The 264,690-nt window shown below is 40.4% G+C and overlaps 3 protein-coding genes across 5 annotated transcripts; 1 reads left to right on the top strand and 2 right to left on the bottom strand.

The window, feature by feature from the left end:
- Positions 1-31,385: 31,385 nt before the first annotated feature.
- LOC122559612 (peptidyl-prolyl cis-trans isomerase FKBP4-like) lies at positions 31,386-85,498 on the bottom strand. Of its 3 annotated transcripts, none has more exons than XM_043709396.2 (11): positions 85,448-85,498; positions 68,374-68,474; positions 64,944-65,088; positions 63,470-63,612; positions 62,857-62,977; positions 54,775-54,931; positions 51,842-51,932; positions 51,274-51,357; positions 41,977-42,162; positions 39,089-39,325; positions 31,386-34,261 (listed from the first exon to the last, which is right to left on the bottom strand). In XM_043709396.2, the coding sequence occupies exons 2-11, from the start codon at positions 68,458-68,460 to the stop codon at positions 34,106-34,108; spliced, it is 1,407 nt and encodes a 468-aa protein (XP_043565331.1). In that variant the 5' UTR covers positions 68,461-68,474; positions 85,448-85,498; the 3' UTR covers positions 31,386-34,105. The 3 variants fall into 3 exon arrangements, with proteins under 3 accessions (XP_043565331.1, XP_043565333.1, XP_043565336.1); XM_043709398.2 differs by lacking the exon at positions 85,448-85,498 and adding an exon at positions 79,432-79,487; XM_043709401.2 differs by lacking the exon at positions 85,448-85,498 and having other exon boundaries at positions 31,386-34,258; positions 68,374-68,600.
- An 86-nt stretch (positions 85,499-85,584) lies between these two features.
- Positions 85,585-168,962, top strand: itfg2 (integrin alpha FG-GAP repeat containing 2). The gene is made up of 12 exons (XM_087997281.1): positions 85,585-85,740; positions 86,991-87,086; positions 88,774-88,815; positions 92,660-92,834; positions 95,030-95,157; positions 96,856-97,004; positions 107,908-108,002; positions 113,403-113,456; positions 135,298-135,389; positions 141,113-141,230; positions 148,865-149,035; positions 168,638-168,962. Exons 1-12 carry the CDS (start codon positions 85,645-85,647, stop codon positions 168,745-168,747), a joined length of 1,326 nt encoding a protein of 441 aa, XP_087853407.1. The 5' UTR covers positions 85,585-85,644; the 3' UTR covers positions 168,748-168,962.
- Positions 168,963-186,592: 17,630 nt separating this feature from the next.
- nrip2 (nuclear receptor interacting protein 2) lies at positions 186,593-262,882 on the bottom strand. Its single transcript, XM_043709403.2, has 6 exons — positions 262,651-262,882; positions 246,282-246,458; positions 230,051-230,133; positions 205,854-205,993; positions 192,779-192,831; positions 186,593-190,222 (listed from the first exon to the last, which is right to left on the bottom strand). The coding sequence occupies exons 1-6, from the start codon at positions 262,804-262,806 to the stop codon at positions 190,109-190,111; spliced, it is 723 nt and encodes a 240-aa protein (XP_043565338.2). The 5' UTR covers positions 262,807-262,882; the 3' UTR covers positions 186,593-190,108.
- Between the last annotated feature and the right edge of the window lie 1,808 nt (positions 262,883-264,690).

Below are 264,690 nucleotides of genomic sequence, written 5' to 3'. Positions count from 1 at the left end.
CTAAATGGATTGTAATTAGAAATAAGCTACATCTTGAAAACTGAACCTCAACTTGGGCTGGGCCTTTGAATAACATTCACAACTGTTCTGCCAGGAAAGTAACTTTGCACAAAACTTTCACTTTGAGGAAGAAAATGCAGGAAGGTTCCTTCAAATTGCACTCCTGATGAACACTACCAAATGCAATCACCTCCACTTGTTCTTCTCTTGCCCTATTCTTAGGAGGCATGGTTAATAAGTTTGCAGATGACACCAACATTGTGGTATAGTCAATAGTGAAGGTTATCTAAGATATCAAAGGGATCTTAATCAATTGGGCCAGTGGGCTGAGGAGTGGAAGATGGAGTTTAATTTGGATAGAGTCATAGAGTCATAGAGATGTATAGTATGGAAACAGACCCTTCGGTCCAACCCGTCCATGCTGACTAGATATCCCAACCCAACCTAGTCCCACTTGCCAGTACCTGGCCCATATCCCTCCAAACCCTTCCTATTCATATACTCATCCAGATGCCTCTTAAATGTTGCAATTGTACCAGCCTCCACCACTTCCTCTGGCAGCTCATTCCATACCCATACCACCCTCTGTGTGAAAAAGTTGCCCCTTAAGTCTATTGCATTTTGGTAAAACAAATAAGGACAGGACTTGTACAATTAATGATAATGCCCTGGGTCGTGTTGTTGAACAGAGAAACCTAGAGATTCAGGTACATAGGAGCAAGTTACTGCAGACACTGGAATCTGTACTGAAAACAACAAATGTTGGAGATCACAGCGGGTCAAACAGCATCCATGGAGAGAGCAACCTAATTTTTTGAGTCTAAATCACTATTCATCAGAGCTGAAGTGAAGTCATAAAGCTTTGAAAGTTGCATCACAGGTAGACAGGGTGGTTAAGAAGGTGTTTAGCCTCTTGGAGGCTTGGGACTGGAATAATGTGGGGAGAGGGGAAATAAGGAAACTATTGAAATCCACATTGATCCCGTGTGGTTGCAGGGTCCCAAGGTGGAATATGAGGCTTTCTTCCTCCAGGCGTCAGATGGTAAGGGTTCAGGTACAGTTACGACACTTCAAAGACATTTGGATAGGTACATGAATAGGAAAGATTTAGAGGGATATGGGCAAAATGCAGCCAAGTGGGACTAGTTTATGGAACATAGAACAATACAGCAGAATACAGGCCCTTTGACCCTTGATGTTGTGCTGACCTTGGGAAACTTGTTCAAATGGATGAGTTGGACCAAAGGGTCTGTTTCTGTGCTGTGAGACTCTATTGTGGTAAGCTTATGCCATAGGGGAGACAGACCAGTTTGGATCTGTGAATAGAGAAGCTGCAGTCCAAAGAAATAGAGATGTTGGGGGAGTCACACAGGGGATATAAAGTTGAGGTAAGGTGATTGTGTGTCATAATGTGGTTGGACACAAGGACTGAGCAGACTGACAGGGACCAGCAACACCTGTCCAGGTAGCTAGGACTACACCATGTTATAGGATAATGGGTGACTGGATAAGTCATTAAAGTGTTATACTATCTTGAAATGTAATGTTCTATTTTCACTTTTAGCTGACATACAGAACAACTGAAAAAGGAGCAGAAAGCATGGAGCCATTGTTTGAAAAGGATCAATGTTGACTGCTTTTATACTGAGGAGAAAGTGAGGACTGCAGATGCTGGAGTACCAGAGTTGAAAAATGTGGTGCTGGAAAAACACAGCAGGCCAGGCAGCATCAGAGGAGCAGGAAAATCAACGTTTCGGGTGTAAGCCCTTCTTCAGGAATAATGCTGCCTGGCCTGCTGTGTTTTTCCAGCACCACATTTTTCAACTCTGCTTTTATACTGAGCCATTTTAGAAAGTGCCCCACTACTCCCAGGATGATCACAAAAATTAATGATTTGATCAAGTAAATCAAAGTTGTCCATTTACTTGCTTGATGAACTCAGGTTAACAGAACACTCTGAGAAGGATTCTATACTCAATAAGAATGACTATTTATTATAAATAAATCAGTTCCAATCAAAGGAAAACAAAATATGAATTATCAATATGTAAATCTATCAGCGGAAACACTAACCCCCTCTTAAATACACACACAAACAAAAAAACATGGTTGTTATGGTTGGAGGAAATAGTACTAGGGCACCACAGTTCAAAAACTCCAGTGCACAGAAGTTTTTGCTTTCCAAGACATCTGTTCTCCATTCTTCATTTCCATATTCTTTCAATACTTGGCAGAAGATATAGGGTGGTTTGTACATTAATTGTAAAGTTTTTCAGTTACTGATTAGGACAACAGCTTACAGCAACTGGTGGAAGAGAGTATCTCACCATCTTCTAAGATTCGGTTGCTTTACTACAGAAAGAGAGAGAGTGACCTTGTCTTTTCTGCAGTGTGGAGACCTCTCTCCCTCTACAGTAAGCACACAAACTGTTTACTCATCCAGAAGCCTATCAGAGAGTTGTTGTCATGATGACTTCTGACATCCATAATTGATCCCAGCTGCACAAACCAATTAGCAATCTGTCACTGGATGAAGCTCACTCTACACACACACACACACACACACACACACACGTAGCCCTGGTGCTGTGGCACTTTAGATATACTCCCCCAACTATTTAAACAAATCAACCATGCAAACACAACTCACAATGAGTTTCAGTAAATTGTTTTCTTAAATGCAGCAGCTTCACCTTCAGTTTTTGGTTTACAACAGTGACCTTTTCCTTTTGGTCCATAATCCAAAATAAAGAAAAATAAAGAAGATGTGGTATTTTCAATGAGGATCTTTGACAAGTGTCTCCACAGTGTGGAGGTTTGCTGGGCACTATGAATGCTTACATAAGAGAAGATAAGCAATTAATTAGGTAAGAAGAATAATAGCTTGTGTTTGTCAAAAATGAATTAGCACTGGTGGTGATGGAAGACCAGTACAACACAACACAGTGAAGCTTACTGGTGAGAAACGTTGGTGAAACATTTGTGAGAACAAGGTGTGGTGGCAGAGTTACAATGGGTGGTAGCTTTGTAAATGTGGTGTAGCAGAGAGAAGATAGTTGCACTTATCCTTGTGGCGCGTGGAAGATCTACTTCCTCTATTACTGTGCATTGCATTTCACCAAGGACACTGCACTGACATGGGCTGCTATCAGGATCCAGGCCAGCTAAGTCTGGTGATGTGGCTTCTTTTGCCAGTCAGCAGGATATTGCATCGTCTTCCTCCACATCACTCCATCTGCCAGCACATACAGGTCTCTCTTCGCAACTGAAGAGTTAACCTCCCTCTCCAGGCTATTTCCTTGGGTCTAATGGTGCAGGACCACACTGTGAAGGGCAGTTCCTCGCTTGCAGAGTCTGAAGTTCTTTGGAATTGGGGATTAAATATGGTGCCAGTGGATTGAGTCCCTGAAGGCCCTGGTAAAGGTGAGCATGTTCACTTCCCCTGCTGCTTGATTGCATGTAAGAGGCTCCATGCAGGCTGAATACTTAATTAATGAGGTGAAGAGTGGAAGATTACATAAATTGTCCTGAGTCACTGTGCTGTGGACAAACACTTTGCTTAAAAATGGGAACATTTTGTCCATTACTATATTAACCTGAAAATCATACTGTATAAGGTTACTGTATAAATTCTATGTCTGATGTCAATACCTGATGAGCTAATGCAAGCACAACTAGATGCCCTGATCATCTGGTCTCCAAACCATCAATCTTTTCTTCAAGCTGAGTCAGGATGTGAGCAACTTTGGTACCCTGCCTGACAATCAGCTCAGCTCATTCGAGTACCATAACCACACGGATTGTAGCTGTTTTAGGACAAAGCCCACTAGTCTTTAGAGATTGATAAAAACTACAGCCTTACCAGCATCATTGCCGTCCTGAAGATAAATATATTTTCTCCAATACCAAACAGCTTAACTCTACCTCTGCACTATTGCCTGCCTCCATACTTTCTCTCCCATTCTGACACTGAAACCATCATCTACACTTTCAGAATCTCACAGCTTGATTTATTCAATGTGAGGCACTCCTGGTCAGTCTCCCATGCTGCACCCTTCAAAAGTATACAACACATTCAAATTGTAGCTGCCTGTATCCTATTTTGCACAGCCTATCTCCCATCTCTAGCTAGCTGTCATTTTATATTTTCATAACTACCACCAAATCTCCTCAAAGTATCAGGCACGGTATTTTAGGATCAGCTTTTAATAAGTGCAGAGGTCCTTTCAGCAACTGTCCCAGACCCCTCAGATTCCCAGATTTGATTTCACTATTAAGGTAGATATCTACCTACTTCAGCCTGGATAGTTTGGCTTTCCACTTGAGATTAACCCACTGATATTTCCCAGCTTAATTTCACTAAGGAGCAGGTTTGGTTCCACTTGTCAGTCTTTCAGAGCTGTAAACAACTAGAATTTAGTCACCTTATAAAATGTAATAGATTCAAATCTTCCACATGAGCCGCAGTTAGAGTTTTCAGCAGCATCCCTAAAGTGTAACCAGTCCACCATTTCTTGGTGTTTCCTCAATATCCTTGGCTGAGAGTTTTCACAATTTATGTGATTATTTGTTGAGCCACAACCTGTGCTTCATGCTTTTTAATCAATCTTGATACCAAGATTACAAGAGCCACACATCTTTGAATATTAGTGAGAGAGTTGGAAGCATTAAGCAGCTTACATCAAAGTACTTTCTTTAAACCTGTAAGAGGCTTTGATTATAACTCCAGACTTTATTTTGAAAAGTTACTAAAAGCTTCAAAAGAAGCCAAAACACAGGGCAGAGACTGAACTCCAGTAGGGGGTGGGGCTGTAGTTACACAATTCTTTTTGGGAAACCTTTGGGAAAGATTATTTGCATCAAAGCTGCAGACAAATGTAGCAGTCAGAATAAATATGAATGGATAATTCATTAGATTCAAAAGTTGCCTGTAATTAATATGAAACAAAGCATAATGGCGGCCATGCAAAACAAAAAATATACCATTGAGATTATTGTATTCGTTGCAACATGGGAGACAAAATAATAGTTAAAGCAGTGTGTTGCTGTATACCCTCAAGAAATAATATCTATTACAGATAGGCAAGATATTTGCTATTACTGCAGTACTATGGGACATAACCATGTAGCTCTGATGTGCAGTTGCTATTAGTGTTAGCAGCCTCATTACATACATATTGTAGCTACATTGTATTATGAGTCCTCATGTCATACATCACTTACAGCTATTGCTTTATGGCTCCTTTTTCATTTCTGTTAAGTCTGTCACACATGGTGCCACTTTAATTTGTGTCCTAATCCTTAAAACTCGGATTGTGAGATTTAGAAGAGGGAAGAATTAGAAAGAAGACCTAAAACATTCAGTTGATCAGTTTATCTTGGGGAGGAACCCCTATTAAAAAATTAACATCAGGAAACGCAATAAAATTAATCTATTTTTATCCCACAACCAAAATCATTTAAAGCAGATTATGCGATCATTATCACATTGCTGGATGTGGGATCTCTTTATGTGCCAATTGTCTGTCTTCTTTCCTGCTATTTTTCAAAAGGATTTAATTTGTTGAAATACAGTTTGAAATGTTCTAAGGTTGTGCTATAAGAAGTGTTATTTCATTTTAAATCCATTTCCTGTCATGTTCATTCATAACATTTCTCCACAATTGCTTAATCTATCGAGAGATTCAGCTGTTCTGGATCTTACATTTTCTTGCCCAGATGATGTGGCTTCCTAAACACACTAAAGCTACCTCAGATTTCCAATGTTTTCAATTGCAATATTTCTTGGTCTCCTTGCTGTGTTCGGCAATTTTTCATTGCTTTGTTTTGTTTTTGTTCTATTTTCTGAAAGTGAACATGTTCTCCCCATTTGACCAAGGGGACTAGTTTCTGTCTCCGCTTTTCTGTCCTGTTCCTACATGCATACAGATCTATGCTGGTGGTAGTGCATTGATGTACTTGCTAGATAAGCTATCTGCATGGTTAATACCCAGCCAGCTTGAGCAGCGACCATCCCTAGGCATTGTTCACGCTGAGTATAAACACACTTAGCTATTCCCTTGAAGCACAACTTCAGAGCAATCAGACAAAATATCACTTGTAGCATGTAGGTGCATGCCAGTCTTTTCAGGAGGAAGAATTCAATTAATCAGAATGGCTTTGGATGTTTCCTTATGGTTTTCAGGAGCATGTTTTTGGACCACCTATATACAAGGTACGTCAAAGCTATCAACAGAAAAATCTACACGCTTTTCCAATCAACTTTTCTTATTCAATGCCACCTGACTTCTTTTATCAACAGTAAAATACCAGCACGGATGAATTTTATTCAATGGGTCAGCCCTCTGGATCCCTCCAGTGAAGAATAATTGATGCAATTTCTTTTTCATCACTATACAGAAAGATGAACAAGAGACTCATTTGCTAATTCACATCCTCGTTTACAATTGTCTTCATGGCCTCATTCCTCCTTATCTCTAATTTCTTCCAGCCCTAAAATCTACAGTCCTGTGGTTCTGATTTCTTGTACTCTTGATTTTCTTTGGGCCACCATTGGTGGTTGTGCCTTCAGCATCTTAGGCCCAGGACTCTCAAAATCCCTCCCTAAACTATTCACTTCTTTTAAATATGATTTTGATCATCTTTCCTAATGTCACTTAATATGGCTACAGACCAAAAATTGTTTGATAATCTATCCTGTGAAGCAATTTTGCATATTTTCCTGTATTAAGGAAACAAGGCTAAATGTGAGATTTCATTTGAGGAGCTCGGAAAAAAATGTTTCATTACTGAGTATATCACAGGCAGCAATTAAAGTTTATTTGCTCAATATATATGCACTAGACATAGTGGGGGAGAGGTCTGGGCTTTCCAGTGCTGAGATAATTGTTTCTGAAGCGTAGATAGGAATTGTGCAGGGCACCTTGCTGAATCTCCATTGTAGCTGCCTCTGAAGGAATTGCCCAGAAACGGAAGATTCTGCTGGACAATTCTTCTATACCTTGAACCCTCCAAAATATCCATTTAAATTGGACAATTCTGAAGGTTCCCATGAAATTATGTAAGTAGCTACCCAGGAAACGTTGAATTATTAAATACATATTTTAACTCCTGAGTAACTATTCAAATGATCCCATACTTACCTCATGGAACTGCACCCCCCAATAAACAAGTTATACATCTCAGACCCTGACCTGACATCCCTTTCTCACTATCCACTTTTGTCTCTCCCCATCCACTCCAGATCTGAATCCCTTCTCCTGCTGCCAGACCCAACTGCCATCCAAAACCCAACAGCCACCCGCTGGATCTGATTCCTCCAACCCATCCTAACCAAACCTATATGGTGCATTATGGTGGCTCAGTGGTTAGCACTGCTGCCTCACTGCACCAGGGACTCAGGTTTGATTTCAGTCTTGGCTGACTGTCTATGTGGTGTTTGTGTGTTGGCCCCGTGTCTGCATAGGTTTCCTCCGGGTGCTCCAGTTTCCTCCCACAGTCCAAAGATTGCAGGTTAGGTGGAGTGGCCATGCTAAATTGCCTATAATGTTCAGGGTGGTGCAGGCTAGGTGGATTAGCAATTGGAAATGTAGGATTACAGGGATAGGACAGGGGGATGGCATGGCGTGGGATACTCTTCAGAAGGCTGGTGTGGACTCGATGGGCCAAATGACCTGTATCCCCACTGTAGTGATTCTATGATAAACATTTATCTGACTCCTTTGTCATCTTGAATCCTGGCACCCCACTTATAGGCACTCTAACCAGCTGGTTATATTACCTACTTAGAATACTATCCAGTTGGCACCTACCCGCCCTCCCGAACATGAACTCTACTTGCCTGGCACACTATAACCATATCCATCTAACTTCCCATTTTCTGTGTATCCCCACCCTACACTTGTCAATTAACAGCTGCTATGAAAGTGACTGGGTGTGATTCTGAACCTTTAAATGTCAGAATGTAGCAGCTGACTGTGCGAAGAGGGCTTGAGGGGGGCAGGCTTTGCTGACTCCTGACAGCTCTGCACCATGAGAGAGCTGTCAAAATGCAAGTATGGCTCTATATTTCTGAGGGTGCCATCATTCAAATCTATGTCAGAAATGTTGAGCTCTCTTGTTTCCTAAAAGAGGAGCAGAGTGGCAATCTGAATGAGATCGCCTCTGTTCAGCCTCTGCCAAAGCTCCCAACATAAACTGGGCTAGTTTACTTATTCCACTGGTTCACAATTAAAGACATTCTTCTTCTTTCATGAATTAGCCTAGAGTGAAATGTGCTAAAATATCATTGGAATGCTGTTTCTGATTCATACCATTACTGTTTTTTTTCAAAGGCTCTCAAATTGATTGGGTAAGACAGTTAAGTTGATTCACCATGCCCCAAGAAGCACTGTACATCATTTATGCACGTTAGTGCTGGAAATTCACTGATGGCTCTAGTCTTCCTTAGAACCACTGCAATGCTTTGTTCTACACAATATATTCTAGAAATGTAATCGTTGCTCTAGTGTGCTGGTTTTGTTTCATTTAGTATAAGGCCTGCATTCTGTGGTGCCTGTAACACATGCTTTTGGAAAATCTCTGATGCATAAGTGATCCCAAATGGTAGACAGTTGAAACAATATCTGAATGAGATCCATAATGCAGTCAGCAGCCTTCACTGTTGTCTAATTGCCAGAGGCCCCTGTTTGCATCCAGTTTTGCTAAACTATCATCGACAGATAAAATAGGATGGGTTTTGGCCTAACTCTTTTGTTTAACTGAGTGAGATCACATGTAATTTTGGTTCTCTATTTCTTTGGATACAGTTACTAATGCTGACTGCCATTGTGTGAGAATTCTGTCGCTGGCAATACAACCTGCTTTCAATCATAGCATCTAACTGAGATTATTTTCCATCAACGGCTGAAGATTTTTTTCTGGGAATTTGGAAGCAGATGGGATTACCATCTTCTCACAGAGCAATGTGATTCTCATACTTCAGTTTGCCTAAACCTCTGAATAGCTCCTGTCATGTTTGCCAAAATTCTCTCTTATCTCCATTCTGAAGTACAGTATTATATCCATTTGGATACCTGGATGAATACATGGATTTCCTTTCAACAATAAGGAATTTGGTTGCTCGGCAGACAGAATGTTTCACCAACATTTGACCCTTCATGTCTAACTTTGTGATGATTTGCCCCTACGCCTAAAGGTTTGAGCTTCCTGGACCTTGGGCTTTTATGTTAACATTTTTGAATTTCACAGACTTTAACCATGGCAAGCTGTCTACCAGTATTGGAACTGCTTCTATTGTGCTGAGTTTAAATTTTATTTCAAACTCTTGTACCTTCAAGTTGATGATCCATAATCTGTTTTGATTCTTTGAACTCCCCTAGGAATGTTGTATTTATCTTTTGTTCTGTATCTTTAACTTATTGAGGTTTTTTTGGTTACATGATTTCCATGCGCCTGGAAACTTTTCTTTCATAGGATCTTTTCATTGGTTTTGAGTTGCTGCAAGACCTGTTAACCTACTGTGTTTTCTAAAGTGTCCCAACTAGCCACAAATAGAGCTCACCTACCCTGCAGGATATTCATTGCACTTGTGATTTTTGGAACTACATCTTGTACAACTCAATATGCTTGATGACATTGATTCCCTTGCTGTTGGGATTTTGAGGGATCTTTTATCCGACTGTTTCCTTATTGTTTCCTCACAATCCTGTCTGATTTTAAGCCCTAATATTTGCCTGTGTTGCAAAATGGACTGTGTTTCTGTGTTAAATCCTCCATAGATTCAAGAAAATCTGATAATTTCTCAACTCTTACACCAACTCTGTATGGTTTCTAATGAACTTATATTTCAAAGTTCCAAACCTGTAACATCCTGTTAGAGGATATAAATTAATTAAAAATCTTCTTTTGATTCACCCAAACATTGAGATCACTGATTTAATCTTGCCCATTCTACAATTACATTTAGTTTTGAGTGTAAAGTACCTATTCAATGCTTTAATCAATGCATCATATTCCATAAGACTTTGTGTCCTGCTTTGTCTTAACAGAACAGCAGATTGGCCGACAGTATAAGAAAGCATGTTGACTTAATGGCACTGCTCCTTCACATGTTAGCTTCAAGCCATTCTGTAGCACTGAACTCCCATTTCTGGTCTCATTGTAGGCCTTCCCACTTTATCAAATTGTTGAGGTGATGGCAAAGTCTCCACTGCAGATGCCACTCCTATTAACTATTGTGCCTGACTGATCTGGGTGAGCATTTAAGTTTCTCTTCTGACTGCAGAGCTGTTCTGATTCTGTGATTTTTCCTCTTCAGAGCATTGCCAATTCATGGCTAGGCTTCAAAGTCTTCCAAGTTTCATTTTCCCACCCATTGGAGTCTTCCCACTTTGTAGTGCTGAAATTAAAGTCCTCTGAAGTCTATTCCCTTCCTTCAGAGTCTCCTCCTTTTGCAGCTTTTCTCTGAAAGTCTTCCAAAGTTTTGGCTTCCCTTCAAAGAGGCTGCCTGGATTTTACTCAACTATACCTTCAAAGTCTTCCGATGTCTCAAAGTTTTCCTTTTCAGCTGGATTTTGTTTTAACTTCGGGTCCTGATTCTAAGGGTTTTTCCCTAGTTGTTGCCTTTTTTTATGCTGTATTTAAAACTAATACTGCTACCTGCATTTTGAGAAACTGGTCTGGAGTATCTTGGGCAATGGGTGTCTTACATAAACTATCCCTGAGGATGTTTGTTTATTTAGCTCTAAGTAAGGTTCTTCAGCTCCTTATATACTGTAATGCTGCTTTATTTACATCTGTCCACAATGGGTTATGAAATAAGGCTCTCTAGTGAAATATCTATCATACTGATGTCAGTCATGTGATCAGTTCCATCAAAATTATTTACATGAATGTTATTAATACATAAAAATCATGAGAACCTCTTTGCTGCTGGAATAGATAGTTAATCAACATGCTCTCATTTAGTTACTCCAGAATCAAAGTTAAACTTTACCTCAACTGTACAACGTCTTTGATAGAAACAACATACTCGATTGTATGTAGTTTTAGCCTATAGCCACCACAGTGTCCTAGTGGCATAACCAACCTTCATCTAAACATTTTTGATGCCCATTTCTTTTCAGTCACTAAAATTCCTTAAATACAGTACAAATGTTTAAACAGAAAACATTTTTTAAAATCACTATGATAACATAGTTAGATGTGCTTTTTGAATAGAACTTTTAAAACTTTCAATCAGGTCAACATTTTATTATGAGACAGGTATGTGTACTTGAGTGAGCACAAGAAAATTCTATGTGCTCTAATTACTCAATTTCTGTCATTTTTGTTTAGTACTTTATTCTTACTTTAATATTCTCTGGTTAATGTCTTAAGAGAGAGTGACAGAGAGAGTGGGTTCAGAGAATCAGAAAGCAACAGGAAAGAAAGGAGTGAGGGACAGTGGCCTCAAGCTTGAATGTGGAGCCAGGAACCCGATGCTTTGACCAGTTCTGGCTTTCCACATTGCATTGTGTCAGTATCAGTGAGGCAATGCCATTTTCCCATGCAAAGAGGCTAATTGGCCGGGGGCTGCTTCAGCACCCAATTAGAAGTGCTGGGAGTAGCCTGAAGGCAGGACCAAAGTAACCAAAGTGTTTTGAAAAGGTAACCAACAGCCATGATGGAACTTGTCATTCACTGATGTGATGGATCAGTAGTGGGTTAACACTGGCACGACAACTGTCTGTGGGTAGTACCAAGCTTTTCCAATGCTTCTTTCACACTGAGGAGCACAATATTTCATGTCACTGTTCTTGCTGGAATACATGAAGAATGCCAAGCATCACACGAATACCAGTAGGAAAAGAGAGTGCATTGAAGCAAGGAAACATTTCAGTGTGTGATGGTGTGGCTAACTTTGACATTTGGATCCCAGTGGAGGGACAGTGCTGGACATTGCTCAGATGCCATCAAGAGAGCTGATCAATGATAGTGAGATGGAAATCATAGAGTCATAGAGATATGCAGCACAGAAACAGACCCTTCAATCCAACTTGTCCATGTTGACCAGATATCCTAACCTAATCTAGTCCTATTTGACAGCATTTGGCCCATATCCCTCTAAGCCCTTTCTATTCATATACCCATCCAGATACCTTTTGATTGTTGTAATTGTACCAGCCTCCACCACTTCTTCTGGCAGCTTATTCCATACTCTGTGTGAAAAAGTTATCCCTTAGGTCCCTTTTTAATCTTTCCTCTCTCACCCTGAACCTATGACCTCTAGTTCTGGACTTCCCCACCCCAGGGAAAACACCTTGTCTATTTATCCTATCATACAGAGTTATTTGATAACTGTACCTTCAGGTGAAGGGCATGGAGCTAGCTCCTGGCTAATGGGTTCGATGGCTTTATTGTACTAATGCACCTAGTGTGTTGCCCAGGCTTTGCATCAATACTAATATCTTTTTATGGTTTACTATGTTCACTACCTGCACTACATATACCAAAGGGGTCTTATTGAATCAGATGTCTGATATTTATTTACAACACTTAACTATTTACAACACCTAGGATATCATAGATTTATACACTGTGGTCAGAATTTGACACGGGTTTAAACAATGTGGGCTATGGTCAATGTACAGTAGAATCAGGTGAGAAGTCACAAGAAGTAAATCTCAATGGTAAGATTGTCTTGTTCCGATTTTAATACTTTTCTCCAGTGTCATGGTGAGATTCATGCTGAGTAGCGAAGGGTTGCCAATTGACAGCAATTAAAATATGTTAAGCACCTTGTTGATGGCCCAACTCGATTTGTTAATATCTTAGTTTTGATCTGATCAAATTTGCCCAGGAAAGTAGATATCAGGAGATGGAAACCAACGCAGGTGCTTGGCAGATTGAGTTCACTGCTTGCTCTGAATGACCTCCACATTGGACATGGGCATCAACAATTCAGTGCACACTCCATTAGCTCTGGCCACATGCACCCCACATCCACAGACATCAATGTCTGAAATGTGTCATCTCATGGCAGATCTCTGATCCATTTACAGAATGCTTCTGTACTTTAATGTTTCACCTTGGGCTGTATCGGCACTTATCATTGGATTGCTACAGCAGGGATACTGTGCACGCAGGGACCCAATCCCAGCCCATGGACTAGATGAGGCTGCATCTCCAGGCTCTTTGCTCACAGTCATAGCATTTACTCACTCTCAGCCTGATCATTGCTCATGTTCTCCTTATTATGTTATTAATGCTTAATGTCAAAAGGAAAAAGAATACTGGATGGGCCAGAGGGCTGGTGGTTATAGTGAAATTCAACAAACTATTCTGTACAACAGTGGAGACTCCATTCTCAATAAATTTTGGGAGAACGTGATAATTTGGTTGTCTATATTGTGGTTCTGTTCGTCGAGCTGGGAACTTGTGTTGCACGTTTCGTCCCCTGTCGAGGTGACATCCTCAGTGCTTGGGAGCCTCCTGTGAAGCGCTTCTGTGATGTTTCCTCTGGCATTTATAGTGATTTGTATCTGCCGCTTCCGGTTGTCAGTTCCAACTGTCCGCTGCAGTGGCTGGTATATTGGGTCCAGGTCGATGTGCTTGTTGATTGAATCTGTGGATGAGTGCCATGCCTCTAGGAATTCCCTGGCTGTTCTCTGTTTGGCTTGTCCTATAATAGTAGTGTTGTCCCAGTCGAACACATGTTGCTTGTCATCTGAGTGTGTGGCTACTAAGGATAGCTGGTCATATCGTTTCGTGGCTAGTTGGTGTTCATGGATGCGGATCGTTAGCTGTCTTCCTGTTTGTCCTATGTAGTGTTTTGTGCAGTCCTTGCATGGGAATTTGTACACTACATTGGTTTTGCTCATGCTGGGTATCAGGTCCTTCGTCCTGGTGAGTTGTTGTCTGAGAGTGGCAGCACAAATTCCCAGCTCGGCGAATAGAACCACAACAACGAGCGCCCGAGCTACAAATCTTCTCCCAAACTTTGGTTGTCTATGCTTGTTGGACCATTTCTCTTTCTCATGAGAGTTTAGAAGTGTTAATGACCCAGCCTCTACAGCTTTCTGCAATAAAGAATTCCACAGATCCACCATCTTCTCAGAGAAACAAGTCCTTCTTATCATTGCCTTAAGTCGGTAACTCCTTATTCTGAAATTATGCCCTCTGGTCCTAGACCCTTCCACATGGGAAAATAACCTTTCCACATCTAACCATCAAACCCCCTAAGAATCTTATATGTTCCAATAAGGTCTCCTCTCATTCCTCTAAACTTTAATGAGTATAAACCAAACATCTCTTCATAAGAAAATCCCTTCATACCAAGGACCAATCTAATGAACCTTCTCCAGACTGCCTCCATTACCAATATATCTTTCCTTAGATAAAGGTCCATCACTGTTCACAATTTTCCAGTTGTGGTCTAACTAGTGCCTTGCCAAGACTTACCCATTTTTACACTCCATTCCCATTGAAATAAAGGCCAACATTCCATTTGGCTTCCCTATTATTCACTGAACTTGGATGTTAGCTTTGTGTGATTCATGCATTAGAACCCCCAATCACTTAGTGCTTCAGTTTTTTTTTAAATCTTTCTGCATTGAAATAATATCCAGCTCTTCTATTCTTCCTGCCAAAGTTCATAACTTCACATTTTCCCATATTATATTCTATATGCCAGGTTTTTTGTCTCTATCCCTCTGGGGACTCCTTGTGTCATCTTCTCTACTTGCCTTCCCACCGATTTTTGTGCCATTCACAAACTTGGCAATAGTACAGTCACTTCCCTCATCCAAGATGTTAATATATATTGTCAATAATTGTGGCCCGAATACTGGTCTCTGTGGCACTCCATCAGTGACAGTTAGCCATCCTGGAAATGCCCCTTTATCCCAGCTCTCTGTCTTCTCTTACTTAGCCAATCCTCTATTCATTCTAATATGTTACCATTGACACCATGAGCTCTTATCCTATTAAATAGTCTAATATGCAGTATCTTAACAAATGCCTTTTGGAAATCCAAATATATAACATATACTGCTTCCCTTTTATCTAGCCTGCTTGTTACCTCCTCAAAAATCTAGTAAATTTAGCAGGCATGATTACCACTTCATGAAGCTACACTGATTCTGCTGGATTATATTAAGGGTTTCTAAATGCTCTATTTTTGCATCCTTTATAATAGACTCGGACATTTTCCTAACATCAAACATTAAGCTAACTGGCCTACAGTCACTCCTTTTTTGTCTCCCTTCCTTTATGAATACGGATGTAACATTGGTAGTTTTTTCAATCATCTGGGACTAATCCAGAATTTAAGGATTCTGAGAAGATTACTACTAATGCATCAACTTTGTCTGTAGTCACTTCCTTAAATTAAGTGCAAGGAGCTTCTGTCTTAAAGGTACATGCTCATCAGCCTAGAACATATGCAGGAACAAAACAGCCCTCCCTATGCTGCTTGAAGCTCCATTTTGTTGCTGCTCTCTGTTACCTTCACTGAAGCCCCAAAGTTGTACAAATAGTAAGCCATGGTCCCTCAAGGCTGCTTCACCATTCAATAAGATCAAGGTTGAACTAATTACTCTCCATTCCTGCTGACCTACACAAATGTTTGATCCCTCGCTTATCAAGAATCGAGCTAGTCCCCGAGCACCACCACCATATCTAAAGATTGGAAAATGATGTCCAGTACCTCAGCAATTTGTACATTCAGTTCAATCATCATTCTTGGATATATATAAATTGGTCATTGTTTAAGGACAACCAATCTTTCTAATGCCTCCTTATCAACTGTTAGATTTCCTTCAATCATGTCCTGCTTCACTAATGACTTGGGCATACCCTCTTCCTTGGTCAAGACAGATACGGTACAGGTTTATCTGGGATAACACCTGATTTTGCAGCACGATTTGGCGATAACATCACTGAACAATTAGGGAACAGTATTTTTGAGAATGCTTGGGGAAGGTGAGGACTGCAGATGTTGGAGATCAGAGCTGAAAAATGTGTTTCTGAAAAAGCGCAGCAGGTCAGGCAGCATCCAAGGAGCAGGAGAATCGACGTTTCGGGCATAAGCCCTTCTTCAGGAAGGAATTTTAGAGAATGCTTACCTCTCTTTGCAATAGCACATGATTCCAGCAGGGATCAGTTTGCACGGTTTGTTGTGTGTGTGTGTTGAAATCTCCGTGCCGTACTGTGTATGCGCTGATGTCAGCTGCTGATGGAGCAGCTTTCTGTGACAGAAACTGTACAGAAAGCAGCTTCCTTACATTTTATAAACGTACTATGTTAAGTTTACTTTTGTTTCATTAATAAATATGATTTTAATCTTCATTCGGACTTTGTGTTTGACTTTTGGGTGATTATTGAGTGATTGAGAGTGATACTTTTTGCTGGTCTACCCCTAACCCCACTCTTCCCATTGGCTCCATTATTTATATTAAGTGATTTCTTGTTAAGCGTGGTTTCGCTGGAATGCAACTACAGCGTTAGGAGATCTACCTGTACTCAGTTAGCACCTCTGTATTTCCCTCCATGCATGGATTGATTTTTTAAAACCTTAATTGGATCTATATCTCTCATTACTACACTTTCACAATTTATATGCCCACAAAAGATTTTGGACTCTTCTGTATGTTAGTTGCCAGTCTCTCATGTTCTTTCTTTCCATGTATTTACTTCCTCAATACTCTTCTGGACTTCCTATATACTGCCTGAGGAAGTGTCACCTCTTGTTTGAAGGGCCTAATGATCTATATTTAAAGAATGATACTACAAGAACATCATAGGTTGCAGATTACAGGTGGGAGTAGTCTGTGCTATAGTCTGCAAGAATAGAAAGGTCAATTGTTATTTCCACATACCACTATCCCTTTGTAACAATTTAATCTCTGACTCACAGGACCAATAACAGGGGAAACCTATCACCACTGTTCTAATAGTTTATTTAAGACATATCAATAGATTTGTTAGGTATAATTATCAAGGAATTAGAGAGATGGTGGCGACAACGATTTCAGAAACAATCAATTGTCACCTCTATTCCTGATGAAGGGTTTTTGCCCGAAACGTTGATTTTACTGCTCCTTGGATGCTGCCTGACCTGCTGTGCTTTTCCAGCACCACTCTAATCTAGACATAGTCTCACCAGTGCAGCCTTGAGGGCTGAATAGCCAACTTCTGATCCTATATTCGTCTTTAAATTAACTTTTCCTTTTTGCAGTGGATGGGAGCCAAATTATACATTCTTCTGCAGATAATGTTTGCAGGTGATTTAAACATTGCATAAAATGTCAATGAATGATGAGTGAGTGATAGTCATAGTGCGATAGAGATCTCCAGCACAGTCCATTGTGTCCACACTGGTCAAAGTAAAACATAACTATTCTAATCCCATTTTCCAACACGTGGCACACCGCTTTGTATGCTGTGGCATCACAAATGCACACCTAAATACTTCTTAAATATTATGAGGGTTTCTGCAGCATATTATTGCCTGATGTTTATGGACCTGTCCTCTAGGCAGGTATTTTCTCTATCTGATGACAATTACAATAGAAAATGTAACATAACCCTGTTTTCTCTGCAGATGCCATCTTTATAGAAATAAGAAAAGATCAAAAGAACATAACTTTAAACTCAGGAAAGAAAGTAAGACTACATCTGCTTCAATCATATAAACCATCAGATCTCTTGCAATAAAATCTCTTGACAACCTGATCCAATTTTTGCTCTCAAGTGAAAGACCAGCAGGAGATGATAAGAATTAGGGAGAAATGACCTTCCCAAAGCCTTTCTCATGTTATTGACTAACTTTCTAAGTATTATCTGTCATCAGTCAGATTGAGATACAGGCAGAAAGGAACCTTTGTAAAATTTTATTATATCCACAATGTTGTTAAGATGCTGCAAAAAGATTGCATTTTTAGAGTTCTTGATTCAATATGAAGAGCTATGAAAAGAGAACACAAGCTATCAGGAAGCCTTGTTATTAAAGAGGTCTGTGAACAGACTGCGAGTCAGGAATTTTATATTGATAAGGATCTTAAGTTGAATTAAACTTGTTGAAAATCACTGCAATGAAAATAAATGAAGTTCTCTTTAAGCATTTGCCATCAACCATCATAACCACTGAAACTAGTCATCTGCTCCGATTCAGAACAAATTGTAGAATCTAAATAGCTATACATTTTTCTCAACCCTTTCAGATTTATATTCTGTTGGCTACTGGAATGCCAGATCAAACAATGTTAAAATTTAAATGACCTTTTGCGAATCTGTTATAAGCCCAAACAGGCTTAGCATTTAATGTCCTAGTATTTATAAATAAACTCAATAATAAATATCCATTTTTCTTTCAATAAGATTGTCTTTAGAAAGTCATTAAAGACCCAAAGTTAGACCTTTGCCTGAAAGTAAACATAAAATTGTGAATAGGCAAAGTAACAATTTTAGTATTCACTGAATTAGGCACAGCTAATTTATTATCTTCTAGATTGTGAAAAGAAAAAATAACTTGAACAGAACTAAATTAAAAAGTTACATAAAGACTAGAAATCTTCAAAGGGCAGATTTGGCACAAATGCCAGCACAACAAGTGCCAATGGTGATTCTACACAGAGAAACTTCAGGAGCTGAAAGAAATTAATATTTCATTGAAGCTTTGTAATAATTATAATCAGTGATTCATTATCAACAATACATGAAGATGCCAGATCTATGACTACATGGTTGTACTATTGAGGGGTGCTGACCTGCTGGAGATGTTTCCTCCTGCGATATTAAAATAGGCTCTACCTACTGGTTCGAATAGCAAATGCTTGGCTCAATGGTTACCATTGTGGCCTCACAGTGCCAGGAACCCGGGTTCGATTCCAGCCTCGGGTGATTGTCTGTGTGGAGTTTGCACATTCTCCCTGTGTCTGTGTGGATTTCCTCTGGGTGCTCTGGTTTCCTCCCAAGGTCCAAAGATGTGCAGGCTAGATGAATTGGCCATACTAAATTGCCCATAGTGTTAGGTACATTAGTCAGGGGTTAATGCAGGGTAGGGGAATGGGTCTGGGTGGGTTACTCTTCGGAGGGTTGCTGCGGACTTGTTGGGCCGAAGGGCCTATTTCCATCCTGTTCGGAATCTAATCTAAATGACCCATTGCACAATGAAGAAAAATGCAGATATCCCCAGTGTTTATGCTAATTAAAACAATATTGCCAGGCTACAGAGATTGTATAAATTGCTTGCTATTCAATATTTGTGTGAAAAATAATTGATTTTAATGTGTCCTTGGATATGTTGAAGTGAGGTCGTTAATCCAAGAATGTGTATTTTTAAAGAAAGTTTCTCACTACATTTTTTAATCCCTTATTTCTATTATCCAGCTACCTCTTCTGTCTATTTATATTTCTGCTTTAAAGACTTTTACACAATGCTATCATGCTTCAAATTTTTAAAAAAGCCAGACATTTCACTTCAAAATTTGTCATTTTCAAGATACGGAGGCATGGGATTGAAGGTGATTTAGCGGTTTGGATTAGAAATTGGCCAGCTGAAAGACAACAGAGGGTGGTGGTTGATGGGAAATATTCATCCTGGAGTTCAGTTACTAGTGGTGTACTGCAAGAATCTGTTTTGGGTCCACTGCTGTTTGTCATTTTTATAAACGATCCGGATAAGGGCATAGAAGGATGGATTAGTAAATTTGCGGACGATGCTAAGGTTGGTACAGTTATGGATAGTGCCGAAGGATATTGTAGGTTACAGACGGACATAGATAAGCTGCAGAGCTGGGCTGAGAGTTGGCAAATGGAGTTTAATGCAGAAAAATGTGAGGTGATTCACTTTGGAAGGAGTAACAGGAATACAGAGTACTGGGCAAATGGTAAGATTCTTTGTAGTGTAGATGAGCAGAGAGATCTCGGTGTCCATGTACATAGATCCCTCAAAGTTGTCACCCAGGTTGATAGGGCTGTTAAGAAGGCATATAGTGTGTTAGCTTTTACTAGTAGAGGGATCAAGTAGTTGCAGCTGTATAAAATTCTGGTGCGACTGCACTTGGGAGTATTGCGTGCAGTTCTGGTTACCGCATTATCGGAAGGATGTGGAAGCTTTGGAAAGGGTTCAGAGGAGATTTATTAGGATGTTGCCTGATATGGAGGGAAGGCCTTACAAGGAAAGGTTGAGGGACTTGAAGCTGTTTTCGTTAGAGAGAGGGAGGTTGAGAAGTGACTTAATTGAGACATATAAGATAATCAGAAGGTTAGATTGGGTAGACAGTGAGAGCCTTTTTCCTATGATAGTAATGGCTAGCACAAAGGGGCATAGCTTCAAATTGAGGGGGTGATAGATAAAGGACAGATGTCAGAGGTAGTTTCTTTACTCGGAGAGTAGTAGGGGTATGGAACGCACTGCCTGCAACAGTTGTGGACTCACCAACTTTACAGGCATTTAAATTGTCATTGGATAAGCATATGGACAAGAATGGAATAGTTTAGGTTAGATGGGCTTCAGATTGGTTTCACAGGGTGGTGCAACATCGGGGCTGAAGGGCCTGTACTGCGCTGTAATGGTCTACATGTGAGATTGCTGCAAGGTGAGGAGTCGACATTTTCCTACTGCAAGAACATAAAGTTTACTAAACACGATAAAGGTAAGTTTCGGTTCAGTGAATCTTAGCATTCACCATAGAACAGTTTAGTCTATATTATACCATTAGATCAAATTCATAATGGCAGCTATGAATTCTCATGGAGAATTAAGACTTAATAGTAAAATTTAATCTGCTTTAAGTGGACTTTAAACAGACATTATCACATTTCAATTCTTCACTTCAAGCATTTAAATGTCTGTACAGAACAAAATGTTTTGCCAATCCATAGGACATGGTAGGTATTAGAATCTGGACAAGATTGCCACCTAGGAATAGAGGATACACATAGCAAGTGACAAGTAGATAGCATGGATGGAAAGAATGCTGGAGCTTTTACCATCACAATGTGCTCCAGATTATAACATACATTTTGCTGCAGCTACTCATACTTCCCAAGAAGTAGTTGTAGCAGGAAGGAGGAGCTTGCTTCTTATGGCATTTTCTATTTCTGAATTCTTATAGAACAGTTTAATACTCCTGTAATGAAATAATACTGGTTATACTATAGAAAAGGCAGAGGGCAAAGGAAATGACCAGACTGAAGAACTCACAAATTCTTCCTGTACTGTCACAAAAGATGATGTTAAATGCAGGAGGGACACACAGTCTGGCCACAGTCTGTCATTGCCTAAGGCAGACAGATGGAATCATCATTCACAATATGGGTCGTTCTGCTATAATGCACGTTTTGTTAATGCGAATTCGCGATAATGTGATTGAAAATTGGGGACACTGTTTCTAAAACACAAACTTTTAAAACGTGTTGCTTCTGGAGATCCAAGATGGCGGCGACCCAATAGGTCTGAGTCTGCAGAGCTCTGCCCAAGACTCGGGCAAAGTGGGCTACCCATCCTCACCTCACCTGCTAAATTGTTTGAAATAGTTTTTGCCCAGCAGCCTTGGCCATTCTGCAACAAATTTTAGCAGTTGATGCTTTTTAAAATAACCAAAGGCAAAGGCTCTCGCAGTTCGCAGCAAACAGGGACCCCTACCCGCCCTGCAGCAACAGAGACGTCCGTGGCCGCCCCGGGGGACTTACCTGCAGAGGTGAGCCTGATCTTGGAGTTCATTAAGCTCCAAGAGAAGATCGATGCGTCCACCGGTGTGGTGGGAGTCGATCTTGGCCATGTTGCAGAAGCATGACCAAGAGATTGGAAACTCCGCCAGCATATCGGGGTTGGGGTGGGGTGGGGGGTGGGAGCAATGGGCCACAGCCTCCGAGACTGCTGCTGAGTCATCTGTGGGTCAGGTCTGGGCTCTGGAACGTCAAGTCTGGACCTTAGAGGAACATATCGACGACCTTGAAAATCAAGGGCCGGGTGTGGGTTGAGCGTGCCCACCGGGTTGCTGTGCGCAGGCCCGGGTCAGACCAGCACCTCCGCCCGGTCCTAGTTCGACTTCAACATTACAGGGAAAAACAAATGCTGCTGGAGGCCTCCAGAGTCTTGGGGAAGGATCACCATACCATGATGTACAAGGGCTCCAAGATAAAGTTGTCCCAGGACTTTTCTCTGGCTGTGGTTCGCAAGAGGAAGGCATTTGATGAGGCGAAGAAGGGTCTGAGGGATTTAAGTATTCAATATTTTATGCGATATCTGGCAACGCTGCGCTTCAGTCATGGAGGATCTGTATATAGCTTCAGGTCACTGAAAAAAGTAAAAGAATTCCTGGATGTTCGCAAATAGACTGCGGGACTTGAATTGTATGGATAATGACTTTATTCTGCCCCCCTTTTGTTTTTTCCTCCTCCTCTCTCCCTCTTTCTCTTTTCCATCTTTCTTTGCGTGGGGTGGGGGGGAGCAGGGACTTATTCCCTATCCTTTCTTTGGACTCATCTATAGCTCGCGCGGTTTATTGGGGGATGTTTCTGAGTGTTTTTTTTAAAAATTTGGTTGCTTAATACTTGCTGGGATTGTAATTTTGTAATTTTATATATTTTTATCCTGTGTTGTTTTGCTAAGTGTATCTAGGTGATAGCGTGGGGGGATGGGTGGGTCGCCCACTTTTAACTCCAGTTTTATAAGATATTGGAATTTATTTACTCTACTTCGTAATGCCTGGGGCGAGGGTAGGGCTCTAGCTGGGAGATGTTATGGTGGGACTACTGGAAGGTAGTAGTGCCTCCTGTGAACAAGGGGGAAAGTCTCCTTTTAAATATGTTTTATCTTATTTGTTTTTAGGAGTAGTTCTTAGCTGTTTTGATTTAGTTGTTTTAAGCTGTATTAAAGAGTGTTTTTATATGTGAGTCGTTTTTGGTTTTTATTCAATGTGTTTTGGGTGGGGTTCTTCCTCCTAGAAAGTCTCGGGCCTGCCTGGACGATCACGGCTAGCCATTCATTGAGGTGATGCACCTGGAATGTCAAAGGGAGCCACTCACCAATCAAAAGGAAAAATATATTATCAAGTCTTAAAAAAGAAAGGGTTAATGCAGCCCTTCTACAGGAGACACATCTACTTGATAAGGTGCACTCGAAGCTGCAACAGGGTGGATTTGGCCAGGTGTTCTTTTCATCTTTCAGCTCAAAAAGTAGGGAAGTAGCCATTCTTATTCGGAAGAATCTTCCCTTCCAAATGCTAAGCCAGATAAAAGATGAGTCTGAACGGTATATATTAATTAAAGCCCTAATATATGGAGAGGAATACGAGATTTTGAAACTTTATTGCCCTCCAGGCACACCGCTTCCACAAGGGGAGGGTTGGACTTTCCGGATTTCAGGAGGTGCCAATTGAGCTCCCTATTATCTTATATAGCTGATTGGGTCTGTTGTGACCCACAATCAATCTAGTTAGATACTGAGGCCTCCCAAGCGAAATATCTTCTTATCAATCTACTATTTATGGACAAGATGAGAGTTATTACGGATCATTGTAAAATTCCTATTGTACTAAATACAACCAAAGCTTGGAGGATATTGCAACAGGATGAGGGTAACCTGCAAAAAACCTCCCCTTATATCCCTATAGTGGGAACATTGGGATTCCAGCCAGGGCTGACTGATGCTGTATTCAAAATTTGGGAGTCCAGAGCTATCTTCTGTTTGGGAGATCTGTTCGATGGGGAGGTCTTGATGTCCTTCGAACAGCTGCATCAGAAGTTTGGGCTGCCCAGCAAGGATCTCTTTTGATATTTTCAAATACGAGACTTTATACATAAGAAGACCACACTGATAATTAATCCTTATAAATCGGATAGGAAAAGGAGAGTGCTTCGGCCGATGGGTATGCCCTCAGTCAGTACTCTCTACCACCTACTATGTAATAAGGTACGGAAGGACATGGAACGGTTATATAAAACCTGGAGTCAAGAATTGGGGATGGAAATCTCCTTAGAGGTGTGGGAGGATATCTGGGAAAATGCCAGGAAGATCTCTATCTGTAACAGAACTCAGGCGATTCAACTGAAGATACTTCACAGGGCTCACATGGCACCTGAGCAACAAAGTTCAAGGCAGTAGCATTCCCAATGTGTCCTAAATGCAAAATCGAAGTTGGTACTCTCACTCATTGTCTGTGGACATGCTATAAGATCCGCAGATACTGGGACAGAGTAGTGAATGCCTTGACAAAGATTTTGGGAACGGAGATTGGATTGGAGCCAGTGTCTCTACTTTTGGGCTCCCCAAATTTCCCCTCTTTGGATGTATACGGGAGGAAATTATTCACTATCCTTTCCTTCTGTGTGAGGAAAAACATCTGAGTAAATTGGGTATCCGAAGGTCCCCCAGAACTTTCAAACTGGTACAGGATAGTCATGGAATATATCCCCCTTGACTTCCTTACAAATATGGTGCACCAAAAAACGGAATTATTTTATAAGACATGGCAGCCCTTTTTGAACTACATTGACACAGATATTTTGGTCATATAGTCCAGGGCCTTTGCTTCGCCGTGGGGATGGTGTTGGTTGGTTCGGGGGCTCCTGGGAGGAGGAATCCCGTATCAATACGGTTTTTGTTATGACTTGATATAAATTTATTTTGAATATGTATCTTATTTAATTATTTACTTATTTTTTTGTTCTCCTTTTGTTTATTGTTAGTAATGTATAATATCCTATTTTATGTTTTGGTTGTTTGTACAATAGACTAGGAGTTAGTTTTTAAAAAATTCTATATGAATGTTATTATATTGTAAAGTGGAATACACTGGAATCATAGAGATGTACAGCATGGAAATAGACCCTTCAGTCCAACCTGTCCAAGCCGACCAGCTATCCCAACCCAATCTAGTCCCACCTGCCCATATCCCTCCAAACCCTTCCTATTCATATACCCATCCAAATGCCTCTTAAATATTGCAATTGTACCAGCCTCCACCACATCCTCTGGCAGCTCATTCCATACACATACCACCCTCTGCGTGAAAAAGTTGCCCCTTAGGTCTCTTATAGCTTTCCCCTCTCACCCTAAACCTATGCCCTTTAGTTCTGGACTCTCTGACCCCAGGGAAAAGACTTTGTCTATTTATCCTGTTTGTACTATTTTCGTAACTTTGTAAAAAATCTCAAAAATCTTTTTAAAAATATATCTGTAAAAATACGTGTTGGCTGTAATGCTATTTTAACAGCAACACTTTTAGCGGTGTTTCTAAAGCTCAATTTTTCTATAATGGAGGGCTGGACAAGAATGCAACCATTGTGTTCAAGAACTACCTGTACTTACAATTTAAATAATATAATTACTTTGAACGGTCTGTTCTTGCTAGCTTTCAAAGTTGACACTTTCAACCAATAAACATGCAACTAGAGGGTTGCAAGTGATGATGTACTAATGGCAGCATCAGGTTTTCCCAAGCAGTAGTGGCAAAGATCTGCATATACCCTGACACAGGAAAATGAATCAAGGTCACTACCATAGTTTGCAACAGTGAGTAGAGATTCTGTTCCACCCCTCTGGTGATATGGGCTGTCTGTCACGGAAAATCCCAGCCCCAAGGATCAATGTTACCTGATCAAAACTCCAAACGCTGAAAACCCATTAAAAAAAAACATGGTCAGGGAGCCCCGTTTGTTCTTGAGCAGAAGCATTTGCAAAGTGGCAGAAAACAAAAGTTTCATATCTAACTATTCAGTTAACATACAGTAAAAATCCTTCCAATGTGCTGTTGACCATCCTGAGAAAGAATAACTTTTGCAAAGATCAACACTTTGAGATGACCTACTGCCAAATAAAATACTGTTTCCCTGTGCTTACTAAGCTGCAATCGCATTTTGTGCAATTGCTTTAATATTTCATTTCTGCTTTATTTTTGATTTTTAAGAGCATCTATTAAACCTATGAAGTTTTAGTTTTAAAACAATGTTACAAGAGTAACATTACTGATGCTTAAGTAATCAGTTATCTTCTCGTTCTATTAAATGTGTACTTGCAGGTTTCCCCTTCAAAGGACTTTCCTTCCAACGATCATGGCATTTTTTTGTTGACTGAGCTGTTGTCTCTCTCTCTACTCTCCCCAAGATTCACTGCACAATGAAGTTACTGTCTACTATTCAAAAAAGCGAACTTCTTCACACTAATGATCCTTGAACTACTAGGATAATGACCAAAATGAAGGTACTGTAAATGCTGCTGAAACAAACGTTGCACGAGAAACTTAGCAGGTCTGACAACATCTGTGGAAAGAAGACCAAGTTAACGATTTGGATTCAGTGACTCTACTTCAGAACTGATTGTAATTAGGAAAAGGTGTTATGTATGCTGAAATTGGGGTTTGGTGAAGAAAGGAGTAAATGATAGGCAGGGATGGAGTCCAGACAGACTGACCAGCAGTTGGATAAACAAAAGAATGAATAATGGTGAGTTGGGGAGAAAGAAAAGCTAATGGGTACCATTAGTGGGTGAAAATGGACTGGCTGTGAGGAAAGCAACCCATTTGATGACAAGGCCCGGGGTGTGGGGATGAGTAAAACACATTAAGTAAGTGCTCAGGCCCTAAAATTATTGAACCCAATACTGAGTTCTGAAGGCGGCAGGGTCCCTATGTAGAAAATGAGATGCTGTCCTTCCAGTTTGTACAGACCTCCGTCGGAACATTGCAGCAAGTCCAAGGTAGAAATGTTGACCAGGCAATCAGGCAGAACATTGTGTTCCACAAAGCAGTTGCCCAGTCTGTGTTGTAGAGGAGACCATATCGTAAGCAGTGAACACAGCATATTGGACTGAGAGAAGTGCAGGTAAATTGCATGGAAAGGATATCTAAGGTCTTGGATGGTGAGAAGGAAATAAATGGCATATGTTACACATTCTGCAATTCATGGGCAGGTGCTGAGGGGAAAGCTTGGCAGCAGAACAGACCAAGGTGCACCAGTGGATTTGATTCCTATGGATGGCTGACAAAGAAGGGCAATATTTGTCTGGTGGGCATCCCCCTGGAGGTGATGGAAGTGGAAGCTTGCAATCCTTTGGATGTGAATGCTGGTAGATGGAAAATGGCGACTGGGGGAGCACTATCGATATTGTGGGTGGGAAGAGACGGGGGGGGGGGGGGGATATAAGTGGAGAAATAGGTTAAACGGCTAGAATCCAAACACGGTGGTGTAGAGTCCTCAGTTGAGGTAAAAAAATGGACATTTCTGAGGGCACCCTGTAGTAGATGGCATCAACAGAACAGAGTTGAAACTTTATTGCTGGAACAGCACAGCAGGTCAGGCAGCATCCAGGGAACAGGAGATTTGACGTTTCGGGCACAGGCCCTTCTTCAGGAAATTCCTGAAGAAGGGCCTGTGCCCGAAACGTCGAATCTCCTGTTCCCTGGATGCTGCCTGACCTGCTGTGCTGTTCCAGCAATAAAGTTTCAACTTTGATCTCCAGCATCTGCAGTCCTCACTTTCTCCATCAACAGAACAGATGCAACGTAGAGGGAAAAACTAGGAGAATGAACTCTTTCCAGGAAGTAGGGTGTGCAAATGCAATCTAGATACCTGTAGGAGTCAGTGGGTTTGTAGTGGATATTGGTGGCTAGACTATCCCCAAAAACAGAAACATAAATGACAAAAAAAGGTAAGGCAAGAGTCAGAGACAGACCATGAATGTGAGCAGGGTGGATAATTTATTTCCAATTTTAGATGAGGGGGAAGCAGCACTAAAGATGTCATTGCTGTACCAGAGAGAATTATGGGGAGTGACCCAAGTAGGTTCGAAACACAAGATTCCACGAACTCCACAAAGAGAAAGGCATAATTGGCACATGCAGGTATCCACAGCCACACTTCTGGGCTGAGGAAAGAGAGAAGCTTTAAAGAAGTTGTTCAGTGAGAACAAGCTTGGCTGGGAAAGAGGGATTCCATTTCATGGGGCAATGGCATCGGTTTTGGAACTGGGGGGGATTGGTACCATTGGGACAGTCTCCACCTGAACCGATCTGGAAGCAGTGTTCTAGCAAAAAGGATAAATCGGGTGATAAGTAGGACCTTAAACTTCTGAGTCGATGGAGGTGGGAGCGAAAGTGACAGAGAGTTATGGAGTTAAATGGAAAGATAAGCAGCAGGATAGCACATGTGCAGGTGGGTTTAAGCTCGAGGCAGACTGGAATGCAGCAAAAAGGAAGGGTAACTTAGGATCTTATAATTTCCAATATCTCCAATAATGATAAGAAACTTAGCATTAAGGCACTTTACCTGAATGCTCGTAGTATTCGTAACAAAGCAGATGAATTAACGGCACAAATCAGTGTGAATGATGATGATGATATGGTAGGCATCACACAGACGTGGTTGCAGGGGGTTCAAGACTGGGAGTTAAACATCTAAGAATTTATAACTTATCGAAATGACAGGTAGGTGGGCAGAAGGGGCGGGGTTGCCTTGTTAGTTAAGAATGAAATTAAATCTATGGCACGAAATGACATAGGGTCAGATAATGTGGATTCTGTGTGGGTGGAATTGAAGAACCACAAAGGCAAGAAAACCATAATGGGAGTTATGTACAGACCTCCCAACAGTGGTCAGGACCAGGGGCACAAGATGTACCAGGAAATAGATAAGGCGTGTCAGAAAGGCAAGGTTACAGTGATCATGGGGGACTTCAATATGCAGGTGGACTGGGTGAATAATGTTGCCAGTGGATCCAAAGAAAGGGAATTCATGGAATGCTTACAGGATGGCTTTTTGGAACAGCTTGTGATGGAGCCCACAAGGGAACAGGCTATTCTGGATTTAGTGCAATGTAATGAGCCAGACTTTATAAAAGATCTTACAGTAAGGGAACACTTAAAAGGCAGCAATAATTATATTGTAGAGTTCAGTCTGTAGTTTGAAAGAGAGAAGGCAAAATCGGATATAATGGTGTTACAGTTAAATAAAGGTAATTACAGGAACATGAGAGAGGAACTGACGAAAATTGACTGGAAGCAGAGCCGAGCGGGGAAGACAGTAGATTAGATTAGATTAGATTAGATTACAGTGTGGAAACAGGCCCTTCGGCCCAACAAGTCCACACCAACCCGCCGAAGCGCAACCCACCCATACCCCTACATTTACCCCTTACCTAACACTACGGGCAATTTAGCATGGCCAATTCACCTGACCTGCACATCTTTGGACTGTGGGAGGAAACCGGAGCACCCGGAGGAAACCCACGCAGACACGGGGAGAACGTGCAAACTCCACACAGTCAGTCGCCTGAGGCAGGAATTGAACCTGGGTCTCAGGCACTGTGAGGCAGCAGTGCTAACCACTGTGCCACCGTGCCGCTCACAGTAGAGCAACAATTGCAGGAGTTTCTGGGTGTCATTGAGGGCACAGTACAGAGGTTCATCCCAAAGAAAAGAAAGATTATCTGGAGAGGGGTTAGACAGCCATGGCTGACTAAGGAAGTCAGGAAATGTACCAAAGAAAAAGAGAAAGCCTATAAAGTGGCCAAGAGCACTGGGAAATCAGAAGATTGTAAAGGCTACAAAAACATAGGAAAACAAAGACAGAAATAAGGAAGGAGAGGATCAAATATGAAGGTAGGCTAGCCAGTAATATTAGAAACTATAGTAAAAGTTTCTTTCAATACATAATAAACAAATGAGAAGCAAAAGTAGAAATTGGGCCACTCCAAATTGGGGGATGCTGGAAGGAAATAGCTGAAGAACTTAATAAGTACTTTGTGCCAGTCTTCACAGTGAAAGACATGAGAAATATCCCAACAATTAAGGAGAGTCGGGGGCAGAGTTGAGTATGGTAGTCATTGCAAAAGAGGAAGTGCTAGAAAAGTTAAAAGGTCTAAAAATCAATAAATCTCCTGGCCCCGATGGGCTACATCCAGAATTCTGAGAGAGGTGGCTGAGGAAATAGTGGAGGTGCTGACTGTGATCTTTCAAAAATCACTGGAGTCAGGGAAAGTCCCAGATGATTGGAAAATCGCTGTTGTAACCCCCTTCTTCAAGACAGGATCAAGACAAAAGATGGAAAATTATAGGCCGATTAGTCGAACCTCGGTTGTTGGTAAAATTCTAGAATCCATCATTAGGGATGAGATTTCTAAATTCTTGGAAGTGCAGGGTCAGATTAGAACAAGTCAGCATGGATTTAGTAAGGAGAGGTCATGTCTGACAAACCTGTTAGAATTCTTTGAAGAGCTAACAAGTAGGTTAGACCAGGGAAACCCATGGATGTCCTCTATCTAGACTTCCAAAAGGCCTTTGATAAGGTGTCTTACGGGAGGCTGCTAAGGTGAGGGTCCATGGTGTTCGAGGTGAGCTACTGGCATGGATTGAAGATTGGCTGTCTGACAGAAGGCAGAGTTGGGATAAAAAGTTCTGTTTCAGAATGGCAACCAGTGACAAGTGATGTCTCGCAGGGTTCAGTGTTGGAGCTGCAGCTGTTCACTTTATATATTAATGATCTGGATGAAGGTACTGGGGGCATTCTGGCGAAGTTTGCCGATGATACGAAGTAATGTGGACAGATAGGTAGTACTGAGGAGGTGGAGAGGCTGTAGGCTGTTTAGGAGTGGTCCAGGAAATGACTGATGAAATTCAACGTGAGCAAATGCAAACTCTTGCACTTCAGAAAAAAGAATACAAGCATGGACTCTTTTCTAAACGGTGAGAAAATTCATAAAGCTGAATTGCAAAGGGATCTGGGAGTGCTACTCCAGGATTCTCTAGAGGTTAACTTGCAGGTTGAGTCAGTGATTAAGAAAGCAAATGTAATGTTGTCATTTATCGCAAGAGGGTTGAAATATAAAAGCAGTGATGTGCCTCTGAGGCTTTTTGAAGATCTAGTTAGACCCCATTTGAAATACTATGTCCAATTTTGGGCTCCACACCTCAGGAAGGACTTACTGGCACTGAAGTGTATCCAGCGGAGATTGACACAGATGATCCCTGGAATGGTAGGCCTAACATACAATGAACGGTTGAGGATCCTGTGATTGTATTCATTAGAGTTTAGAAGGTTGAGGGTAGATCTAATAGAAATTTACAAGATAATGCATGGCTTAGAAAGGGTGGACGCTGGGATGTTGTTTCCATCAGGTGGGGAGACTAGGACCTGTGGGCACAGCCTTAGAATTAGAGGGGGCCAACTTAGAACAGAAATGAGGAGACATTTCTTCAGCCAGAGTGGTGGGCCTGTGGAGCGCAGTGGAGGCTGGGTTGTTAAATGTCTTCAAGGCAGTACATTTTGTTTGGTACGTGGGAACAATTATCACCTTTGAAGGAAACTCATCCAAGTCTGCAAATCACATTTCAGTTATCCCATTTCTACAAACAGTTACCATGTGCGCACACACAGACAAAATATTCTGCAGCAAATGTACGTAAATTCCTGAATTTTTTTTTATTATTTTGACTCCTATGCTGCCCTCAAACAAAACGAGAAATATTTACATACATAGTCACCTTTTGGTTGGTAAAATGAACTGGAAAACAAGTAGTACTGGATGCAAATCTTGCAAAATATTTGTCCACCGGAAGGCCAAGCACTTAAGACACGTTACTGTATTGCATAGAATTGGAACCGCAGCCCCTTTCTCGCAGATTTGAAAAAAAAGGCCCATTAAAGAGAGTACCTCAATACAAAGCAGATAAGCCTTTTGAGCATTTTAGCAGCAAGATCTGCAGTAGTTAACAACGCCAACGTGGGAATGTCAAGAAATTCTAGAAGTTACATTCATAGCTTGCGTATTTTGAAAGATTATTCAAGTTTTATTTTGAACTGTAAAGGCCAAGGAATTAAAATTAGTAAAATATCAATGCTACCAAAAAGACTCACCAAGAACATTTTTAACTCTTACTGAGATAATTTTAACTAGTACAAACCAGACACTTTTACTCACCATATAAATTTGATCTTTAAATTTTATGATATTTAGCTACATTAAAGTTTTATTTAATAATATACAACTGAAGGAATATACAGTCCTTGATTTCTGTTGATTGCTCATCCAAAAAATTCAATCTAGGTGGTTTTGTGAACATGAGTTTTAAATCAGATTGGATATGTTTAAACTAGCCAGTTATAAATAAGGAAAGAATGAGATCCATGGAAGGTTCAAAGTAAATCAGAAGGCATCAGTACACAATTTCCAAGGGGTGTTAGTAATTAATTAATAATACATCTTACACTTTTTAAACTGCTATAGTGTCAAATCTTGGGAAAGAAATCAAAAGAATTGTACAGATCCGTTTGATAAGCAAGAGTCTAATGAAGTGAAAGAATGTGCATCAGGTGGAAATTTGATCACAAAGCACAACATTAAGAAAATCACTCAGGTGACATCAGTTCCCCATTGCAAGGTGCTATCAATGTGGTTCAACAGCATCAGAGGGGTAGAAAAATCAACGTTTCAGGTTGAAACCCTTCTGTCAGTATGAAGGGGCTGTCTGACCAGCTGTACTCTTCCAGCTTCACATTATCCACTGTGACTTTCAGCATTTAGTCCTTACTATCTCCTATCCATGTAGTACACTGGGAAAATATTTAAAAGACCCCATGTTGAACAGTGATAGAAGTTAGGTGACCATCACTGGATTAGACAAAGAAAAAATTAATCAGATTAAAGTCAAGTGCCAAAGAGCAGAAATGAATGGAGGGGGAAAACAAAAGATCAAAAGTAAATCAATCAAAAATCATTAAAGTCACACTGTGTGCTGAACTCAGGATAGATTAGCCAAATCCACAAGCCCTCTGTTAGTTTAAGCCATTTAATTCATAATGAAGGATGCAGTGATGATAAAGGCCCACAATAAAATGAATAGAATTTCTTGAAGTACATACTACGAAAGCAACTTCTTTTTGGGTATTTTGAAGTATATGATAGATCTCTTTTCTCATCACAATATGGTGAATGTTTAGTGGAGCAAGGACTTGCTGAACATAATATAAAAACAGAAAGAGGCACTAGAAGAGATGTAGTAATGATTTCCAGGAATAATGCAAGTGAGAAATTTTAAACCACAGTAACAAAGTAAATGGTGCTTTTCCTCTCTACAAATGGTAGCCAAGGTGACGGTCTCATAGAACAGTGAAATTTTAAGAGTACCAAAGGGTAGAGAGATGATGTTAGTGGTTGTGGTTATCCAAGACAATGTGTTAGTAGTAATTAATGCATCCAATACAAGGAAATTAAGTGAAGCTTCTTTCCCCAAAGTGTGAAACAGCACACAGAATTGCTGCAATTAGGAGAAATCTGAGAAGTAACATGAAGGATGGGTAAATAGGAAGCCAAGAGTCTTTGATGAAGCACAAACAGTGGCATTGACCAGGTTACTAAAATGTGTTACATAAAATTGCCAGCATAGAAACACAAGGGCCTTTTCTCTTCATATTTGACATTTTGATGAAGAACAAGGAATAATCATCAGTATGCAAAAACAAATTGGAGCCATTCCATGGAATACAGTAATTCTATAATAAAGCTGCATTACCTGATGATACTTATACACAAGTTACAAACAGCAAAACAAATTTCTTCACTCAAAATAAGAACTGTATCTCAGTAGCACAGTAGTATCAACACCAACTACACATCTTGATCCAAGTTCCAAGGACATGTCACACTGATCTACCAATTCCCAGGCACAGCCTATAAGCTGAATATATTTATGACCATATGTCCACATACTTGGCAGTGGCAGGAAATGATACCACCACTGGTAGGATGCAAGAGGAATGCATTCTGGATGTATAGAATTAAAAATAAGAAATAAAACTTTTTCAAGTAAAAATAATTCACAGAGCTACCAACTGCTTATTCCAATTTCTATTTCCTACATGCTGTCAAGAGTGGGCTCATCTCATTTGTCATTCAACAATACCATGGCAGTGCCACAGGCTGATCATAAAAACCAAGTGTGACTCAGACACTCAGCAATTATAGTATGTGTTATCATTTCTTTTTAATGAGTTTGTGACACTCAGATGATTAAGTAGGTAGAACTCTTTTACTGTGCATTAAATGATACACACAGGATACTGTACAATAACAAAGCTTTAAAAAAATCAAACAAGTAATGCAGCTTCAATCTCTACATCTTCTTCATGCAGTAGCATCCAATTCCTGGGATTTGTGAATGGTTTCTGTTTCCATAGGTTCTCCTTTGCCTCCTTCATCTAAGTTCTCTTTATTCGCTTCTTCCTCTGTTATCACCACAGCAGCTTCCTTTTCAGATTGCGTTTTGAGAACCACCTCCTGCTAAAATATAGTTGTCGTTATAAAATACTTTGAAAAAACTATAATTAGTTTAATTTTAGTTCCAGGTACTGCCAGTGCGCTCAGCCTGCAATGCAGTGCCTGGTGCATGTGGGATTTCTCCCACCAAAATGGTGGATGCACATCTTGATCTCTGCCAGCTTAACACTGCAACTTCAACTGCACAAATAGAATGTCAACTGTCAAGCTGTAAAGATGGCTTTTCTTCTAATTTATTGAATATTCTGTTTGAAAATGATTTCTTCCCACTTTAACAGCACAACTGCACCATGTTAGCTTTGAGATTTACTGAGCAATTAAAAGCTTACTGCTTTGAACAAACAAAATGGTACACGTGAATAGTACATTTGAAGTATGTGCAAAGTTTTATAAAATTAGAAAGGTGATGTATAGTGATTGTCAATGCAGCTCAGCTAGCCGAGTTGGTGGATAATTAGATTCATAACTTCAAGTTAATACATTCAAGATGTATTTTTACTTATCCTTTATATTTACTTTTTATTTTAATTTTACATGAAGCCAAGCAGAATGACACTGACCACTGGTCTGTACACGCACACATACAGAAAGTGCTCCATTTGGTGCTTTATCAACAGATAAATCCAAAAACTTTAAGATGATAAACATTGATAGGAAGTAAAAATATTACTTGGTGTTTGCAAGAAAAGGTTGCTTTATAGCTGCATTTTACAGCTCCACTTCTGCGATTTTCCCCTGCTTTATATATTCTTTGCAACGGACTCACACTGGATTGAAAATTGATTGACATTTCTTGATATCCAAATGATCAATTTCATATGAATGAGTTCAGTGTTAAGTATCTGGTGTGAATATTGTAGTAAAGCCCAGTTTTGACCACTTTGTACACCAAACATCCATTTACAAGTGGGATGGATTGCGGAGGGGGGGGGGGGGGAAAGAGGAGGAGGAATCACTGAACTGCATTCAGAAGTGGGAACTCAGGCTCAATTTGCTTCAATGAATATGGAAACTAACTGATGCAATTAAGCCAAGGCATTTAATAATGTATTATCCACTAAGAATTAAACATGGGACTTCTTGGTTGAGATGATTAATTACAAATAGAGCAAGGTGTGGGGCAAGACCACACGTTTCAAATGAGCAAGGAGTGAAGATAGATTGATCAACTATTCAGGGTTCAGAGAGAAAAAAAATATCAAACTATGGCATCACAGAGAAACAGGCAAGTGAACTCATGCAATTTATTAAATAATTATTAAGCTATACTGGTAAGGTTTACTTTAAATAAAGCTTATTGGGAGTAACAATCCCTATATAAGCATCTAATGGATAAATAACAATAAAGTTTTAACAATAGTTAGGTAGCTGGTATTAAGGTTGGGCTCAATTATTGGCAAATTGTGAACTATCAGTAAGGTTTATTAATAACAGCAATGATACCATTAACGTGAAGTTATTTCCTTTTATCTGCTGGTTTGACTAATGAAGAAATGGTAGGGTAATCCAACCTCATGGATGCTAATCAACATTGCATGCATTGACAGAATCCCAGGACACCTGTGTGGAAATGTGTTCTGCTGCATCAGCTTGAGCAGCAGCTGGCATCACATGGAGTATCGGGAGGTTAACAGCTACATGGAAGGACATTTTATGACCAACAGGCAGGTAATGCAATAGTCCTCTAAACACATCCCATTTTCCAAGAAATATTTAACTTCAAACACTGCCAAAAGTGATGGTTCACATCCAAGTAACTTGCTGAAACTTTATGAAGTGGTAACTGAGAGGGCGATGAAGGGAAGGCTGGTGACATTGTGTACATGGACTTTCAAACGACATTTGATGCAGTGTTGCTCAACAGACTTGGGGAAAAAGGTTCTAGCTCTTAGAATAAGGAGGACATTAGTAACATGTTTGCAATACTGCTGAGGGATGGGAAATATAAATGTTAAATGTGTATTATTCGGACTCCAGGAAGATTGGTATTGGAGCTCTCAGAGGACAGTACTGAGACCATGTTGGGCAGAGTTCAATTTCAAAGTTTTCAGACAACACAACTTGACAGAACTGTAAACTGGGGAAACAGCGCAGAATGTCATAAGGATACGTGCACATTGCACTTTATCTACTGCCTATCTACTCATTCCAGCAATGTGGAGAAAAGTGTAATGCAAAATGCATGGATGGAGAACATAAACTAAAGGCAATTATTCTAGGCAAATGTGCAGGAGCAGACAGATGTGAATATATAAATACACAGGTCATTAACAGGTACAGAGCACTGTTAAATACCTGGATAGGAAAGATTTAGAAGGTTATGAGCGAAATGCAGGGAAATGAGGTTAATGTGGACCGACATTTTGGGTGGCATGGACCAGTTTGGGCCAATGGGCCTGTCTCCGTCCTGTAGGACTTTCTGTAACTAATAAAGCAACAGTATTCTATGCAACATAAATAGGGCATAAAGTACGAGGAGGAGGAAGTTACACTGAACTTAAATATAGAATACTGTCCTGACCATTACTTTACACTACCGCTTTTCTCCAGTGCTAGTTGTATTTATTTCTCTCCTCCTTTTCCCCCTTGAATATTTAATAAATTTGGAATGCTATTAAGGTGGACCTCAGCTGAGTAGTGTACAGTTCTGGATGCCACAGTACTGGAAGGTTTTGATTGCACTGAATAGCATGCAAAAGTAGTTTGAGAGAATAATTATACAGCTGAGGTACTTCCAATTTTCAGCGAGAGGAGGGAGACACAGACGCAAGTGAGCCTTTAGATTCTTGTGATATTGCGATTAGGTATGTGCTGAACCTGTAAAAGGCTGGAAAACTTGCATCTTCCTGGGTCTCCGTTCTTGGCAGGACCTTTGTGCCTGCGTCAATGAGAAGAATTTAAACTATGTGACAAGAGTGTGCCAGCCAAATGACAACATCAGAACACAACTGTGTGTATGTCAATAACTTTTCAAAAAAAATTTGTTTATACTTCATTAAACAGATGGACCTCAAAATAATACAACTGGACAAAATGCTGCTCAACTTCTGAGAGCAAATGAGTTTAGGACATCTGGTCCACAAACAAGGCAAAGTATAACAATGAAAGTCTATAAACACTGACTAAAGGAGATGAATAAATATTTTGCATTAGTCTTCACAGAAGAACACATTAATAGCATTCCAAATTTATTAAATATTCAAGGGGAAAAAGGAGGAGGAGAGAAATAAATGCAACTAGCACTGGAGAAAAGCGGTAGTGTAAAGTAATGGTCGGGACAGGGGAGTTCCCTGGACCTAATGGGTAGCCTCCTCGAATGTTAAAAGAGGTAATTACTAGAGACAATGGATGCACTGGTAGTAATCTTCCATTAATCGTTAGATTGTGGAAAAGTGCTAAAGGATTGGGAAACTGGCAATGAAAAGGAGACAAAAACCCCCCATCTCTATAGGTAAGGTAGCTTAATGTCTTGCTGAAGCTGTAGATTCATTTGCTAAACCGGTTTTTCTCTGCAAATGTTTCATTGCCTCGCTAGGTGACATCAGTACATCTTGTTGGTACTTCTGGTTCTGTATATGAGGTCCAGTACAATGTGTCTACTGATTGAACTCCGGTTGAAGTGCCAGGCTCAGACACAGAACCGGAAGTACTGACAAACAGAGACATATACATACCAGTGTTAGGTGCATTAGTCAGGGGTAAATATAAGGTAGGGTATCTAGTCTTATCACTCAATGTGGAGTAGTTGATACATTCTTGTGCAAATCTTTGTGTAGAAACACAGAAGTGTATGGAACATAATTAAAATCTTAAAATGACCAACATAAAAACAAAATAGAAGTTAACATTCCAACCCATGAGTCTGCTCCAAGGCTCACATGTATTCATAATTCCCAACCTGTACAAAACGACAGTTATATTTTCTCACTTTTATGTTTAGAAAAATATACAAAAACAAAGCAGGGTGCAAATTAAAAGCTGCTTAAGGTAGCCAAAATCAAAATAATTAGGTACTTAAACTGATAATGCCAAATATTTAACTGGAAAATTAGCCTGAAAAAAAAATATTCCATTCGTGATAATCTTTTAAGTTGGGAAAAAGTGGTAATTAAAAAGAGCAGCCCAGCAATAAATCTGTGAATCCAAACTCCAATCAAAATATGTATATTAAATACTTGGAGTGAGAAAGTCAGTTTTTAGAGTTGTATAAAGTATTTACCAAAGTAGGAGGAAGAACGAAGAAGAAACAACTAGAATCCAAAAAGATTTCTAACTCAACCAGCAGGTGGCAGATTCAGAACAATGTGGACAAGCACCAAGTAATTATTTATTCCAACACAGGTTAAGAAATAGAAATACATTTAAGAAACAGGAATACATTTGCTGACTGGGAAATAAAACAAATAAATCAAGGTAGCAAGAAGTTCTTTACCTGTATCAGAAAAGGCATATCAGATACAGATTGGAAATCCAAAGAGTTAGAGCATCAAAAAGAAATGTGTTGTTGTGTAAGATAGTAGTCAGATCCTGTTATTAAAGATTGCAAATGCAACACTGTAATTTGGGCTAACTGTTCACTATAGCGAAAATAAACAGGTTAAAAATTTAGAAGTTTTAGAGTTAGATAGATCTTTGTTCCAGCAAAATGGTGATATATTTATGTGATATTATTGATAGCCACTGAAACATGCTGCATTAATTAGTTGGAGCACATAAGGGATTAAGAACAGACTGATTCTTGACTTATTTACACTTCCTGTTCTTAAAAAGTTTCCGATGCTTACCAGGTTATTATACGACTTTTAAGGATCAATATTTGTTAACACTTACCTTACTATCGGTGTTTGCAAATTTTGGGAACATTTTAGCATAGATCTTTTTCTCCAAATCTAATTGTTCTCTTATTTTTTTCTGACAGATTCCAATCTGGACTTTGGCTGCTTTATTTGGATAAAGTTGCACAAGCTTTTGGAAGTTTTCTTTTGCCAGTTCATAATCATTCATAGCAAGTCTCGCCTCACCCATTCTGAAAAGGGCCTTTTCATTGTTTGGATCCAACCCTAATGCCTGAAACAAAAAGTAGAAGCTTCAGTTATAGAGTCACAGAGACGTACAGCACGAACAGACCCTTCGGTCCAACTCGTCCATGCCAACCAGATATCCCAACCCAATCTAGTCCCACCTGCCCCATATCCCTCCAAACTCTTTCTATTCATATACCCATCCAGATGTCTATTAAATGTTGTAATTCTACCAGCCTCCACCACTTCCTCTGGCAGCTCATTCCATACACACACACCATTCTGTGTGAAAAGTTGCCCTTTTGGTCTCTTTTAGACCTTTCCTCTCTCACCCTAAACCTATACCCTCTAGTTCTGGACTCCCCGACCCGAGGGAAAAGACTTTGTCTATTTATCTTATCCATGCCCTCAATTTTATAAACCTCTATAAGGTCACCCCTCAGCCTCCAACACTCCAGGGAAAATAGCCTATTCAATCTCTCCCTATAGCTATCTCATGTGTTTTTTGGCCTCCTGATTTCTCTCAAGTATACTCCTACTGCTTTATACTCTAAGGATTCTCTCGATCTATCCTGTCTATACCTGACATATGCCTCCTACTTTTTCTTAACCAAAACCTCAATTTCTTTAGTCATCCAGCATTCCCTGTACCTACCAGCCTTTCCTTTCACCCTAACAGGAATATATTTTCTGTGGATTCTCGTTATCCTATTTCTGAAGGCTTTCCATTTTCCAGCTGTCCCTTTACCTGCCAACACCTGCCCCCAATCAGCTTTTGAAAGTTGTTGCTTAATACCATCAAAATTGGCCTTTCTCCAATTTAGAACTTCAACATTTAGGTCTGGTCTATCCTTTTCCATCACTATTTTAAAACTAATAGAATTATGGTCGTTGGCCCCAAAGTGCTCCTCAACTGACACCTCAGTCACCTGCCCTGCCTTATTTCCCAAGAATAGGTCATGTTTTGCATCTTGTCTAGTAGGTGCATCCACATACTGAATCAGAAAATTTTCTTGTACACACTTAAATTCCTCCCCTTAACACTGATGAGAATTTCAAGCTCCTTTTATTCTTAATATGCAGAAGTGTTTCTGAAGTTTTCTTAAAAGGTATGATTTGAAACTCTGGGACACGGCCTGAGGTTACTGAATCACCAGCCACCACAAAGTTTCTTTGTATTTATCCTATCAATTTCCCACAATGTCTTAAAATCATTCAACTCATCCCTTTAACTTTCTAAAATTCCATGCAATACAAACTAGTTTGTGTAATCTCTTCTTCAGAACTCTTCCAGTTATTATTTGGATAAATCTACACTGTACCTGCACATCTTCCTCAGATAATATTGTCCAGAACTACAGAGGCTCCAGGTGTAGTCTAACCAGAACTTTGTACAGTTACAACAGGACATATAAATCTAGTTTGCCTTTAGGCATGAATTGCAACATTTATTTTTCCATTTTGATCAATTTTTCCACTTGTTCATTCCACTTTAATGATTTATGTACTGGAATTCTCAAGATAATGTCGAAATGTTCAATACTCATAGCTTTCCATATTTAGAGAGTACTCTAACTTTCATTTTTGGGCTAAAGACAATGATAGCACACTTGCCTACACCAAATCATTTGCTACTGCTCTCCCATATAATCAAGCCTTTTCTTTTTATATGCTTGCACCTACAATATACGTAATGCCTCACATCAATATCTCATTGCAAATTTGAATATGTTTGTTTAATCCCATCAACTCAAATTGTTAAAAAATATAGTAAACAGTTGAGAATCAAGAGATTGATTTAGAATGTTCTTAGTCACATATGTCAGGTGTTACAAGCTCTCATGACTCTCTAATTGCAATTTATATTTCCTAAAGTAAACAGACATTGTTAAGTTATGGACAGCTTTGTTGGAATCCCTGGATATATATATGCCTTACAAAGCCCCCTCCTCACTTCAAATAAGACAATAACAAATAGGATCTCCATGGGTACCCTCCAGTACCAAGATGTCAACATATAAAAGGAACAGAAGTAGACCATTCAGCCGAGCCTGCCATTTTCCCATATTCCTTCCATAGACCTGAACACCTATTGATTTCTGTCTTGATCCTGTTCAAAGATTTAAGTTTCCAGGGCTTCTGGGATACAGAACTCCAAAGATTCCACACCTTTGAAGTGATAAAATTCCTCACCTTAAATAGCCTCCCCCTTATTCTGAGATGAAGTTCCTAATTCTCATGTCATCAGGCAGGGGAAACACCCCACATCTACCCTGTCATGTATTTAAGAATTTTAAAAATTTCAAGATCACCCCATATTCTTCAAAACTCTTAAAAATAAAACCTAGTTTCCTGATTCTACTCAAAAAAATTCTGTGATTCCAGGGATTGACCATAAACGAAACATCAAATTGAAATCACATTCCACTTATCATTATATAGAACAAGCTCGATTATCTGAACGAGACAGGAGGGAAGAATTTTGTTTGGGGCTCCTGTTGCAGCGAGAACAGGAACAGGGTTCCCATGGAGACCCTGTTCCTGCTCCCGCTGCCAGCCCAGGCTGCTTGCTGTCGCTGCACTTTTGCTTAAATTTAACAACATTTTTATGAGATTTTGGATAATCCAAAATTCGGATAACCAAGGTTGTTCTGTAGTTGGTTTTCATTATTAGGTGATATAAAGAAGTGTCCTCACCTTTTCACAATTCTCTACAGCTTGCAAATTCTCATCCATTTTTATGTAGCACATAGCAAGGTTAAGATGAGCTGCTAGTCTCAGAGCATTGGATTGTTTTAGATTTTCTTCAGACAATCCATTCTCATGTTCCAGCCAAGATACAATTTTCTTGTAATGGATGGTTGCCTGCTTGTACTTTCCCACCTGACAAAAAAGTTATATAAATTATGCAGTTACAAGGAAAGAACGAACAAGGTTATTTTCAATTCTGTTCACCATTGCTAGTTCTTAAACTTCTACATTCTGTAATCACTCATAACTCAGTAACAGATAACAGCTATTAATGTTCCAACAGTTTATATTGCATACGGAAATGGAAATGGACGTTTACGCCAAACATTAATACTATTTTCTTTTGTGCTCATGCCCTTACAAGTTCTGAATATGAACCTAACAAGTCTTTTCACTGAAATTGCTAATAGACATTTATTTAATCAGGCACCTATTTCAGTGTCATCAACAAATTATACCAGACTTGAGATCACATACAATTTTTGTGCACAAAATCTTTTTTTACATGGCCATGATTTTCAGTCAATACTTTTAAGTGAATAATATAATAAATATTTGCATTGGTTTTCAATTAAATGGGTGTTACAAATATGAAGTTTAAGCTTGTGTTTTGGAACTCTGATTTATGGCAAAACAGAGGAATGAATGGGACCTTCTGACATGGCATGAATCCTTCCTTACAAGCTTTGGCAGTGTGGTTGCTGAAAGCAAGCCCAGTTTCTCTTACTGCGAAGATGATGCAAGATGTCATACCTATACAGAATAGCAAGAAAACTTGTGATAGTTAATAAATAGTCTCCAAATTTCACAGCAAGGTGCTATGAATGTCAAGTTTCTAGGTTATTATGGTTAAATTGTCTATTTAATTCCAAGATAGAGTGAAGTAAGAGGTTCTACAGGACAGTTAGTTGCCATTACTAGCTAAAATCAAGACCAATATAATTCGTATGGCCATGGTGATGGACTTTGAGAGACCGTTAAGTCCGCTGCAAGCCAGCATAATATTATTTACAGGATTTTCTGAGAAAACAGAAGGACAAAATAGTCTCCATCGCTCACTATGCAGATGGGAACTCATCTGGCACTAAAAAGACAAAGTTTGAGAGGATTTAAAGTAAGGCTGCAAGATTCACCTGGCTTTAGCTAGAAAGAGGATTCTCCTGGCTCATCGTTCCTGAAAAACTGAATTTTGGAATTAGAAGTTAACAGGCTGAAAAAGAAAGAATGCCACCATTAGCTGAGGAAGTTTGAACTGGTTCTTGGAGTACTAAGTGGCTACTCAGACAGATTAAGTAAAACTGTGAAGGAGGATTTCAAATTGCTTTAAAGTTAAAAGAGGATTTGTTTTCTGTAGATTAGAATATACAGTATATCTTCTGAAATAGTGTTTAGTTAATGTTGATTTTAGGTAAAATAGAGTCATAGAGATGTACAGAATGGAAACAAGACCCTTCGGTCCAACCTGTCCATGCCAATCAGATATCCCAACCCAATCTAGTCCCACCTGCCAGCATCCAGCCCATATCCCTCCAAACCCTTCCTATTCATATACCCATCCAAATGCCTCTTAAAATGTTGCAATTGTACCAGCCTCCAGCACATCCTCTGGCAGCTCATTCCATACATGAAACACTCTCTGCGTGAAAATGTTGCCCCTTCGGTCTCTTTTATTTCTTTCCCCTCTCACCCTAAACCTATGCCCTCTAGTTCTGGACTCCCCGACCCCAGGGAAAAGACCCTGCCCATTTACCCTATCCATGCCCCTCATAATTTTGTAAACCTCTAAGGTCACCCCTCAGCCTCCGACGCTCCAGGTAAACAGCCCCAGCCTGTTCAGCCTCTCCCTATAGCTCAAATCCACCAAGCCTGGCAACATCCTTGTAAATCTTTTCTGAACCCTTTCAATCTTGAAATCTGAAATCTTGTACGCTACCAGTCACTAAAAATTCAACATCTTTCGCTTTGAAGAGGTACAGAGGAACCTCGATTATCCAAAGAACACAGGCAGAGTATTTTGTTCGGTTAATCGAAATTCCGGACAATGAATGCCAGATAACATTGTTTAGCCAAGCATTAGGACCTTGCCGGATAATCCGATATTCAGATAATCGAGGCCCCTCTGTAATGGTCTCTTCACAAATCATAACAAGGTGCTAAATAATATGAACATTATCCTGAACATAATTACCATCTCATTAGGGACAAGCAGCATGTTTGAATTTGAGACCCTAGATGTTTACGAGAAGAATAAGACTACCAGATTTATGGTCTTACGGGGTTGGTATTGGGTCCTTTGGCTCCTCTTGATGCACATTAGTGACTGGATCTTGGTGTACAGGGCACTATTTCAAAATGTGCAGCTGAGATAAAATATGGAAGCATTTGAGGGCGGCACGGTGGCACAGTGGTTAGCACTGCTGCCTCACAGCGCCAGGGACCCGGGTTCAATTCCCGACTCAGGCGACTGTCTGTGTGGAGTTTGCACGTTCTCCCCGTGTCTGCGTGGGTTTCCTCCGGGTGCTCCGGTTTCCTCCCACAGTCCAAAGATGTGCAGGTCAGGTGAATTGGCCATGGTAAATGTAGGGGAATGGGTCTGGGTGGGTTGCGCTTCGGCGGGTCGGTGTGGACTTGTTGGGCCGAAGGGCCTGTTTCCACACTGTAAGGAATCTAATCTAATCTAATCATTGTGAAGTGAGAAGGAAAAAGAAAAAGAGTAAAATCTCAAAAGAGCGTAGCTAAGTTGATGGAATTGGGGGATAGGTCCAGGGAACAAGTGGCAGATGAAATTTAATCCTGACATGTCTGAAGTGATTCAGTTTGGTCGAAAGAATGCAGACAGACAAGAGATGACAAAACATACAATTGTAAAGGGGATGGAAGAGCAGAGGGACTTTAGTCTGTGTAATGCATAAATCAAAGGCAGGAAAGGTCAAGAACAAGGTCAGAAAGCACACAACACCAGGTTATAGTTCCAACAGGTTTGTTTGAAATTGTTAGCTTTCGAAGCACTGTTCCTTCATCAGGTGAAATGCATCCGAGTCCAATAACAGCACCTCCACATCATGGCTAGGTCAAGAACAGTTATGGTTAATGCATACGGAATTCTATGCCTTAGCATAAGGGCCACAGATTACATAAAGGGGGATGGAATATTAAATTTCCATAGAATGCTGGTTGGGTCTCAATTGTTATAGTGTCTAGTTCTGGGTACAACACTTTAGAAGAGAGGTAGCACAAACAAGATTTTCTAGAATGACCCCATAGATGGACTCCAGTTCCACAGATAGATCGGAGAAATTGGGAATACTTTCCTTGGAGAAAGTTGAGTGTTCAGTACAGGCAGTCTAAATCATAAGGGGCTTGGACAGAATAGATAGGGAAAACTGAAAAATTCCACAACAAGATGCTTTAAAGTAATTGGCAAAACAAGCAAATGCAATAAAGAGAAAAACATTTCATGCAGTGAGTGGTTGAGATTTCTCCATTGATCTTAAATGCAGGGATTGACTAAAACTTGCCCTGGGACAGGTTGGTAAATGATTCCTCCAGAAAGTAATAAGTAAAAAAGATAAACAGGGCATTTTCAAGTTGACAGACTATACCAAGTGGGGTACCATTAAGATCAATGCTGGGGCCTAAACCATTTATAATCTGTATTAATGACTCGGATGAAGAGAACAAAAGTAAAAAAAAATCCATGTTTGTTGATTCATAAGTCAAAAGGACAGAAAAAAGCTGTAAAGAGACAGAGACAGGTTAAGTGAGTGGGCAACAAGTTGACAGATGGAGTGTGGTGTAGGGAAGTGTGAACTTATTCACTTTGATAATAGGAATAGAAAAGCAGAGTATTTTAAAAGGTATGAAAATGTTAATGTTCAGAGGGAGTTGGTACACTGGTACAAGGAACAAAAATGTTAGTTACAGTGAACAATTAAAAAGGCAAACAGCTTTTATTACAAAGGGACTGGAGTTTAAGAATAAGGAAGTCCTTATTACACTTGCATAGGGCTTTGGTCAGAGGATAGTGGGAATACTGCACAGTTTGTTCAAATGTTTTGATTAAAGGAAGCCTGTGCATGCACAGCAAAGGTTCACTCCATCTGCTCCATGCTAGTTTCTCATTATACAAAAACCCAGAGTAAGCTGAACCTACACTCTCTAGAGGTTAGAATAGAATTCACCAACCCAGAGAATTGCAGATGTTCCATTGTTAAATATATTTAGGGCAGAGAAAGACAGACTGTTGATTCATCAGAGAATCAAGAGATAGTGTGTGTAGAAATGGAGTTGAAAATGAATATCTATGATCATACTCAATTCAGAGTACTGACTACTCCAGCTCCTATTTCTTAGATTCTTGCATTTGGTCAAAATCATTCCACAGACTAGATTTTCTTGCACAAATCTTCACCTTGATGTCACAAATAGGCTGTGGGAAGAGGCTGTACTTTCAATTATAAAAAGGTTATTAGTTGAAGCATGACCACTGCAATTGCACCAAAGATATGAACAGGAGGCTGCATCTACAGGGAATCCTATTAAAAGGCCTGCGAGGAACTAGTGCTCTATTAATAGCTCAGATCAAGAACTCAACAGATATGGGTAATGATAGCGAGAAAACCTGGAAAGGGCCACTTTATTTTTTTTCTAAATTTCAGGTGAAGCCTGCACACGATAATCCAACAAATAAAAACAAAAGTGATACTTCCTTTGAAGAGGAGGAGGATACAGGAAAACATGTTTAAGAGGTTTAATTGGAAGCACACTAACTTTCGGAGAGCTGCTCCTTCATCAGGTGATTATGGAGGACACAATTAGAGTCATAGAGATGTACAGCATGGAAACAAACTCTTCGAACCAAACCATCCATGCCAACCAGACATCCCAACCCAATCTAGTTCCACTGCCAGCACCCGGCCCACCGGCCCATATCCCTCCAAACCCTTCCTATTCATTAACCCATCCAAATGTGTCTTAAATGTTGCAATTGTACCGGCCTCCACCACGTGGAGCTCATTCCATACACGTACCACCCTCTGCATGAAAAGGTTGTCCCTTAGATCTCTTTTATATTTTTCCCCTCTCACCCTAAACCTATGCCCTCTAGTTCTGGACTCCCCGACCCCAGGGAAAAGACCTTGCCTATTTATCCTATCCATGCCCCACATAATCTTGTAAACCTCTATACGGTCAACCCTCAGCCTCCGACACCCCAGGGAAAACAGCCCCAGCTTGTTCAGCCTCTCCCAGTAGCTCAGATCCTCCAACCCTGTCAACATCCTTGTAAATCTTTTCTGAACCCTTTCAAGTTTCACATCTTTCCAATAGAACGGAGACCAGAACTGCACGCAATATTCCAACAGTGGCCTAACCAATGTCTTGTACAGCCGCAACATGACCTCCCAACCCGTGTACTCAATACTCTGACCAATAAAGGAAAGCATACCAAACACCTTCTTCACTATCCTATATCTGTGACACCACTTTCAAGGAGCTATGAACCTGCACTCCAAGGTCTCTTTGTTCAGCAACACTCCCTAGGACCTTACCATGAAGTGGATAAGTCCTGCTAAGATTTGCTTTCCCAAAATGCAGCACCTCACATTTATCTGAATTAAACTCCATCTGCCACTTCTCAGCCCATTGGCACAACCGGACCAGATCCTGTTGTAATCGGAGGTAACCCTCTTCGCTGTCCACTACACCTCCAATTTTGGTGTCATTTGCAAACTTACTGACTGTATTTCTTATGCTCGCATCTACATCATTTATGTAAAATGACAAAAAGTAGAGGACCCAGCACCGATCCTTGTGGCACTCCACTGGTCACAGGCCTCCAGTCTGAAAAACAAACCCTCCACCACCACCCTTTGTCTTCTACCTTTGAGCCAGTTCTGTATCCAAATGGCTAGCTCTCCCTGTATTCCATGAGATCTAACCTTGCTAATCAGTCTCCCATGGGGAACCTTGTCGAACCCCTTACTGAAGTCCATATAGATCACATCTACTGCTCGGTCCTCATCAATCTTCTTTGTTACTTCTTCAAAAAACTCAATCAAGTTTGTGAGACATGATTTCCCACGCACAAAGCCATGTTGACTATCCCGAACCAGTCCTTGCCTTTCCAAATACATGTACATCCTGTCCCTCAGGATTCCCTCCAACAACTTGCCCACCAACGAGGTCAGGCTCACCAGTCAATAGTTCCCTGGCTTGTCTTTACTGCCTTTCTTAAACAAGGGCATCACGTTTACCAACCTCCAGTCTTCCGGCTCCTCACCTGTGACTATCGATGATACAAAATATCTCAACAAGAGGCCCAGCAATCACTTCTCAGCTTCCCACAGAGTTCTCAGGTACACCTAATCAGGTCCTGGGGATTTATCCACTTTTAACGGTTTCAAGACATCCAGCACTTCCTCCTCTGTAATCTGGACATTTTGCAAGATGTCACCATCTATTTACCTACAGTCTATCTCTTCCATATTCTTTTCCACAGTAAATACTGATGCAAAATATTCATTTAGTATCTCCCACATTTTCTGTGGCTCCACACAAAGGCTGATCTTTGAGGGGCCCTATTCTCTCCCTAGTTACCCTTTTGTCCTTAACATATTTGTAAAACCCTTTGGATTCTCCTTAATTCTATTTGCCAAAGCTATCCCATGTCCCCGTTTTTCCCTCCTGCTTTCCCTGATTGCCATGCATTCATCTGCTCAATCCTCCTATTTCTGCTCTCACTAGCTTGCAGCACCGGGAGTAATCCAGATATTACTACCCTTGAGGACCTCCTTTTTAAATTTCTGCCTAACTCTCTGTAATCTCCCTTCAGAGTCTCAACCTTTTCCCTTCCAATGTCGTTGGCTCCAATGTGGACAATGACCTCCTGCTGGCCCCTCTCCCCCGTGAGAACATTCTGCACCCTCTCTGAGACATCCTTGATCCTGACACCAGGGAAACACCACACCATTCTGCTTTATCTCTGCTGGCCAGAGAAACGTCTGTCTGTACCTCTGACTACAGAATCCCCTCACACAATTGATCTCTTGGAAGCCGACGTACCCCTCATTGCATTAGAGCCATTCTCAATACCAGAAACTTGGCTGTTCGTGCTACATTCCCCTGAAAATCCATCACCCCCTACATTTTCCAAAACCACACACCTGTTTGAAATGGGTATATCCACAAAAGACTCCTGCCCTAGGTGCTGACCTCTCTCACCCTTCCTGGAGTTAACCCATCTATGTGACTGTATCTGAGACTTTCCCCTGTCCCTATAACTGCCATCCATCACATACTGTTGCTGTTGCAAATTCCTCATTGCTTCTATCTGTCTCTCCAACCGATCCACTCGATCTGATCGGATTCGCATCCAACAGCATTTATAGCAGATATAATCCGCAGTAACCCTTAAACTCTCTTTAAACTCCCACATCTGACAAGAAGTACATATCACTGCAAAAGCCATTTTTGCTCTTTCACAATCTACAGACCCAGAAAATAACACCGTCTTATTCATCTACAAACACTGCCCTAGGTTCAATTAATAGCTATGGCTTGTATTTTAAGTTTAATCAAGAGACTTATCTCCAAAAACATATAATCAAGAAAGAATCCACTATACTCATTACTGCAGCCTTTCTCTTGGGCAGTCTTAAAACAAGAATTAACTTATCCGATTCTGTGCTGTGAACTTCGACCGACAGTTCCTCCAAGATTAGTTGTGAATTTCACTGTTTGTTAATTTTCCCAGATGCACTCCGATGTCCAGTGATACACGAATTCAAACAGCAAAGGCAGTAACTGTGCAGGTTTTCTCTCTCTCTCTCTCCTGCACTGTCCTCACCATGTGCTTCTTTTGTCTGCTCTTCTCCCTTTTAAACTCCTATTGTTTTGATTTTTTCCCCCCCCAAAGTTCCAAAACAATGCAACAGCATTGTAAGGCACAGAATTTAACAAAAATTTACAGTGTGATGTAACTGAAATTATACATTGAAAAATACCTTGATTATCTGTTGAGTCTTACATCTGTTTGAATACGATCGTTTCACTTCTTTAATGTGTAAATCACAAAAACTTTTTTTTAAAAATGGCTGCATTCTCAGGTTAACTGTAACAATTGGTGTTAGCTGGACAATATGTTGAAGGTGTTAGCCCCGTGTTCTCTGTCTATGCCATGATGTTTAGATTGATTCTAATCTACAATATGAGATAACAGAGTTTTACATGAATTTGTGTAGTCTTTGAGCAAAGTACAATGTAACTGTGCAAGTACAAATTCACCCCACAAAATATGTGTGCATGTGGGTCTTTGGATCTATCTGTGTGTGTCTGTCTGTCTGGGTTGGGGGTTGTGAGGAGGCTACGGCAACGGATGAATGGGCACCTCAAAACCATCAGAAGTGTTCCTTCCCAGTTGGGGAACACTTCGGCAGTCCAGGACATTCGGCTGAGCATCCTCCAAGGTGGACGTCGGGACAGGCAGCAGCAAAACGTGGCCGAGGAGAGGCTGATAGGTAAGCTGCATACACATAGGGAGGGCCTCAGCCTGGACCTTGGGTTCATGTGACACTACAGGTGACCACCTTTGCAACACATACACACACACCCTCTCAGAGACTTCGACCACTCTACACTCATGCACACACATATAGACACTCTCTCTCTCTCTCACACAACCCCCAACCCAGACAGACACACACACACACAGACTTACATGCACACATATTTTGTGGGGTGAATTTGTACTTGCAGAGTTACATTGTACTTTGCTCAAAAACTGCATGAATTCATGTAAAACTCTGTTATTTCACTTTTTAAATTAGAATCAATCTAAACATCATGGCATAGACAGAACACAGGGGTTAACACCTTCAACATATTGTCTAGCTAACACCAATTGTTACAGTTAACCAGAGAATGCAACTTTAAAAAAAAAGTTTTGTGATTTACACATGAAAGAAGTGAAACTATCACAGTATTCTAACAGGTGAAAGACTCAACAGACAATCAAGATACTTTTCAATGCATAATTTCAGTTACATCGTACTGTAAATTTTTGCAATAAATTCTGTGCCTTACAATTGTGTCCTCCACAATCACCTGATGAAGGAGCAGCGCTCCAAAAGCTAGTGTTTCCAATTAAACCTGTTGGACTATAATCTGGTGTTGTGTGATTTTTAACTTTGTACACCCCAGTCCAACACCGGCATCTCCAAATCATGTTTATTTGTAATTTGTTACCTTGAAATACACCGTCCCCTTCTCTTTAACAATGGCAGACTGTTCCAATTTCTCATCAATGTTCATCTCCCAAGACTCTTTAGCCTGATAAAATGTTTAAAAAAAATTGGAAGATAACTACAGGGTAACCAGTCATAGACTTGCTCCAAATAGAATGAGTTATGGAAAAGAAAACAAAATACTACTTCAAGAATTCAGTTTATTGGTAATTATCCAGTAACGTATGCTGGAAGTGCACAAATATCAACTTTAGGCAAGAACAAAAACAACATTGATACCCTAACACAGTTTAACACAAGAAGTGAACGTTGACCATCCAGCATCATCAAACCCTACCACCAGCTTCCTCACTTTAGATGAACACTTTCATGGATGGTTGTCCCCAACTTGCCATAAAATAGAGCTTCAGGTGAAGCATTTCTTTAGCCTTGACTCCCCAAAAGAACAATGCTGTTACAGTGCAGAATTAATCTGGTCACCACATATCAGTTACAGTGCTGAAGATGCTTTGAAACAGCAGCAGAATGACTGCTGGCACCAGTCAATCATTAATATGGTCCTTTCTTACCTTTTCAAAGTTTTTCAATACAATTTCATATACCAGGTTTGCACTTGGAGGAACATTCAATTTTGGATTTCCTGCTTCGCCAAATCCGTACCTATATGAACAACACTAGGTGAAAGAAATATTCGAAATAATCACCTATAAATCTATTATTTTATTTATAATTACCGTTTACCTTTATTTCACCCAGCTCATCCTCATCTTTCATAAAATGAAATCCAAATAGTCAAAATTATATCATAGTTCTCAGGTCTCTATATTCTTCTATCCAGCTTGGCTAATAATTCCAGTTTCAACAGATCAATACCCTTTTAAGCTTCATCAAGGCACAAAGCCTCCAGCATTAATGCAGCACTATGGTTGTATTTATTCATCTTATTTCATCAATGGAACTACTTCGCAAATGTGTTCTTTCAATTCTTTAAAGTCAGTCTTTTTCAGATGTCTTACAGGTCCAATAAATACTATTTATTAATCTTCAATGAGATTCTGGGCAAGATGACAGCTCAATAACTACACCTTCAGGACACAGTCAATGCTCACTTTCCATTTTGCTATCTGTAGATTGTAGCTGGCAGGTTTCCTGCAGCCACTCAAAAGGTTTTACCTGGATGTCCACCAACTTTAATTTTGTTAATTATCATCAATGCCAGGCTCAGTCAAATGTTGCCTTGATGTTGAAGGCAGTTATTTGTGCCACCAACTATAGTTAAGGTAGCATTCCATGTATAACTGAACTAGCAATCCAGAGACAAGCAAAATTCCAGAGGAATTTAAATTCAGTTCACTAAATAAACTGACTAAGGCCTATAAAAGCGTGCAAAAATGTGATTGATATCTGTCCACTAACAAATGACCTAACAAGTCAGTTAGTTTCATAAAAATCACTACAAAAAGAAACTAATGAATAAAGCTGAAGGACTACGCTGTATCAACAGAAACACTAGACATGGTTTAGTTTGGTTGACCCTGCAAAGTATTTATTTACAACTGAGCACTTGTGCCATAATTAGAACTGTCCTATAATAGGTAAACAGTTCTGCTCACCAAATGATATCTTATAGCCAATGTTCTGACTCCATTATTATCCCTGTATACAACCGGTCTCACTGACAGATTCATTAAAAATGATGGCACGATAAGAGGCTCAAAGTTCTGAGCATTAAAATACATGAAGCATTAAACTACAGACAAAGAATCTTGGAGTTGATTACCATTTATCACCCTCCCAAGGTTTCTTGTAGCCCTCCATTTAAAACATCACTTGAGAAAACCACTGAAGGTAGCAAGGAAACAATGTAATCTGGCTAAGATACACCAGTCAGCAAAAGGTGATACTGACAGGTTCACTATTGACTAACTGGCTAAATCCAAAGGTTAATTCTCAGGTAGAAAAAAAAAGAGACAGGACACAAACATGAGAAAAAAAAAACTATACTTTGTCCTTAAAAAACGTTATGTACAGGTCATAACAGTATTGGCAGTGTGTCCATTGTACAGTCCGTATGGAAGCAAAGCCCTGATTTTACAATGAGATTTGAACCACCAACATGGTGCTAAACAGGATTAATTTAGAACAGATCTTGCAGTTCAAAAGTGAGATGCTGCTAGTCAGTTGTATTAGACAATAACCTGCAACCGCCTGGCACATTTCTTCACATTAAGCAGGAGGATTAAAACTGTTTCAACAATCAATGCTAGAAACAACATGAAGCATGCCGAAAAATGAGATGACAACCTGGCAAACTACAAAAGAGCATGCTCACTAAACAGGGAGAGCAGCATGTTACAGTTACGAAAGCCCAAAATCAAAAGATCTGATCAAAGTTCTCCATTTGCCATAATGATAGTAAACAACTAAGCATCTAATGAAAGGACAAAGCTCCATGAGCAGCAATGATGACACATTGCAACCAATTGTGTGCGGAAGGCTCCAAGTATTTCACAGCCTCCTTGTGCCAATTACCACCAATATAAATGTTAGTCTTCACGCAATTTCATCTCTTCACAGTCACCAAAACATTGATGGCCATGAATCAACATTGATAATGAGTCAGTGCAGTGAGGTTAAAATCAACTAGATGAAAGTGAGAACCGCAGATGCTGGAGACTAAAGTCGTGAGTGTGGTGCTGGAAAAGCTCAGCAGGTCAGGCAGTATCCCAGGAGCAGGAGAATAAACATTTCGGACAAAAGCTCTTCATTAGGAATCAGGATTCCTGATGAAGGGCTTTTGCCCGAAGTCTATTCTCCTGCCCCTGGGATGCTGCCTGACCTGCTGGGCTTTTCCAGCACCACACTGGCTATTGATAAAGAGTCAGACAGTAGTCCAGCTGTAATGTAGCAGGCTCATACCCCAGAATCAATCAATCAATCAATCTCTAAATGAGTACAGTCGCGTTTACTTCTACTAAATAAAATGGAAAAGTGTAGACACAGTAGGCCAAACAATCTGTCCAAATACCACTCCAGTGCACTCTCAAAGTAATGTATTATTCAACAGTACTGTACTCACCAATCAATTTTTTCCCCCCCTATCTGAGGTGACCCTGTTCCAGACTTCACATCTCTAATTATTTAGTGATACTAATTGTATACTGAATCATCAATATTTCGCCCTCATTCGTCATAAGTAGCAAATGCATTGCTCTGTATGTTGTTCCACCATCTGGCATCAGCAAATTAAACTCACTCTCTTTCCTACTGATAGTTTTCTCAGCAGATTATTTTCTTCAGTCTTTCTTCAACCTAAAAACTTAACAGTTTATTAAAACCACACCTGAGATGACCACATTTATTTACTGGATTTTTTTGTTTGTTCTCTTATCTCTTTCCATCTTGGGTTTTTACCTGGGTTTTCCAATAAACATACTCAGTTATTGTTTTGAGCAGGACAGCAAATAAGTGGTCTCTAAAAAGGTGCTATATTTAAACTTACTTTGGTTTTAACGATATAACAGCCTCTTCTCCCTTTTCCATTTCTTGCAATGCCTTCTCAATTCCTGGTGGAACATTGTGTTCTTCACCATCTCCAATAATAAATGATAGATCTCGATTATCGAAGACAGCACCCTGGTATTTACCTTCCAAATGGACTGAAATAAAAGAATTAAAATATCGAATGAGCATTGGTCCAAAACAGAGACACCTCAGCAGCTCCACTGCTTTACAAGATATTTCACATTCTGCTTCATTCTTGTGGCCTGCACTCGAATGTAATTCATTCAAGTTGGAGTTCAGTTCTAGCAACTGATTAAAACATTCCTAATTTTTAATCTTTTCCACGTCTGCAAAGCGTTGGTTTTCTCAATAAATCATCTGTCTACCAAAACATTGCATGAATGTAATCATCTGACAGCATTTTATACATAGGCACAGTCAACAAGATGCTAAGTAATTAGATTAGATTACTTACAGTGTGGAAACAGGCCCGAAGAGCAACCCACCCAGACCCATTCCCCTACACCTAACACTAAGGGCAATTTAGCACAGCCACTTCACCTAACCTGCACACTTTTGGATTGTGGGAGGAAACCGGAGCACCTGGAGGAAACCCACACAAACACGGGGAGAATGTGCAAACTCCACACAGACAGTTGCCAGAGGTGGGAATTGAACCCGGGTCCCTGGCGCTGTGAGGCAGCAGTGCTAACACCGTGCCACCGACCAATCAAAATATCAAAAATATTAGATTGACTAATGCAAAAAAGGCAACCATTTGTATACAGAAAATCTATAAATAGTAGAATTCACTGAGCAGTGACTTTACGTACAGTGAAAAGGTATCGTTATACTTAAAGCAAGCCATTTGGGTGTACTTGTGTACAAATAATGCAAGTTGCAAAAAAAAAATGGAAGGGACATTTTAACAAAAGCTTTATATAAAAAAGTGCTTAAGGAAAATGTGAACAGATTAGAGTCAACTGTAGGGCCACCAAGGATGGGAACTCCACGTCTAGGGAGTATTTAATATTTAGAAAGGACAGATAAAAAGTGAAAAGAGGCAGGTTGGCATTGTTAGGAAAAATAATTATTGCAATAATGAGCAAAATAGAGGAAAGGTGCCTTAACTGTGGCTTACAAAAGAAATTAGGTATTGTATTAGATCTAAAGAGGAGAAGAAAATTGCCAGAAAAAAAAAAAGCAAGACTGAAGATTGGGTAGTTTAGAATTGAGCAAAAGAGGGGAAAAATGCTTGGGAATAAAATTGCAGGGGACATAGAAACTGAACATAAAAGCTTTACTAAACTTACTTCATGTGTTTAAAAAGACAAATGCAGGCGATTTCCAGCAAGCAGCTGGTGAAATTGTAATATGGAACAAAGTTGTTGTTCACAAAAGGAAGAACAAAACTTGTCAGAAATGTTGTCTAGTGAGCGGAATTGAAAGAAATCAGTATTACTAAGAAAATATGCAGGGTAAATTAATAGAATAAAACTGAGAGTTTGATAATCTAAAAATTGCAGAGTACTGATGGAAATGGACCTGGAAATACTGGGAAACATAAGTGTCATCTTCCAAAATTCAATAGACTCTGGGAAAGTTCCTATGGATTGGAGAGTGGCATGTGTAATTCTACTATTTAAAAAAAGGATAGAAAAGAAAGGATAAGGCCAATTAGCCTAACATCAGTAATAGAATGTAGTATTTTCTCTATTATAAAATACATAACAGAACATTTGGAAAATGTTAATAGGATTGGACAAAACAGCATGGGTTTATGGAAGAAAATCATGCTTAATAAATCACAGAATCCCTACAGCATGGAAGTAGGCTATTTAGCTATAGAGTCCACAATGACCCTTCAAAATCCATCTAATGGAATGTTTTGAGGACGTAACTAGTAGAATAGATTCACAATGGATCAGAGAGCGCAGGATATTGCGAGTAGATGCTTTTCAAAGAATATTATATCATCATTTGACAATGACACTTGATTAATCAGGATATTATGGCTTTTTAATCAGCATCAGCAAGAGCGGGCCTTGTACAAAATGGCAGAAGATGGCATTTGGGCATGGCGAGGCTGAGTAAATGACAAAGAAGACACCAGTGGCAACTCCAAGACGAGGCAAATGTGACTCCACCCAGCCCAAGGTCTCCCAGCAAGCAACAAGCAGTTCCCAAGCTTAATCCCCTTGACCAGACTTGCAAGCTGAGCCGAAGCTCGAGGTCCGTGGCTAGGCCTGGGTGCCTGATGACAGAGGCAGGCTTGGCCCCAGCGAGGACCCGTGGCACTGCTGGTGGCTGCGTCAACTAGATTGGCCTAGCATAAATTCATGATGGCAGCCTTGGAGGCAAGATGGCAGTGGAGAGTGACACTCTTTGTTCGAGCGATGGAGTGATGAAGTGCAGTTGCGGTAGTGTAGTTGGTTTAGCATTGAGGTAAAGCAGTTCAGATCCAGGCCCATGACTGAGCTGGAAGCAGGAGCTAACTTTATTGAGATAAGACTATAAGATAAACTTTATTACTTTATTTCTTTGGCTTTTGTATTCTGTGTTTAAGATGGTGCCAGAGAAAGACAACACTAAGCAACACTTTTTACTGTATTTGTAATAAGTACACATGACAATCAAAAAAAAAATAGGGGGAAAACCAGCGGATGTGGGGTTTTTGGAATTTCAGTGAATTGGATTTTCTGAAGGTTTTTTTTCATTACTTGTGGGACATAGGAGTTGCTGTTTGGCCAGCCTTTATTGCCTGTCCCTAGCTTTGAACTGAGTGGCTTGCTGTTCAAAGTCAACAACATCGCTGTGGGTCTGGAGTCACATGGAGGCCAGACCAGGGGATCACTAAAAAAGTCCTGAAGAAAGGTTACACCCGAAATGTTGACTTCTCCACCTCCTGATACTGCCTGGCTTGCTGGGTTCTTCCAGCCTCCTTCTAGACAAGGGCATCACAGTGGATTTTCTTCCCCGAGGAACATTGCTGAGCCCATGGATTTTTCTGACAATCACAAATGGTTTCATCATCATTAGTAAATTTCATGGTCATTAGAAAATTCTTAAGTCCAGATTTTTTTTGTCTTAATGAGCTCAAAATCAATAATCCAATATGGTTGGATTTGAACCCAGGTCACTAGAACATTACCTGTGCTTCTGGAATAACATTCTGGATTAGTGGTGCTGGAAGAGCATAGCAGTTCAGGCAGCATCCGAGGAACAGTAAAATCGACGTTTCAGGCAAAAGCCCTTCATCAAGAATAAAGGCAGAGAGCTTGAAGGGTGGAGAGATAAGCTAGAGGAGGGTGGGGGGTGGGGAGAAAGTAGCATAGAGTACAACAGGTGAGTGGGGGAGGGGATGAAGGAGATAGGTCAGGGAGGAGAGTGGAGTGGATAGGTGGAAAAGAAGAAATGCAGGTAGGACAAGTCATGGGGACAGTGCTGAGCTGGAAGTTTGAAACTAGGGTGAGGTGGGGGAAGGGGAAATGAGGAAGCTGTTGAAGTCCACATTGATGCCCTGGGGTTGAAGTGTTCCGGGGCAGAAGATGAGGCGTTCTTCCTCCAGGCGTCTGATGGTTGAGGGAGCGGCGGTGAAGGAGGCCCAGGACCTCCATGTCCTTGGCAGGGTGGGAAGGGGAGTTGAAATGTTGGGCCACAGGGTGGTGTAGTTGATTGGTGCGGGTGTCCTGGAGATGTTCCCTAAAGTGCTCTGCTAGGAGGCGTCCGGTCTCCCCAATGTAGAGGAGACCGCATCGGGAGCAACGGATACAATAAATGATATTGGTGGATGTGCAGGTAAAACTTTGATCGATGTGGAAGGCTCCTTTAGGGCCTTGGATGGAGGTGAGGGAGGAGGTGTGGGTGCAGGGGAGACTGTTCCTCGGATGCTGCCTGAACTGCCGTGCTCTTCCAGCACCACTAATCCAGAATCTGGTTTCCAGCATCTGCAGTCATTGTTTTTAACTTTCTGGAATAATAGTCTAGCAATAAAACTATTAACTATTCATCTCCCCCACTCACCTGTTGTACTCTATGCTACTTTCTTAGAAGTTCAGAGGGCAAAGTTAAAGCACGTAATATTGAGGCTAATTTTTTCACATGGATCGAAAATTGGTTGCGTGTGGGAATAAATTAATCTTTTCCAAGTCACTCGTGGGGCATCACGAAGGTCAGTGCTTGGGCACTAGTTATTCACAATACATAAAAGTAGCATTTACAAGTTTGCTGATAATGCAAAAACTGGACAGGATTCTGAATTCTGAGGAAGATGCAAGGAAGTTTCGAGAAGATTGAGACAAGATGAGCAAGTTGGCAAATACACAACTGATGCAATATAACATGCTAAATATGCAGTTAGACACTTTGGGTATGAAAAACAGATGAGTGTTATTTAAATGGTGATATACTTGAAATGGTGGATGTACGCAGGGATCTGGGTATCCTTGTTGCCCGTCAAGAAGGGTACACACCAGGTACAAGCAATTAGGAGGGCAAATAGTATATTAACTTTCAACGGCGAGAGTATTTGAGTAAAGAATTAGGGATGTCTTACTACAGAGAAAAGGGCTTTGGTAAGAGTACACCTGGATATTGCATGATGTTTCAGCCTCCCTATTGAAAGATAGGGAGTGCTGAGGTTCACTAGGTTGATACCAGGGATCGCAGGACTGGTTTATGAGGAGAGATTGGTTTGACTGAGCTTCTACTCATTGAGTTTAGGTGGATGAGCGGGGGGGGGAGAAGGGGGGGCTGTTAACACAAAATTCTAAGAGGGTTGGACAAACTAGATGCAGGGAGCAAGTTTGCCTGAGGAGTCTAGAACCAGGGCACACCGTCTCAGGATATGGGTTGACCATTTAGAACAAAGAAAATTTACAGCCCAAGAGGCGGCCCTTCGGCCCTCCAAGCCTGAGCCAATCCAAATCCACTGTCTATCACCTATCACCCAATTCCTAAGCATCTGTATCCCTCTGCTCCCCACCTACTCATGCATGTGTCCAGACGTATCTTAAATGAATCTACCGTGCCTGCCTCTACTACCTCTCCATTTAGATGGAGATGACAAAAACAATTTTTCACTTAAAAAGCTGGTGAACTTGTGGAATACTCTACCACAAAACTGAAAAGTCCAAGTCCCTGAATATAGTCAAGGAGGAGAGAAACACATTTTTAGATGTTATGAGGTTTATGGGGAGAAAGCATCAATGTAGCACAGAAGCAGAAAATTTGCCATGATTGTATCTAGTAATGGAACAGATTCGAAGAGCTGAGAAATGCACTCCCGCTTTTAGTTTTTTTTTAACTTTTTTTTTTAAAAGAAAAAAAGTTGGGTAGAGAGGCATAAATATTTAGGAAAGGAATTCCTGAGTTCATGGCCAATGCAGTTGAAAGCATGGCCATCAACAGTAGAATGATTTTTTAAAAATCTCAAAATTTGAGCATGAATTTCCAAACATTGAAGAAGATTACAGATGAGGAGACAGCATGGAGGGATCCAAAACCAGATGAAAATTTTAAAATGAAGGCATTGCATAATGAGGAGTCAACACAGGTTAGTATGCATAAAGCAATAGGTGAACAGGGTCTGATGCAATTTAGGATACAAGTAGAGTTTTGAATTGCCTCAAGTTTCCTAGGGATAGTACATGATAGGCAGCCTACGCATGTTAGAATGTTAAATCCAAAGGTAGCAAACTCATAATGAGGACTCAACTACAGATGAGCAGAGTCGTTACTGAGCTAAGCATCATTTCAGAGATAGAAACAGGAGATTTAATCAATGACAGAGATATCTGACACCTAGAAGATCCAGCCCCTGATGTGACACCAAGGCTGAGTTCTAAACAGTCTGGTTCAACTTCAGACAATTGCTGAGGAGAGGGACAGAGTCAATGGCTTCAGACCAGAGCTTGCAGACTATATTAAATAAGTAAAAAAAAAAAAATAGAGAAAGTAATGGAACTAAGATAAATTTCTAGAACCTCATGGCCCCACCCTAAAAACATTACAGGTACAGAAATTACATTAGTCAATAATTTCTGAAGTTTTTACCTTTGTACTTTTGTATTGGAAAGTTACAAATTTCACACCATTATTTGGAAAGGAAGAGAGAGAGAGGATCAATTCAGGTAACTACAGATTGTTGTCATTAACTTCAGCACAACTGATGTTAAATGTCTTACAATCATAGAATCCCTACAAATGTAGATAGAGGCCATCTGGCTCATCAAGACCATAGCAACCCTCTGAAGATCATGCCTCCCAATGCTATCCCTATAACTCCACATTGAGCTAACTCAGTCTGCACAATTCTCGAATACCAGGCAATTTAGCATAGCCAACCTGCTTAGCTTTGAATTGCGGAAGGAAACCAGAGCACCTGGAGGAAACCCACGGAGACATGGGGAGAACTTGCAAATTCCACACAGTCATCCAAGGCCAGAATCAAAGCCTCGTCCTTGGTGCTGTGAAACAGCAGTGGTACCTAATCAGAAATCTTCTGAAAATTCAAGTTTCATCCACTGCTTTATTACCAATTTATCTGTCCTGCTTGTTACCTCATTAAAAGAATTCTAATAAATTTGTTAAGCATGATTTTCCTTTTGTGAAGGCAGACTTACTCTGCTTGATCATATGTATTTTGAAATGCTCTGGTATTACATCCTTTCTAGACTCCAACAATTTCCCAATAACGAATGTTAAGCTAACTGGCCTATAATTACCTATTTTTGTGTCCTTTTTATTTGAAAAAGGAAAGCATCACATTGGCAGTTTTCCAAATCTCTGGGACTTTTCCAGAACCTAAGGATTCTTGGAGGATTACTATGAGTGCATCAGCTTTCTCTATAACTACTTCATTATCCTGGAACACATCTCAGCAGATCCAAAGACTTATTGGTCTTTATGTCCATTAGTTTCCAATTATTCTAGTCATAGTTTTTGTATTTATTTCCTCTCATCCAACTGCCTCCTGATTAATAGTTTTTTAAAAAAAAATGCTAAGTCTTTCACTATGAAACCGATGGAAAGTATTTGTTTTACTCTTCTGCAATTTCCTGGTTCCCCATTATTTTCCCAGCCTTATTCTTTAAAAGGCTTATGTTTACTTTAGTCTTTCTCTTCCTATATAGAATACAGTTGTTTTCAGTTTTGGTAGTACTTGTAAATTTACCTTCAACGTTTAACTTCTCCCTGATTTTTTGGTTGTCCTTTAGTTTTAAAAACTTTCCCAATCACCTGCCTTACAACGTAGTACCTTTTTCTTTCATTCTGACACTATTCTGAACTTCCTTGGTTAGTCACGGTTGTCTTATTCCCTTCTTATAATGTCTCTCTCTTACCAGGATATATCCATCTTTGTTGAGAGCTGTTATTCCTCAAAACATCTTTGCTGCTAAACTCCTGTCCTAGTCCACTCAAGCTACCTCTGCCTTCATTCCTTTTTAAGCAGCCTTTAGTTTAACACAATTATTTCCAACCCGAATTTCTCCCTCAAAGTAAGTGCTAAATTTTAATACATGGTCGCTGTTTCCTAGGGAATCTTTAACTCTATGATAGCTTATTGAACCTAGCCCATTACTCATCACCAGATCAAAAACAGCCTGATACCTGGTGGGATCCACAAAACATTGTTCTTGGAAACCGTCCCAAACAGATATTTTCCTCTGCTAATCTGAGCATTTCGGTCTATGTTTTTCATGTTGACATGTAGCTCTCCCTGTCCTGGATTCTTTTTAAAATTGTACCATTAAGTTTATATTGTCTCTCCTCATTCTCCCTACTTCCCTAACAAGCCCCAAGCTCGTTACCATCAAGCCCCTTCTGAAGTCATGACGTTCAGTGCTTGACCCCAGGAGTTCCAGGCCTTCTGCCAACTCTGCCCTCCTAAGGCTGAATTCTCTTCCACATTTCTACTGCACCATGTTTTAACCTACCATGTGCATACAGCCCACAGTTCTAAGATCCCTCTTGGTGAAAGATGGCTGACCCAGGGTTCTGTGGCTTCTGGAAAGGTCCATGTGTAATATCAGTAGAATAAACTGTAGCAAAAGAAAAAGGGTGTAAAGCAATGTCTTACTTTCAACTGACGCTCCCTCATTGGGTTTAGAATAACTTTCTCCCTTCTTTCTGATTCTGCGAATAATTCCACCATCTTCATCCTCTGAGAGATCCTCCCCTTTGATTTCAAAAAGCTCAATCTTAAAAAGTGAAAACAACAGAAGCAGTGTAAAATATCATATGCTATCTCACCTTCATGAGGATTTTGTAACAATTCAGAATGCATTACGTACTTTAAGCACACTTAATCCTCACTACCATGGATGTGTTCCTTGATGAGCATATGGGACATTTAACTATGCATACAATAAAATTCTCATCACTGAATATATTATGGTACTAATAAACCTTGCACAATAGCAGAAATAAATTGCCACCATGTCAATCATGTAAGCAATGAGTTGAACGTTTATTTGCGAATAAACATGGCATACATTTGGTCTGCTGGTTGGATTTCACTCACTTAATTATATTGTTATTTAATTCAAGATAGTTAACGTTTACAAATAAAATTACAAATTCAGACAAGAAAATAATCAAAGTTCAATCATTTGAAATCAATAGATAGGGGACAAAGTTTTAAATATGATCTCTAATGAAAATGGAGAAAAGTTTTTTGTAAAACTGGGTACCTCAAACACAAGTGTGGCACTGGGTGGAATTTTCGGTGGACTGCCTGCAGAGCCATAAGCATATTCTGGTTTACAGATGATCTGACAGACTTCATTAATCTTCATGGTGGCCACCGCGATATCCCATGCTTTAATAACTTGCCCTGTTCAAAGTAAGTAAGAGTTGATACTTCAGTCATGTCATTTTAATGTGCAACTCCCTCAACCAAAAAAAAGGAAGCACCTCCATTCTGAGCAGTCTCTTGATAAAGTTAAGCCATTTTATGCTGCATGAAAAACAATATCAATGCAAGCTTGCTCCTACCTCACTTGATCCAAAGACTATCGTATATATCCAAACATCCATAATGTTCATGGTGAACCAGATCAGCCAGTGGGCTCTTAACACAATCTGCACTTCTAGACTTCAGCAAAAACACTGCCAGATTAATATGACAATACAGTACTGCAAAGGTCTCATCAGTATGAGTGAGGATGGCAGAGGGACCCTGTCTCAATCTAACTCCTAGTGTTTTGAATCCAGTTATTATTATTGGCAATTCTAGGCTAATACAATATCATGCCAACAATATTTCTTTTTTTGTAAGTATTTGAAGAAAGATTAATATATATTATCAGATTTTCCACATGTATAATTTGTGCAAAGTCTTGCTTGGGAATACTTAACAGGTTAATTTGCAGGAAGGTTTATTTTACATTGAATGCACTAGTACCTGAGAATATTCAATGGAAAGCCTGAAAGGTTGATATTATACATGGTTTGAACTGATGCTACAAAATTCTGTAAAGTTCTTACTCAAAATCTCTTCCAGTAAAAAGTTTACCTGTTCCACCAAATGCTGCATTACTGAGATGTTATTATCCCATCAAGAACTTTTGGATTAACGGTACCAATACAGGCTCAATAAAGAATATTCTAACCATATTACACGCCGCTTATACCTAGTCTGCAACATATATTGTTTGAAATTGCTGGCAAAAAAAAAGTCCATGAATATTATGCAGACAACTGTCCCAAGGATTCTCCTTGATCCACGCGAGGATGGCATAGCCTCTGCATGGCATTTTCCTGTTTGTTGCAGTTTGGATTAAGAATTGGACAAGATTCAAGATATTACCAAAATCAATCATAACTTAATATTCATATATAAAATCCCAGCATATATAGTATAATATCTCTGAAAAGCCATTGCATAAAACCTTCTTCCCATAAACTGAAAAGATGCTTATCAAATTTCTAATAAAAACTAAGGGCTTGAGAAACTCAGCAGGTCTAATAACACCGGTGGAGAGATCAATCGTGGCTGTTCTTTGGAAAATATTTTTATATGCTTCTTGTGGTCATTTTAAACACATGTAAATGGGCTTTTCAACTGTTAAATTACAGCAGTGGAGCAGAAGTGGAGAAAATTTGAACTCTTGTTGGTGTAGAGACTGGAAAATTCAAAAAACACAAAGAATCAAAGAATATTACCTTTGCCAAGGTCAAATGTGAAATAGTCATCTCGGTCTCTGCTAGAGTCAAATTTAGTTCCATCTAACAGCACTCCAGTATAGTGGACAGAGACCTTATCGCCTGTCATTGGAGTCTCCTCACCAGTGCCATCTTTTTTTATCAGCTGTCAAAGGGAGAGATTAACAATTCAATATAATAGGAGTGAAGTCATCTCAGTTATACATTATTGTAAGTTAAAAGACCACCATGGAATTTTAAAATTATTTTCATGGGATATTTGGGATATCTGGTTATGGTTTCTCTCTTTTCCCAACATCTTTGTATATCACATAGGAAGCAGCTTTTAAGACAACAGTTTAGAATAATTGGAGGTCAAAATAAGGTGTTTATCCTCAGGAACAAAACACTGTAGACTATTATGTACCCAAAAATAATGTCTGATCATAACCACAGACCTTATCATAACTACACTATAATTTCCATTGCTCTCACAAGCCATAGTTAATTGTGTATTAATTACATTTGTAGACATTAACTGGTATTCATTTTGCCACTAAAACTAGATACCCATGCCCAACTGTGCTTGGAGGACTGGAATGCAAATTAAAAGGTTTATAAAAGTTAGCTCAAGTGCTACCATTCACTAACTGGCTTTTTGAAGTTATCGTTACAAAGTTACCTTCCAAACCCACAAGCACTTCTATCTCGAAGGACAGGACAGCAGACACATGGGAACACCACCTTCAAATTCCCCTCCAAGCCACTCACCATCCTAACTTGGAAGTATATCACCATTCCTTCACTTGCTGGGTCAGAATCCTGGAATTCCCTACCTAATAGTATTGTGGGTCAACCCACCACAGGTGGTCTGCAGCAGTTCAACACTGCAGCTCACCATCACTTTCTCAAGTTGAGAGTGTGGTATTGGAAAAGCACAACTGGTCAGGCAACGTCCAAGGAGCAGGAGAATCGACGTTTCAGGCATAAGGTGAATGGACAATAAGTGTTGGCCAGCCAGCGATGCTTACATCCCACCAATGCTGATGAGTTGGACTGTAAGGTCTGTTTCCATGCTGTCTAACTCTGTGACTCTGACAATACCACATGGTCTCAACCTTCACCTATTAATGATTCGGAGATGCCGGTGTTGGACTGGGGTGTACAAAGTTAAAAATCACACATCACCAGGTTATAGTCCAACAGGTTTAATTGGAAGCACACTAGCTTTCGGAGCGACGCTCCTTCATCAGGTGATTGTGGAGGGCTCGATCGTAACACAGAATTTATAGCAAAAATTTGCAGTGTGATGTAACTGAAATTATACATTGATTGTCTGTTAAGCCTTTCATCTGTTAGAATACAGTGATAGTTTCACTTCTTTCATGTGTAAATCACAAAACCCTTTTTTTTAAAGTTGCATTCTCGGGTTAGCTGTTAACACAGCTAAAACAATCACCTGATGAAGGAGCGTCGCTCCGAAAGCTACTGTGCTTCCAATTAAACCTGTTGGACTATAACCTGGTGTTGTGAGATTTTTAACTTTGTTCACCTATTAACAATGATTAAAAAGAATGCTCGCACACTGAGCTTTGGATGCTTTTCTCTTTCCTGTTTATTGTATTAGAAGTTAAAAATCTTCTAAATTTTAGTCCAACAGCTAACTAGTCGGTCAGAAGTCAATTTATAGCAAAAGATTGTCGTGTCATGCATGCAACTGGTACGATATACTGGACAAACATAGAATGCTGTTAATTCTTTCATCTTTTAGAACAGGTTTCAGGTTTCGGTTCATTGATATATAAATTCCAGAACTTCTTTCAAGTCACATTGTCAAGATAACTTAAGGTTTTATGTAAAAAAAGTGACATCTCAGCTCAGACAATGCAATAAATGTGCGAGGTTCGACTGTATGTATCCCAATCTTGAGTCAGACTTGTTCTATTTTAAAAATTTGAATTTATAAAATGTTACATAGATTGACTGCCTTCAGCGTGTCTTTTGAATTATAAATCTGCAAAAATTCACCCCATAGATGTAGAAGTGTGGGGGTGTGGAGAGAGAGAGATATTTCTGACACAAACACCGTTCCCCCCCCCCAGGAGCACACACAAGCACACACTCTCTCTCACGATTTGGAGATGCCGGTGTTGGACTGGAGTGTACAAAAAGTTAAAAATCACACAACACCGGGTTATAGACCAAAAGGTTTAATTGGAAGCACACACTCTCACACGCACGTACACACATATCCACACAAGTCTACTTTGGAAATACAACAAGTCTGACCCAAGAATGCGATACAGACAGAGTCGAACCTCACACCTTTAATGAAATGTCTGAGCTGAGATGTCACTTCTTTAAAAAATAAAACCTTAGGTTCTCTCAAGAATGCGACTTGAAAATAGTTCTGGGATTTACATATTAATGACTCAAAATCATTAATTAACAAATCATTTAAGACATATCTAGACAGATACAAGAGTGGGCATGGAGCAAAGGGATACAGATCTTTAGAAAGTAGGTGGCAGGTTTAGTTAGAGGATCAGGATCGGCACAGGCTTGGAGGGCCAAAAAGCCTGTTCCTGCGCTGTCATTTTCTTCTTTCTTTTTGTTCTTTGAAACCTGCAACCCATTTTAAAAGATGAAAGACTGAATCTAGATTTGTTAAATATATTGTATCAATGACATGCATAACACTGTGACCTTTTGCTATAAATTCTGTCTTATGACTCTGCTCCACAGCGACCTGAAGGAGCATCACTCCAAAAGCTAGTACCTCCAAATAAGTTGTTCCAGATGAACTGGTTTTAACTATGTTTCATAAGCCACTACTATGCTAAAACGTATTGTTTCATTATGATTGAGTAAAACCTTTTCATTGCCTGAAATATAGTTGTCGGAAACCTACAATCCATGGATTCAAATGGGGAGAAAAAAAGCGAAAAGACAGATTCCGCATTCGATGATGGTTGCTGTATAGGCATTGTGGATAAGTGTTGGTGTCTGCAGTGTGTTGCAGGAAGGGGCCTGGGTGGAGTGGGCCAGTCGCACTGTACAGACTGTAACCTGTTTGGAGGTTCTGCAGTGGCGCCTTGTTGCCATTTAACTAACTCAACACCAGGTAAAATGCGTCCACCCAGGAACCGGAGGTAAATAGAATGCAAGGGGTATAATTAATCACAAACCACTGTCTGCATATAAAACACCTAATTCCACACTATTGTTTCAAAAACACCAGCCAATTCACCTAACGCAGACAAAAATACGAAAGGCACCTCGTGTATTTGATGGCCTAGGGACTGCCTCCTGTTTTGGATGCTTTCTAAGACTAGTAGCTATATCTAGATATTTCTTTTGTCCTATACTGATAAAGAGTTTATGCACTAACGCTGATTTCATCTGATTTTTGAAATAGGAGGTTTTGCTGGCTGCTTAATCCGGCTCTTACCTTCAGAACTCCTCCATCTTTCTTCGGGCTGATGTCTTCCCCTTCAATTGGGATCTGCTGATCGGTTTTCTCTTCTCCTGCGGTCATTGTTCTGCTCAAAACTGTTTGTTTCGCGAAAAAAAATAATAACCTATTTAGATACAAGTGCGAGTATAGCTCTCCCGACTTCTACAGACAGCATAAACGTGCCGAAACTCAACCGTCTCTGAGTGTAATAAAGGGAGGCGGGTCACGGAACTTTCGAGAGAAGGGGGAAAAAAAAGCTGCAAAAGATCCGCCTACCTTCCCGCCTCTAGCACATGGCTCCATCCTGGCTCTCTAGAAAATTCTCCACTGCAGATTGAACAGTGCACACCTCACCGCTGGAGGATGACAATTTGACGCGCAGTTGGTTCAAAATATAAAGCTAACCCAAATCTTACCCCCAGACAAATCAAAAGCAAAAATGCCGGAAATATTCATCGGGTTTTAGTCGTGCTGCATTCTCCAACATGAGCCCTGATCCTAGCTCTAACCAAAAGAGAAAATGCTGGAAAATCTCAGCAGGTCTGGCAGCATCTGTAAGAAGACAAAAGAGCTGACGTTTCGAGTCTAACTGACCCTTTGTCAAAGCTAAAAAAAAAAAGAGAGAGAAATAGGGAGGTATTTTTACTGATCCTAGTTTGCAGCTTCCATTAACCATCAGTACCACTGCACCGGCTTTGCCCCTGAAGCAGAGTTTTCTCTGTGCTTTAGTTGTTTGAGAGAAGCCTGGGACTTGTTCATTGAGGAAAACAGATGATAGAGAGGAGATTTGATAGAATCAGATCAAATAGGGAGGCACTGGAAGGATTAAAAGCCAGAAGGCACAGATTTTTAGGTAATTAGTGAAAGAAGCAGTGCTGCTTTTTGAGTCAAGGATTGAGGAACATGCTCAGGATTGCAGGGATCTTGTGGCACAGTGGTGCTGTCCCTCTCTCTGAGCTTGACATCCCAGGTGGGTTCAAGTTGTTACATCTCCAAAACAGGTTGATTAGAAATCATAGGCGAAAGTGAGGACTGCAGCAGCTGGAGAGCAGAGTCAAGATTAGAGTGGTGCTGGAAAAGCACAGCAGGTCAAGCAGCATCCGAGGAGCAGGAAAATCGACGTTTTGGGCAAATTCGGTTTCCTAATGAAGGGGTTTTGCCCAAAGCATTGTTTTCCTGCTCCTCGGATGCTGCCTGACCTGCTGTGCTTTTCCAGCACCATTCTGATTAGAAATCAAACTCAAGGTTGCACATTTCTGTCACGGTTCATCATATGATCGATTCTAAGCGCATTTGATTCTTAGGGCAGGATGGAATTGGAGTGGAGGATTTCACTTTGTTTTGTTCTCTGCCACCACTCTTGTGACTCAAAGCATGATGTAGCTCAATTAAAGTTGCCATTTTGAAAATGTGGTAGCAAATTCTCCTAGTCATTAAGTTGCTGCTGCATTTCAAGCAAAGTGCTGGACATGTTCTTTGTCCTCCCCTGTTATACTGGCAATATGACAGTTGAGAAAACAGGCATTGGTGAGGCTAATACTTTGCACCCATCCAGACACAATATCATTAGGGGCGGCACAGTGGCAAGCACTGCTGCTTCACAGCGCCAGAGACCTGGGTTCAATTCCCGCCTCAGGCTATTGACTGTGTGGAGTTTGCACATTCTCCCGTGTCTGCGTGGGTTTCCTCCCACAGTCACAAAGATGTGCAGGTTTGGTGAATTGGCCATGCTAAATTGCCCGTGGTGTTAGGTGAAGGGGTAAATGTAGGGGTATCGGTGGGTTGTGCTTTGGCGGGTCGGTGTGGACTTGTTGGGCCGAAGGGCCTGTTTCCACACTAAGTAAATCTAAAAATGTCCAAAATAGATGATTTTACAGGAATTTTGCAAGACTGCTTGTGGAGTAGGCTCCAAGAAGGACATAAGAAATTATTAGGCAGCCTCCCTGTTGAATCCAGAGGATGTATTGATCTTGCAATTTCTCTGGTGCTCTATGTTTTGCTGACAACACCCTGTCTGTCTCTCTGCCGGAGTATGGTAGCAACAACTGCTATGTACATTAGGGCATTTGTTCACTTGTGCAAAAGTTTTTATTTTACTTCCAAAGAGAAGAAAGCATGCCTTGCTTGTGACATTCTATAGCACCGACATGGAAAGACTGAAGTTAAAACAGAACATGTTGGAAATACTCAGCAGGTCAAGCACATCTACAGGAAAACAACTAGCATTGACCTAGAGTCACAATAAGCAAAAGAGGTGCACCGTGTTTTAAGAAAGTATTGAAGCAATGAAAACAATTAATGAAATGGGAGATCTGTAACAGGGTGAAAACTACAAGTTGCTAAATGTCAAAAATGAACGATGGTGCAAGTAAAAGGGAGTGGTAATGGGATAAGTAGAGAAACAAAATATGGGTCTTGAGAACATGTATAAAGCAACAGTCCAAACATTACCACCACCAACCATGTGAAAAAGTAAGTGTATTGATTACTTCATTGAAAAATGAGGCAAGATTCACAAGCATAGATTAAGAAGCTGAGGACTGAAACAAAAGAGCTCACAGTGACATTTGTGGACCAAATTTTAAGCAATCAAGCTAGCTCCCATTTTTTGAGGATGGTCCCCAATACAGAGGAGACCATATTGTGAGCAGTTAAGTACAGTATAGTAAATTGAAAGAAACATGAATAAACAACTGTCTTACCAGGGTGAAGTGTTTACACTCTTTGACAGTGGGAAATGAGGTGAAAGGACGGATGTTGTAACTTCTTTATATCAATCGCATGGAGGGAAAAATATCTTCAAAGTACTGAAAGTGGAAGAGTTTGGTAGCACCCTCGTGCTGGAGTAGGCAAGAAGAAAGTGAGGACTGCAGATCCTGGAGATCAGAGTCAAAACGTGTGTTGCTAGAAAAGCACAGCAGGTCAGGGAGCATTCAAGGAGCAGGAGAAGTGACGTTTTGGGCATAAGCCCTTAATCAGGAATGCTGGAGTAGGCCGACGATTATAGTTGGAAGTCTACCTTTCTCATTCATTCATTAATAGCTTGTTGGCATCACTGGATGGGTCAGCATTTATTGCCCATCCCTAATTGTTCAGAGGACAGTTGACAGTCAACAATAGGAAATTAGGGAGGAAATTGCGGGGACCCTTGTAGAAATATTTCTATCATCTATAACTAGAGGTGAGGTGCCGGATGACTGAAGAGGGGCTGATGTTGTGCCTTTGTTTAAGAAGGGATATAAAGGAGAAACCTGGGAACTATAGACAATTGTGTCTGATGGCGGTAATAGATAAGCTGTTGGAGGTGATTCTGAAAGGTAGGATTTATATGCATTTGGAGAAGCAAGGAATGATTAGGGATAGGCATGGTTTTGTGTGAGGGAAATCGTGTCTCACAAGCTTGATTTAGTTTTTTTGAGGAAGTAACCAAGAAGATTGATGATGGCAAAGTGGCAGACGTTGTTTAATTGGACTTTAGTAAAGCCTTTAACAAGGTTTTGCATGGTACACTAATTGATAAAGTTAGATTGCATGGGATTCAGGGTGAGCTATAACTGGATACAAAATTGGCTTAATGGCAAGAGAAAGTGAGTGGTGGTGGAGGGTTGTTTTTCAGACTGGAGACCTGTTACGAGTGGTGTTCCACAGGGATTCAGGCTGGGTCCACTTTTTTTTGTCATTTATATAAATGATTAAGATGAGAATATAGAAGACATGGTTAGTAAGTTTGTAGATTACACCAAAATTGGTGATATATTGGACAATGAAGGTCATTTAAGATCTTGATTAATTGGGTCAGTAGGCTAAGAAGTGACATTAATTTAGATAAGTGTGAGGTATTGCATTTTGGTGATACAAACAAGAGTAGGACTTGTATAATTAAAAGGAGGACTTTAGGTAGTGTTATAGAAGACAGATCTAGGGGTTCAGGTACATCATTCTTTGAAGTTTGAATCATAGGAGCAGGCAGGTGGGACTACTTTAGTTTGGGATTATATTTGGCATAGGCTTGTTGGACTGAAGGATCTATTGCTGTCGTGTCTGACTCTTTTTGTAGACAATGTGGTTAAAGTGGCGTTTAGCATATTTGCCTCTACTGTTCAGACCTTTTGAGTATGGGAGTTAGGATATAATGTTGAGGTTGTTGGTGAGGCCTCTTCTGAAGTACTGCATCTAGTTCTAGTCACACAGAAGGATATTATTGAGAGGGTCCAGAAAGGATTTGTCAGAATGTTGCCAGGAATGCAGGGTTTGAGTTATAAGGAGAGGCTGGAATTTTTTTCCTCTGGAGCATAGAAGGTTGAGGAGTGACTTCGAGAAGTTTATAAAATCATGAGAGGTATAGACAAGGTGAATGGCAGGTATCTTTTCACCAGGGTGGAGGATTTCAAGACTAGGGAGCATATCTTTAAAGTGAGAGGAGAAAGATTTAAAAAATACAATGAGAGGCAACTTTTTTTTTAAAAGAAGTGGTTTGAATGAACTACCAGAGGATGTAGTAGACACAGATACAGTTAACATTTAAAAAACATTTGGATAAGTACATAAGAAATGTTTGGAGGGAAATGGGCGAAGCACATGCAGGCGGAACTAGGTTAGTTTGGGATTATGGTCAGCATGGACCAAAGTGTCTGTTTCCATGCTCTACGGCTTGACATTGCTGTGGGTCTGAAGTCACACATCGGCCAGACATGTAAGGATGGCAGACTTCCTTCCCGAAAGGACATTATGAACCAGATAGGTTTTTCTGACAATCAGCAACAGTTTCACAGTTATCATTAGACTTTTATTTCCAGATTTTTATTGAATTCAAATTCAACTATCTGCCATAGCAGGATTCAAACCCAGGGCCCCCCAAAACATCACTTGGATCTCTGGATTTCCTGCAGCAAATTCACTCCTCTTCGTTGCAAAGTAAATGTTTCAATTCAGATGTTCTGTTACATCTTTTGGTGATTTTGAATACAAAGAACTGAAGCATGAAGACAAAAGAACCCCTGTGGTAGTGAGATTTTAAAGGGTTAATTTGTTCTGCTGACATGCAAGAAATTGGATGTCCTGGATGTTTTCTGTCTTGCAGGCAGGATGTGACAATTTAATCAGACTCTGTAAATGCTGCTGTTTAAGGAATAACCTAATCACGCACTGTTTCTGGAAATAATCAAATCACTTCACATTGTTTTTGGGTGACTATGACGGAATGGCAGGGGTTATGTCTTGCGTGAATGACTTACTGCGATGTTAAACCCTGTATAAAGGGAGAACGGTTCCCTTGTTCAGACAGCCTCGCTTGACATTCTCCACAAGCATTGCGAAGTGATCCTCCAAAAGCTTGTACTTGCTTAAATAAATCATGTTTGTTCACAGAAGTTGGCGTATTGCAGTTGCATCAATCATAAAAGTCTCAGATACAGTCACATAGATGGGTTAACTCCAGGAAGGGTAAGAGAGGTAGACAGATAGTGCAGGAGTCTTTTGTGGATATACACATTTCAAACAGGTATGCTGTTTTGGAAAATGTAGGGGTTACATAGAGTCATGGAGATGTACAGCATGGAAACAGACCCTTCGGTCCAACCCGTCCATGCCGACCAGATATCCCAACCCAATCTAGTCCTACCTGCCAGCACCCAGCCCATATCCCTCCAAACCCTTCCTATTCATATACCCATCCAAATGCCTCTTCAATGTTGCAATTGTACCAGCCTCCAACACAACCTCTGGCAGCTCATTCCATACATGTACCACCCTCTGCATGAAAAACTTGCCCCTTAGGTCTCTTTTATATCTTTCCCCTCTCGCCCTAAACCTATGCCCTCTAGTTCTGGACTCCCCGACCCCAGGGAAAAGACCTAGTTTATTTATCCTGTCCATGCCCCTCATAATTTTGTAAACCTCTAAAAAGGTCACCCCTCAGCCTCCGACGCTCCAGGGAAAACAGCCCCAGCCTGTTCAGCCTCTCCTTGTAGCTCAGATCCTCCAACTCTGACAACATCCTTGTAAATCTTTTCTGAACCCTTTCAAGTTTCACAACATCTCCCCAATAGGAAGGAGACCAGAATTGCACATAATATGCCAACAGTGGCCGAACCAAAGTCATGTACAGCTACGACATGACCTCCCAACTCGTGTACTCAATACTCTGACCAATAAAGGGCCGCAATTTCCCGCCAGACGTAGTCGACGATGCCCTCCACCGCACCTCTTCCACTTCCCGCTCCTCCGCCCTTGAGCCCCGCCCCTCCAACCGCCACCAGGACAGAACCCCACTGGTCCTCACCTACCACCGCACCAACCTCCATGTACAACATATCATCCGCCATCATTTCCGCCACCTCCAAACAGACCCCACCCAACCACCAGGGATATATTTCCCTCCCCTCCCCTATCAGCGTTCCGAAAAGACCATTCCCTCCGTGACTCCCTCGTCAGGTCCACACCCCCCACCAACCCAATTCCACTCCCGGCACTTTCCCCTGCAACCGCAAGAAATGCAAAACTTGCGCCCACACCTCCCCCCTTACGTCCCTCCAAGGCCCCAAGGGACACTTCCATATCCGCCACAAATTCACCTGCACCTCCATACACATCATCTATTGCATCCGCTGCACCCGATGTGGCCTCCTCTATATTGGGGAGACAGGCCGCCGACTTGCGGAACGTTTCAGAGAACACCTCTGGGACACCCGGACCAACCAACCCAACCACCCCGTAGCCCAACACTTTAACTCCCCCCTCCCACTCCACCAAGGACATGCAGGTCCTTGGACTCCTCCATCGCCAGACCATGGCAACACGATGGTTGAGGAAGAGCGCCTCATCTTCTGCCTGGGAACCCTCCAACCAGGATGAACTCAGGGATGAACTCAGATTTCTCCAGTTTCCTCATTTCCCCTCCCCCCACCTTGTCTCAGTCAAATCCCTCAAACTCAGCACCGCCTTCCTAACCTGCAATCTTCCTTACCTCTCCGCCCCCACCCCACTCCGGCCTATCACCCTCACCTTGACCTCCCTCCACCGCCCCTCCACCGCATTTCCAACGCCCCTCCCCCAAGTCCCTCCTCCCTACCTTTTATTTTAGCCTGCTGGACACACTTTCCTCATTCCCGAAGAAGGGCTTTTGCTTGAAACGTCGATTCTCCTGTTCCTTGGATGCTGCCTGACCTGCTGCGCTTTTCCAGCAACACATTTTCAGCTCTGATCTGCAGCCCTCACTTTCTCCTTAGGTAAATGAATGCATGGCTCAAAGATTGGTATGGGAGAAATTCTGGTTTGTGAGGTCCTGGCATCAGTATTGGAGAAAGTGGGATCTGTACCAGATATAGATCTGAACAGGATGGTCTCAACCTGAAACAGGCTAGGGCTGATGCTCTTGCCAATTGCATAACTACCAAGTAAAAAAAGTGTAGAAATTGGAACCAGGTGATCTCATTGACTGAGGCTGTTATTGGTTTATTAACGGACCAAATCAGGAAAGTCCTGGCTGACCAATATAACTAGGAGATAAACCAGGCTTCTATATATAAAAATAAACAGGAGATTTAGAATCTCCTCAGTTTAGGAGACTGACTCTAAAAAAAACAAAATGTGAGGAGATTAGAATCTCCTGAGTTGAGGTGACTGACTCCGAGCTGGCTGGCAATGGCCAGTCTATTGTGCACAAATAAATAAAGGGTGATTTGGTGGTGGGATACCAGCCTGTGTGCAGTTATTTCAAGAGGACTTTAGAATAAACAGTGGAGGAAGGCATCAAATTTAGGATTATGTGGCAACAAGTAGAGTCAAGGCCAAAGAGAAATCTATTAATTTGGGAAATGATAAATAATCCTTGACAGATTTCTACTCTCCGTCCCATTCTTAGAGTGAACCAACAGATTAAACTAGAAGTTATAAAGAAATTATAAAGCTAAAAGTACTATAACTGAATGCACAGAGCATCCATAACAAATCAGATGAACTGACAGAATAAATAAATAGGTATGATCTGGCAGCCATTACAGAGAAACGGCTGAAGGATTACATGAACTGGAACTGAATCTTGTCTGGTAAAGGATATTTAAGGAGGTCAGAAATCTAGAAGAAGTTGGAGGGATGGCTCTGTCAGCTAATTATTGTATTAGTGCAATAGCAAGGGATAACCTAAGTTGACCTTGAAACGATTTGGATGGAGGAATAATAAAAGCAACAAGTCACTTATGAGAGTACTGTATCAACCTCCTAAGAGCAACTACATAGTAGGGTGAAACATACAGGAAGAAATTATTAGAGAATGTCAGAAAGGTACAGTATTAGTCATTGGATATTTTAATCTACCTATTTAGCAATGGGCAAAAATTAATCTGAATGGAGTGGGAAGTAAAAACTCAAAATGCAGAAAAGAAGCTTTAGCAACTGAATGAGTTTATGCTATTCAGATATTTTAACACATGAAGGTCAGATCTGCAAAATGAGATGAGATGGGCAGTTCATATAATATTTCTGGGATAGTTTCTTTCGAATAGAATGTCCTGGAGCTGACCGGAGGACAGGCTGTACTAGACCTGGTATGGTGCAACAATAAGGAGCTGAGACTATTTTAAAATAAAATTAATTAAGGGAAAAAAAGCAGAGCTGGTTGCAGAGAACTGGCAGATTAAGTTAAAACACAAGTCAATAGAGATATAGTAGCAGGCATTTAAGGGGCTATTTAAAAACATACAGAATATATTCCAAAGTGTCAGGGCTCTTGTGGTGTAGTTTTGGCATCCCTAATTCTAGGCCAGGGGTGTGTCATAGCATGTCTGAAGATTTGTAGCTCAGGTTGAGGTTCTGAATGTAGGTTTGCTCACTGACTGGAAGGCTCATTTTCAGATTTTTTGTCACCATACTAGGTAACATCTTCAGTGAGCCTCCGGACAAAGCATTGCTGATGATTCCTGCTTTCTATGTTTAGGTTGGTGATATCATTTCCTGTTATTTTTTTCAGAGGGTGGTAAATAGGGTCCAGTCAATGTGTTTATTGATGGAGTTCTGTTGGAATAGAGTCATAGAGATGAGCCATGCTTCTAGGAATTCTCCTGCATGTCTCTGTTTGGCTTGTCCTAGGATGGATGTATTGTCCCAATCAAAGTGGTGTCCTTCTTTATCTGTATGTAAGGATACTAGTGAGAGAGGGTCATGTCCTTTTGTGGCTAGTTGATGTTCATGATTCCTGGTGGCTAGTTTTCTGCCTGTTTGTCCAATGTAGTGTTTGTTACAGTTCTTGCAAGGTATTTTGTAAGTGACAATAGTTTTGCTTGTTGTCTGTATAGGGTCTTTCAGGTTCATTAGCTGCTGTTTTAGTGAATTGGGGATTTGTGAGCTACCATGATGCCAAGGGGTCTGAGTAGTCTGGCAGTCATTTCTTTGATGTAGGGGAGAGTGGCTAGGGTTTCTGGACGTATTTTGTCTGCTTGTTTGGGTTTGTTGCTGAGAGATCAGCGGACTGTGTTCACTGGGTACTCATTCTTTTTGAATAAACTGTATAGGTGATTTTGCTCTGCTCTGCATAGTTCCTCTGTGCTGCAGTGTGTGTTGGCTCGTTGAAATAATGTTCTGATGTAGCTTCGTTTGTGGGTGTTGGGCTGATTGCTTCTGTAGTTCAACATTTGGTCCGTATGTGTTGTTTTCCTGTAGAAGCTGGTTTGAAGTTCCCCATTGGCTGTTCGCTCTACTGTGACATTTAGAAATGGGTGTTTCTTGTTTTCCTCCTCTTTAGTGTATTTTATGTAATAAACCCAAACAAGCAAACAAAACGCATCCAAAAACCCAAGCCACTCTCTCCTACATCAAAGACTTCTTGGAAATGACTGCTAGACTACTCAGAACCCTTGGCATCATGACAGCCCACAAACTTACCAACACACTAAAACAGCAGCTAATGAACTTGAAAGATCCATCCAGACAACAAGCAAAACTAACGTCATTTACAAAATACCGTGCAAGAACTGTAACAAACACTACATTGGACAAACAAGCAGAAAACTAGCCACCAGGATACATGAACATCAACTAGCCACAAAACAACATGACTCTCTCACTAGCATTCTTACATACAGATAAGGAAGGACACCACTTCGACTGGGACAAGCCAAACAGAGGCATGCATACGAATTCGTAGAAGCATGGCATTCTAACTGGAATTCTATCAACAAACACCTTGACTTGGACCCCATTTACCACCCCCTGAGAAAAAGAACGGGAACTGACATCACCACAGCAAATGACATCACCAACCCAAACCTATAAATAGAGAGCAGGAATCATCAACAGTGCTTCGTCTGGAGGCTCACTGAAGATGGTTATCTAGTATGGTGACGAAACGTCTGAAAATGAACCTTCCAGCTCAGTGAGCGAACCTATATCTATGACTGAAGAGGTGTATTTCCAGAAGGCACTTGATAACTTGCAAAAAAGATTAATGTGGAAAATAAAAGTTCATGCTGTACTGCCATAGATGATTGGCTGGCTAATAGAAAGCGGAGAGTAAGCATAAATGGATCATTTTCAGGTTGATAAGATGTAATGAGTGGTGTGCCACAGGAATCAGTGCTGGAATCTCAACTGTTTTCACGTTATGTAAGTAACTTGAATGAAGGCACAGCAGCATAGTTGAAAAGTTTGCTGATGACAGAAATACGAAAGTTTTTGAAAAGGATGTACAAGTGCTATAAAAGATAGATTGTGAGTGGGCAAAGATATGGCAAATGAAGCACAATGTGGTAAAATGCAAAATTGTCAATTTCTGCAGTAAGGATAAAAAAACTTATCAAAATAGTGAAGAATTTCAGAGCTCTGAGATGCAAAGGGATCTGGTTGTCCGAGAGCATGTATCACAAAATGTTAATATATAGATACAGCAAACTTTTAGTAAAATTAAGTGTGTTTTCATTTATCATGAGGGAAACTGAATACAAAAGTAGGAAGGTTACATTTCAGTTATGCAGAGGCTTGGTGAGGCTACAAATGGAGCACTATGCATTCTTATTTAAGGAAGGATATAAATACGTTGGAAACAATTTAAAGAAGGTTTACCTGGAGTGGGAGTGTTGTCTTGCGAGGAAATGTTGGATAAGCGAGGTGCATATCTGCTGGAGATTAGAAGAATAAGAGACAGCTTGATTGAAACAATTAAGCCCTGAGGGGTCATGACAGTGTAGATGTGGATAAAATGCTTATTAAGAATCAGATAAGTTAATCGCTGTTTTAAGTGTGTCCAATAGAAAGGCTGTAGTAGTGAGTAGAGTGGGTTCTTTCTTGATTATATATTTTTGGAGATATGTCTTTTGATTAAACTTAAAATATAAGCCATATCTATTAATTTAACCTGGGGCAGTGTTTTGGAGAGGAATAAGACGGTGTTATTTTCTGGGCCTGTAGATTGTGAAGGAGCAAAAATGGCCTTTGCAGTGATGTGTACTTCTCGTCTGATGTGGGAGTTTAAAGAGAGTTTAAGGGATATATCTGCCATAAATGCTGCTGGCTGCAAATCTTATCAGATTGAATTGATTGGTTGGTCAGACAGTTAGAAGCAATGAGGAATTTGCAACAGCAACAGTATGTGAAGGATAGCAATTATAGGAAGGGGGGAAAGTCTCAGATACAGTCACATGGATGGGTTAACTCCAGGAAAGGGAAGAAAGGTAGGCACCTAGGGTAGGGGTATTTTGTGGATATGCCCATTTAAAACAGGTATGCTGTTTTGGAAAATGTAGAGGGTGATGGATTCTCAGGGGAATGTATCACAAACTGCCAAGTTCCTGGTATTGAGACTAGTTCTAATGCAACAAGGGGTATGTCGGCTTCCAAGAGATCAATCGTGTTAGGGGATTCTATAGTCAGAGGTACAGACAGACGTTTGTGTGGCCAGCAGCGAAAAAGCAGAATGGTGTGTTGCTTCCCTGGTGCCAGGATCAAGGAGAGGGTGCAGAATGTTCTCACGGGGGAGAGGGGCCAGCAGGAGGTCATTGTCTACATTGGAACCAACAACATAGGAAGGGAAAAGGTTGAGATTCTGAAGGGAGATTACAGGGAGTTAGGCAGACATTTACAAAGGAGGTCCGCGAGAGTAGTAATATCTGGATTACTCTCGGTGCTACGAGCTAGTGAGGGCAGGAACAGGAGGATAGAGCAGATGAATGCATGGCTGAGGAGCTGGTGTATGAGAGAAGGATTCACATTTTTGAATCATTGGAATCTCTTTTGGGGTAGAAGTGACCTGTACAAGAAGGACGGATTGCACCTAAATTGGAAGGGGACTAATATACTGGCAGGGAAATTTGCTAGAACTGCTTGGGATGATTTAAACTAGTAAGGTTGGGGGGTGGGTGGGACCAGGGAGATAGTGAGGAAAGAGATCAATCTGAGACTGGTACAGCTGAGAATAGAAGCGACTCAAACATTCAGGGCAGGCAGGGACAAGGTAGGACTAATAAATTAATCTGCATTTATATCAATGCAAGGGGCCTAACAGGGAAGGCAGATGAACTCAGCATGGTTAGGAACATGGGACTGGGATATCATAGTAATTACAGAAACTTGGCTCGGGGATGGGCAGGACTGGCAGCTTAATGTTCCAAGATACAAATGCTAAAGGAAGGATAGAAAGGGAGGCAAGTGAGGAGGGGGAGTGGCATTTTTGATAAGGGATAGTATTACAGCTGTGCTGAGGGAGGATATTCCCGGAAATACATCCAGGGAAGTTATTTGAGTGGAACTGAAAAATAAGATCGGGATGATCACCTTATTGGGATTGTATTACAGACCCCCTCATAGTCCGAGGGAAATTGAGAAACAAACTTGTAAGGAGATCTCAGCTATCTGTAAGAATTGATGAAGGAGCGTCGCTCCGAAAGCTAGTGTGCTTCCAATTAAATCTGTTGGACTATAACCTGGTGTTGTGTGATTTATAAAATAATAGGGTAGTTATGGTAGAGGATTTTAACTTTCCAAACATCGACTGGCACTGCTATAGTGTTAAAGGTTTGGATGGAGAGGAATTTATTAAGTGTGTACAAGATAATTTTCTGATTCAGTATGTGGATGTACCTACTAGAGAAGTTGCAAAACTTGACCTACTCTTGGGAAATAAGGCAGGGCAGGTGACTGAGTTGTCAGTGGGGGAGCACTTTGGGGCCAGCGATCATAATTCTATTAGATTTAAAATAGTGATGGAAAAGGATAGACCAGATCTAAAAGTTTGAGTTCTAAATTGGAGAAAGGCCAATTTTGATGATATTAGGCAAGAACTTTCGAAAGCTGATTGGAGGCAGATGTTCGCACGTAAAGGGATGGCTGGAAAATGGGAAGCCTTCAGAAAAGAGATAACAAGAATCCAGAGAAAGTATATTCCTGTCAGGGTGAAAGGTGAGGCTGGTAGGTGGACGGAATGCTGGATGACTAAAGAAATTGAGGGTTTGGTTAAGAAAAAGAAGGAAGCATGTGTCAGGTATAGACAGGATAGATTGAATGAATCCTTAAGAGTATAAAAGAAGTAGGAGTATACTTAAGAAGGAAATCAGGAGGGCAAAAAGGGGACATGAGATAGCTTTGGCAAATAGAATTAAGAAGAATCCAAAGGGTTTTTACAAATACATTAAGGACAAATGGGTAACTAGGGAGAGAATAGGGCCCCTCAAAAACCAGCAAGGCAGCCTTTGTGTGGAGCAGCAGAAAATGGGGGAGATACTAAATGAGTATTTTGCATCAGTATTTACTGTGGAAAAGGATATGGAAGATATAGACTGTAGGGAAATAGCTGGTGACATCTTGCAAAATGTCCAGATTACAGAGGAGGAAGTGCTGGATGTCTTGAAACGGGTAAAGGTGGATAAATCTCTAGGACCTGATCATATGTACCCAAGAACTCTGTGGGAAGCTGGAGAAGTGATTGCTGGGGCTCTTGCTAAGATATTTATATCATCAATAGTCACAGGTGAGGTGCTGGAAGACTGGAGGTTGGCAAACGTGGTGCCACTATTTAAGAAGGGCGGTAAGTAAAGCCAGGGAATGATAGACCAGTGAGCCTGACCTCGGTGGAGGGCAATTTGTTGGAGGGAATCCTGAGGGACAGGATGTACATGTATTTGGAAAGGCAAGGACTGATTAGGGATAGTCAACATGGCTTTGTGCGTGGGAAATCATGTCTCACAAACTTGATTGAATTTTTTGAAGAAATAACAAAGAGGATTGATGAGGGCAGAGCGGTAGATGTGATCTATATGGACTTCAGTAAGGCGCTCGACAAGGTTCCCCATGGGAGACTGTTTAGCAAGGTTAAATCTCATGGAATACAGGGAGAGCTAGCCATTCAGATGCAGAACTGGCTCAAAGGTCGAAGACAGAGGGTGATGGTGGAAGGATGTTTTTCAGACTGGAGGCCTGTGAGCAGTGGAGTGCCACAAGGTTCGGTGCTGGGCCCTCTACTTTTTGTCATTTACAGAAATGATTTGGATGCGAGCATAAGAGGTACAGTTAGTAAGTTTGCAGATGACACCAAAATTGGAGGTGTAGTGGACAACGAAGAGGGTTAACTCAGATTACAACAGGATCTTGACCAGATGTGCCAACGGGCTGAGACGTGGCAGATGGAGTTTAATTCAGATAAATGTGAGGTGCTGCATTTTGGGAAAGCAAATCTTAGCAGGACTTATACACTTAATGGCAAGGTCCTAGGGAGTGTTGCTGAACAAAGAGACCTCGGATTGCAGGTTCATAGCTCCTTGAAAGTGGAGTCGCAGGTAGATAGGATAGTGAAGAAGGCGTTTGGTATGCTTTCATTTATTGGTCAGAGTATTGAGCACAGGAGCTGGGAGGTCATGTTGCGGCTGTACAAGACATTGGTTAGGCTGCTGTTGGAATATTGCGTGCAATTCTGGTCTCCGTCCTATTGGGGAGATGTTGTGAAACTTGAAAGGGTTCAGAAAAGATTTACAAGTATGTTGCCAGGGTTCGAGGATTTGAGCTATTAGGAGAGGCTGAACAGGCTGGGGCAGTTTTCTCTGGACCATTGGAGGCTGAGGGGTGATCTTATAGAGGTTTACAGAATTATGAGGGGCATGGATAGGGTAAATAGGCAAAGTCTTTTCCCTGGGGTCGGGGAGTCCAGAACTAAAGGGAATAGGTTTAGGGTGAGAGGGGAAAGATATAAAAGAAACCTAAGGGGCAACGTTTTCACACAGAGGGTGGTACAGGTATGGAATGAGCTGCCATATGAAGTGGTGGAGGCTGGTACAATTGCAATATTTGAGAGGCATTTGGATGGGTATATGAATAGGAAGGGTTTGGAGGGTTATGGGCTGGGTGCTGGCAGGTGGGACTAGATTGGGTGGGGATATCTGGTCGGCATGGACGGGTTGGACCGAAGGGTCTGTTTCCACGCTGTACATCTCTTTGACTCTATGAATCTAAAACTGTGAGTCATGATTTAAAAATCAGGCATTGCTCATTTAAAACAGATTAAATTAATTTGTTTCTGAGGGTCGTAAGTCTTTGGAACTTTCTCATCATAAAAAGGAGATTAAAATCGGGTCCTTGATTATTTTTAAGGTAGAGATAGATACATAGATTCTTAATAATCAAGGTTTTTAGGGCAGGTGGGAATGTAGATTTGACATCAAGATCATGGCTGATCTGATCATGTTGAATGGTGGAGCAGGCTTGAAGGGCTGAATATTTCCTTCTGCTTCATGTTTTCATTCCCTTATAAGAAATTGGTTGACTGTCCAGGAATGGAGATGAAGAACTTGACAAGAGAAGGGAAGAATCCAAGATGAACCAGAGAAAGATGAGGAAAGGGTGGAAATCAGAAGTAAAGTTAATGAGATTTTTTAGTTCTGAGTGGTATTGATACAGTCATCAATGTGTGGGGCGAAAAGGTTGGGGAGAGGACTTTTTTTTAAAAAAGGACTTTTATCACAAAGTAGGTATCACAAAACCTTGATTATGGTATATACATGAGTCCTGCACGATCCAACAGTGAGCCTTTCATTGGATGAAAGTGAGTGGAGTCAAAACAGTCATTTCAATGAGAAAGGAAGATTTACATTCATACAAGCCTCTCCTGACCTCAGCATGCCCCAAAACCCTTTACACGTCACAAGACATTAATTGGTTGTATCAATCTTATAATATAGAAAATATGATGTGGAGGTGCCAGTGTTGGATTGGGGTGGACAAAGTTAAAAATCACACAACACCAGGTTATAGTCCAACAAGTTTATTTGGAAGCACGAGCTTTTGGACCACTGCTCCTTCATGCAGCGTTCCGAAAGCTAGTACTTCCAAATAAACCTGTTGGAGTATAACCCGGTGTTGTGTGATTTTTAACAATGCTGAATGTAGCAGTCAATTTACGTGCAACAAGCTTTCACAAGCAACAATTTAACAAACTGATACAGTGTAAATGGTTTGCTTTTTAAACTAATGTTGATTAAGGGATAAATATTGACCAGAACACCAGGTTTAATGCCCCTGCTCCTCTTCCATATAGTACAATGGGATCTTTTATACCCATCTAAGAACAACAGCAGAAATAGTCTGGATTTAAATATTTCATCCAAAAGATATCACCTCTAGCAGTGGAGCATTCCCTTAAAAATCTAGTGGAGGACTCATCCAATGAAGCAGAGGGCTCGCAGATCCTGGTTTTGGGTTGAGACTGGAGGTGTAAAGTAACTAAACATTCAAGGCGACAAAAAGAGACAGCTGGAAACCGTCGTGTAGGATTGTCTGAATAGTCGCAGACGTGGGTAGGAAGAGATTAGACAAAGGAAGAATTAAATCCAAGGAAAAACCAACCTTAAATTTTAAGAATAAAACAGAAAATCTCAATGATTGAAGAAATATTAAAAGAATGTAGAATCCTTTAATGCGGCAATGCATATCATTTACTTTTCTCCTGAGCTTCAAGTAAGCCTCGTCCCCCAAAAACAGCCACAATGGTAGCAGCAATATTTATTCTACTTCTACATTGTCCGATCAGTCAAGTTAATCAACGCTGTATCATCTACAATTATTATACGTACAAATGTAACCATGTTCACTCTCGTACCTGTCACTTCGATTCTTCACGTTTAGAATCTCAGCTCCACCGCCACTTTGTTGTCACCCCTGCCGTAAACCGCACCGCCGGATGGAGTGCTGTAAAAACAAAGCCTGGCCATTGTCGTGCAATCTCGCTGTAACCATGGAGATGGCCAGAATCCATCGCGCTCGAGCCTGGGCCTGGGCCTGAGCCTGAGCCGTGGGATGCGGTCGGTCAGTTATGTGGAGAGAGTGGCACTGGACTTCAGTGGAAACCTGTTCACACAGGCCATCTGCTTGGGAGACACCGACAACGACGGGGTAGGTGTTTTGGTACATCCCTGCCTCTACGTTTTCCAGACAGACAATGGTCATGGCGATTGTTGCATTGGCGAACCGTTAACACTACAAAACACTATTGCTAATCTCTTCGGTGATATTGTTACTGACACCTGGAACAGGTGACACTTAAAGCACAACAACACCCGACTCCTACTTAACAGGAAATATACCAGCGACAGGCTGAAACTCCCTCTATTATATCAATGACCAGCTGGGAGCTTCTCTATTAATAGGAATTGCAGCAGTGGTTTTATGAGAATTGTGCCCGTGATAGGACAGATCCAGATATTTACAGAAGCTGTTGCAGTTCTGGCTAGCGCCTTCTATTATTGGAGCGCCGCTATGATCGACGTGGGCTTTGTTGATCAGATTGTACTCGTCATAGAATGGGATTCTGCTTTAAAGGAAATATGATAGTGACAAGCCTGAATCCCTATTCACCGGGATTATTTTAGTGACTGGCTGACACCTTTTCTAGTGACTGCTTCTCCAGGAGTGATGGGTATAACAGAGAAAATTCAGTGAGTGCACATTTCACAGGAATTGTATTTGTGACCTGCAGCAATCCCATCAATTTTCAAAATACCAGGACAACTTGTGTTTGGTAAAATATAAAAATGCCTCCCCAGTATTCTCTGTTTTGACATGAACTGTACCACTGATCAGTTAGAGCTTTCTAAACAGTATTGATAGGAACAATGCCATTGATGGACCAGACCCATGGCTGTGAAATTGAGAGGCTCAGATCACTTTATTAAGCAGGGGTAGGTCAGGCAAACCTCTACCTGCAGGAAATATACCAGTTAATAGGCTGGATGGATCTATGGGACCTATTGGATGGTCTGTGCCACTGGTGAACCCAATTAAAGGAACTGTCACAGGGTGGGACCTCTTCTCTTTACAAGAATTGCATTATTTATGAACTGAGGTTCTTTCTGTTAACAGGAACTGTAGCTGTGACAAATGGGATGTATGGAAATGTATTTTATGGAGACTTTTCAAATTGAGAGCCACAATTGATCAAGAAGCATAACTTTAAAATTTTTAAAAACACGCTATCAAAAAAGCAATATAAATTCAGTTCTAATTGAGACTGTCAGCGTTTTGGTCTTTGCCGTAAAGTGCTTTGAAAACAAAGTTTAACCTAAAGCAAAAATGTTGTTAGAAGGAAGCTAATGGCAATGAATCATTCAATGATTACTTTAATTTTCCTTCTGATTTTGTTGCAGTTAAATGAGCTTGTGGTTGGGGATACCAATGGGAAACTGTATGTGTATAAGGGTGATGACTGCAAGCCATGGCTTACCCGATCTTGTATAGGAATGGTATGTATTAAGCCCTTGCTATTGGATTTTCTTTTTTGCTATTAAAACAGTCTGATTCATTTTAATCTTTTCTACCCTTTCTACTCATTTAAGTATTAAAAAGAATAGAAATTTAGAAGTCTAAAATAAGAAATATATCTGTACCAATTATTTTCATTACTTTTTTCTTTATACAGTGATTGATTATTATCTATAAATTGCAAATTGTCAGGATCAAATCTCAGTTCTGCTCTTTTGGGGAGAATAAAGCACAGGGCAGTCATTTTCCAGAGTACCTTCACTGACCTTTTCCATGATAGATTCCACATAAATTGAAATATTTGCAGAGAGAAACCAAAGGTTAGGAAGATCAGAAACAGCCATTTGCTGGATCAGAATGAGTGAACTTCATTTCTTCTTTATTTTGAAAACATGGAGCTATTAACCTTGAGTCTTATGATTTTTATTCCTTTTCTGGTTTTGATGTTTATATTCTTAATTCTAACTCTCCATTTTCCAACACAAAAATGCCAGTCTGTTTTCCTTGTTGTAGGCCCATTCCTTCAGCTAAAGCTCTGTTTGCTTATGGATGTAAAACATCCGAGGATTAAATTTGAAATTTTGATGACAGGGAATGTTCCTTGTGCCCTGATCAACATTCCTGCCATTAAAAGGAGGTAATTCATTTTAATTTGCAGTTTGTGAGATCTTTGTGTTCAAATATATGCAGAACACTTACATAACACTTGCAGAACCATAAGACAATACTATGATGTAACTCATTAGATGTGAGGCACGCTGGTATATCCTAAAGAAATTATAAGTCTAGATAAATGCAAGTTTTTTTCATGTCTTTTTCCTCGCTCCTCAATTGAAACATAAGAATCTAGAATGGACTGACCTTTGGAGGTGTTTCAATCCCTAATAGACGTTGTATGTTGCAGAAGGCAGCCAGTTGGCCCATGGTGCCTACACCAGCTTGTTAAATGAGCATTGCTACCTACTGTCAATCTCCTGGGTTTTTTTTTTCTCATATGTTATTTTTACCCAAATAATCCAATTTTGATGGATGATGACTGCCCTATTGAATTCCTGAATTGTAATGTGATTAGGTAAGAGTTTAATTCCGGACCTTTACTGAATTCAACTTCCACCACCTGCCATGTGGAATTTGAACCCACATCCCCAGAGGCTAGAATTTTGGATTACTAGCCCAATGGCAATATTATTGGGGAAGCAGTAGTGTCAAGATACAAACTGATTAGTGTCTGTAATGATGTTCTGAGACTGAGATGCTTGATTTGAGATTATTACTTTTAGATATGACTCTAACCTGCAGTAGGTTTTTCCTTGATTCCCATTAATTCCAGTTTTGCTAGGGCTCCTTGCTGCCATATTTGTCAAATGCTAAATAATTTCAAGTTACTATCATCTCTGTTTTAGCTCATTTTTTAATGTTTGCAACAGGGCTATAATAAGGTCAAAAGCTGAGTGGCCCTGGTGGAACCCAAACTGAATGTCAGTGAACAGGTTGTTGCTGGTCAAGTGCTGCTTGATAATATTGTGAATGACTTCATCACTTCGCTGGATTTACTATTGCTTATAATGGAGAAATAATTTGAGCATGCTAATTTAATGTGTAGTGCCAAATTAATATTGCTGGATAAAAGTGTGACTTGATCTGCTTAGCTTTTTTTTCTGTTTAAAGGTAACATGTGTTGGTGTAGGAGACATCTGCAATAAAGGGAAGGTATGATTTCATTGCATTGTTGTTCTAAATTGATTGTCAATAGTATTTCTGTGAAAGATACAATTTTCAGACCTACAGTTTGATTTTAGAGATGAAGATAGCTGGAGAATGCTTTCTCTAGACAACAAGGAGTAAATTGTGAACTTCTGAAATAAAAGCAGGAACTAATGGAAACATGCAACAAATCAGACATCTGTTGAGAGGGAAAAGGAGTTAACATTTCAAGTTGACTTTTCAATTGAATGTTTGTTCCGAGCCAAGGTGACTTTTGCAGGAAAAATAATCGACGAGTCTATAGATACAAGTCTTGCATATACTGCATTCTGAGGTGTATCACACTTGAATCATAGTCATCACTTCAAGGTGCCACACCTGTGATCATAGGAAATAAAAATCAAGATTAGTATAAATATCAAAATGTAAAGAAGCTAAGTGTATTCAAAAGCTACAACTTATAATGTATATGTAACTGTTTGGTATTTTATTATCTAAGTTTGGTTTTTGGTCATTATTGCAACAAACCCAAAATAAATCCTTTGCTCAATATCTAACCACTCAATTAATTTTGTTATTTAACAGCCATGTAACTTTGAGATTTGCTTATAATATATCCACTACTTGATAATTAATGTGTATGATATTCCTTTGGTTAAGAATATTAAGTTTATGTTTCTATCACAAAAATGACTGCTGTGATCCATCTGCACAATTGCAGTTGCACCTAAGACGTTACGGCAACACAACATTAAGTTATTCAGCTAGTTTTAAGATTTTAGGAAACACAATTATAATTAGTTTGTAAATTTCTTTGCTAGAAAAGTCGCTGTTTTCAATGAAAGGTATTTTATCACGTGGTCTAATACCACTGAGTTTAGTTTCAAGATCCACTGGTTTACGAGAAGGCAAGTCAAGAACTGTCTTCACGTTTAGACTCCAAGCTAGCACGATTTATGATGCATCACCAAGTGTAACAATATTTAGTACTAATCAAAGATATAATAGCTTTAGATATTATCTTACTTTAGGTTAAGGACTCCTCTATCTTCTTTGTGTGTTTATGTCTCAAGTACTGTCAAGACACTGTCGTTCTGGAATGTAGTGTAATTAAGTTTGGTATAATTTAAATACTGATTTGGAACAAAATTTACAGACAGTTGCAGTGTTTTCTCAGATCGAGCAATGATTTTAAATTATAGTGTAAGAAATGCTTGAGGTATGGTTACTTTTTCCTGCTTGGAATGGATTTTGATGCAGCAGATGGTCAGATTTGTAATTCGATGAACACTTTACCCTTTTGTGCTCGTAGACAACAACGCTTCACTTAATGGTGGTTTTGCTATATAAGTACCTGAATAACACATTCATTAAATTGGAACTCCCTGCATCAGCTATTCCCTGCACAGGAGAAACCTGATGTTGAGTTTTATTTGATGTCCAAACTGACTATTCACCTCTGCTTTAACTTGCCCTTGTTATCCTTGTGTACTGGCATGGTGTCCAACAATGTAGGTAATTTGACGAGTTTATGTATTGTTTGTTAGTAGCTCTCATTGGTTTATTGCAGTTGAGAGTCCAGCCCTGAGCTGTCTTTTTTCACATACTGAGTCTGACTGCTGATGCGACCTCTGCCATCATCAGGGGGAGGAAGTGGCACTGTGGTAATGTCATTGGACTAATAATCCAGAGGCTAATGCTCTGACAACATGGGATTGTATCTTGCCATGGCAGATGATAAAGTTAGTAAAAATCAGGAATTGAAAACAAGTCCTATGGTGATGATGAAATTATCATAAAAATATGCCTGGTTCACTAATCACTTTAGAAAAAAAAAATCTGCTATTCTTACTTGCCCTGGCTTGCATGTGGCTCCATTGCTGTTCTTTACTTGGCCTAGTAAGCCACTCAGAGCTATCCAACTTTAAAAGAAAAAGACTTGAACCAGATGGATCATCTAGCAACAGCACAGATACTGGAAACTCCAGCTCTGCCAATTTTGTGTAAAGTCCTGCTTACCAATGTTTAAGGGCTTGTCTCAAAATTAAGTGAGCTATGTCACAATGAGGCAAGCAGCATAGTCATGCTCAGAATCATATATTACTGACACTTAAATTTACCTTGCCACCAACTCTACCTGTTGTTAAATCTACCCGCTGACGAGGCCGACAATTTTCAATGGTGAACATTAGCCAAAACTTCAGTTAAATATTATGTTGCAATTAAATGAAGCTCTGTACAATTTTTCTGTCTTCCTTTAGAAGATATTATTTTGTGTATATTCTTAATCTGTTTGGGTTAAGCTTAGTTTTATAGATGATTAGCTGGAAAATCAGTCAAGATAGCATAAATGGCTGCTGTTTGTGTTTAAGGGCAGGACATTTCTTGTTCTGCCAAAGTTGTTTGCTGAAAAACATTGACCAGCTGATTGAGCTGCACACCTGAAAAATATTTCAAAGTGAGAATATAAACAAAACTTTCCCTTATGTATCAAGTCGTCTTCTGAGGTGTATTAAGATGTATCTACCATGTAGCTGAATCCTAATCATCCTGAGAAAATAACGAGAAGAGATAAAGGTACTTAGGGGATACTAAAGTAAATATAACTGTTTTTGCATAATTAATTTTATTGTTAAGGCACAGTTTTCATGAAATAAACCTGTGAACACAAGGACAGTAAATTTTAGGTGCTTAAAATTTATGAAAGTACAGAACTGGGTAGGTTGTTTCCAGGAGCAGACTGGCCAAGTATGAAGGGCCATAGATATAGCAAAAAAATGTGAACCTTATTGCCAGAGGTGGAGGTTGAAACAAATAGTGTAGAGGTAGCTGAGATGAAATCAGGCAAGCGTATGAAGAAGGGAATATAGAATGTTTTAAAGATAGATTTAGTTGTGGAAAGACAGGGGGAGACTCAATTGGAGCAAAAATACCAAACCCCACCCCCCTACCATTTATCTTTCCCGCCCCTGGCCCACAAGCCTCATTCCTGATGAACAGCTTAAGCCCAAAACATTGATTCTCCTGCTCTTTGGATGCTGCCTGACCTGCTGTGCTTTTCCAGCACCACACTCTTGACTTTGATCTCCAGCATCTGAGAGTCTTCACTTTCTCCTAGTTGATTTCAATCCTACTGCAAAGTCTCTTCCAAGGATGTCTACCTTGAAGAAGTTCTCCTCCTCCTCTCTCTACAAGGATCTCAGTGAGTCTCTCACATTCTACCCCATTCCCCCTCCCATTTATCTTTGTCCCCTGGCCCACAAGCCTCATTCCTGATGAAGCGCTTATGCCCAAAACATTGATTCTCCTACTCCACGAATGCTGCCTGACTTGCTGTGCCTTTCCAGCACCATTGTCTCAACTCTAATCTCCAGCATCTGCAGTACTCACTTTCTCCTGGTTGATTTATTTGGCCAGTTTCTCTTCTGTATATCTTTTCTGTAAATGTCTAGTTCACAATGACGGTCTGGATGAAATATGAGGTGAGAGTGGTAATGGGAGTTGTGCAATAAAACTCACTTGCCATTACTTGCATTGCTGCCTAATCTCAATATGTTGGAGAAAATATGTATCAGTGGTTTCCGTGCAGTAATTTGACTTGAAACCTCATGGACTTAGTTTGTAGTAGCTACCCCAAGTAAGCTTGAAAATTATTGTTAAATGCAAGAAATTGTAGATCTGTTTTTGGGAACTAGTATATGGTGATTCTGTTCTTGCAGTTTATTCACTCATTGACAAATCTTTAAAATAGTAGCATTAATGATTTTGGAACTTTTTAATAGTGTATTATTATGAAAATTAACCACTATATTTGTAAAAAGGAATATCTTTTTCTTTATCACTTGTGTAGAATTTTGTTGTAGCTGTTGGTGCTGAGGGCTGGTTCCATATCTTTGATCTCAGTGGGATAGCAACTAAATCAGAGACTTCCAGTCACCATGACTTCCTATTTGGCGATGAACAGAAAGCATTTTTTACACAGCACATCCCTGCTAACACCAAAGTAATGCTCATCAGTGATATAGGTGAGTTGAAGGAATATGCAGTATGATGGGAGACCTGAGACAAGGGTGTGAGGATGGAGAGTAACAATGTGTTGATTTGGTCAAGGTTGCCACTTCAGCTTTGAATGAAAAGGAACAATATCAAACTGGAAATGTATTTTAATTGTATTCTTAAATAGTATTAAAATAATTGTGTCAGACTTCAAAATGTGTTTTCAAAAGAATCTTGCATTCCATAGAGCAAAAGGGATTGAGGTTTCTGATTAATTTTGTAGTTGCACTGGTTTTTATTTATCAAACATTCTTTAGATGACTTTGCCAACCTACACTCCCCTATCCAGCTATCTCTGTCGCTATATTTACATTTTGCCTCTTCTACCCTTGAACAGTTCTTCTCTAGCCCCCACCATCTTTCAGTTGGCCTCACTTGTCCTCACCAGCCCTCCCCACTAACTTCCTTCCACAGCACTGATCTTCTATCCTAAATTCCAGCCCATGCACCCTACTCAACAATAGCCTTCTCCTTTTCTCATCAAAGTTATGTGACTTCTATCAAAAGTGTTGGCATAGAATCAATCCCATGTAGTCCTCATGTGATCGACAAGAAATTATCCATTCAACTCCATTGTTGTTGGGCACTGTGGTGTCATTTATACAGTCGTGTTATTCCAGGGCTGAGATGCACTGAATGCTTATAGTCCTGACTTTAAAATTATTGATTGGACAAAATATTCAGTTAAAAATATTACATGTAGTAAACAATGCCAGTAAATGAAATATTGTTTAATGTTTAAAAAATGACAGTAATTTGTCTGTTTGCTTAGATGTTTATTCACAATCTTCCCTCATGCCTCACAAGCATTATTGAATTTTTTGAGGATGTGACAAAACACATTGTTGAAGATAGAGCAGTGGATATGGTGTACCTGGATTTTAGTAAGGCGTTTGATAAGGTTCCCCATGGTAGGCTCATTCAGAAAGTTAGGAGGCATGGGTTATAGGGAATTTGGCGGTCTCAATACAGAATTGGCTGACCAATAGAAGACAGAGGATGGTAGTTGATGTAAAGTATTCAGCCTGAAGCTTGGTGACCAGTGATGTTCTGCAGGGACTCTATTGTTTGTGATTTTTATAAATGACTAGGATGAGCAAGTGGAAGGGTGGGTTACTAAGTTTGTTGATGACATGAAGATTGGTGTTGTGCATAGTATGGAGGGCTGTTGCAGATTGCAACGGGACGTTGACAGTATGGAGTTCAACCTGGAAAAGTGTGACGAGATTCATTTTGGAAGGTCGAATTTGAATGCAGATTACGGGCTTAAAGGCAGGATTCTTAGCAGTGTGGAACGATAGAGGGATCTTGGGGTCCACGTCCCTCAAAGTTGCTACCCAACTTGATAGGGTTGTTAAGAAGGCATGTGGTGTGTTGGCTTTCATTAGCAGGGGGATTGAGTATAAGAGCTGCGAGTTTATGCTGTAGCTCTACAGAGCCCTGGTTAGAACACATTTGGAATATTGTGTTCAGTTTCGGTCACCTCATTATAGGAAGAATGTAGAAGCTTTTGAGAGGATGCTGCCTAGACTGGAGGGCATTTCTTACGAAGAAAGGTTGAGGGAGCTAGGGCTTTTCCCATTGGAGAGAAGGATGAAAGGTGACTTGATAGAAGTGTACAAGATGATGACAGACACAGATAGAGGCCAGAGACATTTTCCCCAGGGCAGAAATGGCTATCACAAGGGAGCATAATTTTAAGGTGATTAGAGAAAGGTTTAAGGGAGAAGTCAGAGGGAAGCTCTTGACAAAGAGTAGTGGGTGTGTGGAATGCACTGCCAGCAGTGATAGTAGAGTCAGATACACTAGGGACATTTAAGCGACTCTTGGATAAGCACATGGATGACAGTAAAATCTAGGGTCTGTAAGTTAGTTTGATCTTAGAGTAGAAAAATGGTTGGAACAATATTGAGGGATGAAGGGCCTGTACTGTGCTATACTGTTCTATGTTCTATATATTTAGTTGCTGATCTCAATGGTTATAGTTAGGGAGGAGCCATGGGATGGAGCAACCATGCTTAAGTCCTAGGAGAGGTGTCACCTAATCAAATTAATCGAAGCAGTACACAGTGAGACCACTGCTTCCTTGGTCTCGACTAGAGAAATAAAAGTATATATTTTTTAATCATTTTAGAATATTATTTTCCGTGATTTCTTCCTGCAGATGGAGATGGAAAGTGTGAAATGGTAGTAGGTTACACTGACCGTGTAGTGAGGGCATTCCGTTGGGAAGATTCTTCTGATGGTTCTGGGCAGCTGGTCCTACTAAAAAAGTGGCTTCTGGAAGGACAGGTATGCATGTGTAAAACTGAAAGGTGGTTGATCTCATTTTATAGAAACCTGTCAAATGCTTCATGGAGGAAAAAAAACTTGCTCAGCCAAGAAAGGTAAGAGATGGAAGCAAAAGCTTGGCCAAAGAGGTAGCTTTTAAGGAAGGTTATAAAAATAAAGATTTGCATAGCCCAAAATGTTTACAGTCATTGGAACACTTTTTTAAAAATTGCAGTCAGTATTATAATGTAGGAAACATGGCAGATAATTTGCAAAGAACTATGTCTGGCAATTAGCAAAAGGAAATAGCTGAATGAAGAAAAAGGGGGATTTGCTTCCAGTTTATCAACAAAATGCATTTGGTCTTTTGTCCTTCATTCACATGCCGGCTGAGCAGAAAGAACTCTCAAACTTCCTCGTGAAGCAACAAAGTAAGTCTCATTGAATAAAGAAGAAGGGTTACCAAGGAATGTATGTTGGACTTTCCAAAATCTGTGGTTGCTGAGGGAGAGGTAGGGCTAGTCAGTTGAAATTTTCAAGACCTACTTTGGTTAAGAATATTCCAGAGTTTACAGAGATCAGATGAGTGAGCGGATACAGGATATATATCAGCCATTAATCAAATGGCAATGCAGGTTTGAACAACTGAGTATTACTTTCCCATTTCTGGGATCCTCCAAGGCCAGCATATCCTTCCTTATATTTGGAGTCCAAATCAAATGCGGTTTGCTCAGAGTCTTGTACAGCCTTAGCAGTACATCCTTTACTGTACACTTGGAGGTGCTTACAGCACAGAGGAGACTATTCCTGTTGTGCCTGTGCCAATCAACAAAGATCTGACTACACAAACCCCATTTTCTAGATTTTGGCTGTAGTCCTGGAGTTTATGGCAACACCAATGAATATCTCAATACTGCTTAAATGTTGAGAGTTTCTGTTTCAGGCAGTAAGTTCCTGATCCCCACCACTTCTAGGTGAAACAACTTTTCTTAAACTCCGCTCTTAAATTTCTACCTCTTACCTTCAATCCATTCCCCTAATTAGCGACCCCTGTATTCATGAAAAAGTGTTTTTCTTTCCATTCTATCTATGCCCCACATCGTCTCTGTCAGGTCTCCCATCAAACTTCAGTGCTCCATTGGGCAGCATGGTGGCTCAATGGTTAGCACTGCTGCCTCTCGGTGCCGGGGACCTGGGTTCGATTCCAGCCTTGGGCGACTGTCTGCGTGGGGTTTGCGCATTCCCCCTGTGTCTGCATGGGTTTCCTCCAGATGCTGTGGTTTCCTCCCACAATCCAAAGATGTGCAGCTTAGTTGAATTGGCCATGTTAAATTGCCCATAATATTCAGGGATGTATAGGTTAGGGGTATTAGTCAGGGGTAAATGTAGGGGAATGGGTCTGAGTAGGTTACTCTTCAGTTGAAAACATGATCACCAATAGTGAAATGCAAGTAAGGAAGGCATGAATGAAAGATGAGTGAGTTCTGAGCATGGTGAACTGAAGGTTGCAAAAGTTATAAAAGTTCAAGACTATGAAAAGATTAAAATACCATTGTGAACTAATGTAATTCACTGATTAGGCAGTCCTAGATGAGATTACTTTGTGATTTGCTCTTCAAGCTGAGAGAGCAGGTGGGGAGCTATGGCGATATTGGAAAGTTATGTTTGCACATCAAATAGTTTTACTTGAACCTTATTGATTCACATTCTGTTGCATAGGTAGATAGTCTTACTGTGAATCCAGGGCCTGATGGGACCCCAGAGCTGATGGTCTCACAGCCAGGCTGTGGGTATGCAGTTCTGCTGTGTACCTGGCGATTGGATCAAGAGAGGGTACCAGAAAGAGATCCATCTGATGTCTCTAGCAGGTAAAATTTCAAAGTCTATTTATATCACTATAAGAACAATTTCAACAGAAAGTTCAATGATGTCTTTTATTCTCATTACATGTCCATTTTATTTACAATGTATCAAGTATTCGTGGAGAATACTTTGAAACATCAAATAGGACATCCATCAGAAGTCGAATGCTATACCAATTTGTCATTTTTCCTTATTTGTTTTGGACCCCACCAGGATAATTTTCTATGCTATTTTAATCCTAGCCTTGAAAATATTTAAAACTTATTTTCAAACTTGATAAGGGCTGTAATATTATGACTACCCAGATTCCTTTAATTTCAAAGTGAACCTTCGGTTAGCATTACCATTTCAGAGTCACAAGGATTGGGTTTGAGCTCCACTCCAACGACCCAGTATCTAGATATCATATTTTGTCCTTTGGTTATTGTCTTAAGTAATTGTAACATCTCTCATCACCTGACTTCGGAACTCAAGAAGCATGTTTGAGACTTGAGTTAGATGATGCTGTAGGGTAGAACACAGTAGACAAAGCTTTAAGTGCCTATACACCATTAAACTGGACTTGCTGATTAAGCCACCTGCTTCTCTTATCACCTTGCTCTCTGTACAAGGCCAAAGCCATAAATATCTATTCAAGTGTATAATGGGGTATATTGGTAAAGTAATTTGATCATATATCATATTATATTATGTTGTGTTTCTCAAGAACCTTGTCCAGTGCTAGTAATTCAGAGAGCTAGCCTAATGATTTGGAAACGTGGGTTCAAATTCTACCCTTTATTTCTGATGGAATTTAAAGTTAGTCGCAGTAATGATAAGCATGAAATTGATTATTGTAAAAGCCAACCTGGTTCACCAAAGTCCTTTTAGGAAGGAAATCTACCATCCTTACCTCATCTGGCCTATATGTGACTTCATACCCACGGCAGTGCAGTTGACTCAACTGCCCACTGAAATGGCCAAGCAAGCCACTTAGTTCAAAGCCAATTAGGGGTAGACAACAAATGCTGACTTTGCCTGTGATGGCCACACCCTATGAATAAAAAAGAAAAAAAAATCCCTGAGGTTGATTATATTGCTGCCTGTTTTTGCCAATCATTGCAGAATACAAGTTTTAGTAGCAGTGGTACATGGAAGTTTCCCCAGCAGTGAGAAGAATAATTTGACTTCTTTAAATATAATTTTATTAGCTGTATGAAAACCCTTGAGCTATATCACCATTAGGGTTATGGCCGTCAGGAACCAAGCCAATAGAGATTACCCCAACATAAGTGCATTGGAATTGATGGTAGCTGTAGATTCATACTGCACTTAGAATCAAACTGGAGGTGGCTAATTCAAACTACTGGTTGGAGCAACAGTGCACCCTGTTGATGACTTTGGTCTTTTTTCTGGGATGATGTGTCATTAAACCTCGTCCATAACCATAACTATAACCTTTTTATGTTTACAATGCAGCATGATCCTTCACTGGTACAATGAAGTCATACAGCATGGAAACAGACCCTTTGGTCCAACCAGTCTACACAGAACATAATCCCAAACTAAACTAGTCCCACCTGCCTGCTCCTTGTCCATATCCCTTCAAACCTTTCCTATTCATCTAAGTAGCTAAGTGTCTTTTAAACATTGTAACTGTGCCTGGATCTACTACTTCCTCAGGAATTTCATTCCACATAGGAACCACCCTGTGTGTAAAACATTTGCCCTGAGTCTTTTTTTTAAATCTCTCTCATCTCACCGTAAAAATATGCCCCCTAGTCTTGAAATGCCCCATCCTGGGGAAAAGACACCTCCCTTTAACCCTATGTATACCCTACCTTTAGAAGTTTTTTAAACTTCTATAAGGTAACCTCTCAACTCCTTTGCTCCAGTGAAAAAAGCCCCAAGTTAATCAACCTTTCTTTATAACTCAAACCTTCCATACTTGGCAACATCCTGATAAATCTTTTCGAAAGTCTCACCGGGTTAATAATATCCTTGCTATAACAGGATAACCCAGCACTGGACACAGTACTCCAGAAGAGATCTTACCAGTGTCATGGACAACCTCAATATGCCAAAAGACAGTCTATCAGGAAAATAACTCAAATTGAGCAACCTTGTGCTACTAAAACTTAGTCAGTTTGAAAAAGCCATATAGTTTTTATGGTTATATGAAAACATTTCCTGTGTGCATTATGTGCAAAATTATTAATGCGTTTAAAGTCTACCTTCTGTCTCCCACAGCTTCCTTCTCTATTAAATGGGTCAATCAAACACATTTTAAGTTTTGTTTTTGCTCTCAAGTAAACGCAAAAGGCTTAGTTTTCTTCGCTTGTAAATTCTAAATTGAGTAAAATCTGGCACAAGTTCTCTCTGGGATGTGGGTGTCACTGGCTGGCCATATTTATTGCCTGTCTCTAGTTGTGTTTGAGAATGTGGTGGTGACCCATCTTCTTTCAAAGCTGCAGTCCATAATTTGCGTAATTATTCAGTATGCTAGATAGAGAATCAGACAGACATATTTAATGCGATTTTTGTGAAGATTTATAGCTCAGGTGTGGTTCAGATTGTAAGTTTGTTCACTGAGTTGGAAGGTTTGTTCTCAGATGGTTCATCACCATGCGAGGTGACACCATCAGTGAGCCTCCATTGAAGGGCTGGTGTACTGTCCTACTTTCTATTTATGTGTCTTGGTCTGTTGTGTGTGATATCACTTCCGGTTCTTTCTCTGAAAGGTTGGTAAATGGTACCCATATCGATGTGATTGTGTTTGTTGATGGCATCTCAGAATTCCTGTGCGTGTCTTTGTTTAGCTTGTCCCAAAAGGTCCCAGTCGAAGTGGTGTCCCTTGTATTCGGTGTGTAGAGATACTAGTGATAGTTGGTCATATCTTTTGGTGGCTATTTGGTGCTCGTGTATCCTGGTGGTTAGTTTCCTGCAGTCTGTCCTGTTTCATGATGACAAAGGTGTCATCCACATAGCGGATTCAAAGCTTACACTGAATCATGGGGAGGGCTACTCGTTCCAGCCCAACCTTTGGATCCTCTATGTGGATGACATCTTTGTCATCACGGAACTGAACAAATTGGAAGAAACCCACAAACACATAAACAACATCCTTACTGGTATAAATTTCACTAAAGCGGGAGAGAACAACAATAGACTTCCCTTCCTAGATGTCACAGGAGAACAAAATGCCAATGGAGAGCTGCAGACCAGCATCTGGAGGAAAGCCACACACACTGACAAAATACTCAATTACAGGAGCAATCGTCCCAACACCCACAAGCGGAGCTGCATCAGGACATTAGTTAAGTGAACCACAACACACTGCAGCACCCAAGAATTAAAAGATGCTGAAGAGAAACATGCAATGTATTCAAGAACAACAAGTATCTGATAAACATAGTCCACTGATTCTTGCACAACATGCCCAGAGACTCTAGCCACACTACCATACATTAAAGATATCTCTGAGATGACGACCAGACCACTCCGGCCCCTTGGCATCAAGGTAGCCCAGAAACCAACCAACACATTGAAACAACTCTTGATGAATCTAAAGGACCCTGTACTAATGGGCAGAACAAACATCATGTTCAAAAAAAACCTTGCAAGGACTGCAACAAACATTACGTTGGACAGACTGGCAGGAAACTAGCCTCCAGGACACATGACCAACTATCACTAGTATCCCTACGCACAGACAATGACGGACACAAGTGCTACTGGGACAATACACACATTCTGGGACAGGTTAAGAAAGACACGCACGGGAATTCCGAGAGGCCTGGCTTTCAAATCGGAAGATTTGGATTCCATTTACCAACCTCTCAGAAAAAGAACCAGAAGTGATGCTACCACCACTACAGACCAAGACTCTCAAATAGAAAGTGGGATAGTACACCAGTGCTTCAATGGAAGCTCACTGATGATGGTAACTAGCATGGTGATGAAATGTCTGAGAACAAACCTTCCAGCTCAGTGAGCAAACTTACAGCCTAAGACCTATTGAATACATTAGTAGGAAAATTACTTACTTACATATAAAGGGTTAGGGAAGTTAGAACTGTAATATTGCAATAGGGGACAAAAATTCAGCTCCAAAGTATGTTAACATTTTTAGTAGCTTTTGCTAAAGCAGGAGATTAAAAAGTATGGACAAAAGTGAAAGGAAATTGGCAGTGGAAATCTGGTTGAGAATCATGAAAATTGATCTTTTATACATCACAATTTCCTCCATCCTGTGCACACAATTTAAATATAATTAGCAACTGCTAAATTGCAGTAACATTTGGAGGCCACAGCATGTCGTCAAAGTGCTATTACTATCATGAGGTCTTTTGGGTTGGAGTGTGGCTGTCCATGAGAAAGACAAAAAGGTTGGTTTTACAATGTACTTTGGCTAGTGCTGCTCCTGCCTTACTGGCATCTACAGCATAAATTTGGGATTAAGAACAAAGGCCTATCATTGGGGAATAGATCTGCAGTGTCTTTAAAGATGTAAATGACAAAACCAGACGTTTAAACTTACACACAATATATTTATTAAAGGAGTAACTTTCTGAATACTTTGAGTATATTGCATTGGTGTGCAGAAGTAGGGGATGGTTTGGTCAGTTGAATCTGTGAAATTTGCCCTTTAATCTATTTCCAGTTACTTAGAATGACGTTCCCCACAGTTGTGAAATGCTCTAGTAGTTTTAGTATTAGTTTTTGTTGCAAAATAAATTAATGATTTGGGGAAAATAACTACTGAAGAATGTAGGATCAAGAAGCAGATTTGTATTTGTGATCCTCTTCATGTGTACATTTTGTAGATGAATCTATACTGAGGAAGCTGGACTGGTCATACAGAGCTTCTTGTAGTCAATCATGAAAAAAAACTTGTGTTTATATAGCATATTTCATAATTTTAGGTATCCTAAAATGCATTACAATCAATGAAGTACTTTTGAAGTTTAGTCACTGTTGTAATGTTGAAAGAGAAACTGAATGTTTGGAATTCTCAGCCAGACTCAAGAATTTGTAGCTGAGGGTACAAGAGGAAAGAAAATGTATAAAAGAAAAACAACTCAGTTCTCAGTAAGTATTATGAATTGTTAATGCCTGTGTATTCAGTGAACATATTCATTCAGCTATATACATTTTTAAAAAACCATTTGTGTCCTGTTTCAGCTGAAATATTTTAGAACTGAGTTGGAGGTCGAGGATATAGGTAATGGGGAAGTTGGAGCATAGTAAGAGGTTAGAGTGAAGATAATTAAATGCAGATGGATTGAACCTGCAGATATTCAGCAAACCAGGGATGAGAGAATCATAGCACCAATGTCTAAGTTAAATATTCAGTGCAAAAATAAAGAATGCCAGAAATTTGTATCATCAAAAGTGAAGTTAGAGTCATAAAATCTTAAAGCACCACAGCTCAGAAAAGGGCTTTCAGCCCATCATGTCCACGCCTATCAAAAACCCAATGAGTCTAATCCAATTTTCCAGCCTTTGTAATGCCTTGACATCACAAGTGCAACTTTATTGTTATGAGGGCTTCTGTCTCTACCACACTTATAGGCAGTGAATTCCAGATTACCACTACACTCTAGGTGAAAAACGTGCTCCTACATCTCCTCTAATCTTTCTGCCGTTACATTAATCTGTGTCTCTAGTCTTTGATCCCTCCATCAAGGGAAAAGTTTCTTTGTGTCTGCCCTATCAATGCCCCTCATGATTTTAAATATCTCAATCGTGTCTCTGTTCTGAGGAAACCAATCCCATTTTGTCCAACCTTTCTACATAACCAAAATTCTCCAGCCCAGGATACAAATCAAATCACAGTAAGTCTCCCTGTAGTCATTGTCACAAGGTCATCCAGCTGGAAAGTGTTCCCTGATTGAACCAGGTAAACAGCCCCAATCAGGAGACTTGGTTGACATAAAAGGTTGAATGTCAGGGTATTGGGACTGAATGCCTGCCTTAGTAAAGGGTAGTGCTTTGTCAAAGACTATGTATTTGTGAATAAAGGATGATTGGAGATGGGATGCCAGCCTCTGAAGAGTTATTTCAGTAAATGAGAATAAAGCATGATCCTGAAGAAACGTGCCTGCAACAATTGTTTTGGGAGTAGGCATTTTCTTGCCCCATACCTTTGTTTGGAAAGCTTGACTCATTTGACCCTGCTGTCGAAGACAAGGCCCAGTATTTGGGGAAAAAAGCATTATTTTTCCAGACAAACAACTTTGTGACAGACAAAAAAAAATCTCCTGACAGCCTGTGGAGCTGTAGCTTTTTCCATCATTAGGACCCTTACTTTTCCTGAGGTACCAGATACTAAAGCCTTTCAGGACTTGATTGACATAGTTAAGGAATATTATGATCCTAAGACCCACTTAAATCTGAGATACTAACACTTTTACTTGGCAATTTGAGAACTAGGGGGTTTTGGTTAGGTTAAAGTGACTGGCAGAAGCTTGTGAATTTGGTTTAACCTTTCATGAGATGATGAGAGACCATCTAGTATGCAGGATTAATGATGTAACTGTGCAAAAATGCCTACTGGCTGAAGCTCAACTGGACTTAAAACAGGTGCTACAATTGGCTTTATCATTGGAAAATGCTGCAAGTGGAGCACTTGAATTGCAAGGTATTCCAATGGAAGTGGATCTGTTCAACAGTCTGCCTGAGCTTGGGGGACACCAGCAACTACATAATCTCTCTCAGAAATATCCTGCTAAGAATAACTCCAGGCCGACCCACAGCAAAACCCAAAACCAAGCCACGTCTTGGCCAAATAGTTACAATTTTCTTTAACGCCCAGTAAGATGTTGTAATTGTTGTTGATATGCGAATTTGGGACAGCAATAAAGTCCTACTACTCTTAAATTGCCTTACTCCATTTGTAGACCAGTATCTAGGATGGTGACTAGGAGAGTTTGTACCCTGGAAACTCCACCTGTAACTAGCAATATTCAAATCAGAATCAATGAAGATGAACATCTGCTTAAATGGCCAACCACTTCAAATGGAGTTTGATACCAGTGTGATTGTATCAGTGATCGCAGAATAAGATTTTTAAAATAAAATTCGTTCTGGACTCCAGCCCTTAAATTTGTATAAGACTTCAACCAGCCTGAGAACCTATACCAGGGAAATTTTGCAGATTAAGAATACAACCTCTGTTTTGGTCTCTTATGAAAAGCAGTTGGTTTGGTTACAGTGCTAATAGTAGAAGGCTCGCGCTAAAGCTTGTTAGGGTGAAATTGGTTGTGAGGGATTCACCTAACTTGATTCAACATTGTTCAGTTAGAAAACAACTGCCTGAGTGAAGTCCTAATTAAATACCTGGAAACTTTGCAGGAAGGTCTATGGATAATCAGAGGAGCCAAAACAACTTTGCATATTTACCAGGAAGCAACTCTTTGATTCTGCAAAGCTTGTCCAGTGCCATTTGCCTTATGGGCAAAAGTAGAAGCAGAAGTTAGACTGGAAAGTGAAGGAATCATCAAACCAGTCCATAACATAGAATGGGCAACACCAAATGTACTAATTTTGAAGCCTGCAGGCTCAGTTCGCCTTTGTGGGGAATTTGAGCAAACAGTAAATTGTTTCTTGCAGTTGGATGAATACCAAATCCTTCGGAGAATTTGTATGCAAAGCTAGCAAGAGGTTTGTCCGATATGATGCTTGACATGAGCCACACTTACTTGCAATTGCATTTAGACCAGGATTCTCAGAAGTATACTACAATTAATACCCATAAGAGCCTGTACTAATATATGACGCTGCCATTCAGCGTATCGTTGGCCTGTTCAATTTTGCAGCAGATGATGGAGAACATTTTGCAAGGCTTGCCTCAGGCCACCATTTACTTAGATGTAAATGTAAATTTGTCTAGATGCAGATCCCCTCCTATAATGTAGATTCAAGGACTGCACACCATACAGAATCTGAGGCTTAAGCAATGTTTTATCCAGCATAACCTCCCTGCTTTTAAGCTATATAACTCTGCTAATGAAGGCAAATATCCCATATGCCGCCTTAATCACCAGCCATCTGTCCCAGTAATGGTCTGGTGGACATGCACACCAAGGTCCCTTTGATCCTCTGTGTTTCCCAGGGTCCCGTTATTCATCATGTATTCCCTTGCCTTGTTTGTCCTGCCCACGTGCATTACCTCACATTTACCTAGAGTGAATTCCATTTGCCACTGATCATCCCATCTATATCCTCTTGTGGCTAAGGTAATCCTCCTTATTATTTACGGGTAGCAATTTTTGTGTCATCTGTGAACTGTTAACTCTCCTACATTCAAGTCTAAATCATATACTATATATGATCGGTTATACCAACCTATAACCATAATGGTCAAGGGCCCCATCACTGACTTCTGTGTGACCCCACAGGACAAATTCTTTGAGTTGGAAAAATAATCCTTCAAACATCATTGTCTAGTTCCTGCTTCTCAGCCAATGTGGATCCAATTTGCCAAATTTCCTTCGATCCCGTGGCCTGTTACCTTTGCAGGACCTTAGCAAAAGCCTTGCTAAAGTTCATGTGGACTAAATCATGAGGATTGCCCTCATGCCTGATCCCGTCTTCAAATAATTCAGTCTAGGTGGTCAAATATGACCTCCCCTTAACAAGTCCATGTTGATTGTTCTTGATTAATCTCTGCTTGGATGTAAGTTTGCTCACTGAGCTGGAAGGTTTGTTTTCAGATGTTTCGTCACCATATTGGGTAACATCATCAGCGAGCCTCCAGTGAAACACTGATGGTATGTCCCACTTTTTATTTATGTGTTTAGGTTTCCTTGGGTTGGTAATGTCATTTCCTATGGTGATGCCATTTCCTGTTCTTTTTCTCAGGGGGTGGTAAATGGGATCCAAATCAATGTGTTTGTTGATAGAGTTCCAATTGGAATGCCATTCTTCTAGGAATTCTCGTGGATGTCTCTGTTTGGATTGTCCTAGGATGGATGTGTTGACCCAGTCCAAGTGGTGTCCTTCCTCATCTGTATGTAAAGATATTAGTGAGAGTGGGTCAAGTCTTTTTGTGGCTAGTTGATGTTCATGTATCCCGGTGGCTAGTTTTCTGCCTTTTTGTCCAATGTAGTATTTGTTATAGTTCTTGCAAAATATTTTGTAAATGACATTAGTTTTGCTTATTGTCTGTATAGGGTCTTTCAAGTTCATTAGTTACTGTTTTAAAACAGCATTAAAACAGCAGCTAATGAACTTGAAAGACCCTATACAGACAACAAGCAAAACTGATGTCATTTATAAAATACCTGGCAAGAACTGTGACAAACATGTAGAAAACTAGCCACCAGGATACATGAACATAAACTAGCCACAAAAAAAACATGGCCCACTCTCACTAATATCTTCTCATACAGATGAGAAAGGACACCACTTCAACTGGGACAACATATCCATCCTAGGGCAAGCCAAACAGAGACACACGCAAGAATTCCTAGAAGCATGGTATTCCAACTGGAACACTCTCAACAAACACAGACTTGGATCCCATGTACAGTGAGTTTGGTATGTGTGTATTTACAGAAGGCCTTTGATAACCAGAAAGGGTTTCATGGTAAATTTCTGGACCTGGAGTGGGGCAGATGCTGAATGGACTGAAAGATAGCTATAAAATAAGAGGAGTAATGTAGGGGTTAAGAGAAGTTTTCCACAGGGATAATAGTTAATAATCAGTGGAACGTTCCCAAAATACAGAAAGACATAACTGGCTTACCTGAGGAGGAAGCAACTGCAACTGAAATTCAATAAAGCACAGTGTGAGAGGGCTTATTTTGCTTGGAGGAATAACGAGATCAGTTGTTCTTTGGAAGGTGGGAGACATCAGGTGTCACAATGTTTGCAGGTACAGCTAGTGATTAGGAAGGCTGTTAGAGTGCTGCTCTTTATTATAGGAGGAACTGAACATAAATGCAAGGAAGTTATGCTTCTTTATATGAGGCTACGTCTTAAATACTGTGTAGTTTTGATGTCCATATTTAAGGAAGGATGTAAATGCAATGCAGGTCATTCAGAGGAAGTTCACTAGATTAATACTTGGAGTGAATGTGTAGTCTTATGAGATATGGTTGGACAGGCTTGGGCTGGTTTTCACTGAAGTTTAGAAGTGTGAGGGCTGAATGATTTTCACAAGGTAAACATGGGATGTTTCCTTTTGTAGGTAAGTACAGAACTAGAGGATGCTTTTGAAATTAGAGGCCATTCTTTTCGGACAGAGATGAGGAGTTTCTTTTTTTCCCCCTCAAAGGTTGTCTGAAGTTTGTTTCAGAAGGTAGTGAAAGGTGGATCATTGATTATTTCTAAGACATAGGTAGATATTTTGTTTCAACAAAAATATCAAAGGCTTTTGGGGCCTGGTGATTGTCTTAATATAAGTATGGAGTCATGAGTTTTCGGAATTTACCGGACAATCGGACATACTGCAACTACGTCTATAAACTTTTTCCACCTAATGTGTGTGCTTTGTAAAACAAGGTTCAATAGTAAACAGAAATAGGAACTTAGTTGATTTCTCTTCCTTGACCAAGTAGTACAGAGGCTAGTGTTCGTGTTTCATCTCTCTTGGCTTCCATTATTCAGAGCAGTTTGGGGATTGAATTTTAACTTTCTTTTGACTGTGTGGCTTAGCTACTTAATTAATTGGCTGTAAGGCATATCTTTAACTTTGCGACCGTTCAAATTTTGTTATCTTAAACAAGACTGGTGCCTGATTTGAAGTATGAGTAGATGCTATTGAGTATTGGAAAATTAAAATATTAAATTTGGCAAATATTGTTTTAATAAGTACACAGCTGATTTCCTCCTTATGGTAAAATATTGCTTTTTTTCAAAATCTTGTTTATATTATTAATTCTCTTTTCAGATCCTACATTTTCTTTCTTTCCTTCTCTATAGTGAGGGTCTTATCCGGGATGTTGTCCTTCGCCAAACTTCGGGCAGAATTCACAACAAAAATGTTTCCACTCACTTAATTGGTAGCATCAGTAGAGGTATGTGCATCTATCCTTGAATACCTTCATCAATAATTGAACTAAAATTGAAATGAAGAGATTCCAAGTTGCCTTAAATTCTAATTTGAACAGTTATCGTACAGCTATTAGCACAGATGCCCTCTTAATTGCCTAGTTCATATGTTCCAAAGTTATGTAGTGTGACAACCACAGTAAACCTTAATGGCAGAGTAGGTGGGAAGGTTAAATGTCTGACTAAGGTTCCTATTTCTTCATAAATCATAAGTAGTAATGAATGATCATTAGGAGCAGGAACCCGGTAGTTTTCAACAGACTTCTGGGAAGGTAAGAAGTTTGAGTGGAACCCGAGACACTACACGTGTAGTCTCTCTCACCCTCCCTCCTCCTCTAACCTTAAAAAAAAGGACTCAGTCGGCTGAACAGGTAAGCTTGTTTTGGAGACTAAGTGTAGAGTTATGGCAGCGCAGGCAGTGGAATGTTCCTCCTGCAGGATGTTTGAGGTAGGGGTGACCACCGATGCTCCTGCCGACTTCACCTGCAGGAAGTGCAGCCAGCTCCAGCTCCTCACAGACCGTGTTAGGGAACTGGAGCTGGAGTTGGATGAACTGAGGATTATTCAAGAGGCTGAGAGGGTGATAGATAGAAGCTACAGGGACATAGTTACGCCAGAGAACAGAGGTAGCTGGGTAACAGTTAGAGGTGGGAAGGGAAGGAAGCAGGCAGTGCAGGGATCTTCTGTGGTCGTTCCCCTCAGCAATAAGTATACCGCTTTGGATACTGTTGGGGTAAGCTGCAGTGACCGGGTCTCTGGCACGAGGTCCGGCTCTGAGGCCCAGAAGGGAAAGGGGGAGAGGAGGAGAGCGCTAGTTATAGGAGACTCTTTAGTTAGAGGGACAGACAAGCGGTTCTGTGGACATGGGCGAGACTCTCAGTTGGTTTGTTGCCTCCCGGGTGCCAGGGCACCAATATCCTGGGAGGTAGGTTTGCAAGCACTCTTCGGGGATGGGGCAGTGTTTGTACAGTGTGTCCAGGAAGCTTTTCTAACTCAGTATGTAGATTGTCCGACCAGAGGGGAGGCCATATTGGATTTGGTACTTGGTAACGAACCGGGACAAGTGATGGGCTTGTTAGTGGGTGAGCATTTTGATGATGGTGACCACAATTCTGTGACTTTCACCTTGCTTATGGAGAGAGATAGGTGCGTGCAACAGGGCAGGTTTTACAATTGGGGGAAGGGTAAGACAGGATCTGACAATGCTGCAAGACAGGATCTGAGGAGCATAATTTGGGAGCATAGGCTGTCAGGGAAGGATGTCGTTGAAATGTGGAACTTTTTCAAGGAACAGATACGACGTGTCCTTGATATGTATGTACCTGTCAGGCAGGAAAGAGATGGTCGTGTCAGGGAACCTTGGTTGATGAGGGAGGTTGAATGTCTTGTAAGGAGGAAGAAGGAGGCTTACATAAGATTGAGGAAACAAGGTTCAGACAGAGCGTTGGAGGGATATAGGATAGCCAGGAGGGAGCTGAAGGAAGGGATTAGGAGAGCTAAGAGAGGGCATTAAAAATCTTTGGCGGGTAGGATCAAGGATAACCCCAAGGCCTTTTATGCGTATGTGAGAAACATGAGAACGACGAGAACGAGGGTAGGTCCAATCAAGGACAGTAGTGGGAGACTGTGTATTGAGTCGGAAGAGATAGGAGAGGTCTTGAATGAGTACTATTCTTCAGTATTTACAAATGAGAGGGACCGTATTGTTGAAGAGGAGAATATGAAACGGACTGGTAAGCTAGAGGAGATATTTGTTAGGAAGGAAGATGTGTTGGGCATTTTGAAAAACTTGAGGATAGATGAGTCTCCTGGGCCTGACTGGATATATCCTAGGATTATGTGGGAAGCAAGAGAGGAAATTGCAGAGCCGTTGGCAATGATCCTTTCGTCTTCACTGTCAACGGGGGTGGTGCCAGGGGACTGGAGAGTGGCGAATGTTGTGCCCCTGTTCAAAAAAGGGAATAGGGATAACCCCAGGAATTACAGGCCAGTTAGTCTTACTTCGGTGGTAGGCAAAGTAATGGAAAGGGTACTGAGGGATAGGATTTATGAGTATCTGGAAAGACACTGCTTGATTAGGGACAGCCAGCACGGATTTGTGAGGGGTAGGTCTTGCCTTACAAGTCTTATTGAATTCTTTGAGGAGGTGACCAAGCATGTGGATGAGGGTAGAGCAGTGGATGTAGTGTACATGGATTTTAGTAAGGCATTTGATAAGGTTCCCCATGGTAGGCTTATGCGGAAGGTCAGGAGGCATGGGATAGTGGGAAGTTTGGCCAGTTAGACAGAGTACTGGCTAACCGGTCGAAGTCAGAGAATGGTGGTAAATGGTAAATATTCAGCCTGGAGCCCAGTTACAAGTGGAGTTCCGCAGGGATCAGTTCTGGGTCCTCTGCTGTTTGTAATTTTTATTAATGATTTGGAAGAGGGAGTCGAAGGGTGGGTCAGTAAATTTGCAGACGATACGAAGATTGGTGGAGTTGTGGATAGTGAGGAGGGCTGTTGTCGGTTGCAAAGGGACTTAGATATGATGCAGAGTTGGGCTGAGGAGTGGCAGATGGAGTTCAACCCTGTCAAGTGTGAGGTGGTCCATTTTGGAAGGACAAATAAGAATGCGGAATACAGGGTTAACGGTAGGGTTCTTAGTAAGGTGGAGGAGCAGAGGGATCTTGGGGTCAATGTTCATAGATCTTTGAAAGTTGCCACTCAGGTGGATAGAGCTTGTAAGAAGGCCTATGGTGTATTAGCGTTCATTAGCAGAGGGATTGAATTCAAGAGTCGTGAGGTGATGTTGCAGCTATATAGGACCTTGGTAAGGCCACATTTGGAGTACTGTGTGCAGTTCTGGTCGCCTCATTTTAGGAAAGATGTGGAAGCTTTGGAGAGGGTGCAGAGGAGATTTACCAGGATGTTGCCTGGAATGGAGAATAGGTCGTACGAGGATAGGTTGAGAGTGCTAGGCCTTTTCTCATTGGAACGGTGAAGGATGAGGGGTGACTTGATAGAGGTTTATAAGATGATCAGGGGAATAGATAGAGTAGACAGTCAGAAACTTTTTCCCCGGGTACGACAGAGTGTTACAAGGGGACGTAAATTTAAGGTGAAGGATGGAAGGTATAGGGGGGATGTCAGGTGTAGTTTCTTTACCCAGAGAGTAGTGGGGGCATGGAATGCGCTGCCTGTGGGAGTGGCAGAGTCAGAATCATTGCTGACCTTTAAGCGGCAATTGGATAGGTACATGGATAGGTGCTTAAGCTAGGAAAAATGTTTGGCACAACATCGTGGGCTGAAGAGCCTGTTCTGTGCTGTATTGTTCTATGTTTCTATGATCATTTGGACAGGCAAATGTCCATCTAGTGTCTGGATAGCATCTGTAATATATAGTATACTTTAATTTGAAATTAGCACATTTTATATTAATTGACTTCATAATTACAGTGAGTTCAGGCATGTGATTATAAAAGGATACTAAAACCTTGTGACAAGATAAAGTGACAAGACTTTTTTGACAAAGATGTCTTTGGTGTGCTCTAACTGGTGTACTCCAGCGGTTATGTGATGATGAATATTATAGCAGCTATTTGACCTTACGATTTCTAAAAAAGTGCCATGACTTGAAGCATGATCTCTGCAATTTATGCAAAGTTCCTGAAACAATCACATCTATGCAACCTTATTGAATGTGTCTGGAGAGTGACTTATTGGAATCCAATAGGTTAGAGCAGCATTCTAAATTACTGAAGAGGTTTTATGCATTTTGTGATAGTTATTTTGAACCACTTTTACATGAAGGCTGCTTTGTCTTGATTGTTACCAAAATCATCAGACTGTCCCATCACTATATAGTAATGTGATTAGTAAATTATTTTGCAAATGTAATCATCGTTGTAGGTAAAGAACCCGACCAGTTTTGCATTTAACAATGTCCACTGTCAGCGAGTGAAGAAGGGCTAAGTTAATCTATTTTATTTGTGCAGGGTGAAAATTCGTACTTGGGAAGAAATCTCTGCTCTTTTTTTGTGCTGTTGAACCACTTACCTTAATTTGGACATAAACCTGAACACTGCAATATAAAGTCTATTTTGAAAAATGACACTTTAAACAACACTGCTCCTTAAGTTTATTTTGTCATATTGAGCATGGTGTTCAGAAAAGTAGATAAAGTGCAAAATATATTAAGAAGATTGTGGAATTGAAACATTTAAACGGGGAACTGCTGACTTGTTATATGTATAATAGTTTTACAGAAATATAAAGCCAACAAAGTAAGAAGATGGGTTAAGATTATTGATATCTGTGAATGGATGATGTAAATTGGCAAAAATCCAGGAGGGTTATGTTACATATCTCGAACAGTGCCTGCTAGGTTTATCGTTCATTAACTTGAACAGAAGGGGAAAATTTCTTCAGGGGTCAGGAGGGGGATGGGGCTGGGGAGGGGAAGGTAGCTGGGAATGAGATAGGTAGATGAATGTGGGGGGTGATGGTGGTAGGTTGGAACAGATAGATGCAAAGGAAGATATACAGGTTATGACAGTTCAAGAGAGTGGTGCCAAGTTGGAGGGTTGGATCAGGGATAACGTGGGGGGAGGGGAGATGAGGAGGAAACTGGCGAAATTGACATTGATTCCGTGTGGTTGAACTCTACCTCCCACTCTGCCAAGGACATGCTAGTCCTGGGCTGCCTCCACGACCAAATCCTAGCCACCCGATGACTGGAGGAAGAACACCTCATCTTCCGCCTTGAGACCCTCCAACTACATGGAATCAATGTCGATTTCACCAGTTTCCTCATTCTTCTCCCCCCGCCCGCCCCCCCCCCCCATTATCCTAGATCCAACCCTCCAACTTGGCACCGCGATCTTGAACTGTCATACCTGTTCATCTTTCTCCCCACTAATCTGCTTCACCCTCCGCTCTGACCTATCACCAATACCCTCCCCAACCTTCATCTACCTATCGCATTCAAAGCTACCTTTCTCCCCCCCCACCCCTCCTCCCTCAAACGTCCCAGCCTCCGCTCAATTTGCCTCTCAGCTCTCCACTCACCCCATTTTCCTGATGAAGAGCTTATGTTGTTGACTCTCCTGCTCCTCGGCTGCTGCCTGATTGGTTGCGCTTTTCTCGTGCCATACTTTTTGACTTGTGGGAGAACTTTCCCAATTTTGACATGTGTTCTCAGATATTAGCAAGAAGAACTTTAAAAGGTCAATAGAAATGTATGTGCCTTTGCTGTTTCTGGTGACTTGGTCAATGCCATTTGAGCCATTCAGTTTCATTCCTTTTACCAGAGTTTGTACTAGTTAGAAACCACCTGAGTGATTTGCTATTGTCAGTAAATATTCAATTTTTTTTTTCCCCTACAGGCTCCAGTGATGATTCATCCAAGGCTGGCTTATTTGCTCTTTGCACATTGGATGGTAAGGACTTGTAATTATTTCTAGTTTGGCATAACAATAAAGTCTAGAGATTTTATTTTCTCTCCAACATGTTTTTCAAACCAGCAAGGTCAATCATTACCTTTTCTCACTGTCATCTAAGATAGTGCATTATTCCACAATGAATGGTTATCCACATTATATTCACGGTTTAAGAATGGTGGTAAGGACAAGCCAGGGAGCTATAGACCAATGAGCCTGATGGTGGTGGGCAGGTTGTTGGAGGGAATGCTGTACATGTATTTGGAAAGGCAAGGGCTGTTAGGGATAGTCAACATGGCTTTGTGTGTAGAAAGTGATGTCTCACAAACTTAATTGAGTTTTTTGACAATGTAACAAAGGATTGATGAGGGCACAGCTGTAGATGTGATCTATGCGGGCTTCAGTAACGCGTTCAACAAGGTTCCCTATGGGAGACTGGTGAACAAGGTTAGATCTCAAGGAATACAGGGAGAACTAGCCATTTGGATACAAAGGTAGAAGACAGAGGGTGGTGGTGGAGGGTTTTTTTTCAGACTGGAGACCTGTGACCAGCGGAGTGCCATAAGCATCAGTGCTAGGTCCACTACTTTTTGTCATTTATATAAATGATTTAGATGTGAGCATAAACAGCATAGTTCGTAAGTTTGCAGATGACATCAAAATTGGAGGTGCAGTGGATAGTGAAGATTATAATGGGATCTTGATCGGATGGGCCAAAGGGCTGAGAAGAGGCGGGTGGAGGTTAATTCAGATAAATATGAGGTACTGCATTTTGGGAAAGCAAATCTTAACAGGACTTGCACACTTAATGGTAAGCTCCTAGGGGGTGTTGCTGGACAAAGAGACCTTGGAGTGCAGGTTCATAGCTCCTTGAAAGTGGAGTTGCAGGTAGATAGAATAGTGAAGGTGTTTGGTATGCTTTCGCTTATTGGTCAGAGTATAGAGTACAAGAGTTGGGAGGCCATGTTGCGGCTGTACAGGATATTGGTTAGGCCATTATTGGAATATTGTATGCAATTCTGATCTCCTTCCTATCAGAAAGATGATGTGAAACTTGAAAATGTTCAGAAAAAATTTATAAGGACGTTGCCAGGGTTGGAGGACTTGAGCTATGGGGTGACGTTGAACAGGCTAGGGCTATTTTCCTTAGAGCATCGGAGGCTGAGGGGTGACCTTTGTAGAGGTTTGTGAAATCATGTTGGGTATGGATAGGATAAATAGACAAAGTCTTTTCCCTGGGTTGGGGAAGCCAGAACTAGAGGGCATAGGTTTAGGTTGAAAGGGGAAAAATATAAGAGACCTAAATGACAACTTTTTCACGCAGAGGGTGGTACGTGTATGGAATGAGCTGCCAGAGGAAGTGGTGGAGGCTGGTACAATTGCAACATTTAAGAGGCATCTGGATGGGTATCTGAATAGGAAGAGTTTGGAGGGATATGGGCTGGGTGCTGGCAGGGGGGACTAGATTGGGTTGGGATATCTGGTCAGCATGGGTCTGTTTCCATGCTGTACATCTATGACTCAGTGTATATACTATCTTCAGAATGCCTTTGTACATTATTTCACTTAAAATATTTAACAGATGGTCCCATAAGAGTTGGTATTTCAGCAGCTAAAGTACTTTTTAATGCATTCTTCATATTTTCTTTGCTTGTCAAGCTATACGTCAGCTTTTCTCATTTTCACCCATGAGAAATAGTATGAACACAGCTGTCCTAGAGAACTCCTCAACAAAATTAGTATCAATAAAAATGTCTAATTTCAATTTCTTTGGACCACCCAAAGATGGGAACATGAGTACACGTTTTCTCCGGGTTTAATTTTTAAACTGTTTTATTTTTCCTTTTATTTTTCTTTTTATTTTCTACTTTAGCGTAACGTCAATACATCAAAACTAGTAGTTGATCTGAGTGTTAAGTAATTCACAGGACCAATTAAATTTCACACATATTCTATTACCTTTAGATGTGACATCATCTTTGTAATATGCCAGTATGATTAACCAGGATGAGAATATCACTTTCTAAATAGGATTGTTGATGCATATTGTTCTGGATACACTCTGCTTAACATCTAAACCAATATATGTAAAAGCTCAACAAACCTGATGCCTGATTTTTAAATTCTACCCTGCTCTTAGTAATAACATACTTCTCAAATTTGGCAGTACTACTCTCATAGGAATTTGTGAAGATGCCTGTTGGTTTTCCTTTGACACTTTTTATGACGTTTATCAACCTTCATAAAACTACATTATCTGGCCATTCTTGCATAGCTGTTTGTGGAAGTTTTGTGTGCATTGATTTGCTGCCACATTTCTGACATTGCAACAGTGACTGCACTTCAGAATACTTAATTGGCTGTCAAATGTGTTGGACATGTAGTTCTCTTAAAAAGTGCTACATAAAAACAAGTTTGTGGTTCTATGGTAAGTAAAACCTTGGATAACTTTTTTTGTTTTTGGCAAGGAATCGAGGATTTTTTGGGAGCTGACAGGAAGTTGAAGTTGAGACAATAATGAGAACCATTTTGTTGATTTTGAGTGTCCGAGCAGGCTTGACAAGCTAAATGCCCTTGTGAACACCAGCTTTTTGTGTTCTAGACTTTTGGTTGAATGTAACATAGTCTTAGCAAAACTGATCTCACTGATACGACATCCTGGAAATGTAATTGTTCAACATTTAAAGTTCTTCCACTGCCTCTTTAGGCCAAAAACACTTCTCTCTGAAAAGCAATATGCACAGAAAAGTATCTCCTATGGTGATTGATCCACATTTTAATGACCATGTTGTCAAAAGAGCAAATATGATTTTTAAGAGTACTTTTCCAATGGTGCAGAATTGAGTTAACATCTGTATCACTTAGTTGCTCTTCAAAATCACTAACATCTAGCCTCATTTTAGTCTTAATTCTAACTACATGCACACCTGTACAAATCAAGTGATGAGCCAAAACTGATTGCCCCTTCTCTGGCTTTTCAGAATTAACCTCAAACTTGCCGATTATCAAATTCTTTGTTTTGTCTCTCTTAATAGTTTGTACTTACATTTATTAGTAGTCACCAAATATCACAAGCAGGAGGATTTGCACATCTCAAAAGAATTAAAAAGGCTTCTACACAAACCCATGGCCACATTAGTAGGCATTCTCCTTAGAGTACTGCATGAATTGAAGAATTATTGAAGGCCACACAGCAGGACGAATTGTTGAAAGAGGGTGGAAGTTAGATGGATATTCAACAGGTGGCCATATGAAGGCTTTTCAGGGAACATTTCTTCCAGCCAGCCTTCAACAGGCCTTCAAATATGTGAAATGTCTGCTCTTTGGTCAGTGTGATTTCACTGAAATCTACGAACCAACTCAGAGCTAGAGAACCACTGCTTTGCCAGTGGAGGTGAAGGTGATTTTGATGATGAACCTTTTATATGTCTGCCTCTTTGCAGTCTGGAATTGAAGATATTTATAGCATCCACTGCTAAAGGGAGAGCAGTGTGGCTGTCTATTCAGTGGGACCAAACAATATTTAATTCTCTCTTGACAGCAAAGCAAATGGAACGTGCATGTGGACTTACTTGGGTGTCAGGCATCCCCACAGTTCAGGATGCCATCGAATGTGAGCACACCATTTTCTGGTGATTGCAAGTAAAGCCCACTTCTCATCAGAGCTGGAAGGGATTTCACTCTCCCAACAATAGCCTGTTGCCTGATAATAGGCAGTAAATCATCCAGGTCAGCATCGATTCTGGCAACAGATATGCCTTCCTTCTGTGGAAGTTCACTATCAGTTGCAATTAAGCTGCCAGGGCAAACCAAATGATGGCTATCTGCTGACAGCATAGTTGACTACTCCGAGAATGAACACTGTTGCCACACAAAGTATGATACTGTAGATCATGGGTGCTAAAATGATTCTGTGGGGATTCTATGAAACTTCTGCCTGGACTGCTTGGGAGGTGTTTTGATTGGAATGTCAGATTAGGAGCAGGCCATTCAGCCCGTCAAGCCTACCACACCATTCAATATGATCATGGCTGATTGAACTCATCAATACCTTTTACCCACCTCAATCCCCATATCATTGTATATCACTGGTAATCAGAAATCTATCAAACTCTACCTTTAAAATTGCTCAAAAGGCTGTACCTCCAAAGCCCTCTGATTAAAACTTCCAAGGATTCACAATCCTCTAAGTTTTTAAAAGAATCGCCTCATCCCTGACCAAAATGGCGTACCTCTTATTTTTAAAATATGCTACCTGGTCCTAGACTCTCCAACCAGGGGAAACATCTTACTTTCAATTATACTTTAAGGTTTATCTCTAAGTATTTTGTAAGTTTTAGTGAGATCACTTCTCATTCATTGAGGTAAGGAGGGCATTTCAGGATGGCAATCTGTAACGTGTGGAGCACCACAGGGTTCAGTACTGGAACCACAAGTAGGTACGATATGTAATATGACTTGAAATAAATTGCAAACTTGGCGATAGTAGTCAATGACACACAAAAGTAAGTGGGAAGGCAAGTGGTCAGAGTGGGCAGGAGTATATAAACAGGCAAGGTGAATGGCAAAATCCTGGTAGATAGGATATAGAGTCATACAGCACAGAAATAGGTCCTTAAGCTCAACTCATCCATGCCGACTAGGTTTCATAAACTGAACTGGTTTCATAAATTGAACTTGTTCCATTTTCCTGTATTTTGCCCATATCCTTCTAAACCTTTCCTATCCATGTGCCTGTCCAAATAACTTTTAAATGTTGTGATTGTACCAGCCTTTACCACTTACTCTGACAGCCCATTTCATATAGACATCACAGTCTGTGTAAAGAAAATTGCCCTCAGGTCCCTTTTAACTCTTGCCCCTCTCAACTTAAACCTATGCCCTCAAGTTTTGGTCTCCCTCACCCTGGGAAAATACCTTGACTGTTCATCTTATCTGTGCTGCTCATGATTTTCTAAACTTCTACAAGGTCTCCACCCTTGGTCTCCACCCTTGGTCTCCACCCTTGGCCTCCTACACTCCAGGGAAAAAAATCCCAGCCTATCCTTAACTCAAATCTTCCAGTCTCAGTAACATTCTTGTAAATTGTTTTTGCACCCTTTTCCAGTTTAATAACATCCTATAGCAGGGTGACCAGAATCATATGCAGTACTCCAAATGTGGCCGTACCAATATCTTGTACATCTGTATTATGATGTCCCAACTCCTGTAACTCAGTGCTCTGACAAATGAAGGCAAGCGTACCAAATGCTGCCTTCACTACCGTGTCTTACTGTGATACCACTTTGAAGGAAATGTGCACCTTAACCCCTAGGGCCCTATAGAGTGTGACAGCACTCTATAGGGCCCTAGTATTAACTGTGTAAATTTTGCCCTGGTTTGTCTTAGCTAAATTTAAGCCTTGCAAAGTTGTGCACTTTGGCAGGATAAATAGAGGACTTGGCTATTACGTGAGTGAAGAAAGACTGTAGAAAGCTGCAGCATCAAGGGATTCGAAAATCCTCTTGTATAAATCTTGAAAAGCTAAGCTACAAGTTCAGCAGGTTAGAGGGAAGGCAAGTGGAATATTGTCCTTTATTTTATATAAGCATAAAAATAGGGAAGACTTGCTAAAACTGTAAGGCAATAGTCAAACTACACCCAGAATACTGTCAACAGTTTTGACCCTCTTAAGGGAAACATAATGGTATTGACAACAATCCAGAGTAGGTTCTTGATTGCTTGGAAGAGTTTTCTTATGAGGAGAGGTTGAATGCATTAGGCGTGTACTTGTTGGAATTTAGAAGAATGAGATGCAACCTTATTGAAATATGTAAGATTCTCAAGGGACTTGACCCAGTTGATGTGGAGAAGTTTATCCCCATGTGGTAGAGTCTAGGACCACCGGGCATAATTTCAGTTTAAGTGGTTGTTTATTTAAAGCTGATGAGGAATTTTGTTTGTGAGGATAGTGAATTTGTGGAATTTCTTTACTACTGAAGCTGTATTGTTCAGTATATTCAAGTGTGAGGCAGACAGATTTTTAATTAGAGAGAGAGAGATTCAAGGGTTATGGGGAAAAAGGCAGAAAAGTGGAACTGTCAGATCAGCCTTGATCTCATTGGTTGATGGAGTAGACTTACTGGGCCAAATGGCTGCTTCTATTCCTTTGTCTTATTTGTTGGTCTACTGGCCTGAGAAGGGTGCAGTGTACACCATCCCTACTTTCCCAGTACTATTGCCATTGTCCCACAAACCAAAACTCATTTATATTGCATCAGTCTTTTAATGACATATTCATTTTATTTAAACTTACTTGGCCTATGCTAATTTGCGTGTGATTCAGGGAATAGTCCAGAATTTTGAATATCTGCTACATTTGGTTCTTAATGTCTCAAACTAGCTATGCAGAGTGTCTTCCTTCTCCAGCCTATGTTTGGAACTCATATGTACCACAGTGACTGGATCCTCCACTTCCCACTGCCCTGAACGGATGTCCCAAATCCTGCAACTGAGCAAGCAGCTTTTCTGGGCTGTTGCCTTTTGCTGCAGAGAGCACCACACTGTTTAATATACATGACAATAGCAGTATAATTTGGTTATGCATGGTAAATGTATTATAATGTGAATAAATAGGTAAGTTTCTCCACTTTGGGAGCCAAAATGGGAAGGTGCATTATTGTCTGGCTATAAATTGAGCGAGGGGAATATGCAATGAGTCTTGGGTGTCCTCACATACTAGTTGCTTGAAGGTAAACATGCAGGTGGAGCAGGCAGTCAAGAGGAAAATGGTATATTGACCTTCATGATTTGAGTACAGAAGCAAAGTTGTCTAGTTGCATTTATATAGGGTCTTGGTGAGACTACAGCTGGAATATTATAGAGTGAGTGTAGCGCAGCTTTACCATATTGACTCCTGGGATGGCATGACTGATGTAAGTGGTGGTGTTGGTGTTGGACTGGGGTGGAAAGGCAAAAAGTCATGCAACATCAGGTTATAGTCCAACAGGTTTATTTGGAAGTACTAGCTTTCGGAGCGCTGCTCCTTCATCCAGTAGCTGTGGAGCAGGATCATAAGACCTTTTGGTCTTACTCCACAACTACCTCATGAAGGAGCAGTGCTCCAGAAGCTAGTGCTTCCAAATAAACCTGTTGGACTATAACCTGGTGTTGCGTGATTTTTTAAAAAAAATTATGACTGATGTAAAAGAGGTTGAATCAGTTAGGATTATATTTGCTAGAGTTCAGAAGAATGAAGGATGACTTCAATGAAACCTATAAAAGTCTAACAAGACTAGGCAGGCAAGTGCAGGAAGGATGTTCCCTATGACAGGAATCTAGAACCCAGAGGCACAGGCTAAGGGTATGGATAGACCATTTTTGACTGAGAGGAGGAGAAATTTCTTCACCCAGACAGTGGTGAGCCTGTGGAAGTCACTATCACAGAAACCAGTCAAGGTCAAAACATCATTTAATTTCAGGATCAAGTTGGATATAGCACTTGAGGCTAAAAGGATCTTGAATATGGGGAAAAGGAGGAATAGATTATTGACTTGGATGATCAGCCATGATCATAATGAATGTGGAGCAGGCTGAATATGCTATGTTCTGTGTTTCTATTACAACTGTATTTTTTTTCCCCAGCTCTTGAATGGTTTCCTGTACCAGGGTAGTGATTGCCAGTGATTTCATCCATCCCGCAGCCTTCATTTGCAACCAAATAAGTTGAAAGAAACCTAAATGAGTTGAGCAGTTGCAAAGGTCATGCTTCCTGCAATTCTGTTCTCTGTTACCCTCTCACTTGCCTCACTTCCTGTCACACCTTCCTTTATCTGACCAATGACCAAATCAGAAAACCCTATTTAAGGGTTGTGACTACCTGCTGGGATAAAGTGTCTCGGTAATGTTTGCCCTCCCTGATGCATTGCAGTGTCTGTAATTCAACCTGTAGTTCTCAACCTCTAAGCTGAGGCTGCACAAGCTGCAATGGATTTTGTTGGTGTCCCAGAGCTCCAACATGCAGCAGCCAATGACCCATCTATGCTGTTTGACTGTGAATGTGCAGAGTCATTCCAAGGTTCTGTGTACATTGGCAGGTTGATTGTAGCACTGACATCTGGTTCCAGAAGTTGTGGCCACACATGAACCTTCGAGGACTGCGCAGCCAGAAAGAAAATTAGGGGAAATGCTGTCACAACCCATATGTCTTGTAATTCTTAATGTGATTTATTATCTACTTAATTATTCAATTGATTTATTTTTAATTTTTAAATGTATTTAATTAACTTTACTACCAGTTCCTAAACCTTAGGAATAGAATCAACCTTAGTTACTTATCAGACACTCCACTCAATGCTGGCTTCTTCTCCTCGGTTAAGAGCCAACTCCTGGAAAGTGCAAAAGTTGGAAAATGCAAAGCAAGGAACACTTCCATCCCATCTTTCCCTTCCTCACCTAACTGCCAACACACTGTGCTAAAGTGCACAGAAATGTCTCTATTTATAATTTCTGAGTTAGCTCGGCCTCAGGTACAGAAACACCAGTTTTGGCTGATTTCCTTGATTAACTAACTTTGGCTTCACTCCAGTAGCGAGCTTGTAAAAACATGGAGGGTGGTAAATAAGGTTGATGAGCTACAGGCACAAGCACAGACATGCACTGATGATTTGGTTGCAGTAACATAGGTTTAGCTCAAACAGAGGAAAAATGAGCTATTCGTAAACTTATTGGCAATGTATTTAGGAAAGGTAAATGAGGAAAAATAGAGAAAGGGTTGCATTATCGATCTCTGGATGGTCAAAGATCATCCAGATCTTTGGAAATGATTTCTTGGACACCTCAGAAGTCCCAACGCACTGACTCTGTGGGAGTTTCAGTAGGTAATTCACCTGCTCCTCTAGACTGTCTTACAAAAATAAAAGGTTCTGGCTCTGAGAGTTGGAGACTTCAAACAGTTCTGACTTATTTGATGATGGATGGAAAAATCCTTATCTACTTCCTGTGTAACTGACTCCACTCCCCACCACCACCACCTCTGGTTACCACATCACTCCTATTGACCTCCCAAACTCAGCCTGCCTAAGATTTGCAGAACTGAGTTGGTTCTAAACGATCTTCCATTGGAAGGTCGCTCAGAAAAGTTAGAAGGCACGTCTTTAATTTCTTCTGTCCGATCAGGACATCAAACAGGATTTTAATCCTGCTGTTTGGGTACTTGGAAGATATGATGTACTTCAAAGACTGAATTCATTTTTAAAAATTAAGTGCAAGAGAAATTGGGGCAACTTGGTCGCACCATGGTTAGCACTGCAGCCTCACAGCACCAGGGCCTCGGTTTGATTTCACCCCTGGGTGACTATCTGTATGGAGTTTGCGTGTTCTCCCTGTGTCTGTGTGGGTTTCCTTTGGGTGATCCATTTTCCTGCCATAATCCCAAGGTGTGCAGGTTAGGTATATTCACAATGCTGAAAATAAATTGTTCTGTAGTATCCAGGGATGTGAAGAGGAGATGAAGGAAATTTACAATTGCAGAAAGAAATGGAGTTCTTCAAAAAACCCACTAATGACTGAGACAATAAGTGTAAAGAGCAAAGGGGGGATGAATTCCTAAACAATAAAAAAAGTGTTCCCTTGATCAGTGTATTTTCAGTGTATTTTGATAAAAGGCTGTGTTGGATCTAGTTCAGGGAATGAATTGGGGAAAGTGAATATGTTTCAGTTGGAAATCATTTATTAGGCTTGGCATAGCTATGGAATGGCACAAAGAAGAAATAAATATGTAAATACTTAAATGGAAGAGAGCTAATTTAAATATTTTGAAAATGAATCTATATTAGGTGGTTTGTAATCAAAGATTGGCAGGCAAATATATATATCATGGGATTCAAAGAAGGAAATTATGAATATACAGGCAGATTGAATTTCCATGTAGAGAAGAGTATTCAAAGCTAGTGCTTCCTGACTGACTAAACATTTTAGAGGTTAAACTGAAAACAAGAGAGAACATTGAAAATAAATGTCAGGTTCAGTAAAGAACCAAGCTGAATATAAGGAGAACTGAAAAAGATTGAGGAACAAACTTTGTTTTGTACGAGAACAGATTAAGTGGGTAACAGTGGAGAACCAAATATTCCGTTTTCTGGATCAGAAGTTCCAGGTTCAAGTTCCACCCCAAGACTAGATGACCATGGAAGGTTTGTCATAACACAGCTCAACAAGTTACTTATTAATCTGAAAATCCTTCTGATACACCTATGACAGGTTTTAAGAGCAGAAGAAATCCTGGTCACCCAGTATTATGTGATATCTGCAACACAGTGGCCTCCCCACATGAAGTCTCCAAACACAGGATCTTACTATCAGCAAGCATTATTCTTGATGCGGAGGTCTACTATTTGCTTACACACTGAAAGCGATGTTGGAAGAGGGTATGACTGAGTGGCGGTGGAAATATCAACTTATAGAGGCAAAAGGCGCTTTGACAGCATCCTTGACCTTGGTTAAAAAAAAACAGATGCAGTGTCACAGTAGAAACAGGAGTTTTTAATGGGTCAGACACTTTAGCTCAGTTTGATGTTGCATGCATAAATACAGACTGCAGAGGATTTTCCATAAATCAATTCCTCCTAGCAGTCAATCCTGCTTCCTATACCCATGATATGCCTCAGGTGTACATAGCTATATTTGTCATTATGAGCCTAATGGAAGTACATCATAACTGTTGGTGATGGATGAGATAGATGTTCATGGTAAAGTTTCCAACTAATGTTAAATAAGCCTCTGAACATATTTATGGAGAAAATTTAAAAATATAATGTTACCTTTAATTATTCAGACATCATCTTCTGACAAGTGGCAGATTTCAAAATGTCCCTTTCAGTTTATTAACTGGAGTTTCATAAGGCTGTTTTAAATTTTACAGTTGCCAGTATGTGACGTGTTGTAGCATTTCCTTATTATCCAGCATGTTTGTGAAAAATGAAGAATTTTTCACAAATTTTCTTTTCCACTCCTTACGCATTCGGCCTTATACTGTGACATACTTGCAGAAGTTATTTCAGTTTAAACTGGGAGCCATCATATGATAAAGGGTACAAATAGCCCAATTGGCCCTTTGAGCCTGTATCATCATTCAATAAGATCACGGCTGATGTGATTTTAACCTCTAATCCGTGTTCCTGCATATCCCTGATAATCAAGAATATATCTACCTCTGCCTTAACTATATTTAAATATTCAGCATCCACTGTCTTTTGAGGAAGACACTTGGAGGTCGCCACTGATGAGGTTACCTAGCCAGGTAATGAAACGTCTGGATATCAAACCTACAGCTCAGCGAGCAAACCTAAACCCTAAACCTCAACCTGAGCTACAAACCTTGCAAAAACACTCAACCCTCTGAGAGAGAAACGTTTTGGTTCTGTGTTAAAAGACAACCCCTCAAGAGGAACCATCCACCTTGTTAAGTTCCCTGTGAATCTTGTGTTTCAAAACCTTGTCTTATAAGGCATTCTGCTCACTCCAGATATTAATCTAGTAAACCTTTACAGTACTGTTTCCAACACATAACATCCTTCTGGTGACCAATACTGTTCGCAGCGCTCCAAATGCAGTCTCACCAATGCCATGTATAACTGAATACCTTTGCATTCAATTCCCCTTGCAATAAACCATAGCATTTTATTAGCTTTCCTGATTACTTGCTATACTCGCATACTAACCTTCTGCAATTCATGTATTAGGACACCCACATCTGAGAGTCCGAGCTCTGCAGCCCCTCACTATTTAGATTATTTCACATTTTCTTGCATTATACTCTATTTTCCAGATCTTTGCCCATGCACTTTTAACTTATTTATATCCCTATGTATGCTGCTTATGTCTTCTGATAACTCACTTTCCAGCCATCTTTTTTGTCATCAAATTTAGCTTTCACACTTTCGTTCTCTGCATCTGAATCATTAACAGTGGAAACTCTATTATCCGAATACCAATTATTCGAACTGAATCTGATGGTCCTGTGAAACCATTACAACAAATAATGGTGTTGCCATCACGTCTTTTGTTAGCAGCACAGGGTAAGTGAAATTTGCCTGCACTGAAGAAGATCTGCAAACATTGCATAAAAGAGGTGTTAATAATCTCAGTCAGTCAATTGTATCAGTGTTAACATAATTTTAACCAATAATGGTGCAGAGATTGGGTCTTTAGTTTAACTGAGGAAATCAGGGAGTGGGGGGGTACTCGCACAAAAAATTGTGTGCAAACATTGCAACAAATAAGGTGTTAATGACACTGGTCCAACAATCTTAGTCAGTCAATTGCCGCAGTATTGAAAGAATTTTAACACATGAAAATGACTGACACGCTGAAGGATTTTAAAATGCATGACAAAGTCAGTGGTGTCTTCAATCATTCGACAACTTTTTCTGAGTTCGTATCTGGTGTAACTGATCGAGTTTGTTGTATGTAATTACCATGTTTGTGAAGAGAAAACGCATCACAGTGACAATTGAACAGAAGAGTGAGATTTTACAGCCCCTGGATCGTGGTGAAAAGGCATCGAGGATTACACAGGAGTAGCAACATTGGAATAGCGACAGTGCCTGACATCAAGAAAGCAAGACCAGCAATTGAGAAATTCATCAGCCTAAGTGACACTGCAAATGCTGTAAAAAGAAAATTATGAAGCCAGCAAAGGATGAGCAACTGTGTTTTTGTGGTTTTCACAGCAGTGTGAAAAGGGAATTCCTGTATCTGGCCTGGTGATACTGGGAAAAAGCTGCCACTTTCCATGAGCGCCTTCACACTGGTGAGTCTGATCACAGTGTATCATTGGGCTGGTTACAGCACTTCAAACATCGTCATGGCATTCGGCAGCTCACCGTTCTTGGGAGCAGAAGTCTGTTGATGACAGCACCGTGGAAGACTACAGGTTGAAACTGCGATCCATCATTCGTGAAGGAAAGTATGGACCTGAGCAATTGTACAATGCAGATGAAAGTGGATTGTTCTGACTTGCACTGCCAGATAAAACACTTGCATCCACCGCGGAAAAGCAGGTGTCGGGACATAAAGCGCAGAAGGATCAAATCACGATTTTCCTTGTGAAAAATGCCACCGGCACTCATAAATTACCGCTTGTCTGCATTGGGTGATATGCTAATCCTTGTTGCTTTAAGAGCTGTGACAAGAACTCGTTTCCTATGAGGTTCATGGGATTCGTGGTTCCATGAAAACTTTGTACCTGCTGTCAGGTCACATTTGGGCAAAAGTGAGAACTGCAGATGCTGGAAACCAGAGTTTAGATTGGAGTGGTGCTGGAAAAACACAGCAGGTCAGGCAGCATCCGAGGAGCAGGAAAATTGACGTTTTGGGCAAAAGCCCTTCATCATTAATGGAGACAGGGAGCCTCCAGCGTGGAGAGATGAGGGGATGGGGGTGGGGGTGCAGGGAGTGGAGCTGGGGAGAAGGTAGCAAAGAGTACAGTAGGTGAATGGGGGTGGGGATGGAGGTGATAGGTCAGAGGGGAGGGTGGAGCGGATTGGTGGGAAGGGAGATGGACAAGTCATGAGGACAGTGCTGAGCTGGAAGGATGGAACTGGAATAAGGTGGGGGGGGAGGGGAAATGAGGAAACTGGTAAAGGTTACATTTGGCATACTGAACCTACTAGACCTCTGCTTGACAACACACTTCACATTCAACAGCCAAATATATAAACAGATTAATGGGCTCACCTATCTCTGGGCTCATAGCAGAAGCACTGATGCAAAGGTTGGAACAAACAGTCCTGCCACAAATCCAACCCCAAACTTTGAATCAGATATATAAACAACATTTTTGTTATCATTAAGAAAACAGAAATTGAGAACACACACTGGATTATCAACACCATGCTCACGGGGTTCAGATTTACAAGAGAGGAGGAAACCAATACTCAACTCCCATTCCTAGATGTGATGGTTCAAAGAACACAGAACAGTGAATGCATCATAAAAGTGTACAGCAAAGCCCCACACACCAACCAGGTCCTGAATTACAACAGCAGCCACCCAAACACACACAAGAGAAGCTGCATTAGGACCATGTTCAAAAGGGCTACAATACACTGCAGCAGTCCCAACGTACAAAGGGAAGAAGAACACCTCTACAGGCAATTTCATGTGCGGATGCCTAACAGACAAACACCGTGACGAGGACATCCCATGACCTAACTCGCTAGCCAGGCTACCTTACATAAAAAACGTCTCTGAACTGCCAGTCCGACTTCTCCGACCACTCAGGTTTATGACAGCCCATGAGCCAACAGGCATGCTCAGACAACAACTCACCAGGACAAAAGACCCTGTACCCATCATGTGCAACACTAATATAATTTACAGGATTCCATGCAAAGCCTGCATGAAAAACTATATAGGGTAAACAGTTGGACAACTAGCAATCCCCCATCCACGACCAGCTGTCCCTAGTAGCCATACACACGTGATAAGGACCACAAATTTGACTTGGACAACACAATAATTGTAGGATAAGCTAAACATAGGACAGCCAGAGAATTTCTGGATACGTGACACTCTGCAATGGAGTCCATCAACAAGCACATTGACCTAGACCCAATATACTGGCCAATACAACGAACAACTGGAAGCAGCAGAAACGGAACCGAATAAATTCCAGAAGAGACAGTACAGCAGAGCTTCACAGGAGGGTCCAAAGCACAGAAGATGTCACCTAGACAGAGGACAAAATGCCTGCAAATCGACTTCCCAGCTTGGCGAATATGCCCACAGACATGACATCCTGCTAGCCTGAAAAAGACTAATCTGTCCCTACTTTCTGCTTCCTGTTAGCCAGTCAATCTTTTATATAAAATGTTATCCCCAACACCATGAGCTTTTAATTTTCGCAATAACGTTTGATGTCGCAACTTATTAAATGCCTTCTTGAAATCTAAGTACAATACAGCCTTTATCCACATCACGTTCAACAAACTCCATTGGAATTGTTAATTTTAGATTAGTTTTATATATTGCTATTATTTATTTGCTTTAAAACCTAACTACATTTGATTTAATATTAATTTGTTTTTAAAATTATCAGAATTGATGGATGTCAAGTGTATTTTGCCTGCATTGACCTGACTGACAATCAACAAAGCCATACGAGGTGGGAGCTGTCATTTTATTTTTTTTGACATAGAAATTCAAACACTGGAGACGTACAACAATCGCTTAGATTTATGATTATTTAAACATCATTTCCCTTTGACAGATCCATTTTGGCTTATCCAAATGCACTGTTAAAACATGTTTAATAATAGCTTCTAAAATGTTCCCTCTGACTGATGTTAAGCTAACTGGCCTGTAGATTCCTGCTTTCTGCCTCTCTCCCTTTTTGAATAAAGGAGTTACATTAGCTGTTTTCCAATCTAAAGTCACTGTCCACAAAGTTAATGGGTTTTGGACTCTGCAATTTTTATATATTTCCTGCCCCCTAGAAGCACCTGCTGGCAGAGTCTAACCAATGAATAATGGAGATGAAGACTGAGATCTTACAAATCAAGTTTTAGCACTTAAACTTCAGACAGCAAAGGTGTATAGTATTCAAAAGTGTTCTGGGAACAGAGAAGAATTGCTAAAATCCAAATCAGTACTTGAAGGAATGCAAATAGTAACTTGAATCCTTAAGAGGAGATTGAATTGGGAATTCAGATGTCATTGGGTATCTATAATTATGCATATTTTGGACTTGTGCAAATTTCAGGACTTTAAGAATTGCATATCTTTGTTTTGCAATAAAAACTGGAAGTTTGAGTTTTTTTTAGATAAGAGTATTGCCTATAGAAAGTAAATTTTAATAATTCAGTTTTACTTTACCCAGTTATTCCGACTTACATATTTCAGTTCAAGTAACACATTGAAGCCCTGAAGTCTGTCTTTGTGTGTACAGTTGTGGCTAATTGCTGATATATTTTTAACTTTTTTAAAAAGCTTTTTTTTCACCATGTGAACCAAAGTCTGCTTGTATAGCTTTTGGATAATTAGAGGTGTTACAACAGCAGGAGTAAGCTCCTTTCTCAGATGACACAGCAGGCTGCAAGCTTATTTTGACATTGTCCTCCTACATCAATGAGCTGTTTGGTTGATCACTTCCTGGCTTTGCACAGTTCTCTTCTTTCATATGAACACTAATATTATGGGCTGTAATTTATTGCTCAATTTATGCATCTCAATTAGTTCAATTACCTCTTTTGTAGTCGGGAGCCAACAGAACAATAATTACATAGGTGATGATGTGCCATATCTTTTAAATAGAAGAAAGATTGTTGTGTTTATAGATGTTTCTAATCAACCTGTACAGACATGATGTGTTATGGTGACGAGAAAAGCTATAAGCAGAATATATCCCACTTTATGTTCAGTAATTGCTACTTTGCATTAGGCATGATTCAAGTGATCAAAATGAAAATAAAAGGACAGAGATACCATGAATGTGCTATCGTCACAGTAACTAGAAACAAATCTAAGTGATTACTTACATTCTTGTTGTATGTCTCCAGTATTTGAGTTCAGTGTTAAAGAATTAAAATGACAGCTGCCACAGAAGTTCATGAGATTAAAAGCACGGTGGTAACTTTGGCCTGACAGTGCTCTGGTTATTTTACTGAATACATGTTCTAAGTCTAACTGTGCCACAATCAAACTGTTCCAATAACATTACAATACTGTCATTGATCTGAAATATGGAAAATTACCAAGACACTTAAAGGTAAGACAAATATGATCTAGCTAGTTACTGCTCCATCAATCAATATACTCTATTAGCAAAGTATCGCAAGTTGGCATTGTCGATGATGTTGGGTAAACTTAAGCAGCATTAACATGCTCACCAAAGCTCATTTTATTCCATCAGGATCAGTCTGCTCCCAATTTCATTACAGACTTTGTTCACGTATGTACATAAGAGCTGATTTTCAGAAATGACACTGCCCTTCAGATCAAGGCAGCATTTAACTGATGGTATCAAGGTCTTATGATTCACTGGGATGGTGTGCTGTAAATCAAACCCTGCTATTCCTGAAGTCAGAACAAAGGTTAATTTTCTTTTTAAGCATACACACTACCCCAATTTTACCTTACTTTACCGCACACTCACATGCATGCACTCACACGTGCACGCACACACTCTCAGACACACCCACCCAAACAAATGGGAAACATAGACTACTGCTAGAGGTAAGAAAACTGGAAAGTCAACACTGGAACCAGGAAGCAAAGATCACAACTGAGTCTTCTTGTATTGGCTGGCCAGACCCCCAGTTAATCGGATGTCTATCTCTGGATGTTTCTATTAGTTTAAGAAGTAGATTTACTGATTCACTTTGAAAATGTCTCTGATTTTTAATTAAAAAACCAGAGCAACTGCTGCAGCAAAGGAATCTGGTTTTCTCAAGCGTTAAACTGAGTTTTTGATTGCAGAGAACACAAAACTTCTGGGCTGGGAGAATATCTGTCCACTTCATTTTCTCTATTTCTTTGTGTTTCTGGAGCTTTGCTGCTCAGTCACCTGGCAACCACACTCCGTTGTTGTCAAGCAAAAGGCCTCTGTCATCAATAATTGTCACTAGTCCATAGACTGATCAACTTCTTGTTGCCAACAAGAACTGCATCAGTACTCGCCCTGGGCTCCAGAACATCTGCAATCTGAACATCAATTAATGCTTGTTCCTGGAAGCTGCCATTGCCTAACTCCAGAATAAGACCATAAGAGACAGGAGCAGAAATAGGCCATTCAGCCCATCGAGTCTGCTCTGCCATTCAATCATGGCTGATAAGTTTCTCAACCCCATTCTCCTGCTTTCTCCCTGTAACCCTTGATCCCTTGATATTCAAGAACCAATCTATCTCAGTCTTAAATATACTCAATGACCTGTCCTCTATGGCCTTCTGTGGCAGTGAATTCCAGAGATTCACCACTCTCTGGCTGAAGAAGCTTCTCCTTATCTCTGTTCTAAGAGATCTTCCCTTTACTCTAAGGCTGTGCTCTCAGATCCTAGTCTCTCCCACCAATGGAAACATCTTCCCAACATCCATTCTGTCCAGGCCATTCAGCATTCTGTAAGTTTCCATTAAATCTCCTCTCATCCTTCTAAACTCCAAGTATAGATTCAGAGTCCTCAGACATTCCTCATATGTCAAGCTTTTCATTCCTTGGACCATTCTTGTGAACCTTCTCTGAATCCGCTCCACGGCCAGTCCATCCTTCCTGAGATACGGGGTTTAAAACTGCACTCCAAATGTGGCCTGACCAGAGTCTTATAGAGCCTCAGAAGTACATCCCTGCTTTCATATTCAGGTCCTTTCAAAATAAATGCAGTCCTTGCATTTGTCTTCCTAACTACTGACTCAACCTGCAAATTTACCTTGAGAGAATCCTGGACTAAACTCCCAAGTCTCTGTGCACTTCAGACTTATGAATTTTCTCCCCATTTAGAAAATAGTCCATGTCTCTATTCTTTCTGCCAAATAACACTCACTCTTCATTTTAAGGATGAATTGTACAATGATAAATTGTAAAAGCAGACTTTTGAGTTCATTGCAGTAGGCTGAAATCAGAGACAAATTTCTGAAGCACTTCATCTAGCACTCACTGGGATAAAAGGAAAAAAAAACTGACAAATTTCAAATAATCACATTAATCTACACAACATGAAAAATAAAGTATGGATTGCTTGAAAATTTGTCTTTGATTCATCAAAGTATTGGTGTAGGCAATGTACCAAGGATTTAAAGATTCTCCAAGCTCCTGTGAATTAAAAAAAAAAGGCACAAAGCTTGAACATATTTGTTTTGTTTGCAGCGATCATATTCCTACATATGAATATATGCTTACTTTTACTGAGTGTAAATGATACACATTACAAGCAACGTTCTCTCTAAGCTGCACTTGTAACAACTCTGTGGGTCTGCACGTGGCAGTTGACATGCTGACACCATTCACAGCATTGACTTATGAATTTAGAAGTCATTGCCATAGATAGAAGAAAACAGGGACACTGGTTCCAAGCTTGACTGATTATCTTAAGTAGATTATTGTCAGGAGTTGTATGAACCAACATTTGAAAATAGCATTGGGGTTGAAAATCTGCAGCCCCTATAATATGTAGAAATTAGATTTCTTTCCAGGAACAAGATCTTTTTCATGTCACATAACTCACCTGTGGCAGTTTTAAATTGAAGAATATGTTGTTCAGTAATTTGATGCAATAGTATGCATTTGGTTTTGATCTCTTTAGATTATTGGGTGTGTCATAACTTCAGGGATGATTTCATGCTGTAATTTATTGGAGAGTTGCACTTTGAGTAGGCCACAGCTAGGGCTATGATGTTTCAAAAGTATGCAGCCAATGGTAATTGACAAATATTTATCATCAATTCCAATTTCAGTCACTTGAACAGCATCACATTGTTCATTTTCTTTTCTCTTTCTGGTTTATAAATGTGTATACTTGAGCTGAGTTTTGTTTCAAGAATTTGTCACAAATCTATCAGGTTGTTTATTCTGTTTTTTCAAGGTATTTTCAGGTGTAGTGTAACCAGTATGCGTCACTGCAGATACTTGAACCAATTTATGGTTTGCAAATTGCTGTTTCAAATGTTGATCATTTTTCATTTTAAAACACATATTCTGTGTTTTGAAGAGGAAATGCAGAAGTGGGTGTAGTGTGCTCACTAACAGTCATCTTAATTTTTTAAATAGACGAATTTTATATTTCCTCAACAAAATTGTTGATAATGTATTATACAGTTGATGTAGAATGTATCAAGGAGAATTCCAAAAAAAAAAAAATTTATCTTGATACTTTGTGAAAATTTGTGATTGATACTTTCAGGTTAAAGGTTATTAAGTTTATCCAAACATTAAATAATTTTCAAAAATTCATTTCCATTTAAATAAAATCATGCTGGCCAGCAAGTATGTTTAAATGAAAATTATTTTTCCATCAAGTAAATAAATCAACAAACCTCAAAGAGCTATACTTTTGTGAAGGAAAATCATTCTTAAAGCATTAAATCACTTTTCTGCAAGATCACCATTGCCATTTTGGTTTTTTCTATGTTGCTGCATTGATCATTGCTAATCAGTTTTTGCCATTGATTTGACAAGGCTTAATTGCAAAGCTTTTCAGAAATTCACAGCAAATTTTGGAATGGCACCAGTAAAGACCTGACTCACTCATGGCATAATCTTTTGCAAATGGTAATGGTGTGTGCAATAAATATACTTTTTACTTCAGGACAAGTTCCAAATCAATTGTGACTGATTGATCGTTTTAGAACGGGCAGCACGGTGGCTTAGTGGTTAGCACTGCTGTTTCTCAGCGCCAGGGACCCGGGTTCAATTGCCACCTTGGGCGACTGTCTCCGTGGAGGTTGCACATTTACCCTGTGTCTGTGTGGCTTTCTTCTGGGTGGTCTAGTTTCCTCCTACATGCCAAAAGATGTGCAGGTCAGGTGAATTGGCCATTATTATGAAGATGTGGGTGAACTATACCTTTTTAAGAGTTGAAAAGCTAGCAAGGACTTAGAGAAGCACAGAGAGTCCAGAACAAGATAACAATGTAACATTGGTCGAAACAGCTAAGAGCTATGTTGCCAGGATACAAAAGCAAATTCAAATCCGGCCAATCAGTTTAAATTCTGCCCCAAGTTACCAAACTCCAATCAAGTTTGAGTTTAGTATTTTGACAATGTTAAAGCCAATGAAATGATCCAATGTTTTGGATATAAATTTCAGACATTTTGAACAGTTACCCAAAGTGGCAAAGAGCATCAACAAAAACAGAACGATACAGACTGCCCACAGAACTGCTCTCTTTAAGGGACCTTTATCTATCAAAGACCTGTGAAGCAGAATCCCTAAGAAGAAGAAAAGAACACTGAGGAAATTCTACAGAGGACCCTCGACTAAGCTGACTAGTTTTGAAACATGATTTTTTTCTTTATGAATCACAATCAGGATTTTTTTTATCAGACCATTATTGTAGAGGGGAAGGTAAAAGTTAGGTTGAGAGAATGGAGTTGTAAATAGTTGTTTGTTAATTATTGTCTGTTAGACTTTTTTTAAAAAAGTTGGTAATTTTTACTTTGCGTAGTGACTTTGGAGATAGTTCTTTGCCTTTCAACTTTTAATAGATTACAGCATGGGGTGATTCTTTTCTGTGTTGCTGGTTTAAATGAGCAAAGGTGTTTACCCTGTGTTGTAAGAGCCATGCTAAATTGCCCATTGTGTTAGGTGCCTTAGTCAGGGGTAAATGTAGGGAAATGAATCTGGGTGGGTTACTCTTCGGAGGGTTGGTGTGGACTTGTTGGGCTGAAGAGCCTGTTTCCACACTGTAGGGAATCTAATCTAATCTAATCTGAACAATTTAGTTATTTAAACAATAATGCATGGATAAGCTAGAAGGTATTCCTAGAGCCCTTAAGTTTACAAAACAAGAGATTCCATGAATTAGACTTCACTGATGCTAATGGTTAAATAAATATTGTTAGAACCCATGAATTAAATTTTAAAAAAATAAGTCTGGAATCCTGCAATAAAATAATTGTACTAAAATAATGAAAATGCCATAACTCAGTTATCCTATCGAAAAATGTTATTGGGAAGGTTAAATTGAAATCTATATATGCCACCTGACACTAACAGAGGAACATTGGTTTTATTTTTAAGGTTGTGAAAATATTTCCTTTCTATTGATTTCTTGAAGCTTCCTTTTTTCACCAAAGCTTCAATACATAGCTAATTGGAGTCTTATTGATCAAGACGATTGAGTAAAGTTCTGTTTACTATCTGTTTGCACAGGTACCCTGAAGCTGATGGATGGGTCCGACAAACTTCTGTGGTCTGTTCAAGTGGATCATCAGCTGTTTGCCTTGGAAAAGTTGGATGTAACAGTGAGTATTACCATGGCACAATGAAAACTCTGCATAACACTGCTTCTATATTCCTTTCTTTTAACATCTATCATAAAGTGCCAAGCTATCTCCTGTTTAGTTCTTAAAAACCCTATTCATATAAATTGAGTTTGAATATTAGATGATCCTAGTTCTACAAACCTGAAAGATTGAGGCCTAAAAATGCAATAGTGCTAAACAGGTATGTGAACCCCTTAAACCCCACTCCTGAGCCTTGCCACATATTCACTATCCCCCCTGACCTCGAACACTCTGAGGCCGAATGGTCTGTCCTCAGGAAAGGGTTCACATTCGTACCCCTCTGCTCCCACCTCAACGAATTCAATATCGGCCAAATTATGGAGGTCTTATTCCACCGCCTCTGCCACCTTGCCGCCTTCTTTGACAAAAATTCCCAACCTCCCTCGGAAGACCCCTTCTCCTGCCTCCAACCTTCCTCCTCCACTTGGTCACTACCTGAACGCCTTGTACCTGCCATAGAACCCTTCATTGCGGATTGCCAAGGTGACATTCTCTGCCTCAATTTCTCCAATCACCTCACCCACTACAACGTCATCCCCACCAAACGTGCAGCATTCCATTCTCTCTACACCAACCCCTGGTTCGCCATCAAACCCGCTGACAAAGGTGAGTGGTGGTAGTCTGGAGGACTGACCTCTGTATCGCAGAGAGCCTGAAGCGTGGAGAGATAAGCTAGGGGAGGGTGGGGGTGGGGAGAGAGTAGCATAGAGTACAATGGGTGAGTGGGGGAGGAGATGAAGGTGATAGGTCAGGGAGGAGAGGGTGGAGTGGATAGGTGGAAAAGGAGCTAGGCAGGTCGGACAAGTCCGGACAAGTCAAGGGGACAATGCGGAGCTGGAAGTTGGAAACTAGGATGAGGTGGGGGAAGGGGAAATGAGGAAGCTGTTGAAGTCCACATTGATGCCCTGGGGTTGAAGTGTTCCGAGGCGGAAGATGAGGCGTTCTTCCTCCAGGCTTCTGGTGGTGAGGGAGCGGCAGAGTTGGAGGGGGAGTTGAAATGTTGGGCCACGGGGCGGTTTGGTTGATTGGTGCAGGTGTCTCGGAGATGTTCCCTAAAGCGCTCTGCTAGGAGGCGCCCAGTCTCCCCAATGTAGAGGAGACCGCATCGGGAGCAACGGATACAATAAATGATATTGGTGGATGTGCAGGTAAAAGTTTGATGGATGTGGAAGGCTCCTTTAGAGGTGAGGGAGGAGGTGTGGGCACAGGTTTTACAGTTCCTGCGGTGGCAGGGGAAAGTGCCAGGATGGGAGGGTGGGTCGTAGGGGGGCGTGGACCTGACCTCCGCATAAACCAAATCATCCGCCGACATTTCCGCCACCTCCAAAAAGACCCCACCACCAGGGATATATTTCCCTCCCCACCCCTTTCCGCCTTCCGCAAAGACCGTTCCCTCCGTGACTACCTGGTCAGGTCCAGGTAGTCACAGCTTCCTCATTTCCCCTTCCCCCAACTCATCCTAGTTTCCAATTTCCAGCTCCGCACTGTCCCCTTGACTTGTCTGGACTTGTCCGACTTGCCAAGCTCCTTTTCCACCTAACCACTCCACCCTCTCCTCCCTGACCTATCACCTTCATCTCCTCCCCCACTCACCCATTGTACTCTATGCTACTCTCTCCCCACCCCCACCCTCCCCTAGCTTATCTCTCCTCGCTTCAGGCTCTCTGCCTTTATTCCTGATGAAGGGCTTTTGCCCGAAACGTCGATTTCACTGCTCGTTGGATGCTGCCTGAATTGCTGTGCTCTTCCAGCGCCACTGATCCAGAATCTGGTTTCCAGTATCTGCAGTTATTGTTTTTACCTCTGTATCGCAGAGGCTGAACACCAACTCTGATACCATGTCCTACCTCCCCTTTGCCTACAAACCCACTACAACCTATCAGCCCCAAATCCAAGACACCATTAATGCCCTCATTGCCTCTGGTGGTCTCCCTTCCACTGCCTCCAAACTCATAGTCCCCCAGCCTCGCACTGCCCTGTACGACCTGCTCCCCAAGATCCACAAGCCTTGCAACCTGTTATCACATTGGCTCTCTGTTCCAAGAATCACCATAGAAGATAAATACTCAGGAAAAAAAATCCTGCTTGAGATCAGAGGGAGAGAGGGTCGTGTCTTTTTGTGGCTAGCTGGTGTTCATGTATCCTGGTGGCTAACTTTCTTCCTATTTGTCCTACGTAGTGTTTGTGGCAGTCCTTGCATGGAATTTTGTAGATGATGTTGGTTTTGTCCATGGGTTGTACTGGGTCTTTTAAGTTTGTTAGTTTTTGTTTGAGAGTGTTGGTGGGTTTGTGTGCTACTAGGATTCCGAGGGGTCTTAGTAGTCTGGCTGTCGTTTCTGAAACTTCTTTGATGTATGGTAAGGTGGTTAGGGTTTCTGGCTGTGTTTGGTCTGCTTGTCGTGGTTTGTTCTTGAGGAATCTGCGCACTGTATTTTTTTGAGTATCCGTTCTTCTTGAATACGTTGTATAGGTGGTTCTCCTCTGTTTTCCGAAGTTCGCCTGTGCTGCAGTGTGTGGTGGCTCGTTGGAATAGTGTTCTGATACAGCTTCATTTGTGTATGTTGGGATGGTTGCTGGTGTAGTTAACTATTTGGTCAGTGTTTGTCGGTTTTCTGTATACGCAGGTTTGTAGTTCTCCGTTGTCCTTCCTTTCGACTGTGACGTCCAGGAATTTGCTGTTTCTTTTAAGCAGGTGTAAAGTGGATATTCCAAGAGAGATGCCGCTAGTCAAATCACTTTGTTTAAACAAAACAGAATTTATTTACAAGATTATACTGGATTTCCAAGGCCATACTGGATTTGGTTCTGGGTAACAACCAGGCCAGGTGTGAGAATTAGAGGTAGGTGAGCACTTTGGGGACAGTGACCACAATTTGGTGACTTTTACTCTAGTGATGGAGAGGGATAAGTGTGCACTGCAGGGCAAGAGTTATAGCTGGGGGCAGGGAAATTATGATGCGGTGAGGCACGACTTAGGATGCGTGGCTTGGAAAAGTAGGCTTCAAGGCAAGGGCGTAATTGATATGTGGAGCTTGTTCAAGGAGCATCTATTGAGTGTCCTTGATAAGTATGTACCTGTCAGGCAGGGAGGAAAGGGTCGTGTGAGGGAGCCGTGGTTTAATAAGGAATTGGAATCCCTTGTTAAATGGAAGAGGGCGGCCTATGTAAAGATGAGGCGTGAAGGTTCAATTGGGGCGATTGAGAATCATAAGGTAGCCAGGAAGGATCTGAAGAGAGAGCTAAGAGCAGCAAGGAGGGGACATGAAAGGTCCTTAGTTGGTAGGATTAGGGAAAACTCTAAGGCTTTCTATAGGTATGTCAGGAATAAAAGAATGACTAGGGTAGGAATAGGTCCAGTCAAGGATAGTAGTGGGAAGTTGCGTGTGGAGGCTGAAGAGATTGGGGAGACACTGAATGAATACTTTTCGTCAGTATTCACTCAGGAATAGGACATTGTTGCCAATGTGAGTACTGAGTCACAATTAATTAGAATGGATGGCTTTGAGGTATGTCGGGAAGAGGTATTGGAAATTCTGGAAAGGGTGAAAATAGATAAGTCCCCTGGGCCTGATGGCATTTATCCTATGATTCTCTGGGAAGCAAGGGAGGAGATTGCAGAGCCATTGGCCTTGATTTTTATGTCCTCGTTGTCTACAGGAGTAGTGCCAGAAGACTGGAGGCTAGCAAATGTGGTTCCCTTGTTCAAGAAGGGGAGTAGGGATAACCCTAGTAACTATAGGCCGGTGAGTCTCACTTCTGTTGTGGGCAAAATCTTAGAGAGAATTGTAAGGGATAGGATTTATGAACATCTGGATAGGAATAATGTGATTAAGGATAGTCAGCATGGTTTTGTGAAGGGCAGGTCGTGCCTCACAAACCTTATTGAATTCTTTGAGAAGGTGACTAAGGAGGTGGACGAGGGGAAAGCGGTAGATGTGGTGTATATGGATTTTAGTAAGGCGTTTGATAAGGTTCCCCATGGTAGGCTACTTCAAAAAATATGGAGGTATGGCATTGAGGGTGAGTTGGAGGTTTGGATTAGGAATTGGCTGGCTGTAAGAAGACAGAGGGTAGTAGTGATGGTAAAGGTTCATCTTGGAGTGCAGTTACTAGCGGTGTTCCGCAAGGATCTGTTTTGGGACCATTGCTGTTTGTCATTTTTATAAATGACCTGGAAGAGGGGCTGGAAGGTTGGGTGAGCAAGTTTGCGGATGATACGAAAGTCGGAGGAGTTGTTGACAGTGAGGAAGGATGTGGCAGGTTACAGCGGGATATAGATAAGCTGCAGAACTGGGCAGAAAGGTGGCAAATGGAGTTCAATGTAGCTAAGTGTGAGGTGATTCACTTTGGTAAGAGTAACAAAAAGATGGGGTACTGGACTAATGGTCAGTTTCTTGGTAGTGTGGATGAGCAGAGGGATCTTGGTGTCCATGTACACAGATCCTTGAAAGTTGCCACCCAGGTAAATAGTGTGGTGAAGAAGACATATGGCGTACTGGCTTTTATTGGTAGAGGAATTGAGTTCCGGAGTCCTGAGATCATGTTGCAGTTGTATAAGACTCTGGTGCGGCCGCATCTGGAGTATTGTGTGCAGTTTTGGTCACCATACTATAGGAAGGATGTGGAGGCACTGGAACGGGTGCAGAGGAGGTTTACCAGGATGTTGCCTGGTATAGTAGGAAGATCGTATGAGGAAAGGCTGAGGCACTTGGGGTTGTTTTCATTGGAGAAAAGAAGGTTTAGGGGTGACTTGATAGAGGTGTACAAGATGATTAGGGGTTTAGATAGGGTTGACCGTGAGAACCTTTTTCCACGTATGGAGTCAGCTATTATGAGGGGGCATAGCTTTAAATTAAGGGGTGGTGGTATAGGACAGATGTTAGGGGTAGGTTCTTTACTCAGCGAGTCGTGAGTTCATGGAATGCCCTGCCAGTAGCAGTGGTGGACTCTCCCTCTTTTTGGGCATTTAAGCGGGCATTGGATAGGCATATGGAGGATAGTGGGCTAGTGTAGGTTAGGTGGGCTTGGATCGGCGCAACATCGAGGGCCAAAGGGCCTGTACTGCGCTGTATTCTTCTATGTTCTATGTTCTATTACTGTATGGGTACAAACAAAAAAGAACAGAATACAGAATGACTTAACCTATCTGAAAACTCAACAGATTATCCCAACTTAATAATGCTTTTCCAAATACTTGCAACAATCTCCATAAACACCCCTTGGCACAAAAGGTAAAATCAAACACAGGGTCTTACAGGAGAGAGAGGGGATCAGCATGGACTTGCTTCTTTGGCTCCAGCAACTTCTAAACTGCCTGACTGCTTTCAATGAATAGCCAGACTAAGACTAAAACCAAATCAAATCAGAGAAAAGCTGAGCTGGGAGAACTGGCCGCTCTCCTTTCATTGTACAAGTGGGTTTTTCTAAAACTTGAAAGCCTTTTTCCAGAGGCAATATCTGTTAGCTATAATCAATCTGGCCATAAAACTTTCAACTTAGACTTTTCGGAGTCTGTGTCTTTTACGACCTCTGTGAAGAAAGTCCAAGGACACACAACCTTGTTAAAGGAGCAGCATCATCACAACGTGAACAGACAGATGTCATGGAAAGTAGCGATGAATGACTGTTTTGTGATATATGTGTATTGAGATGAGTATAATTGGATTCTGCATTTTCTTCAGGGTGATGGACGAGAGGAAGTAGTGGCCTGTGCTTGGGATGGTCAAACCTATATCATTGATCAAAACAGGTCTGTTGTCCGGTTTCAGTTTGATGAGAATGTCAGTGCATTTTGTGCTGGTAAGTGTCAAACTAACTAATTGTTAAATTGTTCATAGACATCTGTCAAAGGGAAAGCCCAGTCATGATCAGTTTTAGAAACAAACCATTCTTAACTTTAATAATTAAAAATGTTGGAACTCCTCAGTACGTTAGCCAGTATCGATGGAGAGGGCAGATAAGTTAACGTTTCAGGTGTGAACTGCTGGATTGTTATCTGAGCAATCTCCATCACAGACTGCCTTGTATTATCTGCACTATTGCTCACTGTGGATCACGTTGGCTATCACTATCCCTTTTAGGGTAGGGATCTAGAGGGCTAACATGGTCTTGTGTGATAGAGGAAAACCACTTTTTAATCTAATGAGAAGAGGTGTATTCCACACTGAGACAGATTGTTCATCAATAACGGAATCGAGGGTTATGTGGAAAAGACAGAAAAGCTGTGTTCAGGATTATCAGACCACCATGATCTAATTGTATGGTGGAGTAGACTCCATGGGCTAATGGCCTATTTTTGCTGCTACGTCTTATGCACTTGTAGGCTCTGTGCAGGAGCAGAAAGATCTGGATGTGTGAATGCAAAAATCAAATGGGACAAGACAGTTGAAGAGCATGACACACTTTATTAATAGTGGTATAGAATGTAAAGCAGGACGATTATTTCAACCTGTAGAAGACACTAGTTAGATGCCAGCTGATGTATTGTGCATAGTTCGAGGTACTAGTCTTCAGGAAGGAAGCAAATACATTGGAAAGACTGCAGAAGAGGATTACAAGGATGGTTCCAGGGATGAGAAAATTCACTTATGAAGATAGATTGGAGAAGTTGGGACTGTTTACCTTAGAGAGGAAAAGGCTAAGAAGAGATTTGATTGACATTTTGAAAATCAAGTGGTCTGGACAGAGTAGACAGGAAAAAACTATCCTGCTCATAAATGAATGAAAGGACACAGATTTAAAGTGATTTGCAAAAGAAGTAAATGTGATGTGAGAAGAAACCATTTTCACAAAGTGAATGTTTTGGGCTTTGAATGCACTGGTTGATAGTATGGTTGGAGGTAAGTTCAATGAAGATATTTAAGAGGGCATTAGATGATTATTTAAGAAGGAATAATATACAGGGTTATGGAGAAAGGATCAGAGGATGGCTTTAAGTCATTGTGGTCATTTGGAGGGCTAGTGTAAGCATTGTGGGCTGAATTGCCTCTTTCTACACTAACAGTTCTGATTTTCTGCTGCTGGTCTGCAGCTCCTTGAATGATGGTACCTTTCCAGCTAAGGTCCTGTAGCTACATCTGTTGCCTGTCGCGCAAATGTCAACCATCTCTCTGAATAATGCTGAATGTAGTGTGTCATTTACAGTAAGTGTATTCTTTCCTATATACGTCTTGATAGTCTGATATTTATGCATAAATGTGGATTCTACTTCTAGAAAAGATAGGAAGCTAAGTCTTCAGCTTTCTGGCCGTCAGTAATTTCAGTTGATTTTAATTTTATTGGATTTGAGTTACTCCTAATGAGCCAAGTCAGCTACCTGCTCTCCCACCTCTTCAAAAATTACCTTGAGGCTGGATGGAACCAGGGCAATGACAAGCACTGGCTGGGCTACTTTTAGTTTCTCCTTCTCCTTGGATGCTGCCTGACCTGCTGCGCTTTTCCAGCAACACATTTTTAAGCTCTGATCTCCAGCATCTGCAGTTCTCACTTTCTCCTTTTTTAGTTTCTGAATGTCTCCACTTCCGGGTCAGAAAATCCAGCCCTTAACCTGATGTAGTGATTGGCTGATATAAAATCTTTGGTATTATCTGAGTCCAATTATTTGTGGGATTAAATTGCTACCAGTAGTGAAAAGGTTGGGAGCAGATTGTTATATTGCTGGAATTTATTAGACTGTGATGTTTTTAAACTGTCTCCTTTCATTCAAAGTAAATTGAAGTAGTTTGGCAAAGGGATGTGATCTCCTGTGAACACTGCCTCGAGACATGCCCATGTGACCAACTTGTATCAAGATATTTAAAGTTAACATGCAGACTTTAACACTTGAACATAGACTATTGAAGTCAGTCAGACATCTTTTTAGAGAAGAAGGCCTATAACAAGTGTTGTGTTGGCAAGCAGAAGTTTTGATGAGAACTGCTGCCAAAATTACAAAACTAGCGAAGAGTTATGGATTGAGGGGATGTCTTATTACTTATGCTCAGAAGATTGAATAAAATAAACCTTGCTTGATAGGTTCAGTCTTAAGAAGACAACCTGCTAAAGCTGAGAGGAGATTGGAACTTTAAACACATAATCATATTTCTGCTGAGAAAGTGAAGTAGTGTATCACTGTGATGTGAGGTTTTTGTTTGTCTTAAGAAGTTAATGGTGTGCATCTTTTCTGTACCTTAGCATGTTAGTTGTTTATTAGGGTCATGTTAAGACATGGTTGATTTTAGTTTGATTGTTGTAATAAGAACCTTAAAACATGAAATCAGTCATTGGGAAATTCATTTCTCTTTTTAAAACTTTTAACTTTTGTAACAAGATATAAAACATAACATTTTGATGTGGCTGGAACAATGAGTAAAATCATTAAATTAACATTTTTCAATAAATTTGTTGATTCTAAACTTTGTGTAACAATGCTAAACAGATGATAGTGAACTGACAGCTGATTTTATATCTCTTGGTGTTTATTCCCATTGACAGTTCTGCTTTTAAGTTACTTCTGTATTTCATCGCTTGTTACACATTTTAAAAGGCTGCAGACATTGAAATGAAAATCATCGAGTAATGTTTCAATTTTTTTCAGTCTTTCATTGCTACTTGAAAATGCTGATTCTTAACACATTGACTACCTAGAATAAACTGTTGCCTATGTAATGTCTGTGTTCCTGAGATATGGGGGTTTCATTAGAGAATAATGTGTTTATTCTCTGACCATATTACCCCCCCATATGAAGAACTTAATCCAATTTACTTTACCAGGTTACTTACAAATATAAAGGATAATATGTAGCAGTGTGCGACACTGCTACAGGCAGGTAATGAAACTCACTTATTCTCTTTAAGAGACATAATTGACTGATAAAGTATATATTCTCACTATAGTACAGTAACAATTATATTAATGGTATCTATGGTGTTATGTCACATTGTAGCATCAAAGATACAGCAAACCTGAAATGGCAGAGAAAGTGTCATTCAATTATATTGTTTGTACATGAGGCTGATCCTATATCTACAAGTAATGATACTACCATGCCATAAAATCTACTAATTTAGTGACCATGGTGAAGGTCCCATTTTTTGGCTGGAACAAGGGTTTCCGAATTATGGGTTGCAGTGGTCCCATTTAGGGTCCTGAACTACCCCTCCTCTGAGCAGTAATGATGACAGTGGCTCAGATGGGACAGCCCTGAACACTCTGGATCATTGCACAAATAACAAGAGATGGACAGTAAACCCAAAGTGCTCTTTAATTTCAGAAAGCACTTGTGAGCCAACATTGTGCAGACAGAGGCCAGCAGAGATTGAATCCTATTCAAACTAGCACTTCAAATGAAATTTTAATGTACTGTCATGACATATTATGCACATTGGATGGGTCACTAGATTTACTTTCTTCAACCAAACAATACTTGAATTAGAGAATGTGTCAGCCTTCTAACCCAATGCACAAGCTCAGTAATACTTTGCATATATCCACCCTGCTTATGACTGAGCTTGTGCATTGGATTAGAAGGCTAACCCATTCTCTAATTCAACTATTGTTTTGTTGAAGAAAGTAAATCTAGTGACCCATCCAGTGTGATCAATATGCCGCGACAGTACATTAAAATTTCATTTGAAATGCTAGTTTGACTGAATAGGATTACGTTAACAGCTGTTGTAAGTGAATTTGATACGAGGAGACTTGCTGACAGTTACAGGAGGGTTTTAATGTTGCACATCATCATGTCCCAAGGCTCTTGGTTCAAATACATCAGGTATTAAATTCTAAAATTAGGAACCTTTTTACATTGTGCTCCAAAGTTCATTTCTGCACCAACGTAAAACCGCTCACAGTGGCTTAGTGATTAGTACTGCTGCCTCAAAGTACCAAGGACCCGAGTTCGATTCCACCCTTGGGTGACTGTATGTGGAGTTCGCTCATTCTCCCCGTGTCTGCCTGGGTTTCTTCCCACTGTCCAAAGATGTGCAGACTAGGTGGATTGCCCATGGGAAAAGCAGGGTTAAAGGGATACAGTAGGCAGGTGGGTCTGGGGTGGATGCTGTTCAGAGGGGTGGTGTGGACCCGGAGGGCTGAATAGCTTGGAAGCAGGCCATACAGATTCTGTGAATGTGTCCAGGGTGCAAGAAAAGTAGGAGATAATGTGGCTGAGCTGGGAAGCCAAAGTGATGGCTTCGGTTGTTACTGTATATCTGCTCCACTATGCCTGTTGGAAACATGGAGCAGAAACAGTCCATTCAGCCTCCACCATTCTAGCTCGTGGCTGATCATCTACCTGAACACCATTTTTCCATGCTATCACCATACCCTTTGTTGTCATTAATATCTAGAAACTGATTTTTCTCAACCTTGAACATGCGCTATGGCTAAACTTCCACACAACTCTTGAGACAGAATAGATTCGGGGAAGAGGGGGTAATGTGTGAATGAATGGGCCAGTTTAAAGGGAAAAAGATTGCTGAATTTACGTTTGTGAGGTGGGGGAGCGTTTAGGAAGAGGCGCTGCTGAATGAATGGTGGACAGAGTTTGAGGAGAGAGATTGCTGATTGAATAGGTTAACAAAGTTGGGAAGAACAATGGCATTGGAAAGATTTGTGTAATCTAGTAAACAGAAAAGTGTGTATGTAAATTTCTATGAAATGGAAAGGGAGAGGTGTTGATTACAGTGTACGTTTGGGAATGGGGTAAGAGGGTTTCCTGTCACCAGACATTATGGAGAGATTTGCTGCAATCCACGAGTGCATAAAATAATAACCTTATAATATTTTTCCAAAGTGCTTTTTAAAAACTCAAATTGTTTTAAACCTTTTTATATTTGTGATTTATTCAAGCGGGAATGCGCCATTGAGACAAACTTGAATTAGCTTTCATATCACATGTACTCACTTGCATTAGTACAGTTAAAGGTTTACAAGCTGCCGCATACATGCCATCTGAGGTACAAATATACCTACGTGGAAAATCTCTGATCAAAGCAGGAAAATAAGGACAGCAGGCCAAGAAGTTAAATAAGTAAGGGCAGTCCCTCCTACTAAAATGTAGAAAAACAAGGAAACACATATAACTGGTCAACATGACAGTCCGCAAGTGATTGGCCAGCTGGGCTCGTACGTCTCACAAAAGCTCAAACTCACCCCCACCGGCTCTCTCTCTCTCTCTCTCCCCCTGGGACTGCCTGCTCCCGCTCTCTCACTACACTCTCTCTCTCACACACACACACACGCACACTCTCCCACTGCCCTGGGGCTGCCTGCTCCCCCTCTCCCACTGCCAGAAAATTGAAAGAAATAAAAGTAAAAGCAGACAGAGCCAATGAGCCATCCGCGAGCAGGAGCTCGCTATGCTGCTCCTCTGCCACTATCTTCTGGACAGCCATGAGATTGAGGATTGGCCAAGATCATAGTGAATGGCGAGCCCACTTGAAAAGCCGAATTGTGTACTTTTGCTCCTAGTTTCTATGTTTCAATGCAAATTATATGTTGGCCTGTAATAAGTAAACTTGAATAATTATATTTTGAATGTCTCTGTGCAGCTTTATCGCTTTTTTGTAGGTGTCTGGGGTCACATTAGTGTTTACGTTCAAATGGGGTTGTGTGGAGAAAAGAGTGTAGGAACCTTTGGCATGGGAAGCTGATGATTCCCAGGCAGTCTTTTACAACAATCCTGATGAGATTTATACACAATCAGATACTCAACTGCCAGTTGTCAAGGTTCCTAAGGCTTTCGTGATAGAGTCAAAGGCTTTCAGCTGTGCTACTGGGATAAGTATCTGCAGCTGGAAGAAATGTCTTGTGCTGGTACTGCAGGAAGCCCTGTGTCCGGCTAAGTGGAGTTTTGCCTTATCCTGGCTGTTTAGGTGGGAAGAGTGTCAACTTGGAGGGCATGGGGGTTTTTATCACCCTATGAGATGGGCCATGCTACAGTCAGGACTCTTCATTGGGCACAGTAGGAAGGTTTCACTCTTGGTAAGATACAACCAGTGATGGTGTTGGCTCTTTCAGTGGTTGTTAATTGTTTGAGTGTCTGAAGTGTCCTGACTTTAACCTTTCATGTTCCAAACTTAATTGTAGGCGACACAGGAAAGCAACATGCTCTCCATCTCGTGCCTTCTCACTTCCTTCTCTATTTCCCAAATAATTCCAGAGGTAATTCAGATGGGTAATATCTTGCTAATATTGATGTCGATGGTGTGGATTCTCATGCTGTGATTCAGATTTCGTATGATGCTAATCTGTGTAACCTTACCTTGGGGATAGCATCCCAAATGGGTGGGAGTACTGGATTAGTGTTTATAAGGAATTTACAGCCAATTTTACCTGGGTATCTTAGATGCTTGGACTAATGTCACTTAGCATGACAGTGTGAGGAATGGAGGAGAAAGTGAGGTCTGCAGATGCTGGAGATCAAAGTTGAAACTTTATTGCTGGAACAGCACAGCAGGTCAGGCAGCATCCAGGGAACAGGAGATTCGACGTTTCGGGCACAGGCCCTTCTTCAGGGGCCTGTGCCCGAAACGTCGAATCTCCTGTTCCCTGGATGCTGCCTGACCTGCTGTGCTGTTCCAGCAATAAAGTTTCAACAGTGTGAGGAATGTAATGACTAACTTGGTGAAACCCCATTTCTGGTTAAGGGTTATAACGGTTGATATTAATCTCCAATGTATATTCTCTCCAGATGAAATGTTATTCAGAAGTTGATGAAAATATGCAATAATATTTTATTATACATGACTCTTGATTTTTACATTAATTTTTTGAGCTATGCAGCTTTAATATATATGTATTTGATTCAGACCAATCCTTCTGAAATGATTGGCACTTTTACTGAAGTAGATCCATTATATAAACTATGTAAAAATTCTATTGGTTACAATCTGGTCTAAACATACACTATATCAGACTTTTATTTGGGGACCAGTGGGTCAATGATGATCCCTGACACAGTGCATTATGGCAACATGGCCAGATACATGGGAGAATTTGGCCAGGATAGCAACCTTTGCAAAGCCATCTAGATGTGCTGTTCTAAAGTTCAAGTTTCTGGAAGTTCTGTTTGCGAGCCTTAACTTCTACCTCGCACTCCTTTAGATCTTTATTGTCTGTTAACCTCCAAAGAAGGTTAAGCTTCAAAGCGTAACTACCAAAACCTTCTCAACATGTCTGTCCAGTCATTTAGTAAGTTTTGTTCAATGACAGCAGTCATACAGGTAAAAATTGTTGTTGTTAATAAAATCCAAAATAACCTTGATGCAAGTTTGACAGAGTCTACTATTACTGTATCATTTGGAACTATTAAGCCATATTAATAGTATCTCAAGATTCTATTAAGCCTGGATGGTTTGAATGGAAAGAAAGAAATTGTGCATGCACCATGTCGTGGGGTTTTTAAACTTAACAGGTCTCCATTGCTTACTGTCATCTCTCTTTCCCCCTCCAGGTATTTATGCATGCAAAAATGGTCGGAATAGTCCCTGTCTGGTGTATGTCAGCTTCAACCACAAAATCTATATCTATTGGAGGGTGGAGTTAGAGAGAATGGAATCTACCAATATGTTGAAGGTATTGGAAACAGATGAGTTCCACAGCCTGCTACAAGGAACATCAGTGGGTGAGTATTTTCATGTTCATCCTTGGCTTTGGTGGGAAGGATTACATTGCTTTGTTGATGCGCATAAACAAACTTGAACAGCGATGTTCAATGTTTTGAAATTAGCCGATGTCTGAAATATTTTTGTTCTCTTCCATTTATGCTACTATATAAAGGATTTTAATTTCTGTCTCGTAGTGAGGCTGTATGGCATGTATCATTTCTAGCCAACAACAAATGAACTCTGAATATAGGTTTACTCTTCATATGCTAAAAGAAAAGCCTGGCACACAACCCAAGACAAATTTTAATGAGAATACTTAGTCGATTATTTTTATTTTGTCAATGATGTTCTTCCCCAACATATTTCTTTTCTCTAGCTCTGAACCTTTTTTAACCTTTGGTTGCCCCTACTTCTCTGCTCTATTTTCTCCCTCTGCCTTTGACTTCTCTGCTTCCTTCATTGATTCAATTCTTCATGGTTTGTCTTCATTTTTTCTCTTGTTTATAAGTCACATCTTACTAAGATTGCATGTGATGTCAATGTTTAATTACTGCTGTTAATTATGCATTAGGAGGAGGCAATGGCCTAGTGGTGTTATAACTGGGCTGTTAACCCCTTCCCTGGCGACTTTTTTTGGAGAAAACGTTTCATTTTTAGACGAGTTTTTTTATTGCTTTTTTTATTGTATTTTTAATGCTGATTATGGAAATAACTTATCAGACAAGCTTGCACTCTCATCTGATGTATCCAAGCTTCTAATAGAAGGTACATACTCATTGTCATCTTCTGATCTTGACATCTGGGCATAATTTGTAAAAAAAAAACCCAGAAAAAACCGAATGACAGTGTGTGCCCAAAAGCGGTGCGTCGACACTTCTTGCAATGCCTGAGGCAGAAGAGACACAGCTACCAGACGTATGAGTCACCGAGTATACTCGTTTCTAAATGAGAAGGGCCCAGAAATGCCGAGAATTGACATATAACTCGTCTGTGGCTGTTTTTGAAATTATATGTTTTGGACGAGTTTACTCGTCGCACTCTGAAAAAGACAAATTGGGTGAAGATGAGTTGACTCGTCTTTGCCTGGTAAGGGGTTAATCCAGAGGGCCAGTTAATGTCCTCGAGATCCAGATTTGAATTCTGGCATGGCAGATGGTGGAATTTGAAGTTGACAAACATTTGGAATTAGGAGTCTAATGATGACCATGAAAGCATTATCAGGAAAAATCGATCTGGTTCATGAATGTTCTTTAGGGAAGGAAACTTGTCATCTTTACCTGATCTGGCCTGAATGTGACTCCAGGCCCACAGCAATGTGGTTGATTCTTAACTACCCTTTTGGATGGGCAATAAATGCTGGCCTAGCCAGTAATGCCCTCATCCTATGAATGAATTTTTCTGAGCATTGTGTATCTTTAGAATTTTCTCAATGAAGAGATGGTGGAAGTAGGGTCCTTGAATACTTTTAAGGCAGAGTTGGGTATATTTTTGTTAAGCGAGGGATTGAAATGTTGTTGGGGTAGACAGGTTTGTGGATTTGATGTTATAATCAGGTCAGCCATGACCTTCTTGAATGTCGGAGCAAGTTCAAGGGGCTAAATGGCCTACTGCTCCTGTTCTTACGTAAAGCATTTGTATACAGTCCTTCAAAGCTGTTTCCTCTGTCTTTCAGAAATAACTGAATAATTCTAATATCAAATGAAAGCCAAAAGAACTACAGATGCTGAAAATCAAAAACAAAAACAGAAGTTGCTGGAAAAGCTCAGCAGGTCTGGTAGCATCTGTGCAGAGAAACCAGAATTAATGTTTTGGGTCCAGTTACTCTTCCTCAGAACTGGTCTGAGGAAGGCTCACTGGACCCGAATTGTTAATTCTAACATCAAACTTTTTTTCTTATGATAATGCCCAAAATGGGTAAAACAATAGAAGACTATAGTAACAAGATCAAATATTTGTATGATTACCATAGTCATTAAGCCTTACAGGTTTGTTATATAAGAGAAAATGGCATGATTCACATCTGCACCTAACTAATGAGCTAATTTTTAAATCCTTGCCTCAAAAGCTGCAGACATTGTCTGCTTGATACTTTTTCATAGGGCTTCTGTAAATGACCTTCATTCAAACAATCTAAACCAAACACATTTAATTAAATAAAACAAAGAACTATGGATGCTGGAAATCTGAAACAGGAGCAGAGATAGCTGGAGAATCTCAGCAAATCTGACAGTATCAAAGGAGAGAAAGCAGAGTTAACATCGGTCTGGACTTGAAACATTAACTCTGCTTTCTCTCCACAGATACAGCCAGACCTATTGCATTTCTACATTTACTTAATATCTGTTTTAATAAAAAAAACTATCAGAGAAAATCATATAAGAGCTGTAAAAAGCACGTAAACAAAGAACACCATTGTTATGAAAATGAGTCAGCAATTTATGATGAGGAAGTGATAGCCCATGGATTGCAGTTGTAAGCAAGTTCTGTTTACTCCACGTTATCAAGAAATGGCTCAAGACATTGTCACTGCAAACGTTATGGGCACTGAAAACCTTCCTGCAATAGTATAGAAGACTTGTGCTTCGGAATTACCTCTAGAAAAGCTGTTTTCAGTACAGCTACAACACTGAAATCTCTGCAACATGGAGAATTACCCAGGTATGTCTTGTGCACAAAAGGCAGGTCAGCTCCATTACCGCCCCATTGCTCTATGTTCGATCATCAACAAAGTAATCAAAGGGGTTACCGATGATGCTATCAAACAGTATTTGCTTTGTAATAATCAGCCTGCTAAGGCTTGGTTTCGGTTTTGCCTTGTTATGCCTTTGGTCCAAATATAGATAAAAGAACTGAATTCCAGAGGTGAGATGAGAGTGAATGTCCTTGATTTCAAAGCTGCATTTAACTGAGTGTGGCATCAACGAGCTCTTGCAAAGAGGTGTAAATGGTAATCATTTGGAATAGTCTCCACTGATTGGAGTCACATCTGGCACAAAGGAAGATGGTTGTGTTTGTTTGAGGTCATTCATCTCATTCCAAGGGAATCTTTGCCAGAGCTCCTCAAGGTAATGTCCTAGGCCCAACCATCTTCAGCTGTTTCATCAGTGACTTTCACTCCACCATAAGGTCAGAAGTGAAAGTGGTCACTGACAAACACACACTGTGCAGCACCATTCGCAACTCCTTGGGTTCTGAAGCAGACCGTGACCATGTATAGCAAGACCTGAATAATATCCAATAGTAAGTTGCATTCATTCCACCCAAGAACCAGCAATGACCACTTTGAATTAAAGCAAATTTAACTATCTCCACTTGACATTTAATGGCATCAACATTTGTTGAATCCCCCACTATCAGCATCCTGGAGTTTATCATTGGCTGAAAACTGATCTGGACCAGTGAATGGCAGTTACCAGAGTAGAGGTAATGAATTCTGAGGCAACAAAGTCATATCCTAACTCCCAATGCCTGTCTGTCATCTAGAAAGCACAGATCTGGATAGCAATTGAATACTGACAAATGCAGTTCCAACAGTGTCCAGGAAAACATGGTCCACCAGGCTGGCACCCTACTTTAAACCTTTATCACTTCACCATTGACACACACTGGCAGTAATGTGCGCCAGCTGTTAGGTCTACTGCAGCAACTCCCCAAGGATACTCAATAAAACCTTACAAATCCTTGACCTCTAACTCCTAGAAGAAGGCTGATGGATACATGGGCACACTATTACCTGAAATGCCTTCCAAGCCATACCACATGGTAATTTGGAACTACATTGCCACTGTTTCACTGTTGCTGGGTCAGAATCCTAGAACACCCATCATAGCAACACTGTGACCATAAGATGGAGGAGTAAAAGTAGCTCTTTTTGGCTCATCAAGTTTGCTCCACCATTTAATAAGATCATGGCTGATATGATAATCATTAACTCCACTTTCCTTTTATTTTCCCATACCCTTACTGATTAAAAATCTGGAATTCTGAGCTGTAATATACTTCATAATCTGCCTTCGCAGCTGTCCGCAGTAAAGCATTCCACAGATTCATTACTTTTTGAGAGAAAAAATTCCTTCTCGTCTCTATTTTAAGTGGGTGACTTTGGGACGTAGACTCTTCCACAAGAAAAAAACAATCCCTCCTCATCTTGTCAAGCCCTCAAAGAATCAAATATGTTTCTATCAGGTTGTCTCTCGATCTTCTAAATTTCAATAAGTACACACCCAATCTAATTAATCTCTTTTCATAAGAAAATTTCTCCATATCCGGGATCAACTGAGGGAACCTTCTTTGAATTATTGCAATGCTGTTATATGTTCCCTTAGAATAAGGAGACCAAAAATGCTCACAGTATTCTGGGTTTGATCTAATTAGAACCTTATAGTTTTACAAGACTTCTCTATTTTTAAACTTCATTTCCTTTGAAGTAAAAGCCCACTAGCCTTCCCTAATACCTACTGAATCCCCTCTACAGAATCCCTATGAATGCACTGTATTAGTTCAAGAAGGTGGTTCACTGCCATTTTCTGCTGAGCAATTAGGAATGGGCAATAAATGCTAACCAAATCAGCAGTAGCCACTTTCCATGAACGAATTACAAAAAAACCTCCCAGTTCAACTCATGAAACCAGCAGCTTAAGCCTTCCCGTCTGAGGTAGAACACTTTTGGCACTCATAGACTTTAACTCAGGTCTCTTGTAGATAAAACTCTCTCACTGTCTTCTTCTGTCTCATGCTCTATCACATCTGTCATACTAACTCACACCCTTGCTCACTCTTACTCGCTGTGTGTATTGCTCCCTCTTTTTCTCTCAATCTCACTCTTACTGTCATGCTGTCTTGAGTGTATGCTATGTTTCCCTCTCTCATTCTCTCATGTTCTGTCTTTCTTTCTTTTCTTTCCGTCCTTCCCTTCCTCGCTTCCTTCCTTCCTTCCTTCCCTTGCTCTTGTCCTCACTCTCGGCTGTCCCGACCCTCACTCTCTCGCATCCTCGCTTTCACCTGCCCTTGCCCTCCCTCACCCTTGCCCTTGCTCTCTCTTTCCCACGAGCGCACATGCATGCCACCTCCCCTCTCCCCACATGGATAAGTGTGAGGTTCTCCACTTTGGTCAGAGGATTAGGAAGTAGTTAATTATCTAGATGGAAAGAAACTTCAGAATACTTTGGTGCAGAGGGATCCTGGTGTCCTTATTCACGAATCACAGAAAACCAGTATGCAGGTACAGCAGATCCTATGGAAACAAATCAAACGTTGGCATTATTGCTAAACAAATAGAGTATTAAAGTAGAGAAATGTTGTTGCAACTGAACAAAACATTAGTGAGACCTCCGCTAGGGTATTGCAAGCAGTTTTGATCCGCTCACTTGAGGAGGGATGTACTTGCATTGGAGGCAGTTCGGTGGATGTTCAGTAGATTGATTTCAGAGAAAAGGAGTTTGCTTTATGAGGTGAGATTAAGCAGTTTAGGTCTATGCTCCCTAGAATTTAGAAGAATGAGTGGAAATCTAATTGAGGTATACACAATGCTAAAGGGGATGACGAAGTAGACGTATTGAAGATGTTTCTTCAGGTGGAGCAATCTAGGACATGAAGTCATAGTTTTAGAATAAGAGGTAGCAGACTTAAAATAGCAATGAGGAGGAATTACTTCTCTGAAATGGTGGTGTATCTATGGAATGCATTACTCCAAAGTGCAGTGAATGTTGGAACATTAATCAAATTTAAGGAAGAGTTAGACAGATTTTTAATTAGTAGCAGTTGAAAGGTTATGGAGAGCAGAGAGGCAGGTGGAGTTGAGGTGGAAGACATCAGCCATGATCATATTAAATGGTAGAGCAGGCTCAAGGGGCTGAATTGCCTACTCCTGCTCTTAGTTATATGTTCTCCTTGCTCACGCTTTATTCTGCTCAAGGTCTGTTTCATTGGCACAATGTGCTCTCGCATTTTCTCTTGTGTGCTTACACTCTCTCGCGCCCCCATTTGTTTCTTGTGCCTGATATTGCTTGCATTATCTTTTGCTCACTCCCTGAGTCTGTTTCACTTGCGCTTTCTTTCGCTTGTTCTTTTTTACTCTTTTGGTTGTGCTCTCTTTTGCTCAGTCTTTTTTTTTAAACACTTTTGATTGTGCTGTCTCACACTCGCCCTCTCTCTTTCTCTCACAGATTATAATCCAATCTGTACTCTTCTTTCATTGTGAATAAATTGACCTTTTTTCCCAGAGTTTTTTTTTGTCCTAGTTCTAACAACTACACAATGAAGGGCTTCAATTACTAGTCTATTTTTAGCAATGTTTAAGTTCTGCACTACCAAACATTTATTTATATAGCAAACTATGCACAAGCTGTCTGTGTGAATAGAGTCGATTTGATCCACCTTATTGAATAATTTTTGGGAACCTATGTTTTTAAGCAGGGATGCATATGCATATTCTTCAGGGCAAAGGGAACAATTTAGGAGGGTATTGTTGTCCTCTCTGAGCCTGCCATTTGTATTTGGTCATTCCAGTGAGGCACATGGGAAAGGCTAGGGGAGAGTTTGGTATAATGTTTCATGCACCAATAAACGAAGCAAAATTTCTGCAGGGCCATTTCACAGCAAATCCCAGCTTTTGTAGGTGCCTATCAGAAACTCCTGACGATGTAGTCTTGAAGTCTAACTTAGCCCTCACCAAGAATGTTGTCACCATTTTGCTGCTGCGTAATTATCAGCATCCAAGTACCTTTATATAAAGAATAAAACTGGTCAGAGTGATGGAGTTAAAGATGCACAGCAAAGATAAACTTGAAATAATTATTTTGTGGGGTCCGGAAAGTAGAAAAGACTGTATAAGATGAACCTTTTAAAATTTATTCATGGGATATGGGTGGCACTGGCTGGGTTAGCATTTATTGCCTGTGAGTAATTGTCCCTGAGAAAGAGCTGTTGCAGTCCATTTGACGTAAGTAGACTCACAGTTCCATTAGGGGTCACTTCCAGGATTTTGACCCAGGAATAGTGAAGGAACGACATAATTATTTCCAAGTGAGGATGGTGAGTGACTTGGAAGGTGCTGTCAAAGGAGCTTTGGTGAATTTCTGTAGTGTATCTTGTAGATAATACACACTGCTGTGACTGAGTGTTGGTGGTGGAGGAAGTGGATGTTCATGGATGTGGTGCCAATCAAGCAGGCTGCTTTGTTCTGAATGATGTCAAGCTTCTTGAGTATTGTTGGAGCTGCACTCGACTACGCACCTGGGAAGTATTCCATTATACTCCTGACTTTAGATTACTTCCAGTGTGGAAACAGGCCCTTCGGCCCAACAAGTCCACACCGCCCCGCCGAAGCGCAACCCACCCATACCCCTACATTTACCCCTTACCTAACACTTATAACACTTACCTCCACACAGTCAGTCGCCTGAGGCGGGAATTGAACCCGGGTCTCTGGCGCTGTGAGGCAGCAGTGCTAACCACTGTGCCACCGTGCCGCCCACTTGTGCTGCCTACAAGACTTGTGGCTTGTAGGTTGGTGGACAGGCTTTGGGGAGTCAGGAGGTCAGTTACTCACAGCGGGATTCCCTTGTCTGTGACTTGCTTTTGTAACCATGGTATTATATGGCTAGCCCAGTTCAGTTTCTGGTCAGTGGTAACTTGCAGGATGTAGATAGAGTCATAGAGATGTACAGCATGGAAACAGACCCTTCGATCCAACCCATCCATGCCGACCAGATATCCCAACCCAAACTAGTCCCACCTGTCAGTACCCGGCCCATATCCCTCCAAAACCTTCCTATTTATATACCCATCCAAATGCCTTTTAAATGTTGCAATTGTACCAGCCTCCACCACTTCCTTTCGCACCTCATTCCATACCACCCTCTGTTTGAAAAGATTGCCCCTTAGGTCTCTTTTATATCTTTCCCCTCTCACCCTAAACCTATGCCCTCTAGTTCTGGACTCTCCAACCCCAGAGAAAAGACTTTGTCTATTTATCCTATCCATGCCCCTCATAATTTTGTGAACCTCTATAAGGTCACCCCTCAGTCTCCGATGCTCCAGGTAAAACAGCCCCACACTGTTCAGCCTCTCCCTATAGCTCAAATCCTCCAACCCTGGCAACATCCTTGTGAAACTTTTCCAAACGCTTTCAAGTTTCCCAACATCTTTCTGATAGGAAGGAGATCAGAATTGCATGCAATATTCCAACAGTGGCCTAACCAATGTCCTGTACGGCCGCAACATGACCTCCCAACTCGTGTACTCAATACTCTGACCAATAAAGGAAAGCATACCAAATGCCTTCTTCACTATCCTATCTACCTGTGACTCCACTTTCAAGGAGCTATGAACCTGCACTCCAAGGTCTCTTTGTTCAGCAACACTCCCTAGGACCTTACCATTAAGTGTATAAATCCTGCTAAGATTTGCTTTCCCAAAATGCAGCACCTCGCATTTATTTGAATCAAACTCCATCTGCCATTTCTCAGCCCATTGGCCAAGATCCTGTTGTAATCTGAGGTAAACCTCTTCACTGTCCACTACACCTCCAATTTTGGTGTCATCAGCAAACTTACTAACTTGTACTTCTTATGCTTGCATCTAAATCATTTATGTAAATGACAAAAAGTAGAGGAACCAGCACGGATCCTTGTGATACTCCATTGGTCACAGGCCTCCATTCTGAAAAACAAACATCCACTACCACCCAATAGCTAGTTCTCCCTGTACTCCATGAAATCTAAACTTGCTAACCAGTCTCCCATGGGGAACCTTGTCGAACGCCTTACTGAAGTCCATATAGATTACATCTACCGCTCTGCCCTCATCAATCCTCTTTGTTACTTCTTCAAACAACTCAATCAAGTTTGTGAGACATGATTTCCCACGCACAAAGCCATTTTCACTATCCCTAATCAGTCCTTGCCTTTCCAAATACATGAACATTCTGTCCCTCACGATTCCCCCCAACAACCTGCCCACCACCGATGTCAGGCTCACCGGTCTATAGTTCCCTGGCTTGTCCTTACCTCCTTTCTTAAAAAGTGGCACCACATTAGCCAACCTCCAGTCTTCCGGCACCTCACCTGTGACTATTGATGATACAAATATCTCGGTAAGAGGCCCAGCAATCACTTCCCAAGCTTCCTACAGAATTCTTGGGTACAGCTGATCAGGTACTGGGATTTATCAACCTTTATGCATTTCAAGACATCCAGCACTTCCTCCTCTGTAATATGGACATTTTGCAAGGTGTCACCATCTATTTCCCTATAGTCTACATCTTACATATCTTTTTCCATTGTAAATACTGATGCAAAATACTCATTTAGTATCTCCCTCATCTCCTGCGGCTCCACAGAAAGGCCACCTTGCTGATCTTTGAGGAGCCCTATTCTCTCCCTAGTTACCCTTTTGTCCTTAATATATTTGTAAAAACCCTTTGGATTCTCCTTAATTCTATATGCCAAAGCTATCTCATGTCCCCTTCTTGTCCTCCTGATTTCCTTCTTAAGTATACTCCTACTGCCTTTATGCTCTTCTAAGGATTCACTCGATCTATGCTGTCTATACCTGATATATGTTTCCTTCTTTTTCTTAACCAAATCCTCAATTTCTTAAGTCATCCAGAACTCCCTATACCTACCAGCCTTTCCTTTCACCCTAACAGGAATATACTTTCTCTGGATTCTCGTTATCTCTTTTCTGAAGGCTTCCCATTTTCCAGCCGTCCCTTTACCTGCGAACATCTATCCCCAATCAGCTTTTGAAAGTTCTTGCCTAATACTGTGAAAATTGGCCTTTCTCCATTTTCAAAAGGGATTAATTGATGGTAATGCCATTGAATATCAAGGGGTGATGGTTAGATTGTATCTTGTTGGAGAGGGCCATTGCCTTGCATTTATGTAGTGCAAATGTTACTTGCTAATTTTCAGCCCAAACCTACATTTGAATATGGACTGCTTCAGCATCTGAGAAGTCACGAATGGTATTGAACATTGTGCAACCTTCAGCGAACATCTCTACCTCTGACCTTCTGACAAAGCAGCTGAAGATGATTTGGCCCAGCACCAGGACACTACCCTGTAGAGCTGTACTGGAACTGATCTGACTGATTTACAACAACCATCACTATCTACCTTTGTGCCAGATATGACTGACTGCAACTTGCGGAGAATTATCCCCTGATTCCCATTGTATCGGGTTTTGCTAGGATTCCTTGATGTCACACTTAGTCAAATGCTTGATCTTGCCCTTGATGTCAAAGGGAACCAATCCCATTTCACCTTTGGATTCCAGCTTCTTTTTCCGTGTTTGAAACAAGGCCCTAATGACATCAGGAGTGCATGGCTCTGGAAAAACCCAAACATGGTCTGAGTGAAACTGCTTTTGCTAAGCAGATGCTGCTTGATACCACTGTTGATGGCACCTCTCATCAATTTACTGATGACTGCGAATAGACTGATGGGCAGAAACTGGCTGGATTGGACTTTTCCTATTTTTTGTGTGTGGGACATACCTGGGCAATTTTCCACATTGTCAGGTAGATATCAATTGAACTAGAATAGGAGAATGGCAAATTCTCAAATACACATCTTCACTTCTATTGCTGGAATGTTGTCAGGGCCTCTATCCAGTGCCTTCAACAATTTATTGATATCACATGGAGCGAATCGAATTGGCTAAAGGCTGACATCAATGATGCTGGGGATCTCTGGAAAAGGCCAAGATAGATCATCCACTTAGCAATTCTGGTTGAAGATTCTTACAAATGCTTGATGCTAATCTAACCTGAACCAGAATTATTCTGAAATCCCTTCCCCCCCCCCCCCCCCCAAAAAAAAACAGGATTTACCTTGCTAGGGAATCTCGATCTAGGACAGTAATAGTCAGACAGCTTGCAACTAGAATGTTTGACAGACACCTTAGCTTTCCAGCTCAGTGGTAATGAGGCTGAGACTTCAAAATTACCCCTGCAGTCCCAGCTCTGCAACTGGAAGATCAGTTATGTTGGAAAAGCACTTAAAATGTCAAATTGACTCTTTCAGCTGTAAATAGCATTTTATCAGTAACCAAAATGTTCGTAAGTATTTTCTAAATGTAACTATTATTTTAGAACGTATTTGAATTCAGAACAGAAATGGTTGGCACAGGGTTATATTAAGGGCATGCAGTTCTTCCAGGCAGTCTCTACATATTTTACTAATTTGGTAGAATTGCAATAACGTGAGAAATTCCTATTTCATCTAAAAATACTGACTGTGGGAACAGGTTTGTTGGCTGACATTTACCTCTTTAAATTCAGAACCCAGCTGTGCCCATGGTGTTTCCCTTGAGAGCCTTTCAAATTATATTTTTAATGTAAACAGTGTTTGAGAGAGAAAGAGAAAATAATGTTTTAAAATAGCATTGACGTAGATGATTACCCATGATCTAATTGAATGGCAGTGTAAGCTTGGTGGACTAAAGAGCTTCTGCTGTTCCTAGGATCCTTTCATGCATAAACTTGTCAAAAAGGCCACATTTTGAAATTTTCATTTTAGTCAATATTGGTTCTGTGAACTGATGTTCGACTTACATAAATCTAATTGACTAGGTCCGTTCTAATTGAGCTTACCTGCCTTTGATGATTCTTTTCACCTTTTGTTTATTTTAGAAATATTTCATTTGTTGCCATAATTACGACTAAGTATTTAAAACTCTGCATCAGCCCTTCTAATCATTATTGTTTTGATACCCAAACTCCATTTTAAGTGGTCTGAATTAAATAGTTTTATCATGAAGTAGTCAATAAATGACTATCTGTTTATTCTTTGGATATCCTATGTCCCTAGTTTGGAAAAGGATATACAACTGTTTATTTTTATCTGTCTGCATTGTTACTTTTGTATCCTCATTCTCTGGAACTTTAAATTTAGGTTTTAGTCTCATTCCACCCCACACCTGAAGCATTCTATTAGCTGTAATTGTCCTTGTATGTAAAAACTTGTTTTTCCCGGCTTCCCTGGGACCACTCCTCACCCTGAGCCGGGTTTAGATCTTCAGGCTGGGGACATTTCAGCCAAGAATACATTCTAACATATCTATTATGGAGGCTGTCCATATTCCACAACGTTGATGGTACTGACAGAGGAGCATTGTATGACCAGTCTGTTAGCTAGATGACTTGCACATCTCCAACTTGAGAACAGAGCTAAGAGGTTGAACAGGGCTCACCAACCCCACTCACTACCACTTGTCTGGATTTCTTAGGGATTGCTGAGGAGCTCTGTGGCCTCCAGCATGATGTTGAAGCAAGGTACCATGAGAAAGATGGTGCTGTCTAGCACTGTAATCAGCTGAACAGTGACCATTGGCTGTATAGGAAGAAGGGGGCTAAGAAGCTGCCCACTAATGGAGGAGGTCATCAATCACCTAGTCAGCAGTACATAGAAACAAAGAAGATAGGAGCAGGAGGAGGCCATTTGGCCATTCGATCCTGCTCCGCCATTCATCACGATCATGGCTGATTGTCCAACTCAACAGCCTAACTGTGCTTTCTCCCCATAACCTTTGATCCCATTCACCCTAAGTGCTATATCTAGCTGCCTCTGGAGTCAGCAGGTTAACTCTTTCTCTCTACAGATCCTGCCAGACCTCCACATTTTCTTCTGAAATTTCTGGTTTTTATTTCCGATTTTGAGCATCCATAGGATTTTGCTTTTAAATTAGAATTGATCAGTATTCAAACACCCACTGAATTTATCATAACTCAGTGCTGTCATTTCCTACAATATTTCTTTAAACATTTGATAAAGTATTAGCAAATAGTTATGGATTTGGCAAGGAGAAAAATCCTTATTGTAAGTGGTTATAACATCAAACTCTAATGGAACACTGTATGGTTTTATATTCTGATCTTTTCTAAGAACACAAGTGGGCTGTGGTCTTTGTAGAGTAGTTATTCCCCCTGCCTATTGGTTGCATATGCTTCAGCATGTTGAAAAGCCAGGAGCAAGCTTAAACGCCTCCCTTTCAATGGTCAAGCAATTTCTTCAAAATGTAAATTAAGTTTCTTAGAGAAATAGCTAACTAGCTGTTCCACATCTGCATGTTCGTCTTGGAGTGGCGTTGTTCCTATCCCTATGGCATTGGTGCAATTAGTAGCATTGAATGGTTTACTAAAACTGGTTTATTTATCAAAATGGCTTTCAACTTTTTGAATGCCATTTCGTATGACTGACTGTTTGGAAGTTGTGTTTTTCTTCAACAAATTTGTCACTGAGATAACTACTATTGCTAATATTGGGAACTGATTACCTATAGAAACTGTACCTCCAAATTGCAGTGTTATTCCTTTGTCTTGGTTTACAAAAAATATTGTTGCCTGAACCCTGGCATCTCATGACATTCAGTGAATGCTGTAAGGAAGTGACCTTGTCCTTGACAAACTTGTTCTTGGCTACACTTATGATGAGGTTAGCTTTGGCTAGCTTTTCAAACAGAGTTCTTAAAAGCCTGACATGATCTTTCCAAATGTACATCACTGTATACAAAGCAATTACTAAACTAGGCAATCTTTGCTTGGTCAATCTTTGAAATACAGACAGTGTATTTTTCATATCAAATGTTTCCATGATCTTACCTCTTTCTTCTAAAATCTAATGCGTACACTCCCAATCTGTTTAATGTTTCCTCAAAGATAATTTCTTCAATTTATCAAGAGGACGATGTAATACCTTATCCAAACCCACCAATACCTCTGCATTTGTCAGCTTCACAACAGCAGTCCCAATCTGAGAAGGGATACAACCTTATCAGTATTAACAGCAAGACCAGTTCTGTATGTCCATTATTTTCTGAGAAAGTGTACAGACATATATCTTTACTACCCAGGAATGCTAATGATTCTTTTTAATACTAGGTATTAATCTTGTGTCCTTCTTCTGCATCCTTTTTACTGCCCTAACATCCCACATCATGTATGGACATAGTAATTGGAAATAAGTACAGGTGAATTTCATAACTGAGGGACAAAAATTCAGAAAGCCGTTGGAGAGCATTTATGAACGTATGAACACTCAGCTCATCAAGTCTTCACTGTCATTCTATAAGATCATGGTTGATCTAATTTTAATCTCAAATACCCATTCTGGCATACCCCCAATAATTTTTTTTGCCCTTGGTAATCTAGAATCTAACTAACTCTCTCTCAAAAAATATTTAAAGATTCTGCATCCATTCCCTTTTGAGAAAGTGCATTCCAAACTGCGATTTTTTTTCCCTCATCTCTGTCTGCTAAATTGGTCTTGCCAATGTGCTGTATAACTGAAATATACCCTTCCTACTCTTGCATTCAATTCTCCTCCCAAAACCTGTTTTAATTTGCATATAGAATGTGAGTACCACTGGCTGGTCATTTATTGCCTGTTCCTAATAACCGTTGAGGTGGTGATGGTGTGCTGCTTCTTGAACCAGTGTAGTCCATGTGCTGTGTAGGTAGAATGAGTACAAACACCTGGACAATAAAACATACCATTCCATTAACTTCTCTTGATCACTTGTTGTACCCACATATGGACCTTTGACTCCTGCACAGGTTCTCCCAGATTTCTCTGCACCTCCAAGCTCTTCAACCTTTTATCATTTAGATAATGTGCATTTTTAAAATTCTTTCTGCCGAAACGGACAATTTCACATTTTCCCATGTTATACTCCATTGCTAGATCTTTGCCCACTCACTTCACTGATGTACATCTCTCTGTAAGCTGCTTATATCCTCTTCACAACTCAGGTTCCTTACCTATCTTTGTGTTATCAGCAAATTTAGCTACCACACCTTTTGTCCCTTCATCCAAATTATTTATATATAACTGTAAACTGTTGAGGCCCGCGCACCAACCTCTGTGACACACCACTTATTACAACCAGCTAGTCTGAAAAAGACTCATTTACATCAATTCTCTGCTTCCTAATGGCCAGCCGATCTTCTATCCATGTTGTATATGTGTTAGCACCATGAATTTTTATTTCCTTCAATAATCCAAGATGGAGGATGGGAAAAATTTCTGGCTGTAACAGCTACTCTTTTTTTTTTGAGGTATTTTAGGTGCTGAAGGTGACTTCCTCAAATTCCAGGAGCAGCAATTACTGTTTCTTATGCTGTTGCATTGTTTTGGAACTTTGGAGAAATAAAGTCAAAACAACAGCCGGAGGTCATTGTACACATTGGAACCAACGACATAGGAGGGAAAAGGTTGAGATTCTGAAGGGAGATTGCAGAGAGTTAGGCATGAATTTAAAAAGGAGGCCTTTGAGAGTAGTAATATCTGGATTACTCCCGGTGCTATGAGCTAGTGGGGGCTGGAATAGGAGGATAGAGCAGATGAATGCATGGATGAGGAGTTGGTGTATGGGAGAATGATTCTCATTTTTGGATGATTGGAATCTCTTTTGGGGTAGAAGTGACCTGTACAAGGAGGATGGGTTGCACCTAAATTGGGATGGGACTAATAAACTGGCAGGGAGATTTGCTAGAACTGCTTGGGAGGATTTAACCTACTAAGTTGGTGGTGGAGGGTGTGGTGGGGGTGGTTGGTATTGGGACCCGGAGAGATAATGAGGAACGAGATCCATCTGAGACTGGTACAGTTGAGAACAAAGGCAAGTCAAACAGTCAGGGCAGGCAAGGACAAAGCCATGAACAAAGTAGGGCTGATAAATTAAATTGCATTTATTTCAATGCAAGACAGATGAACTCATGGCATGGTTAGGAACATGGGACTGGGATATCATAGCAATTACAGAAACATGACTCAAGGATAGACAGGACTGGCAACTTAATGTTCCAGGATACAAATCCTACAGGAAGGACAGACAGGGAGGCAAGAGAGGAGGGGGAGTGGTGTTTTTGATAAGGGATAGCATTATATTTGTGCTGAGGGAGGATATTCCCAGAAATACAGCCAAGGAAGTTATTTGGGTGGAACTGAGAAATTAGAAAGGGATGATCACCTTATTCGGATTGTACTTTAGATCTCCCAATAGTCAGAGGGAAATTGAGAAACAGATTTGTAAGGAGATCTCAGTTATCTGTAAGAATAATAGGATGGTTATGGTAAGGGACTTTAACTTTCCAAACATGACAGATGACATGACATGACAGCATATGACAGATGCTAAACCAACTGGCCTGTAGTTCACTGCTTTCTGCCTTCCTGAATAAAGCAGTTACGTTAGTTATTTTCCAATGTAAAGAAATCTTCTGTCTGAATGTAATAAGTTTTGGAAAATTTAAACTAACACATCACTATCTTGTTACTTTTGAAATCCATCAGGACCTGGGGACTTGAGAATTCACAGTTTCAACAACTTACTCATTACTTTAATCTACTTTACCAGTTCCTTGGCAATTGTAATTTTCTTGAGTTTTCTCCTTTTCAGTTCTTGATTTACAGCTATTTCCAGGATATTACTTGTATGCTGTCGAGTGAAGATCAATGCACAATATCTATTCAGTTCATCTGCCATTTCCTCCTCACCCATTACTCATTCTCCAGCATCATTTCCTATCGAACTAACACTTACTTTGTTAACTCGTTTTTTTAAAAATCTGAAGAAACTTCTGCTTGTTTTTATATTTTTGGCTAATTTTCTCGTACTCTATTTTTTCACTCCATATTAATTATTTAGTCAATCTTTGCTCTCGTTTCATATTCTGTCCAGTCTTCTAAAGATATTACCTATCTTTGAACAATTATATAGCTTTTCTTTGAGTTTGATACTATCTTTTACTTTTGTAGCTAACCACAGATGATGGAGTCTAACCCTCAGAATTTTTCTCATTTTTTAATGTATTTGTTCTGCACCTTCTGAAATTTCCCTTTAAATGTTTGCCATTGCATTTCTATTGACTATCCCTTAACCTAAATTGGTGGTTTGCTTTCGCTAGCTCTACTTTCATTTGTCCATATTTGTCCTTGTTTAAATTCAAAATAGTCATCTCGGGCCCACACTTCTCTCTCTCAAACAGTATGTCAAATTCAAACATATTATGGTTGCTTCTAACCAGCGGTACTTTCACTCTGAATTCAGTAATGAATCATATCTTGTTGATTGAAACCTGGTCTCGATAGTTTGCTGTCTGGTTGATGCTATAACCTGCTGATCTAAGAAAATGTCCTGAAAACATGTAATTAATTCTTCATCTAGATTACTTTTTAGTCATCTTATTTTACCAGTTTATATTTACATTAAAATCCCCATGATAATCACTTCTGACAAGCTTCTATTATTTCTTCCTTGACACCCTGTCCTTCCATATCTTTACTGTTAGTTTATTTAAAGGCATCTCAATCCACGAGCCGCCATATTGATGGTTGATGAGACCAAAAGTGTTAAGCAGAAAATAGAAATGAATATAAAGGTCTAGATAAATAATTATTTTCAACAAAGCTGTGGAAAAGACAAATATTTGACTCCTGCTTTGAAATGAAGAGGTTTGAATGAAATGATGGCAAGTTATTGTCTTTTAAAAGAACTTAAACTTAATGCCAGTTCTAGAGTTAGGATTTCTCGCTAGCAGGAAAAGTCATCATTTTCACACCCCAGAGAAATGATGATAATTTAAGGTGTCAGTTGTGGGAATGCCCAAATAAGGTCAATATTAAGCTAATGACTATTGTTTATTGGGAGTCAGAGAAAAAACAAACCCCATTAGGCATTGGGAAAGGACCATGGTATTGCGTATCTTTGAGATGAGAACTGGGAGAATTCAAGCAAAGATTGGTAAATATGGTAACAACTTCTGAGACTCTACACTACTTGCAAAACATGCTGTGGGACAATTTACTGGAAAACTTCAGGCATGTTGCCATCAACTTACATCAGGACGTGGGAGATTTTCCAAAAAGCTGACTGATGTACCAGAAAGCTCAAAAGATCATTCTCTTGTTTTGACCCTGCAGAAAGTAATTAGATTTAATTTGGGTGGCCAAATAGAGAGTAAAAATGTAGATGATTTTTAAAGTTCAAAATTTAGGTGTGTATTTCCTGCTTTTTGAGTCCAAAACAGTGCCCATTGTACGGGCACAATTTTTGCAGTGAGTTATGCTGGACATCATATTGATGAGGATGTTGATGCAAGACCAGCAGAGGTATGCAACGTAGGTAGATCATGACAATCAGCATGTAATGCTGATTACATGCCAATGCTACCATTCTGAAATCCATTATTCAAACTTATTTTCAAAATCTTTAATGGAATGTGGGTGTCACTAACGAGACCAGCATTTGTTGTCCATCCCAGCTGACCTTATGCTGAGAACCTTGCTAGGCCTTTTCATATATTAGTTAAGAGTCAACTATATTACTGTGAATGTGGAGTCATCATTGGATCGGAATGGGTAACTTCCCTAAAGGACATTAGTGAGCCAAATGTGTTTTTATAACAACGAATGATTGCTTAATGGTCAGCATTATTAGGACCAGTTTATATTAGAGATATATTAATTGAATTTAAGTTCCACAAGCTGTCATGATCAGCCAATAGTCTGGGCCTCGGGATTACTGCCAGGTTCAGTGAGACAACTATTTGACAACTGTCTTCATGATTCTTAATCCCATAGGCCTGATCACTTGTTCAGCAGCAGGGAGGACCTCAACAGCATCATTCAAAGGAATTATCAACCACTTTCATATTAGCTGCTGCTGGGTTTATACCGGCTAATGCTACAATTATACAAGCATTTTGTGGTTTCTAAAGTTGATAAAGTATATAGGGACTGGGGTAGTAGCTGCTGAAGGATTTGTTTCAGTTTCAGTGCTCCTGCACAAACTACTTTGGTCCAGCCATTCCTGATGTTGTAGAATTCTCCTTAGAATAAAACATGACCAGAGGAATTAGCACAGCCAACATGGAGCAGAACAAGTTTTGAGAAGATGGAGGGGAGAAGGAGCCTCAGCAGGAGACCATAGTGATTCATGGTTGCTCCGTAGGCAGTTCTTCAACCTACCTGAACGTTGGCACGGAATACTGTGTGCAGTTACTTTGCTACAATAAGGACATTGTCACATTTCCAAGTGATGTTCTTACTGGAAAGGTTAGATCTTAGACTGAAACCAGGCTGGTAGATTATATTTTTTATTTGGTTTGAAGGAGGTGGTCTTTAATTGAAACACAAGCAGGTAATACTGCAGATTTAGTTTTAATAATAAAACAGTATTTTATTCCACATTAAAAGAAGAAAAAAAAAATCAAACTAATTAAATATTATACAAAAGGCCAGAGAGGATTCTATTCTCTAACAAACAACAACAAAAAAAATTCAATGAAATTTATAAAGCAATGCTGATATGATTTACAAAAGTCAACTAATCGCATTGCTCATTGTGCTTTGCTCATTCTGTGCACCTTTAGTAAATTCCGCTTCTGGGACTGTCAGTTCCAGAAACCTATTTGTGGCTTTACTGTTTTGGGGTGGAAGTTGGATGGTATCAGATTTTAATCTTTACTGTCTGTATTATGTTTAAAAGATGCTTTATTCTGATAATGAAACTGTTGTCGTCTTAAACGGGCTGCCTTCCTGAAAGCATGATAAGCAAATTAAAGGAATTATTTAAGAAATCACTCCTCCTCCTATTTTTGTCTCCATGTATTTCAGATGTAAATAACAGCAGTGCTGTCCAAGCCATGCTACACCAGACACTCTACTTTCCTGACAAACTTTCAGGATATATCAACAAGGAGGACAAGTTGCACAAACTATGTTAGTCTGGACTGTCTGTTCAACCTTAAACTATGTGGGGAAAAATGGCAATGACTGCAAGTTTTTATGATCTATGTTGGTAAACCAACAAAACTGGCTTCTCATTTCTCCACGTCGCAATCCGGAGACCTATGGATAAACAGTTGAGAACAATTTTAACCAAAGGAGAAGCATGTTAATGACTTTGCAACAAGTAAATAAAATTAAATCTTACATGGAACTTCAGAGTAATCCATATCGATACTTGCAGAGGGATATAAGCCCAAATTAATGTTTCTCATGTTATAAATAGATTCATAAGTGAATAATATATTTAATAGTTTTCTTTCCCAATTTAAAACATCTGAGTGTCATGAATTGTGTATGTCTTAGCAGTGGTTACGTAACAGGAGAAAGAAATAAGACTGGCAAAGCAGTTTTAATGAGCCACAAAGCCTTAGATGCTTTGCGAAATATACTGCTGTATTTCCAGGTCTTGACCTTTTGCAGAATATTGCCAACTGTTGGAATCTTCTAGGAAAAGGTGAGGACTGCAGATGCTGGAGATTACAGTTGAAAGCGTGTCGCACTGGAAAAGCACAGCCAGTCAGGCAGCATCTGAGGAGCAGGAGAGTCAACATTTCGGGCATAACCCCTCCATCAGGAATGTTGGGATCTTCCAAAAGACAACTTCTGTGTTCATCATCCAAAATAAAAATGGTGGGTGAGTTCCTTAGCTGGAATGTCCAGAGCACTGGTCAAAGGATAGGCCCACTGGCAGAGGTATTAACTGCCAAGATTGACAGTGGAACCCAATGGTCTCTAAAATGTGTCCGAGAGATGTTCCCTGAAACGTTCTGCGAGTTGGCATCCTGTGTCCCCCGATGTAGAGGAGACCACATCGAGAGCAGCAGACATAGTAGATAAGGTGTTTGGATGTGCTGGAAAATCTCTGCCGAATGTGAAAAGATCCTTTGGGGCCTTGGATGGCGATGAGGCGAGAGGTGTGGTGCAGGTTTTGCAACTCCTGTGGCAAGGGAAGGTGCCAGGTGTGGATTGGTGGGAGTTGTGGACCTAATAAGGGAATCACAGAGGGAATGGCTTCCTCAGAACGCATATGGGGTAGGGAGGGAAATATATCTTTGGTGGTGGGGTCTGATCGTAGGTGGCTTAAATGGTGGAGGATAATGCACTGTATCTGGAGATTGGGGTGGAAGGTTCTATCCTTTTTTGCGATTGGAAGGGGTGGGTTTCAAGGGTGGAGGAGATGTGCTGGAAGATGTGGTTGATCATGTGGGAGGGGAAATTGCGATCCTTGAAATTGGAACCTGTCTGGGATGTCCAGGAGTGGAATTGCTCCCCCTGGGAGCAGATATGATGGAGGAATTGAGAGTGAGGGATCGTGTTTTTATTGGTGGGGTGAAGGGGAGAGCAGAGTGTAATCAAGGTAGCTGTGGGAGTGGGTGGGTTTCAGTCCCGTCTACTGCAGTCGCTGCTCATAATGTGGATCTCCTTTACGTTAGCTTTGTGGAATAGCTCTGTTCTGTCTGTAGGAATCCCCAATCTCCAAGTTGCTTGTCACTTCAAAAAACCACTTTGCTCTTATGCTAATATTTCTGTCCAATGGAGCACAGTACAAGCTTGAGAAACAACATCTCATTTTCCATTTAGGCATTCTACAGCTTTGTTTTTTCAACATTGAATTCAATAACTTGAGAAACTGACTGCATTATATCTGGCCTCCATTTTTCTTACATTCTGTGGCCCCCTTCCTAACTTTCCCCCACAATTGTGTCATTTTTGTGTCTTGTTCATTTTGCACTCAATAGAAAGGACCAATTCTCCTCTTTTCCCACCTTAATTTACATGATTTTCTGGTCTTTTATTTCCTTTCTCCACCATTCACAGCCCATTTATCTTTTGCAGTGGACCTCTACACCATTTGTCGTCTTGTTCCTCCTCTGCCTCTACCAGAAGTATAAAAAGAAAACCTATTTTCCAGCACATTTCAATTCTGAAGAGTCATGCCAGACTCGAAACATTAACTTTGTATCTTTCTCCACAGACCTGCTGAGTGTCTTAAGCAATCTGTTTAGTTTTGACTTTTTGTTATCTTTGTAACATTTAGTCTCAATAGTGATGCATTCTTAGATTTGTTTTTCTCTGCTGTTTCCTTCTATTTTCTGACACCCAGTTCTACTTTTCTGCCTTAACTTCCTTCTACTCTTTAATGTACCACTTCTTTGCATAAATGATTTTTTGCCCCAGTATTTCTTTTGAAAACCTCTATTTCTCTAAATAGCAATTTTTCAACAACACTGGCATGATTGAGCCGTGTACAGTCCCATCTGTACAGTGCCCCATTTCCTTCCCCTACTGGTGCCTGTGACCCACAAAGTGGAACCCTCTTCTGCCTCACCAGTCTTTGAGCCACGAATTCATCTCTTTAATTTATCTACCCTATTCCGATTTGCATTCAGCCCAGGTAATCCAGAGATTTTAATCTTTGAGGGTCTGATTTTGAATTTAGTACCTGGCTTCTCATACTCTTTGCACAGAACCTCTTTCCACGTTCTACCTTTGTTCTTGATACATAAAAGGGCCATGATGGCCCTCCCACTGTAATTCTTTTTCAGCCCCATGATGTCCTGAACCCTGGCAGCAGGCAGACTGGAGTCCAGTTCTTTGTTGCGGGGAACAATGTCAATCTCCTCACTATGCTATAAGGTACTACTGCTACTCCCTTCCTTGTCGCTCCCTCAACTTGAATGCATGCGCTGTTATCATTCAAACGTGTTGAGAGAGAACCTCAAACCTAATGAACAACAGCAACGGCTGAGGCTTCTGCAATTCTGCCCTGTGTGTGTCCCTTTACTGGCCTCACTCAAATTTGCACTCCCCTGTCCATGATCAAATTAGGAGACCCTGATTTAACTGGTATGACTACTTCTCTGGAAACAAATCCAGACAACATTTTCCTTATTTCATTAACTGCGGTGCCTGTAGTTCAGCCACCAGTTAATAAACTCTGAGCCGAGGCTGCTTGAAATTCAAACACTTACTGCAAATGTGTTTGCCCTGGAACACAGGATTTGTCTGGAACACTCCACGCTGCAAGTTTGCACATCATCTGAACTGCCATCCTTAAATGAGTTTAAAATTATTTAATATTATTCACTCAATTATTTGTTTTATTAACTTTAGCCACCAACTCTTTTAACTATGTTAAAATGTCAGAATAGAACAGTTCTTAACCACTTATCAAAGATTCACTAGACATATGGCCCCTTTCTTTGTAATAGAGAAAGAACCAATTCCAATCAGCTCTAGTGAATCCAGATCTGTTTCTGTCACAGCTCCTTTACTTGCATGCTCCTTAGGTGATGCTGACTGCGTCCTTGGGGTTTTCACCTTGCCTGCTCTTACAGTCATACTCACGGCCTGCCCTTAAGAGTCCTCACTACACCTGCTCCTCTGCATGATGCTGACTGCCTGTCTTGGAGTGTTCATCTCACTCCTCTCAAAAGAAATATAATGGAATAATTTAGCTTACATAAAGTTAAGCTGAAATTTTTAAAGTATACTGAAATAACAAAACAAAGCAGCACAAGTTGCACCGATTCTAACAAGATTTTGGGATAGAAGACAGAAGAAAACAACTCTACATGAAAGAGCAATCAAGAATGGATAGCAGAGACAAGAGAATTCATCCAAGAGACAAATTACGTAAGGATGGGCTAAGATGGGCCAAACACTTCAGTATTCTGCCATTATTACACATTTCCAACTTAGGTTTGGTCTGAACCAATCTCATTACAGTATCAATAGATCCATTGGGAGAACAATCAACCATTGAAAATAGTATTTGAGACTATGCAAAGTGGAGAATTTCCATTAGTCAGGGAATGGAACAATGTCTGCAAAGGAGAAACGTTATTAGAAACATAGAAATGGAAACATGAGCAGCCCTTCAAACCTGCTGCACCATTCAATATCATCATGGTTGATTGTTCAACTCAGAACCTTGTTCCTACTTTCTCTCTGGATTCTTTCATCCCTTTTTCCATAATAACTCAATATATATATAAAATTCTTAGAAACATTCAATTTTCTACCCTCACCTGCTTTCTGTGATAGAGCAGTCCACAGGCTCATCGCTCTCTGGGTGAAGAAATTTCTCCTCAGCCCTAAACGGCCTAAACCAAATCCTTAAAATATGTCTCTTGGTTCTAGACTCCTTAGTCGTCAGGAACATCCTGTATCTCCTCTGTCTAGTCCTGTTTGAATTCTAAAGGTTTCTATGAGAAGAAACCTGCTAGAAAAAGATGGTTTAATCTTCAGATGGATGATTTTTCTAAATGTGGACCTGAGGAGAAACTATCACTTGAAGTATAGATGTAACCTTAACCCTAACACACAGAATTGCTGGACAAATTACTCAGATGAATCTCAATCCGAACATTCTCAAACTAAAACAGCCGCAGTTTCTGTATCCGATAGCGCAGCAGACCTACTCTCTTCTACTCTGTATGTTTATATAACATGGGGAAAGAAATGAAAATGCTAATCTGTAATTTTACATAAAGTAAAATTTAAAGAATAAATCAAACTGAAACCTGTATTTGGTAAATGGATGAGGTGGACCAAAGGGTCAGTTTCTGTGCTGTATGACTCTAACTCTGACTCTATGATGTCAATAAATTCAGTTGCTTTGTCCTGATTAGAGACCCATTCCCCTACATTTACCCCTTCACCGAGCACTACGGGCAATTTAGCAGAGCCAATTCACCTAACCTGCACATTTTTGGACTGTGGGAGGAAACCAGAGCACCCGGAGGAAACCCATGCAGACACGGGGAGAATGTGCAAACTCCACACAGACAGTTGCCTGAGGCAGGAACTGAACCGTGTCTCTGGCGCCGTGAGGTAGCAGTGCTAACCACTGTGCCACCATGCCGCCCACATCCTGGATGATGTCAAGCTTCTTGAGTATTGTTGGAGCTGTCCTTATCCAGGGAATTGGAGTATATTCTAACACACCTTCCACTTGAACCATTTAGGGCAGGCTTTGAGAATCATTTGGTAAGTTATTTGCTGTACTATTCTTAGCTCATGACCTGCTTTTGTAGGCATTGTATTTATGTAGCTAGTCCAGTTCAGTTTCTGATCAGTGGTGAACCCCACCCCCCCAAATATTGATAATGGGGGTTTTTGGTGATAATAATGCCATTGAATGTTAAGTGGCAATGGTTAGATTGTCTCTTATTAGAACTGGCAATTACCTGGCATTTATGTGGTGCAAATGTTACCACTTTTCAGTTCTAGCTTGGCTACTGTCCAGGTTTTGCTGCATTTGGACATGGACTTTCTCAGTATCTGAGGAGTCATGAATAGTGTGGAACATTTTGCGGTTCCAGAGGAAGTTAAGAGTCAACCACATTGCTGTGGGTCTAAAGTCAAATGTAGTCCATACAGGTAAAGATGGCAGTTTCCCCCCTAAAGGATATTAGTGAGCCAGATGGGTTTTCCTGACAATTTGCAATGGTTTCATGGTCATCAATTAGACTCTTAATTCCAGACTTTTATTGAATTCGGATTCCAGCATCTGCCATGACGGAATGTGAACACAGGTCTCCCAGAATGTTACCTGGGTTTCTGGATTAACAGACCAGGGATAAAATAAAGAGTTCAAGGGTGACATTTACTCAATGGTGCAAGATGTGGCCATGGATCCTTTGTGATTGAACAGGCTGATTCTTGAACTGTAGAATTAGGGAGGATGTCCCATGAATAGTGGGACTTGGTGTGCAGGATTGGGTCAATTTTCTTTCCTTCACTATCACACTCTTCCTCGTATTAAAATATTTGTATTGGAAACATGATGCAGTTCGTTGGACACGTTATCACCATTTTAAACAATATGTAGCAAGTTCAGTAATTAAGCTGCTACTTTTCAGGGACTGCTTCAGAGTGTCTTTGCATCATTTTATTGTTCTCCCTGGAACACTTTGCATTTGAAATAAAAATCTGGTAGGGAATGTTTCTCAACCCTCTGGACATGGTGTCTAGTCCATTGCAGGTGGCTTTTACAAGAGTGTATGTGCATATCTTCAATGTTTCCATACATATAAATAAGCTACAGTATGCAGATGACTGCATATTGCCCAGTCTACACCAGATTGACAACCACTCATGAAGGATGGTAGCATTCGTTTAATGGTCCTTCCACAGGATGCAGTCAAGACTTTGCTGTTGGAGCTTCTCTCGTGTGTCAATGTATTGCTGATACACAGTCCAGGTCTCACTATAATACAGGAACATGGAGATGAAAACTGCTCTAGAGTCTAGGCCTTTTGTTGACTTTTGGATGTTGACTAACATGCTGGCGTAGTTTGTAGAAGGCTGAGCTAGCTTGATCTTCTTGTCAATGATTGCCTTGTGAGACAGCTTGAGAAATGCTGAACATATTCAAAAATCTCTCCTTCAACATATGGAGGTGAAATATTTGGCTGACTAGGACTGTTTTGTACGTTTTGCCAATTTCAGGGACAAGTCTCTTGTATATAGAATTGAAAATTTCATGAGTGGTTGTCAATCTGGTGTAGACTAGGCAATACTGTGGTTTATTTATATGTATGGAAACATCGAAGATATGAGCAAGAATAGGCCATTCAGCCTATTCAAACTAGTCTGATCTGACATTCAATATGATCAGTCAATGTGGTGTCAACTTAGGCTTGGCTAGAAGGCATCTGAGGTTAGAGTTTCAATCTCAGCAACATTTAATACTCACGCCAGAGGGCAATTGATATTTGTTGAGGTCAATAACCACAGTCAGATAGATTGAATAATATGGAGGCTGTCACACAGTATTGATTGACACTGGTCCTGGATTTTGAAAGTGTCTGGTTCAGATCTTCCACTTAAGACTGTTGCAGTCGTAATATCATGTTGGAGTTGCGGGATTGTGATGAAGTTCCTTGAACATCCAAATTTCTGGATGACAATCCACACAGCTTCACAATCAGTTGTTTTTGAGTCTTTAACCCTACCACCAAAAAAAAAGCAAATTTTGAAAACATTACATAAATATTTACATTTTCTGACATTTATAGATTTTAGTTTTTTGGCAACCTTTCTATTCTCTTTTCTTTTATTCGGCAAGTCACACTCTGACAGGGTGTAGTTTTCAAGCTTTGACAAGGTCCTCTTCTGTGGAATTTATACACTAATGACCACTGACAGAATTTACCCTGTAATCTCCCATCCATCTTGAGTCTGTTTCAACTTTTTGTTTTGCTGTGCCAAAGGCCATAATTTTCAGCTGTTCCACTGATCCATTCGGAATTTAGTTGTCTACTGAAGTCTTTCCGTGTGTAAACATTGTAGTTTGTTTTATTGATCTATGAACACTCTGCCACATTCTGATTTGTAAATGTTTACTTAAATTTTGACATTTAGCAACTGAAAGTTTACTTTTTAACAAAAATAGAATTATTTGTATTTTGAAATTATCAAAAAAACATCAGTAATGGTTTTCATTTATGTGTCAATATCCAAAGTAATTGTGGAGAACTGTTAATGAATGAAAATCATTTGTTCTTCATCTGATTACGCCCTGAAATGAAAGAGAGGTTGTTTCTAGAAAGCTCCACAACTGAATATGTAGATCCCTCCCACCCTTAGGCTGCATACGTCTTATTCATACGGCTATGAAGAACATTTGAGCAGAATAAAGATTCAGAATACAATGTTTGCTTCTATCTATCTTTTTCAGGTACCACGTAGGAAATCGTTTATAGAGATTTTTCCAACTTTTTTCAGACTTTACCCCATCTCCATACTTTGATCTTTTTAATTGAATAATCTTTTGTGTACTGTCTGAGATTAGAAACGCTATAAAAAATATCACAAAAAAATTTAGAAGTAATTTATTGTGATGATTAAGATTATAATTAGTGTTACAATCAGCAATTCATTTTAGCAACCAATTTAAAACTCTAAACAAGGAGGGAAAAGGCAGAATACAAATCAAAATTTAGGCTATAGTATTGCTCTTTGAGTGTGGAGGATTTTAAGCCTCAGCCATTAAAAATGCCAGTGCACACAAGAAAATTAAAGCTTGGTTAGTTGAGGAAGGTCAGTGCCCTGTAGCTGTTCTAAAAATATGTTTGTCTGTATCTGGGTCACTCCAACTTAGTCTTTTCAAGAGATTCAAAATGGTGGAAATTCTTATCTATCCTTCCTTATCTTCTACTAAAGTCTACAGGATTTGGAAAATCTAAACCTATCATCAGCTGATGACTACTTAGCCATAGAGTCATAAAGTCATAGAGATGTACAGAACGGAAACAAACCCTTCGATCCAACACGTCCATGTCGACCAGATATCCAAAACCAATCTAGTCCCACCTGTCAGCACCTGGTCCATATCCTCCAAACCCTTTCCATTCATAGACTCACCTGGATGCCTTTTAAATGTTGCCATTGTACTAGCCTCCTTTGTTTGCTGTTCAGGGATTTCGATGTTCCAAATAATAAAAGCAAATTACTGCGGATGCTGGAATCTGAAACCAAAAGAGAAAATGCTGGAAAATCTCAGCAGGTCTGGCAGCATCTGTAAGGAGAGAAAAGAGCTGACGTTTTGGGTCTAACTGACCCTTACAGATGCTGCCAAACCTGCTGAGATTTTCCAGCATTTTCTCTTTTGGTTTCGATGTTCCAACTTCCCTAATATTGATTGGAACCTCCTTAGTGCCAATAATTTACATGGAGCAGATTTTGTCAGGTGTGCCCAGGAAGGATTCCTGACTCTATGTAGATTGGCCAAATAGAGTGCTAGGCAATAAATAAGGTCAAGTGTTGGACCTCTCAGCAGAAGAGCATTTCGGTGATGTGATTGCAACCCTCTGACCTTTAGTCATGGAGAGGGATAGGAGCATACAGTAAGGGGAAGTATTTCAATTGGGGAAAGGAGAATTACAACACTATTAGGCAGGAACTGTAAAGTATAAATTGGGAACCGATATTCTAATGGACACGCAGGACAAAAGGTTGTTTATGGAGCACTTGCTATGAGTTCTGTATAGGTTTGTCCCAATGAAGGGATACTAAGGTGAATGGACCTTGAATGACAAGAGATGTGGAACGTCTAGTGAAGAGGAAGAAGGAAACTTACTTAAGGTTGAGGAAGAAAGGATCAGCCAGGGCGCTAGACAGTTAAAAGGTAGCCAGGAAGGAACTGAAGAATGGACTGAGGAGAATTAGAAAGGGGCATGAAAAAGCCTTGGCAGGTCGGATTAAGGGAAACTCCAAACCATTCTACACTTAAGTGACTTCTTGGATAGCCTTGATCGTCTTTTACTATTTTCACTTTGTGATGTCTGAGATTAAGGCTTTCACTTTGCTTTCTTTCTTTATTTTATTACTCCACCACCATAATGAACAGAATTTAAGATCTATTATACTATTCATTTAAATATCAAGTCAACTACAGAATATCTTCGTTATATTGAGGAACATATGAAACAAAGGTAGACAACAACCCCTCTAGCTTGCTCCACCATTTAATACAATCATGGTTGATCTTCAACCTTAATTTTCCTGCCTAATCCCCATATCCCTTGCTTCCTCTGGAATCTTTATATTATATGCATATGATATATGGATCTTAGCCTTGAATATATCAAATACTAATTATCTAAAGCCCTCGGAGTGGAGAATTTCTAGATTTGCAACCCACTGAATGAAGAAAAGTCTCTCAGTCCAAACAGATGGTTGTCTTATTTGGACACTGTGTGCCAGCTAATTTCAGACTCTGATGAAAAATAGCCTTCCGACTTCTCCTCTAAACCTGTATAAACTGTGGCTTGTGGGAGCTTCTAATTTGGCCTGCAGTTGCACCAGCAGCTTCCCAAAAAAGTACTGAAATGACAACAGAAATATTTAAAGTTTGGTTGAATTGGCCAATGCTCAGTGGCTGGAGGCAGGATTTGTTTTAGACAGTGCATGGCCACCATGTTAGTGAAAGTGAAAGCAGCAAGGTAGGTGTGCTTTAAGATTATTTATCATAATTCAGATTTTTATTTCCATTAGTTTTGGAAGTTTATACATGTTAATTACAAATTACATTTATAAACTTACTTTTCACTTGGATTTGAATATTCATTTTGTTTAATTTTTATATAATATAGTTTCACCATTTTAATTCTTTCCCTTACTTAAAGGTGCTAAGGTATGATGTGATGGCTGCTAACAGTTCGGGGTTTCAATCTGGGAATGTTTGGGTCTACTTTGTCATATTAATTCACTAAACATTACTTTCACCCATTTTATATTACCCATTTTATATCTATAAGATGAATAAAGGTCTTTGCAAGTAGTCTTGTTTTAATATTTTGAAATGGGAATCTTAGGATTTATTGTTGATGCATTTCTAAATATTAAAGTTAATAAAGACCATCCTCTGTGCCAGAGTTACAGCTGATATTTAAATTCTAGAAGAAGTAATGTTGAAAGTCATAGAAAGTGAATCTTCTTGGCTGAAGCATTCGCACAACACCAACTATACTCTATGCTGTTAAACTATCTTCTAAATATAAAAAATAGACAGAGTCATAGAGTTCTACAGCACAGACTCAGGCCCTTTGGCCCAAACTGGCCCATGCCGACCAAAAAGTCCATCCACACTAACCCTATTTCCATGCACTTAGCCCATATCCTTGTAAACCTTTCCTATTCATGTATTTATCCAAATGCCTTTTAAATGTTGTTAATGTATCCCCCTCAACAACTTGCGCCAGTAGCTCATTCCATATGCATACCACCCTCTGTGTAAAAACGTTGTCCATCAGGTTCTCTTTTATTCTTTTCTCACTAACCTTAAACTGATGCTCTCTGGTCCTCAGTTCCCCAACCCTGTGAAAAAGACTGAGTCCATTCACCCTATCCATGCCTCTCATGATATTATACACCTATGTAAGGGCACCCTCAGTCTCTTATACTCTGAAGAAAAAGGTCCGAGCTTGTCCAACCTCTCCCTATAATCCAGACCATTGAGTCCTGGCAACATCCTTGTAAGTTTCTTCTGCACTCTTTCCAGTTTAACAACATCCTTCTATAACAAAGTGACCAAAACTGAATGCAATACTCCAAGTGAGGCCTCACCAATGTCCTGTATGACTGCAACGTAATTTCCCAACCTCTATACTCAGTGCCCTGACTGTGGCCAGTGTGCCCAAAGCCGCCTCTACTGCCTTGTCTACTTGTATCTCCCAGAGAACTGTGCACCTGAACTCCAAGGTCTCTCTGTTCTGCTACACACCTTAAGGCCCTACCATTCACCATGAAACTCCTACTTTGATTTGACTTTCCAAAATGCAAGACCTCACACTTATCTAAACTAAATTCCATCTGCCATTTCTCAGCCACTTCCCCATCTGATCAAGATCCTGCTGCAATTTCTGATAACCTTTCTCACTGTTCACAATACCGCCTATTTTAGTGTCCCCTGCAAACTTACTAAGCATGCCTTGTACATTCTCATCTAAATCATTGATATAGATAACAGACAGCAATGGGCCTAACACTGACCCCTGAGGTACTCCACTATTGCTGTCTGCTTCCTACCATAAAACCAATTGTGTATCCAATTTTCCAGCTTCCTCTGGATTCTAGAGCAGTCTACCATGTGAAACCTTATCAAAGGCCTTGCTGAAATCTATATAGACTACATCTATCACCCTGCCCCCATCAACCTTCCTGGTCACTTCATCAAAGAACCCTAACTAATTTGTGAGGAATGATCTCCCATGCACAAAGCTGTGCAGACTGTTCATAATCAAACCCTGTCTTTTCAAATGCATGTATATCTTATCTCAGAATCCTCTCAAGTAACATACCTACCACAGATGTTAGACTTTCTGGTCTATAGTTCTCAGGATATTATTTGTAGCCCTTCTTAAATGAAGGTACAACATTCGTTACCCTCTAGTCTTCTGGGACCTCACCCATAGCTAATGATGATGCAAAAATATCAGCCAGGGCTCCTGCAATTCTCCTCTAGCCTCATGCAGGCTTCTTGGATGTATCCGGTCAGGACCAGGCGATTTATCCACCTTCATACATTCTAATATCTCCAACACCACCTCTACTGTGAAATGGACTGTCCCGAAGATATGACCACTAACTTCCCCAAGTTCCCAGGTCTTTATGTCTTTCTCCACAGTTAATACAAAGGAGAAATATTCATTGAGGACCTCACCCATCTCCTGGGGTTCTACAAGTACATGTCCACTTTGGTCCTTGATGGGTCCTATTCTCTCTCGAGTTATTCCTTCTCTTTTGATATACTTAAGGTATCTATTTCGATTTACCATAATCTACTCAGACAAGGCTATCTTGCGCTTCTTTTTTTGCCTTCCTGATTTCCTTCTTCAGTAGGCTCCTGCAATCTCTATACACCTCCAGCGATGGCGAAAGTGAGAACTGCAGATGCTGGAGATCTGAGCCGAGAGTGTGGTGCTGGAAAAGCGCAGCAGGTCAGGCAGCATCCGAGGGGCAGGAGGATCAAAGTTTCGGGCATAAGCCCTTCATCAGGAATGCCCTTGATCCCAGTTGCCTGTGCCTGAGCCTGAGCCATGCTTCCTCCTTTTTTCTGGTCAAAGCCTCAAAATCTCTCTTAATCCAGGATTCCCTATTTCTGCCAACCTTGCCCTTCACCCTCACAGGAACATATAGACTTTGAACTCTAGCTATCTCATCTTTAAAGGCCTCCCACTTGCCAGAGGTCCCTTTGCCTGCAAACAAATTACACTAATCAACCCCTGCAAGCTCCTGTCTAATTCTATCAAAACTCACCTTGCCCTAATTTAGAATTTGAACCTGTGAATCAGTGTTGTCCCTCTCCATGACTATTTTAGAACCAGTAGAACTATGGTCACTGGTCCCAAAGTGCTCCACGAATTTCCCACACGTACGTCGAGTTTTGCCCCTTCTCGAGTAGGGGCCTCTATATACTGCTTGAGGAAACTTTGCTGAACACACTTAACAAATTCCAACCCATCTAAGCCCTTAACATTCTGGCAGTCCCAGTCTATGTTAGGAAAATTAAAATCCCTTACTATGATAATCCTATTGCTCCTGCAAGTCTCCCCAGTCTCCCTGCATATTTGTTCCTCTAACTCCTGTTGACTATTTGGGGCCTGTAGTACAACCCCAATAATGTCACCATCCCCTTCTTATTTCTTGGCTACACCCACAAAACCTCACTGGATGAATCTTCAGTTATTCATCTCTGATTACTGCTTTGATATTCACCTTAATCAAAAATGCAACCCTCCCCTCCCTGCTTTCCCCCACCTCTGCCCTGCCAAAAGGGCAGCATGGTGGCACAGTGGTTAGCACTGCTGCCTCACAGCGCCAGAGACCCGGGTTCAATTCCCGCCTCGGGCAACTGTCTGTGTGGAGTTTGCACATTCTCCCCGTGTCTGCGTGGGTTTCCTCCGGGTGCTCCGGTTTCTTCCCACAGTCCAAAGATGTGCAGGTTAGGTGAATTGGCTATGCTAAATTGCCCATTGTGTTAGGTGAAGAGGGAAATGTAGGGGAATGGGTCTGGGTGGGTTGCTCTTCGGAGGATCGGTGTGGACTTGTTGGGCCGAAGGGCCTGTTTCTGCACTGTAAGTAAGTAATCTAATCTAAAGTACCTGTACTCTGGCACATTAAGATTCCAGTCCTGGAGATCCAAGATGGCAGCAACCCAGCAGGTCTACGTTTGCAGAGCTCTGCCCAAGTCTCAGGTAGAGTGGGGTGCCCGCCCTCACTTCACCTGTTAAATTACTTAAAATAGTTTTTGCAGGAATTTAAAACCTTCTGGGACATCAACTCAGGCACGGCCAGTAACCCTTCGATGATGTGGGAGACTGCAAAGGCATACGCATGAGGCCTGGTTATCTCATATTCTGCGACCCGGAAAAGACAAAAGGGAGAACAACTGCGGAACTGGCTGGGCCACTTCTAAATATGTATAACTATTCATATGGTCAGGGTTGCCTTCGCTGAGAGAAGCAAATATTTCTCTCATTCTTAAGAAAGGAAAGGCCCCAGAAGATTGTTCTTCATATAGACCCATATCCTTGTTAAATGTGCCTTTTAAAATTCTTTCAAAAATGTCAGCATTAAGACTAGAGAGGGTTTTACCATTCATTATAAAAGAGGACCAGACGGGGTTTACAAAGGGTCGCAGATCAACTAATAACATTAGAAAAGTCTTAAATATGGTACAAGCTTGCCAGCAGGGAGCGATACCAGGTTTAATTGTCTCCCTTGGTGCAGAGAAAGCATTCAATCGGGTAGAATGGCCATACCTTTTTTTATACGCTGGAATGGTTTGATGTTGGAGAGGTCTTTGCTAAATGGGTTTCTATATTATATAATGATCCCAAAGCAGCGGTGATCACCAACGGTTTAAGTTCGGATAGCTTTAGCATTGGCATCGTCAGGGATGTCTTCTTTCACCATTATTATTTACGCTGGTGATTGAGCCGCTGGCGGAAGCTATACGAACTGACCCTAACAACGGCTCTAGAGGTTGGATCGGGCAAGCACAAAATTACTCTCTATGCAGATGATGTCCTCCTTTTCTTAAGTGATCCTTTGACATTTGTGCCCTGCGTAATTAAAGTGGTCAATTTATTTGGTATGGTCTCAGACTACAAAATCAATTTTATGAAATCAGAGGCCATGCGCTGGGAGGTCTTGCTAGTATATCCAATTTTCCGGACGGATCCTGTTTTCCTTTCGGTGTTCACTAGAGGGTTTTCTGTACTTAGGTATTTTCATTACTCCGGCATTTGGTCAGCTATATAAAGCCAATTATACACACTTACTAGAGAAAATAAGACCGCACCTTCAACGCTGGGAAGATCTCCCTATATTTTGGTTAGGCAGAGTAGACTTAGTTAAGATGAATATTTTACCTCGTCTTTTATACCTTATGAGAATGCTCCCCTTGATGCTGCTGAGACAGGCGCTGCGTAAGCTTTATGGTTGGCTCAGCTCCTTTATTTGGAGTCATAAACAGCCCCTTATCAAGTTAGAGAAGCTGCAGCTTCCACAAGTAAGGGGTGGGCTGGACTTGCAGGATTTCAGGAGGTATCAATTGACCTCCCTATTATCTTATGTAGCTGATTGGGTCTCTTGTGACCCACAATCAATCTAGTTAGATATTGAGGCCTCCCAAGCAAGATGTCCCATCAACAATTTATTATTTATGGATAAGATGAGAGTTATTACGGATTATTGTAAAAACCCTATTGTATTAAATACAATCAAAGTCTAGAGGATAATGCGACAAGATGAGGGTAACCTACAAAAAAACCTCCCCTTATACCCATATAGTGGGAACATTTGGATTCCAGACAGGGCTGACTGATGCTATATTCAAAATCTGGGAGTCCAAAGGTATTTCCTGTTTAGGAGATCTGTTTGATGGGGAGGTCATGATGTCCTTTGAGCAGCTACGCCAGACGTTTAGGCTGCCCAGCAGGGATCTCTTTTGGTATTTTCAAATACGAGACTTTATACAAAAGAAGACCACACTGATAATCAATCCTTGTAAATCGGATAGGCAAAGGAGAGTGCTTCGGGCGATGGGTCTGCCCTCGGTCAGTACTCTCTACCACCTACTATGCAATAAGGTATCAAAGGACATGGAATGGTTATATAAAATCTGGAGTCAAGAATTAGGGTTGGAAGTCTCCTTAGAGATGTGCAAGGATGTCTGGGAAAACACCAGGAAGATCTCTATCTGTAATAGGACTCGGGTGACTCAATTGAAGATACTTCACAGGGCTCACTCACATAGCACCTGAATGACTTGCAAAGTTCAAGGCAGGAGCATCTCCAATGTGTCCTAAATGTAAAATAGAAGTTGGTGCTCTCACGCATTGTCTGTGGACATGCCATAAGATCCGCAGATACTGGGACAGAGTAGCGAATGCCTTGACAAAGATTTTGGGTACGGAGATTGGATTGGACCCAGTGTCCCTACTCTTGGGCTCCCTAAATTTCCCCTCTTTGGATGTATACGGGAGGAAATTATTCACTATCCTTTTAGTGCAAGGAAAAATATTTAGTGAATTGGGTATCCAAAAGTCCCCCAGGACTTCAAACTGGTACAGGATAGTCATGGAATATATCCCCCTTGACTTCCTTATGAATATGGTGCACCAAAAAACAGAATTAATTTCTAGAACATGGCAGCCCTTTTTTAACTATACTGACAAATATTTCGGCCATATTGTCCAGGGCCTTTGTTTAGCCGTGGGGATGGTTCTGGCTGGTTCGGGGGACCCTGGGAGAAGCAATTCTGTATAAATACGGACTTTGTTATGACTTGATATAAATCTATTTTGAGTACGTATTTAGTTATTTATTTACCTACTTGTTTCTTGTTAGTAATGTATGATACCCTATTTTATATTTTGGTTGTTTGTAGAATAGATTAGTAGTTAGTTTTTTTAAAATTTCATATTGGTGTCATTATTATATTGTAAAGTGGAATATACTAGTTTGTATTATTTTTGTAATTTTGTTTAAAAAATCTTATTTTTATTGAAAAAGAAGATTATCTATTAAAAAAAATGCTTTCAGTCCTGTCCCTCCCTTAGACATGTTTCTGTAATGGCTATAATATCCAAGTCCCACTTACCTATCCACACCCTGAGTTCATTGGCTTTACCTGTCACCTGAAATAGCTGCAATTTAATCCAACAGGCATTCCTTGCTCTGTCGTGTTCCAGCCTGACCAGTCTCTCCACTGTACTGGTTACTATGATAGATTTTTTTAAACGTAATTTTCCTGTACTTGGGGCTATTGGATCATTTGATTGATTACAAAAAAATCAATAAGGGTGGCAGCAATGCCAGTGAAGCCAACCTATGTTTTGATTCTTTAAATGAATGGATTAAAAATGCTGACATGTACATGTACTCTATTCAATCAGTGCCACATCTGACCCATCAGCACCATGCACAAGGACAGGAAAATCTACCCCAGGTAAAGGATCTCTTAAAGCCTGTGTGTGTGATTTGCTCCATAATGAGTACTCCATCTGAGAAAGTTAGTACTTCAAAGGGGCAAGGAGAAAGTATCAATGAGTCAGTCTGGGTTTTGCTCCTGAGCGGCTGATAACTGAGCAGCATTGGCAGAGATTAAGCTGCAGTGTACTGGGAGAAAATGTTAATTATTGCAAGCTTATGTTCAGTGAAAGTCACTGAATATTAACTGCAAACTTCTTAGTAACCTGAACAAAAATGTAGCAAAAAAGAAAGACATGATGCTACCTGCACACCAGAATGTATAACAATAAAAAGACAACTGTTCAGTTTATTGAAGCTCAGAAGAACTGCTGACTGAGCTAACCCATCTGTGCCTGTATTGCAGCTTGTAGATACAGCAAAGATTTCACTGGACCCAATCAAAACCCATACTTTTGGAATCTATATTTGGATATTACATAGTGCATAGCCACAGCTGCAGTTAGCAATTGATGTTTGTGCAGATAGCCCCAAATCCAATTCTCCCTCCCACAGTTCTGGGACTTGAGTTCTGACCTCTACATAATTTCTGGATTGCTGATAACACCAGTATGAAACGGAGTAATACTTTGAATCTCTCCAGTTGATCTGCCTGTTGTTGAGATGATGCTGACCAAATCTGAATTGTATGCTTTTCTGCCAAATCTGAGTTTATTTTATGCACTATACAATCTATCCTGTGTTGCGAGGTCCCAGGAGCAATATGGAGTGAATTTCTGCACATGCTGATGGATTTATTTCAACTGAGAAATAGAAGCCAGGTTTACACTCTGCTGTTTTACAACACCAGTTTATTGTCAATAATAAAGGGCACACTAGAATAACAAGGTAATATATAATACTGGCGAGAAGACTGATCAACAAACATTATTGGCTGATGCGTGCTTACTGCTGGAATGTCTGCCCTGGAATAATGCAATGTGTAGTGGGGGACTGCTAATAACATTGATCTTGTATAGTATTGCAAAATGAAACAAACCACTCAAAGCTGTTTCAAAAAAAGATGTGGTATCTCCATAATCAAGTGGCTAAAATGTTGACTTTCCACAATCTGATTTTGATTTTTCCAAACTCAATACTTCTTATTATAAAACCATTTTAATGAGTGACAAATAGTTTGGATTTAATTCCCAACTCCCACACCAGCATCAAATTCTGATCTTTGGCTTTGTTCTCTAATCTTTATTGTATAAAAGAGGCAAAGACTGTAGAGAATGCGAAAAACATTTTCTTATTGTTTTGCAGAAAGATTGTTGTCTGCTTCAGACAGAAAAGCTGCAAGGAAATTATCATTAAGTTTTGACAATTAGAGTTGCAGCTCATTAAGATTTAACAGCCGCATGTAGTACAGAAATTTGTATTCATTTTGAAAATACATGGAAACTGCCATCTGTAGGGAATGTGATAAGCTTGAATTACTTTCTCAGGTGAATTATTTATAAATATTGTATATAAAATAGTGTTCACTCTATTAAGGTGTATATATAGCTATTTGTCTGTACTACTACCATATATTTTTCTTTGAGTGTGTTAAGTTTCACATGCTTTATCGATAAATGTTAATAACCTTTTACTTTCTAATTTTCATAATAGAATCCCAGTTTCCACCAAAACACCATTCGACATTTTAGGATTCAGGTCTGTAACATAACCCCATTCCTACTTTAATTTTTTGCATGGGAGCATCATACTGTTGCCCTCAAGTCAGCCCTCAGAGAGAGTGAAATCATTCAGAGGTTAACCAGTTGCACAGCTGAATTAACCATACCAGGCTTGAAGATCATGTTAGATAGGCAGGAAGAACACAGCAAGCCAGGCAGCATCAGGGGGTGGGGAAGTCTAGCTTTCAGGTGTAACCCTCCTTCAGGACTGGAGGTAGGTGTAGGGGAAGCTACAGATAAAGGGGGTGGCAGGGACAGAGTGGTGAAGTGGGGATAGGTGAAGACAGGCAGAGGGTATGACCTGGTTGGTCAATGGGAAGAATGAATCCAGAAGGTGGCTGGGAGGGGTGGAAGGGAGGGGGAGAGGTTATTTGAAATTGGAGAACTCAATGTTGAGTCCTCCGGGCTCAAGGCTACCCAGGCAGAAGATGTTCCTCCAGTTTGCGGTTGGGTTCATTGTGGCAATGGAGGAGGCCAAGGATGGTCATGTCGGAAAGGGAGTGAAAAGGGGAATTGGAATGGGTGGTGACTGGGAGGTCCGGTCAGACCCTGCAGGCCTGGCTGAGATGCTTGGCGAACCATTTTCTAAGTTTACATTTGATCTTCCTGATGTAGAGAGGGAGGTGTCTGAGATAGACCAACTGAATTTAAGGGTGGGGTGGAATTTCTGGATAAAGTCGATGAATTGCTCCAGATCAGCCTAGGCACAGGATGCTGCACTGATGCAGTCATCGATGTAATGGCAGAAGAGTTGGGGCACAGTGCCAGTGTTGGTACTTTGTTTGACATAGCCAACAAAGAGGCAGGCGTAGCTAGGGCCCATATGGGTGCCCATGACCACCCCCTAGATTGGGAGGAAATGGGAGGAGTTAAAGGAAAAGTTAATAAGGTTGGAGGCCAAGGGAGATGTGAGTATCAGAGACAAAAATAAAAATAGATATTTTAAAGAATTATTTTGGATTGATTGGTAATGGCGCTGTGTAGAAAGGCGAACACTCTCACTATTGATGGTTGCCAACTTCTGAAATACCCAAAATATTTGATTAGATTAGATGACTTACAGTGTGGAAACAGGCCCTTCAGCCCAACAAGTTCACACCGACCCACCGAAGCGCAACCCACCCAGACCCATTCCCCTATATTTACCCCTTCACCTAACACTACGGGCAATTTAGCATGGCCAATTCACCTAACCTGCACATTTTTGGACTGTGGGAGGAAACCGGAGCACGCAGACACCGGGAGAATGTGCAAACTCCACACAGTCAGTCGCCTGAGGCGGGAATTGAACCCGGGTCTCTGGTGCTGTGAGGCAGCAGTGCTAACCACTGTGCCGCCCACTAATATACAAAGATCAGAATATTTATCAGATTATTTTTCATTTGTATGAACTGACATATTGTGTTGCACTGAAATATTGTTAGCTGAGGTTCTTTATTCCCATGTTATTCTGGAGTCAAAGTGATGGATCTAAAGGATGTATGGTAATGGACTTTTCTTAATATAATGGGTGTAAATGGGATATGGGTATGTCTCACTTTCTCCATATGGCTATGTCTGTTGGAGTACAGGTTAGTTACTGGCAAAAGATTTAGTCAGAAGAACAAATGGGGCCAGGCTTGATGTGCTGGAATTCTAAATAATGGGAGTGAAATAAAAGAAGGATTGAGTTCACTAGAGTTGTGTATAATAGTAGTGAATGGGAAACGATTTATTGGATCGAGTTTTATTTACATGAAACTGGCTGCAGTTTATGGTGACAGAAACAGAAAACTTCTATCAATCTGTTGGCCATTGATCTGAGGGAAGAACTTCTTGACTGTTGAACTGGATCATGTTGAGATGCTGGAAACTGCTCGCAACATCTCAAGTTTTTTAAAAAGCTGCAGATGTTGCTGTACTTACTTGTGTTGCACCTGAGCGCTGGATTTTTTTAATGTTCTAAATAGAAAATGTTGCAGAAATTCTTTACTATATACTGCCTTAATTGAAGCTTAATTGTTGTAAATCTGAATGGTATAGAAATATAAGTGTCATTCAAAAATATATTCGCATTGACCAATGGTTGTTGACCATTTCTATTACAGTAATAACTGCTACCAGGAACTTTCTGCTCGCGGTTACTTCAGCATTTCTGAAGAAGATCAGATTAGTTACTCCTCAAAGAAATCAGGTAGGCTGTTGTACATTTTGAAACAAATAGCTCAATTAGACTGCGCAAAACAGCCATGAGAGGAAATAACCTTTCAAATAACTTGCTGTTATAGTTTTGCTCATTGCTAAAGCTATTTGATAAGAAGCAAATCAGTTATTTTTTCATGCCACAGTACACAAGGCTCAGAGCAGCAAAACAGACAACTAAATGAACAGGTTTTGTATTCCCAATACTAGTTAGAAACCTGACATGGACAAACCTTTTGGTGATTTGAGAGGATGATGGTAGGAAAGGAGAGGCAACTTATATAATTGTCCTTTCCTCATCTCAGCTAGCATTTCTGCTGCAGTGAGACAAGCCAAAGATTATAGCAGATGCAGGGGCTCATAAAAAGACAGAGACCAAGTAACCTCATGTTGTCAATCTGTCATATGTGCTTTTCTTTGTTCAAAATACTAGGTTCTAGTGTTTTTTTCACTCTTTTTCTTCCTCCTCTTCATTCTCCTCTTCCTCTGACACATTTAAGAATGGTAGGTGAGTCTCTGACTTTCCCAGCAGCAGTGCTCCTCTCTCCAAGTCAATCACACACTGTGGGTAAGAAATGACATCTTTTTTATGGGAAGTAATAAATAGTGAAAATTACTAGCAGCAAATGTTGAGAGGAAATTACATTGTTCACTAACTTTCTCATGCACTTCATAGAAGTAAAAATGAATGTTTTCCAAACATCGTTCAGTTAGAAAAGGCAATTGCAAACTTGATGAAAGTTTAAATTTTGAAGAGACCCTTGAGAAAGGAGAAAAATGGAATGGTTTATAGAGCCTATTCAGCAGCACTGGAACAGTGGAGGGTACATAACTATCTGGTGAGTTTTTGCAGTGTTTGGGGAACAGAATCATGTGGAAAGTGCTAATAAGGATGAGTATAATGAATTTAAGTTTTCAGGATGAGCAAGAAGTCAGTGTAAGTTAGGTAGGATAGTGCTGGGGGGGGGAACCATAGTTTTGATAGGTTGTGGACATCAGGAATTTAAACATGGAGATTGCATTGTAATTTAGCACTATTCTTGCCTCTGAGTAGATTGTGGGTTCAAATCTCACAACTTCTAGACAGAACTACAATGTTGAAGATCTTTCTTTCATGTGAAATGTCAAATCACAGCCCTATGTCTGTCTAGATTGACAGAAAATAACCATGGCACTAGAAAATAAGATTGTTCCATCATGCAAACCAGAAGTGCTCCCTTAAATAAAACCAGCTAAAACACAAAATCATGTGAGGCAGAGATAGGGTCAATAGCAAATTCTTTTCCCTATGATAGGGGAGTTCAGAACTAGAGAGCATAGATTGAAGGTGAGAGGGGAAAGATTTAAAAGAGACTGGAGGACCAACTTTGTGACATACAGGGTGGTGCATGTATGGAAATAAGCTGCCAAAGGAAGTTTTAGAAGCAGCTGCAGTTACAACATTTAAAAGACATTTGGACAGGTACATGAATAGGAAGGGTTTAGAGGGATATGGGCTAAATGCAGGCAAATGGGACTAGTTTAGTTTAGGTAACCTGGTTGGCATGGATGAGGTGGACCAAAGGATCTGTTACCATGCTGTATGACTGTATGAGTTGTTTAAAAGCAGAATGCTGGAAATCTAAAATAAAAATGTAAAATGCTGGAGAAACTCAGCAGATTTGGCAGCATCTGCTGTGAGAGAAACAGTTGAGTCTGATGACACTTACTTAGAACAAGTTATTAGTCTCATTCACTATCCTGTGGCTTTTGTGTCTGTTTTAATAACAACTATTATACAGTAATTCATTATAAAATGCTTTGGGATGACCTGAGAATACAAAAGCAGGGCAGTTCATAAATACAAGGAGAACAACAAAATTTTAAAATACTACTCTTGGAAAAGGCAGGATGTGCACTGTGAAGTGTTGATTGGGACATATGTGCCAGTTAATTCATAGCGAAATGGGGAAATATCAGATTGAATGGGGAGAGGGCGGGGTATGAGTGATAGTGGAGATTGATTGGTTGTGCCAGCAGAAAGTGATAGTTATCAGTAAAGTTTGCCAAAAATTGATGTTCACACATTGCCAAAATATGAAATGGGAGACACAGCTATTACGGAAAATACTCTACTGGCTGATGACTGTGTTGGGATAGGCAGGAGTAAAACCGTAAAAGAACGATGCTGTAGAGTAGGAACATGGAGTAGGGTTAGTTTAGGTGATTTACTGTACTTCTTTGCATATTTTCACATACTATTTTCTGTTTGGGTAACAAGAGTGAAGTGGTGAAATGATTTGTAGTTTGATTATCAGCCTCTTGAGGTTAAAACAAGGATTGCAGATGTTGAAAACCAGAGTCTAGATTGGAGTGGTGCTGGAAAAGCACAGCAGGTCAGGCAGCATCCGAGGAGCAGGAAAATCGACGTTTCGGGCAAAAGCCCTTCATCGGGAATAGAGGCAGGGAGCCTCTGGGTGGAGAGATAAATGAGAGGGGGGTGGGGGTGGGGGAAGGTAGCAACGACTACAATGGGTGAATGGGGGTGGGGATGGAGGTGATAGGTCAGAGAGGAGGGTGGAGTGGCTAGGTGGAATGGAAGATAGGCAGGTAGGACAGGTCATGGGGACGGTGCTGAGCTGGAAGGTTGGAGTGGAGATGATGTGGGGGAAGGGGAAATGAGGAAACTGGTGATATCCACATTGATGCCATGGGGTTGAAGTGTTCTGAGGCGGAACACCAGGGATATACTTCCCTCCCCATCCATTTCCGCTTTCTGCAAAGACCGTTCCCTCCGTGACTACCTGGTTAGGTCCACGCGCCCCCAACAACCCACCCTCCCATCCTGGCACCCTCCCCTGCCACCGCAGGAATTGCAAAACCTGCACCCACACCTCCTCCCTCACCACCATCCAAGGCCCCAAAGGAGCCTTCCACATCCATCAAAGTTTTACCTGCACATCCACCAATATCATTTATTGTATCCGCCTACTCTATCAGCCTATTGAACCATGAACACTCCTTCCACTGCCAACACATTTTTGTGGGGATTTGAAACTAGATCTTCTGACCCAGAGGTTGAGTCACAAGAGGGACTGTTGGAAATAAAAATAGAGACAGTCAGAGACTTATTACTCACTTTGAGAGACAGCAGTGTCTGAAGACCAAGAGATAGCTCACAATCCTCATTATCTGCAAAAAAAATTCACAACATTGGAAAGTACAAATTTAGATTATTTAATAAGTGCCCTTCCAGATTATTAGTGAACAAGGAAGCATAAAAGGCGAAATATTCTTCCACGTATTTACTGGTAACGATGATCTTCAAGTTCATCACTAATTGCCATGAACCTGGAACATATGTTCTGGAAGATCAAAGGGACAAAAATGTTTCTCATTACAGGATGGAGTTGTACAGTGTTATATGACAGCTCAGTGCTTAACTAATGGGAGACTGAGTTTTAATGTTATATTCTAGTACAATAAGTGCCCACTTGTCTACTAAAACTACATTAATGATGGATACAATCTGAGCATGATCTTCTCCTGAGGTAGCTTGTGTACCACCTAATGACCAATTAGCATTGGCAGAGGTTCACCACCTGTCTTTTGTCGAGATCAAAGTATGCTGTATGGGGATATGAAATGAAAATGTAAATCTCTCACTTCTGTGCTAAAATAAGTAATGTTGAAAATGATGCACTTAAGACTTTTGCAATACTTCCATGTCTTCTTAATCCTCAATCAGCCATAATTTTAATTACAATACAGTTATGATTAGATTCCCTACAGTGTGGAAACAGGCCCTTCAGCCCAACAACTCCACACCGACCCTCCAAAGAGTAACCCACCTAGACCATTTCCCTCTGACTAATGCACCTAACACTATGGGCAATTTAACATAGCCAATTCGCCTGACCTGCACATCTTTGGACTGTGGGAGGAAACCTGAGCACCCAGAGACTGGGAGAATATGCAAACTCCACACAGGCAGTCACCCGAGGCTGGAATCGAGCCTGGGATCCTGGTGCTGTGAGGCAGCAGTGCTAACCACTGAGCCACCATGCCACCCTTCTTTGAGTTCACGAAAAAACTTTTGTGCAATGCCACTGATGTGCAAGCAGTTACACTGAGGATTTTCTGGCATGATTTTTCTACCTGTTCATGAAAGATAGTTGAATTTCTTTGTGATGTAGTTCTGTGGACATTAGTAACCACTTTAAGTCAATTTATAATCCTTTATTTCCAACTATAAAACTTGGGTGCATGATTAATTCCACAAGGGATTGTTCAAGTAAACTTCTTATAAATGATTTCTGTTGCAAGTTTTTTTCCACTTTAAACAGACAGTTCTTGTTTCATGTTTTATTGTTTTCCAGCTAATTTTTCATATCTGCATTTTTGCTTTGCTTTTCCCTTATAAGCTGTGACCAAATCTCCATTTTTTTGACAGTCTTGCAAACCTGGTGATAACATTGTTCTTTCCTCAAAGTATCAAACTGAGAAATTAAACAATCTCTTGTCAGGTCAAAATGTGTGTACAAAATCACGAATAACAGCAGGTTGTTCCCTTTGAGTATTAATACCCCTCTCTATATTCAGACTTGGAATTTTACATTCCTGAAAGTTACATTCGCTTCTTCCATCCATACAATAGATAGTTAGGGTCTGGAATTAATTGCTTAGAAATGTGGTGGAAATGCGGTCAATCAAGGCATTCAAGAGAGTACTGGAGGATTATTTAAATGGGAGCAAGGGATACAATTAAGGGGAAAAGGCAGGAGATTGTCACTATTTTATTGTGGTCATTTGGAAAGCTATAGCAGACACGATGGGCCAAATGCCACTGTAACAATTCTATGGTTTTGTGAAGAGTTTTCCAAATCTCTACCATCATGTGTGTGTCAAAATGTTTCCTAATTTAATCCCTCAAAGGTTGGGCTCCAAGTTTTTAGATCCTAGACTTTAGTCACCCCAACAAAAGAGCTGAACTGCAGAGGTGAAATGAGTGTGTTTGGCCTTCACAACAGTTTGACTGAGTGTGGCATCAAGAAGTGCTAGTGAAACTGGACTAATTGGAAATCAGGGGAAAAACTTCTCACTGATTTGAATTATGCTTCGCATAAAGGAAGGTTGTTGTGGTTGATGGAGGTCAATTATCTCAGTTCTGTATATCTCTGCAGACGTTCCTCAGGATAGTGTCCTTGGCTCAACTGTCTTCAGCTGCAACATCAATGAACTTTCCTCCACCATAAGGTCAGAGGTGGAGAATAATTACACAATGTTCAGTGTGACTTATCAAATACTGATATGCTGCAAGACCTGGAGAACACCCAGGCTTGGGCTGATAAGTGGCAAATAATATTGATGCTAGGTGTCAAGTGGTGACCATCACCAACAGGAAAGAATCAAAACATGGCTCAAGATACTCAATGGCATTACCAGTGATGAATCCCCACTATGAACAACCTGGAAGTTACCATTCACCAAAACTGAAATGAACAAGGCTAGTGGTTACAAGAGCAGGTCAAACATAAAAATACCAACAACTTTCCCCAGTGCCTAAATAGAGTTTCCTTCCATTTGGAAATCAGTTGTGTTTGTTGCTTGGCTATGGTATAGCACACCAGGAGAGGTATTTCTGCACTCCTTCTTTCCTCTAGAGATGGAATTTCTATAAAACAGTCATTTTTTTAAAAAAGTGAAAGTACAGTAGTTTCCCTCTATAACTTTTGTATTACCCTTAAGGACAGACTGGAGGGTGCTTTAATCTATTTCTCTCAATGCATGATCTCAGAGTTTGGAAGTACAGTGCAAAGAGACAGATTGATACAAACTATAACACACTTATACACTACCCAGTACATAAGCTTGGGGTTTCACGACTTGAGCTTATCTTCAAGCCCCAAATCCTAAGATTAAGTTATTTTTTATCATGAAAAAATTGAATTGAATTGAAGTTATTGTCACGTGTACCAAAGCACAGTGAAAAGCTTTGTCCAGTGAGCAATACAGGCAGATTACATGGTTAAATAGCATAGGTAAGTAAACAATAGGTAAACAGCAGCAAAAACAAATGCTGAATGTCAAGAGTTTGTGAATCCATTCAGTATTCTAACAACTGTAGGGTAGAAACTGTTTCAAAACTGGCTGGTACATGTGTTCAGACTTCTGTTCCTTCTTCCCGATGGTAGAGAATGCTGGCGGCCTTTCCTTGACAGTGGGCCTGGTAGATGGATTCTATAGATGGGAGGTTAGCCTTTGTGATTATCCAGGCTGAGTTCACCACTCTCTGTAACCTTCTCCGATCTTGAATGGTACAGTTGCCATACGAGGTAGTGATACATCCAGACAGAATGCTCTCGATGACACATCTACAAAAGTTGGCAAGGGTATTCACCATCTTGCCAAGTTTCCTCAGCTGCCTGAGGAAGAAGAGACTTTGTTGGGCCTTTGTAACCAGTGGGTCCACATGAAGAGTCCAAGAAAGCTTGTTGTTGATGACCACTCCCAGGAGCTTGACACTCTCCATTCGTTCCACCTCTGTGCTGTTAACGTGCAGGGGGCAATGAGTAACATCCCGCCGAAAGTCAATAATGAGTTCCTTGGTTTTGCCAGCATTGAGAGCTAGGTTGTTCTCAGTGCACCATTTTTCCAGGTCTTCCACTTCCCGCCTGTGGTCTGTCTTGTCACCATCTGAGATTCGACCAACTATGTTGGTGTCATCAGTGAACTTGTAAATGGCATTAGTCTGGAATTGGCGATGCAGTCGTGGGTATACAGTAAGTATAGTAGGGGACTGGGTATGCACCCCTGGGGGGGCTCCACTGTTGAGTGTTATTATCGATGAAATATTTTCCCAATCTTCACTAATTGTGGCCTGTGGGTCAGGAAACTGAGGATCCAGTTGCAGAGAGTGAGGCTTAGTCCGAGGTCACTAACTTTAGTAATCAATCTCACGGGACTAATAGTGTTGAAGGCTGAACTGTAGTCAATGAGTAGGATTCTTACGTAGCTGTTCTTGGTGTCAAAATGTTCTAGGGAGGAGTGAAGGGCAAGTGATATGGCATCTGACGTGAATCTGTTGGTCCGATAGGCAAATTGGAGTGGGTCAAGAGTAGTCGGGGGGGGCTGTAGTTCATAAATGCCATGACCAGTCTTTCACAGCACTTCATAACCACTGAAGTTAGAGCCACTCGATAGTAGTCATTGAAACAAGCCGCATGAACCTTCTTAGCACAGGGATGGTTGGCCCTCTTGAAACAGACTGCAGGGAGAGGTTGAAGATGTCTGAGAAGACCTCTGCCAGTTGATCTGCACGTGGCCTGATACTCCGTCTGGTCCCATCGTTTTCCTTGGATTCACATGAAAGAAAACTGATCTGACCTCTGATACAGTGACTGTTGTGATAGGTTCGTAAGGACTTGTTGGAATAGGTGTTACGTCCCCACTGAAATTCTGCTCAAAGCAAGCATAGAAGTCGTTGAGACGATCTGGGAGGGATGTGTCATGGTCTGCTATCTTGCACTGTCTCTTTTTAGAACCTGTGATGTCATTCAGTCATTACTCATTTTCTTCCCAATCTTGGTCCACTGTTGTTAAAATTACTAGAAGAGGCATGTGACTTTGGTTTAACCCTGAATGAGATTGAGACCCCGAATAGTGTGTAGGATTAATGATGTAACCATGCAGAAGTGCCTCCAAGCTGAAGCCCAATTGAATTTCAAACAGGCACTACAACTGACTTTGTCATTAGAAAATGCAGCAAGTGGAGCATATGAGTTACAGGGTATTCCAATGGAAGTGGACACCCTTGCCAGTCCAATTGAGCTTGAGGAACACCACTTGAGAGAAAGCAATTGCATAGTCTGACTCAGGATATATCCCGAACAGAGGGACTCTAGGTCAGCCCACAGCAAAACAAAGTCAACCCTCTGCCAAACTGTTAAAATTTTCTTCAGGATCTGGCTGGCAAGCTAATGTAGTTGTTTTCAGTATGTGGACCTGAGACAGCTAATGAATTCCACTGGCCCTAAATTGAGTAAGGGAACTCGTAGGCTGGTATTCAGGAGAGTGCAAACCCTGGAAAGTTCACCTATATCTGGAGATACTCCAGACATGAGGCAAGCTACTGTGCATTACATGCTGTCTGTATCAGAGGTAGAGTTGGAGGAAAGTGACCCAATGCTAAAATGCCCCAGGAGGAGCTCCAAAAAAAAAAAATCCAATCTATGCCCTCAGACTCCGATAGGGTGCTATAGTGATTGTAATAAGGTCAGCCAGGTGGATCTCAGAATATGAGTTCCCTGATTGGGGCTGTTAACCTGTTCAAATCAGGAGCCCTGGCAGGCAGACATAAATTGGAGTGACAGATGTCCTTTACCCTCAGAGCTAACTCTGAGGGAGCAAGAGCAGTGTCAAGGACTCTCCAAGTGTAAATAAAAGGTGATTAGGTAATGGGATACCAGCCTCTGTAGAGTTATTTCAACCAGCGCTTGCAATTTTTCTAACAGCAGAGAGGGCCTCCGAACTGAAAAGGTCAGCACATACTGTCCGCACACCACCTGCTTCTTGCTTCATTGAACTCCCTCAACTGATGAATTGTTATAAAGATATTTCATATTACTTCCAGCATTTAGCAGAACAAAGACCCCTTCAAAGGTAGCGCAGCCATTAAAAACAGTTCCAGCTGACAGTAACAAAGCAACCTGTTGGGCAGAAGTCACAAAGTACTGTGAGGTAACAGCTGAGTATAAAATATAACTAGGTCACTGCGATTTTTGTTTTGATTAGATTAGATTCCCTACAGTGTGGAAACAGGCCCTTTGGCCCAACAAGTCCACACCGGCCCTCCGAAGAGTAACCCACCTAGACCCATTTCCCTCTGACTAATGCACCTAACACTATGGGCAATTTAGCATGGCCAATTCACCTGACCTGCACTGTGGGACTGTGGGAGCACCTGGTGGAAATCCACGCAGACACTGGGAGAATGTGCAAACTCCACACACACAGTCGCCCCAGGCTGGAATCAAACCCGGGTCCCTGGCTAACCACTGAGCCACCGTGCTGTTTGAGAACTCTGCCTCTTGCAACTCTCTGACCCAGGTCAGTATTATTATTAACCTAAAGCATTACATCATATTTGCATCTATATATAAAAGTGAAGTTTAGCTATGAGATATCCACACTAATTGGGTGGTGCTTCCTTTCTAAGGCATATTATCAGAGCTGAAAACTGTTCAGTAACAATACATTGAACTGTCTCAGATTATATTAAAGTGTAACTTAATCAGGAAAGTTAGGATTGCTTGGCATCTTGGGTCCAAACCTCTTCCACCATTTTAACTAACGTCAACCAAAATGAATGAGTTATATGTGTTTACAATAACTTGAGAAAGCTAGTTGGATATTAAACACTCAGATAACATCGCTCAGAGCAGTTTGGCCTGTCATTTTTTCCCCTTCATATCAAGTTTAGGCCAACAATAATTTCTTTCGGACAAAACCAACAAAGGAAAAAGCTTGGAATTCTTATTCTATTCTCACTCCCATTTCATTCAGGCCAGGCAGCATCCGAGGAGCAGGAGAATCGACGTTTCGGGCATAAGCCCTTCTTCAGGAAAGGGCATTCCTGAAGAAGGGCCTCTGCCCGAAACGTCGATTCTCCTGCTCCTCGGATGCTGCCTGGCCTGCTGTGTTTTTCCAACACCACATCTGCAGTCCTCACTTTCTCCCATTTCATTCAGGCTGCTTTGTGTTTGGATGTTCTCCTTTTCCCTGTTCTCGTAATGTACCCATACTGTACCTGAGCCATTGCCTCTTGAAGACTACCTATTGTTGCATTATATTTCTGTCTAGGAGAAAGTGATGACTGCAGTTGCTGGAAATCAGAGTCAAAACGTGTGGTACTGCAAAAGCACAGCTGGTCAGGCAGCAATCAAGGAGCAGGTGAGTCAAGGTTACATAGTAGGGCCTCCCTCCCATACTCCTCCTCTAACCTAACTTTAAAGTCCACATATAAGCTACTCAGTGTTCTTGTTTTGGAGACGAAGTGTAGAGTAATGGCAGCGCAGGCAGTGGAATGTTCCTGCTGCAGGATGTTTGAGGTAGGGGTGACCACCGATACTCCTGCCGACTTCATCTGCAGGAAATGCAGTCAGATCCTGCTCCTCACAGAACGAGTTAGGGAACTGGAACTGGAGTTGGATGAACTGAGGATTATTCAAGAGGCTGAGAGGGTGATAGATAGAAGCTACAGGGACATAGTTACGCCAGAGAACAGAGGTAGCTGGGTAACAGTTAGAGGTGGGAAGGGGAGGAAGCCGGCAGTGCAGGGATCCCCTGTGGTCATTCCCCTAAACAATAAGTATACCGCTTTGGATACTGTTGAGGGGGAACGGCCTAGCAGGGGTAAGCTGCAGTGACCGGGTCTCTGGCACGAGGTCCGGCTCTGAGGCTCAGAAGGGAAAGGGGCAGAGGAGGAGAGCGCTAGTTATAGGAGACTCCTTAGTTAGAGGGACAGACAAGCGGTTCTGTAGACATGGGCGAGACTCTCAGTTGGCTTGTTGCCTCCCGGTTGCCAGGGTCCGAGACGTCTCGGACCGTGTCTTCAGAATCCTTAAGGGGGAGGGTGTGCAGCCAGAAGTCGTGGTGCACGTTGGCACCAACGACATAGGTAGGAAGAGGGGTGGGGTGGTCAATCAGGAGCTCAGGGAGTTAGGCTGGAAGCTAAAAGCTAGGATGGACAGAGTCGCCATCTCTGGGTTGTTGCCGGTGCCACGTGACAGTGAGGCAAGGAATAGGGAGAGAGTGCAGTTGAACACGTGGCTGCAAGGATGGTGTAGGAGGGAGGGCTTCAGGTATTTGGACAATTGGACTGCATTCTGGGGAAGGTGGGACCTGTACAAGCAGGACGGGTTGCACCTGAACCAGAAGGGCACCAATATCCTGAGAGGTAGGTTTGCTAGCACTCTTCGGGGGGGGTTTAAACTAATTTGGCAGGGGGATGGGATCCGGACTTGAAGTCCAGCAAGTAGGCTAGCTGTTTGTCAGGATGTCCAAGAATGTAGGGAGGCTGTGGAGAAGGTAGCACTGACAGGGAGTACTTGCGGACACAGAGATGGGCTCAAGTGTGTATACTTCAATGCAAGGAGTATCAGAAATAAGGTGGGTGAACTTAAGGTGTGGATCGGTACCTGGGACTACGATGTTGTGGCCATCACGGAAATGTGGATAGAAGAGGGACAGGAATGGTTGTTGGAGGTTCCTGGTTACAGATGTTTCAGTAAGATTAGGGAGGGTGGTAAAAATGGAGGGGGGGGTGGCGTTGCTAATTAGAAATGGTATAACGGCTGCAGAAAGGCAGTTCGAGGGGGATCTGCCTTTGGAGGTAGTATGGGCTGAAGTCATAAATAGGAAAGGTGCAGTCACCTTGTTGAGTGTTTACTATAGGCCCCCCAATAGCAGCAGAGATGTGGAGAAACAGATTGGGAACAGATTTTGGAAAGGTGCAGAAGCCACAGGGTAGTAGTCATGGGTGATTTCAACTTCCCAAACATTGATTGGAAGCTCTTTAGATCAAGTAGATTGGATGGGGCGGTGTTTGTGCAGTGTGTCCAGGAAGCTTTTCTAGCTCGGTATGTAGATTGTCCGACCAGAGGGGAGGCCATATTGGATTTGGTACTTGGTAACGAACCGGGACAAGTGATGGGCTTGTTAGTGGGTGAACATTTTGGTGATGGTGACCACAATTCTGTGACTTTCACCTTGGTTATGGAGAGAGATAGGTCGTGCAACAGGGTAGGTTTTACAATTGGGGAAAGGGTAAATACGATGCTGTAAGACAGGATCTGAGGAGCATAAGTTGTGAGCATAGGCTGTCAGGGAAGGATGTCGTGGAAATGTGGAACTGTTTCAAGGAACAGATACGACGTGTCCTTGATATGTATGTACCTGTCAGGCAGGAAAGAGATGGTCGTGTGAGGGAACCTTGGTTGACAAGGGAGGTTGAATGTCTTGTAAAGAGGAAGAAGGAGGCTTACATAAGGTTGAGGAAACAGGGTTCTGACAGAGCAGTGGAGGGATACAGGATAGCCAGAAAGGACCTGAAGAAAGGGAATAGGAGAGCTAAGAGAGGGCATGAAAATTTTTGGCGGATAGGATCAAGGATAACCCCAAGGCCTTTTATGCGTATGTGAGAAACATGAGAATGACAAGAACGAGGGTAGGTCCGATCAAGGACAGTAGTGGGAGACTCTGTATTGAGTCGGAACAGATAAGTGAGGTCTTGAATGAGTACTTTTCTTCAGTATTTACAAATGAGAGGGACCGTATTGTTGAAGAGGAGAGTGTGAAATGGACTGGTAAGCTAGAGGAGATACTTGTTAGGAAGGAAGATGTATTGGACATTTTGAATAACTTGAGGATAGATAAGTCCCCCGGGCCTGATGGGATATATCCTAGGATTATGTGGGAAGCAAGAGAGGAAATTGCAGAGCCGTTGGCAATGATCTATTCGTCCTCACTCTCCACAGGGGTGGTACCAGGGGACTGGAGAGTGGCGAATGTTGTGCCCCTGTTCAAAAAAGGGAATAGGGATAATCCCGGGAATAACAGGCCAGTTAGCCTTACTTCGGTGGTAGGCAAAGTAATGGAAAGGGTACTGAGGGATAGGATTTATGTGTATCTGGAAAGACATTGCTTGATTAGGGACAGCCAGCACGGATTTATGAAGGGTAGGTCTTGCCTTACAAGTCTTATTGAATTCTTTGAGGAGGTGACCAAGCATGTGGATGAGGGTAGAGCAGTGGATGTAGTATACATGGATTTTAGTAAGGCATATGATAAGGTTCCCCATGGTAGGCTTATGCGGAAAGTCAGGAGGCATGGGATAGTGGGAAGTTTGGCCAGTTAGACAGAGTACTGGCTAACCGGTCGAAGTCAGAGAGTGGTGGTAAATGGTAAATATTCAGCCTGGAGCCCAGTTACAAGTGGAGTTCCGCAGGGATCAGTTCTGGGTCCTCTGCTGTTTGTAATTTTTATTAATGACTTGGAAGAGGGAGTCGAAGGGTGGGTCAGTAAATTTGCAGATGATACGAAGATTGGTGGAGTTGTGGATAGTGAGGAGGGCTGTTGTCGGCTGCAAAGGGACTTAGATATGATGCAGAGCTGGGCTGAGGAGTGGCAGATGGAGTTCAACCCTGCCAAGTGTGAGGTTGTCCATTTTGGAAGGACAAATAAGAATGCGGAATACAGGGTTAATGGTAGGGTTCTTAGTAAGGTGGAGGAGCAGAGGGATCTTGGGGTCTATGTTCATAGAGGGTCTATGTTCATAGATCTTTGAAAGTTGCCACTCAGGTGGATAGAGCTTGTAAGAAGGCCTATGGTGTATTAGCGTTCATTAGCAGAGGGATTGAATTCAAGAGTCGTGAAGTGATGTTACAGCTGTACAGGACTTTGGTTAGGCCACATTTGGAGTACTGTGTGCAGTTTTGGTCGCCTCACTTTAGGAAAGATGTGGAAGCTTTGGAGAGGGTGCAGAGAAGATTTACCAGGATGTTGCCTGGAATGGAGAATAGGTCGTATGAGGATAGGTTGAGCGTGCTAGGCCTTTTCTCATTGGAATGGAGAAGGATGAGGGGTGACTTGATAGAGGTGTATAAGATGATCAGGGGAATAGATAGAGGAGACAATCAGAAACTTTTTCCCCAGGTACAACAGAGTGTTACAAGGGGACATAAATTTAAGGTGAAGGGTGGAAGGTATAGGGGAGATGTCAGGGGTAGGTTCTTTACCCAGAGAGTGGTGGGGGCATGGAATGCGCTGCCTGTGGGAGTGGCAGAGTCAGAATCATTGCTGACCTTTAAGTGGCAATTGGATAGGTACATGGATGGGTGCTTAAGCTAGGAAAAATGTTTGGCACAACATCGTGGGCCGAAGGGCCTGTTCTGTGTTCTATGTTCTATCTCTTTCCCATCACTTGGTGGCCCTTAAAATTTCCAAGGTAGAGATTAATCTGCAGACCATCTAATTATGAAGAGGTGAACGGGAAAAAGTCCAAACAAATCAGGGAAATTATGAAAAATTTATAAGGAATCATGGGAAACTTGGCTGGAAAGTGGCAGTAACTGGGACAAGGAACTGGAGTTCTGTGTAAGGGACATCTTCCTTGTTCAATGTATAAGATGCCCAACAAGAGTAGATTCCTCCAGGATCTAGTAATTTTTTTAAACAAGCAGATTAGATTACTAACAGTGTGGAAACAGGCCCTTCAGCCCAACAAGTCCACACTAATCTGCAACCCACCTATACCCATTCCCCAACATTTACCCCTTCACCTAACACTATAGGATAATTTAGCATGGCCAATTCACCGAACCTGCACATTCTTGAATTGTAGGAGGAAACCAGAGCACCCGGAGGAAACCCACGCAGACACGGGTAGAATGTGCAAACTCCACACAGAGAGTCGCCTGAGGCGGGAATTGAACCTGGGTCTCTGGGGCTTTGAGGCAGCAGTGCTATCCGCTGTGCCACCGTGCCACCCTAATGGGGTTTAAACCAACTAAAAAGTAGTAAGTTAAAGTCTAGACAATAGTGGCCATAATATATGCATTTTAACATAACATTTGAGAAAGGCAAGAGTATGACAAAGACCCAGGGTAATATATTGGACAGAAACCGAGCATTGAATTTGGGGAAGATAAAGTAAGCACTAATATTGGCAAAGAATAGAGCAGAACAGCATTGGAAAATATTTAAAATGGTGCTCAATGGGGTGGAGGGAAAACATATTCCACTAAAAACAAGCATAAGCTAAACACTAATAAGTTACCATGGTATATAAAGGACAGAAGGAAAAGATTGAGGAAAGGGAACAAGATTTACGTTGGATACATGGACAACAGCAGACAGCATGGCAAGGGAGATCAAGAGTTGACCATGAAATTAGTTTACATGGACTGTAAAAGGGGACTTCAATAGGACACCACATAATTAAGATTATAACTCAGGAGACAATGTTTAGAACTGATAGAAACTGAAAGAACTGCAGATGCTGTAAATCAGAAACAAAAACAGAAGTTGCTGGAAAGGTTCAGAAGGTCTGGCAGCATTTGTGAAGAGAAAGAAGAGTTCATATTTCAGTTCTGGTGACCCTTCCGTTCTGAGGAAGGGTCACCATGTGCCGAAACATGAACTCTTAATTTCTCTTTAAGTGCTGCCAGACCTGCTGAGCCTTTCCAGCAACTTCTGTTTTTGTTTCTGACTTCGAATGGATAACTAGCTGCCTTCATGATAGAGCACAACTAAAGGGTAGTTATTCAGTGGTGGTAGGTGGTAAGCAAGATTTCAAAAGGTTTAGTGCTGAGGTGACTTGTTCTCAACTTGTTGACAATTGAGACTTCAGAATCAAAAACACAACTTCTAAATTTAAAGATGAAACCTATTTCAGGGTGATGTCAATAGGAACGCAACAAATGACTATATATTAAATTTTCAAATTGGGCATATCATTAACAAATTAATTTCAATATGAAAAATATGAGATTCAACAATAAAAATAAGGATATTGCATATTACTTATAAAGAAAAGAGACTAAATGGTGTTGAAAAGTAAAAATATTCAGGAATGGAAATGCACAAATTGCTAACTGGCTGCCTCTCCCACAGTGTACTTTTCAGGAAGTTAAGGCCAACTAAAACTTTGTTTATGTACTAACTTGCATTAAAATTGCTTTCGCCCATCAATCCTATGCTCATTGACCTGCCCTGCTTCCTGGATAAGCAGAATTTTGATTTCAAAATCCTAATTTTTCTTGTAAGTGACTCTAGGGCCTCAACCCTCCCTATCTCTATAAAAGACTACAACCCTGTGAGGAAGCATCATGAGGGACAAGTTAACAAGACTGTAAACAGCAATTCAGTGTTTGTTTCTGGGTACTAGTGAGGTGCAACTTACAACATTGGCAGCAGCATTTTGGATATCCTTAAGATGGAAGGTGCAAAGCTGGCATGTGTTAGAATAATCAAATCTAGATGTTTAGAGTTAAACACTGGAATTAATTAATGTTTAGCCTGATTTACTCAAACGTAAATCACATGTTACCAGAACAGGCGATGAGCATGTTCCTTTAATTGAAGTAAATAGGATTTCATATCAAATAATTAATTACAGAATCTCCTACAGTTTATGGAAAATATGAGGTTCTTACCTACTACCAGAGCTGAACACTCTACTTTCTCTTTCCCCAACATGATTTCTAATGTCTCCACTCGTTCCATTGGTTTTGAACTATCTTTGGATCTGTTATCTCCACAGTCTTCACTCTCCGCTGCAGGCATTTCCTTTAAACTGAAGAAATGGATAGTAGGTCAAACACATCAGAATACAAACTGCAAGAAATTGTATCAAAAGAAATAAATGATCTAAACTTGCCAGTAACCACATTCACTACACAGGCTATTCACATTTTATACCTCTTTTAGATAGCTACTAACATTTTTGTAAAATATAACACTGGTCACTAAATTGTACCAATGCTTCCAGTTGAAATTTTGGGCCTTTTGCTCAAATTTCAAATCCTAACAAAGAATTAGAAAAAATGAAGCATAAAGATTGAATCATTAATGTAAGGATGATCTCATTCAAATACATAGGATTCTTAAGGGGCTTGAGAGGGTAAATGCTGAGCGGATGTTTCTCCTCATGGGAGAGATAGGACCAAAGTCACGGAAGAAAGGAGCACCAATTTAAGACAGAAATAAGGAGGAATTTCTTCTGAGTGTTGAGAGTCTTTGGAACTCCTTACCATAGATGGTGAATTAGGGGCAGAGTCCTTGTGTATATTTGAGGCTGAAGCAAGTAGATTCCTGATCAAAGTGGGGAATCAAAGGTAACGGGGAAAGGACAGGAAATTGTGCTTGAGGATTGTCGGAGCAGCCACAATTCAGTTGAAAGGCAGATTAGGCTTGAGGGTCCAAATGACATTCTTCTGGTCCTATTCCTTATGGTCTTTTCTGTTCTTGCATTTCTCTGTGTTTCCTAATGGATATGATGTTCCTCAAGACTCTTGTCCAGGCATATTCTGTGTACACATTTTCAAGGTTGATGAGATTCTACTATCCCTCCTCTACACATCACCATGTTTCCATTATTTAGTTCTTCAATAAACTGACACTGGCAGTGTATCTGTGATTTCACCATTTCTCACTGGAAGAGCATAACACCTCATGTATTCTATACTGTTTCCTCTAACAAGATATAGTAAGTTAGGGCAAGCCTAGCATTTGAGGAATGAATGACAATTGACATGGGAGAACTGAATTAAGGGTGTGGTGATATCACCACATGAAAGTGGAAGAATGGACTTCAGGTTTGTGCATTAAGTTTATTTATTTCCCTTAAATTGTCATGATATAAAATCTTAACTCTGCCCCACCATTGGAATACTTTCTGAAATTAGTTTTTTTTAAAACAAAAGATGGAGCTATGCTTTTTGAACATTTATGATGTGGAGTTGTTGGTGTTGGACTGGGCTGGACAAAGTCAGAAGTCACACGACACTAGGTTCTGACCAACAGGGTTTGTTTGAAATCACAAACTTTTGGTGCTTCACCTGATGAAGGAGCAGCACTCCAAAAGCTTGTGCTCTCAAATAAATCTGTTGCACTATAACCTGGTGTCGTGTAACTTCTGACTTTTAAGACTTAGCCTTTGCAGAACCAGACAAGCAGCAGTAAAAATAAAGATAGCCATTGGAAATAAGGAGTTGCACAGAGTCAAACGTTTAGGCCTGTCGGAGGTGGAATAGTTGGAGGACCTGCTTTGTGCAAAAACAAGCAGAATTTATTGTCTAGAGCTGATGAGTTATAAGCAACAATTAATGATCAATTCATTGGTAGGTGCTGTGACAAGGCAAAGGTGATGATTTCTCACAGGCTGACCTGTCAGAGTGGAGTTAGTTATGGCTTCAACACCCATTGAAGCTTTTCATAGAGACTTCTTGGGGACATCAACAAACTGTTAAAAGATGACAAAATATGAAATAATTGTGGGACAACATCTACATGTATTAGATGTAGTAACCAGGATGCAGAAAGCAAATATGGTGTGTTGAGAGTGTGGTCTGTTGAGTCCGCTGTAAAGCTATCTTACATTTCAAAATCTTGACAAGTTATGCAGTACAAAAGAACAATGGGCTCTCTAATGCAAACAAAAATCTGATTCCAGACGTGCAGCCAGAGACTATAACAAAACATAATCAAACAAACAGCATGTGAGCAACAACAAGGAGTGCACTAGAGACTTGCAAAAATACAAGAACATACATGGATACAATTGCAAGACAGACCAGAAAGTGAAAGAACCTGAAAAAAGGAAAACAAGCTTTCTACATTGTGAAAGTAATATGTTGTGTGAGCAAAGTCAAACAGTTAGAAGCCTTTACCACGATTAATATCACACATCCCAAAAAAATGGCAAACTCAAATTCTCGATCAATGGTTTTACTGGTGTGTATTATCTGTCATGTTACAGATGTGTGCAGTTCAAAAGAAAGATGGTATAATCAGAGCACGTTTGGACCTAAGACACACTAACCTTTCTCTAAAGAAATGACAATTCAGGACTCCAACTTTAGTAGAACTAATTCCCACATTGACATGAGCTAAATTCCTTTCCAAGCTTGATATTAAGTATACTTTCTAGTCAGTTCACTTCACAGAGAAATCTCGAAATTGTACTTTCTGAACACTGGAATGTATTTCCTCCAGGAGCTACCATTCAGTCCATTCTTCAGGCAGGACCTATTCCAGCAGCACATGGGAAAAAATGACAGGACTTACAGTATACTGGAATGTGTATATGTTGCTGAGGATCTTGTCAAAATGGGCTAAACTAATGAACAGCACAAACAAAATTTGCACTTGCTGATAGTGGCAGCTTATCATGAAGGACCTGTATTCAAAACAAAGTAGTGACAGGTGAACGCACCAGATCAACTTTTGTTTTTATTCAGATTTTGGAATGCATCCAAACCCAGCTAAATTTTAAGTAGTATAACCATATGCCTACACTCCAAGACAAGGAAGATCTGCAAAGACATCTCAGCTTTTATAAACTTCCTAGAACCATGTATACCATTTTTTTTTCAACAAGGCATCATTGTTAAGAGCTTACTTAAGGAAAGACATTCCATATGTACGGCAGGGGGCCCATTAATACATGTCTGAATCTCTCAAACAAGCTATTCAGCAGACACTTGCATCCTACAGTACCACAATCCAAATAAGACAATCTTAGAAGTCAATGCATCTCAAAAACAAAGCATCATATCACATAAGATGATAAACAAATTGCATTTGCATTGAAAAGTCTATCACAACACAACATCTAATTATTCCAACATGTAGCATTAAATACTGTTTTAGGATTTGGCATCATAACACCAGTGTGCAATTCCCTGTGCAAACAAATACAATCCAGTGAAAATAATTTGGTGCAAACCATTGATAGCTGCATCACCTGGACTACAATGATTTAATGTAAAAATTGACTGATGTCTGCTGCAAACTTGGTACTAAAAGGTAAAAATCTGCATAAGAATACAGAAATTCCACTACACTTGCAAGTCTGCAAGTAGACAGTATGGACAGGGGATGAAAATGTGCTTAAGAATGATTTAATAATTTTGGGCATGAGAGATCCAAGATGGCGGCGACTCAGCAAGACCTAGGCAAAGTGGGCCACCCTCCCCCACCACACTCACCAAATCAATTAAAAATAGTTTTTACTTATTGTAATTAGTGGTTTAATACTAAATTTATACAGTTCAGTCTCCTGTAAAAATGACTAGGGGGAAAGGAGCTCCTCCCCCACCCTCCCCAGCTAAACAGAGGCATCCGCAGCCGCCCCAGGGGACTTACCTACGGTGGCGAGCCTCGCGGAAATAATCTCCAAACTCGATGCGAAGATTGATGCTTTCATAGAAGAGTCCCGAAGTCGGTGGAATTCATTCTCGGCCGGGCTACAAAAGCACGGCCGAGACATTGAAGAAATTGAATGCCGAGTCGGAGGGGCAGAGTTAAAGGCCGCAACCTCCGAGGCCATTGCAGAATCAGCCGTGGATCGGGTCCGGACTCTCGAGCAGCAAGTCCAGACCTTAGAGAATCACATTGACGACCTCGAGAATCGAGGTCGTCGAAAAAATATTCTTTTGCTGGGCCTTTCTGAACGGGAAGAAGAAGGCGGCCAGCTTACAGCGTTCCTTGAACAGTGGCTTCCGCAGTTATTGAATCTGAAGGCTGGATCAGGCCAGGTAAGGGTAGAATGGGTCTACCGGCTTGCAATACGCGGGCCCGGCTCGAACCAGCGCCCCTGCCCGGTCCTGTTCCGGCTGCAGAGCTATAAGGTGAGGCAGATGCTCTTGGAAGCCTCCAGAAATCTTGGGAAAGACCCCCAAGCCATGACTTATAAAGGATCCAAGATTATGTTATTTCAGGACTTTTCCCCAGCTTTGGTCTGAAAGAGGAAGGCGTTCGATGAAGCAAAGAAGCGTTTAAGGGGTTTAAACATTCAATACTCCTTGTGCTACCCAGCTATACTACGCTTTAGCCATGAACGGTCCGTGTATAACTTCGGATCACCGGAGAAGGCCAAGGAACGTTTGGACTCTCTTAGACAAATTATAAGAGTTAATTGATGTTGTTTTGCCTACCCCCACCCCAGTTTACCCCCCTTTTTTTTCCATTCATTATCTTACTGTTTAATATTATCTCCGGGGGTGGGTGGGAAGAAGGGTTTATTTATTCATCCTTTACTTAGCGATTTCCTTTCCCCCCTTTTGTTTTATATATATATAGACCAGGGAGTTTAGTTAATGTAGATGGGTGGAAGGTGGCTACCTTATTTTATCTTTGTCCTTGGGAGCGGGGTTGTTTTCCCCTATTATTTCGTATTAATATATTTAATTATTATTTGCTGAGACTGTAATTTTATAGTCATATATGTTCATATATGGTATTAACATTACCAAATATATCCAGGTGTTGGTGTGGGTGGGGGACAGGGTACTCACTGTTAGTTCTAGTTCAGTAGTATACTTGAATTTTCTTTATCCTATCGTGGGATGCCTGGGTCAAGGGTGGGGCACTGGTTGGGAGAGGTTATGATGGTGGTTTTTTGGAAAGGAAGTGATGCTCCCTGGGAATAAGGGGTAAGGGAGAAGATCTCCATTTAAATACGTTTTATACTTTTTTTTACTATTTAGAAATAGTTTTTTTAATTATACTGATCTGAATGTACTAAAGAGCTTTTATTTTTGTGAATTTTATATACTCTATGCTCGGGATGTTTTGGATAAATACGGGTTTTGTTGTGATCTGATGTTAACACATTCTGAGCATGTATATCACTGTTCAATTTATGTGTTATCCATTGGATTTTTTTTTCTCTGTAATGTAATGTAATGTAATTTTAATGATACACTCTGGTCAGTTGTAAGTTAGACGAGTAGTTAGTTGAGTTTTGTCTTTTTTTTCTCTTAGTATTTCTTTTTTTTCTTGTTTGATAGATTTTGGTTATCATTTATTTATGATTCAACTGTATATCAATGTTTATATTTGGACCTTTTTTTAGTTTTCTTTTGTAAACTTGTTAAAACATGTTAAAATTTTCAATAAAAATATCTAAAAAAAAAATTTTGGTCATCACAAATGCAACCAACTTTAGGAACAAACACCAAATGATCTACCAATGAACATTTTCGTAGAAAGATGGCCTGACATGGTCGAGGTGCCAAACATTATCAGATGCTTTTGGCATTCAGAGATGAACTAGCTACCTCAGAAGGTGTAATTTTGAAAGGAAAGCAATTACTTGAACACAAGGCATATTGTCACAACTTCTTCATGGTATAATGTAAAAAAGACACTTGGATAGGACACCATGTAGTAGACAGGAAATCAATAAAGGCTTTGCGAAAATAGTTACAATTAGCATATCAAAGAACCATCTTCCCATTGGTCCATACATGGTGACAATTTTCTCCTGGTCATTGACTACTTTTTGAAACTTCCAATTGTTAGACAGTTAAAGGACACTTCAAGTGTATCTGTACTAGACACATAATGCAATATGTGTGACAAAGGGGTGTAAATATACAGACAGACAATCTGTAAGGAGAGAAAAGAGCTGACGTTTCGAGTCTAACTGACCCTTTGTCAAAGCTCTTTTCTCTCCTTACAGATGCTGCCAGACCTGCTGAGATTTTCCAGCATTTTCTCTTTTGGGTTCAGATTCCAGCATCCACAGTAATTCGCTTTTATCCATGTTGCACTGTGGTCTCCAGATCTGGAAAGATGGTCAAACAATCTATTATACATTAATTGAATTCTTAGTCTCGGTTTTTTTCATTTGTTATTTTTGTGTAAATACTTTTGCAATTACCTAATATGTACATATTTTCATTATTAATGCATGCAATTTTCTCTTGGTAGGGAGAAGAGGAAAGAAGATGTATTACTATTTTAATAGTTGAGGACTCTGGGTCTATACTCGATAGAGGTTAAACGGATATTGGGAGGTGTGCAAATTGAAACTTACAGAACACTGAATGGCCTGGACAGAGTGGATGTTGGGAAGATGTTTCCATTGGTGGGAGAGACTAGGACCCAAGGGCACAGCCTTAGAGTAAAGGGAAGTCCTTTTAGAATGGAGATGAGAAGCTTCTTCAGCCAGTGAGTGGTGAACCTATGGAATTCACTGCCACAGAAGGCTGTGGAGGCTAGGTCACTGAGTATATTTAATGTGGAGATACATAGGGTCTTGATTGTCAAGGGGATCAAGGGTTATGGGGAGAAAGTGGGAGAATGGGATTGAGAAACAATCAGGCATGATTGAATGGTGAAGCAGACTCGATGGGCTGAATAGCCTAACTTTTACTCCTATGTCTTATTGTCTTACTGGATATTTTGAAATTGACCAGCATCCCTGTTGTTGGCACCATCTTTAAAAGGCACCCAGACATACACTGTCAGTCTGGAGCTGCTATGCACAAGTCCTCACAGCTGCCACAGACGTGGCAAACAGCAGAGATCTCTGGCCTGCTTTGTGAACAGGACCTGAAAGTCCTGGTGTACAGGATGGTGCAGAGGCATGATGTTCCCTTTCCCCCAGGACGAGCAGGGGAGGCCATGACAGGAGTCGATGCCAGCTTAGTCTGAGGTTGCCCACATGGCTGGTCAGGCACAATGCACAGAAGCGTATGAAGGAGTTTCTCCTTCTCCAGTCTGTCTGCATAAAAGTACCACCTTGTCTCCGATACCTCACACTCACTCCATCCCTGCTACTGTATCCACCTCCCACTAAGGTTCCTACTCTCTAACAACTTCTCTCACTCTCTCTCGCCTACTCTAACACCTGACACCGCTAACCTTGTGTGACCTCTGTACTGCCAAATCACCTGCTTGAGACAGCTCTCCACTGGCACCCACAGTAACAGCTGTTCTCCCAACTTTCACCTCCCACAATACTTGATTCTCTCTCTCACCTTCTAGAAAGAAATTAATCCTCAGAATGAATGTAGACGGAGAAATGGGCTGCCCAACATTTGGCTCCTCACTCCTTGCATAGATATCTTCCTAACTCTGGTGGTCACATGCTGGTATTGGAGGCTGACCTTGACTTACTGTACCAGCACCCATAAGGGCAGACTACCTTCCTTGTTTGCTGACAACCACAAGCTTCCAGTCTGTGCTTAATGGCATGGCAATATAGGAGTGATGTGAGCCTGATTTTTCTGGCTGAGGGGACCATGCACAAAAAGACATGGCAAGGCAGGGATGCTGAGAGTATCCAGGTAAACCCAATGTTTCCTTCCCTCAGAAACCTATCATAAAACAATCTGGGTACAATCAGTTCTTCCATAACATGATGGTTGCATTACAAAAAAATCATACTTTCGAAACAGTGCTTAAAGTGTCGGTGCTGTAATTGTGTTACAGCCAACACATATTTTAAAAGTTTGCATTTTAGAAACAGCATCTATAATTTGTCAATCGCATAGCAGTGAATTTGCGTTAATGAAACGTGTGTTACAACAGAACAGCCTGTACTCATCACTTTGAGGTCCGCTTCCTACCAGTACTCAAAATTAACCCTAACTCGATAAACAAATTGCGTCCACGTTATTCCTTCCAACCCCGACTACATTTTCTGAATTTGTCCTCTGAGAAACCGGTCATACATTACAGGTTAAGATTCCTTCTGCCTCAGGGGAGAAAGATTACCATTTGGTACCTCCTCAGTTGGGGATATAGTACCTGTTATTCCCCTAACTATAGAATTTATAGAGTCATAGAGATGTACAGTACAGAAACAGACACTTTGGTCCAACTCGACCATGCTGATCAGATACCCTAAATTAATCTAGTCCGTTAGGGTGGCACGGTGGCTCAGTGGTTAGCACTACTGCCTCACAGCGCCAGGGATCCGTGTTCAATTCCCACCTTGGGCAACTGTGTGGAGTTTGTGCATTCTCCCTGTGTCTGTGTGGGTTTCCTCCCACAGTCCAGAAGTGTGCAGGTTAGGTGAATTGGCCATGCTAAATTGTCCATGGTGTTATGTGTAGGGGAACAGGTCTGGGTGGGTTGCTCTTTGGAGGGTCGGTGTGGACTTGTTGGGCTGAAGGGCCTGTTTCCACACTGTAGGTAATCGAATCTAATTTGGCCTATATCCCTCTAAAACATTCAGATGCCTTTTAAATGTTGTAATTATAGCAGCCTCCATTACTTTCTCTGGCAGTCATTCCATACACGTACCACCCTCTGCATGAAAAACCTGTCTTCAAGTCCTTTTAAATCTTTCCCCTCTCACCTTAAACCTATGTTCTCTAGTTTTGGACTCCCCTACCCTCAGGAAAAGACCTTGACTATTCACCCAGTCCATGCCCCTCATGATTTTATAAGCCAACCCACAGCCTCTGATGCTCCAGAGAAAGTAGCCCCGGTCTATTCAGCCTCTCCCTATAGCTCAAATCCTCAAACTCTGGTGACATCCTTTCAAATCTTTTCTACACCCTTTCAAGTTTAACAACATCCTTGCCGTAGCAAGGAGACCAGAATTGAACACAGTATTCCAAAAGTGGCTTAAACAATGTACTGTATAACAGCAACATGACCTCCGAACTCCTATACTCAATGCACTGATCAATAAAGGCAAATGTACTAAATGCCTTCCTCACTACCCTGTCTACCTGCGACTCCACATTCAAGGAACTATGAACCTGCACTCCAGGGTCCCTTTGTTTGGCAACACTCCAAGGACCTTACCATTAAGAGTATAAGTCATGCCCTGATTTGCCTTTCCAAAATATAGCGCATCATATTTATCTAGATTAAACTCCATAATCCCATCTGATGAAGGTCCCATTGTGCTCGGAGGTTTCTAGGCATGATCCCTCTGGCCTAACCATGCCCCACCTGTCTCTCCCCATGCCTTGTCCTGGGTAGCCTCCTGCACTCTTTTGTCACTCTCTGTTCTCATATGATTCTGCCACAAATCTCACCATAGGCCATGTTACTCAGACCCCTAATTCCACACTGTGATTCAGATCAATACTCTAAGGTAAAATGGGAAGAACTACAAATGCCACTTTATCAGCATCATGAATAACTTCAGATGATTGTAGGAATTCTATCTGTGAGCCACATATTGCTATCTGCTTCTGGTTCCTCTGTGCATAGATGTTTTTGTAAAGCTTGCACATGAAGCTGTAAACAGGTATTCATTCAAGTGAACTGCCAGTGCACTCACTGAACTAAACATGTTCCTCCTTACTTGCAAACTCCACATTTTCCAGCCAGCATTGACTTGACAACAATGTCATAGCATCCCAGCACATCACATCGCAGCACCATTTTACAGAAAATGTACATGAATAACTATTCTAATGATACAGGAAATTCCATTGCAAACAGCTCTCCAGACATGTGCAACTGATTCTAAAGGCACAAGTCTGACAAAATCAACCATAAAATTAGACAGTAATAGTCTGAATCCACATATTGATTATAGCAAACTCTGCTGTAGTTGTCTTCTATGGTCATCTAGTATCAGGTGATCCCCTAAGCATTCTGAACTTGGTTACCATGCTCACAGAACCAACCTTACACCAGGAACTGCAAGTTCCTCTCCAAGTCTCACAATACCTTCATTGTCAGTGAGTCAAAATTTTGGGATTCACTCCTCAACAGCACTGGGAGTGTACTCACATCTCAAGGATAGTAGCACTTCAAGGAGACAGCTCAATAATACCACCTTAAGAGCAATCAGGGATGGGCAACAAATGCTGGCCTAGCCTGCGACTCAATATTCTGTAAACAAATTGTAAAAACTTACATTACCAACTGATTGCCTGTGTGAGAGCATAATGTAGAATATAACCTTAGTACCCCTTATGATAACAGATGAAACAGGAAGAAGAGTAGACCATACAGCTGATCAAGCCCGATCCACTATTTATTACAATCATGGCTTCCAATTTTGCTTTTCTCCCTTCTCCCATATTCCCTGGTTCCCTAAGGGACCAAAGATCTGTCTGTCTCAGCCTCAACTATATTCAATAATAGAGTTTACATAGCCTCTGGGGTAGAGAATTCCAAGGACTCACAACTCTAAGTGGAAAAAGAATTCTCACTTAAATGACCAACCCCTTATTATGTCTCCTTATTTTTGGGGAAATAGCATATCAAACTTTTTCACCTTTATCAGAATCTACTCTTTTATAATCTTACAATGCAAGATTATCCTTCCTTAAATTTGGAAGCAAAACCTGCACACACAATCCTGGTGTGGTCTCACCAAAGCCCCATAAGTGCAACAAGAATTCTTTATTCCTGAACTCCTACCTTCTTTCAATAAAGACCAAATAAAGTGCCTTCCTAAGTGTGGACAGGTAAAGTTTGTAGTCTTGACTAGTATACTTAAGTCCGTTTTAACATCAACATCTATACATTTCACCCCTTTTTAAAAATATTCTACTTTTCTATTCTTGGTGCCAAAATGAATAATATCAATTTGAACAATGTTTTGACATTACACCCTATCTATAATCTTATTTCTCACTCATTAAACCTTTACAGCTGTATATCTTTACAGCTTTTTTCTGTCTTACTTGGACTTCTTGTTTTCTTTATTCTATCAGAGGAAATGGAGATCACTGGCAAAACTGGCATTTACTGCCCATGCCTAATTGTACTAGAACAGAGAGGCTTGCTAGGCCATTCAAAGGGCAGTCATGAATCAACCACATGCATTCCAGACTAGACAAAGATGGACTGATTTCTTTCGCTAAAAAGACACTGTCATAAAGTAAAACTTCTCTGATTGACTAATCAATGATTTCATGGTCACCCTTACTGAAATCAGCTTTTAAGTTTTGACTTACTAGTTGAATTTAAATTCCACTTGCTGCTGTAGTGGTATTTGAACCCATGTCCCCAGAGAACTAGCCTGTAATCTGGATTACTTGTCTGACATTATCACCACACTACTGTTTCCCCACCTAGTTTTGTAATCTGGAAAGTGTTGGCCATGATATTCCAAATGTTAAGAGAACCGTTAGACCAGCATAGACTGGAGTTGTGCATCGAAACAATGTGGAATCCCAGCTATAGCAGAGTGGGAATTGCTCAGGCAGTTGAAGGTTCTAATGGGCAATTCCCTGCGACTGGAACCTGTAGAAAGAGTTCTTTACAGACAGAGTGTTTCAACTCAGTTAAGCTAATAGATACCCAGGAGAAGGTAGTGGATGATAAATCAACTCTAACTCTGGACTCCGATTAAACTGAAACCCTGATTCAGTCCTCATTCCCCTAAAGACATCTCCCCTGACCTCTTATATGCCCAAACCTCTGACAACCATACTACCTTCCTAATCCAGCACCATCTCCCGGTCAACTCCCCACCTCTGGCCATGGAAAACTGGATGTGTGGACATGGGTTAAATCCTTAAACAGAAAAGGAAGTATTTTGCTTTCCAAACAAAATAAAATCAGAAGCAAAATACTTTGAGTTGGATGTCCATCAGTTGGATACTGATGATGGTTTGAATCTTAAACTTCATGGATGAAGTTTACAAGAATGATGATCTGTTAGATGCCTCTGAAGCATAGTCGTTTTTATAAAAAGACACTGCCATTCCTAAGAGGAATATATCATAGACCATAACAGATTATGTTAAAGATTGCTGTCATTCAATTTAGAGATTTCTTATTCAGTGCTTTGCAAAGACCAGTATTATTGTTTCCTTTATTTCTGCACTATGGATTAAAAATATAAGATACTGCCTTAAAGATGACTGCAATTTTAAAAGTCAAATTTACTGGAGCATATTTGTGAGGTGTGTACAATACTGCTTTTCCATAGACCAGTGAAAGCAAGAGCATACAACATGGAGCTAATGGGCTCTGAACTAGGGGGAGCAGATGCTTGACAATGAAATGAGAAAGACTAACAAGGAAAATCAGGGGTAGTATTAACCCTAATACCAGGGAAGTTATAATGGGGAACAAAGAGATGGCTGACCAATTTAGTACATACTTTGGTTCAATCTTCACAAAGGATGTCAAAAATAAAACCCCAAAAATTGTCGGGAAGCATAGGATCTAGTGAGAGGAAGGAACTAAAGGAAATCAGTATTAGATCCAAAGAAGAGGTTTACAAATTAGTCAAAAAAAAAACAAACAGCAGATCTGAGAATGGGGTTTAAATTTCAGCAAAGGAGGATAAAGGGAAAATAGAATATGAGAGTAAGCTTGCGGGAACACACAAACTGATTATAACAGTTCCTATAGGTATAAGAAGAGAAAAATATTAGTGAAAATAAACGTAATATCATAGAATCCCTACAGTGTGGAAGCAGGCCATTTGCCCCATCGAAGTCCACACTGCCCTCCCGAAGAGCATCCCACCCACCTTCCCTATTACTATAATCCTGTATTTCCCAAGGGTAATCCATCTAGCCTGCACATCCCTGGATACTATGGGCAACTTAGCATGGCCAATCCACCCAACCTGCAGATCTCTTGTCTGTGGGAGGAAACTGGAGTACCCAAATGAAACCAAGCAGACACAGAGAACATGCAAACTCCACACAGACAGTTACCCAAGGCTGGAATCAAACCTGGGTCCCTGGCTGTGTAGGTCCCTTGCAGTCAGAAACAGGGGAAGTTATGATGGAAAACAGAGAGATGGCAACCAATTAAATACATATTTTGGTTCAATCTTCACAAAGGACATCACAAATAACAGCCATAAAAATGTTGGGTGTCAGGGAGAGGGAGGAACAGAAGGAAATCAGTATTAATAAGGAAATGGTGTTTGGAAAATTGACAGGATTAAAGGCTGATAAATCCCAGGGCCTGATAATCTACATTCCAAAGTAGTTAAGAAGGTAGCTGTAGAAAAATTGATACATTGGTGATCATCTTTCAAGATTCTATAAATTCTGGAACAGTTCCTCTGAATTAGAGGGTAGTTAATGTAATCCCACTATTCAAAAAGGGAGTTAGAGAGAAATTAGGGAATTATAGAACAGTTAGCCTGACGTTCGTAGTAGGGAAATGCTACATTATAAAAGCCCAGTATAAAAGATTTAGTAGCAGAGCACTTGGGAAAAAGTGACAAGATCAGCAGAATCAGTATGGATTTATGAAAGAGAAATCATGCTTGACAAATCTAATGGAATTTTTTGAGGATGTAATTAATAGAGTTAATAAGAGGGAAGATAATGAATGTTGTTTACCTGCACCTTTAGAAGGCTTTTGATAAAGTCCCATATAAGAGATAAGCATGTAAAATGAAAGCATATGGAATTGGGGTTAATGTAACAACACAGATAGAGAATTGGTTGGCAGATAGGAATAGGAATAAATGGGTCTTTTTTTCTAAGTGGCAGGCAGAGATTCATGGATATCACAGTTATCAATGCTTGGATTATAGCAATTCAAAGTCGAGAGTGTGGTGCTAGAAAAGCACAGCAGGTCAGGCAGCATCTTGGGGCAGGAGAATCGATGTTTTGGGCATAAGTCCTTCAACAGGATGAAACGTCGATTCTCCTGCTCCTCGGAACCAGCCTGACTTCTGTGCTTTTCCAGCACCACACTCTCGACTCTGATCTCTAGCATCTGCAGTCCTCACTTTCCCCTAGCTATTTACAATATATATTAATTATTTAGATGAGAGAATTAAATGTAATATCTCCAAGTTTGCAAATGATTCAAAGCTGGGTGGCAGGGTGAACTGTGAGAAGAATGCAGAGATACTTCAGTGTGATTTGAACAAGCTAAGTGAGTGGGCAAATGGATGGCAGATGCAGTAAGAAATGAGATTCTCTTTTTGCTACCAAAATCAATAAAGGCAGATTATTACCTGAATGGCAATAGGTTGGGAAAGAGGGAAAGTGCAATGAAACCTGGGTGTCCTTGTACACCAGTCACTGAAGTAAACATGTTAGTGCAGCAGGCGAAGAAGATAGATGGTGTGATGACCCTCATAGCAGAAGGATGCAAGTATAGCAGCAGGGATGTCTTGCAATTGTACAGGGGCTTGGTGAGGCCACAGCCAATAAAATTGTGACCTGACTAGACAGTAAATGTAGGAAGGTTGTTCCCAATGACCAGGATGTCCAGAACCAGGGGTCACATTCACAGAATCCCGACTGTGTGGAAGTAGGCCATTCAGCCCATTGAGTCCACAACACCCTTAAACAGCATCCCACCCAGACCCACCCCTTTTCCTATGGCTAAGCCACCTAATCTACACATCTCTGGACACCATGGGCAATTTAGCATGGCCAATCCTCCTAACCTGCGCATTTTTGGACTGTGGGAGGAAACCTGCACAGACATGGGGAGAATATGCAACCTTCACACTGACAGTTGCCCAAGGCTGAACTTGAACCCAAGTCCTGGTACTATGAGGCAGCAGTGCTAACCACTGAACCACCGTGCCACATTGTAAGGATATAGAGTAGACCATTTAGGGTTGAGATGAGGAGAAATTTCTTCACGCGGTGAGCGATGAGCCTTTGAATTCTTGCCTCGGAAAGTGGTTAAGGCCAAGACACAATGTTTTTGAGAAGGAATTAGATATAGTTTTTAGCGTTAAAGGGGTGAAAGGTTATGGGAGAAAGCAGGAGCAGGGTACTGAGTTGGATGATCAGCCATGATCATATTGAATGGTGTAGCAGCCTCAAAAGGGCTGAATGGTTTACTCCTCCTCCTATTTTCTATGCCTCTATGATAACAATGTTTTGATTAACTCCTGGTCAGGTGATCTTAGATGGTGTGGGGCCAATGCAGGAGAAAACACTTAGTCTGCAAAGAGGAAGCATCAAAAGGTGTGTGTGCTTCCCTCTCTCCTGTGTGGAGCATCAGGACATCAGCAGTAATAGCTAACTGTCCTTTATTCACCTTTCTCTGCAAATCTCCTGCTGAAAGAGAACTAAAATGTCTTGAATGACAGTGGAAAGATGAATTTGAAATCACTGAATGAAAGACAGCATCAGTGTACAAATAACCTTGTATCAATGACAAAGAACAAAAGGTACCTCTCATCAATTCCCTTGATGCAGACTGGTGCGATCAAACTGTTTCTGTTTTTTTCCCCTCCTTTCCACCTCAATATTCATGTTTTTACGAGTCTGTTTGTGAAGTGGGGGTGGGTGGGGGAATAGGTGTTGTAGTGGGTTTTAAAAGGAACAGCTCTTAATTTGAAGAGTTATAAATTAGCAATTCATATTTCCTATCTGCCATTGGCTAAAGAAAATTTGTTTCTGAAACTGTTTTTTCTTGTTAAGTACAGAAACCTGAGTTCGTCAGTCAGGGAAATTGGAAACTTTTAAGTTAATCTGTTCACATTTGTGATGTCTTCAGCAATATTGGGGCTTGATTTCCAATGCACTACCCCAATGGGTTGTGGTAATGTTTGGGGGCTTGTGTCAGGGATTTTGTAGAACAAAGATAACTTAAGATTGAGTTTGGAGTTGGTGGGTGATAAAGGGATAAAAGGAAACATTGAGTTGTATACTATCAAAAGTAAGATGGCACTAGAAACTGCAAAAACTTCCTTGCAGGTGGGAAAGATTTCCGTAATAAGAGATCGCAGGTTGACTAAATTGACAAGCTAACCGGAAACGGAATTGCCTGCTAGATCTAGAGGACTAAAATAAATGAAAGACCAGCATAGCATTTGGCCTAAATAGAGATGCAAGAAGGATAAGATACTCCAAACAGTGAGACATCAGAATCCATTCATATTGTTCCAGTCAAAGCAGCTGGAAATATAAAAGAAACTAAAACTTAAAATATCTGAAGCCAGAAGTAGTAATAGGTGATGAATGAAAAACAATGAAGTGAAACAGCAGAAAACCAAATTTCATTCTAACAAGATCTATAAACAATTGCCAGAGTTGAGTATTCGAAAACCAGTCAGGGTACAAACATTTAACCATCTCAACAAAAGCCAGCTCAAGTGGCAACTTGGGACCAGGATGGAACAGTTGTCACCTTGATCACTCAGTGAAAGTAAATGCCAGATATACTGTTATAACCACAGGCACATATGTCCAACTGAGGAGCCTGTCCCTGAACTGAAGGCAGCTCATCAAGAAGAGGTGAACAAACCATCCATACACAGCACACATCAATCATCAGAAACAGGGATCCACAACAACTCAATTACAAAAAAACAAAGCCATCACAGCAGCAATAAATTATACAGGAATGACACAATGACCAGATGAACAGCCAACAACACCATGCTTTAAGAAACCAACATGGTTTAATGATCATGTGTGCAATATATATGCAGAGAGTGATGGAAATACCACCAGTCATTGTGCTCTGGAAGTCATCAACCCAGCAGAGACATGGAGTGTAACAGACAAGTGCCTTGTTCAAATCAAGCAAACTACCCAACAAGATGCAAATCTTCAAGGTATTAGAACTATGGGATATATAGTTGCTAATCAAAAATATATATAATACATGCCAAATTTTTTTCTTTATTTTAAATCAAAAGGGGAAAATATGGATTCAAATGTCTGTCCTAGAGTGCTATACTCACCTGACCTCTACCACGAGGCACATTCCCAGTAATCAGATGTGGACAGGCATCTTAACATTCATTTCAATAAGATTCCCATGTAGAACATATTGTGTTGTACAGTCAAAAGAGAGGGACTCAGATTAAGATGTTAAATCAAACTTCCCCAAAATGGGAAAAGTAACCCTGAAAATGTTCGTTGCACAGGCCATGTCAGCAGAAGAGGCCAGCAATGGTAAAGGGAACCTGTGGAAATTAAACAAATGCACTTATAATGCATTAAGGGTTTAATATTTTTGATTAGGCCTGTCTTACTGAAAGTAGTCTACTCAACAGAAAGTAAATTCAGCAATGTTCAACTGGTACCATGAAAGGAAACACTCAAGTATCTTTACGATGCATGTTGATGACTATCTATGGTGAGGCTCTGGGGTGTTTGAATTATACCGAATAAATAAAAATATACTACAGCTTGAGATTAGAATACAGAATTCAGGGCCTTTAGATATATTTAGCAGAATAGGTCAGGAATAACCTTGAATCAATCCTAACTAGAAGGTGTGACTGTATCACTCCAACGCATCTCGTCCACATCCCGCACCTCCGCCCTCAGACCCCACCCCTGCAACTGTAACAAGGACAGAATGCCCCTGGTGCTCACCTTCTACCCTACCAACCTTTGCATAAACTGACATTTCCGCCAGCTCCAAAAAGACCCCACCATCAGGGATATATTTCCCTCCCCACCCCTTTTCGCCTTCTGCAAAGACCGTTCCCTCCATGACTACCTGGTCAGGTCCACGCCCCCCTACAACCCACCCTCCCATCCTGGCACCTTCCCCTGCCACCGCAGGAATTGCAAAGCCTGCGCCCACACCTCCTCCCTCGCCTCCATCCAAGGCCCTAAAGGAGCCTTCCACATCCAAAGTTTTACCTGCACATCCACCAATATCATTTATTGTATCCGTTGCTCCCGATGCGGTCTCCTTTACATTGGGGAGCCTGGACGCCTCCTAGCAGAGCGCTTTAGGGAACATCTCCGGGACACCCGCACCAATCAACCACACCGCCCTGTGGCCCAACATTTCAACTCCCCCTCCCACTCTGCCGAGGACATGGAGGTCCTGGGCCTTCTTCACCGCCGCTCCCTCACCACCAGATGCCTAGAGGAAGAACGCCTCATCTTCCGCCTCGGAACACTTCAACCCCAGGGCATCAATGTGAACTTCAACAGTTTCCTCATTTCCCCTTCCCCCACCTCACCCTAGTTCCAAACTTCCAGCTCAGCACTGTCCCCATAACTTGTCCTACCTGCCTATCTTCTTTTCCACCTATCCACTCCACCCTCCTCCCTGACCTATCACCTTCATCCCCTCCCCCACTCACCTATTGTACTCTATGCTACTTTCTCCCCACCCCCACCCTCCTCTAGCTTATCTCTCCACCCTTCAGGCTCTCTGCCTTTATTCCTGATGAAGGGCTTTTGCCCAAAACGTTGATTTTACTGCTCCTCAGATGCTGCCTGAACTGCTGTGCTCTTCCAGCACCACTAATCCAGAATCTTTTGGAAGTATGCTGAGTCATCACAGAAGCTTGATCAAACAATGGAATTTGCTATACACCTGCAAGACCAAATGCCTGGTTGATATATTGAAACTAGGTAATTTGATAAAATATGCTTCAGTTGATGGTAAATAAATACGGAGAAATGCTTACTCCAGATTCTAGCCTTGTGAGACCAAAGGACATGAAATTAGTCCTTATTACTAACTCTTTTCATGCTAACCTTTCAGATGGATTTTCAAGTACAGTTGATTTTGTAATATTCGTGCTGGATGGAAATGGGAAAAAGAAATTATCCCCTGTTCTGGGAAGCCAAGAGAAATAAAAGGCATGTTGAAAATATTTTAACTTGTGGAAACACTGGTTGCTGTGGAAGCAATACATGCAGGGTTTTAGTTAATATTTTAATGGAAATTCTGTTACGGGGTGTTCTGAAAATAGTTGGCCCACGAATGTTATATAGATAATTTAGCTAAGTTTGTGATAACTTGTATTTGGTGGAGAATGTGGCTGAAAAAGGCTGGGAATTGACTTTGTTAGTGTAAAAATGATGCTAGAAAGAAACCTCCAAGGTAAGATGGGTCGACACATCATCTGTTTACTTTACTAAAAAGAATGCTTGCACAAAAAAACTACTGAAGGTCCTAGAAGAAGAACATGTTGTATTATGATATAGTGTACAAAACATGGAAAACCATTTCTCTTCTTTTCACTTCAATGTTTTGAAATATTATTTGTATAATAAAGTTTGATTTAGAGAATAGAATCTTAATAGTATGTTAATTAATAGCAAGTACAAAACCTAAGCATTGCTGAAAAAGGATATTTTATCTTGTACTTATCAAGAAATACTAGTGTAAAGAGAAAACAACATTTAAATAACATGAAAAGAGAGAGTGCTGACTTCCATTTGTTTGCTGTGCAAGCGTATTGCTGGAATAGTTTGCATCAAAGTGATCCTGCAGGATGTCCATCCTGATCAGATCATTTCTCCCTGTATTCCCATGCAACCTCATGAATGAGCCTAATGGCCATCACTTTTGCACCTGAAAAGTGTTTCGGATTACACTGGAAAGGTTGGACATTTCAAAGATTTGAGCAAAATTAAAACTAGTTATTTCACTCTGCTACAAATGCTATAGGAACAAGAATGGTGTTCACCACTAGCAGGATGCAGCAGTAAAGTCAAAAAGATGTTTTGCCTATCACACAAATAGGTATTATTCTCAAAAGGTTTGCAGATTATCCCTTGTGCATACTAGACACCACATAATTTGATGCACAGGGCTCTGCATTTTGCAGACAGAAAGAACATTGTCACACACTGCCTGTTTCGACTCAACAGAATAGGATAAAGAAAAGGATAACAAGTGGGAAATCACCTTTGACTAATTTGCTAGGATTCTTCTCAAATTTAACAAGCAAAGTAGATAATGAGATCCCATGGATGTAGTATCGCTGGACTTTCAGAAGACATTTAACAACATGCCATATTAAAGGTTAATGCAAAAGTTAAAATCCCAAGGTGTCAAGGGTAATTTATTAGCTTGGATACAGGATTAGCTGACCAAGAGAAAGCAGACAGGATAAATGGGTCCTTTTCTGATTGGCAAGGTTCCACAGAGTTTGTTCTTCAGCATCAACTATTTACAATCTATATTAATGACTTAGAGGTACTATAGCTGAACTTACAGATGGCATAAAAGTAGGTGAGAAAGTAAATTGATATTAAGAAATTTATAAATGCATCTGGATATATTAGGTGAATGGATCAAAATCTGGCCGATTAACACAGAAAAGCATGCAGTTATCCGTTTTGGTTAGAAAAACAAAGGCAACTTATAAACTTTAGAGACAGAAACGTCAGAGTACTTCAGTGAAGTACCCTTGTGTATGCATCACAGAAAACTAGTATGTAGATATTATGGAAGGCAAATGGGATTTTGGCATTTGTTTCTAAAAGAATACAGGAAAATGTTGCTACAATCGTACAAGGTATTAGTGAGACTGTAGCTGAAGTCTTGCATACAGTTTTGGTCCCCTTACCTGAAGAGAGACACATTGGAGAGCAGATTCACTAGCTTGATTCCAGACATCAGGAGTTTGTCTTATGAAGAGATTAGGCCTATACTGTCTGGGGTTTAGAAGAATGAGAGGAGATCTAATTGAGATATACAATTGCTCGAGGGGATTGACAAAGTAGACATAGAGAGGATGTTTCCTCATGTGGACAATCTAGAACAAGAGGTCATAGTTTTAGGATAGGGGGGAGCAGTTAAAAGAGAGATGAAGAGAAATTACTTCTCAAAGTGTCATGAATCTGTGGAATTTGCTACTTAGAGCATAGTGGATGCTAGGACATTGAGTACATTTTGAGGAGATAGACAGATTTTTAATTAGTAACAGGTTGAAGGGTAATGGTGAGCAGGCAGAAAAATGGAGTTGAGGCTGAGATGCTTTGATTGTATTGAATGGTGGAGCAGGCTCAAGGGGCTGAACTGCCGACTCCTTTCCTAGTTCTTATGCTCCTATGAATAGATAACAGTGTGAGTTTTCCTCCAGCAGATTGTTTTACCTGATGTGGCAACACTAATGGTATCCTTCATTACAGAACTAACTGAGCATGGATTGTGCAGTATTGAATAGTCTGACAATTATTCCAGGTTACTATTATGTACAAACATTATACTCTCAGGTATATCAGTGTCTAGGCCAACAATTACAATGAAGAGCAAGCTTTCAATAGCATGCCATGCATCATGTGGTTTCAGAGGTAAGGTGAAGTATGAGACCTTTACAGCCTCAGGCCCCATGCATTCATGATATCATAAACAAGCCTCTAAAAGATATACTGACCTTGAAATATAATGCAACCACTCTCTGATTCATTACTCAGGGCATACCTTGAGCAATCAGCCAAGCTGCCCAATTTAAAATTGAAATCGAAGCTTAGCAGCTAACTATCAGTCATTATATAACAGGTGCATCTCACTAGCAACACCTCTACCAATCAGAATCCACTTGTCAATCAATCAGCACTCTCTCCCCATACAGTGCAATGTTGTTTTCCCTTTACATTGGGATTGTCCTGATGAGTGCAAGACAAATAGTGTTGACAAATTGTGTCTTTTGAAGCAATACTCAAAGTTTGTGATTTGTATTATGAAATTATTAAAGTTAAAGATACACAGTTGATGGGCACTGCTTGATTACCTATGAACATATATAAAAAATGCAAACAATTATTTGGGATAGAATCAGTAGTCGCATGGAAAAAGGTGGGCTGATTAAGAAGCACCAGCACAGCTCTCTAAACGGAAATTATGCTGAACTAACTTTTTTTGAAGAGTTAATGAAAGGTTAATGAGATTAATGCTTTGATACAGTGTCTCATAATAGACTTGTAAGGAAAGTTGTAGGTCATAGTATAAAAGGGACACTGGCAACATGGATAATTGCCTGAATAATAGCAAATAGAGAATAATGGTCAATGTATATTTTTTATGCTGTATGAAGGTTTGGAGTGGAGTTCCCTAAGGATCATATTGGGACCCTTGTTTTCCCTTATGTGATGATCTGGATCTTTGTGTGCAAGGGACAACTTCCAAGTTGGCAGATGACACCAAACTTGGAAGAATTGTAAACAGTGAGGAGTGTGGAACTCCAAAAGCACATTGACAAGTTCATGGAGTGAGCAGAGAGGCAGCAGATGAGGTTCAGTGAAGTATGAGGTGATCACCTTTGGCAGAAGAATATTGAAAGACAACTTATAATTTGGGTTAAAACTAAAAAAAAGGTGTATGCTATAAATCAAAAACAAAACAAAAATTGCTGGAAAAGCTCAGTAGGTCTGGCAGCATCTGAGGACAGAAATCAGAGTTAACGTTTCAAATCCAGAAATCCAAAACGTTAACTCTGACTTCTCTCCTCAGATGCTGTAAACCTGCTGGGATTTTCCAGCAATTTCTGTTTTTATTCTGATAAAACTTGGGTTACAATTCTAAAGGTGGTGCAGGATCAGAGGAATCTGGGTGTTAATGAGCACAGGTCATTAAATGTGACAGGACATGTGGACCAGAACAGTAAATAAAGCACACGGTGTTCTTGGTTTTACAACTAGGGTCATACAGAGTACAAGAGTAAGGAGTGATGTTGAACTTGTACACGACACTAATTTGATCTCAGCTGATGTACAATTGTCGGAAAAATGTAAATCTATTGGAGAGTACAGAAGTGATTCACTAGAATGGCTCCAATATCTAGAATTCAGCTAGGAAGATGGATTGAAAAAGTTGGGACAGATATCCCTGGAGATAAGAAGGCTGATAGAAGGTTTCAAGATCATCAGCGGGCTGGACAGTGTAGATAGGGTGAAGCTTATTCTGCTGGTAAAAGAAAACAGAACAAGAGGATCTAGATTTAAAATGATATACAAATGACGCAAGGGTGATGTGAGAAAAAATACTCTCACACAGCAAGTAGGGTATGGAATGCACTCTCTAAAAACTTGGTGGAGGCAAGTTCAATTGAGGCATTCAAGAGGGCTTTGGTTGGTTATTTGGATAGTAATGGTACGCAGGGATTTGGGGAAAAGGCAGAAGATTGGCACTAGACAATACAGCCAGTGCAGCCACAATGGATGCACCAAATGGCCTCTTTCTGCACTGTAATAATTCTGTGAGTTGTCCATATCTTGGGAACCCTTCTTTTATGGGTTGAAGATAGGCATAGGTCAAATTCATCATTGTCTCCAATATGTAATGGGTCAAAATAGAAAATGCTGACCTGGGAAGGCACCAAACACATCAAGAGAATTGTCAGGAATGTGCAGAAGAACAAAGTATCAGAAGGAGCATATAAATCTCTATGTTACCCAATCCAACTTCTCAAACACCATCTGCTCCACATATGGCAGGGTTCATAGGTCTCACATTGGAGGGAATCTTGTAGCAACATAATGGTGATGTTCTTACCTCTAAGCCAGGAAGCCTAAGTTCAAGTTTAAATTCCAGTGGTGTGTAACAATGCTGTTGAACAAGTTGATTAAAAACATGTCAATCTCACATTTGAGGGATCTCACAGCACAGTGGTAGCCAGATCTCTCTGAGCTAGAAGATCTGGGTTCAAGTTCCAACTGTACTGGAGGTGTGACAATGCTTGTCTGAACAAGTTGATTTAAATAACTTGATCTCACATTGGACATGTCAGTGTCTCAAAATGTGGTCTCAAACCAAGGAAATGAGAGTGAAAGCAAACTATACTCAATCCTAATGCATTCCCAATCAGAAATCATAAAGAGAGACTTCTGGGATACTGTATGTTGGTGATGGAAGAGGCAGATGTATGTATTGTTGCACTGTGCAAATAAATTGAGCATTAGGTAAATGATTGGTACCTGCTTTTCTATTTTAACAATCGGCTTCAGAATGAATTAGTATTTTTCATGGAAGCATAGTCAGCAATTTAAAACATTTGACTTATATAGACAAGTCAGAAAGTTCAGCAGATTTGCAGTACAGTCTATAATAAAATTATTAAATATTAATCAAGGTTCCATTACAAGTAATTCAATTAGCTAACAACCAGCAGATGACACTTGATTAAGATAACTTAATTGTCATTTTCTGCCTTGTAATCTAAATAGCATCTACTCTATCAGGGTGCAGGTCTTCAAGTTATTCATCCTTGAAAATCCTTTCCTAATTTAAATTAGAGTGGTTCATCTCCTAACTGATATCTTACCCTATTCTGTTCAAGCAACTGGCAGCGATTGTGTTCTGTTGGCAGCCTGTGTTGATAGTGACTTTGATCTCTTGGTCACAGCACTGAGGAAACAAGGGACATAAGTTACTGAAACAATAAATACAAAGGCACTAGGAACAAAGCATATGCAATATCTTTCTATCTTGATTATTTAAAACATATTTTAAGCACATGAACATTTCTAATGTCAACATTTAGTCATAACACTGATGGTACACAAACACATTGTATTTTAAGGTATTCCCTCTACCGTGCCTATATTCACCCATCCAATAGTGCATATTCATTTATTATTCTTAGATTATCTTCGTCCTTTTAAAGTTTACCTTCTTGAAAATTATAGTAGTTCTCAATTTTTATTTTGCAAGTCTAATTCAGAATGCAGTTATATTATGGTTTTTTCAAATGCTTTCTGACTTTGGTAGTATCCACAATTCCATGGCTATAATATTAACCCTAATTTTAATCCTCTGCCTGCAACTTTCATGATAATTTAATACATAAATAAAATGCTTCAATATAATATTTCAATTATTTCATCTTACATTTTTCTTTCAGTAAGTTAAATATCTGAATACTTAAAAAATGATTTGAAAGAACATTTTAATTTTTAAAAATGCAATCCACAAAGCTGCTGCTGTTTGGAGCCACTCCTACCAAGAGATCTACATCATGGTATGTCACACTCACTTGCCTTGTGCCAAACTCACACATCCATTGTAGCTTCACTGCAAGTATTCTGTGCCATCTGTCATCCAACTGTGCTGAGGTTGACCCCTCTTTCTGCTACCTGCCACTTTGCTCACTAGAAAAGATTTTGTAGCTTTTCAGTTCTGATCCGTTTGTCAAAGTACTGACATTTTCTTTTTTGGGTGTCACTTTTTGCTCTTGCAATTTCAAATATATCTTTTTTTGTCTTATGCACTTATATGGAATTGTATGCCGAGCTTCAAATGCTGTAGATTCCACTGTCTATATTTGCCCTAATAGTTGGTCAGAGCTTGCAACTTATCAATCATTTCTTATATTAGAACAATGGCTTACAATTCAAGAAAGTGCCTTAGGATGTCGCAAAATTATTAAATGTGGTATTTCAATTCAAATAATAAATGGGATTCTTGGCCTTATTAACAGAGATAAAAAATAAATGTTTTTGTAAATGTATTACATATTACAAATATTTGTGGAATATTGGTTACATGTCAGCTGCAATATTTAGTTCAATTCTGAACACTACATTGTATGAAGAGGGTTAAGGATTCTGAGAGGGTGAAGAGGAAACTGATTAGAATGGCAAAGAGGGATGTGAGATTTCTTATGTGGAGAGACTAGAGAAGGTGGGGCTGTTTTCCTAGGAGCAGAAAGATGAAGGGAAATTTTAATTGAGATTTTCAAATTGTAAGAAGTTTGAATAAATTAAGTGAGAAGAAACCTTCCAGTGGCAACAGGGTTATTTATCAGGGTTATTTATCAGCAGGGTTATTTATCAGCAGAGTTATTTATCAGCAGGATTATTTATCAGGGTTATTTATCAACAGGGTTATTTATCAGCAGAATTATTTATCATGGTTATTTATCAGCAGGGTTATTTATCAGTGTTATTTATCAGCAGGATTATTTATCATGGTTATTTATCAGCAGGGTTATTTATCAGGGTTATTTATCAGCAGGGTTATTTATCAGCAGACTTATTTATCAGGGTTATTTATCAGCTGGGTTATTTATCAGCAGGGTTATTTATCAGCAGGGTTATTTATCAGCAGGCTTATTTATCAGGGTTATTTATCAGCAGGGTTATTTATCAGGGTTATTTATCAGCAGGGTTATTTATCAGCAGGGTTATTTATCAGGGTTATTTATCAGCAGGGTTATTTATCAGCAGGCTTATTTATCAGGGTTATTTATCAGCAGGGTTATTTATCAGCAGGGTTATTTATCAGGGTTATTTATCAGCAGGGTTATTTATCAGCAGGCTTATTTATCAGGGTTATTTATCAGCAGGGTTATTTATCAGCAGGGTTATTTATCAGGGTTATTTATCAGCAGGCTTATTTATCAGGGTTATTTATCAGCAGGGTTATTTATCAGGGTTATTTATCAGCAGGCTTATTTATCATGGTTATTTATCAGCAGGGTTATTTATCAGGGTTATTTATCAGCAGGGTTATTTATCAGCAGACTTATTTATCAGGGTTATTTATCAGCTGGGTTATTTATCAGCAGGGTTATTTATCAGGGTTATTTATCAGCAGGGTTATTTATCAGCAGGGTTTTTTATCAGGGTTATTTATCAGGGTTATTTATTAGCAGGGTTATTTATCAGCAGGGTTATTTATCAGCAGGGTTATTTATCAGCAGGCTTATTTATCAGGGTTATTTATCAGCAGGGTTATTTATCAGCAGGGTTATTTATCAGCAGGGTTATTTATCAGGGTTATTTATCAGGGTTATTTATCAGCAGGGTTATTTATCAGCAGGGTTATTTATCAGCAGGCTTATTTATCAGGGTTATTTATCAGCAGGGTTATTTATCAGCAGGCTTATTTATCAGGGTTATTTATCAGCAGGGTTATTTATCAGCAGGGTTATTTATCAGCAGGGTTATTTATCAGGGTTATTTATCAGGGTTATTTATCAGCAGGGTTATTTATCAGCAGGGTTTTTTATCAGCAGGATTATTTATCAGGATTATTTATCAGCAGGGTTGTTTATCAGCAGGGTTTTTTATCAGGGTTATTTATCAGCAGGGTTATTATCAGCAGGGTTTTTTATCAGCAGGATTATTTATCAGGATTATTTATCAGCAGGGTTATTTATCAGCAGGTTTATTTATCAGCAGGGTTATTTATCAGCAGGGTTATTTATCAGGGTAATTTATCAGCAGGGTTATTTATCAGCAGGGTTATTTATCAGCAGGGTTTTTTATCAGGGTTATTTATCAGGGTTATTTATCAGCAGGGTTATTTATCAGCAGGATTATTTATCAGGGTTATTTATCAGCTGGGTTATTTATCAGCAGGCTTATTTATCAGGGTTATTTATCAGCTGGGTTATTTATCAGCAGGATTATTTATCAGGGTTATTTATCAGCAGGGTTATTTATCAGCAGGGTTTTTTATCAGGGTTATTTATCAGGGTTATTTATCAGCAGGGTTATTTATCAGCAGGGTTTTTTATCAGCAGGATTATTTATCAGGATTATTTATCAGCAGGGTTATTTATCAGCAGGGTTTTTTATCAGGGTTATTTATCAGCAGGGTTATTATCAGCAGGGTTTTTTATCAGCAGGATTATTTATCAGGATTATTTATCAGCAGGGTTATTTATCTGCTGGTTTATTTATCAGGGTTATTTATCAGCAGGGTTATTTATCAGGGTTATTTATCAGCAGGGTTATTTATCAGCAGGATTATTTATCAGGGTTATTTATCAGCAGGGTTATTTATCAGCAGGGTTTTTATCAGGGTTATTTATCAGGGTTATTTATCAGCAGGATTATTTATCAGGGTTATTTATCAGCAGGCTTATTTATCAGGGTTATTTATCTGCTGGGTGATTTATCAGCAGGGTTATTTATCAGCAGGGTTTTTTTATTAGGATTATTTATCAGGGTTATTTATCAGCAGGGTTATTTATCAGCAGGGTTATTTATCAGCAGGGTTATTTATCAGGGTTATTTATCAGCTGGGTTATTTATCAGCAGGGTTATTTATCAGGGTTATTTATCAGCAGGGTTATCTGTCAGCAGGGTTTTTTATCAGCAGGATTATTTATCAGGGTTATTTATCAGCAGGGTTATTTATCAGCAGGGTTATTTATCAGCAAGATTATTCATCAGGGTTATTTATCAGCAGGGTTATTTATCAGCAGGATTATTTATCAGGGTTATTTATCAGCAGGGTTATTTATCAGCAGGATTATTTATCAGCAGGGTTATTTATCAGCAGGGTTATTTATCAGGGTTATTTATCAGCTGGGTTATTTATCAGCAGGGTTATTTATCAGGGTTATTTATCAGCAGGGTTATCTGTCAGCAGGGTTTTTTATCAGCAGGATTATTTATCAGGGTTATTTATCAGCAGGGTTATTTATCAGCAGGGTTATTTATCAGCAAGATTATTCATCAGGGTTATTTATCAGCAGGGTTATTTATCAGCAGGATTATTTATCAGGGTTATTTATCAGCAGGGTTATTTATCAGCAGGATTATTTATCAGCAGGGTTATTTATCAGCAGGGTTATTTATCAGTGTTATTTATCAGCAGGGTTTTTTATCAGCAGGGTTATTTATCAGCAAGATTATTCATCAGGGTTATTTATCAGCAGGGTTATTTATCAGCAGGGTTATTTATCAGCAAGATTATTCATCAGGGTTATTTATCAGCAGGGTTATTTATCAGCAGGGTTATTTATCAGCAGGATTATTTATCAGCAGGTTATTTATCAGCAGGGTTATTTATCAGCAGGATTATTTATCAGGGTTATTTATCAGCAGGGTTATTTATCAGCAGGATTATTTATCAGCAGGGTGATTTATCAGCAGGGTTATTTATCAGGGTTATGTATCAGCAGGGTTATTTATCAGGGTTATTTATCAGCAGGGTTATTTATCAGCAGGGTTATTTATCAGCAAGATTATTCATCAGGGTTATCTGTCAGCAGGGTTTTTTATCAGCAGGATTATTTATCAGGGTTATTTATCAGCAGGGTTATTTATCAGCAGGGTTATTTATCAGCAAGATTATTCATCAGGGTTATTTATCAGCAGGGTTATTTATCAGCAGGATTATTTATCAGGGTTATTTATCAGCAGGGTTATTTATCAGCAGGATTATTTATCAGCAGGGTTATTTATCAGCAGGGTTATTTATCAGTGTTATTTATCAGCAGGGTTTTTTATCAGCAGGGTTATTTATCAGCAAGATTATTCATCAGGGTTATTTATCAGCAGGGTTATTTATCAGCAGGGTTATTTATCAGCAGGATTATTTATCAGCAGGTTATTTATCAGCAGGGTTATTTATCAGCAGGATTATTTATCAGGGTTATTTATCAGCAGGGTTATTTATCAGCAGGATTATTTATCAGCAGGGTGATTTATCAGCAGGGTTATTTATCAGGGTTATGTATCAGCAGGGTTATTTATCAGCGGGGTTTTTTATCAGGGTTATTTATCAGCAGCGTTATTTATCAGCAGGGTTATTTATCAGCAGGGTTATTTATCAGGGTTATTTATCAGCTGGGTTATTTATCAGCAGGGTTATTTATCAGGGTTATTTATCAGGGTTATGTATCAGCAGGGTTTTTTATCAGCAGGATTATTTATCAGGGTTATTTATCAGCAGGGTTATTTATCAGCAGGGTTATTTATCAGCAGGGTTTTTTATCAGCAGGGTTTTTTATCAGGATTATTTATCAGCAGGGTTATTTATCAGCAGGGTTATTTATCAGCAGGGTTATTTATCAGGGTTATTTATCAGATGGGTTATTTATCAGCAGGCTTATTTATCAGGGTTATTTATCAGCAGGGTTATTTATCAGCAGGATTATTTATCAGCAGGATTATTTATCAGGGTTATTTATCAGATGGGTTATTTATCAGCAGGCTTATTTATCAGGGTTATTTATCAGCAGGGTTATTTATCAGCAGGATTATTTATCAGGGTTATTTATCAGCAGGGTTATTTATCAGCAGGGTTTTTTATCAGGGTTATTTATCAGGGTTATTTATCTGCTGGGTTATTTATCAGCAGGGTTATTTATCAGCAGGGTTTTTTATCAGGGTTATTTATCAGGGTTATTTATCAGCAGGGTTATTTATCAGCAGGCTTATTTATCAGCAGGGTTATTTATCAGGGTTATTTATCAGCTGGGTTATTTATCAGCAGGGTTATTTATCAGGGTTATTTATCAGCAGGGTTATTTATCAGCAGGGTTTTTTATCAGGGTTATTTATCAGGGTTATTTATGAGCAGGGTTATTTATCAGCAGGATTATTTATCAGGGTTATTTATCAGCAGGGTTATTTATCAGCAGGATTATTTATCAGGGTTATTTATCAGCAGGCTTATTTATCAGCAGGGTTATTTATCAGGGTTATTTATCAGCTGGGTTATTTATCAGCAGGGTTTTTTATCAGGGTTATTTATCAGCAGGCTTATTTATCAGCAGGGTTATTTATCAGGGTTATTTATCAGCTGGGTTATTTATCAGCAGGGTTATTTATCAGCAGGGTTATTTATCAGCAGGGTTATTTATCAGTGTTATTTATCAGCAGGGTTTTTTATCAGCAGGGTTATTTATCAGCAAGATTATTCATCAGGGTTATTTATCAGCAGGGTTATTTATCAGCAGGGTTATTTATCAGCAAGATTATTCATCAGGGTTATTTATCAGCAGGGTTATTTATCAGCAGGGTTATTTATCAGCAGGATTATTTATCAGCAGGTTATTTATCAGCAGGGTTATTTATCAGCAGGATTATTTATCAGGGTTATTTATCAGCAGGGTTATTTATCAGCAGGATTATTTATCAGCAGGGTGATTTATCAGCAGGGTTATTTATCAGGGTTATGTATCAGCAGGGTTATTTATCAGGGTTATTTATCAGCAGGGTTATTTATCAGCAGGGTTATTTATCAGCAAGATTATTCATCAGGGTTATCTGTCAGCAGGGTTTTTTATCAGCAGGATTATTTATCAGGGTTATTTATCAGCAGGGTTATTTATCAGCAGGGTTATTTATCAGCAAGATTATTCATCAGGGTTATTTATCAGCAGGGTTATTTATCAGCAGGATTATTTATCAGGGTTATTTATCAGCAGGGTTATTTATCAGCAGGATTATTTATCAGCAGGGTTATTTATCAGCAGGGTTATTTATCAGTGTTATTTATCAGCAGGGTTTTTTATCAGCAGGGTTATTTATCAGCAAGATTATTCATCAGGGTTATTTATCAGCAGGGTTATTTATCAGCAGGGTTATTTATCAGCAGGATTATTTATCAGCAGGTTATTTATCAGCAGGGTTATTTATCAGCAGGATTATTTATCAGGGTTATTTATCAGCAGGGTTATTTATCAGCAGGATTATTTATCAGCAGGGTGATTTATCAGCAGGGTTATTTATCAGGGTTATGTATCAGCAGGGTTATTTATCAGCGGGGTTTTTTATCAGGGTTATTTATCAGCAGCGTTATTTATCAGCAGGGTTATTTATCAGCAGGGTTATTTATCAGGGTTATTTATCAGCTGGGTTATTTATCAGCAGGGTTATTTATCAGGGTTATTTATCAGGGTTATGTATCAGCAGGGTTTTTTATCAGCAGGATTATTTATCAGGGTTATTTATCAGCAGGGTTATTTATCAGCAGGGTTATTTATCAGCAGGGTTTTTTATCAGCAGGGTTTTTTATCAGGATTATTTATCAGCAGGGTTATTTATCAGCAGGGTTATTTATCAGCAGGGTTATTTATCAGGGTTATTTATCAGATGGGTTATTTATCAGCAGGCTTATTTATCAGGGTTATTTATCAGCAGGGTTATTTATCAGCAGGATTATTTATCAGGGTTATTTATCAGCAGGATTATTTATCAGCAGGATTATTTATCAGGGTTATTTATCAGATGGGTTATTTATCAGCAGGCTTATTTATCAGGGTTATTTATCAGCAGGGTTATTTATCAGCAGGATTATTTATCAGGGTTATTTATCAGCAGGGTTATTTATCAGCAGGGTTTTTTATCAGGGTTATTTATCAGGGTTATTTATCTGCTGGGTTATTTATCAGCAGGGTTATTTATCAGCAGGTTTTTTTATCAGGGTTATTTATCAGGGTTATTTATCAGCAGGGTTATTTATCAGCAGGCTTATTTATCAGCAGGGTTATTTATCAGGGTTATTTATCAGCTGGGTTATTTATCAGCAGGGTTATTTATCAGGGTTATTTATCAGCAGGGTTATTTATCAGCAGGGTTTTTTATCAGGGTTATTTATCAGGGTTATTTATGAGCAGGGTTATTTATCAGCAGGATTATTTATCAGGGTTATTTATCAGCAGGGTTATTTATCAGCAGGATTATTTATCAGGGTTATTTATCAGCAGGCTTATTTATCAGCAGGGTTATTTATCAGCTGGGTTATTTATCAGCAGGGTTTTTTATCAGGGTTATTTATCAGCAGGCTTATTTATCAGCAGGGTTATTTATCAGGGTTATTTATCAGCTGGGTTATTTATCAGCAGGGTTATTTATCAGGGTTATTTATCAGCAGTGTTATTTATCAGCAGGGTTTTTTATCAGGGTTATTTATCAGGGTTATTTATGAGCAGGGTTATTTATCAGCAGGCTTATTTATCAGGGTTATTTATCAGCAGGGTTATTTATCAGCAGGATTATTTATCAGGGTTATTTATCAGCAGGGTTATTTATCAGCAGGGTTTTTTATCAGGGTTATTTATCTGCTGGGTTATTTATCAGCAGGGTTTTTTATCAGGGTTATTTATCAGGGTTATTTATCAGCAGGGTTATTTATCAGCAGGGTTATTTATCAGCAGGGTTATTTATCAGGGTTATTTATCAGCTGGGTTATTTATCAGCAGGGTTATTTATCAGCAGGGTTATTTATCAGCAGGGTTATTTATCAGCAGGATTATTTATCAGGATTATTTATCAGCAGGGTTATTTATCAGCAGGATTATTTATCAGCAGGATTATTTATCAGGGTTATTTATCAGGGTTATTTATCAGCAGGGTTATTTATCAGCAGGGTTATTTATCAGCAGGGTTATTTATCAGGGTTATGTATCAGCAGGGTTATTTATCAGCAGGATTATTTATCAGCAGGATTATTTATCAGGGTTATTTATCAGCAGGGTTATTTATCAGCAGGGTTATTTATCAGCAGGGTGATTTATCAGCAGGGTTATTTATCAGGGTTATGTATCAGCAGGGTTATTTATCAGCGGGGTTTTTTATCAGGGTTATTTATCAGCAGCGTTATTTATCAGCAAGGTTATTTATTAGCAGGATTTTTTATCAGCAGGATTATTTATCAGGGTTATTTATCAGCAGGGTTATTTATCAGCAGGGTTATTTATCAGAGTTATTTATCAGCAGGGTTATTTATCAGCAGGGTTATTTATCAGGGTTATTTATCAGCAGGCTTATTTATCAGGGTTATTTATCAGCAGAGTGATTTATCAGGGTTATTTATCAGCAAGGTTATTTATCGGAGTTATTTATCAGCAGGATTATTTATCAGGGTTATTTATCAGCAGGGTTATTGATCAGCAGGGTTATTTATCAGCAGGGTTATTTATTAGGGTTATTTATCAGCAGGGTTATTTTTCAGCAGGGTTATTTAATTAGCAGGGTTATTTATCAGCAAGTTTATTTATCAGATAACACACATCTAAGGTGATTGACAAAGGAATTACATGTGTGGCAAGGATTTGATTTTAATACACTGTGTTGTAGCCATCTGAATTGTACTGTCTCAATGAGTGGTGTTTGAATGGGTTGCAGAAACAGAATTGATAATAATTTTCAAACTGAAATTAGATAAACACTTAAAATACTCAAAGGACCATATGGAAGAAGAGGATTGATGCTATGTGGATAGCATGACTAGAGGGCCAGTACAAGCATGATGACTAGCTCCCTATTGTGCCATATCATTCTATTACTCCAGGAATTACCATTCTCTTATTCTTAGTGTCTTTCTGCCTCTCTACCCTTGGTAATGTTGTTGCTGTTTCTCAAGTAATTGGCTTCAACGTCAAGCCAAAGGCTTATTTACATTAGTGGGTCTTATATCACACGGGAAACCCAAAAGAAAGTTTAGTGTGTATGTCAGTGGTACTTTAACACAGCCAGTTCAGTGCAATTTTAGTGTGAGGTTTTGCAGTGACTGCAAAGAGCAAAGGGCACGATGAGAGCCTGCATGATGTGATTTCAACACCAGTATCTAAAGGACCTATCCAAAGATGGAATTTGGAGGAGTTCAGAATTAGAAGCAAATTTGACAACAGATTCAAAACAGTCTTAGGTTGTGCTCCATTCCAGTGATATCTCTGTTAATGTACTGCTGGGATTAGGTAGAGCTAGAGAGAAACGTAATTCCCTCGCAATGGGGGAATGAAATCTGCTTCTGCCAGAAAAAAAGCATGTCTGTAGGTGACCCATAGGCATGTTCATGGGTTCATTGCAGGAAGCCTAATCAGGTCAGGAAAGGTGAGTACAGTTGCACATTCCTGTACGTTCTGTGGGGTATGATTCACTACCATTCACTCATTTTGTCTTACGATTCCTATTTATTCATATCACTCAATTGCTCACTTTGCAAGTATACCCATCCTTCTCCCTTTGTGTACTTTGTTACATTCTAATCTATCTGTCCACTATTGCTATTCACCCTAATAGTCATCTTCACCAACTACACTGTATCCATAGGCTTAACAAATCTCATACACACTCTTTCCGCAATGCAGCAGAGCACAGAACATTTACGAAAGAACCAGAGCTGGTCCTTCACAGATTCCCAATGAGAGAAAGAAGAGCTGGAGATCAGGAGCAGTTCAATGTCCTTGGTCATTGAAAATTGGAGCTTCCCAGCTGTCCAGTGACACAAGTAAATATCAACACAAGGTATCAGCCATGGAACAATCAGTCATCTTGACCTGATTTCAACAGGAAATAAGACATTATCTTTTACAAAAAACTAAGTTACAACACACTTACCTTGCAAGCACTAATTCATTGTATTATACTTTGCCACACCCTTCATGCATGTAGCAGGAGTCCATGGACTTCCCTGAATGATAAATTCTCAGAAATGCTGATCTGTTCTGAAAATACACCAAGGAAGGACTCTTGCTTACCATAAGATCAGGGAAAACTGTGAATATTGAGTGAGTGGATGAAGGTCTCTGCTAGGGCTGCTCAGCTGAACCCAGATGGTATAGTTCAAAGACATTCAATGTATAGAGAAACGTATTATGAAGGAGAAGCAGAGAATCTGTGACGTACTGACAGGCTTTTCAAACACAATGATAACAATTAAGCAATCCATCTCAAGAATGAGTATGATGATGTAATGAGGCATTGCAACAATATTTTCTTGCAGAGGTAAGTGGCTAACTTTGTGAAACATCAAATGCAGCAGTTAAATGAATCCATGCACACTTAGACAGTGATCATATACAATATGTAGTCAACTTGTCTGCTGCCTTAATTAACATGGTAGATGCCCTTTTCTTGCCCTTAGAGTGCTGCACAGATTGGCACGTAAGGGCTCTCCAGCAGTGTGGTAAGAGTGAAGTACAGTTGGCCAATGAAAGAGAAGATTGCTAAATTGTGCACAGTTTCCCCCCCCCCCGGCCCCCCCCACCTAACCAACCTAATTCCCCCGCCAGTTAATGACTGATGTGCTATCATATGACCTAGTGTCCCCCTGCATTGGCACAAATGGAACAGGCTACAGCGGTAACCTCATGGACTCCAAAACACAGGAGTTATTGACCAAGAGATCCCAGTCATCAGATTCTTAGCAGTCTGTCTCTACCTGTGCACCATGTATACTTGGTAGGATAAGAAAGAGTAAAGCTTTGTAGTTCCACACAATTATGTGCCAGGATGTATGTGAAACTGTTGGGTTTTGAAGTTTCCACTCTTTAGTAGAATTGCAAAAAAATGATTAGTTTGAGTTATTTTCCAGTCCTGCCCATTCTTGGTTTCTGAGAGGCAGGTCATTTTTTAAAGTAATGAATTAAAAGGCTATGCTGTTTGTTTGTAGTGCTACTTTGCATTAGTGGCACAGTTTTGGGATAGTGGTGGTGGGCATGGGCGGGCGAGAGAATGATGGGATGAGTTAGTCATTGCATGTTGTTCTGACTTTATTTCTCTTGCTAATCCATAGTGAATGCAGTGTGCAGCACAACACAAACATCTTGGAGACTCTGGCTGAAGATTGCATCCAGATCTATCTAAAGCACTTGAAACTCATTCTCAACATTGACCAATCACACGATTAGTAATCAAATGGAGATGTTCAGGCATCATTGGTTAGGCTTTTGATAAGCATGATTAGTAGTTTAAAGAAGGGTGTCTCTCATCCATTTACAGTTACATCTTCTGGATTCTAGCAGGTTTGAAGAGGTTGGAAAATTTAGATTGCAGCAAAAATCTAGAAGTCTTATTAACATCTAAAGAAATACATTTCTGTCGTTGTGTACCAAGTGCACATTGACTGAGTTGAAGCCATCATCGAAAGTAAACACTTAACAAGAGAAGTTGTTACGACCACAGTTGGAGGAGTTTCTCTAGTTCCACTCGTCTACTCGTCAGAACATGCACTTAAATGTTTTACCCAGTTACAGATATGACCAATTATGTACACTTATCTTTCCCTTGCAGAATGCTAATCTGTCGGTCAGGTTTCTTTAATAAATGACTATTGATTTACTATAAAACAACAAATTATTTAAAAATATGCAAATGTATTAATGCACAGTTCAGAATATGTCAGTAAGTATATAAACATTTTCAAATATACTAACGTACACTTGCACACACACAGGCACACACCAGTTAAATAAATAATAAAGAATCTTTCTCTATAGAGATTAACTGTACAAGGACACAAATAAGACTTTGTCCCTAATTATGTTCGTATCCAAGATGGTGCTGGGAATGATGACTTTGTAAACTTTTCTCTGTACTCTTGTATCCCTGTACTTGAGTATACGTGACAGTAAAATCTAAAGCTAATTCTAATTTGTAAAAATAAAACAAGACCACTTATGAAATCTGAAACAACTGAGATGGGAGGAAAACTCCTTTTGTCTTTTCATCCAACTTCTCTGTGGGTCATAACACAAATTTTGAAATATTTAACCCAAGTCCTGATAAGTTCAACATTTTATTTCTCTATATTAATATGGAATGAAATATTTCATCAACAAAGTTTCTTTTGGAAACATGAAATTATCAATTTAATATAAAATAAAACCTGACTGAAGATGCAGAATTCATTAATGCACAATTTTTAATGTGAAAGTATAAATGTTTACCCTCTTTAAATAACCAAAAAGACACAAGCACTCATGCACAGACATAAACATATACACATACTTCAGGTAAAAGGAGAAAGTGTTTCTCTTTGCAGAGCTTCACTTTCAAAAGTAAAACTCTTTCTGGCAAAGGCTGGTTAATATTGAAGGCAAAGAAGTCTGTCAATCTGGTGGTCAAATCATGTGTTATTGTCCTCTGGGATTTTGGTAGACACTGCATGTTCAGGAACTGCAATATTGAGAAACTCTCTCAGTCACTGTTTTCTAGAAGAATAATGAGGGTTCACACGGAATTCACCACAAGGTTGCTTCAGGAACAGGAAACATAAGCCTGCAAACATTGTTTAAACAGGACAACCATAAAGCCTAGGAGTAAAACAAATCAGGTGTTTTCTTCTTGGTGAGTTTAACTAAACAAGACCTGCATTTATCACAACTCACATGGTTTCCAAGACTCCTTGCTTTTTAAAAAAAGTTCCAGTTTCCAAGGGCTTTTTGATGAATATTTGAAACCTAATCCAGATATTTGCATGTAATTTGAAATACACCTATTTTTCCACAATCCTTCAAACTTAAGTCCTCAAATATGAATACAAAGCAGCTTCAAAGCAAGGTTGACACCAGACACATATGGTGGTGACTGGGATATTTCTAGAAGCACTTCATTCATTAGATGTCAAGAGGAGTTGGATTGAAAGCTTTTTAGGATTGTAGCTGCATCAATTTTCAGCTCACATGCTGGGTTCCCAGGAAATATTTCAAAACAAGTGGAAGAGATTGTGTTGGGTGAGTTTCATGAACAGGTCACACACTATTTGAATTGTAAACAATATCAAGCAGCTACAAATCCTGACCATCATGCGACAAGCCGTAAACTACTCCAAGCCATCAACTTAAGAAGTGTGAGATCCATTAAGTACATTTTTTAAAAATTCACAATGTAATTTTAGTGACCTTTTAAAAATGCCATGCCGCAACAGTTTTTCAAATGAACTAATTCAACAACCTTTAAACATGCATCTTCGAAAACATGTTAATAATGGAAACATCTTCATAAAACATTCACATTTGGAGGAATAAAATACCATTTTCAAATGTGCATCATTTCAAAGTGTGAACACAGAAATGAAAATATTCTCCAATCTTCATCCACATTCACAAACACATGTACATTTAGTTTGTACATGTAACTAATACAGTGTGTTCGGTACCATCTTGATACACAGATAATTCAAAGATAAATGAGGACATAAGGAACCTGCAGGGGGATATAGTTAGATTGAGTGAATGGGCAAAAACTGGCATCTGGAGTTCAGTTAAGGAAAGTGTATGGGGAGGTAGGAAGAATCAAAGGCAGACTTTTATTTAACTGGAGAGAGACTCCAAAAATGTGCAGCCCAGTGGGGTCTGGGTGTTCTCATTGATGAAGCACAACAAGACAGCATGTAGATACAGCAAGTAATTAAGAAAGCGAATGGAATTTTCACTCTTATTGCTAAGGGTTTGGAGTTTAAAACCAATGAAGTCTTATTACTACTGTGGCAGTATATTGGCACCTGGAATACTAGATGCACTGGCATTGGAGGCAATTCAAAGATTCACTCAGTCGATTACTGGGATGATATGATTGACTTACAAAGAACAGTTAAACAGATTAAGCCTTTATTCATTAGAGTTGACATGCATTTGGGATAATCTTATTGAAAGATACGAGATTCTGAGGAGGCTTGATGGGTAGATGGTGAGAAAATGTTTCCATTGGGGGGGAATAGGAGACATGGTTGTAGAATAAAGGAACACACAATTACAACAAAGATGTGAAGGAATTTCTCCTCCCAGAGAGTACAGAATGTTGTCGAAGCTAGAAGACCATTGATGATCTTGTGTATTAGCAGGGCAGGTTTAAGGGACTAAATGGCCAACTCCTGCTCATATTTCTTATGTTCTTATGCTCTCTCGATTTGCCTGGATGAGTATAGCTTCAGTAAAAATCAAGAAGCTTGATTCCATCTAGGAACATGCGACCCACTTGTTTGACACTACATCAACAAATGCCCAGTTCCTCTACCACTGATGATCAGTATAGGCAGTGTGCAGCATTTACAAAATGCACTGCAGAATTTGACTGAGGCTCCTTAGACAGCAGCATTACCATTTAGAAGGTCAAGGGCAGCAGATACACAGGAACACCACCAGTTAAGTTACCCTCCAAGCCACTCACAGCCTGAGTGGGAAATTATCCACATCTGTCTTGTCCACAAAGAACAGTTTAAATCCAATCAGCCAAATACTGCACTATAGTCTACAGCTGTGGAACAGCAAAGTGATGGAATGTGTTTTTAACATTATGATCACCTGTACTTGCTCGGCCACAAGGCACTGAACTCCTGGCCTAATTACTGCTTTGGTCCAAATGCAGACACAAAAGCTGAACTCCAGAGGTGAGCTGAAAGTGACATTCCCTTATAGTGGGGCAGCATTTGACTGGGAATGCATAAAGGAGTCTTGGCAAAACTGGAGTCAGTAAGAATCAGGGGAAAGCTATCCACTGTTTGGACTCATACTTAAATAAAGAAAGATAGTTGAGATTGTCGAAGGTTAATCACTTCAGACCCAGTACATCACTGCATGCATTCCGCAGGGTGAGTTAATGTGGTCAACCTTTAACTGTCCCTGGGAAATAAATGCTGGCTTAGCCAGTGATACCTGTGTCTTATAAGTGCATAATTTTTTTTAAAAAGGGGAGCAGGGAGCCCCAGCAGCAGGATTCCCACTGTCAATCAAGAATTTTTCTTGCTTTGGATTTCCCAGAGACCAGAGATGCCATCAAATTTTGATGCAAAGTATGGATTCCCTGTTGCTGACATTTGATTTTGCTCTTAGCATTCATTTCTGCAGCATTTGCTCTTCTAGTTATACTATCTGAGACCCCAATAAAATAAGAGCAACGGGCTGTTTAAATGTCTTGCTTTATGTTGAACAAAGTGATCAGGGGTATTAGGCATTTTCTAGTCACCCTCCATTATCATTCTGTATTCTTTGCAGTGGTGTAACCAATATGCAGGAGTTTCTGTAATGATAAAGATTGCAGGATTACAGGATGGAAAAGATTACTCCATTAGATTTGTAATGTACATACCTTGCAGAAAACGCTGAGTGTGTTCCTTTGATTTGAACGTGCAGTATCCTTGTGTGTACTGGACTTTGTCTCCTCAGCAAGTGGTGACTGACTCACAGACTCTACGTCCCTCCGGTCCCCATGTAATTTGGTGATGTTGCTCTCGAGTAACCGTCTTTGAACAATGTTGTGAGGTTGCTGTTGGACAAACAGAAAACAAAAACAAAACAATGTTTGCACACTATTAAGTTCTCTCCACCACTGCAGTACTGAACTGCCTCAAAGTCAGGATCATCATTGGTTTTAGTCAAAATGGACATGGAGGCTAAATATTATGCTACTTTTCTTCATGTCTTTAGCATAAAAATAATGTCAAATGCTCCTGTGAACAGGGATGTTGTCCAGTTAAACAGTATACAGAAATATTAAGCATATGCCAATTTCTATTTTGTTTGTTTTTAATGCTGATACTGCTACCAATTCCTCTTTGGGCCTGTCTTTATGTCCTTACTGTGCTATGCCGTAGTAACTATGATACATTCTCAAGCAAGCAGTAGATCATAGTGATCCTGGAAGGCCAGATAAGGGAAGGGGAATTGCTTGGCAAAGTTGCTCCCAGCTGCTGCAGATATGTCCAACACATCTTCAAGATCCTAGTAGGAAAACTGAAATGCTGGAATGAGAAGTTCATGCAGTGTCTATTGGAGAGAAAAGAAAGAGTCTATTGTTCCACGCTTGACCCTGTCAACAGACCTGTAAGAAGTAAACTTTTCTCAGTTCTTATGAAAGGTCAGAGATCTGAAAGGTTAACTCCCATTTGCTTTTTGTTCCTCCAGAGATGATGCCTGACCTGTTGTATGTTTCTACTATTTATTTTAGTTTAGTTTTCCGGTAACCACTGTATTTTATTTTTGTTCAAAATCTGCGTGATTGGGAAATGAACTGTGGTGAATGTGGATTGTGCTTCATACTCTTGCTAGTGAAGTAGGTGGATGAACTTTAAAAGCTTGAGGCCAGCCATACTTCCATCCTTTGTTTCTCTGCAGTTAAGTTTGGCACACGTTATGTCCCTTGGTGTTAAGACTGGGGGAGGCAGAGGTGTCATGGTATTGTTTACTAGACTAAAAATCCAGAGAATTCAGCCAGTGTTCTGGAGACATGGATTCAAATCCCACCTTGGCAGTTGGTTGAGTTTAAATTTAATCAAGAAATTTGGAAAATAAAACTCATATGATGGTGACCATAAAACTGTCATCAGTTGTTGTAAATATAATCCTTCTGGTTTATTTTTGAACCATTACAGAAATTTACCATCCTTAACTAGTCTGGCATATACGTGGCTCCAGACCCACAGCAATGTTGTCGACACTGAACTAGCTGAAGTTGCAACAGCCTAACAAACCACTCAGTTCAAGGGCAATTAGGAATAAGCAAAAAATGCACATCCTCTGAAAATAAATCGAAATCCAGACTTTAGTATCATTATGCAACTGAGTCTAAATAACAAAATTGGTTCAAGTTATTGTCCTCTATTCTCAGGAAAAGCCAGTAAATATGATAGAGTTGTTTCCTTTTGTTTTGTTTCTGTCAGTGGAGAATTTGAAGCCGTTTGCCATTGTGAATAATTCATCAGTAATTATTTGATACATCAATAGAAAGCAAATAGGCTAACACTGCAGATGGCCTCAATCCTAGCCTGAAGAAACCTTAGATGGTAAAACTGAAAGCCCTATTCCTTTGTAGATGGTATGTACATATGTAACATGATGTGAAGGTTTTCCTGAGGATGACAGCATCACTTTGTACTTCCTCCTTTTCCAATGTCAGCCACTTTAAACACATCTGTACTCCCACCTGACCAGAAAACTGGGTCTAATATAACAAACTCACTGTGTACTGGAACAAAAGAACTGGTTCAAAGGTAGAAGACAGAGGGTTGTGGTGGAGGGTTGTTTTTCAGACTGGAGGCTGTGACCAGTGGAGTGCCACAAGGATCGGTGCTGGGTCCTCTACTTTTTGTCATTGGTATGATTTGGATGCGAGCATAAGAGGTACAATTAGTAAGTTTGACACCAAAATTAGAGGTGTAGAGGACAGCAAAGAGGGTTACCTCAGATTACAACAGGATCTTGACCAGATGGGCCAATGGGCTGAGAAGTGGCAGATGGAGCTTAATTCAGATAAATGTCAGGTGCTGCATTTTGGGAAAGCAAATCTTAGCAGGACTTATACACTTAATGGTAAGGTCCTAGGGAGTGTTGCTGAACAAAGAGGCCTTGGAGTGCAGGTTCATAGCTCCATGAACGTGGAGTCACAGGTAGATAGGATCATGAAGAAGGCGATTGTTATGCTTTCCTTTATTGGTCTGAGTATTGAGTACAGGAGTTGGGAGGTCATGTTGCGGCTGTACAGGACATTGGTTAGGCCGCTGTTGGAATTTTGCGTACAATTCTGGTCTCCTTCCTATCGGAAAGATGTTGTGAAACTTGAAAGGGCTCAGAAAAGATTTACAAGGATGTTGCCAGGGTTGGAGGATTTGAGCTATAGGGAAAGTTGAACAGGCTGGGGCTGTTTTCCCTGGAGCGTCGGAGGCTGAGGGGTGACGTTATAGAGGTTTACAAACTTATGAGGTGCATGGATAGGGTAAATAGGCAAAGTCTTTTCCCTGGGATCGGGGAGTCCAGAACTAGAGGGCATAGGTTTGGGGTGAGAGGGGAAAGATATAAAAGAGACCTCGGGGCAACTTTTTCACAGAGGGTGGTATGTGTATGGAATGAGCTGCGAGAGGAGGTGGTGGAGGCTGGTACAATTGCAACATTTAAGAGGCATTTGGATGGGTATATGAATAGGAAGGGTTTGGATGGATATAGGCCGGGTGCTGGCAAGTGAGACTAGATTGGGTTAGGATATCAGGTCGGCATGGACAGGTTGGACCAAAGGGTCTGTTTCCATGCTGTACATCTCAATGACTCTATGACTTTAACTTGATGGTGCTCTGTGCATTAGATCTCATGCTTTTGTTACTCGGTCCTGATAACTCAAGTCCTGCAAGCACTAAATGCAGACTTAAAAGTTATAAAAGGTTTTGAGTTTTGAAAGAAAATTTGCAGCAGCATATCCATAAATTGTAACTTCAGCAACATCTGTTCATTTGGACAAGATGAAAGCTGCAAATAAAGAATGTAGTCACATGGTAATAAATACCTGGCAAGTGTCTAATCCCCAATTAATGGCACTTCGGCAAAAAATGGAGTGCATTCGCCCACAACTTAAAAATTCTTCATACAAGATTTTTTAAAGGGATGTAAGAAAGAAATGTACTTCAGCAAATATCTCGCCCACTCCTGATATTATAGTCCATTCTTACACATTCACAACAAACATTAAAAACTTTGTACATACTGACAGTAGATTCAGGCTTTCAGAATAATGTAGACAATGAAAAGCTTTACTCTATATCCGGCTTATGCTGTACCTGATGTGAAGGTGTTTCATGTGACAATGTAAAATTGTTTCCTTCCATGCAATCAACATCCTATGTCAAAAATAACTAAGAACATAACTGATGTACAGAATGATCACTTTGGATTAATAGTGAACTGTTTTACTGTATGCAGCATTAAATAGAAGCACTGTACACAAGATACCTTCTGCAGAAATGATTTCAGAAATCCCAATTTCACAAAAGCACTGACGTTTTGTTCCAGGATTATATACTTACAAGTTGTGTATAAGAAATCAATCAAGTATCTTCTTAGATGTTAAGCCATGTTGCAAAGACTGAAGTCAACAGTAAAATCAGAATAAGTCAAATTTCAGGGAACCTATGCACAAAGTTGTGTGAGGTAAAGCTACAAGACAATCCAGGAGGGCCTCAAGGAACCCAATTGTGTAAAAAAGTACATTTATACAAAAATTGTGATGCATAAATATGTAAAAAATGACTATTTTTCTATTTGTTCACACTTCACAGTGGCTTGTACAGCAAAAGACTTTGAAATATTTTGAAAGGTAGTTCAGAATATTTTTTGACTTAGCATGCTGTCTTCAGATGGATATGACACAGTCCACCATGTCATCATTGCACTCAACCATGTTCTCCAGGATTGCATGCTTCAGTGAGAAATCTCTTTCTGGATATGAGTGAGACTATTTTGTGCTGAACTGCCACATCCTCTGAGTTTACCATGTGGACAACAATGTCATGCTATGCCTTAAATTGTTTCAGTCATCCATCTCTCCTCGGTGACATTCACTTTTCGCTTTGTGCCATGGTTAGCCACTTGCTGTGTCAACTTCATTTTGTTTTCAATCAACAGCACTTCTAACTTTCTAACTATAACCCTAAGAGTCATACTTATAGGGTTGAAATGTCCTTTCACAGGGAAATCTTGATGTCAAATGGTGGCTTGCCTGTATTTTTGCACTCCAGCATGGTCTAACTCCAGTACAATTGGTTGGCATGATCATGTGATAAGTGTGCATGTGTTTAACTAGGTTAGAGATATCAGTCAGAATTTCAGTTTGACATGGGATTTCCTATTCCACCAGTGGGAATAGTTAACAACTTCACCACAACAGGAATTGCAGGTTGTCTCAACTTGATTTCGCGAAACTTCTCTGCATATAGCGTTAGTATTACATTATATGGTGTGGTGTAAAATTATGTCCCAATACATGTGTGAATCATAATGTAACACATGTATTGGGCCAAGCAGTGGAATGTGGTGAAACGGTTAAAAATTATGTCCCAATACATGTGTGAATCTAACCGGAATGGAGGTGTTGCTTAGTCCCGTGTGAATCTTATTACACACCTCCCCGTGTGAATCTTCTTATCTGTATGTAACCAGAATGGAATGTGTTTTTTAGCCTTGCTCTGCTGTTCACATGAATGTTTATATCTGGAAAAGAGTATATCAGCTGGAAAAGTCTCCAGTTCGGTGAGTCTGCTCCGGGGTTACGTTTAACCGCCGAGCGTGGGTTGTTGGCAACCGCTCTACGAGAACTGACGGCTCCCAGTTCCGGTAACATGTAGAGTGAGTATAAGCCAGACCCGGGAGTCTGCTCCGGGGTTACGTTTAACCGCCGAGCGTGGGTTGTTGGCAACCGCTCTACGAGAACTGACGGCTCCCAGTTCCGGTAACATGTAGAGTGAGTATAAGCCAGACCCGTTGTAAGTCCAGTTCGGTGAGTCTGCTCCGGGGTTACGTTTAACCGCCGAGCGTGGGTTGTTGGCAACCGCTCTACGAGAACTGACGGCTCCCAGTTCCGGTAACATGTAGAGTGAGTATAAGCCAGACCCGTTGGTTGTGGCGACGCTGCGGGGAATAAAATGCTCATATTCTAGCAGACTCGCCTCTTGGTCGTTTGTTCTGTGTCAGACTACTCTCCTACGAACCTGACCTTGAGAATTTTTTAAAACATATGGGTATTGAGGAAATAATGATTCAAAATATTTCATGACAGTGCAATTCAGTCAGGACAATTGTTCAATATGCTGCCTAAAATACACTGTTGCACAAGGAATCCAAAAGAATAGAAATATTTTGTAAACTAAAATCATTACAATACTAGATTTTCTTTTCTTAGTGTAACGTTGCGTGAGACTTACTGATTGAATTAGATTGTAATTGATGTAAAATGTAGGAAAATCAATTCTCATAAATACAAAAATAAATTTATCAAATGAGAAGAGGGCACCACATACCTGGATACTATCAGTCAGTATTGGTTATATCTTGTTTCAATATGGTATCAGCTACTCTTGCATTAAACTTTTATGATTTCTTGCATAGTAAACAGAGAGGGTTGATATCAGGACCTAGAACAGTATCTTAAAAATCTATGGTTTGACCTTCATTGTTATTTTACTTATCTTTTTCTGTGTCTTTTTAATGATACAGCTCCACTGATAGTGTTGATTCAAAGTCCTAATGATAGTTGGACATAAGGAATAGGAGAGAAGCAGGACTTTAATCAAGCCTGCCGAACTATTCTATAAGGTCATGGCTAATCTTTCCCGGGCCTCAACTCCTTTTTCATGCCAACTCCTCATAGCTCCTTGATGTTCCAAATATCTACCTGTCTCCTCTTTAAATAACAGCAGTGATCTAGTCTCCACAACTCTCTGAGGTAGAGAGTTCTCGACTTTTGCTACTAAGAAATTTCTTCACATCTTTGTTTTGTTTCAGTGTCCCTTTATTCCGTAAATATGTCCCTAGTTTGAGAACTCCCCCCTAGTCAGAATATCTTTCCAACATCTAACCTGTCAAACCTCCTCAAAATTGTCCATATCTCAATAAGACGACCCCTCATTCTTCTAAATTCTACTCAAATAAAGACCTGAACTGTTTAGCCATTCGTGATATATCAACCCCTTCATCCAAGGAATCAATGTAGTGAATCTGTTTTGAACTGCCTCCACTGCCAGGATATGCTTTCTGAAATACAGGGACCAAAACTATACACATAACTCCAGGTACGGTCTCGCCAACAGCCTATGCAGTTGGAAGAAGACTCCCCTGTTCTTAAACTCTAACTCCTAGCAGTAAAGGCTGAAATTCCATTTGCCTTCTTCGTTATTTTCTTTTATTCATTCACAAGGTGTTGGTGATGCTGCTTAGGCCACTATTTATTGCTCATCCCCAGTTGCCCTTGAGAAGGTGATGGTGAACCGCCTTGTTGAACAGCTGTAATCCATTTGGTGTGGCTTGACCTACAATGCCATTAGGGAAAAAGTTGTAGGAATTTTACCTAGTGATTCTGAAGGACCGGCAATATATTTCCTTGTCAGGGTTGTGAGTGGTATGGAGGGGAACTTGCTGGTGGTAGTGTTCCCATGTATCAGCTGCCCTTGTCATTCTGCATGGAAATGGTCATGGGTTTGGAAGTTGCTGTCTGAGGAACTTTGATGAATTTCTGCAGTGTGTTTTGTACACTGATGGTACATTCTGCTGCTGTTGTGCATCATTGTTAAGGGAGCTGACTTTTGTGTATGTGGTACTTTTTCAACCAATTGTTGTTCACAGCAAAGTGCAGGCTTTGGCATCTCAGGCGTGGGGTAGGTGGAGGGGCCTAGCAGCTCTGGAATATCCTGAGAGGAAGTATCTGTGGTCTTGTGGCAGTGCTTCCTCAGTATGGGTGCCTACTGGCACCACTCTGTCTCCCTGAGGGGAAGGAGCACCTGGAGCAAGGTTGAGGTCCCTTTATCCTCTCTTGCCTTGTCATCGGTGCTGAGCACTTACAATAAATTAGTGTTGAATCAGGTACATATCCAGCAATACTCAGTTTGCTGAATTTGGCTCTCCATGGCAGCTGCCATCCTCTCCATGGAGTGAGCCAGACATTTGCAGGTCAGAGACAACATGGTGCTGATAACACTAATGGATCCTTCCATCCTTTGGTCCAATGCCTGTCTGTGCTTTTTGACAAAGTCAGTAATGGCTGAAACTCTGGGATCATCTTCTGCCTGGGGTTGAGCAGGTGCTGGACTCCAGTAATGTTCTGAGTGTTTGAGGCTTGGGAAGTTACTTCTTCAATCAGCTGTGGAAACACGTCACTGAAATAACCACCAGACTGTGCTCTTGAGTCTAATCCTGATAGGACAGCCACTGAAGTGTAAGTCTCTGAGCTAGTGGAGATGCAGATGAAAGCCTTGTCACTGCATCTCCTGACAGTTCAGTGGCATCCTCCTCAGAGGTGGAGGTGGAGCTGTGGATCTCTGGTGCTGGCCTCTTGGAGACTGAGGCTTCCTGGGTGCCATTACTGTCTCTTAAAGAGAACTCAGGTAATTAATTACGTCTAAGGGAATAAAGCCTGTGCAGATTAAGAATGGGTTAGCACTTGTGGTAGTTGGAGAGCAGCAAACAAAATGAAGCTTTCTGGGTGGTCTGCCACAATGTCTCCTCATTCCCACATCAGCAGTCATGCTCTTCTCCAGCCAAATCAAATATTTTCTCTTCAAATATAGTGTGGGAGAAGAAGATTGGCTGGCAGGAAACAGAATTTATGTAAATGTGCTTTTGCTTGATTGTTAGGGTATGGTGAGTGCAGAGGTCTGTGCTGGGTCTCAACTTTTTATAGTTCACATCAATGACTTAGGTGAAGGAAGACATGGCATGGTGCTAAATTTGCCACCAATGATGACACCAAGATAGGTAGAAAAGTGTGTGAAAAGACATACAGAGCTTAAAGACAAAAAGCTGAAAGATGGAATATCATATGAGACTATGTGATGTTGTTTACTGTGGAAGTAAAAATTAAAAAGCAGGGTGCAGAGGGATTTAGGTGTTTCTGGTGCATGAGTCACAAACATTACTGTGCCTGAGGTTAATGGATGCAATCCTTTATTCCAAGAGAAATTGAACATATAAATGAGGATGGTATGCTTCTGTTATATTGGGCGTTGGTGGGACACCTCACAAATACTGTTTCCAGATTTGGTTTCCTGAGGATGTAAAAGCATTGGCAAGAATTGTGAGGCGGTTTACTAGACTAAAACCTGGGATAAATGGTTTGTCCTATGGAAATAGGACTGGACATATATCCACTGCACTTTAGCAGAATGAGGGGTGACTTGATTGAAGTATATAAGATCCTGAATTGTCTTGACAAAGTAGATTTGGAAAGGATGTTTCCTCTTGTGAGTTAGTCCAAAACTAGGTGGCATTAGTTTAAAATTAGGTATCACCCTTTCAGGACAGAGCTGAGGAGAATATTTTTCTCTCAGAGGGCTGTGCAACTTTGGAACATTGCTTCAGAAGGCAGAGGAGGTGAGATGATTGAATTTTTTAAGGCAGAGGTGAATAAACTGTTATGGGCATCAAGGGATATCAGGGGTAAATGGGAATGTGGAATTCAAAACACAAACAGATCTGCAATGATATTATCAAAGGGATTTGGCTCCAGCCTTCCGGGCTGAATGGCCAACTTCTGCTGCTATTTGGTATGTTTTTCTGCAAGAACTTGCATTTATATAGCACAGTTCAGAATCTCAGTATAATTTAAAGTGTCTTACAACCAGTTAATTGCTTTTGAAGTTGTACTTACTTTTGTAATGTAGGGAAACATGCCAGCCAACTTACCCAGGGTAAAATCCTACAAACAGCAATGCAATAAATGCCTCAGATATTTTGTTTTACATGTTATTGATAGAAGGATAAATATGAACATGGACACCGGGAAGGTATTCCCTGCTGTTCTATGAAATAGTGTCATGAGACTTTTTTTATCCTATCTGAGGACTGATAGAGTCATAATTGTTACCTTTCATCTGAGAGAAGGTATCCCTGACTGTGCTGTGGTATCTCGGTACTCCATTGGCATGTCAACATAACACACATACGAGAAAAGGTAGCCATATCAAGCACAGGGCCTTAATTTGAATACATTTATTTTGTATTTTAAGCAATTTTGTTATGTACTCTGCATTTAGTGGAATGGCCCAAAAACATATATGGCATGGCATACTTCAGAACCATAATGGACATGTATGTCCCACCTCCCATTTTTAATATATGTTTTGTGATGACAAAACATGTGCAACGTTACTGAAACGGAGTTGTTGCCTACTTGGTAAATTATGATGTGGAGATGTCAGTGTTGGACTGGGGTGGACAAAGCTGAAAATCACATGACACCAGGTTCTAGTTCAACAGGTTTATTTGGACTATAACCTTGCGTTGTGTGATTTTCAACTTGGTAAATTATGATTGAGGCAAATAATTAATACAGAGTGGAAAGAAACACCTCACTGTTCTGCATTCTGTAAATAGTGTCCTGCACTGGCCTCCTGGCAACAAATTGAATTTGAAACACATAACATTTGTTCACTGAGTTAGGTACGCATGATTAGCTGCTGCAGTGACATGGAGCAATGAAGGAATTGTATTAATTCGTTCGCTGAGTCAAAAATCAATGAACACTCCCAAACTGCATTCAGTCTCTCAGCACCCAATTTCTCCAGTGATAAAATGTCATATGACAGATAATACCTCCAATAGCTGCCATGTGACTAACTTTTTCTCAGGCATCCCCCTGGCAACGATTAGTCTAATTTTTCAATATGCCCATCTCAGGGTAAAGCACTGTGCCATGGTAATACTCTTGTAAAATTGCCTCTTTATGATTCATTTAATCTATTACTCTCGTATTATATAGCTCTAATAGTTTTGTAGAACTCCAGTGCAAACTCTGAAAAGTAACTTTATGCTCTTAAGCTGCCAGTTGGATGATCAAGATGAACACCAAAAAGGACTTAGGTTGAAGCTATCAATGTTGAGGGTGATGGGCTTAGGTTAGGTTTTGAAAAATAAAAAGAAGAAACTGCACCACAAATGCTTCAGTGGGGACCTTGCAAATGAGAAACACTGATTTCTCGACCCAATTCTTCCATCTGTGATGCTTCTGATTTTATGTTAATTTATTTTAATAGGGTTATAGAGTCATAGAAATGTACTGCACAGAAACAGACTGTTTGGTCCATGCCGACCAGATATCCTAGATAAATCTAGTCCCATTTGTCAGCATTTGGCCCATATCCCTCTAAACCCTTCCTATTCATATAGCCATCCAGATGCCTTTTAAATGTTGTAATTGTACCAGCCTCTACCATTTCCCCTGGCAGCTCATTCCATCTTTTGCATGAAAATGTTGCCCTTAGGTCCCTTTTTATATCTTTCCCCTCTCACCTTAAACCTATGCCCTCTAGTTCTGGACTCCCCCATCCCTGTGAAAAGATCTTGTCTATTCACCCTATCCATGTCCCTCCTGATTTTATCACCCTCCATAAGGTCATCCCACAGCTTCGGCCGCTCCAGGGAAAATAACCTCAGCCTATTCAACCTCTCCCTATAGCTCAAACCCTCCAACCCTGGCAACATCCTTGTAAATCTTTTCTGAACCTTTCAAGTTTCACAACATTCTTCTTATAGCAGTGAGACCAGAATTGCACACAATATCATTAAAGTGGCGTAACCAATGTCCTGTACTGCAGCAACATGACCTCCCAACTCCCATACTCAATGCACTGAATCAATAAAGGAAAGCATACCAGATGCCTTCTTCACCATCTATCACTTTCAAGGAGCTATGAATCTGCACTCCAAGCATCTCTTTGTTCAGCAACACTCCCCAGGACCTTACCATTAAGTGTACAGGTCCTGCTCTGATTTGCCTATCCAAAATGCAGCACTAACATTTATCTAAATTAAACTCCATCTATCACTCCTTGGCCCATTGGCCATCTAATCAAGATCTCGTTATAATCTGAGGTAACCTTTTTTGCTGTCCACTACACCTCCAATTTTGGTGTCATCTGCTGTTCGCAGCCAAATCAATTATATACATGACAAAAAGCAGTGGACCCAGCATAAATCCTTGTGGCACACCGATGGTCACAAGCCTCCAGTCTGAAAAACAACCCTCCACCACCACCCTCTGTCTTCTACCTTTGAACCAGTTCTGTATCAAAATGACTATTCTCTCTGTATTCCATGTGATCTTAATTTTGCTAACCAGTCTCCCATGGGGAACCTTGTCGAATGCCTTACTGAAGTTCATATAGATCATGTCCACCACTCTGTCCTTGTCAATCCTCTTTGTTACTCTTTCAAAAGTACTCGATTAGTATCTCCCCCATCTCCTGTGGTCCCACATATAGGTGGCCTTGCTGATCTTTAAGCGGCCCTATCCTCTCCTTAGTTACCCTTTTGTCCTTAATGTATTTATAAAATTCCTCTGGATTCTCCTTAACTCTATATGTCAAAGCTATCTCATGTCCCCTTTTTGCCCTCCAGATTTCCCTCTTAAGTATACTCCTGCCACCTTTATATTCACTAAGGACTCACCCGATCCCTGCTGTCTATACCTAACATATGCTTCCTTCTTATTCTTGACCAAACCCTCAATTTCTCTGGTCATCCACCATTCCCTACACCTACCAGCCTTGCCTTTCACCCTAACAGGAACACACTGCCTCTGGACTCTTGTTGTCTCAATTTTGAAGGCTTCCCATTTTCCAGCCATCCTTTTTCCTGCAAACATCTGCCCCCAATCAACTTCTGAAAGTTCTTGCTTAATGCCATCAAACTTGGCCTTTCTCCAATTTAGAACTTTAACTTTTAGATCCTGTCTATCCTTTTCCATTACATGTTTAAAACTAATAGAATTATGGTCACTGGCCCTAAAGTGCTCCCCCACTGACACCTCAGTCACCTGCCCTGCCTTATTTCCCAAGAGTAGGTTAAGTTTTGCACCTTCTCTAGTAGGTACTTCCACATACTGAATCAGAAAATTGTCTTGTACACACTTAACAAATTCCTCTCCATCTAAACTCTTAACACTATGGCAGTCCCAGTCTCTGTTTTGAAAGTTAAAATCCCCTACCATAGCCACCCTATAATTCTTACAGATAACTGAAATCTCTTTGGGAATTTGTTTCTCAATTTCCTGCTAACTATTGGGGGATTTATAGTACAATCCTAATAAAGTGAATATTCCTTTTTTACTTCTCAGCTGCACCCAACAAACTTCCATGGATGTATTCCCAGGAATATCCTCCCTAAGTACAGCCATAATGTTATCCCTAATCAAAAATACCACTCCCCTTCCTCTCTTGCACCCCTCTCTTTCCTTCCTATAGCATCTATACCTTGGAACATTAAGCTGCCAGTCCTGTTGATCCCTGAGCCACATCACTGTAATCGCTATCAATTCCCAGTTCCATGTTCCCAACGATGCCCTGAGTTCATCTGCTTTACCTGTTAGGCCTCTTGCATGGAAATTACCTCTTTATGAGATACCTCTTTATCCCCCCCCAGACCTTACTAGTTTAAATGCTCCCAAGCAGTCTAACAAATCTCCCCACAATTACATTAGTCCCCTTCCCAATTCAGGGGCAATCTGTCCTTCATAATCAGGTCACTTGTACCCGAGAATCCAAAAAAGTGATCCCTTCTTCCTTGCATCAGCTCCTCAACTGTGCATTCATCTGCTCTATTCTGCTATTGCTATCCTTGTAGCACCAGGAGTAATCCAGATATTCCTACACTCGAGGACCTCCTTTTTAAATTCCTGCCTAACTTTCTATATTCTCTCCTCAGAATCTCATCTTTTTCTCTTCCTATATTGTTAGTTCCAATGTGTACAACAATTTCCTGCTGGTCCCTGTGCCCTTTGAGAATATTCTGCACCCTCTTTGAGATATCCTCGTTACATTAGAGCCGTTCTCGGTACCAGAAACTTGGCTGTTTGTGCTACATTCCCCTGAGAGTCCATTACGCCCTACATTTTCCAAAAAGCAAACTTGTTTGAGATAGGGATCGCCACAGCAGAGTCCTGCACTATCCACCTCCCTCTCCAACCTTTCCTGGAGGTAACCCATCTACCTAAATGTATCTGTGGTTTTTATCCCTTCCTATAACTGCCATTCATCTCACCTGCTAGCTCCTGTAAATTACTCATTGCCTCTAACTCTTGCTCCAACTGATCCATGTGATCTGATAGGATTCAAAACCAAAGACACTTTGGGTAGATATAATCATCAGTAACATGGAAACTCTCCCTGATTTCCCACATCTGACAGGAAGAACATATCACTCTATTAGAGGCCATCTTTGCACTTTAACAATCTACAGTTCCAAAAAATAGCACAGTCTTACTGCTCTAAAAAACACTGCTCCAGGCTAACTTAGTAACTATGTAATCACCAGAAAGTTAGAAATACCTTAGATTAGAATGCTGACCCTTCTGTTTGATTCTCAGATTAGTAATCCCCTCAAACTGAAGCTCCCCATCAAAAGCACAGCCTCATGATATTTATTGTTAGGTCTGAAGAATTGAAAGAAATAACTTTGATTACCTATTAAAGGGAAACATGGAAGCAAGAATCTCTCAGAAACAGTAAAATACCAGGAGTAGAGAAATATTGGAATCGAGTGTGCAAAATCCAAGCAATCCACAAGAAATTGATGCATGAGAGAGTGAAGTCTCTAATGAAAAAGATAATGATTCAAGAATGTGAATATTGTAACAGAATGTGAAAAAGGCTCGAGCCCATGGAATCTCTATGTAAATAGATAATGAGTCAGAGCATGAGCCATCAGCTGCAGCGCAAGTTTCTCATTGTTATATTTGTTACTTCTCAGACCCATGACGTTCGATGTATATCCTTTCTGTCAGTCGTGCTTTCAGCCTCTGATGCAACGTGTACCATTGAGTCATAAAGCACAGAAACAGGCTCTTAGGTCCAATCAGTCAATTTCAAGCTAAACTAGTCCCACCTGCCTACTCCTGGCCCATATCCCTCCAAACATTTCCTATTCACTTACTTATCCAAATGTCTTTCTAACATTGTAATAGTACTCATATCCACCTGTTCCTCAGCAAGTTCATTCCATTCGTGAACCACCCTCTGTGTAAAAAATTCTCCCTACATGTCTTTTTTAAATCTCTCTCCTCTCACCTGAAAAATGTACCCCCTAGTCTTGAAATCCCCCATTGTAGGGAAAAGACAATTACCATTAACTTTAGCTATACTCCTCAGTATTCTATAAACTTCACTTTCTCTCTCCTCCATTTCTGTCTTTAGCCATGCTTCAGTGAAATAGAACAAAGAGGCCAAAGAGCTGAGGAGATACCCTAATCCTCCAGATCCATGAATAACTGAAATGTAACATCAAAGATATTGAACCTTTCTGACCTGATGCCGATCACTATCTGCTCTGATAGTAAGTTTTGTGGTCCTCATAGTCCTCAATGTTAGAATTATGGTGCCAATGACATTGGTTGCAATTTCCCTATTTTAATTACAAAATGATCATAGTAGCTAACTTCCTCAATGTCAGAATCCTACCAATTAAAATTGCATGGGTAGAAACATGTTACAAGTGAGTCATGGCTCTCTTTTCACAGTCCTGCCCTGACCAAGCCAGAGGGAGTGGGTTTAAAATCAAGCCTTCTGTTTATGTCTCCTCTCCCTCCTTCTCCTATATTTCTTGTCATTCTCCCTTTCTATTTATTTTTCTCCATCTCATGCCATAGTTTCTTCCTCAGTTCTCGTCTACTATTTTCTCTTATTTATCCTGATTGTCTAAGCTTTTATTCCTGAGAGGTTTTCTCCAATGAACCAGAGGGGAGATGAGAAGAAAGTTCTTTGCTGAGCAACTTATTCCCTGGAGTGCACTATCTGAAAAGGTAGGGAAAGCAGATTGGATAATGGTTTCCAAAATGGAGTTGGACAAATACCTCAAACAAAAGATTTGCTTGGCAACCAGGAAGTGCAGCACAGTGGGAAGAATTGAATAGTTGCTTCACAATTCAGACACAGGCACAGTGGGTTAAATTACCTTTTTAGCTGTTGTATAATGCTATCTGTCTTGCCCATTTGTTTCATCTTTATTCTCCTTCCGGTCGTTATTTCTCCCTCTCTAATGTTTCTTCCAGCTGCTGTTATCGCTCTTCTTCCAATTGTCCTGTTTTTCTCTCATTTTTTTTCATTCTTACTGATATTTTTCTGTTCCTCCTTATATTTCTCCACAATTCTGTTTCTGTCCTACGTATCTGTCCCTCTGGTCTTATCTCTATCCTCGCTCGCCTGTCTGCTTTCACATATCAGGTATTTTCAGTGATACTGAACTAATTAGAATATAATTAGTTCTATTACTTTTTCCCAATCTGATGGACATACCGACTCAGTTTATGCATCCAGACCATGTTAATGTATCCACTAACCTGACACTGGAACAGACTCCAGCATTCTCAGGGAGGTAAAAACAATGACTGCAGATGCTGGAAACCAGATTCTGGATTAGTGATGCTGGAAGAGCACAGCAGTTCAGGCAGCATCCGAGGAGCTGCACCTTGGATGCTGCCTGAACTGCTGTGCTCTTCCAGCATCACTAATCCAACATTCTCAGCTAATCCATACTGCCCAGTTACCGTATGGATCTGCAAGGCTTTATTGCTGCAAGGCAACATTTTATTCAAATGGGACAGGACTTTTCCTTTAAAAGCTGTGCTGCCGATGAATAAACAGGCTAACAGACTCAAACTGTTGTTAGTTTTGGGATGTTAAAACAATCCTAATCACGTATTAATCACATAAGAGACGCACCACTGATTTCAGCATGGAGTAGATCTCAGCATTTATGTATGTGAAATATTTACATAAAAGGTGCATAGGTTCAAACTCGTAAATGTATATGCTGGAGCACCAACCATCACATATATTCATTCATATTGTCCACGTAAAAACGCACAAAACTACTGGAGAGTTCACATCGCACAAATATCGATTATAAGTATCACCGTCCCGCTACATTTCCCCGGATTTCTGCTGCTCACTGCAGGCAGCGCTGGCTACGTGTTGCCAACAGAAAGGACGACTCACCAGATCTTTTGATGTTCCCAATCTTTTCAGCCCATCCAGAGGGAGCAAGTCTGCTGAATCTTTATGAATAAACTGTGTGGCTTGCTTTAGCCGCCTCTGCTGGTGCAAGATAGCTTTGTCCCTGATTTCCATTTCATTTTTCTTCAGATTGGACATTGCTGCTGCAATTATTCCCCTCTCGCTTGCTTCCGCACTGTTACCCTGTCCTAATGCTCTCCGCTAACACTTTGCTCTGCAGCTCGCTGGCTCTGGGGCTTTCTCCTCCCTCCCCCAGGGTGTCTGCCTGCAACATACGTCACGATCAACACATTTCCCGAAATACCAAAACAAATCACCAGAAGAGATATGTAGGAATATAGAAAGCAGCAAATGAAAAAAAATACTGAGGTAGGAGAAGGTAAAATGCTACCAACACCTTATCGATTAGGACCAGCTTTTTTATTGTTAGGGGTCAGAATTGTTTTCAACACTGAATGAATAGGTGAATGGACTAATGCCAGCAAAACTATTCCACCCAGGCAGAATCAAGGCTTACCGAACAGAAACTCTGACTGAATAGTAAACAAATCATTAAAATCAGAGATCTCGTTGCTTCTTATTTCCTTTCCACGTTGTTATTTATATATTTCCAGCTGATTTGGAAATTGGATGAATATTTTAGAGATTTTACTGAGGAGTCACAAAACTGACTTTCACAAAATACCACGACTGCTCGGATTAAGAGATATATCTCACGTAACAACGCAGCCCAGGTAGCAACGTAGAATTGTAAAATCTTCAGCATTTCGAATCATTCCCTCCTCGGATTCGTTTCGGGCAAATTGCTTGCTGTTCTGGTGCTTGTCTCAATTGATTTGTGAAACTGTGAATGTTGTAACCGATTTCATTTCAATATAAATCCTGAAAATCTGTTTAGTTTTGTTCATTAATTTAAATATCGTTAAATTCCATTGTGAAAAAACGTTGTTTGATTCCCACCCTCCCTTGGTCATCTAACCTGATACTTGGAAGTCGGTGAATGGGCACTATATACAAGTATCGTTTTGCTGTGTTTGCATCAGTTTCAGTGCTATTGAGGTGCAAATGAAATTTGATGTGTTTCGTTTTACAGAAGGATAGAGAGAAATCAGCTCCTTGATGACTATTAACAGCACTTCCAGTGAACAGACTATATGACGGCGCATCCTGCCGTTTGCAATGTGATATGGTTCCCAAATGGATAATTTCTCCTGAGTGGAACTTCACACCAACTGAAAAGAATATTTTACCGTAAGAGTTAGCTTCCTTTGATCACATCACAATAGGATAAATGGATTTAACCTTTTATAAAACAATGGTTAGGCCTCAGTTTTTTAAAATTGCTTTCAGTCCTGGCACCAAATTTTAGTAATTCTTATAGAACATCAAGGCCTTGGAGATGATGCAGAGAATGGAGGATGATGTCAGGGATAAAGCACTTGCACAGTGTGAGGAGACTGGAGACACTGGGATTGTTCTCCAGCCTGCAGAGAAAATTAATAGATGCGATAGAGGTGATTAAAATCATGAACAGATTTGAGAGATAAAACACTCCCAGTGACAGAAGGGTTAGTAATCAGTGGGCAGAGATTGAAGATGTTTGGGATAAAAATTAGATGCCACGTGGGCAAAATGTGATCTGAAATGTATTGGGTCAGAATGGGTGATAGGGACAGAGACAAATTTACTTGCAATTTTCAAAAGGGAAATCAATAAATAGTTGGGGGAAAGATTTGGGGGATTATAGGCAAATAACAAGAGAGTGGGACAAACTGGGTGACTGCAAAAAGATTGGCACAGTCACAGAAGGCTGAATCTTGTATCGTTCTTTAATTCAATAATAACTGAAGGTAACTATCATACTACAACGCCATAGATCAACCATATACATTTAGAGCACAGAAAGCACTCAGGGAATTATTAGCATTCACTCTCCATAGCACAGAACCACGAGGTCCTGAATATAATAAATAGAAGTAACAGGAGCCTATTCAACCTAAAGAGTCTCTCTGCCTTTCGGTA

Source organism: Chiloscyllium plagiosum, unplaced genomic scaffold (genome assembly GCF_037043375.1).
Source record: "Chiloscyllium plagiosum isolate Xiang-an unplaced genomic scaffold, Cpla_swu_hap1 HiC_scaffold_19, whole genome shotgun sequence".
Lineage (NCBI taxonomy): Eukaryota > Metazoa > Chordata > Chondrichthyes > Orectolobiformes > Hemiscylliidae > Chiloscyllium > Chiloscyllium plagiosum.
Note: the sequence above shows the minus strand (reverse complement) of the source record. Positions and strands in the feature narration are given on the sequence as shown.

What these genes read in the sequence shown, in the direction of transcription:
- itfg2 (XM_087997281.1), top strand. Translation starts at nt 85,645, where the DNA reads ATGCGGTCGGTCAGTTATGTGGAGAGAGTGGCACTGGACTTCAGTGGA. An exon ending in CCCGATCTTGTATAGGAATG is followed by an intron (nt 87,087 to 88,773) that starts GTATGTATTAAG and finishes TTCTGTTTAAAG; the next exon opens with GTAACATGTGTTGGTGTAGG. An exon ending in AATGCTCATCAGTGATATAG is followed by an intron (nt 92,835 to 95,029) that starts GTGAGTTGAAGG and finishes TTCTTCCTGCAG; the next exon opens with ATGGAGATGGAAAGTGTGAA.
- LOC122559612 (XM_043709396.2), bottom strand. Translation starts at nt 68,460, where the DNA reads ATGACCGCAGGAGAAGAGAAAACCGATCAGCAGATCCCAATTGAAGGG. An exon ending in TATTGAAAAACTTTGAAAAG is followed by an intron (nt 51,358 to 51,841) that starts GTAAGAAAGGAC and finishes ACATTTTATCAG; the next exon opens with GCTAAAGAGTCTTGGGAGAT. An exon ending in CTGTAGAGAATTGTGAAAAG is followed by an intron (nt 39,326 to 41,976) that starts GTGAGGACACTT and finishes TTTTTGTTTCAG; the next exon opens with GCATTAGGGTTGGATCCAAA.
- nrip2 (XM_043709403.2), bottom strand. Translation starts at nt 262,806, where the DNA reads ATGTCCAATCTGAAGAAAAATGAAATGGAAATCAGGGACAAAGCTATC. An exon ending in TGGGAACATCAAAAGATCTG is followed by an intron (nt 246,459 to 262,650) that starts GTGAGTCGTCCT and finishes TTTGTCCAACAG; the next exon opens with CAACCTCACAACATTGTTCA. An exon ending in CACTCAGCGTTTTCTGCAAG is followed by an intron (nt 230,134 to 246,281) that starts GTATGTACATTA and finishes TTGTTTCCTCAG; the next exon opens with TGCTGTGACCAAGAGATCAA.